Here is a 243,793-nt window from a genome sequence, read left to right on the forward strand (position 1 = left end):
CCTATCATTAGTCCCGTAATGACGATGGAGTGTGTTATGGTTTATTTAAAGACGCTCGCAACTGCAGAGGTTATATCAACGTCGCTGGATGTGCCGGAATTTTGTCCCGCAGAAGTTCTTTTACATGCCAGTAAATCTACTGACATGAGCCTGTCGCATTTAAGCACACTTAAATGCCATCGACCTGTTGACGATGGATTCCAGATGGTATTTGTCCTTATAAAAACTGATGGAAGGTTCATATATATTCCTCTTTTTCTCGTGTACTTCTTCTGGCTGGTGTAAGTGCGATTCGAATCTGACAGTAGGGTCTATGATGTAACCTTCAAGAGAGGGAGGTTTAAATGCAATTATGTCGATTCTTCGATTACTGCCCTCACTGGATATGCCGTGTACTTCTTCATATACTGAATAACCTTTGTTCCTTAAGGCAGTTGCTATTATAGATCTTACTGTATGATGCCGCGTATTTCGTAGAAGTTCACCGTGTGGACAGGCCCCCAGGACATGGGCAAGGGTTTCAACCTCCCTGTCGCAACGTCGACAGAGGTTACTGTCCGAAGACCTGCTAGGTACACTACGCACAGCTGATACGTTCGCATTCATCTTGATTGCTTCCCTCCACTCACTACAGGAAAGACCCTTGTAATTCCGGATCCACTTATTGGCCGGGGTATAGACCTATTGTGGGTATAATTATAGTGTAGTATATATTATATCATTGTAAAATTAATTTCACAAAATGACTTTCATTCGGAATATTAAATTGTTCAGTCGCTTCTGACTACAAAGGAGTATAAGCTACATTATATATATATATATATATATATATATATATATATATATATATATATACTCGTTATTTCTGATTTTACGCGAAAAAAATGAAACTTGTATCTGAAACATGTTTCCTATTAAACCCTTAAAATAATAAAAAAATTGTGTTCCAATAAAAAATATATCAAATTGGCATTTAAATGACCTTGAAGTCTTAAGATATGAAATCTTGAAATCTCATGATGTTTGGCGAGATGAGGCCGAAGATTCACCATGGAATTACCTGATATTTGCATTAGAGTTGGGGAAATCCTAAGGAAAAACCTAAACAAATGATCAGTCGAAGTGGGAATTTTTTATGTATTATCTTTTTTTTTTTTTAATTTTACCGACCAAAGACCAGTTTCTTAAAGTTTTTTCTTCTTCTTCTTTTTTTTATTAAATTAATGCAACACTCATTTCCGAGACAGGACACGAACCCACAGCCTTTCAGAATGAGCGGTAGAGACATTCTGTGCTTCTATAGCTTGCGCCACTCCCTTGCGCAGCTCTGGACCAACAGGCAAACGCACTGCCGTCTGAGCTATGTTGGTGATTGTTGTATTTATTATTATTATTATTATTATTATTATTATTATTATTATTATTATTATTATTATTATTAGCTGTACCCGTGCGCTCCGCTGCACTTGTTAGAAATAAATATAAAGTAATTACATAATTAAAATAGGACATCTGGTCCAGGGAACATTTGTGTTTGATAGAAGGATAAATCGTTTAATATGTCACTTAACTTAAATTGTATTTAAATAATTAAAATGCGATCAGTTTGGTCCAGAGACCACTCGTTTAGTGCAATGACAATTCCTTTAACATATTTCTTAATTGTTATTACATGCAAATAATTAAAATATGACCATTTGGTTCAGAGAACATCCGTTTTTGGTGCAATTTGGTCCCATCAAAATTTTGCTTGGAATGAAACGTATCGGAAATCATTTTTAAAGAAACTTTTGTTATGTAACATTTTTCATGAAAATTAATAATAAGGGAGATATTTCGATTTATTTAATTCAGGCCCCCTTATAACCCCCCTTTTAAATATAGTATTTTGAATGCCATATAGCCTAAAATCTAAGTTACAACGAACTTAATTTATATTTCTATTTTAATATAAACCGGTTCAGCCATTCTCATCTTCAAGGAACGACCACTCATATAAATTGCGGGAAAGAAGACAGAGGACGACACTGGAAAGTTTTCTTTTCTCAATCGTACTATCAGGGACTGGAATCCTTTACCTGCAGACTTACTAAAGGCTTTACCAACAACCAAAAACGTATTTAAAAATGGGCTTAAGGACTTTACTAATAGTCGGTAATTATACACAGTATGTAAAGGATGTAAATGATATTTTGTTATTGAAGTGTTGTATCAGTGAAGAATTATGTTGTGTCAGTGAAGTGTGTTGTGTCAGTGAAGTGTGTTGTGTCAGTGAAACGTGTTCCTGTCAGGGAAGCTTTATAGTTTATAGTGGCAGTGCAAAGTATTTGAACAGTGAAATGTTTTTGAAGTGTTAGTGAAATCAGGATAGAATCAGTGAAATGTGTCGTAGTTCCAGTGCAGTGAGTGAGTTGACAGCGAAATGAGTGTAATGTGGAAAGGTAGGTTGTGCAGATATGAACATATCATACTCGTGGGTTTTAGTTCGAACTTAGATTTAAGATACAAATTACATTTATTTTAAATATTATTTTAAGTGATCGTGCTTCTATTAATTTAGGATATTCCCTATTATTATTATTATTATTATTATTATTATTATTATTATTATTGTTATTGTTATTGTTAATTATTTGTATTAATTATTGGTATTATTATTAACTGTATTTTTAATTAATAAGTTTATTATTGTCATTATTGAGTGTAATTAGTTACCACTGCCACCGGGTATATACCCATTGCAGTATGAATAAATACATACATACATACATACATACATTATCGCGTGTAAAGGTAACAATCATTCAGACAGACAGACATACAAACAAAAATTTCAAAAAAGCCATTTTCGGTTTCAGGATGGTTAATTATACATGTAACACCAATTATTTTTGGAAAATCGAAAATTACCAGAAAAATGTTGGCTACAGATTTATTATTAGTATAGATTATTATTATTATTATTATTATTATTATTATTATTATTATTATTATTATTATTATTATTATTACTTGTTAAACCTAAGTAATATTTCACTATAGGTACTTCAGATGATTATAACATTAAGACATATGGATTGTTTATGGAGATTAACAGGGAGGTAAAAAATAGGGAAGATTGGAGAATGCTGGGTGTGCAATGAAATACCTGTTCTTGGATAGAAAACTGTGAATAAAATGAATGAACGAAAAGTTATTCATCCAAAAACAATCTTCTGTCACCAAAGATCTCTCCATAGCATCTTCTTCGCATACGCCCTTTCCTTGCGATGCTTCTTCGCACCCAGCTTCCAGCATTCCCGTGGTTTACCTTCCTCTCAGTTCCCTTTCACTACCAATTCAGTGACTTCCTTGGTATTATGTTCTCTGGCGACCGCTTCAAATGCCAATAACATCTCAAACGTTTCTCTTCTATTGTCTCTGAAGTGTTCCTGTCGACCTACATAGGCCTTCGAGTAATTCCCTTATTCTAGTACTAACCGTACCCGTGCGCTCCGCTGCACCCGTTAGAAATAAATATAAAGTAATTACATAATTAAAATAGGACATTTGATCCAGGGAACATTCGTGTTTGATAGAAGGATAAATCGTTTATTATGTTACTTAATTTAAATTGTATTAAGTAAATTAAAATGCGATCATTTTGATCCAGAGACCACTCATTTGGTCATAAAAATTATTTTAAGAAATACAGGAAACGAATGCCTATCAAGTTTTCTGTGCATAAGAAGATATTTTAATCTTACCTGTCCTCGATTCACTCAGAAGTTACTGTAATAACATTATAGCATTATGTCCATCTAGAGAAACTACACTTTCCAATGGTGAATTAATAATTAATTATACAAATCGGTTAATTTAGCTTCAGATATTACTTCATACAAACACAGAAACATTCTCTGTAGGCTACCGTATGTTTCATAGCTTTCGATTGTTGATGTCCAAGGCCCCTTATAGACGAAGTCATTTGTTTTTTATTTCATTACACCGCCTTAGATGGCGTTGTTATTGTAATTTTGAAACTCATTTATCTCATTAAATATCAGTCCTATAAAAATTTTGCTTCGGATAAAAGTTATCGGAAATTATTTTTAAAGAAACTTTTGTTATGTAATATTTTTCATGAAAATTAATAATAAGGGAGATATTTCGATTTATTTAATTCAAGTTCCCTTATAACCCCCTTTTAAATAAAATATTTTGAATGCCATATAGCCTAAATTCTAAGTTACAACGAACTTAATTTTATTCCAATTTTCATATAAATCCGTTCAGCCATTATCGCGTGAAAAGGTAACAAACATCCAGACAGGCGGGCAGGCAGACAGACAGACAGACAGACAGACAGACAGACAGACAGACATACAAACAAAAATGTCAAAAAAGCGATTTTCGGTTTCAGGGCGGTTAATTATATATATTAGGACCAATTATTTTTGGAAAATCGAAAATTACCAGAAAAATTTCGGCTACAGATTTATTATTAGTATATATTTCGAACTTTATCTTCTGAATATTCGTGCTGACCCCGGAAGTCCATTTCTATCACCATTAATCGCCCCGCTTGCTGTCCATATAACAAAGTCTTTGTAACGTTCCTCAAGTACTAATTTGTTTACTCTGTGTAAAATATTTCTACTGCATAAAATGGAGTTTATCATATTACCAGTAATATTTCTATCTTCAATAATTATTCTGTCAATTTCTAAAAGCATTTTGTTTTTCTCCAATATTGAACTGAGATATATTAAATATTCAAGTTTTAATTTCTTCTATATCATATATTAATTGCTCTTCCATATTTAATGTCAAACATTCTGTTTTATCGAAATTTATCTGTAATCCCCAATTTCCATATGCGACTATCAATTTCTTTGCCATGTAGGCCTATAATGTATAACCTGTAGCCTGTGTACTGGTAATCACTACCTGGGGCCTGTTTCTCAAAAATACTAGTTTAGTAGTTCACCAGTTACTAGTTACCAGAGTATATTTCGCCAGCTCTAGTAGATTCTGTTTCTCAAACTATTTTACCAGTCTAGTAACTTGTGACAATTTTTCACTAGTCACATGATCTCTTTCACTAGTCAGCTGATTGAGTTCATTTGTTTATAGTAATTGGTAGGTATTGTTATTTGAGGTTAGAAGGCTAACTTTTTGGGTTTTTGTTTTGATTTCTCTTTTCGATTAAAATTCCATCAATTGAAAACAAATTAACTATACGCAATATGATTAATGAGTCAAAGGATATACTATTCGGTGCTTTTTCGAGCACAATAAGAAAAAATTATAAAGTACACGAATGGACAAAAAATGTTGTAATGTATGATGCTGTGGAACTGATACCTCAGAACAAAGATTATGCATACGTTAGGGACACTTACTGGCCCAACATTAAGAAAGCAACTTTGATGAGTACCAATTCAAGTTCACAGTATCATCACAGTCTAGTATGTACAGTCACGAAGCTTGAGTTGTGAGGGTGCTAGGAATAATAGACTGAGCCAGTACTATGTCGCATTGTATGAAATGAGGCGATATTAGCGATCCTAGTAGTTAGCAACTATCTATGGGTGCATATTTACTACGTATTGAGCTTCGTGACTGTATATACTAGACTGTGGTATCATAATATAAACATATTATGTAGTTAGTGGGTCTACTGCCGACATGAATGCCACTTATAACTTGATGAAAATTTCGCTAATATTTTTTTTAAGTTTTACATTTGATCTATTCATAAATTAGTGTCGTTTTATATTTAATTTGTAGGCTAAAGTTGACAATGCCAAAAGAACTGGCAGTGGAGGAGGAAAGCCAGCAAAATTCACTGCAGTTGATGACTTGGTATTAGATTATTAGGAAAATATTCTGCATATGTTTCTGGTCTAGGACAGAAAGACCTGATGGCATTGGAAAATAATCAACATCCCAATTTGTAGAGCAATTTGTATTTAAAACTTTGAATCCTGTTTAGTTAAACATAACTATCCACGAACCTTATATATACTTATTTTCCTTTTACAGTCGTGGTAATGTCACTGAAGATGGAAGGGTACCCTTCGAAACATGTCTGAATTGTACCAATCTTAATTATCATCATTTGTAAAGTGTTCATACAACTATATATTGTATGTTTATTATCGTACATCATATAAAATATGGACATTGCGATAGTTGTTTTCTTTACAGTCCGACAAGGTTTAATAATCTAGTGTGAGAAATGAAGTCTTGCCAATTTAAGGGTTAACCTTAACGGTAGTTTCACTCCTCCCACAGTATTAGACAATTACAGTAGTGAGCTGCACTCATGCTTCTATTTCTAAACGGAAGAGCGGTGACGGACGTAAATGAGTGACGATCTCATCTTAGGATCAACATGATACAGTATAAACTTTTATGTTGAATGGGAAGAAGAATACATTCTAGATTGCGATAAGTACTGAGTGTGTTAATTTCAATTAAGTGTAATGGTGCAAGGTAACCATGAGGTCAGCACATAACTAACACAAGATGGGGACACGCATCTATTCCCTATGGGATGGTGATATATATTTTCTTCTCTGGCAGGAATTGATTCCGACCCCACTGAATTTACATTCACGGACGCACAGCGGAGAGAACCGCTACGGCAACAACCCTGTTTCTCATTATTTAAATTAATTTTTACCCTCAAATAAAATTTTAAAGGATCATATGCATCTTAAACTTAATTTAAAGGTATCTCAAATACGGACACTTCGTTAAAAGAAGGCTTAAGTGTAGGTTTAAATGTAACATTCATTCATTCATTTAGTGTTCTGCCCAAGGGCAGGTCTTTCACTGCAAATCCAGCTTTCTCCAATCTTTCCTATTTTCTGCCTTCCTTTTCGTTTCCTTATATGATCCATATATAAGGGTACAGTGCATCAGTTATTCATAGATTTCAAAAAGGCATATGACTCGGTTAAGAGAGAAGTTTTATATGATATTCTTATTGAATTTGGTATTCCCAAGAAACTAGTTGGATTAATAAAAATGTGTCTCAGTTAAACGTACAGCAAAGTTCGTATAGGTCAGTTTCTGTCGGATGCGTTTCCAATTCACTTTGGGCTAAAGCAAGAAGATGCACTATCACCTTTACTTTTTACCTTTGCTCTAGAGTATGCCATTAGGAAAGTCCAGGATAACAGAGAAGGCTTGGAATTGAACGGGTTACATCAGCTGTTTGTCTATGCAGATGACGTGAATATGTTAGGAGAAAATCCACAAACGATTAGGGAAAACACGGGAATTTTACTGGAAGCAAGTAAAGAGATAGGTTTGGAAGTAAATCCCGAAAAGACAAAGTATATGATTATGTCTCGTGACGAGAATATTGTACGAAATGGAAATATAAAAATTGGAAATTTAACTTTTGAAGAGGTGAAGAAGTTCAAATATCTTGGAGCAACAGTAACAAATATAAATGATACTCGAGAAGAAATTAAACACAGAATAAATATGGGAAATGCATGTTATTATTCGGTTGAGAAGCTTTTATCATCCAGTCTGCTGTCAAAAAAATCTGAAAGTTAAAATTTATAAAACAGTTATATTACCGGTTGTTCTTTACGGTTGTGAAACTTGGACTCTCACTTTGAGAGAGGAACATAGGGTAAGGGTGTTTGAGAATAAGGTGCTTAGGAAAATATTTGGGGCTAAGAGGGATGAAGTTATAGGAGAATGGAGAAAGTTACACAACACAGAACTGCACGTATTGTATTCTTCACCTGATATAATTAGGAACATTAAATCGAGACGTTTGAGATGGGCAGGGCATGTAGCACGTATGGGCGAATCAAGAAATACTTATAGAGTATTAGTTGGGAAGCCGGAGGGAAAAAAACCTTTGGGGAGGCCGAGACGTAGATGGGAGGATAATATTAAAATGGATTTGAGGGAGGTGGGATATGATGATAGAGAATGGATTAATCTTGCTCAGGATAGGGACCAATGGCGGTCTTATGTGAGGGCGGCAATGAACCTCCGGGTTCATTAAAAGCCAGTAAGTAAGTAAGTAAGTAAGTATATAAATGTAATATATCGCGCTTTATTTGTGTAACAAACATATTAATGTATGGCAGCCATATTCTTTTCATTTTATATGTAGTCAGTCTTCAGGGCTCCTGGCAGTATTACAAGGAACTTTTGTTGAAGTTTAGATCTTCTCAGGCCTCTAAGAGAACCGTTCCAGATCGTGGCGCTTGAATTTAATGAAAATGCATATTTAAGGTAATTTTCTTTCGTTAAGAAACAAAGTGATAGTTGTTCGTTTCGCCTTTTCCTCGTTTACGAAATATATTGACTTGAAAATTGTTGCTACTTATACCGCTTCTTGCGTTTACTCGGATCTATTTAGTTCCGCGACACCGTGTCACAGCTCTCGCATTAATGCTCTAGTCATTTTTTTGCTTAACTCACACTTGTGTAGTAACGGTTAGCGCGCCTGGACGTGAAACCATGTGGCCTGGCTTCGAATCCCGGTCGGTGAAAATTACTTGGTTGAGGGTTTTTCGGGGTTGTCCCTCAACCCAATATGAGCAAATGCTGGGTAACTTTCGGTGCTGGATCCCGGACTCATTTCACCGGCATTATCACCTTCATCTCATTCAGACGCTAAATAACCCGAGATGTTGATATAGCGTCCTAAAATAACCCACTAAAATAAAAAAATAAAAAGCTCACATTAATACAGTAGTAGTGCAATCCATGGCATAGGCCTATTTCACTCATTCGTACACCGTCCAAATCCATAGGTATGCAGCAGGAAGTCTAGGGACACCACTGTACATACTATGCTTTCGAGAACCGGAAGGGGAATTTGGACCTAAATTAAAACAACGTGTAGACAAAGCTAAGACATTTAACCACTTCCCTGATTAACCCGAGTTAACTCGGGTTGCTAACTTGTGTCAAAATTTATTAACCCGAATTAACTCGTTTGAGTCCCATTTTCGCTGCTAAGGTTTATATCCTGAAAATGTACGTTTCCATTCTTCCATTAACCTTTTCCTCACTAGATGGCTACAGAAGTTAGTGATATTGCTATATCTGGTGGTGTTTTTTGTACTTCTATTTTGCGAGTGGAATTCTATGCTCATATAGCATTCACACACAGTAGTGAGTAGGTGGTAGTTAGTTTTGGCGGTTTCTGTTTGTGTTTAGTGTTTTTTGTGCTATTTTGTGTAAAGATGGATCAAGTTAGTGATTCCAAAACTTTTGATGAGGAATATATTCCTGTAGAAGATTAGGAAATGAAACATCGGTATCAGAAGACGAAGTTATAGACCAACAAATAAATTCAGATCAGTTGATGTCGCGTCTTTTCGACAGTGGTTTGAAAAGAAGACATCTGGCACCATTTCTTCTGCACCTCCGAGGTCCCCATTCCCTGAAATTTTAACATTGTTTCTGATGACGATAATTCTCTATTTTTTAAATTATTCTTTAATAATGACCTCATCAACATTATATTCGAGGAGACGATTCGGCATGCTAATAAGTGTTCACAGAATGCTGAAAATAATTCGTGGCGGCCTACTACAGACTCTGAAATACGTGTAGCCTACTTTTGAGCATAGTGATACTGCAGAACATTATTCACAAACCTGAAGAACAGATGTACTGGTACAAATATTCAATGACTGCTACACCATTCTTCCCAAAACGCTCTCATATAGGAGAGCAGATACTACTGTCCGGAATGCAATGTGCCACTGTGCGTAATACCCTGCTTTCGAGTCTATCACACGACAAGCAACATTTAACGCCTTGATAACAGCACTGGTATTGTACCTCAAAAATTAATCCATAAAAAACATAAGTTGGTAAATAGTTCAGGAGAAAATCAAAGTGGGACAACTACCAGAGCTGGAATCAAGGTGCACGAGATAGCTCGGGATAATAATTCAGGTATGAATGTATGTCTATTTCATAGTGATTTTTTAGATATGCAAGCAAATTATTGATGTACAGTGATTCTGCAATATTATATGACCTCTTTACGAAAATAAAAAAATATGACACTTTTTTTCACAAAACTGGTAAGATATATAGTAAGGGAAGAGGTTAATGTCGTGGTCGATGCAAGTTGTTCCAGTAAACTGACAAAAAAATGCACGAGAGAAGATAGTTAAGAGATGTATTTATTCCGAATGTTAAGAAAGACATATTACTACATCTGGAGTCTTAGAGAGGGGGGGAGATAGATGACACTATATTTACTTTTGAAGGAGTAAACAATACTTTACATGGTAAAACAACTAAAACACAAATTATCCCTCCAAAAACTACAAGATTTGTGCAACTCTTGAGTGTGTATATTACAAGATTTGTGCAACCCTTGAGTGTGTATATTTTTAGAGAATATGAAATTGTAATTCGAAGGCTAAAAGAGTATTTCAGACATTATATTATATGTGAAAATATTGCAGACACATTCTACGATTGGGGCTTCATAATGACATTGCATTCTGTTGTGTATCAATAGTTCCATTCACCTCTCCTCAAAAATATGTTAATATACGCGTGGCAGAGGTGTGGAGATGTGACTGAGAAATATGTGAGAAAGTTTGGTAAAATTTGCTTCAAGTAAAATCCCCGTGTTTTCCTTAATCGTTTGTGGATTTTCTCCTAACATATTAATAATAATTATTATTATCATTTATTTATTTATTTATTTATTTGTGTGTTTATTTATTTCTTTACTTACTTATTTACTTATCTATTTATTTATTTATTTATTTACTTACTTATTTACTTATTTATTTATTTAGTTAGCTAGTTAGTTAGTTATTGAGTTATTTATTTAGTTAGTTATTTGTTTATTTATTTATTTATTTATTTATTTATTTATTTATTTATTTATTTATTTATTTATTTATTTACTTATTTAATCTGACATTCACGTCATCAGCAGAGTATTGTGGTATTAAAACAAATTTAGAAAATGAAATTGTGCTCCTTATAAAAACTTTAGTTTTGCAGGTTTCAGTTATTTATAAATAACGACTCCTTATATAGCAATAAAATAATGTGTAATTTTGAAACTAACTCGCTAACAGATCCAGGAATAAGCTGCTGCTCTTCTCTTACCACGGTTAACGCATCAATTATCTCAGTGCCGTTTTCAAAATAGAAGAAAATTTATTATTGCTACACCATTTCCACGCCTGAATTCACTTTTGATTTAGTCTCATATTAAGTACTGGGAGCAATTAAACGAACGTACGAAGACAGACCCAGTTCTGACTTTGCAAAGGCTTGGGATTTATATATCTTGCACTAATTATTAAGAATGAATAACTGGCTGTTGAAGCTAAATAACTGATATTCCCGTTACTCCTATAACGACAAGTTATATATCACATCTTCTATCTCAGCATCACAGCTCCATATCGGGACCTAGCCTCAGTTCATATCAAAACTTATTCTAGACCCGAAGCATTTTAGACGGTCACGTAGTGTTATGAATTCAACGTTAAAACTACTGCATTGACGTTTCGTACACTACTGCTGATAACGAACAGATATGTACTTGAAAAATAAATATCCGTCCTTTCACAATATGCTTTTAAGAAACGTTCGTTGGCTTGGCCACATTTGGTTTCATAGCTGGTAACCTTGTTTTAATTTGTTTGGTTAGATTTATGTTTTTGTTTCGGCTCGATTGAGATCGACAGGATTCGATTACTTTGATTGGTTTTTGTGGAGTTGGATTGGTTTTGAATGTTTGGAGTTGTTTTGATCGTTTGGATTTTTTTTAAATGAAATGGATTGGGTTTGGTTGGTTTTAGATGGTTTTGATTGGATTGTGCTGGTTTTCATGAGGTTAAATTTGTTTTGAATGGATTGAATTGGATTTGTCTTGGATTGAGTTGATTTTGGGTTGGATTTGTTGTTGAACTAGGTTGATTTTGATTGCGATGTGTTGTTGGTACTATTTCGATAATGTCTGGATTGAGTTTTGTTGGGTTGGCGTAGTGTTGGGTTTTGTTAAATTTTATTCGTTATAGTTGTGTTGGGTTGACTTTGGGTTTTTGTTTTTGCTTTTGGTTTGGTTCTGATTTTGATTTGGTTGCTCTTGTTTGGTTTTTGTTCCGGTTAGGTTACGTTGTGGTGCGTTGCTTTGGATTGGAAAGTATATGTTTGGGTTTGATTGATTTTGGTTAGTTTCCTGTTGGATTGCTATATTTTGGTTGAATTACATTCTTTTCACTTGCTAGCATCCCTGGTTATGGCTATTATTTCTTTGTACTGCAATAAGAATAATTCCATTGCTGTAGTGGAGGCATCATAAAGGCAGAGTTGATCACCCAGATAAGAAAAAAATAGGCAAGCATGATGCAGCAGAGTTTAATTTTTATCGTCTACAGCAGCGGTCGTCAGCACTGAGCACCCTGGGGCTAGCATCTCTTACCCACGGAAAACACAGTGCACCATGGTGCACTCGTAGTTGCTAGCGGGTATGCTCTCTACCTCTTCCTGCTACACGATGGAGCACACGGGACTGCTCCGCTTACTCTTTGCACATTTCAGCGAGTGCTGACAACTACTGGTCTACAATATATATATATATATATATATATATATATATATATATATATATATATATATATTGGAATCCTTTCAATCGGTAAAACGGTTGATTGAAATTTGTGTTTCTTCCGAAAAAGATAAAATAAAGACAACGCCCAGACATTGGCTCCGAGAACGCAAAGAGTGGCAAAGTAACAAGTTTCTTCATAATTACACCCATGGTTGGAATCGTCTCTTTTAAATGTATATTTTCTAGATAGATTACCGGAGACAGTAATGTCGGTTACCGAGATAAAAATAATAAAAATGATAGGCTATTTCTATTTTCATCATCATCATCCTCCTCATCATCACCAGCACCAGCACCATCACCATCACCACTACGGTTGAAATATTAGTGACTTTTAATTACAATTATTTTTATCGTGAATTCACATAAAGAAACCTAGAGTATCACGCTTAAACTAATATAAACGTCCTAAAGGTGGTTCGTTTGAAGACCGTTATCAATTCATTCATAGTATTCTGCTCAAAGGATGATCTTTCACTGCAAACCCAGCATTCTCCAGTCTTTCCTATTTTCTGCCTTCCTCTTAGTCTCCGCGTATGATTCATTTATCTTAATGTCGTCTATCATCTGATATCTTCTTCTGCCCTGATCTCTTCTCCGTTCACCATCTTCCAGTGCATCCTTCAGAATGCAGTTTCTTCACAACCAGTGACCCAGCCATTCCTTTTCCTCTTCCTGATCAGATTCAGTATCATTCTTTCTTCACCCATTCTTTCCAACACAGCTTCGTTTCTTATTCTGTCTATCTATTTCACACGCTTCATCGTTTTCCATATCCACATTTCAAATGCTTCTAGTTGCTTCTCTTCACTTCGTCGTAATGTCCATATTACTGCCCCATACAAAGCACTTCACTAGTCTCTTCTTTAATTCTTTCTCCAGAGGTCTGCAGAAGATGCTCCTTTTTGTATTAAAAGCTTCCTTTGCCATTATTATCCTCCTTTAGACTTCCTGGCAGCAGCTCATGTTACTGCTTATACTATACCCCAAGTATTTGAAGCTGTCCACTTCCTCTACTGCCTCATTTAGAATTCGCAAGTTTGCCTTCTTTTCTTCTCTCCCTATAACCATGGTCTTCGTCTTGTGTGTATTTATCTCCGTTCCATACTGCTCACACCTGTCATTTAGCTCCAGTAGCATATTATCCATTAGTATCGCCTCCTCTTCTGCTAACAGCGCCATATCATCAGCAAATCTTATGCACTTTATTCTTTTTCCTCCTACTTTATTCTTTTTCCTCCTTGCTTTGATGGTTTGGTTGAATTTATGTTTTTAGTTTTGGCTCGATTGAGATCGACTGGATTCGATTACTTTTATTGGTTTTTGTTGAGTTGGATTGGTTTTGATTGTTGGATTTGTTTTGATTGTTGGATTTGTTTTGATCGTTTGGATTTTTTTTAATGAAATGGATTGGATTTGGTTGGTTTTAGATGGTTTTGATTGGATTGTGCTGGTTTTCGTGAGATCCTCCAATGTTCTTAAAACATTTCTTCACTAAATCCTCCAAGTAGATGTTGAACGCGATAGGTGATAAATGTCATCCTTCACGTACTTCTCTCCCTATTTCACATCCTTCTAATATTTCTTCTCCTATCCTAATTTTGACTCGTTGTTTCATATAAAGGTTACTGAACAGCCTGCTCTCTTTCCAATCCACGCCAATTTTCTTCAGGATCCCCATCAGTTTATTCCAATTCACTCTTTTCAACGCCTTTTCTAGATCCACAAATGCTATATACACTTCTTTTTTCTTCTCTACGTACGTTATCTATATTAGCTGTTACATACACAGAAGCAAACTCTTCTCCCTATTAAATCTAAGAAATCTCCATCTATGCTGTTAGAGGTACTTTTATGGTAATTGATAGCAAATATTTGGAATTCAAGTTCCTTTCAACGTCTTCTCCTCAATTATTTTGTTTAAGAGCGGAACATTACGCAGTGTATCAACGGCAAACAAAAACGAAGGAACTTTGATTAGTTGTAGCTGTAACTTTTAATGTGTAAGATACTGAATATCGTGTAACGTGAACTTTGATATAGTTTTTATTTACGGTTTGTTAGTACTGTTTGTCATTCCTATCAAAAAGCTTTTAACTCTTCATTAATTTATTAATAGGACTTGGCATGTAAACAAACATCAATATTGCATTTTTTCATTTTAAAATTGCATGAAAATTCTGTTTAAACGGCTAGTTTCACCAACATTCGTTAAATTTGGCTCGGCAAACTGAAATTAACAACTATAAATGATGTAACATACAGTACAAGTCAAAACAGTTGTATCAACAAACATGAAAATGTCACTAAATGTATTAATTTATTTTTAACATTTCTATAATAATTCCGTTCTTTCATGAAGATGTCAATAATGTTTAGTTTTATAGTTAATTTTCTTCGAACTCTCCTTCAGAATACAGACACAAACGCCATTTTTCATTGTTTCCATAAGGAGTAGGCCTAAGCTTATGATAATTTTTAAAAAAGGAAACAATTCCCACCGATATCACCTACATTTCTTGTATAAAAAGTTTTTGGTTGAAGTATAATAACGGAACAGTTTTGGAGGCATAATTTTCTTACGGGGAAGGACCTGCAGGAATGACCACGTATGTGTCAAAATTAACATTTATTTTTATTTTTATTGTTAGCCTAAAAATACTTCATAGTATTGACTTCATTTGAGCGAAATTTCAAGGTCGTTACGAAGAAAAATAATTGTTTTTACACCATTTCTAAATAGCTGCTGCGCTACAGTCCCCTGAGATATCCGGAGTTCGTTTCTTTTACATTTTTCAACATTTAATATGTAATATCTCGGACAATAATAGAGATAATTGAAGCAAATTTTCAGGGCATATTATCATATTATACATGAATAATTCTGTAATAGGAAATTGTCAAAATTGAAAATTAAAGAATAAGTTAAAAATAGATGTGCAATTTTTGTTCGTAAAAACGGAAAATAAAAACAAAAATATAAACATTAAATTTTCTAAAAATCTTCAAACAAAATTGATTAGCAGTCATTTTGCTTTCATTTAAGACAAGATTTATGATTCTATGATACTCTTGGGAGCAGGGATATCATTTTGTTTGTAATACTGCATTTCTTGCATTTTTATGTCTGTGACTGTACCATAAAGATAAAAAAGTGAATATGTTGTATTTAAAAGGCTTCATACATTGATATCGAACTATGTATATAACTGTCTAGGCTTCATTTGTTTTAAGTAATTATAATGTGTTTCGTTTTCCCTTTTCTTATAGGTATTTTACATCCAATGGAAACTGTTCACCTCAAGGTAAGAGAAGAAATGTAAGCTTAGTCTACTTAGATTAATATAGAATTCTGTAAATTTATCTCTTACTTTCTGAAAAACCCATGACTTAAATTGCGCGGTAATTAAAAAAATATATATGTAAAAAATTATATGAAGCTTCAATTACAAGTATGAAATTATCTAGAGAAGGTGTAAAAATATATACATTTCTTACGGACGATACGAGAAGCTTTAATTTCACCGACAATTTTGGAGTATCTTCAGTTCCGAGTATATTTACTTAAACTTTTTTTTTTTTAAATCTTGAGTAATATTTACTTACTTTCTTACTGGCTTTTAAGAAACCCGCAGGTTCATTGCCGCCCTCACATAAGCCCGCCATTGGTCCCTATACTGAGCACATTCTCTATCATCATATCCCACCTCCTCAAATCCATTTTAATATTATCTTCCCATCTACGTCTCGGCCTCCCTAAAGGTCTTTTTCCCTCAGGCGTCCCAACTAACACACTATATGCATTTCTGGATTCGCCCATACGTGCTACATGCCCTGCCCATCTCAAACATCTGGTTTTTATTTAATGTTCCTAATTATGTCAGGTGAAGAATACAATGCATGCAGTTCTGTGTTGTGGGTAACTTTCTCCATTCTCCTGTAACTTCATCCCTCTTAGAACCAAATATTTTCCTAAGCACCTTATTCTCAAACACCCTTAACCTATGTTCCTCTCTCAAAGTGAGAGTCCAAGTTTCACAACAGTAAAGAACAACCGGTAATATAACTGTTTTATAAATTCTAACTTTCAGATTTTTCGACAGCAGACTGGATGATAAAAGTTTCTCAACCGAATAATAACAGGCATTTCCCATATTTATTCTGTGTTTAATTTCCTCCCGAGTATCATTTATATTTGTTACTGTTGCTCCCAGATATTTGAACTTCTCCACCTCTTCAAAAGATAAATTTCCAATTTTTATATTTCCATTTCGTACAATATTCTGGTCACGAGACATAATCATATATTTTGTCTTTTCGGGATTTACTTCCAAACCTATCTCTTTACTTGCTTCCAGTAAAATTCCCGTGTTTTCCCTAATCGTTTGTGGATTTTCTCCTAACATTGGAGTGATATTTATTAGGACTATTTCTCAAATCGAATAAAAAATATGCAAAAGTGGCGTAATTGAATATTATTAAGTGCGATATTTAATTTACCAGCCTAATATTTTATCTTATTGGCTGGCATGGCCTGCTATATTGTTAAAGGAGGAACGAAAATATTAATTTACGTAGATTGATTCCACACAGTTTTTCGGCCTATGTTTGTGTTAATTACTGTTAATTTTTAAATTATTTTATCAATTTCTTGCTCAGAAGCTTCATCGAATCATTTTTAATCTAATTGTAAAAGTATTAATTTGATGTACAGTCTTATAAAGTATCTGCGCGACTAAACGTTTTTCTAAGTCCCAGAAAGGAGGCAGTGCGCATGATCAGACATACAAAGAAACAAAACTAATTTTATTAGGTCAACCAGTCGTTCTTTTGTGTCTCCTTTCTGGGGCTTATAAAGCATCTGTGCGACGAAACGTTTTCCTAAGATTGTAGAACCAGTTGTCTTCTAAAAGTCTACGTAGGAGAAAGCAATTTCTTTGAAGCAATGCCGATAAAACCAAAACGATAATACTTAATGGTAGATGGCTCTGGTTGATTTAAATTCAACAAATTCTTGTATTGTATTGCTGAATTGGTACATACATAAGTGAGAGAGTCTAACATTTAATCGTAGCTGCGATGTTATAATAGTACATTATGCAACGAGCCTATAATGATAGTAATTAAGAAGCGAGTATGGATGTTTATGAAACGAGCGCAAGCGAGTTTCATAATTTTCATACGAGCTTCTTAATTACCATTATAGGCGAGTTTCATACGACTTTTCATGCTCGACCATATTTCTAACTTGAAATTATTCAGATGTATACATTTTATTTATATCTGACAAGATCGGAAGTGCCCTTGTTCTAGGTCGTGAATTGTGAGATGTGCGCAGACGCGAAAGTATAGATTTTTTCCGAGGAACAATAATGTCATTGACCTTGATGTAATCCCGTTAAACTTGATATAACCTTGATTATTGAATTGGACATTGAAAAACGAGATGACAAATTGAATTTATTTGAATATTATTTACAATTAACGCTAATTATTATAGTAACAGAACATAACCTTCCGCGACAGTATTGGATTTCCAGCCTCCGTGACTTTTCGCTAATTCTCTTTCGATTGCATATCCGAGAATAATCGATACTTGCGGTTTTATAACGGTACAAAGCTGACTTGTCATTGGCTGAACACCTGTAAGCCGAGTTGTCATTGGCTGAACACCTGTACTTTAATGAGTAGGTGTACTTTAATGGCATGCATTAAAGGACTGCTACCAGGTGTATAATTACTACATTTCGGCATGGTCGAGAATAAAAAAATGTACTTGTAAGACCTCATTGTCGATATTATTTATTTATTTTTGTGTTGGAAATATCTGTGAAATCTTATACAAAAAAGAGAAAGCAATTGAATGTGCACTTCTTACTTTACCATTTCTTATTATATATTGGAAAGCTAAAAGCAAAATCACTTTGTATTATATAAATAATTATGTGCTTGCGAAGTTCTTCAGAAGCATCTTGAACTGCATCCACACAAAATGCAAATTCTAGACATTAAACGCAGGGACAAGAGAAAAAAAAAAAAAGAATGAACTTTGGCGTGGTTATGTTGAACAGAAGAGAACAGAACAACAGTTTCTAGTAAGGATTACTATTTCTGACGAAATTATATTTATAGGCCGCCGTCACCAGATTTAACTCCGCTAGATTTTTATATAGGGGTTATGTAAAGGACAAGATCTACAGTATGCCCTTTAGGTAGCATCATGTCTTAGGTGAAAGAATTAGAGATTCCATATGAACAATCACAGAAGTTATTGGACTTGGGGTCTAAATTAATTATTATCGATTAGAAATCATCAGAGCAACAAGAGAAGCGAATGTGGGAACTGTATAACTAAACTCCCAACATATGAAATCTTGCAGAGCAAACAAACGGAACAAAAACATGATAAACATGGTTTCAAAGTTAGGACTGCGTATATTTGGTACACTATTTTATGTGCATGGTGTACCTTTTGAGTATCCCCGAAAATCGAACAAGTAATTACCCGTCCTATCGCACTCTTTACAACATGAATAATTCAACACACACCTGTAGCAATTGAGAGTACACTCAATTGCTCTCATCGCTTCATAAAGGTGTAATTTTGAATGCCTGCCACATTGCTCGAAATTTTCTCGCTCAGAACAGTAAATCTGAAAAGGGGAATGTGCATTCGATAGAAGATCCTAGTTTTCCAAATATAGTCTCAGAAGAAATCAAATTAATACTGACAAAATAAATTAATTTTTAGATTAATTTTCATTTAATTTCGGACCTTTATTGCAAACAATTTTATACAAAATAAAACATTATCAAATGCTGGTATTATTTCGTTTTTCACACACCCACTTGTAGAATTTAACTTACGTTTTCACCTGTGGAACAAAACTTCATTTTCACAAGTAATGACTTAACCCAATTTACCTGAACACCATAGAATTTTGCACGAACTAGGAAATTTAAAAGTAATATCGAGGTATTGATATTTTTAAAACTGTTAGGATTTCTAACAAAGGGGCCTAGGTATTTAAAACTCTGACTTTCATATTGACTATACTGGGTGTTCATTTCAAAGTGTGTCATGACGTCACTGTTGTGAGTCAGCGATTTGAAGCGAGTTTCAGCTTTTATGTCAGAGAAGTTGCCTATTAATCAAGGCGTTCAATTTGAACTTGAGAACGTGTACGGTATAACTTGAATGTCGTAGCAACAGATGGCGGTCTGTAAGTCTGTGTGCTACCATAACCTCTTTCGAACTGTGTTTTGCGCGGCAAGTCGTACGCAGGGTATTTGTTATCATCGATTGCGTACGGCAACATTCCACAACACAAATCAAAATGCTCCGTGTCCATGTTGACCGTCCAAGTTAACAAATACGTAAGTAATCGTCTTAACCCTCTCCCCATATCCCGACAGTAAGAAAAAAAAACTCACTTCAGTACGTGTTTCCAAACAGTTCACATTCTTGCCACTACTGGCGTTACCGTACGTATCGGTAAGTAATCTTCAGAATGAACGCCGTACTTGCTAGGCAACTTCTCTCGCATTTAGGTAATACGCCTCTGCGGAAGTGTAGGAAGATTGAATTCTCTAGGCTCATCGGCTAGCCACATGACGACATACAGCGAGCCATGACACATTTTGAACTGAACACCCAGTATGTTGATTAAATAAAATATTATAATTAATATAATTACTATACCCTCTCTACTGTAAAAGTGTTTCAATATTTGGCCATTCATTGTAAAATTAGTTATTAGATGGGATGAACTTCGAGCACAAGACATGAAATAACTTTTCTTAATATTAAAATGTAGATTGTTCTTGAAATTTCATTTGCAAACACTGTCAGTATCTAAATGTAATTTTTCTGTTATGTCATAGCTTGTACAAATAGTTAATAAATTTAGTACTACGTGTATAATCCGAGTTTGTAAATATGATAGCTGTTGTACCTTAAAGCGGAATTAATTTAATCCATAGAGCTTCATTTCGACCTCGAAGCCATAACTTTATTAACACTATTAACTGCAATATTGGCGCCAGATTATTTCGAGGCACATAGCACAACAATGGCTGCGAGGTTTTGCCATGCAGCGAATATTGTTGGAGGATACAATAAAGGATTATATTATAAACTAACGATAGGCCCAATTTCGCATATGGATTAGATTTTTGAAGTAAAATTCGATGGTATTTGGGTAAAGGGAGATAAGTCATAAAAATGAGTTTTGAGATAAATGAAAGTTAAATTTCGGAACCGTATTACAAATAGGGGAGAGTCGGGTAGTATCGGACATCTTGTAATATCGGACAGTGAGTTTCTTTCATCTACTACACGATGATAGTACCTGATTGACATGGTTACGTTTCTGTGATGTCGCATAGAGAAACGTAACCATGTCATTCAGGTACTATCATATGGTGGTAGTTGAAAGAAACGCACTGTCCGATATTACCCGATGTCCGATACTACCCGACTCTCCCCTAATTACACAAATAAAACACAACAAATGCAAGTACTACAGTCTGATCCGTTTGGGTATGAATAATATTAATTTACTATTATAATGCTATTATGATAGTAGGAAAAATTTCTTGCATTATGATACATATAACAATCAACAATTCATAATCTGAAAGGACAAATGAAAATCGTAGATGATTAAAATGGCTACTACAAATCAACAGCGGGCACAATGTGTTCTTTGGTATGCTAATTTGAGAGTGTTAAAAGAGTTCAAAGGAAATTTCGACGTGAGTATGGTGTGCGTAATGTACCTAAATACGATTCCATAATGTTGTGGCATCGAACATTTGTAGAAACAGGTTCTGTGTTTAAAAAAATGCAAGAGGTCGCAGGCGAAACCCAGTACGAGAAGCAGCTATCTCTTGGCTTGGCCCCCAAACTCCCCAAATCTAACCCCTCCTGACTTCATCTGTTTTTTTTTTTTTTTTTTTTTTTTTTTTTTTTTTAAGACATTGTATATTCACAGAAACCCAGGAACATTGATGATCTGAGAGTAAAAATTATTCAAGATTTTCAACAAATCACCCCTCTTATGTTACAACGGACATGGGCTGAATTGCATCACCGTTATGAGTTGTGCAGGGTGCGCAATGGGAGTCATGTTGAGCTCTGAGGAATCTCCCATCTTTCAGTGTTGTATGCACAAAGTTTCAACAAATAAAGTTCAGTAGTAAATGTTTTACCGTGTTTTTATTTTATCCATATACAAACGGATCACCCTGTATTTTGTTTTTTACACATCCACTTCTAGAATTTAACTTGTGTATTCAGTTGAGGAACAAAACTCCATGTGCACAAAAAATGACTTAACCCCTTTACCTGAACACCATCGAATTATTCTGTTCGTGTTTCCTTCACGTTCTGTTGCATGATGCATGAACAAAGTATTATGATCCCGTAAATATATCAATTGATATATTTTGACGGAGTCCGCCGAGTTAGCTCTGTGGTAGCACGTCTGCCTCCAGACTAGCCGGACCGGTTTCGATTCCCGGCGGAATCAGAAATTTTCATGTAAAATTTCTACCTCGGGAGTAGGAGAGATGGCGGTGCACAACTTCTAATCAATAAATTGTGCACCAATATGCCTGGGTTAAATCCCAAATCTCTCCGCAGTGCATATGAAGAGAAGGCATATGTCACTGTTGATAGTGATTCGTCCGTCGGATGGGACGTTAAGCCTGGCGGCCCCCTTGGAGCTATGATATTCGACAAGAGTAGACTTCGTGCCGGCACCGGGTTTCCCCTTCTCCCTTCCTCACCATTATCATCCTCACCCATCCCCTACACTACACTTACACGAACACTTACACATACACTCACCCAAGTATACGACATAACTCTTCACAGATACACATCATGCATAACATGGCCCGCCGAAGTGGTGTGAAACTTCAAAATAGGATACAATGTTAAAATTGAAATATACCGTCTATACTTATCTTACTAGACAGTATATTTCAATTTTAACATTGTATTACAACCTGCTTATCGGATAAATCATACAACATGAAATTTCAAAATAGGAGTTCTGCCATCTATCCGCCGTATCCTGAACCCGAAGAACTCACGTGAAGTGTGTTAGATACACATATATTTTGACGCGATTACATTTTTATGTCATTCCTGATATAAAAAAGTCTTCAAATACATTTGGTGAGGTTGTCTTTCTATTTAAAGTCCTTCCTTAAAATATTTTACTGATTTAGCTTACATTCATATTTAGAAACGCTTTAAGAGGACTGGCAGCTGCCAGCGTAGCTCGGTCTGTTAAGGCTGCCGATCCGGAGTTGCGTTCGGGCGCGGGTTCGATTCCCGCTTGGGCTGATTACCTGGTTGGGTTTTTCCGAGGTTTTCCCCAACCGTAAGGCAAATGTCAGGTAATCTATGGCGAATCCTAGCCTCATCTGGCCAAATACCATCTCGCTATCACCAAAATCCCTCGACGCTAAATAACCTCGTAGTTGATACAGCGTCGTTAAATAACCAAGTAAAAAAAAAAAGAGGACTCGCAGGTGAACGCATGGAGAAATCGGATATCTTCTGACATTTAAGCTGCGGATACACAAAAACTTGGAGCCATAATTATTTATAATTTTTACGAAGTTATAAAGATGATTTAATGGTTATTTTAAGGTTTGAGATAGAACTTTTAGCTATATAATTTTACTTACTTTTACATACTATGCGAAAAAACGCATCTTTAAATTTTCATAATTAGAATGAATGCACACATCCCAAAAACAAATTACATAAGGAACTTAATGTTTTACTAATAGTTCTTAAAGTATATTAATATTAGTATTTCTGTTTAAAAAATTATAAAAATGACTCTAACTAAAATTAATAATGTTCTTGGTAGTATTATATTCTGGTTGAAATAAGTGCTTCTTCTTATCAATTTCACTAGCAGCCTATGGGAAGATTTTATTCATTCTTTTGTGTATGAACACGCACATTTACCATCACTGTAAGCAAACAATTGAACAGTTAAGTGAGGTCTTTCATGAGAGTTTATTTAATTTAAATGTACGGAGAAAAACTGTTATGACTTTTAGCGGCCGTCTGCTGTTCAACTCAGTAAAAACTCCGTTAGAACTAATGCAAGTACAAGACAATACATTTGATTAGGTACTGCGGTGAGGTAGGACTTGGATTTATATAGATATTTACAGTATCAGACGAGGCTTTTCTTGACTAAGTTCATTTACAAAACGTTAACTTTGTATGTTTGGCTCAACATAATCACGTAAGCAATATATATTTTTTTAATGAAGAAATTCAGAAACCTATGGCAAGGTTATATCGAGACTGTCGGCATTGTTGTTCATACATTAGATTGCTATCTTCTATCGGCCAGTCTACAGACCACTAGTGGCGTATCTGGAGACATGTCCACCATACACTATCAGTAAAGATTAATGTGTTGCGCAACATTATCTGTATGTTTTTTGGTGGAAAGGGATATAAATCACGTCCCGCGCCGTGGCGTCGTGGTCTAAGGCATTCTGCCTAGGATTTGCGTTACGGAATGCGCGCTGGTTCGAGTCCTCATGGAGGAAGAAATTTTCTCATGAAATTTCGGCCAGTGTATGGGACCGGTGCCCACCCAGCATCGTGATGTACTTGGGGATCTACGATAGGTAGCAAAAATCTAGTTTCGCAAACCAGCTATAACGGCTGGGGGGGATCATCGTGCTAACCACACGATACCTCCATTCTGATTGGATGATCGTGTACCTCTGCTTCGGCATGTGGACGTGAGGCGAGCAGCCAGCTGGTCGGTCTTGGTCCTTCATGGACTGTAGCGCCACGGATTTACTTTTTTTTAGAGATATAAATCCGGTATTAATTTTTTAAAACTATATTTATAATTGAAGCGGCGAGATCAATAACCATTCAAGTCCATTTACACAAGTTTCTAGAAAAATGCAAAAAAACTTTTTTTTATTTCTCATCTGCTGGTTGTTTTAGAGATGAAGACAAAATAGTATACCAACTTTTAAAGTCGTAACACTTATGGAAATATCCAAAATTTAATTTCAAATTTGCAAAAAATGAATGACCAGAAGTGGACTTGAATGGTTATCGATTTCACAGCTTCAATTACTTTATGATCGAGGAAGCTACTGAAAACTCGACCAGATTGGATAGCCCCGGGATTTGAACCCTGGACTTCCCGAATACAAGTCCAGTGTTTTACCACAGAGTTATTTCGTTCGGTCCTTGAACACTTGTACAATATCATAACTATTTTGTGTCTTAAAGTTTATACTAGCAGCTACAAGCTTATAGGCCGCTTTTCTCTTAGAGATTGTAATATACAGTTACAAACTATTAAGACATTTCGAAGAACATTTTGAAGGATTCTCTTGTACTTGAGGTATTAAGAAACTTTCGAATGCATTGTCGAAAACCTAATCTTGCTGTGTGGATAAGCGAATTCGTATTTATATTGAATTTTATTTAAACGCCATACACTGTAATTAAAGTCAAAAAGTTATTCAGAGCTTAGCTTTCAGTTTCCCTTCTAAACAGAGGGCGCCAGACTATCTGCAAAGTGTACGTGGAGGACGGGAAAAGAGAGGGGGGGATGATGGAATTTCACGCGAATCAACAGGTAGACACGTTGACTGCTGTAACACGGATCACAGCGTCAGTTTTGTTTAATGCAATTCAGGGGTGTAACGAAATGGATTTTGGCGCAGACTTGCATTTCTTTCATTTTGGTTTGACTCGGTCGTAGCTCAGTGTGGTGAGGGATTTTTACCCAAAGAGATCGATGTTTGGTCCCTGAAATATTCTGCAAGATTTACTTCAGAGTATCCAGGGTGACAGTTCTTTTAAAGGACCTATCCTGAGCATAATATGAATAGAAAAGTGCTCATAACATGTTCCTTTGCGCCAAGATTTTCCAGAAATGATTATTTTGCATCATAAATTTTGATCCTATTATATTTTAAACACATTTTGTAAACGTCTTTACATTAGAGTTCTCGATTCTAACAAATAATTTTGCATAATATTCATGACAGGTTTACCGTTTAAGAGTACTTTAATATTTCAAGTATTAATAAATAATTTAAGTACTGTAGACTCTCCTAAGTTCGACTGATCAGAGTCGAAATTTCAGTCCTATAAGGGTAGTGGGTGTGGCAGGTGAAATGAATATAAATTCTTATTGGTTAGCCATCAACGAATACAGTACTGTACTTGCATTTCCTGCCCGCCCCGAGACTTGTGTATGCGCTTCTAGTACCACAGTGGGTTTCAACAGTTCCGTCTCACAAACGGCACAATTCTCAAATAGAGAAAGAAGAATTCATTAATTTAAAATCAGTGATTAAATATGGATGTCCTAATCAACAAAATATTCTGTTTTCCTTTAACAAAAGTATCACTACAAGACACAGAACCAATTCCCATTCAAATGGCAAACCCATTTCTTAGTGCCCGTATAGGGGCGTGTCTAATTCTCCTACGTAAGCAGTCGAACTATGGGATGTCGAACTTGTTTTCTGTCGAACGTAAGAGCTTCCACTGTTTTAATGGATGTTTGGCAACGCTCTTATCAGACGCGTGCTTCAACCTAAAGCCTGACTACCACGAAACGTAAGCTCAGTCACCTCGTGAGAAAGATTTGATTCTGACATTGACGACATAACCGCTCTCTCTGCTAGGGAGAAGGGGTGTTTCCATGCATTGGCAAATGCTACTGGATGCAACATTTTTCTAGAAACGAAGTCGATTTTCTACTAAATTAAAAACAATAACGCAAAATAGCAATGGAAAATTATGTTCCTTTAGTCTTAAGCATTTACTGTATGAAATAACTCTCATTGAACACCTTTCATCCTGTATATTAAACTGAATTCCACTGAATGAAAGTCAGCTGTATACTAATGCTCTAACTTTGAAGTCGCTTCAGCCTGTATTGTATGTCTATATTACGCAACACAAAATCTTCCCACATTCGATTCGGAGGAAATCACACAGTATTTTTTCGGTAGTCGCTTTCGATGTGTAACAGTAAAAGGACGAAGGCATTTAGGCCTACCTGTTTGCTTGCAAACGCTCTTTTTAAGGCGAATGTTGGATAACAATATTGCGATTTCTTGGTTCCTTTTCCTCAAGTATTTTGCCATTTCTAAGCCTACCGAAACTATAAAACTTCGTAATCGATAAAGCATCATTATAGTCAAAATCTCACTTTAAATAACTCTTTGTACTTTTCTAATTGGTTTCTGCTGGAGCTTTGTAAGTTTTGAAATGCGATATAATCAGTAAGCTCTCGTATATACAGTGTTCAAAATTATAGAAATGTAGAGGGTGGGATTTTTTCTTTGTCATATCTACTAATTCTGCATTACTTCTTTTATAAGTATTTACATATATCATAATACATTCGTTTTAAGATTTATTTTGTTATAAAATTATGTATTATTATTATTATTATTATTATTATTAATGTCCATTTCAATTTCTATGGCACCTGAGACGCTGTTTTGATTTCTAGTACCATGATATCTCTTTCTATCATACCTTAAGACTAGATAATTAAAACATCAATAACAAAGTAGCATTATGAAAACAACAGTAGCAACAACCGTTTACGAAAACAATAAACGTACAATATTTATTGCTTAGTTCTAAAAGAAAAAGATACACCATAAAATGTTTTGATATATGCCTACTATTTTTATATTAAAGGATAACTTTTTTAAATGTTGAAATCCAGGAGATATTCAAAAACTGGATTCAGAATAAGCTCACTAAAGCAAAGTATTGCATTCAACTTCATGTGACTGGAAGATTTAAATTCTGTCATGTTAAAAACTGCTCACTAAACTGCACAACTACATTGCAAATGTTAGCACCTATTAAAACTGTGCATATTGTTGTACTATAGTTACAAAAGTCATAAATCCATACTTGCGGATGGACTGTGAGTTTCTTTATATGAATAGAGTATAGACAGTTAGTGCAATAGAACCGAGACGACCTATATACGTGGCTACACACAATCTGAAATCTATGTTTTGGTACGAACTTCCTACCTTTAATCATACTTCATCATGTCATAGACTACGACCATTCATTGTCTGAGGAAACTGTACACAGATTTTCAAAATTCCAGTGAAAAGCCAAATGCAAAAAGGGTTATTGTAAACAGATTTGCAAAATTCCATTAAAAAGATCAAATGTAAATAGGCTTATTGTAAACAGATTTACATAATTCCACTAAAAATATCAAATGTAAATAGGCTTATTGTAAACAGATTTACATAATTCCACTAAAAATATCAAATGTAAATAGACTTATTGTAAACAGATTTGCATAATTCCAGTGAAAAGGTCAACTGTAAATAGGCTTATTGTAAACAGATTTGAAAAATTCCAGTAAAATGTCAAATGCAAATAGGCTTACCGGTATTGAAAAAGGATTTGAAATATTACAATAGAAAGTTCAAGTATAGGGTAAGGTTGCCTAATTCCGTGACATATTTAATAAAGTCTATATTTATGCCAAAATTGTACTAAAAATTTTCAAAAACACCTAAATGACGTTATTTGGACCTTTAGCTACAGTTTTTACAACATTCATTGTCAACAGTTTCACAAGTTTGATATATAGGCCTAATATATGATTCTTCATTGTTATACAGTGGCTCCTAAATCCGTGGCAGGGATCCAAATTCCGTGATAGTGGTTTCCTAATTCCGTGAGTGATATCCTAATTCCGTGATACTAAAATAATTCTCATTAACTGCTCAGAAAACAAACGTGTATTTGGAAAAACACATTAAAGTCACTGTATATTGTTTTAATATGGATTAAGCAAGAAATTACAACATATAAAAAGGGTCTAAGTGACAAATTCCATAGAAAATACTTGTGTAACTACAGGAATGCATATTACATATTAATACATTATAAACAAAATAAACTGAAAGTTAAATTCAATACAAAATTAAATTTGAATGATTTGAATTATAATACAAATATTTCTCATTATTTATATTCCTAACAACAGCAGTAATTAAGTTAAATATATGCCCTATTATTTTATTTTAATTATAATTGATGCAGTAGATAATGCAACACTTAATTGATTCTTTACATTTCATTTTCTACTCCCATTTATTGTAATAGCAGCCGTAATAGTGTTTTCTATAACTTATTTCTATTATTATTTCCACGAACTATTTTCTTCACAATTTAGCGTTAGTATCACTGGTCGAGTGAGCCAGGAAGGAAAAATAGAAAATAAATCCGAAAATGGGAAAGCTCCTGTAGCATTGTTATTGTCTGACATTGTTTAAATAATCATACACATTGATTCAGCTGACTATAATCTACAGTAAATGTATCATTTTTATAACGCTATATTAATTCTTACTTCAAATATAAAATGTTTCTTCAGGAGCGGTTATAAGAGAAAGAAAAACTTACCGGCCAACCACCTTTCACTGAACAAAAGCTTCTTCAGTCGACTGCTTCTATTCAAAAGGCGGGTAGTCAATATAATTGAAAAGAAGACATCTCCTGACATCTGTTAGGTATTTCAGAAACTTAAAAATTAGAGACCTGAACTCTATGGCAGTCAATTGAAATTTTATGAAGGGATTGGGAGCATCACGGAATTAGGCACCTTTACCCTACATATTTTGAAGAGATTTGCAAAATTCCAGTAAAAATGATCGTATATCGTAAAAATAGTTGCATTCAAAGGTCAAATGAAAACCGAACAATTAATCAATTATATCTTGGAAAAAAAAAATTCGGAAAATAGTTTTGGAAACACTGGATTCGGATAAATTAGTATTCAGGAAATATCCTGTTCGGAAAGTCGACTTTCAGAATTACTTTTATTCGGAATTTTAATTTAGGAAATTGGGATTTCGGAATAATGCCATTTTGAAGATTGTTTTCGAAAGAATGACCAGGAATCGTTATTTCTACTTTCTGCTTTTCAAACTCCTATTCACTACAGTTTAACGTGTTAGTCTAGAACTATATCTCTGTTCTGAACAAGGAGGTAGAGGTACTTCACTGGTAAATGTTCCGGTTCCAGTCTATCACGTCCGAAAAGAGAATAGAGGTTGGTAGCCAGCCCATCGCTGCCGCTTGCTATTCGTGGAACTGTTTCTATGCTATTCCCGGAAAGTCTGCAGTATGCATTACCATTAAACAGGCCTTGCTGCGTAGGAGCTTCCTTGAGGCTAGAACCATACGTTGTTAGAAACTCCATTGATATTCTAATCGCCTGCCTGCTAAACAATAACAGTTCTTCAGGTTTATTTTCTTATGATAACTATAGTCTATATACAGGGCGATATGGAATAATTGCAAATATTTCGACAAATATTAATTGTCAATATTTTGAAAGCTAATAACTAAAATCAGAGTAAAGAGATAATTCTTCTGTAACTTTTCCCTAGCTATAAGCTATTGTTCTGGTTTTGCAACATATTAAGCTGAATATCTCTGATTGAGGTTCTGGCTGATATGTAGGGACCGGATTTTTATGTAATTACATATTATATTCCTTTCAACCTAACCGTATATAAATAACAAATCTTTGCGAATCATGTAATTACCATTAATATATTAAAATTTGATACTACATATTTTTACATATTTACTCCACATTACATATTATGGCATGGTATTACAGTAATCTACATATTTAGGAGTTTTATTCATTTTTACTTCTCTGAAAGGAAAAAGAAAACTTCTGCTAGGGAAATTTACAATTTGAAATACAATGATTTAAAAAGCCTTTTTACCTACCCAAGAAAGGATATATTTTGGGGACGAAACATAACATCCTTAGTTCCAGAAAGTACTAGAGGCACTCATTCCATACCGCCCACTGTAAATATGAGTTAACAAAAGGCAACGTTTGTCATACAACTACCTTGTATTGTAAAAATCACTCAGAAATTAGCGTTACCTTCATGCGGTGGAGGACGACAACGATTTTTCTCGAACTATAATTGTTCTGCACACGTCTTAACAAGCCGTTCCCATGCATTTTGCAACCTTACCCACCCTCTTCCTAATTCTTCCGGAAAAACCGTGTCAAGTCTGATATGAGACTTTCAGGTTATTGCTTGACCTCTTTATTTTAAATTTAGTAGACCTATACGGAAATGGGTTTTTCCGAGCAATTAGAAAGTATGCTTCTCGGCTGAAATAATCCCACCCAATGAGACAGGAATGTCACTTTTCAAACAACAGTTTGTAAATGCCTATAGTTTGAGATTTTAGTAAGTACTTTGTTTCTTGCAGGAAGCACCTAAAATGCATGTGTCCCACATCTCCTCTTATTTTCTCCTAACCCAGTAAAGCGAAACAGTGCTTGCAGTACTGTTGTGTCATTCATTTCACTCAGTTCTCTAGCTTTAGTATTTACAGTATAAAGTGCAAGTGAGTTTATCTAGTGCTTTTAACTAACTAAAATGGCCCCTGTATCTTCAACCCTAACGAAAAAAATAAAATCATGGATTGCGATGGACGAAGCCTTCACTACAGATGAAAAAATAGTAATGTGTCAAGTGTGCGGTAAAAAAGTTGGGTGCTCTATGAAATCACAACTGGGGAGTTTTACCTATCCTATACCTGCCAGATACTGATATTAAATATTTTCATGATTTTACATATTTTGGTACATATTCAGCCTATTTTTCTTACATAAATATGTACATATTTCACACCTTGATATTACGTAAAAATCCGGTCCCTACTGATATGTACTATTTCTGTTACCAAGCAATACATCTCACTTGACGATATGTGTCGGAGGAAGACCAATTGTTGCATGCAATTCAAGTCTGATTAGTGAAATATGCCTCTAGTCAACGATATTTGTAATGGAGGGGGTAAGGAACTGGCCACCCTACCCCAATATATCTTGGCTTAGTTGTCTCATGAGTGATACCTTATTGGTGTCACTTATGAGAAAGGATGAAGGGTGGATGGAGCGGAGGAAAATTCCCTCCGGCACCGGGTTTTCAGCTCTACGTGCTGACGCTTTATCCACTAAGCAACGCCGGAAGCTTCCTTTACCATTGCTATCCTCTTTTTGACGCATGTTACTGGTTATAGTACATCCCAAAATGATATTTAATCAACTTCTTATTCCAAGAAGTACAGGGACATCATTTTATTTTTACTAACATTTTTAATATTAACCTGTCTATACCTTTAGAGAACCGGAAACACCGCTTGCTCCCCCCTCCAAGACTGAAGTTCGATGATACTGGCGTAAAACACAAATCACTCTACTAGGTAAAGGAAGGAAGAAAAGTAGTTCATCCATTTACGTAAACTAGAAAATATCGCGATTTTGAGTTTGATAATTTTCATTAGGTTTTTCTTTAATCAAAGTACAGTACTGTATTAAGAATAAGTGTTTTTACTCACGAAGTGAGTTATCCATGCGAACGTATTCATTATGCAGTGTATATTATACTGTCTACAGCACATTAGCGTACAATATAGAGAAAGAAGTTAAATTGAAAAATAATCATAATATGAATATTTAAACACAATTTTGAAAATGGTGACCGTTCATTTCGATACAGGCTTCAGTTCTTTTGTGCATATTATCGCACTATAGACTATTGCATCTAATTCCAATTGCCAGTTTCGTCCTTCGTACTAGTAACTCATGTTGAAATAATTCTGTACCTACTCTACGTACTGTAAATTCAATCTTCACTTCTGCCCGACCCGAAAATATAAAATTACTCAGACATGCTATCTACTCTCCGTCCAAGTGGTTATGCCGCAGGATTGTAGAAAGGGAGGAAATCACGTGACAGTTAATTACTTAACGAGGCCCTTTTATTTAAGTTAAATTAAACAGCTGTATAATATTACGTAAACGTCCAATTCCTAACAGAAATTAATGTTTTCAGAAAAGAGCTAAGACAGCCCAGCTATTACAGAGGGGCGAGCAGAAGCAGGTGGGGGAAATCGGGATGCGACATAGGCAATCGGACAGTACCTGTGCGAAAATATGATTCAATATTGAAAGCTCTTTCGTCACTGGAAAACGCGAACATATTTCTGGAACGTACTATACTCAGTAACTCAGTACTGCTTACTATCTGCGGTCTTGGTTCTGTGTGGAGTTGGAACTTCATTAGTAGACGGGGTGGGATTGAAGTACATTCAAAAACTCAGGTACAATAAAAATTGAAGTAAAAATAAAATGATGTCCCTGTATAAGGCCCAATGGCCTGTCATGGTCTCTGAGCTAAATTTTCAGTCCATGTTTTGTTTCTTTCACGGATCTCTTCCCATGTGGACTGTAATGAAGCATGTATTTTGGTATTCATTCGTTGTCACACAATTTTTCCATTACAGCTGGTAATTATAAAATGTATAACAGATTCTAACTGAAGTTTCTGCATGACATCTTCGTTTCTTTTATGATCTCGGCATGAATATGTCGCCATTGGTCTCGTAAATTTAATTTCATTGCCTGTAATTCGATTTACACCTTCATGTCTCATTGTCCCTGACTCGCTTCCGACACAGCACAGATATGGTTAATGTTTTATACAAACACCTCTTCTTTGTCTTTGTTTTGGGGAATATTTCAACTTTTATTATTCCCATTATTTTACTGTATTTACAACTTTTATGAGAGATGTTTAATTCATAAAAACAAGCAGCAATGGAACGAATGTTTCTGGTATTCATTGACGTAAATTTAATTAACTAATTAGTTATCATTAAAGGACATCTAGTAACTTCAGGGAGCCAACTTTAGAACAAAAGTTGCTAGATTAGTAGTCAGAAATTTGTAAAAAAGAATTCTTTGATGGAAAATTAATTTTGACAGTCTTTAAAGCTCTTACAGCCTTAATTTAAAACATTTTTTTAAACATACATGTAGCCAGAATCGAACTATATCCATTTTGGGTATGAAATTATATATTCTAAAGAAATGAAATAGCCAATAAATTTGTTTTTGAAAAAATTCATGATTTTCAGTGGAGTCTCCCCTTAACACTTTTTCCTTATGCGAGTAATTTAACATTTTATCAAATCGTTTTCTTTGAGGTCCGTTACATTTAGCATGTATCCGTTACTGAGCAGTTGACAGTTGATGCAGTAACATATTAAAATGTCGGATTGCCCTGAACATTCTTGTTTCAAAAGTCACGGATTCAAATCTATATACATATATAATTTGAACTGGTAATGGAAATTACTTGAAAACGACTTAACGGATTTTAATGAATGACCCGTCATTTTGAAGCTTGCTACCCAAGGATTTTCAGAAAAATAGTAACTTTCAATGAAGCGTTAGTTTTCCTACATAATTTCCTATTTTCCAAAATCCATCTTTCGTCAGTTTTGAGAACCAATTTTATTTCAGAATAAAACAAAACACACACTACAACAAACAAGAGGCTATTACACGAAGACCATAACCTGCATGATTGCTGACATATTTAGAGCTCACATTCAATTGGTTATTAAACACTTCAAGACTTACTAAAAATAATTTACAGGTCTGATTCTGCGGTGTGTAATTTTCTGAGTACAGCTGTGTATTATGTATTAAAATCTACAAAACTAGAAGTGGTTTGATGACATTATTACCATTAGAAATGAAATATTATTGTAGTTAATGCCATGATGTAACTATTTTTCATTAATTATACATATTAATGCTATATTGATTATATTAAAGTGAAACACTTCGATGTTATATAAGTCAATCTAAAGAATATCTTAAATTAGATCTTCATTTCTATAATTTACTGAGTGGCGGCTATTATATAAAACTTGTGTAAGATAATAATATTGTTATTAAAAATCAAATATTTTTATAGTTATTAATCAAGTGAGTCTTTTTCATTATATTTAATGGCGGTGTGGTGTAGATATTTATATGCGTGATTCTCTTCAGTATTGGCTCGAGAGAGCGCAAAAATTACAGTTCCTAAGGAAAGACCAAAAAGTATTATTTACTGATAAAATAAGAGCCCTTCAAAATTTTGTAGTCTCTCGATCATTTCAGCAAGATCTCTTAGCAGGATAAAATGATTTTACCCTCTACATGCAGCAGCTCTATCAAGATGCTATGTCTATTGTTCGAAAGCATAGCAAACCTGACTTTTTTTAACTTTCACCTACAATCCACAATGATCTGAAATAGATATTGCTTTACTCCCACATGAAAAACCGACTGATCGTCCTGACATTATTACTTGAGTTTTCGCGTTGAAACTCAAAAACTGAAGGTGGATAGGTTCAAGAATAAGTATTTGACAAAAAAAAATCATTCAGAGGGAGTATGTTTCATTATTATGGAAGCAAATAACTTTCAAAATGTCTGGTATTCTTCATTGAAAATAAATCTGAAAAATTTTTATTTGAAAGTCTAATGAACTTAGTTTGCAGCATTTGCTGTACAAGCCACTAGTTATTATCATAAACTCGTTTCTTAATAGAAAATGATAGATTAAAAGCAGAATAAGGGGAATTAAATAAACTGCTAATTCACAAGTCTAACGACTTCGAAGTCGAGTGCTTGGTTCTAGTAAGTGCACTGATTCCAAATTAACATGGAGACAGAGATGATACCACAGTCTAGTACATGCAGTCACGGAGCTTGAGGTGATTTTTCGCATTTCATTCAGGGATTAAAAATTCATTTTTAAATGAATTTAACCAAATCTCGTATATCGAACATGTAAGGGACAATAGCTGTGGGACAAAATGTATTTTTCGATGACAGTTTTCCTCGCTGTAATTGATTATGAATCATTTGTCAGCAAGCGAGCGAACGACGATCGAGCCAATTGTCAGCGGAATATTCTATAACCGGTACGCTATCCACACATACCAACCTGCTTATTTATTTAGTTCCATTTTAAATTGCTTCAAACTAGTTAAAATTTCTGAACGTACTCTAACTTTCAAAAACAACTTAAAAGAATTTTATGGAAATTAAATACCCGACATGCTGTAAACAGCATGTATATATGTATATAATTTGACTATGAAATAACTACTTTCCTAAATGTTAATTAAATGTTGAAAATAACATGGTAACATCTGAATTAATAATATTCATTTATTTTTGCCCAGCATTTGTCGACTTCTTCCATTATTAAAAAAAATATTGCACGGACAGTCTTAGAAATTGAAAAATGTAGCCTTCTTCTTACAAAAATTAAGTAAATCCGTTATGAATGTCGTATATCTGATTCCTATATAGGCTATTGTAATATTGTATTCTTCCGTATCTCAAAAGCATTATGAAGAAAATATAACGTGTAATAATAACAGTTGAATTACTAACGAAAGAAAATTAGTGTAGATTTCTAATATTTCTTTTCTTCTTTAAACATTTAACAGTGTATTTTCAGGAATTCTATAATTTACTCAAATTGACTCCACTAGTAGAAACATCAACAACCAAATTTCTTGGTTTGCATATGAATAATATATTAAATTGGAAAAATCATATTAAAGAAATAACCGCCAAACTTAGCTCAGCATGCTTCGCAATTAGGTCGTCACAATTCCTTAACATCGGTATCTTAAAGACAATATATTTTGCCTATTTTCATTTCATTATGTCCTACGGAATAATATTTTGGGGAAATTCTGCAGATAGCAAAAATATATTCTTATTACAAAAAAGAGCAATTAGAGTAATAGTTGGAGCAAAGGCTAGAGAATTATCCCTAAATTTTAATTTATTGGAATTACAAAATATATATACATATTTCAAATATACAGTTTGCACCAAAACGAGCAAGTACTCGAGTCTGGGGCAGTTCGGGTTGCATAATACATTACTAGAAGCTAAGTGATATGTTCACAATTTTAAGTAGAAGTCTAGAAAAGCAAAGAGTCCGATAGTTGAAAAAAGAAAAGAAAAACATCTGTATACTGAAAGAGTTAAATAATGAACAGTTTCAATTTAAAGAAATATGATATTCAATTCTGTTGCTGAAAATATTATTAAGATTACTTGATTTTGGATTTATTTTAATAAACTGATTTTACGATTTTTGTCTATAATATGAAGAATGAATTTACCCAAATGTTATATTGTTTTTTGGTTCAAGTAAAAGAGTGTTATGAAAGATTTATGTATAATTTTTAGGCGTAAAACGATCTTTATGGAGAAAGTCCAACAGAAAATGTAGAAACATATTTTATGAAGGTTTAATAGTATATTACAATACAGGGTTGGGAACTGCTTTTTACAAACTCGAGCACAAGTTTGAAAAACGAGCAGAGCGAGTTTTTCAATTTCCGAGATTTTGTAATGCACTTCACAAACGTGTATTGCACAACATTTTTTGCACGATCATATTTTTAAAACTGCAAGTACAATATATTTTGCATTGAAAATTTAGAGCAATATTATTCCAAAGCCTTAGAAAAATTGATAACTAAGTAACATTAAGTGCACTGTAATGATAACTAAGTAACAATAAGTGCACCGTAATGAGAATTAAGTAACAATAAGTGCACCGTAATGATAATTAAGTAACAATAAGTGCACCGTAATGATAATTAAGTAACAATAAGTGCACTGTAATGATAATTAAGTAACAATAAGTGCACTGTAATGATAATTAAGTAACAATAAGTGCACCGTAATGATAATTAAGTAACATTAAGTGCACTATAATGATAACTAAGTAACAATAAGTGCACCGTAATGATAATTAAGTAACAATAAGTGCACCGTAATGATAATTAAGTAACAATAAGTGCACCGTAATGATAATTAAGTAACAATAAGTGCACCGTAATGATAATTAAGTAACAATAAGTGCACCGTAATGATAACTAAGTAACAATAAGTGCACCGTAATGATAATTAAGTAACAATAAGTGCACCGTAATGATAATTAAGTAACAATAAGTGCACCGTAATGATAATTAAGTAACAATAAGTGCACCGTAATGATAATTAAGTAACAATAAGTGCACCGTAATGATAATTAAGTAACAATAAGTGCACTGTAATGGGTCTATTACAGTATAGTTTTGTGTTAGTAATAAAACTATCTATATTCCATTTTCTTTAACAACGAAAGGTTTACCTCCACCTATGAATAATTATTACTGAGTAATACATAATATTTCATGTAATGAATTAACAAATAATTATTGTAATTGCCCACATCTAACACCTTCCACACAAGTCAAATATTTAGGAATTATTATAGATCAGCATTTATGTTGGGATAAACGAATTGATTTTATGTGTACAAGTATAAGAAAGACAATTTATAAATTCATAATACTTCGAAATTTTATAACTGAAGAGGGATTGAGAATAATAATTTTAGCTTTAGTACAATCTTTAATACAATATGGTATAATAAATTGGGGTCGATTAGCATCATCTGTACTTAATCCATTAATTTTATTACACAGAAGATTAATAAAAATTTGTCTAATCAAAAATATAGATTACCCAACAAATTTAATTTATACATATATTTAAGTATTAACTATTGAATAAATTTATAAATATAGTTTATTAACTTACTACCACAGAAATCAAATAAAACTGAAATCTAATCGACATGAATATCGTACTCGAAGACGAAAGTCTACTTTCCCATTAATTGAGCCTAAATGTCACACAAGTGCAGCTCTTAAACTTGGTGCTAGTTTCGGCCCAAGACTTTATAATAAAATTACAAACTATTTTCCAAATTTGAAACATTTTAAAATTGAAGCTTTTAAAAAAGAAATTTGTAAAATTATTCATGATATATAATATTAACAAATGTGTGTATTTTTTACTTTTTATTTCTGTCGACTATATTCATGTTTTTATTTAATATCACTGGCTTCTGTCTGATTGTCAATTTATATTAAATGAGTTTTTTTTCTGTTTTTCTTGTTTTTTTTCTTTTGTGTGTTATTTATCGGTTTGAATTAAGTTACTTACTGTATTTAGTAAACTGTACTTGTAAATTTTATGTTAATTTACTGGCTAAGACCACACCGTACACGAGCCTGGCTCTTACGGTAGTGACTAGAAACATTTTTGTTTTATAATTAAATTTGTACTCGCTAGCGAGCTAGTTAAATAAAATTAAATAAATTAAATAAATAATTTCTCTAGCAACAAGTTTCTATGTGGAAATTCTAACTTTCAAGGCCTAACAACACAGCTGTAAATGCAGCAGAAAACAGGATCGTGCAAAAAATTATAATTGATATCGATATTTAAAAGAATATTTGTAATAAAATGTAACTTATTGATAATTCAATTGAAGAAACAATAGTAGCATATAAAACAGACATTTTCTATATTTGGTTTTGAAATATTGTACTAATATTTAGAATGCACTAGAACTGTATGTAAAAAGTCAAATTTGTTGTGAATATTAAATAATTTTAAAATTGGATAGTATATGATTCGGAAATGGTTTCGCTCCTCTAATATTTACAATATTTTATGCGAAAATGAAACAGAATCTGAAATAACGAGGAATTATATAGTATTTCCATAAATTTTTCACTTTTTCACTTGTTTAAATATATTTTCACAATTTTAGAAAGCACCCTGATTCGATTGTAGAACTGTGTTTCTTATGTTCTAAAATAATTACTATAGAAGTGGAGTTTCCGTGCGTTGAAGTTACATAATACAACAGTCTGTACTCACCTGAGTCGACGGCGTGTGTCTCGTTGGACCAGGAGGCTTTGCCAGACGTGCGTGCGTGCGTCTGAAGCGGGAGCGACGCTGGTTCCTGTCTATTTAAACGCACCGTCGCGGCGCGCGGCGTCGTCCCACGTGCTGGAGTGTGATGTCACTGACACGTCATCTGAAGCACCAACCAGAGAGCCCCGTTCTTGTTGCGGCCTTCCGATTCTTGAAACATGCACCTGAAGGCGTGGGAAGATGTCGAAATTGTGGGGTATCAAACAAAGCCATCGCGAATTTTATTGGGCTCAATTGTCGGCCTACCTCGCCCACTCTTCGGATCCGGCGGAACTTAACCACCTTCCGACTTCTTGCCGAAAGTATGAGAATTCAATTCTCAGCAGATACGTAAAGAATGTTGCGGAGAAAATGGTTGGCGTCAGATTTCCTGGAGTATTGAGGTATCTCCTACCATATCACCATATCCTCTCCATCATTCATTCATTCATTTATTATCTTCCATAGATCTTACATGAGCAACGAAGCTTTAAGATGTGGAACAAGTCAAAATTTTACAATATTACAATTACATTTTTACAAATTTTTACAATATTTTACAATTTTTACAGTTTTACAACGTAGTAATTTTCTAAAATAATGAGGTGAGGTCCGAGGATTCGCCAAAAGATTACCCGACATTTGCCTTTTTGTTGGAGAAAACCTCGGAAAAACTCAATCAGGTAATCAAGTCAAAGGGGGAAATGAAGTGATGCCGAGGACTCGCCATAAACCATCTGGCTTCAGTCCCACGGCTGGGGAAAACCTCGGAAGAGGTGTCGGGTCCACAACTATTACATGATACAATAGCTTTGAGGATAGTCAGCTATACAAAACCGTACATGTAATAATTACAATACACGTCATCGTCCTCCGTCTATTTTTGCTCTTCTATTTATCTTCCGAGACAAATTAATAGTGAACTACAAAAACCTCACAAGTCACATTTTTGTTCAGATTCAATTTTTCATGCGGGTCTAATTTTTAATTGATTGGTTGATTGATTGATTGTTTATTCTATACATGGCCATGTACATGGCTGTACACGTCAATTACATAATAAATAAAAAACACAATAAAATTAAAAACACTACAAGTTAAAATACATTTAAAATTATTATTTATTTGAATATACAATTTCTTGAACCCTATTTTACCCGAAAGTACATTAGGGTTATAGTTATAGCCTGAGTTTATATTATTATAATGAGAATTCATTTGTCGTGGGTAACCCAGTCTTGCTTCTTAAAATTAACACTTATATCTACTACAATAATTTGAATTATTTACAAGTTCTTAAATATATTACATATAGAATTACATTAACGTGGGTAACCCAGTCTTGCTACTCAAAATTAACACTTATATCTACTACAATAATTTGAATTATTTACAAGTTCTTAAATATATTACATATAGAATTACATTGACGTGCGTAACCCAGTCTTGCTACTTAAAATTAACACTTATATCTACTACAATAATTTGAATTATTTACAAGTTCTTAAATATATTACATATAGAATTACATTGACGTGGGTAACCCAGTCTTGCTTCTTAAAATTAACACTTATATCTACTACAATAATTTGAATTATTTACAAGTTCTTAAATATATTACATATAGAATTACATTAACGTGGGTAACCCAGTCTTGCTACTCAAAATTAACACTTATATCTACTACAATAATTTGAATTATTTACAAGTTCTTAAATATATTACATATAGAATTACATTGACGTGGGTAACCCAGTCTTGCTACTTAAAATTAACACTTATATCTACTACAATAATTTGAATTATTTACAAATTCTTAAATATATTACATATAGAATTACATTGACGTGGGTAACCCAATCTTGCTTCTTAAAATTAACACTTAATATCTACTACAATAACTTGAATTATTTACAAGTTCTTAAATATATATAACATATATATTTACATTGACGTGGGTAACCCGGTCTTGCTACTTAAAATTAACACTTATATCTACTACAATAATTTGAATTATTTACAAGTTCTTAAATATATTATATATAGAATTACATTGACGTGGGTAACCCAGTCTTGCTACTTAAAATTAACACTTATATCTACTACAATAATTTGAATTATCTACAAGTTCTTAAATATATTACATATAGAATTACATTGACGTGGGTAACCCAGTCTTGCTTCTTAAAATTAACACTTATATCTACTACAATAACTTGAATTATTTACAAGTTCTTAAATATATATATATATAAAACATATATATATATATAACATATAGATTTACATTGACGTGGGTAACCCAGTCTTGCTACTTAAAATTAACACTTATATCTACTACAATAATTTGAATTATTTACAAGTTCTTAAATATATTACATATAGAATTGCATTGACGTGGGTAACCCAGTCTTGCTACTTAAAATTAACACTTATATCTACTACAATACATTTAAAATTAATAATATAGTCAAGTAGTATTGCATATATCATAACTTGTGATTTAAGAATTCTTTTAATGAATAAAAAGTTTGACCAGTTAAAATTTGTTTAACTTTCACTTTACATTTTGCATAAGGTAAAGTTTGTATCTGCAATGGTAATTTATTAAAAAACACAATGCCAGTATATGCAGGCGATTTTTCATATTTCACAAGTCCATGATTTTTTATTGAGAACAGACTGCATTTCGTGTATTATAATTATGATAATCTAAATTCTTATTGTATTTATTCTCATTCTGTTTCAAGAAAATTAGGCATTTGTAAATGAGGAGTCCACTGCAAGAATGATGGATGTCACTTTCTTGTCGAAAATGAACCAAGACTGTCAATGCATAGCTTAAGACATATAGAATGTACATAGAGAGTTATATGGCATTAACACTGATAGTCATTGTCCAGTAATGATCGGGAAATCACAGTTAAGCTTTGAGCGCTAAGCATTTCAAACTTTCAATTGCTTCTCCTGCAAAATGTATTCCAAATGACATCCATCATTCTTGCAGTGGACTCTTCAAATATAAATGGATGGAAATGTTAAAATTTTATATTGTTTAAAATAAGGTTTGCATGAGTCAAAACTCTTTAATTTAAAAATGGATCGTATAATTCTTTTTTGTGCAATAAATATCCTATTAACATTGGTAGAGTTACCCCATAAGAAAACGGCATAACTGAGATATGCATAAGCAAGTAAACAGTAAATTGAAATCAATGGTTTGGTGTTTAGTATATATCTCAGTTGCAATATATCAAAATTAGCAGAACAAAGCTTTTTAGCAATAAAAACAGAATGCTCGTTCCAAGTCAATAGATTATCCATAATTATGCTAGGCCTTTCAAGTGGTGCAGAAATTCCACGCATTCTGTGTTCATTGTACATTTTTGAGCGACAGTAAGTTACAGTGAATTACAGGAAATTGCATGAACACCACAAATCCAAGGCATGTGGAATTCTTCAGAAAAATAAAGTTTACTTTTCTTTGTTCTTTAAAGGATTTAAAAAAATTAAAGAATTAAATATGTTAATTACATAATTATGCATTCCTATAAATTTATGTACTTTTTTCAATTTCTACATTTAAAGATCTTTACAATATAATAGTTATTTATGACACAAGTTCATAAAGGTTCTTTCTTGGCACGATCACGAACAGACGAAGGCCAAAAAGATAACTTAACGATTGCGTATCATACAATGTTTTTTCTACGATAGCACAAATTTATATTAAATAAATATTTCAAATTGGAGAGGTTATAATATCGCGATTTCACGGCCGTCTAAACTCAGAACCATTAAGAAATAAAGTATCCATAGAATAACAGTCCGTTTTATTCATAATTGCGACTTCATGGCCGTCTAAACCGGCCATATAATCAACAGAATGATTAGGAAAAGTTGAATGTTACAGCTTGCTGCAATGAGTACTACAGGTGTAACTGCACAATAATATGAAATAAAGTGTAAATATTAATGTAAAGTTTGTTACTTCTTTGTGTTACGTGTAACATTTACGACATGGAAGATCTAATTAATTTATTTATTATTGAACTAGCCGTACCCGTACGCTCCGCTGCACCCGTTAGAAATAAATATAAAGTAATTACATAATTAAAATAGGACATTTGATCCAGGGAACATTCGTGTTTGATATAAGGATAAATCGTTTATTATGTTACTTAATTTAAATTGTATTTGCATAATTAAAATGCGATCATTTTGATCCAGAGACCACTCATTTGGTCATAAAAATTATTTTAGGAAATACAGGAAACGAATGTACAGAATAGCCTATCAAGTTTTCTGTGCATAAGAAGCTATTTTAATCTTACCTGTCCTCGATTCACTCGGAAGTTACTGTAATAACATTATAGCATTATGTCCATATAGAGAAACTACACTTTCCAATGGTGAATTAATAATTAATTATACAAATCGGTTAATTTAGCTTCCGATATTACTTCATACAAACACAGAAACATTATCTGTAGGCTATCTTTCATAGCTTTCGATTGTTGCTGTCCAAGGCCCCTTATAGACGAAGTCATTTGTATTTTAATTCATTACACGGCCTTAGATGGCAGTTATTTTAATTTTAAAACTCATTTATCTCATTAAATATCAGTCCTATCAAAATGTTTCAAGGAATAAAACTTATCGGAAATTATTTTTAAAGAAACTTTTATTATGTAACATTTTTTCACGAAAATCAATAATAAGCGAGATATTTCGATTTATTTAGTTCAGGCCCCCTTATAACCCCCTTTTAAATAATGTATTTTGAATGCCATATAGCCTAAAATCTAAGTTACAACGAACTTAATTTATATTCCAATTTTCATCGAAATACGTTCAGCCATTATCGCGTGAAAAGGTAACAAACAGACAGACAGACAGACAGACAGACATACAAACAAAAATTTCAAAAAAGCGATTTTCGGTTTCAGGGTGATTAATTATATATGTTAGGACCAATTATTTTTGGAAAATCAAAAATTACCAGAAAAATTTCGGCTACAGATTTATTATTAGTATAAATGAAGTTTGTATATTGAATATTACACTTTCTTTGGCAGTGCGTAAAATGATTACGTACCTTTCTTACGTAGTAGTGTTTTAAAGGCTCACTTGACGCACTACCGTAGAAAAAATAAAATTGCCCTCCGTGTTCTTCACCTGAAAATTGTTAAATGATTGTTAAGAGTCGAAATTGCAGAAACCCCACATGTCCTGGCAATTCAGATTCTTTTTTTTTTTCAGAAAATACTAAATAAATAAATAAATAAATAATTGAAGTTCATGTTTGTCAAACATTATAACTTATTGTTATGCTTTATTAAAAAAAATAATCACTCTAAAGTACCAAACGATTTTGAAGATAATCAGTTTTTTGTGCCTCCTGAAAAATTTACTCAAATGGACATGTGTGGTTTCTGCAGTTCACGATTCAATTACAAAATCTCTTCGATTAAATTAATAGAACTTCTCATAAGAGCAAGGGGGCCAATACCAACATTTGTAGTGGGTTTCTTTAAAACACTTGGGACCCATAAAAATGAAATATATCGATTTGGCAATTATAGGATCTCTACAAATCATACGAAATTATTTATGCAACATTATTATTATTACTATTATTGTTGTTGTTATTATTATTATTATTATTATTATTATTATTATTATTATGGCGCGTCCTCAGGTTGCGGATAGAAGAGACGGCCTCCAGATATGGAGGGTAGCTGCGAATATATTGAATAAGCAGTCGTGGACAGCCGATAAGGGGTGGTCCTCCAGCTTGGGGGTTGGGCGAAGGGCTAACAACCCATCACCGTAAAAAACAGCTTGTTACGAAACCTAACAGTAAGTCACCTGTCATAATTAGGAACATAAAATCCAGACGTTTGAGGTGGGCAGGACATGTAGCACGTATGGGCGATTCCAGAAATGCATATAGAGTGTTAGTTGGGAGGCCGGAGGGAAAAAGACCTTTGGGGAGGCCGAGACGTAGGTGGGAAGATAATATTAAAATGGATTTGAGGGAGGTGGTATATGATGGTAGAGACTGGATTAATCTTGCTCAGGATAGGGACCAATGGCGGGCTTATGTGAGGGCGGCAATGAACCTCCGGGTTCCTTAAAAGCCAGTAAGTAAGTAAGTATTATGATAAATTGAGGGAAAGAAGACAGAGGACGGACACTGGCAACTTTCATTTTCTCAATCGTACTATCAGAGACTGGAATGCTTTACCTGCAGACTTACTAAAAGCTTTACCAATAACAACAAAGTATTTAAAAATAGGCTTAAGGACTTTACTAATAGACGGTAGTATATTATGCACACTATTTAAAGGGTGTAATTGATGTTTTGTTATTTGAAGTATTGTGTCAGTGAAGTGTGTTGTGTCAGTGAAATGTGTTTGTGTCAGTGAAGTTTTATACTTTATAGTGGTAGAGAAAAGTATTTGAACAGTGAAATGTTTTTGAAGTGTTAGTAAAATCAGGACGAAAAATTGTACGAAATGGAAATATAAAAATTGGAGATTTATCCTTCGAAGAGGTGGAAAAATTCAAATATCTTGGAGCAACAGTAACAAATATAAATGACACTCGGGAGGAAATTAAACGCAGAATAAATATGGGAAATGCGTGTTATTATTCGGTTGAGAAGCTCTTATCATCCAGTCTGCTGTCCAAAAATCTGAAAGTTAGAATTTATAAAACAGTTATATTACCAGTTCTTCTGTATGGTTGTGAAACTTGGACTCTCACTCTGAGAGAGGAACATAGGTTCAGGGTGTTTGAAAATAAGGTGCTTAGGAAAATATTTGGGGCTAAGCGGGATGAAGTTACAGGAGAATGGAGAAAGTTACACAACACAGAACTGCACGCATTGTATTCTTCACCTGACATAATTAGGAACATTAAATCCAGACGTTTGAGATGGGCAGGGCATGTAGCACGTATGGGCGAATCCAGAAATGCATATAGAGTGTTAGGTGGGAGACCGGAGGGAAAAAGACCTTTAGGGAGGCCGAGACGTAGATGGGAGGATAATATTAAAATGGATTTGAGGGAGGTGGGGTATGATGTTAGAGACTGGATTAATCTTGCTCAGGATAGGGACCGCTGGCGGGCTTATGTGAGGGCGGCAATGAACCTTCGGGTTCCTTAAAAGCCATTTGTAAGTAAGTAAGTAAGTAAAATCAGGATAGTGTCAGTGAAATGTGTCGTAGTTCCAGTGCAGTGAGTGAGTTGACAGCGAAATGAGTGTAATGTTGAAAGGTAATTGTGCATGTATGAACATATATCATACTCGTGAGTTTCAGTTCGAACTTAGGGTTAAGATACAAATTAGATTTACTTGTAATGTTATTTTAAGTGATCGTTTCATTTAATTTAGAATGCTCCTTGTTAATATTATTATACTATTGTTATTATTATTAATATTGTTATTATTTATTAGTATTAATTATTATTATTATTATTATTAGTATTATTATTAATTTATTATTAGTAGTATTATTATTAATGTATTATTAATTGTGTTTATTATTAATTGTCATTGAGTGTAATTAGTTACCACTGCCACCTGGTATTTACCCATTTGCAGTGTGAATAAATACATTATTATTATTATTATTATTATTATTATTATTATTATTACTATTTTAGTATTATTATTAGTATTAATATAATTATTACTATAATTATCACTACTATAATTGTTAGTACAGTTATTATTGCTGTTTCTATTGCTATTAGAGTACATCTACTGTTACTATTGTTATTATAGTACTACTGTTATTATTGTTATTACAGTACTGCTACTGCTACTATTGCTATTACAGTATTACTACTGCTACTATTGCTACTGCCACTATTCCTATTACATTACTACTACTGCTACTGTTAATATTGCTACTGCTACTATTGTTATTACAGTACTACTGCTACTATTAATATTGCTACTGCTACTATTAATATTGCTACTGCTACTATTGTTATTACAGTACTGCTACTGCTACTATTGCTACTGTTAATATTGCTACTGCTACTATTGTTACTACAGTACTACTACTGCTACTATTGCTACTACAGTAATAATGTTACTATTTCTACTCTTACTATTGCTACTAAATTACTACTACTGCTACAATTGCTACTGTTAATATTGCTACTTCTACTATTATTACTACAGTACTACTACTGCTACTATTGCTACTACAGTACTAATACTGTTACTATTTCTGCTCTTACTATTGCTACTAAATTACTACTACTGCTACAATTGCTACTGTTAATATTGCTACTGCTACTATTGCTACTACAGTACTACTACTGCTACTATTGCTACTACAGTAATATTGTTACTATTTCTACTCTTACTATTGCTACTAAATTACTACTACTGCTACAATTGCTACTGTTAATATTGCTACTGCTACTATTGTTACTACAGTACTACTACTGCTACTATTGCTACTACAGTAATACTGTTACTATTTCTACTCTTACTATTGCTACTAAATTACTACTACTGCTACAATTGCTACTGTTAATATTGCTACTTCTACTATTGTTACTACAGTACTACTACTGCTACTATTGCTACTACAGTGCTAATACTGTTACTATTTCTGCTGTTACTATTGCTACTAAATTACTACTACTGCTACAATTGCTGCTGTTAATATTGCTACTGCTACTATTGTTACTACAGTACTACTACTGCTACTATTGTTACTACAGTACTAATACTGTTACTGTTTCTACTGTTACTATTGCTACTAAATTACTACTACTGCTACAATTGCTACTGTTAATATTGCTACTGCTACTATTGTTACTACAGTACTACTACTGCTACTATTGTTACTACAGTACTAATACTGTTACTGTTTCTACTGTTACTATTGCTACTAAATTACTACTACTGCTACAATTGCTACTGTTAATATTGCTACTGCTACTATTGTTACTACAGTACTACTACTGCTACTATTGTTACTACAGTACTAATACTGTTACTGTTTCTACTGTTACTATTGCTACTAAATTACTACTACTGCTACAATTGCTACTGTTAATATTGCTACTGCTACTATTGTTACTACAGTACTACTACTGCTACTATTGTTACTACAGTACTACTACCGCTACTATTGCTACTACAGTAATACTGTTACTATTTCTACTCTTACTATTGCTACTAAATTACTACTACTGATATTATTGTTATTGTTATCATTGTTATTGCAGCATTAATATTGTTAGCATCACTACTGCTAATATTGATATTGCTACTATTACTACTGCTATTACAGTACTACTACTGTTGCTACTGCTATTATTATTACCGGTACTAATATTGTTGGATCTACTATTATTATACTCCTACTACTACTATTATTGCTGCTATTATTATAAATATTATTACCTTTACTGCTATTAGTCATTTTTTTTCTTTTCTTTTGTTCTTGCTAAAAGTCATATCTATTTTTCCTAGCTTTTTCTTCCTTCTCTGTCTTTAATATTTCTCTTCTCTTTGTATATATTTTTCTTCTCTCTCATTTCACTTTTCTCTCCTTTTTTCCATTTTCCTATTTTCCCTTTACTTCTATATCCTTCCTCTTACGTTCTCCCATCGCCTCCTTGTTTTTTTTTCTTTTCTTATCCTTTTCTGTGTTTGTCTGTTCTTTCACTTAATGTTCTTTTATTTCTATTTTCATATGTATATATAAAGACATATAATACAAATTAACAAGCAGACAGAAGCCATTGATATTCAATAAAAACATGAATGTAGTCGACAGAAATAAATAACCAATTAGTAAAAAGCAAACAATGAAATAACTACTTCATGCAAAGAGTGGATAAGAGAGGAAAGAATACAGAGAGGAAAAGAAAAAGAGAAAACAGAAGAAAGCAGAGAAAGAGAAGATAAAATAATAGAAAAGAAGAAGAGAAGGGAAAAAGATATATATATATATATATGTATATATATATATATATATATATATATATATATATATATATATATATATAAAGATGTGGATAGTTATTAATGTTATCTTTCTCCTTGTGGCTCTACCGAATACAATTTAATCTTGTAACTTATGAATCTTAAATACAGGTTAATGTTATGTTTACAATATGTTTGTTCTATCCGAAACTTGTTCTAGTTACCGTTGCTTCAGGATGTAGACTATCTTTTTAACAAGGTATTTGATGTTTGCGTGTCTCGCGGATAACTGTAGAATCGCCACTTGTATTTCCAAACGATCTTTTTCAATATGTTCCAAAACGTCCGAATGTTTGAATGATGTGTTCTAATGATTTTTTTGAAAACGGAAGTGGTTAAGTAAGTTGTTATTCGTGGTAGTGAATATTTCTCCTCATCGTTATAGTCACATTTTATTCTTTTTGTCCTCCACATCAGTACCACTCCAGCTCTGTCTTCTACTTCTTTAGAAACGCTCAGAAAAGACATATTTTATATGCAATAATAATGGTGCTTTTTAACTTACAACTGCATATTTTACATTTCTTGAAAATGAAATACATAACATAAACAACATATATATATATAATTAGAACTGGTAATGGAAATTACGGGAAAACGGCTGAACGGATTTTAATAAATGACCCCTCATTTGAAGCTTGGAATCCAAAGTTTTTCAGGAAAATAGTAGTTTTCAGTGAAATGTCAATTTTCCTACATCATTTCCCTATTTTCCAAAATCCATCTGTCGTCAGTTTTGAGAAATAGGAATGGCTTTTAGAATAAAACAAAACACACACTACAATAAACAATATTACACGAAGGCAGGATTGCTGACATATTTAGAGTTCAGATGGCGTATAAAAATAATTTACAGGTCTGATTCTCTGGTCTGTAGTTTTCTGAGTACAACTGTGTATTGGATATTAAGAACTACAAAACTTAAGAATGTTTAATGAGATTATTACCATTAAAATGAAATATTATTATAGTTAATACAATTATGTGAGTATACCAATTTACCACTAATTACATACATTAATACTATATTGATGATATGAAAGTGAAATCTTTTCAGGTTTTATGCAGGCCTAAGTAGACGCAGAGAAAGAATATTTTAAATTAGATCTTCATTTCTATAATTTACTGAATAGCAGTTATATATAATGTTACTGAAAACTATAAAACTTACGTAAGGTAACAATATTTTTATTAAAAATGAAATATTTTTATAGTTATTAGTCAAGTGATGTGGGGTCTTTCTCATATATTTAATGGCAGTGTGATGTACATATTTATATGTGTGATGCTCTAATTTTCCTAGGTAGTAATGATTCATATTTCCTATTTTAGCTGCGTCTTGAAGCTAAATCAAAATTAATTTCATATTTCTTTGGTTTAATCGAACATGAACTTTTCTTAACTCTCACCTACAATCCGCAATGACCTGAAATAGCTACTCCATTACTCCCACATGAAAAATTCTCTGATCGTCCTAACATTGTTACTTGCGTTTTCGCATTGAAACTCAAGAACTGAAGATGGATAGGTTCAAGGAAAATTATTTGGCATAAAAAGCATTCGGAGGGAGTATGTTTCACTATTATGGAATCAAATAACTTCCAAAATGTCTGGTATTCTTCATTGGAAATAAATTTGAAAAATTTTAATTTGAACGTCTAATGAACTTAGTTTGCAGCATTTGCCGCACAAGCCACTAGTTAATTATAATTAACACAACTTGAAACTGAACTTTTATGTAAGCACTTTTTTTTATTTGTGAATACAGTATTTCGTTCTAATAATAATTTAGCATATTTAACGTAAATAACTTTCGTTCACTTTAAGTTACTGTGAAGGAAGCTGTTAACGTGTTGCTGTCCGTATACTGAATTTGTAGCTCTATATAAGTCGTGGCGAAAATGCGACTCACGAGCACATTGTGGCTCGCAATGATAGCTGTGCATTTCTCTTGCTTCTAACCTTCCCCAGCCCCCACCCTCTCACTCACTAGAGTCAAACTCCGTTCCAATTCTATTTGTCTCTGACCTGCGAGTGGCATGTCTCTCTCGAAACCGTGTACCTCTACAAAAACGAAAGTTTAAAGTAGGATGGGAGGACGCATTTTTTTGCTGCCAATATCATGAGAATAATAAATGTATGAGTTGTTCACGAGTATCACGAGGAAACGGTTGTATAACATAAAACGGCATGTCACTCATGAAACATTAAAAGGTTAAATGTTGTTATTATTATCATCATCATTATCATCATCATCATCATCATCATCATCATTTCTGTACGTCGACCCTTTTTCAGCAGATGTACGAATAATGCGGTTAGCTTTTCAATTTAAACTCACTGATTTACAATGTGATGTTAAATGGAAGTTAGATGTAAGGACTTGGCAAATGTTGAACTTTTCAAATCTTTGCCAAAAAATAAATATCCGAAGCTTCGTTCTTTCGCTTGCTCTGTTGAAGCCATGTTCGCTACAAATTACGTTTGCGAAAAATTATTTTCAACAATGAAAATAGTAAAAACCAAATTTAGATCACGACTGACAGACAAATACCTTCGTGATCAACTACGACTGGCAGTAAGTGACATAATTCCTGATTTTGAAACTTTGTCGCAGAAACATTCTGAAAACAGTTAATTTTAGGTTGTGATATTGTTAATTTATTGTTCATTTCTTTCTTCGTTACACGTACTAAACATTAGTTTGTAGCCTTGTACTGTATAAAATTATATTTAAGTGCTTGACGTAAGGAAAATGAAAATCCGTTAATACGTCAGACAGTTGCTTCACTTCCCCTTCGGGTATCCGCCTCCCTCCATAGGTAATATGCACGTTGCAGGTTACACAGTGGCTCGGCGCAAGATTACATTTTCGCCACGGCTGCTCTATATCGATAAGCTGACCCTTTTAGATATGCAGTATGCTTTGCTTAGCCCGCGAAGTAAGAGCAACGGAAGGTACAAGCCTGCATGATATGATGACGAAACTTACACTGAGCCTAGGTCGCCCAGTGCTCATCTCTACAACTAGGGGTTAAAAAAAGGCTACTTCCTACTAAAAGCCACACGGAAAGACACTCTTACTTCTGTTGCTTGCAGCTTACAACAAAAAGAGTTTTCGATCTTTTTCCTTTTTTAAATGTTTAATATCTCGCACTGTGCTTTTAGCTGTCAGCTACACAATAGAGGAAACCATCACTACTTTAAGGAATTCGAATGTAGTTCCCATTATTTTTAAAATGCTATTTATCCCTATTATTATAAACCATTATACCTTGTATATGAAATTAAAATAGAACTAGGTGCCCTTCCGAGAACTGAATGTAGTAACTAGTGACTATATCGGTACAGTTAATAGAGTAGAGAGGAAACTGGTGGGCTAGCATTAGCGGAAGTGTAGAATTCCGTACAGCATTGCATGAGCACTCCTCCACACGGAGCAGGGCGGGGTCAATAGAACGACGCTGCGATAGCAATCTAAATCTCTCTTCCTCATGGAACGAGGAAATTCGGTATTAGCCTTCGATTGTAGAGTGAGCGATGACCATGACTCGTGAGCTTACTGAAGGTCATTCGCATGCTATCTGCGGTTTTTAAAATGCGTATGTTATATCTGTAAATCCGCTTGTTTCTGTGTGCAAAATGATCCCGATGTCTAAAATTCATTTCTAGCTGAGGAGATTTGTCCTCCGGTGTATATGATAGTGTAGTGTAGGTGACGAGATTAATACAGTATGTATTTATTTATTTATTTGCTTGCTTGCTTGGCTTGGCTTGGCTTTGCTTGCTTGCTTGACTTTGCTTGCTTGCTTGGCTTTTCTTTGCTTGTTTGGCTTGGCTTGGCTTTGCTTGCTTGCTTGACTTTGCTTGCTTGGCTTGGCTTGGCTTTGCTTGCTTGAATTTGCTTGCTTGCTTGCTTGGCTTGGCTTGCTTGACTTTGCTTGCTTGCTTGCTTGGCTTTGCTTTCTTGCTTGCCTTTGCTTGCTTGGCTTTGTTTGGCTTTGCTTGCTTGGCTTTGTTTGCTTTCTTGCTTGCCTTTGCTTTCTTGCTTGCCTTTGCTTGCTTGCTTGCTTGCTTGCCTTTGCTTGCTTGGCTTTGTTTGGCTTTGTTTGCTTGCTTATTTGGCTTTGTTTGGCTTTGCTTGCTTGCTTGTTTGGCTTTGTTTGGCTTTGCTTGCTTGCTTGTTTAGCTTTGCTTGTTTGGCTTTGCTTGCTTGACTTTGCTTGCTTGTTTGACTTTGCTTGCTTGTTTGGCTTTGCTTGCTTGCTTGGCTTTGCTTTGCTTGCTTGCTTGGCTTTGTTTGGCTTTGCTTGCTTGCTTGGCTTTGCTTGCTTGTTTGGCTTTGTTTGGCTTTGCTTGGCTTTGCTTGCTTGCTTGGCTTTGTTTGGCTTTGCTTTGCTTGCTTGTTTGGCTTTGCTTGCTTGCTTGCTTGCTTGCTTGGCTTTGCTTGCTTGCTTGGCTTTGTTCGGCCTTACTTGCTTGCTCGTTCGTTTGCTCGTTTGTTTGTTTACTTACTTAGTACCTTGGATTTCATTTTTAAAAACTTAACTGAGCTGCAGTTCTAGTCTTAATGTAGGTGCCTGAAAGTACGTCAATGTACTCGTCTAGTGCTATAATTACAAGCTGTATTTCCCTCTACTTCGATAAAAGATTCTGTCAGCAATGTAATTACTGCAATAAATGAATTTAAACTTCTAATATCACAAAATGTATGGAAATTCGGATCAGGAAATGCCCTTAACAATTTATGAGTAGAGTAGATAGAGTAGCTGTGAGATAAAATTTTTATGCAGTTTTTTCAATTTCCATTATCAGTCTGATTTTACGCAATGGTATCGCCTTTTTCCACAACGTTTTTATAATTTTCAGAGTTAATTTCCGTAATTAGTCTGATTCTACCTTTGCAACCTTATGGTATTCTTGTAACACGTTTGAATTATTCTCACAGTTCATTTCATTCATTAGTCTGATATTACTATTGCTATTTTATGGTCTTTTTACATCACGTTTGAATAATATGCATGGTTGAAAAGTGAGCGGCAGATATATTTCGTACAACATGTAAGGACATGCTAAATAACCTAAGATGTTAATAAAGCGTCGTTAAATAAACTATAAAAAAATCAAAATTAAGAATTGACTAGTCACCGGTGTAGCTCTGTCGGCTAAGGCGCTTGCCTGCCGAATTAGAGTTGCAGTCGTGCGCCAGTTCGATTCCCGCTTGGGCTCAATACCTGGTTCTGTTTTTCAGAGATTTATCCGTAAGGAAAATGTCAGGTATTCTATGGCGAATCCTCACCAAATATCTCGCTACCACCAATCCAATCGACGCTAAATAACCTTGTAGTTGATACAGCGTCGTTAAATGACTAAGTAAACACAAATAAATAATAGAGTCTTTTGTCCAGTTCTTCTACTAGAATTTCGAATAATTCGAAACAAACAAAAAACAATGTGGGCAATCTTTTAGGAAGGGAGACATTTCCATTTCTCTGCAGGGAATCAGAGTGGGTTCTTTTGGAAAGGTAACCGGAAATTATTCTGCCATAGAATGTGTTTTGTTGTTTTAAATTGCGTTAGTAGCTGTTACAGGTGTTTCAGTATCTGATCTTGTGTACAAATGTTGGAATTATTGAGGAGCGATGAATTACATGGGGCTACCACGTAATGAGACTGGAACCATAGAGGAAACCTCGTGAACTATTTCTCCACAAAATATGTGTGGCAGTCGATCATTTGGGTAGACCTAGAAAATGCTAAAGCGAACAACTCTAAACATACAGCATATTAATTTTGGATTAAACATCAGAAACGAGGTACGATGTACAGGAGGCGGTTTAATGTAATGAATGCTGACACAAAAGGCGTAGTTTATTTCTTACTTAGACATTCGGCATAAAATATTTACTATATATTACAATAATCCTCATTTGTAAATAGGCTATTTCGCATACGTATGAAACATTCGGATTAAATTATGAACGAAAATAATTCAATTTTTTCTTATTCGTTTGAAACGGTGATTACAGGTTTAAATTCTGTAGATATTTTGGCAGTATGTGACAATATGTAATAATTTTATTGTAATTATACAGGATAATTCAAAAGTCCTGCGGCATAGACAAACTACGTTGTTAGTGCAGATAGCAAAAAAAAATGGAAAAAATGGAAAATTGTTGAAAATATGTAGTTTCATCCGAATGTTCTTGAATTTTCAACGTAGAATAAACCAGTTGAGGTTATACATTAGTACGACACTCCCGCCAATCCTAATGCTGCCAAATTAGTGATTTTTCCTCTGGTTCTAGTGGATTGTAGATACGTATTATTTAACTGAGAAAAATAGTTGACAGCAGAGATTGGTGATTATTTAAATTCTTACAGTGAAAAAAACATTTCTTCACATTGATAACATAGAATAGAATGTTTTATTTTCGCTGGCAGAGATAAGGCCATAAGACCTTCTCTTCCACTCAACCAGCCTTAATCAATACAACTTACTTACTTACTTACTTACAAATGGCTTTTAAAGAACCCGAAGGTTCATTGCCGCCCTCACATAAGCCCGCCAGCGGTCCCTATCCTGTGCAAGATTAATCCAGTCTCTATCATCATACCCCACTTCCCTCAAATCCATTTTAATATTATCCTCCCATCTACGTCTCGGCCTCCCTAAAGGTCTTTTTCCCTCCGGTCTCTCAACTAACACTCTATATGCATTTCTGGATTCGCGCATACGTGCTACATGTCCTGCCCATCTCAAACGTCTGGATTTAATGTTCTAATTATGTCAGGTGAACAATACAATGCGTGCAGTTCTGCGTTGTGTAACTTTCTCCATTCTCCTGTAACTTCATCCCGCTTAGCCCCAAATATTTTCCTAAGCACCTTATTCTCAAACACCCTTGACCGATGTTCCTCTCTCAGAGTGAGAGTCCAAGTTTCACAACCATACAGAAGAACCGGTAGTAGAATTCTTTTATAAATTCTAACTTTCAGATTTTTGGACAGCAGACTGGATGATAAGAGCTTCTCAACCGAATAATAACACGCATTTCCCATATTTATTCCGTGTTTAATTTCCTCCCGACTGTCATTTATATTTGTTACTGTTACTCCAAGATATTTGAATTTTTCCACCTCTTCGAAGGATAAATCTCCAATTTTTATATTTCCATTTCGTACAATATTCTGGTCACGAGACATAATCATATACTTTGTCTTTTCGGGATTTACTTCCAAACCGATCGCTTTACTTGTTTCAAGTAAAATTTCCGTGTTTTCCCTAATCGTTTGTGTATTTTCTCCTAACATATTCACGTCATCCGCATAGACAAGAAGCTGATGTAACCCGTTCAATTCCAAGCCCTGCCTGTTATCCTGAACTTTCCTAATGGCATATTCTAGCGCGAAGTTAAAAAGTAAAGGTGATAGTGCATCTCCCTGCTTTAGCCCGCAGTGAATTGGAAAAGCATCAGATAGAAACTGACCTATACGGACTCTGCTGTATGTTTCACTAAGACACATTTTAATTAATCGAACTAGTTTCTTGGGAATACCAAATTCAATAAGAATATCATATAATACTTCTCTCTTAACCGAGTCATATGCCTTTTTGAAATCTATGAATAACTGATGCACTGTACTCTTATACTCCCATTTTTTCTCCATTATCTGTCGAATACAAAAAATCTGATCATTAGTCGATCTATTACGCCGAAAACCGAACTGATGATCCCCAATAATGTCATCTACGTACGGAGTTAATCTCCTCAAAAGAATATTGGACAAAATTTTGTACGACGTCAACAAAAGTGATATTCCTCGAAAGTTACCACAGTTGGTTTTGTCCCCCTTTTTAAAAATAGGTACAATTATGGACTCCTTCCATTGTTCTGGTACAATTTCCTTTTCCCAAATAGAAAGTACAAGTTTATAAATTTCGCTATATAATGCACTTCCACCCTCTTGTATTAATTCTGCTGGAATTTGATCGATACCTGGAGACTTGTACTTTTTCAGATTTTCTATCGCAATTTCGACTTCTGAAAGCGTGGGTTCGGGTATAAATGGCTCAGCAGTTTGTATTTCAATTTCGTCCCGATCATTTCTATTTGGCCTATGTACATTTAGTAATTGCTCAAAATAGTTTTTCCATCTGTTTAGGATTGATGGAGAGTCTGCAAGCAAGTCACCATTCTCATCCTTGATCACGTTTACCCTTGGCTGATATCCGTTCTTAAATTCCTTTACACCCTTATATAAATCTCGAATGTTTTTATTCTTACTATTTGTTTCTACCTCATTCAGTTTTTCCTTCAAGTAACCTCTCTTTTTATTCCTAAGTGTACGACTTGCTTCCCGTCTTTCATTGAAATAATTATCTCTCTTCTCCTCAACTGGATCCTGTAAGAATTTCAATTTTGCCTGTTTCCTTCTTTCTACTACCATGTAACAATCTTCATCAAACCACGGTTTCTTTTTCTTAGTTTCATAATAACCTATGCTCTGCTCAGCTGCAATTTTGATACTATCTCTGATATTTTCCCACACGCTATTAACATCTAATTCTTTCTCAACTTCGTCGGAACTTTCTAAAGTGGCAAACCTATTCGAAATTTCGACCTGATAATTTTGCTTAGCTTCCTCGTCCTTTAATTTAAAAATATTGAATTTAATAATATTAACTTGTTGCTCTACTCGCTTGGCCACTGATAATCTTTCTCTTAATTCTCCAATCACCAAATAATGGTCAGAATTACAGTCTGCACCCCTGAAAGTTCGAATATCTACTATACTAGTATGTCTCCGTTTATCTATCAAGATGTGATCTATTTGGTTGTGTGTCAATCCATCTGGAGAAGTCCCAGTATATTTATGTATATCCTTATGGGGGAATGTTGTACTTTTGATAATTAAATTTTTCGATGTGGCAAAGTTGACTAATCTAACTCCATTGTCACTACTAATTGCGTGTAGGCTCTCTTTTCCAATAGTTGGTCTAAAAATATCCTCCCGTCCTACTTTAGCGTTGAAATCCCCCAGTAAAATTTTCATGTGATATCTAGGTAACTGATCAAAAGTATGTTCCAATTCCTCATAGAAGCTATCCTTTATATGGTCGTCTTTCTCTTCTGTAGGGGCGTGAGCATTTATAACTACACATATTTAAATTACGAATATTATCCAGCAATATTCTTCAGTTAAGTTTTAACGACTAGTACATGTTTATTTAAATTTAGATAAACTTACAAGATGAAGTAGAAACTTAATTTATGAGCTAATTTAATTCAATCAATTATAATTAATTTGAGATAACTAGTAAAATTATGAGACTTAATTTAATATAAGTTTTTAGAACTATGTTATAGGGAGCAAAATATATATCTAAAATATATTTATGTAATGAGAATATTAATGTAATGAAATTTTGCCATTAGAGGTTTTGTATTCTATTTATAAAAATTAATGATAATAATAAGAATGGACAGATGTTAGTTTCATTATAAGTAACAAATATTAAACAGTAATTAATCTGTTAAGCAAGAAATTATGTAATTCTGACCTAAATGAAGTTATTGTCCAACAACCCTTTACATCACTCGGAAGCGAGTTCCAATTTCTAGCAACTGAAACTGTATAAGATGAAGAATATAAAGATGTCTTGTGGTAGGGTATAATGAGTAAATTGTTTTGATGAGACCTGATACTTAGCTGATGATATGCGGATAAATTTTGAAAACGAGAAGCCAAATAGATTGGGGTAGCGGTGCGCAGAGTTTGAAATAAGAGAATAAGAGAATGCAGGGCTCGTCGGTCACTTAGCCTTAGCCAAGACAGATTTTGGAAAGACGGGGAAACATGATCATACTTACGAATTTTGCAAATATAACGGACACACGCATTATGCACACGTTGTAGCCTGCTGCTCAAATCTGCATTTATATCTGGCGTGTCTCTAGTGCAGTGACAACCATTAATAATGATTTCCCTGAGTTCGTTAACATTATAAAGAGGGCTATAATGTACAAAACATTTAAAGTAGGTAACTCCAAACAGATGATAAATTCAAGTCAGGAGACTTCGGAGACTATTGCATATGTGAGTTACGGCCCTCGGAAATCCAAGCCAAATACTGTAGGCCTGCGCGGTCTCCTGACCTGATGCCAATAGAATTTTCTTGTGGAGTTATGTGAAAGAACGTGCTTCACGACCGAATCACTTTCAAGAGAAAACATGAAAGATTTATTAAGAAAACTGCGTGCGTCCATTGCTCCAAAGACGCTTCCTTCGGTGCGGTTGGTCTCATCTCTTGAGAGTGAGTCGTATTAGAACATTTTGAACATTTGTTTTTAATGCCACGTGCTCCATTGAATTCTACTTCCACTATGCGTGTGTCTGGCAAGAACGAACATTAAGACGTGACCAATATGAGTTTGGGGGAAGCATTTTCCCCAGGAAATTCTGTATTCTATAATTTCTTTCCTAACAGAGATGTTTCAGTTTTATTGTGACGTACAGAGCTTTATTATTTAATTGTAGATAGCTAAGAAGGAAGTGCTTTTGTATGTAAACAATTTAAAGACTAGCATTTAACTTCCCGTATTTGTTTGTCAGTATTACTTTATTTATTCCAACCCTTAGATTTCATAGTATTGTGCCAAGTATAAAAACATTTTTTGTGTAATCTCGAATGGTTTTGAAGACACACTAGAAAAAAGAGTTCGTTGACTTGCACTGTACAATGTTCTATATTCTTCTCTTTGTATAGCTTCTGTCCTATTTTATTCGCCAATTGTTGTTTTTATGAAACCTTCTATGTGACAGTACAGAGCATAATTTTCAGGAGGAAGAAAAAATTAATTAAAATATCAATAGGCCTACACTGATCCTCTATGATGTAATTAATGTACATCGTATTCACCAACATTTTCTATTGAATTATCTAATATTCTTCTGTAGGCCTATAGATATTTAATTACTTTTTCCTTCCTTTTGAGAAAATTATGCTTTTTACTGTCACATAGGAGGTTTCATAAATCCGACTATATGTATGTCTATACTATTCATTTGTATTAATTGCTCCATCAATCAATTAATTAGTGTCATTTTATTTTATGAAATAGAACCTGGGTTATATGTAAGCCAGTTATACGTAATTCTGATTTGTACGTATGTATGCACAGGTCATGGCAAAGTCACATTTAATTACTATAAATTAAATTCTGTATTGCACGTAATCCATTTCTATTTAATTCGATTTTGTAAGTGACAACTTTCTAAATCGAGTTTGAACTGTATGCATTTTTATTCACTTTGATACGTCATAACATTTAATTTTAACTTCGCCTCATTTGTCTTATGACTTTTTATTACAAGTGGCTGGAAGTCCATTATGCGTTCGTTTCAATAAAACATTTCACTCAAAAATATTGGTCAATATAAGTCATTTGTAAGATAAATAATTATTCCTGTATTCTCCTCATAGTTTATTTAGTAACACTTATTGTTAAAATGTGAAAGCTTTAAACTTTAAAAGTGTTAAAATAGTTTACTTTTTTAGATTAAAATTACTATTACGTAGTGCTGAAATTATATCGTGTTAGAAGTCTTATGGCCGGTTTCTGGTACGCGTCAGTTAACCTACAGTTACTTAGCTGCTCTTATAAATTTAACTGCACTGATAACTTTCATGAGTTTCTGCAAAGTTAAATGTTGATTTGTCAGCGCTTGCAACTAACAGTTGAGGTAACTTCAAGTTCAGTATCTATTGTCGTCCATAGATGTCTCCACTAGTATTTTGTTAGTGATTTTTTAGTTATTTATAGTTACTTTTGTTTGCAGAAGTTTTCGGTAGTAATATGGCTGATAGGTACACAGTGAATTCTGCACTAGTAGATGCAAGACTTTTTAATTAAAGAATCGTATGATAAACGATAGTGTACAGTACATTTACACTTCCAACTCAATCGTAATATGAATAAAAAACCAATAATTGTTGGCATTTGGCGTGATTATCGAGGTAAATAATACTAATGAAGAGAGAGCTAGATGTAACTTCTGCTTCAAAACTGCAACCGTATTCAGCTGTGGTGGCTATGACAGCCAAATTGATAAACATGCTAAAATATTTTACATTTGCCCATATAAATGCTTTAATGTATTCAAATGAACTTTTCAGAGCCCGAAATGCCATTGGCATTGGTAGAACACCTAAAAAATAAAATATTCCTTGACTGACGACATACAATCTGAAGTTTATGACGAAAATTAAGCTTAAGATGTTCGAAATTGTCATTATAAACACATATTATTATCGTAATATGCCATAGAAAGTAAAACATTTATCGTAAGTTACGTAAATTAAACGCCAAAATTAAAACTATACAGATAATATAATAAATTAATTTATTGCAGTCTATATTATTATTTAATATCAGTTACTATAGATTACGAAACAGTAATGCAGTAGCGCCGCATGTCGGTATTTGTTCGAAAAGTACTAACAGCCAGGTAACTACAGGCCGAGGTATAGTTACCAGTTGAAGCACAGATAACTGTAAAGCTAACGATAACTGTTGTTTCGGAAACTCATTTTAAACATATAAGCATGTTAAATCTCAGATCTGTTTTACAGATAACTGTCTTTCCAGAAACCGGGCATTAGTGTTAAATTTATACATTGTTGACATTAAAATTACTATTGCGTAGTGTTGAAATTATACCGTGTTAAAAGTATTACGTGTTAAATTTATGCCTTGCTAAGATTAAAATTACTTTTTCATAGTGTTGAAATTATACCGTGTTAAAAGATTGAGGTGTTAAATTTATGCTTTGTTAAGATTAAAATTACTATTGAATAGTGCTGAAATTATACCGTGTTAAAAGATTGAGGTGTTAAATTTATACGTTGTTGAGATTAAAATTACTATTGCGTCGTGTTGAAATTATACCGTGTTAAAAGTATTACGTGTTAAATTTATGCCTTGCTAAGATTAAAATTACTTTTTCATAGTGTTGAAATTATACCGTGTTAAAAGATTGAGGTATTAAATTTATGCGTTGTTAAGATTAAAATTACTATTGAATAGTGCTGAAATTATACCGTGTTAAAAGATTGAGGTGTTAAATTTATACGTTGTTGAGATTAAAATTACTATTGCGTCGTGTTGAAATTATACCGTGTTAAAAGTATTACGTGTTAAATTTATGCCTTGCTAAGATTAAAATTACTTTTTCATAGTGTTGAAATTATACCGTGTTAAAAGATTGAGGTGTTAAATTTATGCGTTGTTAAGATTAAAATTACTATTACATAGTTCTGAAATTATACCATGTTAAAAGATTGAGTTGTTAAATTTATGCGTTGTTAAGATTAAAATTACTATTACGTAGTGCTGAAATTATACCGTGTTAAAAGATTGATATGTTAAATGTATGCGTTGTTAAGATTAAAATTACTATTGAATAGTGCTGAAATTATACCGTGTTAAAAGATTGAGGTGTTAAATTTATACGTTGTTGAGATTAAAATTACTATTGCGTCGTGTTGAAGTTATACCGTGTTAAAAGTGTTACGTGTTAAATTTATGCGTTGTTAAGATTAAAATTACTATTACATAGTTCTGAAATTATACCGTGTTAAAAGATTGAGGTGTTAAATTTATGCATTGCTAAGATTAAAATTACTATTACATAGTGCTGAAATTATACCGTGTTAAAAGATTGAGGTGTTAAATTTATGCATTGCTAAGATTAAAATTACTATTACATAGTGCTGAAATTATACCGTGTTTAAAGATTGAGGTGTTAAATTTATGCGTTGTTAAGATTAAAATTACTATTACATAGTTCTGAAATTATACCGTGTTAAAAGATTGAGGTGTTAAATTTATGCGTTGTTAAGATTAAAATTACTATTACATAGCGCTGAAATTATACCGTGTTAAAAGATTGATGTGTTAAATTTATGTGTTGGTAAGATTAAAATTACTATTGAATAGTGCTGAAATTATACCGTGTTAAAAGATTGAGGTGTTAAATTTATGTGTTGTTAAGATTAAAATTACTATTACGTAGTGCTGAAATTATACCGTGTTAAAAGATTGAGGTGTTAAATTTATGCGTTGTTAAGATTAAAATTACTATTACATAGCGCTGAAATTATACCGTGTTAAAAGATTGAGGTGTTAAATTTATGCGTTGTTAAGATTAAAATTACTATTACATAGCGCTGAAATTATACCGTGTTAAAAGATTGAGGTGTTAAATTTATGCGTTGTTAAGATTAAAATTACTATTACATAGCGCTGAAATTATACCGTGTTAAAAGATTGAGGTGTTAAATTTATGCGTTGTTAAGATTAAAATTACTATTACATAGCGCTGAAATTATACCGTGTTAAAAGATTGAGGTGTTAAATTTATGCGTTGTTAAGATTAAAATTACTATTACATATTGTTGAAATTATATCGTGTTAAAAGATTGAGGTGTTAAATTTATGCGTTGTTAAGATTAAAATTAAGATTAAGTAGTGTTAAAATTACATTGCATTAATATTGGTCTATAATAAGAGAAAATATAAGACATATAATTCATGCTCGTACAAGAAAGTAAGTCCATTCATTTATCGAACACTATATTAATGCAAGAATCTAGCTCGTTGCTAAACAAGTGATGTTAGAATAGTATGATATACTATAGTCCCGTCGCTCTAATTTCCGGCAGCCAATCACGTTGCAGGTCGGCTACATTTAAACGTGTGCGTCTTGTGGTTCGCTGATGAAGACGTTATGCATTTCCTAAGGCTGGATAAATGTTGGCTCTTTCGTTGGCATTCGCAGAAAGCACACGAGGACGTTATTTGCCGCTCAATTATTTGCTCAAGTACAGTGCGTTTGATTTATTATAATAGGAGCTACGACATGATAATGTTTAACGGTGCGGCAAATACATTCCTCGTCTGGTAGCTCGCCAACGAAAGAACAAAAATGGCGAACGATACTTCCTACCTAGACTTTATAGAGCCTTCACTTCCTAAGACGTAAGCAAAGAAGAGGAGTCACTCCGGGAATAGCAGCGTCGCGACTATAACTCATGGATGTTGCTAACTTATGGATGTTGACATTTTCGTAACGTTTTATTCACTTGACAAGTTAAAAAAATCTCACCGCAGAAGAAAAAGATCTTCACTGAATTGATAGCTACTGATAATGGTAAGTTTTTTAACCATATTTTCTATAATGTTATGTCCGAATCCGCGCTATATCTAGCTTTCACTATATTTTAAATTTATTTTTTTGTTACCGAGATTTTTTTTTTTTTTTTTTTTTTTTTTTTTTTTTTTTTTTTTTTTTTTTCCTGCGAATGTTTCACGGGAATTCCAGTAAAATATACATTAAATTTATTTTCCTTTCATTTGAAGTGTAAACTTAACCGTGGCTTTAAAGTTTGATTTAACACACGTGCAGGTAACAAAAAGCATTATGACCATCGACGTGAAAAAAATAACAACTTAAAATTGCTCTCCTTTATGTATCTTATACATTTAATCCAGTGTTAACATACACGCCTCAGTCCCTTTATGTTTGGCTTGGGTATAGAAGAGATTAACTAGCTGAGCCGAATATGATACGGTCTCAATAAAGACTAAAATCGGGTCATTTTATTGACATAGTCTGAAGCTCTCAGTTTAATCGCTGTGTTTTATTGGAGTTACTCCATCATTTTTCAAGCATAAAAAGACTTAAAACTATTATTAACTCGACCCAAAGGTCCTTAAATTATTGTTAATACATGTAAATCGGCCATAAGAGAGTTGTTTGTACTTACGTTGCATAATTTCACAAGTTACATTTTAACAGATTCGCAGTAGAAAAGTTGAATAATATCTCAAGTTCATACATAATCTGTGTAAGAGCTCAAACTTCTGAACTTCCTGACGCATATCATTAATTACTACAAAATACGGTTTAATGCCAAAGTTTATTGCACATTTTCAGTATGGAATGGGGGCAAAAGTTCATTAATATTTTTGTTATTATCTAACAATTCATCTCCTTCGAAGTTTTTTCATAATATCCCTTACATTTGACTTCATTTTTTTATATTAAAAATCTAGAATTTTCCGTCATTTCATCAGTAAAATAGTGTAATTGACGCACTGGGTGCAATAACAGCTTAACTTGAAAACCAATGTTTTGAGAAAAACAATACGGTATCATAGTTTTAGACAATGTAGAAATTTTATTAGCACATACAGTCGTGTAATTTGTTTTGTATAGCCTAATATTTTAGACTGTTAAAATTATTAAAATCCAATATCAGTTATAATTTAAACACAACCCACTTTTAAATATTTGTAAATAAATATCACAGCCGATTTATACAATATTGTCGTAGATATGGTGAGACAGTTGCGAGAAACATAATTTTATACGAAACTTCGGTGCCCTCATGCCCGTAGCCATTTGTCTGCAGATTCTGGATGGTTCGTGGGCTGTTTCTGTAAACTCTTCCCTTGAGATAGCCCCACGGAACACAATCCGTTGATGTAAAGTATGGTGACCTTGGAGGCCACAAAACTTTAGAGATAAGACGGTCCTTGAAGAAGCTGCTGGTGCGTGTCATAGATTCATTAAGGTGTGGCATGTGGCGCCATCCTACGAGGCGCATCCAGAAAGTTAGTTTCCCTATTAAAAAAAAAGAACACACACTTTCAGGAAAACATTTATTGGCAACAGATACAGCAATGTTTCAGCTATTTTTCAACATAGCCACCATCAGAATTGAGACACTTGTCGTATCGTGGGATCAACTTTTGTATCCCTCTGTCCTAGAACTCTGCCGCCTGTCAATGGAACCAGCGTGTGACAGACGTCTTCAGCTCTTCGTCGTTGCCAAAACGCTCACCGGAGGACAGGAATTTCTTGAGGTGCAAGAAAACGTGAAAATCGCTGGGAGCAAGATCAGGACTGTAGGGTGGGTGATCAAATAACTCCCAGCCAAATTCCGTCAAAACAGCTGCTGTGCGCCGAGCCGTATGTGGACGAGCATTGTCATGGAGGAGCACAACACCTGCAGTAAGCATTCCACGCCTCTTGTTTTGAATGGCACGTCGCAATTTTCGCAGTGTTTCACAGTAACGGTCAGCGTTCACTGTTTCACCTCTTGGAAGGAAGACAATGAGCAGAATGCCCTTCCTGTGCCAGAACACCGTGCACATCACTTTCCGTACCGACAGCGTCTGTTTGAATTTCGTCCTGACCGGAGATCCACTATGCCGCCAATGCATTGACTGCTGCTTGGTTTCCGGGGTGAAGTGCGAAATCCAAGTCTCATCGCCCGTGACGATCCTGTCGAGGAACTCGTCGCCGTCATCGTGATACCGTTGCAGAAATGTCAGTGCTGCTCCTAAACGTTGCATTTTGTGTTCGGGTGTCAGGTTTTTCGGCACCCACTTTTTTGAACAGCAGGTGCTTAGTGACAATCTCATGCAACAAGGATCACGATATCTGCGGAAAATGGCTGCTCAGCTCCGTAATCGTGATGCGACGGTTCTCCATGATGCATTGCCGCACCAGCTCAACACGATCATCATTGATGAGGGACGGTTGCCCACTGCGCTCTTCATCATGGACACTTTGACGACCTTCGGAAAACTGCCTACACCAGCGACGCACCATCTGCTTACTCATGATGTTCGGCCCATAGACCTGACAGAGCTGCCGATGAATTTCAATTGGCGAAATGCTTTATGCATTAAAGAACTTTATCACTGACCGAACCTCGCAGGCGGCGGGATAAGGAATAAGCGCTTCCATTTCGGACCACTGCTGCCACGCTACTGGCACCAGGCGGGACCTGTCCGGCTGGCATATGATTTATACGTCATAGACCTGTTACGCATGCGCAATTGACACGGCTAATTACGTTTACTTCCAAGGGGAAAAAATCGGGAAACTTACTTTCTGGATGCGCCTCGTATTTAAAATATCCCTGCGTAAGTTCGATGTCGTCTAGCTGCTCCATGAAGTCCGTGAAAATATTCTTATACGCAGTATTTACAGTTTCTTGAATAACAATTGATCCAGTGATCCTGTGACCGAATACTGCATAGAACATTCCAACTTTTTCTGAATTAAATGATGTCTCATGAAACACATGAGGATTTTCTGACAATCATATCCTTGTATTTTGAGAATTTACATAGCCTGAGAGATGAAAGGTTATACGAACAACACTGAACACTATAACTAGGGCCGGGTATTTATGGAGATCGCGAAAATCATGACATAATATATATATATATACAATAGATTTTTACTAATCTGTACGTATTAAGTGATTCTGATTGATAATATGCGGATAAAACAATCGCGACAAATCGCGAAAGAGAGTTCTAATAGCGAAATATGAACACATTCGCGAATTATTACTATTGCGTCGTTTTATAGCGAATTTAATATTCTCAGTTCTTTTTTGGAAATTGTTTTCACTTGAATTTGTTATATATTCAAGTAGACTACATTACATGGCATTCCAGGTGTTCTGATTACATTAGTGAACTCAAAAGACGGAGAAGTCAACATTTAACTGATAATTTGAAAGTATTCATTTGAGTTCTGCAAGTTTTTTTTTTAATGAATGTGTGTTAAATACAGTCTCAATCCAACAAATAATGTCTATTGGCCATACCGCACCTTTACCAGAATCCAACGAACCTTTAACGTTAATTATTTGGAAAGTAATATTCATACTGAGTTAATACTCAATTCCAAAATAATTGTATTTTCCAAAATTTCCATTAATCTCCTCTAAGAGTATAAATCAATCTCCAACAATCTCCGCCGAAACCAATATTAAAAAAAAACACAAATGATAAAATTAATCTCCATAAATACCTGTCCCTGATTATAACATTATATCCAAGGCAAATTGTCATCAACCAGTAGGTATCCAATAAAACTCCTGATTTCGTGCATCCTTTCAATCTACTTACAATTTAAAAGTCGCCTATGGACGCAGAGTTACAGCTAATTAAAAAATGGGATACACTGCTCCGTCGATATAGGAGAAAGTTAATGTTTACCCACTTAGATATAACACGCGGAGCAATCGGCAAGCATCATGTTTAGGTTGTGCCAAGTCCAGACTGTGTAGTCTGGTCTTGGTAAAGTATGAAAGTCTAGGAATATTATGGACAGGAAAACAAAGATCATACGGGAATGGCTATTTAAGAGTTGTTAATTCAATATAAAAATTGAATCTGATACAACGTTAATACAAATTAATTTTATTTCCTAGAATATATGTCTATGTAATGCAATAATTAATTAATATATAACTAAATAAACGAGTAAATAAATAAATAAATAATGAGCAAATAACAAGTAAATAAGTAAATGAATTAATAACTAAATAAATGAACGAATGACTAAATAAGTAAGTAAATAAATAAGTAAATGAATGAATAACTAAATAAATGAGTAAATAAATAAATAAGTAAATGATAACTAATTAAATGAACGAATGACTAAATAAATTAATAATTAAATGAATGAATGAATATCTGAATAAATAAACGAATTATTAAATGAATGAATAAATAAATAAGCAAATAAATACATAAATAAGTAAATAAATGAATGAATGAATAACTAAATAAATGAACGTATGACTAAATAAATAAGTAAATAAATGAATGAATAAATAAATATATGAGTGAAAGAATAAATAAATGAACGAATGACTAAATGAAAGACTAAGTAAATAATTAAGTAAATGAATGAATTAAATAACTAAATAAATGAACGAATTACTAAATGAATGACTAAAAATGACTAAATAAATAAGTAAATGAATGAATAACTAAATTAATGACTAAATAAATAAATAACTGAATAAATGAAAGAATGATTAAATGAATGAGTAAATAAATAAATAAATAAATAAGCAAATAAATACATAAATAAGTAAATGAATGAATAACTAAATAAATGAACGAATGACTAAATAAATAAATAAGTAAATGAATGAATAACTAAAGAAATGAACGAATGACTAAATAAATAAATAAATGAATAAATAAATAAATGAATAACTAAATAAATGAACGAATGATTAAATGAATGACTAAATAAATAAATAAGTAAATGAATGAATAACTAAATAAATGAACGAATGACAAAATAAATAAATAAGTAAATTAATCAATAACTAAATAAATGAACGAATGACTAAATAAATAAGTAAATGAATAACTAAATAAATGAACGAATGACTAAATGAATGACTAATAAATAAATAAATAAATAACTAAATAAATGAACGAAAGACTAAATAAATAAGTAAATGAATGAATGAATAAATGAAGTAATGACTAAATAAATAATTAAATGAATGAATAACTAAATAAATGAACCAGTGACTAAATGAATGACTAAATAAATAATCAAATAAATAAATAAGTAAAAAATAAGTAAATGAATGAATAACTAAATAAATGAACATATGTCTAAATAATTGAATGAATGAATGAATGAATGAATGAATGAATGAATAACTAAATCATGAATGAATAACTAAATCATGAATGAATAACTAAATTATGAATGAATAACTAAATAAATAAACGAATGACTAAATAAATTAGTAAATAAATAATTAAGCAAATGAATGAATTGAATTAAATAACTAAATAAATAACGAATAACTAAATGAATTACTAAATTAATGGCTAAATAAATAAGTAAATAGATAAGTAAGTAAATGACTAAATAAATATTAACTTAAACTCTCCAGCAATATCCTTAACATTTGCGCCATTTTCTAGGCGTTTAATAACATTTTTTACTTTGTTGAAAATACTGAGACGTGAAGGTTTTGTCACATGATGCCTTACCGGCATACGAGGGCTTGGATTCTCAGACCACGTTGTACTGTTTTCTGTTTTCTTTAGACTCAAACGCATTCTACTAAATCGATGGAGCAGTGTATCTCATTAAAACACCATGAACAATAAAATTCCCGCAGAGTATTTCACAGGTTGAACTCCGATGTCTCTAGAGTAGCAGCAATAAAAAATATTAAGCAGAAACAGAGCTATGTTTCAAGTAGTTGATGTCTACGGTCAGGAAAGTCCTTGCTCACACTCAACTGGTGAGAGAAAAACAATGTATTTTGTGATCTGTAGTTACAGCCTAGATGAAGTCGTCCATCTCTGTCAACGGTCTGGTAATTCCGAGGGTCAGACCGAGTCCTCCCATGAAGGAGACTTGATTCAAGGAAATGCCCCCATGATCGCCGTCCGCTGACAGGACACAGGCGACCTCGGAACAGCGTCCACCCCTTGTGTACAAACACTTCTCACTCACTCCTCATTAGGATCCTAGCAAACGTCATGTGCTTATCTGTAAATATTTACGTATATATACATTTCCAATAAAATTTATTTTATACCTTTACCTACTTCATTTGCCTGATTCTTTATTTAATGAGGTGATTAGCTATTATTATACTTTGTTATTTTAATTAATGATCAGCCAGCGCGACGTAGCTTAGGCGGTAACGCGTCTTCTTGCTGTACGCAGACTGCGGGAGGGTGAGGGTTCGTTTCCCATTTGGGCAGATTACCTGGTTGGGATTTTTACGAGCTTTACTCTAACTGTAAGGCAAATTTCAGGTAATTTCATAACGAATTTACGATCTCATCTCGCCAAATACCATCTCGATATTACCACCAGTAGGCTTACCATTGATCCTAAATAACCTGGTAGTTGATACAGCGTCGTAAACTAATCGACTGAAAAATTAATGACCAGAAATTTTTTTAAAATATTTTAATAATGCATTTAATAATTTCTGTAATGAGTAATTTGATTATTGCCTCAATTCATTATTAATTTTACTAGTAATAATAATTATTACAATAATTATTATTGTTTACATCACCAATTTTAATATTTGCAGGTTCATTCGATTATTTACTTCGTTTCACTTATCTTCCTTTCATTTTCCGATTTTTGTTTATTTTGATTTCTCGATTTTTCATGTATTCTCTTTTCACTTCTCGAATATTTATTTTTATACTTTTCATTCTTCGCTTTTTATTTTTTTCTCCTTTTCACTTCTGACGTTTTTTTCTCCATTAGCCACCGATGTAGCTCAGACGGTAGCGCGTTTGTCTTCTGATCCGGAGTTGCGTTCGGGCGTGGGTTCGATTCCTGCTTGGGCTGATTACCAGGTTGGGTTTTTTCCTAAGTTTTTCCCAACCGTAAGGCAAATGTCAGGTAATCTATGGCGAATCCTCTGCCTCATATCGCTAAATACCGTCTCACTATCACCAATTCTATCGACGCTAAATAACCTAGTAGTTGAAAGAGCGTTGTTAAATAACCAAGTAAAAAAGTTTCTCCTTTCACTTCTACATTTTTATATTTTTCACTTCTCACTTCTTTATTGTTCTCCTTTTCGTCTCTAGATTTTTTATTTCTCTCCTTTTACTTCCCCTTTTTATTTTTTCGTTTTCACTTCTCGATTTTTTTTATTTTTCTCCATATCACTTCCCGCATTTTTATATTTAGGCCTATACTTTTCACTTCTCGCCTTTCTATTTTTCTACTTGTTACTTCTCGTTTTATCTTTCTTCTTCTCACTTCTCTCATTTTTATTCTTCTTCTTTTGACCTCTCATTTCTATTTTTCGCCTTTTTACTTGTCACCTTTTTATTTTCTCTTTTTCACTTCTCGCATTTTCATTTTTCTCCTTTCCATTTCTTGCTCTTTTTTCTTTTTTTCACTTCTCGTTCTTTTATTTTTCTCCTTTTTATTTCTCGCTTCTTTATTTTTCTGCTTTATATTTCTGGTTTTTAACTTTTCTTTCCTTTTCACTTTTTGCCATTTCTCGCTTTTTCATTTTTCTCCTCTTCACTTTCCGTCTTTTTGTTTTCCTCCATTTCACTTCTCGCTTTTTATATTTTTTTTCGTATTTTTTTCTGGATTTTTTTCGCAAGTCTCACTTTTTATTTCTCTCCTTTTCCCGTTGCAGTTTTTTATTTTTCTACTTTTCACTTCTTGGTTTTTATTTTTCTCCTTTTCACTTCTCGCTTTTTTATTTTTATACTTTTCCTTCTCAACTTTTAAACGTTTCATTTTTCTCTTTTCGATTTTTACTTTTCTCATTTCTCGCTTGTTTATCTAATTCAGTGGTATGATACTTGTGCAGATATGAGGTACTTGTGCAGATATGAACATATCATACTCGTGGGTTTTAGTTCGAACATAGGTTTAAGGTACAAATTAGATTTACTTTAAATGTTATTTTAACCGATCGTGCTTCATTTAATTTAGGATATTCCCTGTTGTTATTATTATTATTATTATTATTATTATTATTATTATTATTATTATTATTATTATTATTATTAATTATTGTTAGTATTAATTATTAGTATTATTATTAATTGTATTTTTTATTAATTGTGTTTATTATTGTCTTTATTGAGTGTAATTAGTTACCACTGCCACCGGGTATATACCCATTGCAGTGTGAATAAATACATACACATAATTATAACTGGTAAATATTTCATTAGGTAATTTTAGTTAGGTTTCAATTGGTTTATTTATAATTATTCCATATTACCGAACAACTCGATATATTTGAGTCCTTGAATTACTCATTCCCTGTGTTCGATCATAGTTTTTTATGATACAGCTTCGATTTCATACGCGAACTGTGGAGTATAATAGGCAGAAATAAGTAATGATGTAAACTAATGAAATTATTCACATTTATTTACCTTACAAGAGAACTTTTCATTAGTTTATGTCGAGACCACCCCACAAACTGCGCAGACAGCTCGCAGATAGTTGACAAATAGCCTATGAACATTTAGCTGCTCATATAAACTCTTAAGATCGACAAAATTAAGCTTTGAGTGAATCATTGTTGTTGAAAAAATTGTAATAGCCAGAGTTTTTTAAGAGATAGTTCTCACTTGCATGACGAAACGCTTGTTATTTCTACACTAGTACTTCTCTAGTCAGTGGCAGATCTTAACATAAAATGTTCAGTATCTCGTAAACTATTTGTTGGCGGACTCATGTTAACTGAGGCATTTTTGCTTATACGAGGGATAATCAATAAGTTTCCGGACTGCCCTAAATGTAGGCAACACTGGACTTAGGAAACGGAGAAGTCATCTATGGTCCGTTCCAGAAATTTGTAGAGTAGAAAGACGAAAAAAGACCTCTACGCAAGTGGCATCTCTATTGCAACAAACTGTTGCTCATGACATTAATAAACTTCTTTATTTATTTATTTATTTATTTATTTATTTATTTATTTACTTATTTATCTATCTATCTATCTATCTATCTATCTATCTATCTATCTATCTATCTATCTATCTATCTATCTATCTATCTATCTGCCTATCTATCTATCTGCCTATCTATCTATCTGCCTATCTATCTATCTGCCTATCTATCTATCTGCCTATCTATCTATCTATCTATCTATCTATCTATCTATCTATCTATCTATCTATCTATCTATCTATCTATCTATCTATCTATCCATCCATCCATCCATCCATCTATATATATATATATATATATATCTATCTATCTATCTATCTATCTCTATCTATCTATCTATCTCTATCTATCTATATCTATCTATCTATCTATCTATCTATCTATCTATCTATTCTGGTGGAGTTAAGGCCATCAGGCCTTCTCTTTCACACCACCAGAAATGCAATACAACTACAAGAAAAATTATACATCAATGCAATTAATCTATAGTAATAACAGAATGAATATGACATAAAAACGACTGAACATAGAAATAGAAATTGAAAATAATAAAAATTAGTCTAACATATTAAATGATCCAAAAAAGAACAAATAAGAAGTAAAAACATATACAACAAATACAGACACAAAATAACAGTCTTACTCAGTTTCATAGTTATTAACTAAGGGACAATAACCTATTCTAGTATCCTGGCACAAAGACAAGAGAAAGGATTAATCTAACAAAAGGAAATTATTGCCAAAATACTAAAGATAAAAACTTCGGCATAAATCTAGCAACTTTTCAGAAACTGATTTCGTGAGATAAAACATACTTTTGTAGTTTACTTTTAAACTGTGACAGTGTCCGGCATTACTAACTTGTATAAAAACTGTTTATTGTAATTATATATAAATTTATAAACATACTAAGTTGAGAATACGCCATTGTTAAATAAAATAATTATTATGATTTTAAAAACAGTTCAAGCAATTGCTTTTCAATAATTTATTGTATAATAATTTCAATTCTGGTTTCTTTATTATAAAATTACTCGTACTATACAATCTTGGGCCGAAATTATAACTGTCTTACAATTAGACCTGCTTCAGTCTGTTTTTCTTATTTAGGATTCCTTTTATTCGGACACCCTGTATTACTTGAGTATTACAGTTTATCATTTTATTAGACTGAATATCATTTGAACTCCATTTCTGATGAAGTCGTTAATAAAAAGTTCTAAAATAGCTATATTTAACTTTTAAAATTCCTTCCACAACTACGACAACACGAAACCTGAAAACCTGAATTCTTAAATGTTGCAACCGTTTGTAAGTAATGGATTGGCTAGTGTTAGTAGTCAAAGAATGAATGGAAGTTACAGCTTTCAGCTCATGCGGTCCGCCCGATGTCTCATCCTCCGCAAGAAAATAAGAGAAGTTGACAGCCATACAAAGCAATTACTTGTGAGAGGTCTGGGAGTACAGTGAGCATTTAGCGATGCTGAATTCAATTACTAATGACACGCACTAGACTCGGTATGTCTTCATTATCTCCCTATTTTGTGCCCTTTACTCTAACAGACTAGCTCCACTTCCTAGTTATTGCTACTTTGACTACCATTTTCAATCATTTACTTTAATATAAACGTAGTTTGCTAGTGCTGTAACACTTACTTCTATAAGTAGCCAATATTATGATTGCTTTTTTGTCATAATAATATTATTGCACTATTATCATTACTGTCTGTACTGCTTTTATTTCAAATTAGTATGTTTAATGCCTTCATTCTCATATATGGTTTGCTTGTACTGATTGAGTATCTATTTTTGAGATCGGCACACTACTGCACTACATTCTTCATTTATCTAAGCGCTAGTTCATCTTCTTCCCTTAGAATATAAAATCCTTTTTCGTTTTCTGATATGGCTGATTCGTCTTCTATAGCTAAGTCATCTGGACGATTCCTTTTCTCTCATAGCTCTTCTACAAATTTCGTCAATGTGTTCAATATTTCTTGTTCGTCTGTTATTTTATTTCCGATTTCGTCTTCTATCAATCACATGGATGTCCTGTTCTTATTTGTGAAGTCCAAATATTTTACTTCGCGGTATATTAAACCATATCTTCCTTTTCTCTATAGATCCTTTATGTCTTTATATTTCTCTTTCATTGAGTCTTCCTTCATCTTATCGGTTTTTCTTCTAATTTCGTTGTTTAGTTTCCTATAGTTTCTTCTACTTTCTTCTGTGTTGATGTTTTTACATTTTCTCCTTTCCTCCATCATTTCCAACATTTTCTCTGTGACCCAAGGTTTCTAAATACTCGCACCTTCTCTGTATCCTATTGTTTCTTCTGCAGTTATCTCTATACCAATTTTTAGACGAGTCTAGAAAAACAATTACTAGATTCTAACACAAAATATACTGAGATGAAATTTTGCCAATTTTATTGAAAAAAAAAATTGTTTTAAACATTAAGGGTGTTGTTCATAGACATTTCGCAGCACGCGCTACGAGCGTGCTAAACTAGCCCCAGCTATCCACTGGTTACTTGTACAGAATTCAGATCATATCATATCGGTAACACTGATTTATGAATACGAAAAACGCTGATCATCCACCGGAAGCCCGCGCTAAGAATGTCTATGAATACGGCCCTAAGAAATTGTATGTGGTTCAGAGAACCTCTCCAGAAATTTTCATGCAGATAGACTCGTTAATCAACAGTTTTGTCCGATATTTAATGAAAATGCTGTATTTTAATATGTATAATTCATATTATTTGCTATATGTTTCATTAAGAAATGTAAATCACTTAATTTTAACCCTTGTTTTCTCCGTTTTTAATATATGACGCTTGGGCCATTATGGCTCTGAATACCATAGTTTAATAAAGATTGACATATCATTTAGTTTTAATATGCATACTGTACTTCATGCTATATGTTTCATTAAGTTATGATAATCACTTAATTTTAACCCTTATCTCCATTTTTAATATATGACGCTTGGGCCATTATGGCTCTGAATACCATAGTTTAATAAAGATTGACTTATCATTTAGTTTTAATATGCATACTGTACTTCATGCTATATGTTTCATTAAGAAATGTAAATCACTTAATTTTAACCCTTGTTATCTCCGTTTTTAATATATGACGCTTGGGCCATTATGGCTCTGAATACCATAGTTTAATAAAGAGTGACATATCATTATGTTATAATATGCATACTATACTTCATGCTATATGTTTCATTAAGTTATGATAATCACTTAATTTTAACCCTTGTTATCTCCATTTTTAATATATGACGCTTGGGCCATTATGGCTCTGAATACCATAGTTTAATAAAGATTGACATATCATTTAGTTTTAATATGCTTACTGTACTTCATGCTATATGTTTCATTAATTTATGATAATCACTTAATTTTAACCCTTGTTATCTCCGTTTTTAATATATGACGCTTGGGCCATTATGGCTCTGAATACCATAGTTTAATAAAGATTGACATATCATTTAGTTTTAATATGCATACTGTACTTCATGCTATATGTTTCATTAAGTTATGATAATCACTTAATTTTAACCCTTATCTCCATTTTTAATATATGACGCTTGGGCCATTATGGCTCTGAATACCATAGTTTAATAAAGATTGACATATCATTTAGTTTTAATATGCATACTGTACTTCATGCTATATGTTTCATTAAGTTATGATAATCACTTAATTTTAACCCTTGTTATCTCCATTTTTAATATATGACGCTTGGGCCATTATGGCTCTGAATACCATAGTTTAATAAAGATTGACATATCATTTAGTTTTAATATGCATACTGTACTTCATGCTATATGTTTCATCAAGTTATGATAATCACTTAATTTTAATCCTTGTTATCTCCATTTTTAATATATGACGCTTGGGCCATTATGGCTCTGAATACCATAGTTTAATAAAGATTGACATATCATTTAGTTTTAATATGCATACTGTACTTCATGCTATATGTTTCATTAAGTTATGATAATCACTTAATTTTAACCCTGTTATCTCCATTTTTAATATATGACGCTTGGGCCATTATGGCTCTGAATACCATAGTTTAATAAAGATTGACATATCATTTAGTTTTAATATGCATACTGTACTTCATGCTATATGTTTCATTAAGTTATGATAATCACTTAATTTTAACCCTTGTTATCTCCATTTTTAATATATGACGCTTGGGCCATTATGGCTCTGAATACCATAGTTTAATAAAGAGTGACATATCATTTAGTTTTAATATGCTTACTGTACTTCATGCTATATGTTTCAGTAAGTTATGATAATCACTTAATTTTAACCCTTGTTATTTCCATTTTTAATATATGACGCTTGGGCCATTATGGCTCTGAATACCATAGTTTAATAAAGATTGACATATCATTTAGTTTTAATATTCATACTGTACTTCATGCTATATGTTTCATTAAGTTATGATAATCACTTAATTTTAACCCTTGTTATCTCCATTTTTAATATATGACGCTTGGGCCATTATGGCTCTGAATACCATAGTTTAATAAAGATTGACATATCATTTAGTTTTAATATGCATACTGTACTTCATGCTGTATGTTTCATTAAGTTATGACAATCACTTAATTTTAACCCTTGTTACCTACATTTTTAATATATATTTTTATTTAAGTAGGTTATTTTACGACGCTGTATCAACATCTTAGGTTATTTAGCGTCTGAATGAAATGGTGATAATGCTGGTGAAATGAGTCCGAGGTCCAGCATCGAAAGTTACCCAGCATTTGCTCAAACTGGGTTGAGGGAAAACCCCGGAAAAAACCTCAACGGGTAACTTGCCCCGACCGGAATTCGAACCTGGGCCACCTGGTTTCGCGCCAGACGCGCTAACCGTTTCTCCACTGGTGTCGACGTTTTTAATATATGACGCTTGGCCCACTATGGCTCTGAATATCATAGTTTAATAAAGATTGACTTATCATTTAGTTTTAATATGCATACTTGATATTAATTGCTATATGTTTCATTAAGTTATCGTAATCACTTAATTTTAACCCTTGTTTTCTCCGTTTTTAATATGTGGCGCTTAGCCCACTATGGCCCTGAACCCTTCAATTTTCCTTTAAATTTTAAAATTATTAGGATAAATATTTTTTTTTCTGCTAGACATCACAATTTTTACCACATTTTATATTTTAATATTTGAAATCATTTTTCTTAGCTCTTTAAAATAATCTGAAAACAGTAAATAGACAGTTATGCTTTAGGGAGTTTGAAAGGTATGTGAACATGTAGGCGGACATGTGAGCTAGACTAGAATTGGAATGAAATGGCTGAGTAATATTTCAGAATAAACTTCTCCCAGGCTAAATGTGGCTGCTTATTGTTCACAAAAATATTTAATGCAACTATACACGTTTATTCACAGCTTATTTGGCTAATAATTGATTTGGTGGAAAATCAGGCGGAAACATTTTGTGTTGTGTTCTGTTTTATCTGCACCTGGCACTGTACAAAGTGAAGTGGAAAGAATGAGATTTCATTGTCGATGCACAGCAGAACATCAAAGCTCGCCCCCTGTAATTAACTTGATACAAAACGCGGAGGTACAAGGATTTCTTTCACTACAAATGTTAGCATTGAAGGGTCAGTCCCAGTTACACTCAATGGGTATGAAATCTGATACGCCGTGTACATTTTTGTGTAATTCACATTACCATCAACTATTTTGTCACTGCATTCATCACAATCAATAGAAAAGTCACAATCAACTTCCATAACGCTGTTACTATCATCATCATCATCATCATCATTATCAACAAAAGCACTGCGAATATCATCATTAACATTTTCACAAATCACCAACAACAATATTATCGAACATGTATCAGATACCTATTATTTAATAATCAAGTCATACCTTTCACAACGTACATTCTCTGTTAAATACGAATCTGCTCAGTCAAAATCAAATATTGTTCAATCTGGAGTACCTCAGGGTAGTATTTTGGGACCGCTGCTTTATATTCTATATACATCGGATTTTCCAACTCAAGATCACTTAACAATAGCCCATTTTGCTGATGACGTTGCCATCCTTAGTAAAGGTACTTGTGAATCTGCAGTAGAACAACTGAACATTTTTTGTGAAAAAATTTCCATATGGTGTAAGCAATGGCGAGTAATTATGAATCCTCAAAAATCAAATTTAGTCAAATTTACTTATAAGAGAAACACTGTAAATTATCCAGTAACATTATGTGGTTCAGAAGTACCAATGGCTCAATCTGTCAGATATCTTGGATTAATCTTAGATAGCAAACTTACTTGGCATAACCACATATCGGCTATTGTTAAAAGAATTAGACACAGAATCTACCTGCTAAAACACATTATTCAAGACAGGTCTCCATTGCCTCTACACTACAAGAGACTTATCTATATTTCAATTGTGCGCCCTGTGTGGCAATATGGATGTTCAATTTGGGGATCTGCTTCTGCATCACAAATAAGAAGAATACAGGTCATGCAAAATCGCTATTTGAGGCTGATGTCTGGTGCACCTTGGTATATCAGCAACAAGAACCTGCACGATGATCTCTGTATTCCTGAGGTTGATGAAGGTCCTAAGACAGAGCTACATCAGACTGTATAAATCCTTTCTAAACCACATGAATCCGCTACTTCAAGTCATTATCATTAATCCACCGCAAGATCCAGCACATAGAAGACTAAAAAGAAAACTTCATAGTGATATGAGGATATAGAGTACTTTTGGGATTGCCAGTGGGCAATACCCATAAACAAGAGTCAAGTTATTTTATTTTATTTTATTTTATTTTTGTTTTTCCTTTCTCTGTTCTTGTTATTCTAAACCATAATGTATTTATTTATGTACAATAAAGTTTATCACGTTATAAAAAAAACAATATTATCACGACCATCAATAATACTGTGTGTCGATAAATTATTGGATTAGACCTATTTCAGTTTGTAATACTATAGTACACTATCTACCAAAAAGTAATTGGGCACTGTTTTTGCTCCTTTAGAACCTCGTGGTACCATCTCTTGTTGCTATGACAGCAGCCACCCTGTCAGGCATGCTCTCCACTAGTTTGTGATGGATATTCACTGAAATGCGTCGCCATTCCTCTTGCAACATGGCACTCAATTGGGCAATGGAAGTTGGCCTCATGTTTCGGCGGCTACTGTGCAGTGGTATGCAGACAGTAATGTTCACCGGTTGGACTGGCCTGCACAGAGTCCTGATCTCAATCCCATTGAGCACCTTTGGGACAAATTGGACCAGTGATTGAGGTCTCGGAAGATGCGGTCAACTTCCATTGTCCAACTGAGTGCCATGTTGCAAGAGGAATGGCGACGCATTCCAGTGGATATCCTACACAAACTAGTGGAGAGCATGCCTGATAGGGTGGCTGCTGTTATAGCAACAAGAGGTGGTACCAAGAGGTTCTAAAGTGGCAAAAATCAGTGCCCAATTACTTTTTGGTAGATAGTGTATTTAAACTAATATTGAACAGTACTAAATATTGAGATATTCGGCTTGCTTATGGGTGCTCGAAGGACTATACCAGCTTTTTTCGAAGAATTTCGACGGCAGTTTGCTCTGCCAACATCTCTGAGGGATGACATTGTGATAATTGTGTTAAAAAATCCTGCCAAATCCTAATTAATCACACGGTGCCACATTAATAGCAATTGTAATTTTTCATGCCCTTTTCTTTGTTTCCCTTCTTTGAAATTTAATATCTATGTTTACATATTTATATTAATTTTTTGGGGGATATACTGAGTCCGTAAGGGCTACCCTCAATGGGAGGGCAGTTCAATATTATTATTATTTCATATGAAGTTTGACTTCAAATTCACTCCATGTATGCCCCACGGCAAATATCCAGATGGTTGTCCCATTTTCGTCAAACCATTTCAAGCATATCTTGTGTTACGTTCCTGATGGCTAGGGACAGGAATTTCATGCATTTGTATATACTTCTCCATTTCACTGCAAACACAGCATTCTCCAATCTTTCCTATTTTCTGTCTTCCTCTTAGTCTCCGCATATGATCCATATATCTTAATGTCATCTATCACCTGATATCTTCTTCTGACCCGAACTCTTCTCCCGTTCACCATTCATTCCACTGCATCCTTCAGTAGGAAGTTTCTTCTCGGCCAGTAACCCAACTAATTCCTTTTTCTCTTTCTGATCAGTTTCAGCATCATTCTTTCTTCACCCACTCTTTCCAACATACCTTCATTTCTTATTCTGTCTGTCCACTTCACACGCTCCATTCTTCTCCATATCTACATTTCAAATGCTCCTAATTGCTTCTCTTCATTTTGTCGCAATGTCTATGTTTCTACTCCATATAATGCAACACTCCACACAAAGCACTTCACTAGTCTCTTCCTTAGTTCCTTTCTCTATCAAAAGTTTCTTTGCCCATTGCTATCCTCCTTTTGACTTCCTGACTGCATCTCATGTTATTGCTTATAGTACACCCCAAGTATTTGAAGCTGTCCACTTGCTTTACTGCCCCATTTAGTATTTTCAAGTTTACCTCTTTATTTTGCTTCCGATAACCATGGTCTTCGTCTTGCTTGCATTTATCTTCATTCCATACTACTCACAGCTGTCATTTAGCTCCAGTAGGCCTAGCATATCACTTAGTATCGTCTCCTCTTCTGCTAATTTTGCTATATAAGCAGCAAATCTTACGCACTTTATTCTTCTTCCTCCTACTATCACACCTCCCATGTTCTGAAAAGAGAGTGATTGTATTATTTAGCATTATTATTAGAAGTAATAGTGGTGATGGTGGTATTTATTATTACTTATTGATACTATTATTGTTACTGTTATTTATTTATTTATTTATTTATCTATTTATTTATTTATGTTTTATTTTTTCATTCATTTATTATTTAAATTTATTTAATTTATTTATGCCCGACCATGCCGAAATGTAGTAATTATACACCTGGTTGGTAGTAGCTCTTTAAATGCACCTCATTAAAGTACACCTATTCATTAAAGTTCAGGTGTTCAGCCAATGACAAGTCACCTTTGTACCGTTATAAAACCGCAAGTATCGATTATTCTCGGATATGCAATCGAATGACAATTAGCGAAAAGTCACGGAGGCTGGAAATCCAATACTGTCGCAGAAGGTTATGTTCTGTTACTATAATAATTAGCGTTAATTGTAAATAATGTTCAAATAAATTCAATTTGTCATCTCGTTTTTCAATTCTAAATCAATTTCCAGGTTATATCAGACTAATGCTCATCTTATTCTCTATCAACGTCAATGACATTCGGCCTCGGAAAAAATCAATACTTTCGCGTCTGCGCACATCTCACAATTCAGGTCAGTTCGCACATAAACATAACATGACCTAATTTTGAATAATTTCAAGTTAGAAATATGGTCGAGCATAAAAAGTCGTATGGTACTTGTCTCTAATGGTAATTAAGACGCTCGTATGAAAATTATGAAACTCGCTTGCTCTCGTTTCATAAACAAACATACTTGCGTCTTAATTACTATCATTATAGGCTCGTTGCATAATGTGCTATTATTTATTTTATTTATTAATTTAATTTAATTTATTTTATTTTATTAATTTATTTTATTTTATTTTATTAATTTAATTTATTTCATTTGTTTAATTTATTTTATTTATTTATTTTTTATTTACTGATTTACTTATGTATTTATTTATTTATTTATTTATTTATTTATTTTTATTTATTTATTTTTATTTATTTATATTTTTATTCATTTATTTATTTATTTTTATTTATTTATTTTTATTTATTTATTTTTATTTATTTATATTTTTATTTATTTATTTATTTTTATTTATTTATATTTTTATTTATTTATATTTTTATTTATTTATTTATTTTTATTTATTTATATTTTTATTATTTATTTATTTATTTATTTTTGCTTATTTATTTTTATTTATTTATATTTTTATTTATTTATTTATTTATTTATTTATTTATTTATTTTTATTTATTTATATTTTATTTATTTATTTGTTTATTTTTATTTTTATTTATTTATTTATTTATTTATTTTTATTTACTTTTATTTTTATTTATTTATATTTATATTTTTATTTATGTATTTATTTATTTTTATTTATTTATTTATTTTTATTTATTTATATTTTTTATTTATTTATATTTTTTATTTATTTATTTATTTATATTTTTTATTTATTTATTTATATTTATTTATATTTATATTTGTTTATTTATTTTTATTTATTTATTTATTTATTTATTTATTATCTTTAATTATATTCTCCATCTGTAATTCAGGATTAGGAGGTCCGTGTGGCAGACCTCATTCCAGGCTATTTCATATCCTCATCACATTGCGGATAAGTTTATTTTACGACTTCAAAATATTCAGCATATAAGTTAACTTACGTTTTCGCTCTGAGGTTAATTCCGTTGGCCTCAAGATCCATTTTTTTTTTTTTTTTGCACTTCAAGTGACTGACTAAATGAAATGAACTGCGCTATCATTTCAGCTTCTGCTTTGTTGGTGTCACGATCTGCTGCGTGGGTAATGTCGGTTATGAAGATAGTCCTTTTATACAGTGTATAGAATAATATTCGGTTTGTTTGCTGAAATAATTTTGATTACGTTTTGTTATATCTTTATAAAGCCATGCTATACAATACAAAACCAGTATTATAGACTATACTCCCATAAAGAGGGCAACTTTGGCTGTTTCTGTGATCCCTGGTGTATGATATTTGTACATAGTAAAACTGTGTCTCTAAAAGTATTCTTGCGTTAGCCAAATTTGCACATTCAATTGTTTACTTAGTCTTTTGTTCTAATGACTCGTTGTAAATTCGGCATTCATCTTTGGTATATCCATTTTCTCTATATATAGTTGTAATTGTTATATTTTACTAAAAGGTCGCATACAATGTTCCCGATGTTCATAAAATGGGTATGTGCACACAATTCATATTATCATTAAATGGAGGGTGGTGGCGTTTTGTTAATTTCCATTAAAAATACCTTGTGTAGCAATTGTTCACAACCTCTCGGAGAGCCAACTAATATTATTACTGGAAAAATAACCACCTTCGCTTGCTGCCTGTTAAATTTTATCTTACTCGAAAATCACAATTTTATTTTGCATGATCGTGTTTTTTTTTTTTTTTTTTTTTTTTTTAAGCTATTGTTGTTAGGCCTTGAAAGTTAGAATTCCACACAGAAATTTGTTGCTAAGGAAAACATTCTTCATACTATAAAACTATACTGAACATCGGCCAAATTTTTTTTTTCTCCATTACCAGTGATCGTCGTTGCACTACTTATTTGCGTCAACGTTTAAGTATTGCAATTCAACGCGGAAATGCAATGAGCGTTTTGGGTACCCTTCCCGAGTTCAGCTCTTGTAAAATTTATTTAGTATAGATAGATTTTTTTAGAAGTAATTTATTTTTTCATTACTAGATAATATTTTATACAAAAAAAATTATATTATATTATATTATATTATATTATATTATATTATATTATATTATATTATATTATATTATACACATCATGCATATATATATATATATATGAAGATACTGATTGAATAACATAGGCCTACAGTTGTTAATATTTTATGTAAACATGTGTGCTGAAATAGGCCCAATATAGTGCACTTATCGTTATTTAGTTACCATTATAGTATAGTTTTGCGAAGACTTTGGAATAATATTGCTCTAAATATTGTATTTCCAGCGTTAAATAATTATGCAAAAAATAATGTAATAATGTAATTGAAGGGCTCAGAGCCAAAGGCGACTAACCCACAATTACAAAATGAGTAAATAAGAGGTGATATTAAGAGGATCCTTACAAAAATGATTGGTTTCACGATTTATTTTAAATGGTCTACATTGAATAAATACAAAAAATATCATGAATCTATAACATCAATGTATAGTTTTGAAAAAAGCTTAATAATGAACAATACAAAATTGTGGGTTGGTCGTCTTTGGCTCTGAGCCCTTCAATTGTAATAGTAATATGCGTTACAAGAGCCGTATGTTGAAGTTTTCATGTTCGAGGAAAAGTTTGAAAAAGGGAAACGTAGTTGAGCTTTTTTAATTTCCGAGAATTGAAAGAAAACATACTGCTCGTGTATCGTACATTATTTTGTGCGAAGATCGTTTATTACATACCTGAAAGAGGAATTTCTGATTATTTGCAATGAAATCTCCATCTTGGTTTCTGTTCAATGACTGCAAATTTGCAAAACAAAAATATTTATCTTCAACATTGCTGCTTTAAAATGTTTTCTGTGTTTATTATACTCCAGCAGGCCGTGATATACGTCTGTCTTTTTTTCCCCCCAGTCTATGATGAGTCTGGAATCTTGTTGATTTTTTCACGGCTTCCTTAATGTTACTTGCGTCACGAATGCAGTAACTTTAGTGGAGTTGTAGAGTTTACTTAATTTTTGCAAATATTTGCAAACAATAATTAACAGTGCAATTTAGGTGAAATTGCAGTGGTAAGTTTCCAATTTATAATTATTACTATATTGAACGTCTCTAAAAATAATATGTTAAAAGCCTAAAGCAGTAAAATTAATATGTCACTTAAGCGGTAAGAAGAGGGAAATTGTTATGTGTATTAGGTTGGGAATACTGAATGTGGAATTTTAGACTTTCCACGGATTGGTTTTGTGCGGAAACCAAGCAAATACGCACGATCTCGCACAAAATAACTATTTTAGTATTTTACATTAAAATAAGTCAAAAGATTGAACATTTACATGTTTTTCATTTGAATATACTTGACTTATTGAAACTCAAAAATGAATTCAAAGTTCGTTCTTAACATATTTGCACAAAATCACGTGTACAAGCGCAGTTTCTGAAGACAATCTGACGCTGTTCTATAGATGGACTCAACAGGTATGGAAGCAATGATCTCCAGCGACACGCGCATGTATGGTATACTATGTATGATATTTATGCTATCCCTTTCACAGAAAACTTGGAAACAACTTTGTTTCTTAGTAGGAGTCATTTTGTGTTTTCCGTGAATAATTTTCTGATGAAAACTATGAATGATTCGTAATGTACTATCCCTTCCTGCAAAAAAGGGAACCTTCGTTCGGAGTTAGAAATTTCATACAGGCGAAAAAATTTAAATGTGGAAGGTACTTTAAATCTTCTACACTTCATGAGTGAAAATAACATGAACTCTGCTTTCAGTATAATGTTTCACTTATTAACTAGTCATCTCAACGAATTAAGAACATTAAGTAACTATAAGGACATTAAAACGTCATGGGAACAAGAAGAATAAGTCAGAATAAATAATAAGAAAGTGAGGATGGACTTAGCTTGGTGGAGACTAGGAATATGGAAATTGAAAAACAGAAGGGGTACCATAGAGAAGGATATCTGCCCCCTTTGCGGCATGGGAGAAGACGCGTTCCATATATTATTAGAATGTCAAGTAACTGCCAATATAAGGGAAAAGTGGATAAATAATAAATTTCTGAATGTGAATAGATATGTAACATATAAGAAAATGTGTAATATAACTAATATAAGGGAGTTAAATAAATTGGGAAAATTTTTAATGATAGTGAAGATGAAATGGGAAGAGAAAGTTAAAAGTAATGGTATATTAAATTGATCTTGTAGTGTGTATGTGTGTGTGTTTTTGTTTTTATTTATTGTTTCTAGTTGTGGGACTTGGCATAGGTGATTAAAATTGTAAAGTAAGGTAGATCTGGGGTAATATAGAATTGTAACAAGTCTGTCTTACAGATATATGATAGATGAATAAATATATTATATCATATATCATCATATCATATCATATCATATGAAGAGTTCGCAGGAAAAACGATGAATGTCACAGTTTTGTTAAGGTCGATGTCATTATCTAATTCAATGGATCACTACGAAATTTAATGTTGGACTTATGAAAAATGGTAAAAAGGAGAATTATCACCACGAATACAGTAATCTTTTCCTTTATTTTCTATAGAACCAGCACTACTTCTTGCAGTTATAGACTCAATTAGATCATTATCTAATCCTTAAGAGAAATGTGACATTCATCGTTTTTCCCGCGAACTCTTCATATATCATATCATATCATATCATATCATATCATATCATATCATATCATATCATATATCATATGAAGAGTTCGCAGGAAAAACTATGAATGTCACAGTTTTGTTAAGGTCGATGTCATTATCTAATTCAGTGGATCACTGCGAAATTTAATGTTGTTCTTATGAAAAATGGTAAAAAGGAGAATTATCACCACGAATACAGTAATCTTTTCCTTTATTTTCTATAGAAACAGCACTACTTCTTGCAGTTATAGACTCAATTAGATCATTATCTAATCCTTAACAGAAATGTGACATTCATTGTTTTTCCTGCGAACTCTTCATATCATATCATATATCATCATATCATATCGTATCACATCATATCATATATCATATCATATCATATCATATCATACGAAGAGTTTGCGGGAAAAACGATGAATATCACAGTTTTCTTAAGGTTGATGTCATTATCTAATTCAAAGAATTACTGCGAAATTTAATGTTGTTCTTATAAAAAATGGTTAAAAGGAGAATTATCACAACGAATAAAGTAATCCTTTCCTTTATTTTCTATAGAAAAAGCACTACATCTTGCAGTTATAGACTCAATTAGATCATTATGTAATCCTTAATAGAAATGTGACATTCATCGTTTTTCCCGCAAGCTCTTCATATCATATCATAGATCCTTTAGCATAGTGTACCTTTGAACATTTTTTGTTTTTTTATTTTTTGCTACTACCTTGACGACTAAAGTAGATTGTAGGGAAAGCCACTAAGTAGATCTGGTCATAGTTTTTGGTTTGATTTATTGCAAAATGCGAGTTCTGTGAACGAAAGAATCTTTTTAGTACCAAAAGTAAACATTTCGTTCATTGATATATGTTATCAAACATAAAACCCGATTGTATTTGTTACCATCCATTAAGTACAATGTGTTCCATATCATTTGGTGAGTAATAACATATTTTAATTTCCATGATTTATTCGAATGTTCCAAGGTACATAATACTATTTTAAGATCATGTCACGAAGTAAGTCTGGAGTTAAGAGGCCCCCCAATTGATCCGGATGCCTTGAAGAAAGCTGTTGAAGCAATTCTTGTTCCTCCAGGAAATAAAATCTAAATCAGAGAAGCCTGCTATGGTTTATGATTGCAAATGCATTTTAAATATGGCTGTCAGTTCTTACAACTATATTCCCACTTATAATACATGTGTTCCAACTTACAAGAGGGTATGTTCTAAGGTACATGAACCTGTTGTACCTTTGAACATATTACATTTTATTTTTTACATCCTTAATAGATGTGTAGAACAGGAAAATATATCACGAAGTTGTAAAGGAATCTTCAGTAATTATTGAAAGTATTTTTAATTAAAAAAATATAATTTCTCAAAATTAAAAAAATATATATAAAATCTCAAAAGTGTTTAAAGGTACAACAGTCTCCTATATCATATCATATCATATCATATCATATCATATCATATCATATCATATCATATCATATCATATCATCTCATATCATATCATATTAACTAGGCAGAAAGATTTACGCAAAGACAGTATTCTTGTGAATGTACCCAGCAAACTTTAACCAGAGCAACAGACATTGTGAAGCAAGCACGTGATATTCGATGTTGTGTTAAGAAATGGGAGAGCGCGTTTCTGCAGCGGACGCACGTATCCTCGAGCTGTCACTTCGAGCACCGTCAAATATGTGCAGAGATATCCATAGAAACCATTGTGATCGGTCCGGCTTAAAGCTTTAGATCCTATATACCCCACAAAACATCCACTACAAAGGGACAAGAAATGCACTCAACGACCAATTTAGAACATCCTCCCCCTTTGCATCTCCACCCACGCCGGCGACAATGGCAGACTTTGAATTCTCTCTCACTAATACAGTCCAGTATTTAAACTAAGCCATTTCGTTTATTAGACTGTTGAACGGTTTTGTGCTAGTTGGGCAGTTACTTAACTTCCTTTATAAATGAAATTATTTGTTTTCACGCAAAATTAACTGAATTTTATACTGAACGGAAAGGAACCAATGTTTCAGGGTAATTTATAATTCCTATAGCGCCCAATCTTAGCTCAGTTATCTGTATTTTCCTGATACTTGGATCTACGTTTGCATGGACCGAATTGTCTCTTATTTGAAGCAAAAAAAAATCACTTCAGTTTCCAATACTTACTAAATTTCTTCTACATTGTGGAAAAAGGAATCTACTTGAGATAATAATGCAATAATAATATTATTAATATATTTCGCAGAAATGCGAGATATTGGGGTTGTTGCATATTGACACAGATAAAGAAATATCCAAAGTTTTGGAGAGAAAGTATAAGCTCAATCATCTGGGAAGAGAATGAAGGAGAACACTATTTCATTTCTTAGCAAATATTATTCCTGAGAACTCACATCCCCTGGAGTTATGTCGTGCAGTGGTGTATTTTATTATGTGGTGCTGTGTTGTGTTTTACACTATTACATCGCGCAGTGTTGTATTTTATTATGTGATGCTGTGTTGTGTTTTATTATGTCGTGCAGTGTTGTATTTTATTATGTGGTGCTGTGTTGTGGTTTATTGTGTCGTGCAGTGTTGTATTTTATTATGTGGTGCTGCATTGTGTCTTATTATGTCGTGCAGTGTTATATTTTATTAGTCGTATTTTATTATGTGGTGCTGTGTTATGGTTTATTATGTCGTGCAGTGTTATATTTTATTAGTCGTATTTTATTATGTGGTGCTGTGTTGTGGTTTATTATGTTGTGCTGTGTTGTATTTTATTATGTGGTGCCGTGTTGTGGTTTATTGTGTCGTGCAGTGTCGTATTTTATTATGTTGTGCTGTGTTGTGGTTTATTGTGTCGTGCAGTGTTGTATTTTATTATGTGGTGCTGCATTGTGTCTTATTATGTCGTGCAGTGTTATATTTTATTAGTCGTATTTTATTATGTGGTGCTGTGTTGTGTTTTCTTATGTTGTGCTGTGTTGTATTTTATTATGTGGTGCCGTGTTGTGTTTATTGTGTCGTGCAGTGTTGTATTTTATTATGTGGTGCTGCATTGTGTCTTATTATGTCGTGCAGTGTTATATTTTATTAGTCGTATTTTATTATGTGGTGCTGTGTTGTGTTTTCTTATGTTGTGCTGTGTTGTATTTTATTATGTGGTGCCGTGTTGTGGTTTATTGTGTCGTGCAGTGTTGTATTTTATTATGTGGTGCTGCATTGTGTCTTATTATGTCGTGCAGTGTTATATTTTATTAGTCGTATTTTATTATGTGGTGCTGTGTTGTGTTTTCTTATGTTGTGCTGTGTTGTATTTTATTATGTGGTGCCGTGTTGTGGTTTATTGTGTCGTGCAGTGTTGTATTTTATTATGTGGTGCTGCATTGTGTCTTATTATGTCGTGCAGTGTTATATTTTATTAGTCGTATTTTATTATGTGGTGCTGTGTTGTGGTTTATTATGTCGTGCAATGTTATATTTTATTAGTCGTATTTTATTATGTGGTGCTGTGTTGTGGTTTATTATGTCGTGCAATGTTATATTTTATTAGTCGTATTTTATTATGTGGTGCTGTGTTGTGGTTTATTATGTCGTGCAGTGTTATATTTTATTAGTCGTATTTTATTATGTGGTGCTGCATTGTGTCTTATTATGTCGCGCAGTGTTATATTTTATTAGTCGTGTTTTATTATGTGGTGTTGTGTTGTGTCTTATTATGTCGTGCAGTGTTATATTTTATTAGTCGTATTTTATTATGTGGTGCTGTGTTGTGGTTTATTATGTCGTGCAGTGTTATATTTTATTAGTCGTATTTTATTATGTGGTGCTGCATTGTGTCTTATTATGTCGCGCAGTGTTATATTTTATTAGTCGTGTTTTATTATGTGGTGTTGTGTTGTGTCTTATTATGTCGTGCAGTGTTATATTTTATTAGTCGTATTTTATTATGTGGTACTGTGTTGTGGTTTATTATGTCGTGCAGTGTTATATTTTATTAGTCGTATTTTATTATGTGGTGCTATGTTGTGGTTTATTATGTCGTGCAATGTTATATTTTATTAGTCGTATTTTATTATCTGGTGCTGTGTTGTGGTTTATTATGTCGTGCAGTGTTATATTTTATTAGTCGTATTTTATTATGTGGTGCTGTGTTGTGGTTTATTATGTCGTGCAGTGTTATATTTTATTAGTCGTATTTTATTATGTGGTGCCGTGTTGTGGTTTATTATGTCGTGCAGTGTTATATTTTATTAGTCGTATTTTATTATGTGGTGCTGCATTGTGTCTTATTATGTCGTGCAGTGTTATATTTTATTAGTCGTATTTTATTATGTGGTGCTATGTTGTGTTTTATTATGTCGTGCAGTGTTATATTTTATTAGTCGTATTTTATTATGTGGTGCCGTGTTGTGGTTTATTATGAGTGCAGTGTTGTATTTTATTATGTGGTGCTGCATTGTGTCTTATTATGTCGTGCAGTGTTATATTTTATTAGTCGTATTTTATTATGTGGTGCTGTGTTGTGTTTTATTATGTCGTGCAGTGTTGTATTTTATTAGTCGTATTTTATTATGTGGTGCTGTGTTGTGTTTTATTATGTCGTGCAGTGTTGTATTTTATTATGTGGTGCTGTGTTGTGTCTTATTATGTCGTGCAGTGTTGTACTTTATTATGTGGTGCCGTGTTGTGTCTTATTATGTCGTGCAGTTTTGTATTTTATTATGTGGTGCTGTGTTGTGTTTTATTATGTCGTGCAGTGTTGTATTTTATTATGTGGTGCTGTGTTGTGTCTTATTATGTCGTGCAGTGTTGTATTTTATTATGTGGTGCTGTGTTATGTTTTATTATGTCGTGCAGTGTTGTATTTTATTATGTGGTGCTGTGTTGTGTTTTATTATGTCGTGCAGTTTTGTATTTTATTAGTCGTATTTTATTATGTGTTGCTGTGTTGTGTTTTATTATGTCGTGCAGTGTTGTATTTTATTATGTGGTGCTGTGTTGTGTCTTATTATGTCGTGCAGTGTTGTATTTTATTATGTGGTGCTGTGTTGTGTTTTACACTATTACATCGCGCAGTGTTGTATTTTATTATGTGATGCTGTGTTGTGTTTTATTATGTCGTGCAGTGTTGTATTTTATTATGTGGTGCTGTGTTGTGGTTTATTGTGTCGTGCAGTGTTGTATTTTATTATGTGGTGCTGCATTGTGTCTTATTATGTCGTGCAGTGTTATATTTTATTAGTCGTATTTTATTATGTGGTGCTGTGTTGTGGTTTATTATGTCGTGCAGTGTTATATTTTATTAGTCGTATTTTATTATGTGGTGCTGTGTTGTGGTTTATTATGTTGTGCTGTGTTGTATTTTATTATGTGGTGCCGTGTTGTGGTTTATTGTGTCGTGCAGTGTCGTATTTTATTATGTTGTGCTGTGTTGTGGTTTATTGTGTCGTGCAGTGTTGTATTTTATTATGTGGTGCTGCATTGTGTCTTATTATGTCGTGCAGTGTTATATTTTATTAGTCGTATTTTATTATGTGGTGCTGTGTTGTGTTTTCTTATGTTGTGCTGTGTTGTATTTTATTATGTGGTGCCGTGTTGTGTTTATTGTGTCGTGCAGTGTTGTATTTTATTATGTGGTGTTGCATTGTGTCTTATTATGTCGTGCAGTGTTATATTTTATTAGTCGTATTTTATTATGTGGTGCTGTGTTGTGTTTTCTTATGTTGTGCTGTGTTGTATTTTATTATGTGGTGCCGTGTTGTGGTTTATTGTGTCGTGCAGTGTTGTATTTTATTATGTGGTGCTGCATTGTGTCTTATTATGTCGTGCAGTGTTATATTTTATTAGTCGTATTTTATTATGTGGTGCTGTGTTGTGTTTTCTTATGTTGTGCTGTGTTGTATTTTATTATGTGGTGCCGTGTTGTGGTTTATTGTGTCGTGCAGTGTTGTATTTTATTATGTGGTGCTGCATTGTGTCTTATTATGTCGTGCAGTGTTATATTTTATTAGTCGTATTTTATTATGTGGTGCTGTGTTGTGGTTTATTATGTCGTGCAATGTTATATTTTATTAGTCGTATTTTATTATGTGGTGCTGTGTTGTGGTTTATTATGTCGTGCAATGTTATATTTTATTAGTCGTATTTTATTATGTGGTGCTGTGTTGTGGTTTATTATGTCGTGCAGTGTTATATTTTATTAGTCGTATTTTATTATGTGGTGCTGCATTGTGTCTTATTATGTCGCGCAGTGTTATATTTTATTAGTCGTGTTTTATTATGTGGTGTTGTGTTGTGTCTTATTATGTCGTGCAGTGTTATATTTTATTAGTCGTATTTTATTATGTGGTGCTGTGTTGTGGTTTATTATGTCGTGCAGTGTTATATTTTATTAGTCGTATTTTATTATGTGGTGCTGCATTGTGTCTTATTATGTCGCGCAGTGTTATATTTTATTAGTCGTGTTTTATTATGTGGTGTTGTGTTGTGTCTTATTATGTCGTGCAGTGTTATATTTTATTAGTCGTATTTTATTATGTGGTACTGTGTTGTGGTTTATTATGTCGTGCAGTGTTATATTTTATTAGTCGTATTTTATTATGTGGTGCTATGTTGTGGTTTATTATGTCGTGCAATGTTATATTTTATTAGTCGTATTTTATTATCTGGTGCTGTGTTGTGGTTTATTATGTCGTGCAGTGTTATATTTTATTAGTCGTATTTTATTATGTGGTGCTGTGTTGTGGTTTATTATGTCGTGCAGTGTTATATTTTATTAGTCGTATTTTATTATGTGGTGCCGTGTTGTGGTTTATTATGTCGTGCAGTGTTATATTTTATTAGTCGTATTTTATTATGTGGTGCTGCATTGTGTCTTATTATGTCGTGCAGTGTTATATTTTATTAGTCGTATTTTATTATGTGGTGCTATGTTGTGTTTTATTATGTCGTGCAGTGTTATATTTTATTAGTCGTATTTTATTATGTGGTGCCGTGTTGTGGTTTATTATGAGTGCAGTGTTGTATTTTATTATGTGGTGCTGCATTGTGTCTTATTATGTCGTGCAGTGTTATATTTTATTAGTCGTATTTTATTATGTGGTGCTGTGTTGTGTTTTATTATGTCGTGCAGTGTTGTATTTTATTAGTCGTATTTTATTATGTGGTGCTGTGTTGTGTTTTATTATGTCGTGCAGTGTTGTATTTTATTATGTGGTGCTGTGTTGTGTCTTATTATGTCGTGCAGTGTTGTACTTTATTATGTGGTGCCGTGTTGTGTCTTATTATGTCGTGCAGTTTTGTATTTTATTATGTGGTGCTGTGTTGTGTTTTATTATGTCGTGCAGTGTTGTATTTTATTATGTGGTGCTGTGTTGTGTCTTATTATGTCGTGCAGTGTTGTATTTTATTATGTGGTGCTGTGTTATGTTTTATTATGTCGTGCAGTGTTGTATTTTATTATGTGGTGCTGTGTTGTGTTTTATTATGTCGTGCAGTTTTGTATTTTATTAGTCGTATTTTATTATGTGTTGCTGTGTTGTGTTTTATTATGTCGTGCAGTGTTGTATTTTATTATGTGGTGCTGTGTTGTGTCTTATTATGTCGTGCAGTGTTGTATTTTATTATGTGGTGCTGTGTTATGTTTTATTATGTCGTGCAGTGTTGTATTTTATTATGTGGTGCTGTGTTGTGTCTTATTATGTCGTGCAGTGTTGTATTTTATTATGTGGTGCTGTGTTATGTTTTATTATGTCGTGCAGTGTTGTATTTTATTATGTGGTGCTGTGTTGTGTCTTATTATGTCGTGCAGTGTTGTATTTTATTATGTGGTGCTGTGTTGTGTTTTATTATGTCGTGCAGTGTTGTACTTTATTATGTGGTGCCGTGTTGTGGTTTATTGTGTCGTGCAGTGTTGTATTTTTTTATGTGGTGCTGCATTGTGTCTTATTATGTCGTGCAGTGTTGTACTTTATTATGTGGTGCCGTGTTGTGGTTTATTGTGTCGTGCTGTGTTGTGTTTTATTGTGTCGTGCTGTGTTTTATTACGTCATGCTATATGGTGTTTTATTATGTCGGTGTGTTGTGTTTATTACGTCGTACTTACTTACTTACTTATTTACTTACTGGCTTTTAAGGAACCCGCAGGTTCATTGCCGCCCTCACATAAGCCCGCCATCGTGCCTATCCTGAGCAAGATTAATCCAGTCTCTATCATCATATCCCACCTCCCTCAAATCTATTTAATATAATCTTCCCATCTACGTCTCGGCCTCCCCAAAGGTCTTTTTCCTTCCGGCCTCCCAACTAACACTCTATATGCATTTCTGGATTCGCCCATACGTGCTACATGCCCTGCCCATCTCAAAAGTCTGGATTTAATGTTCCTAATTATGTCCGGTGAAGTATACAATGCATGCAGTTCTGCGTTGTGTAACTTTCTCCGTTCTCCTGTAACTTCATCCCTCTTAGCCCCAAATATTTTCCTAAGAATCTTATTCTCAAACAGTCTTAATCTCTGTTCCTCTCTCAAAGTGAGAGTCCAAGTTTCACAGCCATACAGAAGAACCGGTAATATAACTGTTTTATCAATTCTAACTTTCAGATTTTTTGACAGCAGACTAGATGACAAAAGCTTCTCAACCGAATAATAACAGGCAGTTTATTACGTCGTACAGTGCTAAATAGCTCGTCATTTTTTCCACAGTTTTTCCCTGCCTTTTAAGGCAAAACATAATCTCGTCATGATCCCATTTCTGTAACACCAGTTCTGTCAAATTCAAATAACCGCTCAATTGACAAATCTTCTTTAAATAATAATCAGTTCAAAATCTGTGTTGCATTATATAGTAATACTGTTTGTATTGCATTATGTCAGCTTTTATATGACACCGCAGTGTATTTTGTTGCAAGCATATTGCTACGCAGTGTTACGTTGTAATGTAGATGCGGATGCTAATGTATGACGTCGGGTTAGTGCTTGTGTACTGTTCTGGTGACCTGTCGCTTCTCGTAATTATGCATAACGACTAGTATTTATTGTCATAAACACACTAAACATGTCAGCACGCCTCCGAGAATCGAGGACCGCAGACGCCACTAGAGCCGATAACTGGATTACAAGAAGACACGCTGGACGCGAGGTCCGGCTCTCAGAGCTACAGCGTGCTAAGTGCACACTGCTCAACTCTAAGACGTAGTTAGATCTTGGGCCTGAGGATTAAGGAAAGTAATGAATTTACACTAACATTTTTCAACACAATCATTGCTTGTGGACCAAATTTCTCCACTGCAGCAGATTCTCACGGACTAACAGAATTACTGCCGTACCATCCTTACTAATATGCTTTATGAAGCATTACAATTCTGATCCATTACATTGGGGTATGTTGTTGTAGCGTATCAATTACCTGTATAGTGTTTGTTGATGGTTAAAGTTCATCGCCAGCAATTGCTTTGATATTGACTAGTATACTTCAAAAGTGGATTGATACAATGCGATTGCCAACAATTAGGTGACCGTTTACAGTTACACGATTGCCAGCACTTGGATACACGCTATTTATTGCGTGTGTGTGCTTCCCAGCTGTAATCATACGGCCCAAAATTATTAGCCCAGAAATTTTGAGACTCGTAGTCGGGAGATACCAGGTTCAAACCCCAGGATCGGCTACTCAGGTAAGTGTAAATTCCCCTAAATTACCATAAAAAGAAGTAAATTTCCCTACAACTACTCTAACATAAGCGCTCTGCCTGCCAGTGGTAAAGTAAGGGTATGACCTGAAGTTTATCGAAGACAGACAGTTCAACCACAAAAACATGTTACTGTCTTTCGACTAACAGCAATAACAGCGCCAGGAATCATTCTACTACTTCAAAAACGAAAAAATAAAAAAATTGTAATAATGTTGGTAACGCCGCTGATCGATTAAAATGTATCGACACTGAAAGAGAAATAAAACGCTAAGAAGAGAACAAAATATTTAGAAATTCCAAGTTTTACTTCGGACTGTCTCTATAATGAGAGGTGAAGAAAATTGGCGGTGCACCAAGAAAAAATGTCCTGCATTTTTTAGTCTTTCAGATCCTGAAAAGAATTTGATTTAATGTATTATGGATCATAATCATGAAACACACAATCTTGCACAAATAACTGAAGAGGGAAAACAAAAAGCTAATGACAATCCTCAAGAGAAGCCAAGCACTATTCTCCGCGAAAGCCTTCAAGGTGAGTCGCATTCTAAATTGGTGTTAGAGACCTAAAATACCTAAAGAGAAACAATGCACACAATGTGTCCTCTCGATAATGCTAAATGGTTCTGGATTTAGGGGAATTTACATATGACCAACATTTTACCTGTTCAGTCTTTAGGGGAATTCATATGAAACCCTTTTGAATTAGGGGAACTTACAATACCCAGGCCACCCGATTTAGATTTCTTTTGTGGTTCCCTCAATCTGTGTGTTCGCTACTCACTGTAGCTCTGCAAATTATTCACGGCGCTGGGTAGGTACCGACCTAATACACTGACCGACATTTCATAAGATAACTACTTTCCTTACTAGGAGAGAAGTTTCCTCAGGACTCAGATCAGCGCTAATTCCGTATCGCTAGTCTAATTTATGGCTAGAGCGCGGGATACTTTACACTTTTGTTTCTTTCTTTCTTTCTTTCTTTCTTTCTTTCTTTCTTTCTTTCTTTCTGTTTAATTTTGTTTTGTTTGTTTGCTTGTTTCATTGCTTGTTTGTTTTACAGCTTGCTTTTTCCATTGCTTATTTGTTTCGTTTCATTGCTTTTTGTATCGTTTCACTATTTGTTTGTTTCACTGCTTGTTTGTTTGTTTCATTGTTTGTTTAATTGCTTGTTTCCTTCATTGTTTGTTTGTGTGTGTTTGCTTCATCGTTTGTTTCTTTGTGTGTTTCATTGTTTTTCTGTGTGTTTGTTTCATTTTTGTTTGTGTTTGTTTAATTGTTTGTGTGTGTTTGTTTCATTGTTTGTGTGTTTGTTTCATTTTTTGTTTATGTGTGTTTGTTTCATTTTTTTTGTGTGTTTGTTTCATTGTTTGTATGTTTGTTTGTGTTTGTTCCTCTGTTTGTTCCATTGTTTGTTTGTGTTTGTTTCATTGTTTGTCTGTTCGTTTGTGTGTTTGTTTCTGTGTTTGTGTTTGTTTCATTGTTTGTTTGTCTATTTTATTGTTTGTATGTTTGTTTCATTGTTTGTATTTGTTTCATTGTTTGTTTGTGTTTGTTTCATTGTTTGTTTGTGTGTTTGTTTCATTGTTTGTTTGTGTGTTTGTTTCATTGTTTGTTTTTGTGTGTTTCATTGTTTGTTTGTGTGTTTGTTTCGTTTTTTGTTTGTGTGTTTGTTTCATTGTTTGTTTGTATGTTTGTTTCATTGTTTCTTTGCGTAGTTGTTTCATTGTTTGTGTGTTTATTTCATTGTTTGTTTGCGTGTTTGTTTCATTGTTTGTTTGCGTGTTTGTTTCATTGTTTGTGTGTTCCATGGTTTGCTTGTTTAATAATTCGTTTGTTTGTTTACTTATTTTTATTATTTGATTGCTTGCTTGCTTCTTTGTTTTTTTTTTTTTGTTTTTTTTTTGCTTGGTTATTTCTTTGTCTGCTTGCTTTCCTTGTTCATTAGCTTACTTCTTTTGTATGCTTGCTTGTTTGCTTGCTTCTTTGTCTGTTTGTTTGCTTCTTTATTTGCTTGCTTGCTTACTTCTTTGTCTGCTTGATTGCTTTGTTTTCTGTGCTTGCTTGTTTTCTTTGCTTGCTTGCTTGCTTGCTTAGTTAACTTGCTTGCCTGTTTGTTTGTGTGTCTGTTTGCTTGTTTATTTGTTTGTTTGTTTGTTTGTTTGTTTGTTTGTTTGTTTCCTTTATTCAGGTTTATGCTTATTCATATACGCTTTTAAATCTATTTCATTAGATTTGTTGTATCAATTACAATATTTACACACATTTTTGTTTATCCACATGTCACCTAGCTACTAATATTTTTGCTTGGTATTGCTACCATTCGAGCTGTCGTTAATATATCGAAGTGATGAAACATTCAAATGAAAACACAGCGCCACATGTAATAATTGTAACTTATAACTAGAAAACTCTAAACGCATTTGAAGAGAAAACACGAATAATGAAGTGTTTGTAATTGTAGCATCCCAGCGCATTACCAATGAAGTGTAAATATTTGCTGCTGTCTATACGTGGGCTGTAATCCGTTTATAAACGATACAAACACAGACAGTGGCGCCCAGCAGCACGGCGAGCATTTTACTGCCCCCTAAAACCGCATCACACCCTCTTAAAGTTCGCATAAATGTCTGCTTTGTGTTCATTTCACATCGTTTCATCATTGTTTAAATAGTGACTCATACTACCCTCAGGTTCGCTACTCTTTGGTCATAAAGAAAATTCTATAGGTAAAACCACAGTACGTCCCTTTTTCCATACAGAATAACCTATAGTATTTCACAAATATTTTAATTAATGTTTTTTTTTTATTATTTTATGCTAAGGATCTTTTACTTATTCATTTTATAATCTTTAACTATTTTATTGTGCATTAAGTTATATAGACTACAATGTGTCCACAAAATGTGTCTACAAATTATAGGGCGTGGTTCCACACACAAATAATAATCAGAATAACACAATTGAATAATTACTAATTACTAAAACAAAAACATATTATATTCCGTCACAGATGTAAGATCAGTGCCTCATTTTCCACATACAACAAATGTTGCACGCGTTTTTTCTTTCACAACATTTGCGAGATAATAATAATAATAATAATAATAATAATAATAATAATAATAATAATAATGTTTTATTTTCGCTGGCAGAGTTAAGGCCATAAGGCCTTCTCTTCCACTCAACCAGCCTTAATCAATACAATACATATTTAAATTACAAATATTTACACTACACTTAAAAGGTTCTCCAGCAATATTCTTCAGTTTTAACGACTAGTAGACTACATATTTATTTAAATTTAGATAAACCTATAAGGTAAAGTAATAACTTAATTTATGAGCTAATTTAATTCAATCAATTATAATTAATTTAATATATGAGAGAGCTAGTAAAATGATGAAAATTAATTTAATATAAACTTACTAGGAGATGTATTATTTATACTTAAAAAGATAATTAAAGAATGTTGTAACCGAAGCCCAGGCGTTTTTCCCGGTCATTTTTCCTAAAATAACTTTCTTAACGACCATTTTTCCTAATAACTATTTTTTCTAATCATTCCGTCCTAAACTCTTTTTCATAATGGCTATTTTTCCTAATAACAGTATTTTGTTATTGTTATGAAACTATTATTGGAACTGTTAATAAAAATACGAACGACCCAATAACAGAAACTAAAGTCACATCTTTATCTTTAGTTTATGCTTCAGTATCGTCTAAAGACACCATCCAATATAAAGCAGTATCTCGTTCTGTCGTATCCACTGCACGGAATTTGGAATTCAAAGTTGTCGGCCTCAAAAAATTATAACATTTCGGACTAGTGATCATGAATTCCTGTACAACAATATTTCCAGACTTGCCACTTACATGGTTTTTCTTTCATCTTGGTCAACCTATATATATAGGAAAGTTTAAAATGGAGTGCAAAAGGCTTATAATACGCCTAATGTGGATGATCGCGAATTTGAAACCGAAACGTATATCTATTAATAAGCTTACTCACATTAGCACGAGTCTGACTTAATTAAGACTGACTTACTTGGGACTGTCTACCTTACTTGGGACTGACGGCTCACTTGGAACTGTCTGGCTCACTTGGAACTGTCTGGCTTACTTGAAATGTCTGGCTTACTTGGAACTGTCTGGCTTACTTGGAACTGTCTGGCTTACTTGGAACTGTCTGGATTACTTGGAACTGTCTGGTTTACGGAACTGTCTGGCTAATTTGGAACTGTCTCGCTTACTTGGGACTGACTGGTTTACTTGAAACTGCCTGGCGTACTTCGAACTGTCTGACTTACTTAGGGCTGACTGGGTTACTTGGAACTGTCTGGCTTACTTAGAACTGTCTCGCTTACTTGGGACTGTCTGGCTTACTTGGAACTGTGTGTGGTTTACTTGGGACTGACTGGCTTGCTTGTAATTGTCTCACTTACTTGGAACTGTCTCGCTTCCTTGGAACTGTCTGGCTTACTTGAGACTGTTTGGCGTACTTAGGACTGTCTGGCTTACTTGGGACTGTCTGGGTTACTTGGGACTGACTGACTTGCTTGAGACTGTCTGGCGTACTTAGGACTGTCTGGCTTACTTGGGACTGTCTGGTTTACTTGGAACTGTCTGGCTTACTTGAGACTGTCTGGCGTACTTAGAACTGTCTGGCTTACTTGGAACTGTCTGGTTTACTTGGGACTGACTGGCTTGCTTGTAATTATCTCGCTTACTTGGAACTGTCTCGCTTCCTTGGAACTGTCTGGCTTACTTGAGACTGTTTGGCCTACTTAGGACTGTCTGGCTTACTTGGGACTGTCTGACTTACTTGGAACTGACTGGCTTACTTGGAACTGTCTGACTTACTTGGGGCCCACGACCGACCGACCGACCAATCAATAAGGATGAAGTTGAACAGTTATAAACACTGAATCAGTATTCATAACTAAGGACCATACTTTGTTCCAGTAGGCTACAAGATTAAGTATTACTGGAGTTTCCAAGTAGACGACGCACGTACTCTAGCAAGCGAAATACTTGACTGACAGCTCACGCTATTCTTGCTTCGTCAAGTGGGGCCGAACAAAACATGGACCGCTTCAACAATATTACAATAATATTTACAATTTAAATTATTTACACCATGTATACTAGAACACGCTACTTTTTCCTGTTTACATTATAATAAAGAAAGTAGGCCTACATTGACCAAACATTATTTACACCAGCGGTCATCAGCACAGAGCACCCTGGGGCTAGCGTCTCTTACCCACGGAGAACACACTGCACTATGGTGCACTCGTAGCTGCTAGCGGGTATGCTCTCTACCTCTTCCTGCTGCACGACGGGACACAAGGGACGGCTCCGCTTACCCTTTACAAATTTCAACCAGTTCTGACGAACACTGATTTACACTATCAAGCTTATGCACTGTGTTGTGTACTGTAATGCAAGGTACTTTATTTCATAACAAGTAGAGCCTACTTATTTTGTAAATTGTGTAGAATAGTGTAAATAATGTTTGATCAATGTAAACCTTCATTATTTATGATAGTGCAAATAGTGATAGTTGTGTATTTTAGTGCAGGGACTACATGGTGTAAAGGGCTGTCAAACGTCGACTACTTTCAAAAGACGGTTGTCAGAAAGACTGCTTTTCGTCTCTAGAATATGATTCTTCTTCAGATATGACTTTTGTAGAATATTTATCTTTAATATATCAATTTTCCTTCATTATGTTAATTATTCCTTCGATCCAATTTTTTTAACATTAAATTGTAATTATTTAACTCTTAAAATACATGTAACTGAACATATCCAAATTTTTCTCTTACTATTATTATTATTATTATTATTATTATTATTATTATTATTATTATTATTATTATTATTATTTCGTTGTTTTCTGTATTGATGTCAGGGCCTATTTGTATTTGATATGTTTTTATACTGGGCGAGTGGAAGAGAGGGCCCTATGGCCTTAACTCTGCCAGTACCAGTAAAAATAAATGAAATAAGTAAATGAACAAATAATTTACATTGTAGGAAAGGTCATTGTAATATCATTCTGCAACACTAGAATGCATTTTCGACAGTCTTCGAGGTCTAATTTTGAATCATGAATTGAACGTTAACTGTAACACAAAGAAGATGCAAGTGTTCCCTGATAGTAACTGTGCCACGCGCCAAAGAGAATATCACGCCAATATAGTCTATAAACTAATAACTTTATATTCGTATGCCCTCGGAGAGAATACGATCCCTAATTATGATATCTAAATTAATATCCATAACATATATTAATTGTAATTTGTGACGAATTGAGCTGGCTGGCCGAAAAACAGATTGTGTACCTATATGTTTTTTCTTAATTCATTAAATTTAGTAAAACAGTTCAGAAGCGTACGTAACGCAAAATAAATTATATATATATTTTTTTTATAATTCCAAAGAGTAAGTGTTTGAAAGACGAAATCATTTTGAGAGGGGACATGTGTTTATGATACTCCATTACATTCAACCACACATGTTGACTCCATAGCATCGGGACTGTATCGCTACATTGCTCTTCGTTTGTTATTTTAACTGTCGAATGCTGGGAGACTGTTTACCAGCTTGATATTATAATATTTGCTGGATGTTTTTGCGTGAAAATGTGTGGACGTTTTTAAAATTCCGATAGGTTTAAGTTCGGGTTTAATATTGCTATATCCTATTACAAAATACGTGGATAATATTATAATATTATGTACTAACATGTAGCAAGTAAGAGGTTTTCGTTGCAAATGTTACTGCTGAATTATAATACATTCCGTATAAACTAGGCCATCAGAATATCAAATAACACTCAAATTAAGATTAAAAATTGTTCGTATTAATAACTAAAATATTCAATCCGTAGCGGGGGAATTTTAATATAGAGTGTCGTTTAAAAAAATTAATTTACTGTCACATGCCTGAATAACCAACTTTTTTCGAACACTGGTATCATATCTTTGTATAGCTTATCTCCAACAGCTTTTGTATAAAACTTTTTTCTTTTGGTAAAATTAAAATTTAAGAAGTTATTAGCAATATTCCGTACTTATTGTTAATCCTGTATAACTTTTTCGAAAATCTTTGACAAGACTAGTAGAAGAGATATAGGCCTGTAGTTTTCTGGAGAGGTTCCATCCTCTGTAGCTTTATTTTCCACTAGCAAGTAGGCGTCCTAAGGAGTTTAACGATCTTATTTTTACCAAATTTTAAATATGAATATTGTAAAGCACACAAATAAAACTACTCAAAAAGTTTCTAGTAAGCTTAAAAAGATTAAACCATGGATTACAATGGTGTAGTTAAATCAATCCGTACGAGAGACAACTCGCAAGCAAATTAAGAAATGAACCATTTAATATTATTTTAAAAAACATATTTAAAAAATTTCGTAACATTTTACCTAATGTAATAACGAGAGCGAAAGCTAATTATTTCTGTATCAAATTAGAAAAAAAAAATATAGCAATAATACTAAAATATTTTGGCACACTGTGCGAGAAGCGGCAAATATTGAAGTAAATAAAAAAGAATCTTTTAATGAGATTGTTTCTCGAAATGGTTTAATCTTAAGTGATAAAAAACATATTGCAACAGAATTTAACTCGTATTTTACAAACATTGGCTTGGATATTGCATCGTCTATAAAAAAATAACAATTGTCTTAGCAATGTAACTTCAGTAAGTTTTTGTATGTATCTTTATCCCGTAACTGATGACGAATAATAATACCGAACATCGCTCAAGGACTTGGACAGCTGCATGACAGTGAACTTGAGGGGGATAGTGTCGGTTTGGAGAACAAATTTTACCGCTATGGGTCATGTTGAGAGAGTGGGTGAGCTAGTAACAATAAGCTCAGTCACTTGTCTGATTTTTTATTGTCTGTCTGATCTGCTCCATGTACGACCTGTAATAAATATATTTTATTACCTCAAATTAAATTTCTTTATATTCTATTTGAATGTGTATACATACTATATATATATATATATATATATATATATATATATATATATATATATATATTCTACACGATTACAGTGCACAAAAATGTATTCTAAGGTCATGTGTGGAATTTGGTTGTTACGTTGCTAGTCTACAACTAGTATTGCTACTATTATTACCACTGCTACCACTAAGTACTATTACTACTGTTACTAATACTATAATACTACCACTGCTATTGCTACTAATAGTACTACAACTACCACTGCTGCCACTACTACCACTACCACTACTACTACGATAGAAAACAAAAGATGCGAAAACAATTGAATGAGGTGTATAAACAATTCAATGCTCTTTCATATTTAAGTACGTATAAAAATATAGGGGTGTCATTTGAAATTTCAAATTGGGGGTGGCTGGGGGTCTGGTTTCAGACTTCCCCCTCAATATTTAAATTGACGTGATTTTTGTTTAAATTTAATTCAATTTAAACAATTAGTTATTTAGACTGGGAAGTTTTGAAATGAAAGTCCTGTATACTAGTACTAATGATTGCAATGAACAGAAAAGGGAGTGAAGAGGGAAAGAAAATGCAGGGAATTAAGGATAAAAAAATAAGCAAAGAAATTATTTAGGAACTGAAATAGAAAGAAAAAAATGTAACGATAAGTTCTGTTCAAAATGGATAGGCCATAAGTAGACAATATACAGGCGCATAGTATTTTATACTTTTTAACCAGGTTAGGGATAGACTATATGGGTGCTATTCATAGACGAGCGTGCTAAACTAGCCCCGGCTATCGACTGATTACTTGTACAGGATTCATATCATATCATATTGCTAACACTGGTTTATGAACACAAAAAACGTTAGTTCGCTGATCATTCACCGGTAGCGAGCGCTAAGAATATCTATGAATATAGCCCTAAATGTCTGTTAGTAGGCACCTGCTTGATATATTTTACTTGAGTTTGCCCAGAAACATTCTGCCCATTGATAATGGCCAGCATAGAAGCATGTCGTGTAGCAGAACGTATTGCAATACGTGGGCTCTGAGACGGAAATTGAATGTGATGTCTCTATCGATGAGAACTAACCCCCGCGGAAACAGAAACGACTCTTTCCTTATCGTGCAACTCCATCTGTTGCCAAACTTTGCAACTCTTGCCCGATTTATCCTCTCCACGTCTCCCACTCATTCCTCTGTTAAGTCGCACGACAAATTATTATTATTATTATTATTATTATTATTATTATTATCATTATCATTATCATTATAAATAAAAAATATAAAAATATAAATAAATTATTATTATTCCAGTTTATTTCTGAATTAAACATCTTGTGTTATTTTTTTTGTGAAATTAGTGTGAGAATTCTAGGATTTTTCACAGTAATATAGGTGAATAAATTTCCAAGTTTAGAAGCTCCGTATCGCCTCCATGATCAGGGACAGCAAGAGCTATTATCCTAGACTGGACGTCAAGTGCAGTATATATATATATATATATATATATATATATATATATATATATATATATCGTCCAGTTCAAAAGTGCGACAACTCAAAAATTGCAATTTTTTAGTTATTTATACTACTGAAAGCCACTTTCGGAGCTCTTTCCGATTCACTATTGAGATAAGTCATATTTACAACAAAAAAAAAATAAAATAAACTGCTATAGAAATAATTATAACTATGCACTTTACTAATTCGTTATTAGTACATTTCGAAATGCATTAATAATGAACTAGAACATTGTGTTATACTCGCCCTGAATACTGACTCATTTCTAATTGTCGTGGTTATGAACCAGAACTCTGTTCCTTTCCAAGTGATTTATTTGAAACTTTCAACTGAAGATATCTCAAAACTAGTTTTTTTGAATTGTCGTACTTTTGAACTAGACGATCGATACATACAGTGTGTTTGATAATTATAGGTACAAACTGCAGGAGTGACTAGAGGACAATGAAATAAGACAAAAACTTCTAATGAACACAGGACCGGAAACCAACCGTTTCCGAGATACGATATCACTGTAGCCACCAAGCGAATTTACCAAGTTTCTCTCGCAACATACGAGTACTTTTTTGTGGATTTTCTTCCAAAACTCTGTGTATTCTAAATATTCCGTACCTTAAATCTCCCAGGACGTTGTAAATCTTTAATGCCCTCCTCCTTGGAACCATCGTTATGCTACACACTAACGACACCTTCATCCTCGACTTTATGTATTCTTCGAGTCGTGAGAGTACCTTTATAATCTTGTTTCCAGTAGTGTTTAGGACTCTAATCCCACACTTTGTTTTGTCAACTATCTGAAGATAGGTTGCAACCTCATAAGTGACACCAATAAGAGTCACTCTAATAAATATTACTATTCATCTGATAGAGGTTCTAGCTGATATGTACGTCTACAGTAAATCTTACTTGACAATATGTGTCAGAGGAAGAACAATTGCTTGTATGCATCCGAAGTAAGTTTAGTGTAATACGAGTATGTAGAAAGTCGGCGATGTATGCAATAGAGAGAGAGAGAGAGAAAGGAACTGCATCCTACCCCATTATCTCCTGACCTAGTTGTGTCATAAGTGGTACCTTCTTGATAATACCCCTGATCACATATAATACTATATATATAGTTGGTATAGCGCTGGCCTTCTATACCCAAGGTCGATCCTGGGCCAGGTCGATGGCATTTAAGTGTGCTTAAATGCGACAGGCTCATGTCAGTATATTTATAATAATAATAATAATAATAATAATAATAATAATAATAAAGCCGTAAATCCCCAATGGGGAAAGGCCTCCTGCTTGGGCAGGGTTGGCTCAAGTCTTGACCATCAGAAGAGCCGACCTGATGGTCTATTTACATCTCTAGTTCTTTGTCCACAATTTCACTAGCACTGGTTGTTGCTCCCGCTCAAAGTTGGTTGACTGCGTCCTTCCACCATGTTCTTTGGCGTCCTATTCTGGTCCACAGTCCTCCTAGCTGCAACTTGAACTCGTCCCCCCAACTGGTTCTCGGTCGTCCACGGCTTCTCCAGCCAATTCTTGGATCTCACATTGTCGCCGTATGTGCCCATCTGGTAGGTTGCATTCATACCACGTGTCCTCCCCAGCGCCATTTCGTCCTATTAGCGAGTGTGACCACGTCCTCTAAGCCGCTTCGTCGCCGTACTTCTTCGTTTCTGATTCTGTCCTTCAGGCTTATTCCGAGTATTTTCCTTTCCATTCTTCTTTGTCATCTTCCTAATTTTAATGCCTGTTTCTTGGTGAGTGACCAGGATTTACTGGCATGTAAAAGAACTCCTGCGGGACAAAATTCCGGCACATCCGGCGACGCTGATATAACCTCTGCAGTTGCGAGCGTCGTTAAATAAAACATAACATTAACATTATAATACTATATTACTGTGCATGTACTCGACACTCTTGCTTTGCGCCGACGTAATACATTATCTGTAGATGACGTCACAGCGGACTACGTAACAATCTTCTTTAATAAAATAGAGTTTTATTAACAAATTTTACTGTATCAAAATACTTACACCTTAAAAGCTAGGCCTATATAAAATTTGAATACAGAGTTGAAAAGCTTGTGCTTTCTTACATATTTTATCGCAATATGTATAGGTCCAATTCTTGCACTTTGGGCGTGGCAAACGATAGAAGTTCGGAAGTGAGCGAAAATTGTTTCATGTTATCGGTAATTCTTTAACAATATCTAAATTTCTATTATAAAATAAAATAAATTACATAGGTAGGAAGGTTTTCATACTCTTCAATTTGCACTGAGGTTTGTGTTGTCTATATTTCACTGTTACAGGTAGGGGAAACTCGGCTAATTCCGCAGCACGAGTAATTTCGCAGTACTGCATATATGATTTTACTGCGGCTTTACAGTAGCGTGAACGTAAGTTTTGAGAGGCTGTCAACAGGAGGCATGTCCTCTGCAGTGCTATAGAAAAAAATCAAGGATATTGGTCGACACCTCTGTCGGCAATACAGTGAAACATCGAAAGTTGGCTGTTTTCCGTGTTTTGCTATACAGCTGTGAAGAAAGTGAGCATTGTTACATATAAATTGTTCCTTTTATGTTACTTTCATAATGTATTTCATAATTATTTACTACTGCGGAATTAGCCAAGTCCTATTGCGGATTTATCCGCACTGTTGCGGAATTACCCGAGTTCATTTTCAACTGTAATGTATGTACAACTAAATATATTTGCATTTTAATAGGTCTCTTTATCTCATTTGGTATGAAAGGTTTCGTCCATGTGTACATACCTTGATAATATTTTTCAATAAACATTTTGATAAAAATATGATAGATTTACACAGAATAAATATGGGAAATGCCTGTAATTATTCGGTTGAAAAGCTTTTATCATCCAGTCTGCTGTCAAAAATGTGAAAGTTGGAATTTATAAAACAGTTATATTACTGGTTGTTCTTTATGGTTGTGAAACTTGGACTCTCACTTTGAGAGAGGAACATAGGTTAAGGATGTTTGAGAATAAGGTTCTTAGGAAAATATTTGGGGCTAAGAGGGATAAAGAGACAGGAGAATGGAGAAAGTTATACAACACAAAACTGCACGCATTGTATTCTTCACCTGGCATAATTAGGAATATTAAATCCAGACGTTTGAGATGGGCAGGGCATGTAGCACATATGGGCGAATCCAGAAATGCATATAGAGTGTTAGCTGGGAGACCGGAGAGAAAAAGACCTTTAGGGAGAACGAGACGTAGATGGGAAGATAATATTAAAATGGATTTGAGGGAGGTGGGATATGATGATAGAGAATGGATTAATCTTGCTCAGGATAGGGACCAATGGCGGGCTTATGTGAGGGCGGCAATGAACCTCCGGGTTCCTTAAAAGCCAGTAAGTAAGTAAGTATGATAGATTTACTTCTTAATATTGCGGAATTAGCCGAGTCCCCCCTACAACTCGTAATAATTCTTCAACGATTTGACAATGATCAATTCAGTTAACGGACCGAAATATGTTATTCAAATTTGACGGATGTCGGAGACTACGAACGTTGTGTCGATGAAATCTAAATAAGCTCCAACTTTTAATCTTGCTCAGGATAGGAACCAATGGCGGGCTTATGTGAGGGCGGCAATGAACCTCCGGGTTCCTTAAAAGCCACTAAGTAAGTAAGTATGATAGATTTACTTCTTAATATTGCGGAATTAGCCGAGTCTCCCCTACAACTCGTAATAATTCTTCAACGATTTGACAATAATCAATTCAGTTAACGGACCGAACTATGTTATTCAAATTTGACGGATTATATATATATATATATATAGGCCTAATTAATATTCGTCAAATCGCCTTGCTCATGTTTGGTGATAAAGGCGCATGATCCATTTCTTGGAGTTCTTTCAAACTATAAAGCCAATAAATGGCGAGTATAAGAATGGTGGTAGTGAAGCAAAGGCGAATTGATATCGACAATGAAAACCGAAGTTTTCGGCGAAAATCTTCCCATACCATTTCGTTTGTACAAATGATAACGGTACATGAAAGATTTTGGTGAATTTTGGTAGGGGGAATACGGATTCTTTTAGAATCGAACTGGAGGAAAATCTTCGCAACAGCTCTAAGTGATTATCCTGGCACAGAGCTGCTGCAAGGTTGCGCAAGGGGTTAATTTCCGCCCCGTGCTCGGGTCAGTGCGCAAACGATTGGCACAAGCCGAATCTGAGCCCTGCCGGAGTGTCGATTGCTCCAATAGCTTTGTACGCCGGGACTCCTGCAGAGTAACTATTATTATAATAACTTACAATGCAATATAGTGTATCAACATCAACGTACAGTATTTATTTTAAGATGTCTTAAGGTATATATTAATAAGCAAAGCTCGGAACTTGGGGACTTGTGTGTCGTGCGCATGAGTAAGGTTACAGGTACAACGTACACAAAGCTCAAGCTGCAAGTGCTCAGGGACAGTCGTATGTACTAAGAAAGTGGTCACATCGAATGGCAAGAAGACGAACGAATAAACTGTGTCATGTGGAAGCAAATGACATTCAGAGAATTACAGGTAAACGGTCTGTTAGAGGAATGAGAAAATACGTGGCATTCGAATGGGTATTATAGAAGTTTGAAAACATATTTCTTAAATTTTAGGTACAGAATTTCGTGGAGGAATTCTGAGGAGATACATTATTTTCTTCGAATGCAGAGTTTATATTTTGTAAGTTGTGCCACACATAAACTAGAGACTGAAAACGGGCATGCATTGAAAGACATTGCAGTCTATTAAATCGGTGGAAAATTTGTCCATAGCCATGGATCAAGTCGTAGTGGAACCTTCCCTAGTAGTGACATAGAAATTGAAAACTATTTTCGAGAAAAATTTAGAATACTTCTTATCTTTCTCAGATACGAGATCAGCTAGCAACTGCTGAAAATCGAACAGGAAACAGTGACAGTGAAAACATTCAATATTTTAAGTTTGCTCCCGTCACTTCCTGTGACGTGGAAATAAGTTTCTTTAGTTTCAAATCATGTTTAACTAACAGACGAAGAAGTTATGGGTTCGAAAACCTTCGAATCCATGTAGTCATATACTGTAATAAAATGTACAGAGCAGAACTGTAAATTTGATATATATATATATATATATATATATATATATATATATATATATATAATTTAAAATTACGTGTTTCAAGCTACCATAATATTATCAATATGTTGTTCCAGCCAGGAACCACTTTTATAGCAGACCTGACAGTACCTCTGTGCTGGAAGCGGGAGTTTGTTGACATTGAAGTCCGGTCGCTTAGCCACGTTCAAAGACACAAGTCCCCAAGTTTCGAGCTTTGTTAATAAGATAGTAGGTGGCGGTAAAAGTGTCCCGAAATTTTAAATCGGAAAATTTTCCTGAACATTTTCTAGACTAAATGTGTAGTGAAGATTATTGCTGGAGAACCTTTTAAGTGTAGTGAAAATATTTGTAATTTAAATTTATGTATTGTATTGATTAAGGCTGGTTGAGTGGAAGAGAAGGCCTTATGGCCTTAACTCTGCCAGCGAAAATAAAACATTATTATTATTATTATTATTATTATTATTATTATTATTATTATTATTATTATTATTATTATTAACAAGGAGAGGACACGCTTTGTATATCACCGAATTAAATCAGATTTTGTGGCATGAAAGTACAAGACGTACTGTTTAAAGTCATACCTGGTATGGGTGGCCAATGACCCCTCGTTTTGGAAATATTGGCTATTGTTTATGACATACTTCCGTTGGGTGCCTAATAGCGAAGCATTAGACTGTGTAACAGCGTAGCTTATGTGGTTGGATGCTGAGTTGTCATCCAGGCAATCCGAGTTAAAATCCTAATGCCTTCTCATTTTTTAAAGCTTGTTATTATTATTATTATTATTATTATCATTATTATTATTATTATTATTATTATATTCATTATTATTATATTTATTATTATTAGAACCAAAAGGATAATTTCGCCCAAGAGTGCAATGTCAAGTAGATGAACTCACTTCTAAATTCGGAAATATATGTGTAACACGTTCTTCATCAGGAAAGCTGACATCTCATCTCCATCAGCAATACCTGGAGAAAGTAACAAAGACATTTTTTTTTATGTTTAATATTGGTCGACCAGCAAACTTGTTATACAGACCACTGTTAAATGATGGAATATCACATGCAGAATATCATGTTGAGGTTGGCTCTAAAGGCTCCTCTAATTAATTTAAATTAATTAATTAAACATCATAAAGACATTTGTGAAAGAGCAGCCATTTCTTCTAATTCTGGACTCGTGGGAAGGGCAGGTAAACCCTTCTTTGCATGATGAAATATTTACAAATGAAGAAACTGAAGTAACGTGCAACCTTAAAGTGATTTCACCCAAATGCACTGGATTACGCCAGTCCTGTGATGTTTATTTTTTAGACAGGTGAAGACTTTTATCAAATATTTGCAAAATAGTCCTTTCTTTTTACAAACTGGACGACAAATTGCTTCAAGGGAGGATGCCCTCAAAATTCACTCCTTAATTCACTTTCAGTTGTCAGCTCCTATATTCAAAGCCATGTTGAAATATGCTGGTATGGATCAAAATTAATAAACGAACGAGAAGTGTTTGTGAATGTGAAGAATGTCTGTTTCGCAGCAGAAGTGCGGAAAAATGTGTGTGACTGTGGACAACCTTCTTTCATTTGCTGTGCATGGTGCAGGAAATATGTATGTTTTGTGTGTTTTTATGACATTTATCATAATGAATCATGTACAAAATAAAGTGGAATAGAAACAGAACAGACAACAGTGACCTGCTTACGTGAGCAATATTTCCTTGTTTATCCTTTACAATACAATGTTAGTTAATTAATAAATTGTTTAAAACATGTTGAAGCGTTCAATACATTATTAAAAGAAAAAAATATATATAGGACCAGTTGAGATTCGAACCTAGGTCGCCTGGATAATAACTCAGCACCCAACCATATGAGCTACGCTTTTACACAGTGTAATGCTTTCTTATTAGGCACCTAACGGAAGTATGTCACAAACAATAGCCAATATTTCCAAAACTACGGGTCATTGGCCACCCATACCAGGTATGACTTTAAACAGTACGTCTTGTACTTTCATCTCACACAATCTTATTCCATTCGGTGATATACAGAGCATGTCCTCTCCTTGTAAGTGTGATAATTGTGATTTTATTTAGCAGGGATGCTAAAGACGTACATTTTCGAATCGAATTTTTTGGGTCACATAATACTTTCGCTTTATTTTTTTGTATAATGAAGAATTAATTAAATAGCTGTCTTATTTTGCTTACATTTCAGTAAAATTAAGATACACTACTAAGAAAAAAAGTTATATTTTGAAATAAACCCACACTACTTCATTCCCATTCGTCATCTCAACGGACATTTTCTTTCATGTTTTCTCGAAATGACTGCGTTCGGACCAAAATGCCCCTTGTATTCAGACAGATGAAAGTAGTGACATTTTATGAAGCTCAATTGGCGTTGCTATGGAGACGAGTCTCCGTTACTGCGGTTTTCTATCTAACTCTTAAAACTTTTTCTCCTGTGTCAAATTCCCTGGGATTATTTTCGCTATAAATAGACAGGTAGGTAATTTGTACAATATCTGTTGCGTTGGTGGAATAAAGTGTTATGGTTTTTGGAGGGTTCGTTATGTCTCTGATCTCTTCCACTTCTTAAGAAGGAACAAAAACTGGCTTGAAACAAAAGAGGGATATATCGCACGTCTTTTGTCTCAGAGATGCTTTGTTGGCTCAAGCTAACAGATGTTTGTCTAAAAATAGCTTTACCAGGAGGGTCTCGGAAGCTGTTCGCTTTTGAATGCATGATGGATACTTCAGAAGAAATAGTTAGAAGATTTAAAGGGCGTAAACTAAACTGTTAAACTTTTCATATAAATTATGTGTTTTATTTTTTTAGTCTTTTTCAGGTAATTTATGAGACTTAGGCCTACTTAACAAATCTAAGTATGTGTAAACCAAATGGAAAACGGTCTGCAGAAAGACTGAAAATCGAACCAGACCGAACAGATGATGAAAGGCAGTTGAGTAATCGGTAGAAAAAATTTATTTGATGAGCTAATGTCCTCCCAAAGCTAAACCTTGCCCTTCTTCCTCACACACACATATAGCCTATGTGTTGTAGCCAAATCTTGTTTCGGAGCACTTTAATAAAATGACTCATTATTTTAATTATTGTTCGGGCCTATGGTTAATTTGACAACTATTCCTTAAGAATTACTCTGTACATTCTCTGATCCCAATGAATAAAATTATTATTATTATTATTATTATTATTATTATTATTATTATTATTATTATTATTATTATTATTATTATTCATTTATTTAATGTTCTGCTTAAGGGCAGGTCTTTCACTGCAAACTCAGTTTTCTCCAATCTTTCCTATTTTCTGCCTTCCTCTTTGTTTCCTCATATGATCCATATATCTTAATGTCGTCCATCATCTGATATCTTCTTCTATCCCGAGATATTCTCCGTTCACCATTCCTTTCAGTACGTCTTTCAATAGACAGTTTCTTCTCAGCCAGTGACTCAATTCCTTTTCCTCTTCCTGATCAGTTTCAGCATCATTCTTTCTTCAACCACTCTTTCCAACACAGCTTCATTTCTTATTCTGTCTGTCCACTTCACACGTTCCATTCTTCTCCATACCCACATCTCAGATGCTTCTATTCGCTTCTCTTCACTTCGTTGTAATGTCCACATTTCTGCCTCATACAATGCCACACTCCATACAAAGCACTTCACTAGTCTCTTCCTTAGTTCTTTTTCCAGAGGTCCGCAGAAGATGCTCCTTTTTCTAATAAAAAATCTCCTGGGCCATTGCTATCCTCATTTTGACTCTCTGGCAGCAGCTCATGTTACTGCTTATAGTATAGGGCCTACTTGAAGTATTTGAAGCTGTCCACTTGCTCTACTGCCTCATTTAGAATTCGTAAGTTTATCTTCTGTATTTTTCTTCCTATGATCATGCTCTTCATCTTATTTGCATTTACCTTCATCCCATACTGCTCACAGCTGTCATTTAGCTCCAGTAGCATATCCTTTAGTATCATTTCCTCTTCATTATTATTATTATTATTATTATTATTATTATTATTATTATTATTATTATTATTATTATTATTATTCTCAAACCAGTGGCCCATGATTCGATTCCTGACGAGCGGAGATTTATCTCTATTTCATGGGACTTGGTGTTTGTTTTTTTGTTTATGTTTGTCCTGTGATGTCTCCGCGGCGGTTCTACGTCGTGCTGATTCCTAGGCCAGGGAGCTCGCAATGTCAATATATATAGTGTTGATTAAATTAAATCCACTCCTCTACGCCGCAGTGGCTTGAAAGACTACAGAGAAGATAAAGCAGAGAGTTAGAGGAAAATTATTATTATTATTATTATTATTATTATTATTATTATTATTATTATTATTATTATTTTCATTGAGAGTTTTCTGCCCGTAACTTTTCTTTCTAGAAAGGAATTTTAAAATGTTACATTTGTTCGGATCAAATTTCTGCACATTTAAAGGTGAAATTAAAATTATTTCTATAATTTATTATCATAACAGCCTGCGTTCTGAAATTTACAGAGTATAATGGGAATTAAATCGATGGTTTTCCCGAAACACGCTATGAAATGTTTCATATAAAACAATTTTTATCTCGGAAACAAAGCAGAAACGAGCAAAATTGTATTGAAATTTTTTAAAAATATCTCAAAGAATAACCCCCTGAAATTAATGACATTGTTAACGGTTCACTCTGTAAAGGCATAACAACACAAATTTACTCATCTCTTGACTTCACTGGTCTCTGACAACGTATCCATCTTCGTCACATTGTTTATAATAGATCGCTAATCTCATACGTGCATCAGCAGCGCATTCCGCCATGAAGCTGGAAGCTGATTTTACCTGATCCACCCACAACAGTGCAATTCCTTCGTGGTAGATACACCACCTCGTGTCATTATTCAAATAAACGAGGAAACAGGAAAGGTGTATCATTTCATAATAATGAATAATGAGGAAACAATAAAAAAGTTGTTACTATCAATGCGGCTATGATTATGTGCATATTCCGTAGAAATGAATGTTAACTCATTGATATGTGGGATACCATCAGGGTTGCCAGATAAAGGAAACACAACAGTCGTACCAACTTATGAAAAATGTCGTACTTCAGCATAAAATTGTCGTACATTTCTCACCTTATAGATAGAGTGTACAAACATATTTCACAATACACTAAAAGAAAGTGATTCATAGGCCTATTTATAATTATACCAGCAAATTTTTGTTCAAATGAAGAATATTACTAATTATTTTTCACATTCACAATGGCATTTAACATTCAAACACATCACCATTTCTTCATCAACACTGTCAACTCCTTAAAGCATGCACGATGACGCTTGGTCTCTGACCAAGCGTCAACAACATTATTATACTGAAAGTCAGCACATTAATCAATACTTCAGCTGATAATTACATCAAATTAATCCACCTGCAGTCCACTCAAATCCGACAACGCTATAATATCGGCACGTTTGGACTTCTTAATCCTACTGCGGTGCTGTTTCATTGATAAAAGACTTCCATTGCCGAATATATAAGGAAGATAGCAGATCTCTGAACTCGTATTACATTGACATCACCACGCTGAAGATGACCAATTATGACTTGCATGGCAAGCGTAGCCACCATATCGATTTTCAAAACATTTTTTTATACCTATAGAGTATTATTTTTTTTCATATTAGTCAACGACATAGTGAATGATGAAGACTTGTCTAAAAAGGGACGAATTAACCTTTGATTTTATTTTAATTATAGATCAACGAAGTTCCAAAATAATTTTGTTCCTTCATTAAAATAGTCGTACAAACTAGCGTACGACATAGAATTCGGTCGTACCTCGTACAATTAGTCAAAATAGTCGTATACGTACGACTATAGTCGTACGTATGGCAACCCTGGATACCATGTAATGGTTGAAATGAAGTTCCTCACGAAAATTTCTCAATGGCTTGAAATGTCCCATGTTGAGAAAATTTTCATTTGCTTATAATGAATCACATCGTAAAAGCATCCCAATGTTTCTGGTTCATTTTATATTATCTTTATATTCATCAGCATTAGGTTTATCATAATTTCATCATCACGTTCTTCATCATCTTCATCTTCATCATCTACTTCATAATTCCATCATATACTTCAGCATCCCCATTACATACAACTACATCTATTTAAGTATCTCCATCGTTATGTACAGTAGTGGCAAAAAAAAACCGGACCGACCCTTGCAGCTGATTTCAGAGCCTTGTTCACTCCAGAGCACGATAGACTGGTAACTAAGACTTTCGTGGTTCGAATCCTGCCTGAGAAGGAAACTTTTTTTTTGTTCCTTATTCAAATTTATTCCCAATACTTTTCGATTGCAGTGATATTTTACTATTTAATTAACTTATTATTCCCAGAACATGAATTTTACCAGCAATCGAAAAGTATTGGAAATAAATTTGAATAAGGAACAAAAAAAAAAAAGTTTCCTTCCCAGGCAGGATTGGAACCACGAAAGTCTTAGTTACCAGTCTATCGTGCTCTGGAGTGAACAAGGCTCTGAAATAGCTACAAGGGCCGGTCCGGTTCCTTTTGCCACTACTGTACTACAGTATCGCCATCCATTTTACCATTTCCATAATCAAAGAATTATACTTCAGCATCTTCGTTATATAGGTCTAGTTTAGCCTCTGTCTTCTTATACTGAAATTAAAACCGTAATGTAACTATCTCAATGCAAGGCTGATTCTATCGATGTCGTTTCTCTTCCGACTGTACTCTTGAATATCATTCAAGTTATCTCGTGACCTTTCCTCTCGCCAGCTCTTCCTTATCGAATTGTTTCGTTTGCATTCCTGTCGTCGGTAATCCCTGCTTGCGAGACCTATAGTAGTGCGAGTAGTTACTGTAGCGGCTGCTTATACAGTCCGCTCCGTTATGTATTTTTCTGTATGTGCTTTGATCCTGGTTGAGTGGAAGAGAAGGCCTGATGGCCTTAACTCTGCCAGGGAAAATAAAACTATATTATTATTATTATTAGTATTATTATTATTATTATTATTATTAATGAATTCATAATAGAATTTATTTTACAGGATTACTTGTGTTTCAAATTAATTAACTCGGAACAAATAATTAGTAAATTTACAAAAAAACATCATTATCAATTAATTCAAACTCAATTTCCCCGTGCTCTGAATTCAGTCCTCCTATTATCTGTTCTTTGTTGGATTTTTGTTTCGGCATTCTGATACAACCTCACGTCACTTAAGCAGATCTACTATTGAGGGGTGTCGAATGTTCACTCTCTCTGCTCCTTGAGACAGTAGACACACCCGGCAACGGGACGCATTTAGTAAACAATGTATATAGAAATTATTTCTACCAGTCTTCTCCAAAATCTTTGAAAAAGTAATGTATAAAAGATTATATCATCACCTAGAAAGATACAACATTTTAATCCCAGAACTGTTTGGATTTAGGAGAAATAAAGGCACGGAAAATGCAACATTTAGTTTAACTGACAAAATTATGGAGGCAGTTAATAAAAAATTACAAGTTGGAGGGATTTTCTGTGATTTATCCAATGCATTTGACTGTATAAATCATTAAATGCTGCTAGACAAATTAGATTATTACGGAAATAAAGGCATTGCACAACAATGGTTTCACTCATACCTCATAGATAGGAAACAGAAAATCGAAATCAATACAACTATGAAATCTACCTCGACATGGGGAACTATTATTAATGGAATTCCTCAAGGATCAATATTAGGTCCCCTACTTTTTCTAGTGTTCATAAATGATCTTGCCCCCCTAATAAAAGATGTAGGTCATCCCATATTATTTGCAGTTGACACAAGTATAGTAATTACAGCCAATAACTCCAACACATTCCAATCTTCAACAGAGGAAATTCTCTTCAAAATATGTGACTGGTTCTCAGTCAATTAATTAGTATTAAATTGTAACAAAACTAACATAATTCAATTTAAATCCTGTCCATATTCAACCTCGAAAATTTCTAGCGCAGTAATTAACAATAGATCCCTATTAGAAACAACAACAACCAAATTTCTTGGCTTATAAATCAATAATGTGTTAAATTGGAAAAATCGTATTAAATAAATTACCCCGAAACTAAATTCAGCTTGTTTTGCTATTAGATCTATGCAAAAGACAGTAAATATCAATACCTTAAAAACAATATACTTTGCATACTTCCACTCGGTAATGAGTTTTGGAATAATATTCTGGGGAAATTCCACAGATAGCAACAATATATTCTTACTACAAAAAAGAGTAATTAGAATAATAGTAGGCGCCAAATCTAGGGAAACGTGTAGGACTATTTTAAAAAACTACAAATAATACCCATGGCTTGTCAGTGTATTTTTTCATTAATAATCTTCCTCGTATGTAATCGTGAAAACTTTGTAGCTAATTCAACAGTTCATAGCATAAATACACGTCAAAAATATGACTTTCATACTCCATCGGCAAGTCTATCGTGCTATCAAAAAGGAGTGCATTAAATTCAAAACATAAGATTATTTAGGGCCAAATTAAAGAAGTACCTAATTTCTCACGCCTTCTATTCCGTAGGTGAATTCATGACATTCAATAACGCTTCATGAAATTGATACTAAAACTTTGTGTTGTACTAATAGACTATATTGTAAACCTCTCCTCCTATATATTTCAGGTAGACTGTGACTATAAAGTAAGACTTTAGAATAGTATTAAGTTTCTTGACTTGTTCCGTATTCTAGCTGTGAAGCAATGTACGAATGCCATGTATTGTTAATAAATACAATACAATACAATTCTACCCTGATATCAATACTTTTCTTCAGCCCTAAATTGATAATCCATTAGCGATGCGATTTTGTATGTTTTCGTAGACAAATTCTTGACGTCGTGCTGACTTATGTATCGGAACGTGTCTAGTAACGGAGTTAGTTGAGAACAGAGTGCTGCATTGGAGTTAAATCGCTCGCTTGAACTCGGTCGAATGTCGCACGCTCGAGCGAGATACGATCGGTTGTGATACGCTCGTAATAAATAGAAGCACAGTACAAGATCATCTCACCGACATGTCTTATCTTGTATGGAAGGCGACAGATAAGATACACATATGTTTTGCTCACACGGTAAAAATAAGGCTTTATTCTTTGCGTTCATGACGAACGTCCAATGGAACGTACCAAAACAGTAACATGAAGTTATAAATAAAATCGTATGAAAAACTTCGATATACAGTTATTATTCCTAATTAATAATTATTTAAGATTTGATTTATAACATATATAATATATTATGATGGTCCATACATAGTGTTCCGCCTATATACTGCGACAATGTAGAAACGTTTTACAAAATATAATTATATAGCAGTAAATTAATAACAATATTAGTATAGAGATAACGTCACAGAAAATATAATAAAACGAATAATCATGCTGCACAACTGTTACAGACGCAAAGATTGATACACTAATTATTAGAGATTACTATTATTATTATTATTATTATTATTATTATTATTATTATTATTATTACTAGAAAACTTGATACATTTCTTGCATTATCGTGATTGTGTTCTCCGTTTATAATAATTACATTTACATCCAATAACATCTATCAGGTATGAACAAAATCACTCCTGTGTGTGTGGGGGGGGGGGAACATTTACCTACAACATTTATATTACATTTTAAAGTAAGTTTTATAGTTGTACTATGGAGAGGTTAGTTAAAGACTGCAAAGTTTTGAAATGATAAACATCTATGATGTTACTACACAGTTCATCACTGTAGCAAGAACGAATGTCTAACGCTCGGCTTATACCGATCGAGGATTTATCGCTCACGACAATTTTACCCATCATGCATGTGCGCTACCTATCGGATTATGCTATGAACTACTAGGCGCTCGAGCGAAAACGTCCGATGCAGACCTCTGATTGAGAACCCCAAGATGAGAAAGAAATCCTACCCCTACATTGATAGCCAGTTAGGAACGCTGGAAGCACTTAGTCCGTTGTTGTCCCTACTCGACACCGCTGCTCCAGGGTCGTGATGGAGGTCTCGTAGTTTGTGGTCTGCTCGTTCCAGTTAGCATACTTTTACTATATCGGTTGTCTTTTCCACCCACCCCGGCTCCGCGTAATGAATGAGATAATCCTCTTTAAACTCAGCACAACTGCTTTTTGGTTTACGTCTGCAGCTCCTAAGAGCTCGGAACAATTCTAAATATAGAGCGAGCTTGCGTCGTAAGCATGAATTCTGATATAGCGAGAAGAAAATCTGCAGAGGCGTAATTAACTGTCCTCAGGACAACAAGATGGCGGATTATGTACAATCACATAACAATACAAGTGATATATTGAATTTATCTGATATTTCATTTAACGCTACTCCAACTTACTAATTATTTATTGAAGACTCTTGGTTTATTACTTACGTACGTACGTCCATTTGTTTACTTATACACTACCGGTATTTAATAGTGCTGTTGATCGATCAAAATATTTAATCGATTAACTATTAGATTAATCGAGTCAATTGATCGAGTTGAAAAATGTTTTAATATACTGTAATACACAATTATTGTTAAATTTAACTTGTGTTCGGTGATAAGCATAAGTATTCAATGTTGTATATCTGTATATATTGTATTGTTATATTACAAAACAACAATTTTAATTACTTATTAACATGGGCTATTTATTATGAGGCTTATAATTTATTGTGTCAGTTTCTCCGGGAATTTTTGAGACACACATAAATAACATAGAGTATGAAGACCTCCCAATTTTTCCAACGTTCCTATTTTTCCAACCTCTCTATTTTTCCACCCTCTCTAGTTTTCCAACCTTTCTATATTTCCAACCTTTCTATATTTCGAAACTCTCTATTTTTTCCAATCTCTCTATTTTTCCAATCTTTCTATTTTTCCAGCCTCTCTATTTTTCCAACCTCTCTATTTTTCCAATCTCTCTATTTTTCCAACCTCTCTATTTTTCCAATCTCTCTATTTTTCCAAGATCTCTATTTTTCCAACCTCCGCATTTTTTTCAATTTCCCCATAACGCATATTCTAACCTCCCCATTTTCCAACCTCCCTATTTTTCCAACCTCTCTATTTTTCCAACCTCTCTATTTTTCCAACCTCCCTATTTTTCCAACATCCCTATTTTTCCAACGTCCTTATTTTTTCCAACCTTTCAATTTTTCCAGCCTCACTACTTCTCGAACTTTGTTACTTCTCCAAAGTCGCTGTTTTTCGAAGTTCTGTATTTTCTCCAATCTCTATATTTCTATAAATTACTGTTCTTTCAGTGTCCATAATTTTTCAAGCTCCCTATTTTTCCAACCCTCTTTCCTTTTCAAACTCCCTACTCTTTCAACTTTCATGATCATTAAAATTCCCAATTTTTTCTAATCTTATTTTTGCAATCCATCATTAATTTTTCAACATTCCATTTTCTGAACCGTCCTCTTCTTTAAAACAACCTCCCTATTCATTTACCTGCATTTTTATTTACAAGTTTATGGTAACATTGTATAAGCTTCTTTTTTTTCTGGCTGAGGGGAAGAGAATGCTTGCTGGCCTTAACTCCGCCAGAATATATTATTATTATTATTATTATTATTATTATTATTATTATTATTATTATTATTATTATTATTATTATTATTATTGACATGAGACATCACAAACTCTTCTATATTAGAAATTCTAAATCTTCCTCGCCGGTCTCCAGATGTATTAAAAATGCCAACTTACATGTAGGCGATTTCGATCCATTCAATGTATAGAAGTATTAGAACATGGCAATGTCTTTGCTAATATTATTTACATAATCTGTCTACGCAAATTGGTAATACTTTTATAAGAATCAACTCCTTTCCATAAAACATAATACTGTTAATGCTTGTAAATTAATCATTGTAATCTGTGTTCCTCATTTTGTTGTTATCTCAATTATTTAATTTGTACCATAGTTGTTCATTTTATTATCACTGTGCTGGACTTTTATTAGCCTATGGCTGTTGTACAGCACATAAATATCAATAAATAAATAAATAAATTTTTATTATTATTATTATTATTATTATTATTATTATTATTATTATTTCATCCGACGCTTCGTATGAAACTTGAAAAATATATAAACTTGAAATAGTACATTATACAACGAGCCTATGATGGTAGTAATTAAGACGCGAGTACGTTTGTTTATGAAACGAGCGCAAGCGAGTTTCATAATTTTCATACGAGCGTCTTAATTACCACTATAGGCAAGTTTCATATGATTTTTTATGCTCGACCATATTTCTAACTTGAAATTATTCATAAGTATTCATGTTATGGTTATCTAAGTGAAGAGCGGAACTGACCTTCTAAATTGTGAGATGTGCGCAGACACGAAGGTATTGGTTTTTTCCGATGGACGAATGTCATTGACCTTGATATAATCTAGAGAATAACATGAACATTAATATTGATATAACCTGGAAATTGATTTAGAATTGAAAAACGAGGTGACAAATTGAATTTATTTGAATATTATTTACAATTAACGCTAATTATTATAGTAACAGAACATAACCTTCTGCGACAGTATTGGATTTCCAGGCTCCGTGACGTTTCGCTAATTGTCTTTCGATTGCATATCCGAGAATAATCGATACTTGCGGTTTTATAATGGTACAAAGGTGATTTCTCATTGGCTGAACAACTGAACTATAATGAATAGGTGTACTTTAATGAGGTGCATTAAAGGGCTACTACCAAGTGTATAATTACTACATTTCGGCATGGTCGAGCATAAAATATATAAGAGTGTACGCCCAAAGAGTTGCTAGCAAGAATAATAGGTCATTGGGCCTTACACTTGAATGAAAGAAGTAAAATATGATGACGACTATGATGATGATGATGATGATGATGATGATGATGGCTTATACTTATTTTCCCACATAGCTAGTTATCTACCGTCCTACTTATTCACTTAGCTTTCTGTGTCACCTCTGTCGCTATTTTTACAACCGCCATGAAAACCAATAGTTAATTCCAAACCCTCTGACTGTCTGTCTCCTTATCAGCGGGCTGATCGGTTTGATGACGGTCACTTGGACAGTATCGATTCGTGGCCCGCAGCGCCGGAGTGCATTACGTGGTCAGGTAAATAGCACACTTGTACTGATTTTGTGAATTCGTCTCCTGTAGGCACGGCAGTTCGTTATTTCTTCCTTCCGTAGATGAGCATCCAGTCACAAATCAGTCAACTGACACATGGGAAGAGAGACTGGAACAATCCCTGTTCTTTAATTAGCACTAGGCCTACCTTTCCAATTATATAGGCTATTTCGTTTATATGACGTCATTTCATTTTCGACCAATGAAGTGTAATCAAATTTTGAATTCCAACCAATCACAGTCACACTTTGCGATCATTTTTGCAGCTAGATTTATCGCTATCAATTTATCACATGGTCGTTCTTTTGTTTAGTCGTTATCGCCAACTGTTTCCCCGTAAATTGATGATCATAAATACATTAAGATGCAACTACACAGTTAAACTTTTCTTTCAGCTTTAAAACAATGAATGCAAGATTGATATTTAATATTAATTAATATATTTACGCAGTGAAGATGATGTTCAAAACGGCGCACCATGTAGACACAAAATCTTCACGCATCTTAATTGAACGTACCTTTTAAACTTGATTCTTTCAATATTCTTCCCAGATTGCACGCATACGCGATTGGAATATTGAACTGTGTAGATGCAGCTTTAGTTCCGTTACACACTACAGCGAGAATGCGTTTGTCGAGCTATAAAAAATGCTTTCGTGTAGCACTGATTGTAACGGTCGAAATAAGGCACAGCTGACGTTGGTCCTGTCCCCACATGTAACTTAACCTATATAATTATTGTAGCCTATAAAGTTTGTATTTTGTGAATGAAATGAAACAATTAATAGAAAGTCAGATGTTCAAATTTATGTAACATCATCGCATATCAAACCCGAAGACCTTGCATAGTAATAATGTCCATGATCATACTGCCTTCCGTATGGCGTAATAAAATTCGTGTTTTAATGAGGCCTATCTATACAGAGATGGCTTCACTGTGTAGCAACATGTGTCGCTGTGAATACATAAGCATTGGTATAGGCTATAGCTGTTCCCACTATTACTGTTAAATTAAATAATTGATTTCAGCAGATAATGAAAATATATTTATATTATAATAATAAGAGAAAAGTGCAGTACATGTAATTAACATTGTTAAACCTGTATTTCGCTTTCGCAATTGGCATTACATAATAATAACATCGAATTTCTTTATTGCAATAATTGATATTCAACTACGAGTATTTCAACTTCACAATGTTTGAATAGGTTAAGTATTCGTTAATATACAATTATTAACATTTTTTGATCGAATTTTAGGGATATATTATTTACATTTTTATTTTATTCACGAAATAGTCCTAATAAATGTCACTCGAGGTCTGAGATTTCCCAGATAAATCCACTCTCAAATCTCAGACCTCTCGTGACATTACTACAGAATATTTAGTGATAACGGTATGAAGATTCAGCTGTAACTTAATAGAACGATGATAGAGTGAGAGTGATAGGGGAAACAGATGTGCTCGAAGAAAACCTATCATCACGGATCTCATTGCTTTTGCCGATGGCCGGAAATATTCCTCCTTTATTATTGTAAGTCTTTATGATACAGATAGGCGCCAGAAATGCATATCTCGATTCCTTGGCAAAAAAAATCTGTGAAGCAGATTTTATCCAATTACTTAAATTTCTTCTCTTATTTTCTTCTAATATGTCTCCACTCTAATGTGTATTTGTTAAAAAGACATGTCGATCAGGTTAAACTTTTCAGTATTAACAAGAAACTGATTTCTATCCATATTTTCAGAGTTTCTTCTTTATTGCTCAATTCAAAACACACAATTTCTCTACCTAATAATGACCATTGACTTGAAATCTCTTAAACTGAACAATTGGACTATGTGATGACGTGAATATGTTAGGAGAAAATCCACAAACGATTAGGGAAAACACGGGAATTTTACTGGAATCAAGTAAAGAGATAGGTTTGGAAGTAAATCCCGAAAAGACAAAGTATTTGATTATGTCTCATGACGAGAATATTGTACGAAATGGAAATATAAAAATTGGAAATTTATCTTTTGAAGAGGTGGAGAAGTTCAAATATCTGGGAGGAACAGTTACAAATATAAATGATACTCGAGCGGAAATTAAACACAGAATAAATATGGGAAATGCATGTTATTATTCGGTTGAGAAACTTTTGTCATCCAGTCTGATGTCGAAAAATCTGAAAGTTGGAATTTATAAAACAGTTATATTACCGGTTGTTCTGTATGGTTGTGAAACTTGGACTCTCACTTTGAGAGAGGAACAGAGGCTAAGGGTGTTTGAGAATAAGGTGCTTAGGAAAATATTTGGGACTAAGAGGGATGAAGTTACAGGAGAATGGAGAAAGTTACACAACGCAGAGCTGCACGCATTGTATTCTTCAGCTGACATAATTAGGAACATTAAATCCAGACGTTTGAGATGGGCAGGGCATGTAGCACGTATGGGGGAATCCAGAAATGCATATAGAGTGTTAGTTGGGAGGCCGGAGGGAAAAAGACCTTTGGGGAGGCCGAGACGTAGATGGGAGGATAATATTAAAATGGATTTGAGGGAGGTGGGATATGATGGTAGAGACTGGATTAATCTTGCTCAGGATAGGGACCGATGGCGGACTTATGTGAAGGCGGCAATGAACCTCCGGGTTCCTTAAAAACCAGTAAGTAAGTAACTTACTTGCTTACAAAATGGGTTTTAGAGAACACGTAGTTTCATTGCCGCCCACACATAAGCCCTCCATCGGCCCCTATCCTGAGCAATATTAATCCAATCTCTAACATCTTATCCCACCTCCCTCAAATCCATTTTAATATTATCCTTTCATCTACTTCTTAGTCTCCCCAAAGGTTTTTTTTTCTCTCAGATCTCCCAACTAACATTCTATAAGCATTTCTCGGTTCACCCATATACGCTTCATGCCGTGCTCAGTTCATTATTTCTCTTCTGTAGGGGCGAGAACATTTATAACTATGATGATATCGCACCATCTACTCTTAAGTAATAAATACGATACCCATACGTGCTACATGCCCTGCCCATCTCATGCGTCTGGATTTAATATTCCTAATTATGTCAGGTGAAGAATACAATGCATGCAATTCTACGTTCTACGTTCTCCTATATCTTCATCCATCTTAACCCCAAATATTTTCCTAAGCACCTTATTCTGAAACACCCTTAGCCTCTGTTCCTCTCTCAAAGTGAAAGTCCAAGTTTCACAACCATACAGAACAACCGGTAATCTACCGGTAACTGTTTTATAAATTCTAATTTTCAGCTTTTTGAGAGCAGACTGGATAACTAAAGCTTCTCAACCGAATAACAGGCATTTCCCATATTTATTCTGCGTTTAATTTCATCCCGAGCGTCATTTATATTTGTTACTGTTGCCCAAGATATTTGAACTTTTCCATCTTTTCAAACGATAAATTTCCAATTTTTGTATTTCCATTTCGTACTATGTTCTGGTCAAGACACATAATCATATAGGCCTACTTTGTCTTTTCGGGATTTACTTCCAAACCTATCTCTTTACTTGTTTCAAGTAAAATTCCCGTGTTTTCCCTAATAGTTTGTGGATTTTCTCCTAACATATTCACGTCATCCGCATAGATAAGCAGCTGATAAGTAACCCGTTCAATATTCCAAGCCCTGTCTGTTATCTCGGAATTTCCTAACGACATATTCTAGAGCAAAGTAAAAAGTGAAGTGATAGTGCATCTCCTTGCTTTAACCCGGAGTGAATTGGATAAGCATTGACCAACACAAATTTTTAATTCAGGATGGATTAACCGGTATTTGAATCCGGGACCCCTGGCTTGGGTATAGGCTACATCCATTAATCAACATTATGACCATAAGATATTTCGTCTTCCATCAGCGGTACACAACCCAATAGTTGCGAACTACTGTTCTACGCTAGGATGAACACTTATCTGGTATACCTTCCCATTTCAGAGGGCGGTTGATGCAATAATGTCGCAGATAGGTTCAATAAGCAGTGGTTAATAACTTTAGGTCCAGATTCGACAGTAAGAAACAGAGGAAACCCAAAACCACCTCAAACGCGAAGATTTATTTGCGAGAGGAGAAACGTAAAAATTGCATTACAGTGGAAAACGGAGGGACGAAAAGGGGTTATGCCATGATAAGAACTACTGTACAGTAGATTATTGAATTAGATGCGACGCGATGCACAGCTACTCCAGCACAATTTCTGTCTTCTTACACAGCAGCCAGATTCGACGGCGAAGAATGCAGTGTTGTTTAGAATTAATGCATCGGAAAGTCGATATATACAAGTTCTGTGTGTGTTGTAGATGACTTATGTTCGTGTGACTGATTTTTAGATTCCGATTAATGTTTATGTTATTTCTTGTTATTTCTTTTTATTCCCTACTTTCTTCCTCTCATTTTCTACCTTCCTTCCTCTCATTTTCTACTTTACTTCCTATCGTTTTCTACTCTACTTTCTCTCGGTTTCTACTTTACTTACTCTCGTTTTCTACCTTCCTTCCTCTTGTTTTCTACTTATTTCCTCTCGTTTTCACTTTACTTCCTCTCTTTTTCTATTATACTTTCTCTCGCTTTCTACTTTCTTACTCTAGTTTTTTACTTACTTCCTCTCGTTTTCTACTTTACTTCCTCCCTTTTTCTATTTTTCTTTCTCTCGTTTTCTAACTTTCTTTCTCTCGTTTTCTAACTTTCTTTCTCTCGTTTTCTACTTTACTTCCTCTCGTTTTCTACTTTACTTCCTCTCGTTTTCTACCTTTCTTACTCTAGTTTTTTACTTATTTCTTCTCTTTTTCTATTTTACTTTCTCTCGTTTTCTACTTCCTCTAATTTTCTACTTTATTTTCTCTAATTTTCTCCTTTACTTCCTCTCGTTTTCTCCTTTACTTCCTCTCGTTTTCTACTCTCGTTTTCTACTCTCGTTTTCTACTTTACTTCCTCTCGTTTTCTACTTTGCTTCTTCTCATTTTCTACTTTACTTTCTCTCGGTATTTACTTTACTTCCTCTCGTTTTCTACTTTTCTTCCCCTGGTTTTCTACTTACCTCCTCTCATTTTCTACTTTACTTTCTCCCTTTTTTCTACTTTACTTCCTCTCGTTTTCTACTTTACTTTCTCCTTTTTCTACTTTACTTTCTCCTTTTTCTACTTTACTTTCTCTCGTTTTCTACCTTTCCTCCCCTAGTTTTCTACTTCCTGTCGTTTTCTACCTTTCTTCCCCTCGTTTTCTACTTTACTTCCCCTCGTTTTCCACTTTACTTTCCCTCGTTTTCTACTTTACTTCCTCTCGTTTTCCACTTTACTTTCCCTCGTTTTCTACTTTACTTCCTCTCGTTTTCTACTTTGCTTCTTCTCATTTTCTACTATACTTTCTCTCGGTTTTTACTTTACTTCCTCTCGTTTTCTACTTTTCTTCCCCTAGTTTTCTACTTACCTTCTCTCGTTTCCTACTTTACTTTCTCTCGGTTTCTACTTTACTTCCTCTCGTTTTCTATTTTACTTTCTCCCTTTTTCTACTTTATTTTCTCTCGTTTTCTACCTTTTTTCCTCTAGTTTTCCACTTTACTTCCTCTCGTTTTCTACTCCACTTCCTCTAGTTTTTTACTTTACTGCCTCTCGTTTCCTACTTTACTTCCTTTCGTTTTCTACTTTATTTTCTCTCGGTTTCTACTTTACTTCTTCTCGTTTTCTACCTTTCTTCCTCTAGTTTCTACTTACTTCCTCTCGTTTTCTACGTTACTTCCTCTCTTTTTCTATTTTACTTTTTCTCGCTTTCTAACTTTCTTCCTCTCGTTTTCTACTTTACTTCCTCTCTTTTTCTACTTTACTTTCTCTCGCTTTCTACCTTTCTTCCTCTCGTTTTCTACTTTACTTCCTCTCTTTTTCTACTTTATTTTCTCTCGTTTTGTACTTTACTTCCTCTCATTTTCTACTTTACTTCCTCTCGTTTTCCACTTTACTTACTCTCCTTTTCTACTCTTCATCATTTTGCTTTCAACTTTTCTTCATCTCGCTTTCTACTTCATCTCGTTTTATAATTTTCTTCGTCACGTTTTCTAATTTTCTTCCTCTTCCTTTTCTAATTTTATTCATCTCGTTTCCTAATTTTATTCATCTCATTTTCTAACTGTAGTTCTCTTATTTTTCTTATTTTCTACTTCTTCTTTTTCTAATTTTCTACCTCTTCTTTTTCTAATTTTCTTCCTCTTAGTTTCTTCTTCTCCTTTTCCTTCTTTTCTTCCTCTCAGTTTCTTCCTTTCTTCCTGTCTTCTTCTACTATTCTCCCTCCCTTTCTATTCTTCTTTCTATTCCTTTTACACGTTTCTTCCTCTCCTAGTATATTTTTCTTCCTCCTACTCTTTTAATGTCTTTCTTCCTTCTTTTATACTGTATTTCCTTCTTCTTCTGATTCTTTTTCTTTTATTCATCGCCTTTTTTATGTTATTTCCCTCTGCTAGTTTTCTCCCTCTCCTCTGCCACTTTCCTTCCTGCTTTTCTACTTTTCTTTCCCTTCCCCTTCTACTTTCTTTCTCCCTTCTACTTTTTTCATCTCCTCTTCTGACCTTCTTCCTCTTCTATACTTTTCTTCTTCTTTTCTAATTTTCTTTATCTTCTCTTCTGAGTTTCTTAATCTCCTCTTGTACTTTTTCTCTCTCTTTTTTACTCATCTTCTCCTCCTTTCTTACTTCTTTCTCCTACTCTTTTAATTTTCTCCTTTCTTCACATCTACTGTTTTTCTTCCTCCTCTTTTCCGTTTTCTTCCTTATCTTCTATCTCTGTTTCTTCTCTTCTATTTGTCTTCCTCATTTTCTTCTATTACTTCACTACTTTTCATTTAGGCCTACTTTTCTCTTTTCTTCTTTCTCCACCACTTCTTCAATTCTACTTTTTTCATCTTCTGTTTTTAGTCTTTATTTCTTCTTTCCTTTCGTTTTCATTTTATTCTTTCTTGTCTTCACAGTCCAAAACGATCTTTTACCCAATACCAAGCTTGCATTTGTTTTTATTAAACATTGGAGGACTAGTCTGCATAGGAGAACTCCCATGATATGTGATCGGCACGAACATAGGCCCTTCAATATTTCCCACATAGTGTTAAATGTGTAGCCTATATTTATGATTGCATACAACGCGACTCGGATTTGGTCAGTCACGTGAGATAAATACGGATACATACGTACGGGCTATTCCATCTCAACTCGACCGAAATATAGAGAAAATTGATCTTGCAATTTTTAAATACAATGAAACTTTTTCTGTCCTTTGACAATTGTGATACAATGCTTTGTGCAAGGTTTGAGGCATCAGAACTTCATAGTGTTTAAATTTAAAATATTTAAATTTATCGTATTTTCATAAAATTAGCAACTTTAAACTGTTGTGGCTCCGAAACCCTTTCACCCAATGGTCAAAATCATGGTTTATTTTGATGCTGAGAAATTAAAGTTTATATTGACATGTAAACAGTTTTTCTTACTTTTTTTATGGAAATGGAGAAATTTAGATTTTTCTTCATTAAGACGCCTTTGCCCACGAAAAAATATTTTTAAAATATATGGTTAGATTCCGCATTGAAAGTACAAATAAACACATATTTTTTACTGGTGCGCCGTTGATAAGAAAATATTGAAAATATCAAATAAAGAAAATAAATAGTACGCGCGTGAAGTAACCAGCTGACTGTGAGGCGGGATTTAGCTCAGACAAGCAAGGCCAGGAGACAAATATGTGATGTTTCGTCTAGTAGCGCATAGCTGGGCTAGCTTTATCACAAGTTTTCATAAACACAGGAGTAAAATGACGCCCAACGCTCGCTTATCTTCAGCTCTCGGCCAGTGTTTTCTGTACTGGGCCGTTCAAGTCCAGACGTGTGAAAATAATTTATTTAATACTCTCGAAACTTATTGCCGTGACACTAAGCAAACAATGCCGAATCCCTCTTAATAATGCAAGTTTTTTCTCAATTTTTTTCACATTTTTACAAATGGGCAAAAAGCCTAAAAGTAAGTAAAATCAGATTATCTGTCTCTCTGCATACAATAAAAATAAGTATTATTTCTTATCATAATCTACCAATGTAAGCTTCAAAATGAGGTCCCGTTCAATGTTCTGCAGTAAACGGTTCCAGAAATTCTGAGCGCTGAAAGAGGCTTGTTTTTATAAAATACGCTAAATTTGTCGCTCAATAGTACGAAAACCGTTTGACTTTCGATAGTATATTTTTGAAAATGCACTTTCCTCAGCACCTTGTATAAATAGGGAAAAAATTAGAGTATTAAAAAAATGGGAGGTTTTTTACTGATCGATTTCATATGGAATAGCCCGTACATACAAACTTATCACCTGTGAGGAGAAGGCCCCGAGCCAGATAAGTTCTGATGGCTATTGAAGGTGATCACAGTACCAATAATTTGCATTTCGGTTGCTGATAATGATTGTACTCTTCGTGAAATACGAGGAGAGCCGCGTACGTGTTGCGGACATGAGATTCAAATTAAATTTGAATTGCTCGCGATGCGGACGATTCTGAAAAATGTGAGATTTAAGACTGCATACGTTGGATTAGTTAGTTCCCTGATTTCTCTGGGGACTACAGCACATTTTCACAAGAGGATTTTTGGCAGTGAATGGAAAATAAAAAAGACCAATTACTAATCACAGAACGCATGCTACGTGTGGGGCTCAAAAATGAAATTACAACGCGAATTTGCATGAGGAGCAGGAATAATCTGCAGTCTGTGACGAATTTAATTTTCTAAACACAGCAAATTATTTTTATTTTACTTGCAGAAGGAGTGCACGAAAGTGTGACGCAATTACTTTTTCATTAGTGTAAATAGAAGAGGTGTTACGTCGTAATGGAAGCGTCAACTTCACCGTTTTTAGGAATCTGTGAAGGTATAAGTTTGTGGTTAAGAAGATACGCGGGCAGAATGTTTTATGACGTTTAGTATACACACCACGGACGGATTCAAGTCCGGAAATTAATTACAAAATACACCTAAATCGCTAATATTTCAAATTATACTTGTTTCTATACCTCAGAAACAATATGATTAAAATTAAAGCAAGTTCTTAGCATGAAATCCTTGCGTTTTCATATTAGTGATAGGGTGAGATTTGAAGACCTGTGATTTTGTCACTGGTTCCGATTGTGACTATAGTTCCAAAATCACAGCTCCGAGAAATCAACATTCCAGACCGAAACGTGTTTCATAGCTATGGCGACCAGGAGATTAACCGTGAAAGGAATGTGCTTACTATTGCGTCATCTATTGGAGCGAGTAGATAGATAAACCGTTATAACGTCAGTTTAAAAAACATGCGCTCTCATGCATATGTTATTTCCTGTATGGAGGGATTAAAAGACCAGGAGATTAACCGTGATCTAATTTTGTAACTAGAGTAGTATAAGTATGTGTGTATCAGTGTTATCGTTTGTGGTTTGAGAGTTAGCCAATGGAGATGCGTGTACCCATGTTGTGACCTTATGATATCTTATGACATCAACATTCATTCACAGCATTACCCCGCCGCGTCTCATTTCCCTGAGACTTTCCCCTAGTTGGAGTACAGTACGTAGAGCTTGATTCAGGGATTTTGGCCCCTGCAAAAAGTAAGTAGATAGACCAAGAGCGAGTTATTCATCACTACTGGCGGGCTGGGTCACACAGGTCAGGCCGCACATTCATAACACTTATCACTTGCTTCTTATCGTGTCGCGGTACACTCCGTCTTGAAACACAATTTTCTTCTACACGTCCCGTTACTAACCACTACGTCTGTTGACTAAACAATGTCATGATGACTTATATTTTCTTGACATGAGTGTCCCTCAGCTACGAGCATAGATATTATTTTCATTCTTCCTCTTTCCTCTTCCCCTCCTATGCACATTTGTGATTAAATTTCTTTCTTATGACGCAACACACAGCTCGCTCACTAGACAAACAACCAAGGACAGGGACCATTAACGCTGAATCGAGCTGTACATGTATTTCAGCTCTAGAGTCCAGACAACTGCAAGTCGAGTAGGACAACATATCTTGCATCTAATTGCGGGTATTTACTTTTTCCATAGTATGAGGAATCTAGTATCAAAGGCGGACATACGCTATTTTTATCGAAATTTAGTTATAATATTTTTCACGCTCTTTTCAAATCTGTGGTACGATTATTTCAGAAACTGATATTTATATGATGAAAAAATTTTTCTCTGTTCTATCCGTCCTTCATCATATGGTAACGCAGAATTCCTGCACGGAAATAACATATGTGCTTCGGTACATAATAATAATAATAATAATAATAATAATAATAATAATAATAATAATATGCGTAAGTAATCACTTAGTGAATCAAGGCGGCGCTCATCCCGTCGGATTCCTATGCAGACTAGTTCTCTAATGTTTAATAATAACAAATGCAATTAAATTTAGAATGTTATTTCTATTTAATTCCTTAGTTTTTATTTTACTGTAATTTTGCACAGATAACTTGTGATTCATTTAAAGCAGCCGTGGCGAAAATGTGATCGTGCGCCGAGCCACTGTGTAACCTGCAACGTGCATAGCATCTATGGAGGGAGGCGGACACCCGAAGGGGAAGTGAAGCAACTGTCTGACTTATTAACGGATTTTTATTTTCCTTATGTCAAGCACTTAAATATAATTTTATACAGTTTAAGGTTACAAACTAATGTTCAGTACGTGTAACGAAGATAGAAATGAACAATAAAACATAGGACACATTATCGCAACCTAAAATTAACTGTCTTCAGAATGTCTCTGCGACAGAGTTTCAAAATCAGGAATTATGTCACTTACTGCCAGTCGTAGTTGATCACGAAGTTATTTGTCTGTCAGTCGTGATCTAAATTTAGTTTTTACTATTTTCATTGTTGGCTTCAACAGAGCAAGTGAAAGAACGAAGCTTCAGATATTTATTTTTTGGAAAAGATTTGAAAAGTTCAACATTTGTCAAGTCCTTACATCTGGCTTTCATTTAATATCATATTATAATTCTGTGAGTTTAAATTGAAGATCTGATTGCATTATTCGAACATCTGCTGAAAAAGGATCGATGTACAGAAATAATAATAATAGGCTAATAATAATAATAATAATAATAATAATAATAATAATAATAATAATTCACCTTTTAATGTTTCATGAGTGACATGTAGTATAATGCCGTTTTATGTTATACAACAGTTTCCTCGTAATATTTGTGAACAAATCATACATTTAATATTCTCATCATATTGGCAGCAAAAAAAAAAAATGCGTCCTCTCATCCTATTTGAAACTTTCGTTTTTGTAGAGGTAGGACCTACATGGTTTCGAGAGTGACATTGGACGATACGCTACTCGCAGGTCAGAGACAAATACAAATGGAACGGAGTTTCACTCCAGTGAGTGAGAGGGTGGGGGTTGGGGAAGGTAGGAAGTAATAGAAATGCACAGCTATCATTGCGAGCCACAATGTGCTCGTGAGTCACATTTTCGCCACGGCTGATTTAAAGGGTCTTCAAAACATTCACATTCATTACGAATGTCTACATTTTTATTAGAATTCCGGATTACAGTACTACACCACTTAAGACAGGGGTTTTCCTTCCACTCACTTCCACTTCCGAAGTGTTTACTCAGTAACTTCTGAACATCCTCAAGTTTCTACCTTTTCTAAGGTACTTAGGAAAATATTTGAGGCTGAGAGGGATGAAGTTACAGGAGAATGGAGAAAGTTACACAACGCAGAACTGCACGCATTGTATTCTTTATCTGACATAATTAGGAACATTAAATCCAGACGTTTGAGATGAGCAGGGCATGTAGCACGTATGGGTGAATCCAGAAATGCATATAGAGTGTTAGTTGGGAGGCCGGAAAGAAAAAGAGCTTTGTGGAGGCTGAGACGTAGATAGGAGGATAATATTAAAATAGATTTGAGGGAGGTGGGATATGATGGTAGAGACTGGATTAATCTTGCTCAGGACGGGCTTATGTGAGGGTGGCAATGAATCTCCGGGTTCTCTAAAAGTCATTTGTAAGTAAGTAAATAATAATAAATTATAAGCATCTGCAGGATGCTGAATTATCGCTGAGGAGCTGACAATTCAATTATATAGCTCAGCTATAGCCATTTTCCTTCTTGTATGACAAATACATCTGGTTTATTTTTATTTTAGTAGGTTATTTTAGGACACTTTATCAATATCTTAGGTTATTTAGCTTCTGAATGAGATGAAGGTGATAATGTCGGTGAAATGAGTCCGGGGTCCAGCACCGAAAGTTACCCAACATTTGCTCATATTGGGTTGAGGGAAAACCCCGGAAAAAAACCTCAACCATGTAACTTGCCCCGACTGGAAATCGAACCTGGGCCATCTGGTTTCGCGGCCAGACGCGCTAACCGTTACTCCACAGGTGTGGACTATGGTTTATATCTCATAACTTTATTATTATATTAATCATTTGACATACGAGTGCTCTTTTCTGCACAGGGCGGCAGCAATGTTTTTTTATGATGACCAAATGCTGTCATGACACGGGTGTCTTAGTTCCAGAAACGTTCCTCGGCACATAAGTTAAATATCAATTTACTAATACGAAATGTGTTCCATTAATTTATACAAGAATTCCCTTCAGTATTCAAATCGCTCTTTAATTGCCATGGTATAATTAGGTTTGTCAGTGATCTCATAGTTGAGTATAATGGTACTGTAAATTTTATTAGTAACAACAATGTAATTTATTCGTCACAACAATAATTCCTTTCTACAATTCACCTTAAACGCTCTCGTCAACAATTGGATCTTCACTCAACACAGTATTCGTTATAGCACTCCACCGACGACAATGACAATTTACTTGGACTATTACGCACAACAATGAACTGTTAATCTTAACTAATATTTACAAAGCACTATTTACAAATCAGAACTACCAGTTCTCAGTTCACAGTTCTTCTATCTCAGTCACTCGAGTTCACAGTATCTCGAACCACAGACCTTCAGAGACAGTTCACTGTACTCGAACTCGGGTCCCTCCAACTGCGGTCCACTGCACTCGAACTCAGGTCCCTCCAACTGCGGTCCACTGCACTCGAACTCAGGCCTTCGGATGCTGACGCAGATGCGGACGCACACTCGAGTCGAACTCCGGCTGGCTTGCTTGCTCTGGCTTTCTCACTGACTGAATAACTGAAAACTCTGAAACTGCCGTCGTTCCTTCGCGACCGTAATTTATAACCATAGCGACGTAACCTCGAAGTTTCCACCCGTCTCTAGAGATGGCATTCCAGAGAAATCCAGGGCCCTCTCCTCTCTACCAGCACCAGATGCGCGCGCAAACTCGTCGCGTGACGTAATACACCCTCTCTCTTCTCTCCACCGCGCGACGTCACTCAATGTTCCGTGGAGCCTGTGCGATCTGCTTTCATGCGGGACGCTGGTCGTGAGTTCGATTCTCACGTCGCTGTCACAGTACTAATGAAAGCTGCAGTAGCAAAGAGATTATCATGTCTGGGGAAAGTGCTGTTGACAGACGAAGTGAATATGTACATAGCAGTCCTGAAATCAAAGAGCTAGACCCACCGTCCACTCAGATTTTCAAAGCTTTCGGGTTAATTTTTAACAGAAATCGATATTGTCTTCGTCATTATACATTTTCGTGAGCTTTGCGTTCATTACAAGGTATTTCGTTTTTGATAACACGCTGATGCTTCATTTGCTGACATGCAAATTCTAACTTGCAGAAATTGACTTTACTTTAAATTATCCTACAGTATTGTGATCATGTCTAGCCAAATTGAGATTCCGCCTTTCAAACTTCGAGAAAGACTTAAAACTGGAGAATTAAGGTATACTTACACCTTTACATACAAAAAATTTTGTTTTGCATAATTTTGCTCTTAACATTTTTATACAATTGAGAATGGTACCAGAAAGAGAATGAAGTGAACAAATCCCCTGAAATTATGTCTAAATTGTTTATAAAAATTATTTTGTTTATAATATTGACATACAACTTGAAACATGATAGCTCATGCAGTTTTTAAGATAGAGCCAAATTTTTTTCACTGTTTAATAGCTAAAACTATTCTTTAGTGCCTGACATAGAGCTATTTTTTATTTTCATTTACATTAATTAAATATTATCATATATGTAACTTATACTAATATTTTATGTTGCATATATCATATAAAAAAATCCATAGATAATTATTAACTAAATTAATGTCATTTTACTCATTGTCAGGCACTAGGGGACATTTCAAGCTTCAAAATGACAACAATATCTTCTTGGTATCACCATATTTGACTGAGATATCATGTTTAAAAGAATTAAATATTCTACAATTACTATTTACAGGAAATGAACCACAAACTTTCAGACCCTAGAAGACTGCATCATCATATGTCACCCCTTAAGCAGCTTCATGTCGGTCCTGTTTCAGCTTCTTTCTGCCTCTCAGATACCTCCTCCTTGTTTTAACTTCAGGTGTTGAATGTTTTTTGGCATTTTTGTCCTTATTTTCCATTGATGCAACAAATCCTGCGATGGTGCTTGTCCCAGGGTTTATGCTCATCCTCCTCAAAATTTTAATTTCTCCTTTTGGACTCTTATTAAAATGATGTACATCAATGACACACAAATTTACAGTTTCATGATTAACAGTAAAAGATTATAAATTACTTCATTATGTAAAAACGTGTTTTCAATCTAATGATCACGCCCTGATATCTATGCATTTATTTTGGGACTAGAAAGAAGTTTATTTTACAAGCAATGCTGGACGAGGGGATTGACTGCTACGAGGATCACTCCAAAAGTAATCCACAATATTTATTTAAAAATTACATTTTTATCCTACAGCTTTGCTATTTTCATAGAATGTAGATAGATCCTTCAGGAACAATACGTCACTTTTCCACATAATCCCCGCACCTTTCAACTGCCTGACGCCACCTTGGAATGAGGGCCGGTATACCTGCACGATAAAAGCCTGAACCAACACGTCTGAGCTACTCTCTGGCGCCACTCACGGGAACGACTTAAATTAAATTTTAATACAAGGGGGAAGATGTATTTATGACCTCCATAAATTGCAAAGGTTTAGAATAAAAAATAAATTTTAAAAAATGTTATGCATTACTTTTGGAGTGATCTTCGTAGAAGTGACCGTGGCTGATGATGCAGAATTTTGGAAAATGGGACTTATCTGAAAAATCATAAGGCATAAATCGAAAATTCTTATATCAAATTAAAGGGGAGAAAATTCTCTATTAAAATAATTATATTTTGAAAATTCTAATTTTTCATAATTTTTTGCGTTTTGTGGGTGTACATATACCTTGACATACCCAACCCCAATTCATGAGTAAAATGCAAAATTCGGGATCAGTTTTATGTTTTAGTGGACAAAGACAAAACTGTCATCCAAAGATTCGCTCAGTACGTTAGATGTAAGACACACACTGTCCTCCAACTCCAGATTGAGAAATACAAATATGTAGTTTAAAGCGATCCCTATTCGAAATTTCTTCTCATTTAGGATATAGAAAGACAGGAAAATAGTCTCTAATACTACCGCAAACTGCGGCGAAGTTGGCTGCCCGTACAGAAGTTGGTCACATAATTCAGAGTTATTTTGCATTATTGTATTAGAATTATATCACGTTTCAAATTTGTCTTTTGAGGAATTGTTAATAAAACATTTAAAATATTACATTTGGGGGAAAGATTATTAAATTAATACAATCATAATATAGCAATGTGAAATAATGCTTCAGCAGTCACACACTATCATTGCTTGCAGAACGCAACACTACTTCAGTCAGATTTCAAGTTGGGTATCAGAATTCAGACGAGTTCAGGCAGGTGCATACTTGATTGGGTGTGGAACTTGATCCAGCTGGGCCGTTGCCTTACCTGACTACATCTGGCCGATGCAGGCCTTTGTTACCTACTTACTAATGTATACGAGTGTATATATATATTCTTTTATTGATATTAATTTTCTAAAATAAAAACATGATAATTTTTTTATTGTTGGATATACTCTTTTAACACTTACCTATACTTGTTTTTTTTAAAGATGGGACATGACAGGAGCGTTGGGATCGGAAAAACAACTGAATGTCACATAGCGTGGTAGGCCTGTTGCTATGGCAACAACGGTTGAGTTGCCAAACTTACCGTTTCCACGTGGCGAGTATTTATTGTGCACACAATGTTAGCATTGGTACTTTTCGTCTTTGATTCTCTGTCGATTTTGTATTGTTTTCTTACCTTCGCGTCAATTGTCAATAAATATTTTAACGTCAGCCATCTTAACGTCAATTGCTAGCTTCCATCAGCTGGTAGCATGGTAGTCCAAATTGGCAAAATAGCACTATAGTTCCAAGCTTGGCTGCTTAACTGTCATGTCCCATCTTTCAAAAAAACAAGTATAGTTATACATATAACTATTAAATTATTTAAATTAAATGAATAATGACTTCACTATGTTAACATTTTTAATTTTTATTTTATTGGGTTATTTTACGACGCTGTATCAACATCTCAGGTTATTTAGCATGTGAATGAAATGATTGTGATAATGGCGGTGAAATGAGTCCGGGGTCCAACACCGAAAGTTACCCAACATTTGCTCGTATTGGTTGAGGGAAAACCCCGGAAAAAATCTCAACCAAGTAGCTTGCCCCGACCGGGATTCGAACCCGGGCCACCTGGTTTCGCAGCCAGACGTGCTGACCGTCCACAGGTGTGGACAACATTTTTAATTATGGTGCTATTGTACTTGATTGACTAGTTTCAATGTTATTCCCGTCATCTTCTGAATCCTAATGAGTTCCAGCACTATCTTCTGGTTTCCTGTTATGGTGAGGTGTATTCATAATTGTATCGAAAAGGGTATGTGTTCTGAAATTAAATTGAGTGTTGAGGATTCAACATAGCAACACAGACACTAAGATGAAAATAGTACACATTCAAACAAAAAAAACCAGAAACTCGATACTCTAGAACAGCATTTTTCAACCTTCTTCAATATTTCGCACATTAAAGGTGTAATTTAAAATCATGTGGCACACTCATATGATTTAAAGGGAATGTGTTTACTGAATGTTGACTTGTGCTGCGTTTGTTGAATGTTGACTCTTGTGGAATCACTTTTTTAATACTCTTTTCAATTTTATTTTTCCAATTTACGACAACCTTTACTATTTTCATTTTCTCGCGGCACACCAGCAGATCATTCAGGGTACACTGGTTAAAAATGGCTGCTCTAGAACAATACGAAATTTATTGGCACACGAAAATACATCTTCAACAATCAATTTCAGAACACACACCCTTTTTTATACAATCATGAACACACCCCACCATAACAGGAAACCAGAAGATAGCACTGGAACTCACTATGATCTAGAAGAGGATGGAAATAACATCGAAACTAGTCAATCAGGTGCAATAACACTATAATTTAAAATTTTAACACAGCGAAGTCGTTATTTATTTGATTTAAATAACTTAATACTTCACAGTGATAATAATAATAATTTGCTGTGTAAATCGAATTTTGAATATTTTCGATTATATATTTCTTATTTTATTTTATTTTTTTTTAAGATTCCTCTTAAAGTTTGAATTAAAAGGATTCCATTGTATCGCCATACAAAAATCTCGCTCATACTCAGTGCTAGAACCAGCACGAAACTTACGTCCCCTCAATAGGTACTAGTTATCTTAGCCTTGAATCTTAGCAAGGAAAAACAAAATGAATTAGGGAATTAAGGAATTAGGTACCACTTAGTAGTGAGGAAATCAAGCAGATGCCCTATACTTCATACATCAGAACAAAAATGATATTTGCAGCACACATAATATATTTATTGGCTGAAGCATAATTAACACAGAATACATTATATAATTATATAACAAAAATAATATTTTTACAAAATAAAAATACTTGTCTTTCATTCTTTATTCTTAATGAATCAGATTCATTTATAAAATCCTGCTTCATAATCTTTCATGTCAAAAACTGAGCAGTTCTGTATGTATTACCCTAACAAACTGATAAAATACAATACAAAGCAGAACAACTAAAATTGTTGTCGGTAATAAAATATTTTCTTGCGTGGAACATAATGATAGTGCATATGCAAAGTTTCAAAAACAAAGCACGTTACTCATTTTGGTAACTGAACACCCATCTCCTCTAATATTTCGTCATTGAGACTTTAATCCCTGCCATGTCCAGGGGCCAATTTCTAGACCGTCCCAAAAGTATATCCCTATTTAATGTTTATTCATAAAACTTTTGAGACAATCTAAGTCAGGACAAGTACTAAATCGCTCAAACTTTGTTAAAAATAAGGTTTATATAAAAATAACATCATTTAACTCACAGAATATTGTCATGATACTCTGTTTCTTTCGAGTGTTTTGGTAACATATATTTCGAAATGTAACAAATCAAATTTATAAATGAGGGCGTTCAGACGCAGCCACAGCCACAGAATAGTGATGCTGCAGATACTCCGAGTGGTTGACTTTGCATCTGGTGATGGCCACCTAAAAGTGGCACTTCCCATCATAATACATGGAATTGAATTGTAGGTTTCAGACGGGGCCACAGCCACACCACTATTTTAGTGGCGTGTGAGTGGCGCATCTGTGGCACTGCTAATGAACGACTGTTGGGCTACCAATTCCTTACACCGCCACGACAGTATACAGCATATTGTGTCGCAGTGTTTTTTTTTTTTCTAATTTCATTCGTAATTTCCGCTAGAATCTCTTGAAATGATTTCTTAAACATGCGAAAATACGAAAAAAAATAAAAATAAATAAATAAATAATTCTTTTTGTCCTAGTCTTGATGTAAATCATCAAATAAAGTGTGAAATAGTCCTCGATTCTGTCTTTCCAAAACCAATGGATGGACATAGACTCTTCTTCTAATTTTACGTCTATTCTTTCTCTGTATGAGCAAAGTTGCCAAAAGTATATCTCTCTCAGTGGCGGTTTCTCGGGGGAGGGAAGGGAAGAACGTCCTCCTCACATTTTTCTTCTTTTGAAAGTAAATACCAAATGAAATATATGTCTTGAAATTCGAGGAAGATTCGATAATTTTTAAGTTCACAGCTATAAGAAAACCTCGGTTAATCGAGTTTTAAACGACGCACACTCATGTGCTGCTAGAAAACTGTGAGAAAGATGCGAGATTGTTTGTGTGGAGGAAAGTCAATCCTTCCCTCCTTTATTGCAGTTAACACACATTGACAACAGCGCACTAGCGGCCAGAGAAAGAAGCAGAGTTTTAAAACAAGTAAATGAATGGAGAGGGAGGAGATCCTCCTCTGAATCAGCGCATGGGCGGGAAACACAGAAACTGACTGGTCGTGCAGCAAGCTTGCTACCGTTGCCAACTAATGATGCTGCATTCAACCAGACTATAACACATCTAGGAGGAGGCACAATAAAAACAGTTTTAACGCAAAGCTATGAAAGACACCATATAAACTTTTTTTTCTAATTATAAAACAAAATATTTTATTCATTGCACTTTATATAAGCTACTATTCATGGTTTGAAACTTTCGAGGATATCTAAAAGTTGAAGTTAGATTTATATAAAACAAAGAGGAAGTAGTTCTACGTTAGTATCGCAGATCTTTTTGGCCCCTGAAATTCACTTCCATTCATTGTCTACTAGACAGGACAACAGCCAAGTTGTCAGTTTTGTACAAATATATTTGAAATTGAAAGTACTCCAAACTACATTATTTTTAACATAAGAAAATTAATCAGTCACCTGCAGCTTTGAACAATAATGATAGTATGGCTTTACAAGAACTGACATTCTTCAAAACCATGTGATACTGAACTTGTAAAATGTACATGTGGCAACACAGACCACGTGAGTGGGTGAGGTGTTCTCGCTTTCCTAACAGATTATTTCCCATTCCCACTTCCGTAAAACGGTTCTGGTTATATGTTAGTAGCTAGTCTCTTCCAACACGTGTGATGCTGTAGGATGCGCGAAAAATGCTGCGAGTTTGTGAATTTCCTTGTAATTGTCAATTTGTGCAATTATCCAACAATGAATGGAAGTGAAAACATATTTTGGACAATTTAGGAAACTCAGTTTACAAGAACAGATTATTTCTATACAAAAGGGAAGGCCAACCCTAACACTATCTGGTCTTACATGTATGCATGTAGGCTAATTTGTAGCATGTTTCTCTCAAGAATGTGTCATTTTGCGCTGTTAACTTCTTTCCTCCTCTTAAGAAATATGCAGGAGCCGCCATTGATCTCTCTCTCTCTCTCTCTCTCTCTCTCTCTCTCTCTCTCTGTCCGTGTTTACTGGAAGACTGAAAAATTCTCTACAAAAATTTAGTGTATTAAGCAGTGCTTCAAATGCACGTTCGCAGCATCACTAACAAGCCACTGATGGCGCTAAGTGGCTTCGTCTGAAGGACCCTAAGGTTATTGATGACTGAACAACAAACCGGCTAACATAGCCTATTTTAATTGCATATTAATCGCCTTTTATGTAAATACCTCATTCTGTACAAATAAAATTTTATTTTTTCGTAAATCTCATTTTTAAGTTCAGGGATTTAAAAAAGTCCTAACTTTTGAATAACTCTATAATAAAAATGATAGGGCAATATATTTACAAGGAACAATGCAAAAGCCATATAATGGAGAAAATATCACAATGTTCCTGGGCAATCATATCCAGAAACGTACACGCAACATTTATACAAGATTCTGTAGATAATATATTACTTATATTTGTAGCTTTATGCTTCAAAATTAGGAGAAAGTTTAATATTCTGCAAGGAAGTTCACAGTTATGAGGAAGACTGAATTATGTCAAGAAACTAACATACTTAAGAAGACCTCTTATTGAAATAGTAGGCTCGCTCCAAAATTGCTTCCTTTTTCTAAACTTGTAAAAAAAAAAAATCCATGGCGCTACAGCTCTGAAGGGCCCAGTCCGACCAGCCGGCTGCTGGCCTCACGCCCACATGCCGAAGCAGAGGTGGACGATCATCCAACCAGAACGGCGGTATCGTGTGGTTAACACGATGATCCCCCCAGCCGTTATAGTTGGTTTGCTAAACCGGATTTTCGCAACCTATCATAGCTTCCCAAGTGCATCACGATGCTGGGTGGGCACCGGTCCCATACACTGGCCGAAATTTCATGAGAAAATTTCTTCCCCCATGAGGACTCGAACCAGCGTGCATTCCGTAACGTGAGTCCTAGGCAGGAAGCCTTAGATCGCGACACCACGGCGCGAGACTAATCTTGTAAGTATGCCTGTGAAAACGAATTTCTAATTCTACTTACTATATTAGTACGGTATCTAAACAAAGGAAAATACACACTTCTTACAGAACTAAATAGCAATATATAGATTGAACACAATGATTCGCGAGAAATGTATAAAAAAAAACTAGTGCAATAATATACAATCAATGATTCAGGAACAATAAGAAATATCGAAGGAAGATCACAAAAGCGAAGACAGAACCATTCAATTATTCATCCAATCTAAAACTCCGTAACTCCGTAAGACGAGAATATAGGTACTATAAAACTTTATAAAATAATGATTCTTGTGTTTTAATCAGCAATGGAAAACACTGCCCTCCCTCTTCTAAAGCCACCCACAAAATGATTCTTTTGTCAAATTAACTTGCCCTAGTTTAATATAAATGCATCCACATTCAGTTACCAAAAGCTTACAATTAAGTAAAACTAATAAAAACGTCAAATATGATTTAGACAGAGTCGACAAAATAGGGCCAGCCACAATAATTGATCCCTGATATATGTCAAGCACGTGATTACAAAACACAGACATGCCAATCTTCGCGCCTCTCTCTCCCCAAACTCTGCTCTGAAGACAAAATTGTCCCTTGATTTCGTTTATTGTTACCATGTTCTTACACTTCTCTGGTATGCAGTGTGAGATTTTTCTCTTAAAAAAAATTTATACTGCAAGAACTGCCTGTGAAAAATTATTTACCTTTCTTTTTTTAAATGATTCACGGTGATGTAATGGTTATCGTTACTATCCGTTATATAGGACGCTGTCAAATTGGAAACCAAAATTTCAAAACTGTATTCAAGAAAGAAACTTTAATTCGCAGCATGATAAACAAGCCACACTTTATCCAGGATCGATTTTGGCTGACCCTACTCTTAACAAAATATTTCGCCACATTGCATTGGTCATGTTACATCATTTGCATCAGATGATAATTTACAAATTTGTTTCTTATTTTATTTGGTAACAATATGTCATAAAAAAATGTATCAGGATTGTTAAAATGACATCAAAGAGAATGAAATGTTTATGATTTACATTAAGGCACGATTCCAACATTTTCGTGATGAGAAAAAAGTATGTACTCGTAGCCTATGTACAAAACCTCTCATGTCAGTTTTTGAGCAACCTAACCAATTAAAATATAAAAAAATGTATAAATGCATTACCTTGCTGACTACAAGCATAAAAATGAAGTATACAAAGCCATTAATTCCGTATTGTATTGGTTTTACAATTTAATATTTTCTAAGCTGTAGAAATGTGGTTCAAAACCAGTATGTCTCAAACTAGCTACCCTGTTTGTCATTACATATTAGTCGTACCAAAAGTTACAAGCATATTAATAAGAAACATGTCATCTTTTTGTACTTCTACACTAAATAACTGCGTACTACTTCGACTATTTTCATATTTTTAAGTTCACAAAAATATTCTTGAAGCCGAATTCTATCTCACAGACAACAATGCATCATCTGTTCGACCTCTTCATTCCCTCAAAGTTGTGACCTAGCATCTAATAAACTATCAAATAAAACAGATAGTGGTCTGAAAAATACCAGATCCGAACTGTATGGTGGCTGTACCTGAAGTCTCCATCAAAAGGAACCTACATTTTCGATTTAATTTTTTTCGTTAAAATTAGTGTTATTTTCTGATATTTTCGGGGTGGTATTTTATAGAGTTTCACTTACACCACGAAAAATTTAAAAGGTTTTAGGTGCATAAGGCTATCATACAAATTTCAAATACCGATATTTAGCGATGAAGAAGTTGAATGGCTGCAACACAAAGGTGGGGTGTTTCTGTCTACACTCTTCTCAAGACGCATTATGTTGAAATCAACAATTTCAATAAGAAGTTACCTTTCTGTCTCCAAAATTTGCAACATTGTTATTCCAAAAAATAAAGACTATCATACCTAATTTTTGCGTTATGAAGACTCATTTCTTGCAATGAAATATCTTTCTTCTGATTCACGTTGTTTCGTGATTTATAAAATGCAGTATCTTGAATGCTCAACAAATGAATTTTTAAATATTCCTTAAGGAAGTACTGTATTTTATACAAAAGGCCCTGAAGGACCCTTAGAGTGGCGACATATTAAGGCTCCAACCTCACGAGGTAATAAGACAGTCCCGCATACTGGTCGTCTTTATCCAAGGGAATACCCTGGTATCAGTACTCATTTCTATTAAGAGGCCACAGTTCAGACAAAAATAATTATAACAATGGAGAAAATCTATGACTGCACCAGGAATCGAATCCTGGCTTTACTGGCTTATAGCATGAAGCTTTAAACTAGATGCTATCGCACATCCCTCCTTATTAAAATTAATTGAACACAAAAAAAAACTATCAGTAATTACTTTAAGACACTTTCGGGCACTTAAAAAAGTTAGTTTTCTTCTTCATGTCTAAAGTGCAAGTGTCATCTATTCTTCTCTGTTTCACACACATGCACGCTCACAAATATACATCCTCCTCTCTCTTTCTTCCCACCTCTCTCATACACACTCTCACACTTACACATACTCTCTCATACTCACAGCCGTCGTGCAGTGAAGCCACGTGTTGTGGTATTGGAGGTGATTGTTCTGTCTTTCTTGGATGTTCGCCATGTAATTCACAACTTAGATTTCCAAAAGTCTTCATTTTTTTTCACAGAATCTTCACATTACTTCACAGATGTCTAGGAAAGAAAAATCGTTCTCCAACATGACAGCATATGGTCTCAAACTGTAAATCTATAGAATAGGATAATCGAGTAGAACAATTAAGAACTCCTGCCCAACCTCCAAACAGTCCGGATCTGGCACCATTGTCTATTATTTGATTGATTTCATAAAGGTCACTTGAGGACAACAGGAAAGCATTACTGCTTATGGAAATAAAGAATAGAATTAAGCTCTACTGAAAAGACTACTGAAATCTTCTGAAGGGTAGAATAAAAGCGTCATTCGAGATGGTGATTTCGTAAAGGAGTAAACAGAAATAAAATGTTTCTCCTGGAGCCAGTACGTATATTCCTGCCAGCAGAAGCATAGTCAGCAGGGGCTTTGATGGACTACTGTCCATCCAAACCACAGAAGAACCCTGAACTCTTCCAACCAGTTAACTCATTAATATAATTACGCTATTTTAAATTTTTTTCTTAACAAATTACGTCACAGCTTTTCTCACTGATGTGCATAAATTAACGAAGTCTTGTTTTAATTTATTAAATATTCATTACATTTTAGCTTCAAGTAGTAAATACATGTTTCATACTTAGGAGAGAGCCGGATAATATCGGACAGTGCATTTCTTTCATCTACCACCATACGGTAGTACCTGAATGACATGGTTACATTTCTCTATGCGACATCACAGAAACGTAACCATGTCAATCAGGTACTATCATCGTGTGGTAGATGAAAGAAACTCACTATCTGATATTACCCGATGTCTGATACTACCCGACTCTCCCCTAAGTGTGCTAATATTATTTAAAACCTATTAAAAACATTCATCACAGCTAATAATAAATTCCCGTAACAATTACAGACGAAAATTAATAAGAGTTGACTAATTTGAATAAAGTCTATCCATCTGAAAGATCCTGCTCTCTAAATTAAAAATGCTGACACACCACAGCTTGCAGTTGTTTTTCTTTGACCTTAATATTAATATGCTCATCTTTGGTATGGTCATGTAAAGTTTTTATTACTAAATAACAAAAGTCCACGTCTGTGCACAGAAATGTATTTTAATTAAAAGTTACTTAGATTTCTTAGCATGAAAGTTAAAAATAAAAAAATATATATATATTTAAGACGAGTCAATATCACAATTTCTTAATACTTGATATTGATACCTGTTTTAGAGCTTTGATGCTTAACATTCGATACCTAAACTTCAAAAGTGGAAACTAAAAGCAAAACACAACCAAAAATTTAAATAACTTCAAACATCACTGAAATTTCTTACACTTCACCAATTTATTCCATGCCTCACCGGTCATGTTTTATTTAAGAAACATGTTAAGGAATTCCTAGGTTTAAAAGAATAATTTTTCTGGAGAATATCGAACCTTCCCAAATTTAATTAGACACCTGAATTTCATTCACACGTCTTATACCTAATTGAAACAACTCGGTTAGATGGTGACAACACTAAACCTTTAAAAAAATATATTTCCCTAGAAATTCCTCTTATGCACCGCAAAGGAATTTCCCAACACCACGACTGGGGATATTGACATTTTTTATTTACCAGCAGTTAAAATTATTTTACAACCTACTGTTACAAAATATTTTTGAATGATGGAAAAGAAAATTCATTTTTGTAAAACGCGGAATAGTAATGTATACAACACATGACCCTATAAACTTTGATATAGTGGAAGTATAATTCATCATTGCAATGTAAATAAAAAAAAAGTAAGAAAAATAAACTCAAAAACTAATGTGTCGAAAAAATATAGAGTCCTTTTCCCAGAATATTGATAGCTTTCGATACTTCCAAGCATCGAGAACTGAATTCATATATATATATATATATATATTATTGTCCAACCATGCTGTCATATTCGTACTTTTGGGTGGGCATTTATAAAACTATATGATATCGTTCAGGGTACAAGAAATGAAAAGATATCAAGTATCAAATTCGCTACCGACATTGACTAGAAACTACATAGATACTTCTACGGTATTGTTACTATGTCAGGAATACTCACATTACAAAAAGAAGACTAAATCTGGAACACTACAAACTTTATGTTGCAGTCGCTATCAAATACCTTCCCATATGAATAACATAATAAATTGTACTAAATTTGCTAACAACTTCATGTTTTTTTAAACATAGAGAGATCTATGATGATATTACAATGCACTGTTTATTATGAACATTATTATTTTCCTGTTACCCACTAAACCAATTTTAAATTTCAATTCATCGTGATTATTATTATCATCATCATCATCATCATCATCATCATCATCGTGTTAATGTGCACTTTTAATATAGCTGATATGACATGTCGAGGCCTTTTAGGAAAAAGTTAAATGCAAAGTTGATTGATACCTAAGTGAAAAAAATAATAAATAATTATTAAATTTAAGTGTTCACTTATGTCATCTTAATTGAAGTCATGAAAATTGATTCAGCACAACTGAATGAGATCACCTGAGAAACTCCTTCATGTTGTCTCATTTCAACAATGAAAAATGATGATATCATCTTATAGATGCCATTGACTATAGAAGTATATAAAGAAAAAATATTACTTTATAAAACTCTTGCTTACAAGCACAGGAAAGCAAAAAAATAACAGCCCATTCTTATTCTTACGTAATGTTATAAGCTTGACCATGGACGGTACTGCAACATTAATACTAGCTGTTTCATACAGATGGCAGTAGTGGCAGTAGATCTCCCAGAGAATTTATATAATAGTGAGGCAAGTTTGTGCTGTCATTTTTTGCTTCCTCCAATGTCGATGCTCCTGACAGTACAAGCAGTGTTTGAAATCCACAGTTTGTGCCCAATTTTATATCTGAAGACAACCTGAAACACAATCAAAATCAGAAACTTTGTACATCTTGATTACACAACTTTTAACACTATAAGACTTAGGACAGGGCTGGGCACCGGGAGCAAATCCAAACTCTAAACAAGGACGCTTAATATTCATCCATCATGCCAGCTTATGTAAGAAGTGAAATTAAGGGGACACTCAACTTAAAAATTGAGAAAAAGTGTCATAGAAATGAAAAATTAAATTTCTACACTAATTTACGTGACAGAACTAAATCAATAAGCAGAATTCTTCCCCTATTCATTGAGAAGTCACAGTCAAATGCACAAAGCCAAAAAATAAAAAATGATAATTAAAAGTGATACTTCAATTAATGATTGATTGAAATATCACTTTTAATTATCATTTTTTTAAACTTCAATTAATGATTGATTGAAATATCACTTTTAATTATCATTTTTTATTTTTTGGCTTTGTGCATTTGACAGTGACTTCTCAATGAATAGAGGAAGAATTCTGCGTATTGATTTAGTTCTGTCACGTAAATTAGTGTAGAAATTTAATTTTTCATTTCTATGACACTTTTTCTCCAATTTTTAAGTTGAGTGTTCCCTTAAAGAGAAAAAAAATAGTGTTTCTTATTACAAATATAAGTAGATCATTACTTTTTCCCTTAGTAAAAATGAATTTCACGTGCTTGATCCAAATCGAATTGACTTTTAGACAATAAATATGAATAAAATCTCTCTGTCTAGGAGAAATCCCTTTCCATAGATAACCAGACAGTTGGCATTCTCAAAACCATATTTTCAAAATTAGAGATGCTGGAAACATTTATTTTCGCGAATATACTGAAATCAATTTATTGCAATACTACAATACTGTCTGTCCGAGTGGTTATGTCACATCTTGGTTTCCCCCACCTATTTCTGCTGGTTTCTCTGTAAAGGCTGCTGGCTCGGCCATTATGCTCTTTCCTGAAAATATTTTCTGTACAACTGTTTAAAATAATTTAAGAAAAAGTCCCTGTTAAGTAACTGCCACGTGATTTTTCCGTTTCGACGACCATACAGTATAACCACTTGGACAGACAGTAGTTTTATCTTATGGTTTATATAATGACTGTGGAAATGAGAGTAACTTGGTGACCAAAGCTATCGTTTCTTTATAGTCTCTGCAATTTGAAAAGAATGCTGAATAACTGATTGAAACTCAAACTCAAGACTGATGGAGTTTGATAAATTAAATGAAAAGTATTACTGATAATTACTGAAAACTCAAACTGAAGACTGTTGCAATTTGAAAGCATCACTGATAAATTAAATGAAAATATATACATCTTGATTACACAACTTTTAACACTATATCACTTCTCTATTTCTTTCACGTGTTAAAATTAGGTACCTTGTTGTTGACTAGTTTCAACCTGCTGTAGGTTATCTTCAGAACTGGGTGTTCCTGGTTTTCGTGCTTTCTGATTGTGTTTCCTGTGCTTCCCTACACAAACACACCCCCACAGGAAGCACAATCAGAAGGTGCGAAAACCAGGAACACCCAGTTCTGAAGATAACCTACAACAGGTTGAAACTAGTCAACAAGAAGATATTAATTTTAACACGTGAAAGATAGGCAGTTTATATAATTATCTTGAAGAGTTTGCGGAAAAAACGATGAATGTCACAGTTTTCTTAAGGTTGATGTCCTTATCTAATTCAATGGATTACTGCGAAATTTAATGTTGTTCTTATGAAAAATGGTAAAAAGGAGAATTATCACCACGAATACAGTAATTCTTTCCTTTCTTTTCTGTAGAAACAGCAATACATCTTGCAGTTATAGACTCAATTACATCATTATGTAATCCTTAATAGAAATGTGACATTCATCGCTTTTTCCGCAAGCTCTTCATATATATATATATATATATATATATATATATATATATATATATATATATATATATATATATATATATTCCTAAATGAAAATGTAGTAATGATAACGATCATTGAGAACTACTGAGAGTGTGTCATGACGTCACTGTTGATGAGTCAGCGATTTGAAGCGAGTTTCAGCTTTTGTGTCAGAGAAGTTGCCTATTAATCAAGGCGTTCAATCTGAACTTGAGAACGTGTACGGTATAACTTGAACGTCGTAGCAACAGATGGCGGTCTGTACGGTCTGTGTGCTACCATAACCTCTTTCGAACTGTGTTTTGCACGGGCAAGTCGTACATTGGTTGCGTACAGCGACATTCCACAATACAAATCAGATGCTCCATGTCCATGTTAACCGTCGAAGTTACTGTCAACAAATACGTAAGTAATCGTCTTAACCCTCTCCACATATCCCGACAGTAAGAAAAAACTCAACTCAGTACATGTTTCGAAACAGTTCACATTCCTGCCACTACCGGCATTACCATACGTATCGGTAAGTACTCTTCTGAATGAACGCCGTACTTACTAGGCATCTTCTCTTGCACATAAGTAATATACTCTGCGGAAGTGCAGGAAGATTGAATTGTCTAGGCTCATTGGCTAGCCACATGACGACATACAGCAAGCCATGACACACTTTGAACTGAACACCCAGTATATCAAAAGACTGCTGCAGTTTGAAAGTGAAAATGGTAACTTAAATTCTAGATCATATATGTAACAGATAGGTCATCACTATGTTAAAATCGTTTGCACTTTGAAGAGAACAATCGCCAGGATCGCCACCTGTCCACCGTAAACAAACACGAGATGGCAGTACAGTCGCTAATGCAATTCAAATGGAAATTATGACGTGACTCCTTATGTAACAACTAGATGGCAGCATAGTAAACTTGACAAAAGTTGTTAACTTCAAAACCTATATGATCTAGGCTTAAATGTAGGGACAATATTGATAACTGAAAACTAAATTTTAAAACTGCTGCAGTTTGAAAGTGACTCAGACAAATTAAATATAAAATATGTAATATAGATAATAACTGAACTCAAACTCGTCTCTTTACTTACAAGTCTCCTATCATAAGAGTTCTCTCTGGATTAATAGGATGTCTCTTAGAAATGAAATCCTTGATGAGTGTACTTGGTTTACCCGTTATTACAGCCTTACGGCCAGACAACTGCTCCAAATTTGAAACAAAATGACCAGGACCTAGGAATAAAACAAAACAGTTACAAGTCAAACGACTGAGACTACATCTTCATTTATGTGCTTCCAGCCAATATGAAATAGACAGTGAGCTGCAGTAGCAGCACCATTTGTGCCCTCACACAATTTTTTTTCTCTTCTATTTAGAGCAGATTATTATTAGTCAAAGGAAATGCTTATAATACAGAGGAGCTTCTATTATCATCAGCTATAGCGTTTCTACTAACTGCTGTTCGTGATTTACCATAATTAAATACGAATATCGTCGAGTTTGCTGCATCATGTACCAGTCAGTACAAAATTTGAGTCACCTGAATTTTGTTTCTGGGTCTGTACATTTCTCCTGGGTGACTAACATTCGCATGATCTCGAGCATCTTTCTTTTTCATACCTCCACTTTACTCGTTAAATATGTTTTTAGGAGAGTATTGCTGTTAATTTCAATGTCGTCTTTCTTAAACAAATATGGCCTCACAAAAAAAATTTAATTTTACAGCATTTATTGTTTATTCAGCATATCTGTTAGAGTCGACGGCAATTCGGAAGGCGGTTGTCTGCTAGCGTTTGCGTCGAGAGAGACAGATAGAGAGAGCAAGGCAGCGTACAACATTGCCACATCGTACTTCACGAGCACGTGCAATACAAACAGCGCAGGAGAGAATTTAAATTATCAAAAGACAATAATGACCTTAGCCGTTGATTACTGTAAGCATGACACCAAGCAAATCCTCTTTCCTTCACTAACAATATTCTTTGCACGGTTCTCAATTCCACACCACATGCTTCTGCAGTCGTTTCTTGCATGTTGGCAACGTTGCTGCCAGGATCAAGATGGCCGGCAGCGTTCTGCTGTTAACGTTTTTAAAACAATTATACACTTTAAACACTATTTTCTGCGTCTGCTTGTGTATTACTTGTCTTTTTACAGTCTATTCTTTCATTTACTTACCTTACGTACACACAGTAAATGTTAGTTTTACTTATTCAATGTATTGAAACACTCGCACGTGAACAAACGAACTCGGGAAGTGCTTGTTATAGACTAATTCTGATTGGTTCTACTGTACAAGCTTGTGACGTCACATACCAGAAATGCTACGGCGCAAGCAGAAGCTAATCACCTTCCGAAATGCTGTCTAGTCTAGTCTTATACAAATGTAACGAATATAACCATTAAATCAGTATGATAGTGTTAAGGTATAGTATTTCTTATAGGCCTAATACATAATTTTGCTCAATGGCATATCCAGAATTTTGTCGGGGGGGGGGGGGGGGAGTTATTACTAAAATTGTTTACAATTTACATTATCGGTATTTTAAATTTTCTGTATCATCATCCTCAGCTGAGGTTTCACAGGGGATATGAAACTAGTTCTGGAAGGAATGTTCGCGACAACATCGTTACGCTACAGCTGCGAAGAAACATTTGTCAATGTGAAATTTTCATTAACCTCGCAAGAATCACTATGCGACTTCTTGCTAAAAAAAATTGCAAAATTGAGCTTAACAGTCGCTTAGACATAGAACTATACACGACATCGTCCTGGGGTAGCTCAGTTGGTAGAGCATTCGTGCGCTAAGCGAAGGGTCCTGGGATCGATACCCGGCTCTGGAACAATTTTTCCTTCAAATTATTCAAATCTATCAGGTATCTTCAGAAAAAAAATCTAAGAGTTAAATACTTTCAAATCTTACCTATTAAATTTAGATCTTTATGAATAGGCACGACAAGATCTTTGGCTCCAGCAACAAACAGACAATTCGGTCGTTTGAGATGGAATAATGCCTTTGTCATCTTGATGTAGTTGATGTTATTGTCGAAGTCTATGACAACAGCTCCAACATCTCGATCCATTTTCATTATCTCCTCCTGTACGTTACCAATTTGAACCTCGTAGTCAGGCTGTTTGTAAATAGGAACATGAAACAAAGTTACATTTAAGGTAGAGTATCCACCCGCCACTGTAAACAAATATTACACACTTTTATCACTGCCAATGTAGCGCTGTAAACCAATTTCCAATACTTTCATCACAGCCACAAAACATTTTTATTGTACTATATGGAATTATCACTACATTAATACATTGATTATTGCACAATACACACACTTATCAAATTAAATGTTATTATGTAATTATGAGTAGTGGAGAGAGTCGCTCGCCATCACGTTCCACTTCTTCAACTAGGTGACTCCCGGCACGGCACATAGCAGAGAGGACAACATTTACAAACGAAATAATACTAAACTTGAGGAATGTTACTACAGGTGTGTAGTACTGTGACAGAACAGGACAGGCTAGGTTAGGTTAGGTTAGGTTAGGGGTTCCCAACCTTTTTTGACTGACGACACACTTTACTGAACACCCAAGATATCGCGACACACTTATTTGTTTTTATTTAAAATAGTGATATAATAATAACAACCAGTGCTTTTCTTCTGGAGAAAAAGGTGGTGGAACTCTGTATAGAATATTTTATAGTAGATGGGGAGATGTTTACTGTTCACTGCACGGGAATTTTGTCGTTTTCAACCTCCTTTTCGTCCAACTAAGATTTTCGAGGTCTAAGCGGAATTCAAAGAAAAATAATATTAAAAACATAGTTAGTGACACACATTTCGGTTCCATGATGAAAAATGTAACAGAATATCAGAATGCCGTTCCAGAGTGTTCCATTAGAAAAGAGCACTTATAACAATTTCTATGTAGTGTCGGACATCCAGTATTGTAAACAGGTCGATTTTAACACGCAAACTTAAAAAAAAAAAAAAAACAAAGCAACTTGCAACTTGAGTGGCATTAGAAAAAAAAAACAAAGGTATGTGTCAAAAATCTCAACCTGTCTATGCTGTAAACTTATGTCCGATAAAAGATTTTTATTATCGTTTTTGGAAATGCACCTATTTAAATTAATGTGAAGTCTGCGCTTGGTGGGTTGCATAGAGTTTCTCTATACATGGCCTTATGATTGACAGGCCAACACGTAAATCATATTCAAGATGCAGCAATCTGTTACTTTGTTTAGAGTTCACTATTTTCATGAAAGAAAAATGCTGATTCACATAAGTTCTAAATGTCTTTTTAGTTTATTCGGCACCATAGAGTGTGCCAATCGAAAGTTTATGCCACCCTTTGCAGCCAAAAAGCTTTACAACATGTAATGCTGCTTTTAACTGCCAGAAACAATTTACATTCTACTGTTATTAAACAAAAGACAGCACTGTCAATAAAATGACTACATCAGTTTTCCACGCTCGATATTTGGGTCAAAATTCCAGTGAATCTAAGTGAAATTCGTACTGAACAAAAAAAGTATTGGGACAGTTTCCTTAAGTTATTCCTCTTTCCCCTGCCAACATTCCACCTATCCTCCATCGCCTCATTGTCACTGATTCATGAGAAAGTGCCATTCAGCACTGTAACCTATCTTCCAGTACATAATAATTTCATATCTGACCAGCTGAAAATATGACAGAATAAAAAAGAAATATCTTACACCAACATCGTCGCTACATACGATTCCATCTGCTTTTAACATTTCCTTGAATGCTGGAGTAGCAAGTACGTATGCCTTCTTGCTGAAGTTCTGGTCTTTAAGATGTGATGCTGCTACAATTGATGGAATGATAATTTCATCCTGTAACACAGAAAATATTCTGATATGTGGAAGAGCTTTCTAATGTATAAAACACCTTTCTGTTATGTCAGTTGATCTGCAAACAATCAGCATACTTGTCGAATACTGATAGTCATGTACAGTATGTAGAAAGTACAGACTGGACAGTTTAAAAGTCCCGAAGCATTGCTAGGCTGTTCGGTGGCCTGAGTCCCATGCAATCACCAGAATTCCTCTCCATGAAAATATGACGATCTTTCCACCTGATGTCAGTTGTGAGTGAGATATCATTAGAAAGTACAGTAGTGTTTTGCAACAGTAAGATAGATATTCGCTGTGTCATCGTATGTTCATTTTGAAGACGTACATCAAGTACAGAAAGTTGTGTGGCAGAACAAGACAAGCATTTAGACGTAAATTTTCTGCCAAACCCAGCTCCAACAATGAAAGTTATATAAATAAATGAAAGTGCACTAATGTGCATTGATGTGGTGGGTTATCTACTGTTCCTTACTATACTCTGTCAGGGATCGTGTTCTTTTAGTGCAAATCGAGAAGTGGTATCGTTCACATTGTTTCCCGCACAGGTTGCACACACAATTGTCCGCTGGCTCGTGGTATCCTTGTTTAACACACAGCTTGTGGTGGAAACCATATACCGACAGTCTTGTTAGGGCGCTGCGTAATTCCTGGTTTGGTCTTGTCCAGCTGCGATCGACCATGACATCTGTGGAGTAGAAGTCTTCCCAGATTTCGTCTCTCTTTCTCCGTCGGTCGTGTAGAACTTCTGTTTTTTCTGTTGATGGCAGTAGTAGTTGCGAGCGTAGATCCTCAATGAGAAAGGTTTCCCTTGCAAGCTCGTATACTAGGCGCAATGGTGTGTGTATAGATAGGCCTAGAGTTTTCTTTAGGAATCTCGCCTTTGTTGCTTCTATGATTTCTAGGGCCTTTTTGGAGAGGTGTGTCCAGGTTATTGCTATTCCATAAGTCAGGATTGGTAGAATTTTTGCTGTGAATAAGGCCATTGCAGTTTCCAGGGATAAGCTCTGTAGTTGTGTGATGTCATATACTGCTTTTGTCACGGCGAAAGTTATATTAAAGTTAGTGGGTAAGTTTAATAAACAGGTTCTGTGACCGGCCAGAAAAGAAAACGAAGACGTCATGTGCTTACAGAAGAAAAACTTGGTGAATTAGGAGCTGCCTTGAAACATTGTCCTCGAAAATCTCCTTTCTGCACTTGATATATTTCTTCAAGATGAACATACGACAAAGCAGAGAATATCTCATCTCTGCGCAACACTACAGTACTCTCTAATGAAATCTCACTCATGACTGACTGACTGCAGGCGGGAAGAGCACCACAATTTCATGGGGGTAGAGGGGAATGCGAGCAGTTGACATAGGGCTTGGACTGCCGACTGGCTGAGCAATACTTCGTAACTTTTAAACTTCCCACTCTGTAAATGGTCATCATACAAATTGTGTAAAGATTGACTGGTAGAATATTGGAGATCATACACAATATACATAGATGAATAAAATTAGACAGATAAAATTATCAAGTACAACAGAACTATGGGAATAAATAATAATAATAATAATAATAATAATAATAATAATAATAATAATAATAATAATAATAATAACAATGTATTTAAGTCCTCTTTGGTGCAAAAGTTATTAGAATACATCATCATCATCATCATCCTTCACGAATTAGGCCTCTGTAGACCTGTTTCGGCCCCATCTAGCAGTCTTCTTAAAGGTCTTCCTGGTCGACGATGTCCTCTAGGTTTATACTGCATCATAATTTTTGGGATTCTTGAATTTTCCATTCTTCTTACATGAGCTAGCCAATTGAATTTGTATCTGCTGATTTTTTCTTCTACTGACTCTACTTCTAATTGTTCTAAAATTTCTTCATTCCTTTTTCGGTCTAAAAGAGTATATCCTGCTGTCCTCAAAAATTTCATTTCCGTTGCTTTGATTCTGTTCACGTCTTTTTTCTTTAATGACTAAATCTCGCTTCCGTGTAAAAGGGTGGGTAATGCTAATGTATTATATATTTTTATTCTTGTAGATTTTTGTACTAATTTAGCTTTTAATGCATTGTTTATTATTCCTAGAATTTGTGTAAATTTGGTAATTTTCTTGTTCACATCTTTTTCATTTTGATAAGATATTTCACAACCCAGATAATTGAAATTTTGCACTTGTTCGAGGCATTGGTTATTGTGTATTATCTTGTGGATTGTATATATTAAATAAAATGTTAAAAGATTTTGGGATGGAAATTTCAGCACAAAAATCAAAAGTAATTAGAATACGATTTTACAAAACATTAGTAAGACCTGTGTTAAGTTACAGAAGTGAAGCGTGGACAATAAGGAAGAATGAAAAAAGCAGATTAACAGCTGCTTGTGAGATGAAGTTCTTGAGAAGAACAGGAGGGCATACAAAAATGGACCATAAGAGGAATGAGGATATATTATAAGATTTAAAAGTAGGTCTTATAATGCACCACATTCAGGAATATCAGATCAACCAATTACTACATCGAATGTAATCGAATAGAATATTAAAGATCATGTACTACTACCAACCAGCTGGTAAAAAATCACTAGATCGACCAACAAAAAGATGGAAGAATAATTGAAGCTTCGGCTGGAACAACGTTGTAAGTTACAAAATTTTCATTCGGCGTGTTTCCGTGTAATAATATTGTATGTCATGTTACCTTGCTATACTCCTTGGCTTGCAACTGTCCATCAATGCAGTACGTGAAATTTGTCCGCTCAAAAGTTTGCTACCCTCATAAGAACAATGTTGTACGCGTACATATTTCTGGAGCTCCTGTAAATTTTACCAAATGTAACTTACAACGTTGTTACAGCCGAAACTTCAATTATCTATTGAGATCGTAACAGGCCGATGATGATGATGATGATGATGATGATGATGATGATGATGAAAATTAGAATGTCCACTTGGGAAAATGACTTATTCTAATCTACAATAATTATTTACACTAAATACTTTAGTCATATTTTTTAAAATCGTGAATTCTCATACTTACTGTTGCACTTTGCAGTAGGCCTAATACACCTCAATGATGTATCTCCTACACCACTCCTTTCAGCAATTATATGTGTGCATGTGTGCTCTTTTATTTTTTGGTTTGCATATGTGTGTGCTCTCTTTTTTTGTTTGCGTGCGTGTGCTCTTTTATTGGTTTGCTTGCGTGTGTACTACTCTTTGTTTGTTTGTATGCGCGCATGTGTATATGCTCTTTCATGTTTGCTTGTTTTTTTGGTGTGTGCTCTCTCTCTCTCGTGTGTGTGTGTGTGTGGTGGTTTTTCTGTTTGTGTGTGTTTAATGGATGCATACGAGAAAGATACAAAGGCAACCACGGTCTCAATTACGAAAATGTTGGCGATTTTACATGTTACGAAACACATACAACATATGACACATTTCCACACAAGACCATCAGAAACACGTGAACATACAACACATCATAAAGAAAACAGCAGAAACATAACACGGAAGAATTTGTCAACAGGTAGAACATAGTATAGAGAAGAAACTTCCACTGTTTACTTGCTGTAATGTCGATTGACAACACTTACGTTACTAAACACAGATAAGGAAAAGTTAATGTTTTACGGTAACCTATTATCATGCATTGTTATTCAAATGGCTAGAACAGTGGTACACAACCCGCGGCCCACAGGCCTCATGCAGCCCGCCACTATGTTTGCTGCGACCCGATAGTAAAGATTCAGACTTAAAATTTATTTGAACAAACTTGTATTATTAATTACTATAAATTACAATGATCACTAATTAGTAAGACATTTATGTAAATTATTTATTATTGGAGGATGTCTGCAGCCCTCCAAAAGAACATTTTCTAAAACATTGGCCCGCAGTATTCATAAAGTTGAACACACCTGGGCTAGAACATCAGCTTTCCATACCACAGACGCTAGTTCAAATCCCAGTGAGTATAAGTTAAATTTAGCAGATTTTATCGGAATACTTATTTTTCTCATTGTCTTCCTTTTATCACTAGTTCATAATTCACAATCATCCATCTTCCTTTTTTTTGGGGGGGGGGGGAGGAGAGCAAAAGCCTTATAAAGTAGCTACGTGATGAAATAGGTTCGATTTCAAAGAAACTAAGAACAATGATTAAGATAGGATTTGTGAGAAAAGAAAACTACAAAATAACGAAAATGTACTGAGTTGCGTACAGTACTGGTACCATCAGTACCTCAAAGAAAATTAATAATAGAGTTGTGAAGGGTTTCGTACCAGTAGGTAGTGATATGTAGAATTGGGTTAGGTTAGGATTGCGAATGTGATTCGGCAGAGGATTTCGGTTATATTAGATTTTGATGATTTCTTTGGGCTTTGTTGTAATAAGTTTGATTGATTTCGTTGGATTTGGTTTTGGTTATAGGTACTCCTTCTCATATGCTGACATATCATCTTAAATACATCCATGCCTATGTGCATTTCCACGAAAACCAAACATTACCTACTAAATTTAAACTACAGCGCTCAATAATTTCTTGACTAACTACCGACAGTACTGTAATTTCAAATGAAATTTGCATAGCCTACACTGTTCAGCGATTAGAGAGAAAGAAAGCGAAGCAAGAACATATGGATGGGCTAGAGGAAGGGTGGGAAAAAAATTTCGTAGGGTATTCTTAATGTCTGGGAATTTTATTCACAATATCTCCAGACTAAAATTATAAATAAAAGTTTTTAATTTATTAAATAGTAAGGTCCTAATGGTAGCCATCAGAAGAATAATATAGACATGCCAAATAAAAAAATATATATTTATTATTTCATTTTAAATAATAATATTTATACATATACCATGTGTATTTCAAAGTGTAGTACATAAGGAATTACCCTAACATTATCATAAGAAATCCATGTAGTTTAAAAAATTTAAAGTGGAATTTCATGTAGTTGGCCATGTATAATAAATTGTAGAATAGAAGACTATCTACTGATTATTGCCAACTAAAATTCTCTTTGATGACATTAATTTTGAAACAATGGATTATTATACCACAGTCTAGTATATACAGTCACAAAGCTTGAGTTGTTGAGGGTACTAGGAACAATAGACTGTGCCGGTACTATTTCGCACTGTCTGTGATGAGGTGATATAGCGATCCTAGTGGTTAGCAACTATCTATGAATGCATATTCCTAACGTATTGAGCTTCGTGACTGTATATAATCACAGTCTAGTGACTGTGATTATACTACAGAAGAAAAGATTTTATTTATTTAACTGTATGGAACAATTCTTTAAGAAAGATATCTGTATGTAATCACTTGTATAGAAGGCTCTACGATACAGACAAAAAATGAAATACAATATATAACTGAAATTATAATAATAACACCACAGTCTAGTACATACAGTCACGAAGTTTGAGGTGATTTTTTGCATTTCTCGTGATACAATGCTCCAAGCGGTTAGCAAGTACCTAGGAACAATAGACTATGTGATAGTAGCGATCCTAGTGGCTAGCAACTGGTCATTGGATGCTTATTCTCTACATATTGTATGTACTAGAAGATTGTGGTAATACCATGGTAATTATTTTGAATCATCTAACCAAAAACTGATGTTGTAATAGAATCATGTATGATAAGTTGGCAATAATCGGTAGATAATCTTCTTCTCTACAAGGGCTACTAATTTATTACATGTGGCCAGCTGCATGAAATTCCATTTTCACCTTTTTATACAACTATAAATACATTCTACTCCGACACAGATTGGTTACACATTTATACAGATGGCTCCAAATATCAAAATAAGAACCAGCTGGGGTTGGAATATATTCCAAATTATTCAGTTTTTATTTGTCTACAGGGAGTCCTTTTACTCACTTTGATGGAGAAATTTCAGCACTCAATAGTACATTAATACAACTTATTTATCAAATTAATATGTTCAAAAATGCTGTTATATTTAGCGACTCAATTTCTGCAATCCAAGCTATAGCTTCAATCAACATTCCTACAAATTTCAAAATTGCAGAAATTCAATCATCCATACACAAACTGTAGCTCTATGTTGTTGTTTAGTCAACTGTCCGAAGACAGATCTGAACCTCACAAGTGATACTAACAAGGCACCACTTATGAGGCAACTAGGCCAGGAGATAATTAAAGTAAAATTGTTTCCGAGCAGTTATTTTTCGAAATTTATATTATAGTGCATATTTTAAAATTTTATAGAGCATTTTTGCATGCATATTTCAAGCTTTATAAATATCTACATTTAAATTCGGGTTCTAATCATGATACACCTTGTCTCTCCATAAATTTACTATCACACAGTTAATAAACAGAAAATCTACGAACTCTGTTCAATCCAATAAAATTAGAAGTGACATACTGTATATTCACTCACTATTTTCCTGGAAAAGCAGTTATAACTAAGAATAAAACATAAAACACTTCCGATCAGTGGACTATTCTGTACCACCTCTATCAGTTTGGCAGCTTATAAAATTTTATTTATTCCGTACCAGTATACCCAATAGCCATACCCAGTCATATTTGGTTCATAAAATGGTTTAAAGACATCCACTACAGAATCCTATAATTCATGCAAACTCAACAATAATTTTCATAGCAAAAGTGAGAAGGCACTGCATTAAATAGCAGGTGGAAATGGCAGGAATTGTGTACAAAAATTCCACAGAAAAAAATTAAATATCATTTATAAATATGAAGTTCTATTTTATGAATAGAGGAATAATGCAGAGAGCATAACAAGAGGGACCTCCACCACAAAACAAAGTGCGTTATTACCTGTATCACACACAATGCACAGAAATGCAGCAAGCGAGAAGCTGCTGGGTTTGATGTAAAACCAACATTGTGGGTACGGATTACTAAATGGCGTTCATCTACTGCATCACTGAAAAAGTTGGCAAACATTGTTAAAACTAGACGGAAAAAACAATTAGCGAAGAATACACAGGATCAAAAGCAAGAAAGGAATTAATTAAATGTTTGAACATAAGAAACACATAAAATAGAGATAGAAAGGATTGAGAATAAAAAAAAAAACTGCAAATATAACAGAAAGGTTTTGCACTTGAGCAGAATATCATAGTATATGTATTTATTTATAAAAATAAATATGAGAATGATACTTCAAGAGTTGCAAAGAAATATAACTTACTCGTTCTTAGAAGCTTGTCATAATGTGGATAAATGACATCTTGTGGACGCAAACATTAATTTAATTGTTAACCAATTTCGAGGACATAGGGGAGACTGTTGTACCTTTTAGCATAGTGTACCTTTGAACATTTTTTGTTTTTTTTTTTTAATTTTTGCTGCCTAGAGGACTCAAAATGAAGTAGATTGTAGAGAAAGCCGCTAAGTAGCTCTGGTCGTAGTTTCAGTTTGATTTATTGCAAAGAGTGAGTTCCGTGGACAAAAGAAGTTTTTTAGTACCAAAAGTAAACATTTCGTTCATTGATGTATGTTTTCTAACACAAAACTAGATTGCATTTGTTAATATCTTTCAAGTACGGTGTGTTCCCTATCATCTGGTGAGTAATAACATATTTTAATTTCCATGATTTATTTGACTCTCTAGTTTTCGGAGCCATATTTGTTTTAACGTGCACCCTCTTGTACCTTTGAACACAAAACATCTTGTACCATGGAACATGTTCCAAAGTACACGATACTATCGGTTTTTGTTTTTCTTTTATTTTAAGGTCATGTCACGAAGTAAATCTGGAATTAAAGAGGTCCCCAATTGATTCGGATGCCTTGAAGAAAGCTGTTGAAGCAGTTATTGCTTCTCCAGGAAATAAAATCTCAATCAGAGAAGCCTGCTCTGGTTTATGATTGAAAATACATTTTAAATATGATTGTCAGTTTTTACAGCTATATTCCCACCTATATTCCATGTGTTCCAACTTACAAGAGCGTATATTCCAAGGTACATGATCCTGTTGTACCTTTGAACACATTACATATCCCTTCATTTTATTTTTTCCATCCTTAATAGATCTGCAAAACAGGAAAATAAATACGGGAAGTTGTAAAGGAATCTTCAATAATTATTTCAAGCATTTTTTCATTTAAAACATTTCATTTCCCAAAATTAAAAAAAAAAAATAAAATGTGAAAAGTGTTTAAAGGTACAACAGTCTCCCCTATTTATTTTGTATTTAAAAAAAAATAGTTGCTATCTTACAGCAAGTGTATTTAAATACTGAAATCACACATCAAAACTAAATTGTATAAAGTGATACGAAGGATTTGTCTTATTGCGACAGTGTTGTCTTTTGTTAAATAAGCCTATGGCAGAGAACTGCTAACACTACCACTGCTTATTGCAGGGTGAATCTAGAGAAACTGACTAATAGACGTAAAAATGTTCTTTAGTTCTGTGTATAAGAACACCGATGTACAAAATGTCAGTGAAAAATTGTTCCTTTATATATCAAATAGGTAACTTACAATATTATTGGAGTGGTTTTAATTCTTAATTTCAGCGAAATTCAAACTTAAAAAAAAATTTGTATTAATAATAATAATAATAATAATTATTATTATTATTATTATTATTATTATTATTGTTTTTTTCTTATTACTGTATTATTGTTGTTATTATTATTATTATTATTATTATTATTATTATTATTATTATTACTATTATTAGGCCTACTATTATTATCTTATTATGATTTTATTTTAATTTTATTAATAATAATAATAATAATAATAATAATAATAATAATATAATATATATTCTTGTTTTGTTTTTTTTACATACCAGTAGGTCTATACGAATAAGTACAAACTATGATTTATAAGTTTCTTTATGGTATACTACAAAACCTTTTAGTTGTAGCCTATCTCGTTTTTAAAAGTCTGGAGAACTTCCATAGTGATACATCATAGTGATACATAATATGTATCACATAATATTATTATGTGCTAACATATTGTCAATCCGTTTCTCTATAGGCTACTTGCAATATCCTGGTGAATAAACTTCCCATGTTCGTCTCTGAAAACATCAGTATTTCACGGAAAAGAGTTTAAATTTGAATACGGTATAGGAAGTGTCTTACATAAGGTGTCATGATACGCTTCATTGACACATATACAAGGAAAAATCTTTCCACAATTTCCAGATAGTTTCTGATTTATAATATTTCTGGAAATTGCTGCAGACATTTTTACTAGTTACAGATTACTTAGCTCCATTTAATTCAGAGCAGATGATGTGTGTTGCAATTTCTTTTATTTCTGTCATGACAAAATTCTTTTCTTTATGTTTGCTTTACTGAAACGTGTAGCCTTTACTTCAGATACAGAAATTCAGGACTCTGGATACATTTTACAAAATGTTTACTTGGCTCAAGATTTATTCGAAGAGGAATTAATAATACGTCAGTAATATTAATTATTAGCCTAATTTATTAACTAGGTACATTTATTTTCTTCCCGAGGCTAGTTTCTGGCGTTTTTTCCAATGCTTTGTATTGCTTGTCCTTCACCCGGGAAGTAAATGCTTGCAGGTTTGATTTATGGAACAGGCACTCCGTTACTCTGTAATAATGGTATTTCATTGTTTAAATGTTACACAGTTGAGCGACTCAACGATTAAATGGTTAAACCACTCACATTTGATAGAATGTGAAATGGAAATTGTTGTTATGTAAGCTTTTTAGAAACTTTGTTTAAAATTTAGGGTGATACAAAAAATCTATTTTTTCGGAAAACGTATTATGTGTCTTTCTAGTTAAAATTTTTTGATATGGTATCACTATTATCATGATGCATCACAAATTAACAAATGTCGGGGAACATTCAATGCAGCATTCTACATAATACAGTTATATCAATGCCTTCTTGATCTAGTTCACAACAGATGGCAGGATGAAGTAAGGATTACCTTGAGGATTACCAACAAATTATGACAACACAAAGCAATATACCTTATTTTGTAATACATGGTTGAAAAATTGTGAATTATAGTAACTTACCCTAGTCAAATTAAGTCCAGCAGCCTCGCATTTCATCACATATTGATCCACTGTATTAACACAGTTGTTTGAAACCAGGAAAACTTTTTTGCCTAATTCCTTGAATCTATTTATCACATTAATAGAGTCTTTCATTGAAGTCTGCCAGTACCAAAGTACACCTGAAATAAGACGTTTTATTAAAACACAAAAATTTAAAAGATCATACAGAAAAAGGAAAGAAAGTTTGTTATTCTGCCCTGGCGAGAAATACGTTAAATTTAGAACTTCTTTACATAATTAATTTTAAATTAAAAACATTCATATAATTTTACAGAACTTTTACTTTAATCTAATTAAAATTTCAGGATCAACTCTCTTAGACAACAGGATAACAAAATTTTAGTTTTTCTAGTTATGACTGTGGATAAATATATATAGGGTATATTGTTAAAAAAAAAAAAAGAAAGGCATTTAATATTTTGAGAGGTAGTACCTAAAATTAATATTTTTCGAGATATGAGTAGGCTACTTGTCCATCACCATAGGAGATGCTTAATGTGATTCCCACTAAGAAAAACATTCAATATTCTGAGAGATGGTAATATTCGTTATTGTTTAAGCTAATCTATGCATGACTGAAAACAAAAAAAAAAAAAACTTTTTTCTTCAGTTATTTTCTATAAATTTGAGTTCGGTGGAATTTCCCCCTCCCCTCCGGGCCATCTCCAAAATTTGACTGAAATTTTGCAGTTAGCCCATATTCATCAATTTCGTAATATATAATATATTTCTATAAAAATTAATCTATGTAGCGCATAAGCCCAGATACTGTTTTCACGATGTTTTCAATGACAGATTCAATGACATAAATTATCCTCTCAGATTATCACCATTCCGGTGTCAATGCAGGAGTGGGAGGAATGGTTTATTAAATCTGGTCTTCATTAAAGGTAAATTTTCTTATTTCTATCATTACACTGTAGTTGAGTGGATTAAATAAATAAATAAATAGATACATACATAAATAAATAAATAACAGAGCATCTATAGTGTACACTTTTGAGGGAGAAGATGATACCGGTAACTCCTTTGCTGTTATATAACACATTTACCAGTAGTGCATTAGCTTGCACTATTGTTGATTACGTAACTTCATGACTATAAACCAAAAGTAACAATGCTAAAATAACACTTACCATCACCGTCTGTTAATACAGTATCAAATGAAGACAGAAAATTAACCATTTCTTCTTTGTTTAAACTTGACAGAGACCTGAGATATTGCGACATTTTGTACATAACGTGTTAAAGTAATACCTAATCTAAATGCGGAAATACGATATAATTAAAAATTCAAGTTCAGACTTCTGCTTAATTGACTTGTATATCCAAAACTCACTCCAGATCGAAGTTCTAAAAATAGGAGCTTAAAATCAATGATTCCAGAGTGCTAATACTACACTTTCGTAACATGTCATCCGTAACACCTGCTTTATAACGCTTAACTGTGTTAATAAATGCTTCGTCAACGCTTCATAGATTGCGACTCAAGGTCGTGTGCTAAAAACTTCTAGTCACCGACTGCTTTTACTAGCCATGTCTAATCTCGCAACATGTGTTTCTGTTGACACTTTGACCCACGTGATAAGCAGTTAAATGATGAAATATCCTGCAGAAGGAAGCGAGAGGAAGAGAAGGGAAAGAAATACGGAGATACATGTGGTAATTCAGATGAAAATAAAGAGAGTTAAAGCAAAACATAGTCATATTTCGTAAGTACTGCAAAATACAGCTTCAGTGTTTCGTATTAACAAAGAATTCAATGACAATTCTATGATAATTCGTACTTAACCTCATCTTACCATGTGACATGCATTTGTGCGTCGTTACTGGCCAGTTATAATTGAGAAGAGCGTGATACAATCTTTTTTTTCATCTGTTTCGTGTAAGTTATATCGTAATGTTGTCTAGAAAATTGAATTTAAATTGTGACATGTTTCTGTGCAAAATGAAGTTAAAGTATTAAAGGTGTAATTTGCAGCTTGTTTCATTTTATTCTGTTCATTACATATTTTTCAATGGGTCTACCAAGGATAAAGCTTATATTATATAATAATAGGCGCGCATAAAATTTGTTTTACCCTGTAATTTAATGTATTTAATTAATTGACATATTATGATCTGTAAATACATGCAGATGAAATGGAAAATATTACACAAATTAGTTTTCAGTAGGCTAATGATGTAGGTACCGCTATCAATAATAACATTGAGTATTTTGAAACTAATAAAATCATTGGGAATGAGGATAATGATTGTTAATAAAGCTTTCCATTTGGTAATAAAGAAGTATAAATGCTTGTGTACTCTGCTTTCGCCAGCATCCATAACAGGTCCAAGACACATGGAGGAATAGGCAAACTATCGATAAATTCTTTTAGTATTTTTTTTATTCATAGTACTATTTATATCCTTTTCATTTGTAATTAACAGCAATTTAAATGTACGGTATGCCAGTTAGTACTGATTATTTTTTACAATAAAATTATTCCAAGATTCCAGTCAACATTACCGGTACCATTTTTTCAAACACGAAATTAAAAATTGATTATGTACAACCAAAGGCATTATATTTAGTACATTTCTATGTTATGATTACTATATATTACTGCCAGTGAAATGAAATTTATGCACCGAACAGCAGGATACACTAAATGAGATCATAAAAGAAATGAAGACATCCTACAAGAACTGGGAATGGAACCTGTACTGCAGTATATTCATCAATATACTTCGCCATGTCAAGCGTAAGATGCCTAGAACAAGAATTCCTCGAGCGATCTTGAAGTACAGACCAACAGGGAAAAGATCATTTAGTCTCCCTGTGAAGAGATGGCGGGAAAACTTTTGTAGACTGGAACAGTCCTTCTAGGACTATTACCTGTTAGGAAGATGATGATGATGATGATGATTACTGTATTATTTTTTTAATTTCAGGTTTCAGAACAAACATAAATATGGGTCCTGAAGGCAGTTCAAATAGTTTTAAAGATGCAGCAATTGACTTCACTGCAGGATCAGTTGGTATGTCGGAAGATATTTTATATATAGGTCCTAGTACAGCTACATCAATTTAAATAGAGTTCGAATAAGCCATTAACACTTAAAGTTCACTCCCAATCTTTCTTATAGCTGTATCTCACTAACCCTAAGCCTGGTTAAGAACACTAACCAAATTTCTGGGTATTTGGATTGAATGAGGTCTCACATTACCTCTGATTGAGGTCAACTGTCCGAAGACAGGTCTAAACCTCATAAGTGATACCAACATGGACCACTTATGAGGCAACTAGGCGAGGAGATAATGGGGTTGGGTGGCCAGTTCCTTCCCCCCTCCAGTGCATACATTGCCGACTAGCTATATATTACACTAATCAGACTTCAGATCTATACAAACAATTGTTCTTTCTCTGACACACATCATCAAGTGAGATGTACTGCCTGGTAATAGATGTAGGCCCTATATATCAGCCAGAATCTTAAAGAGAGGGAATGATTTTAATAGATTGTCTTCCATTAATAATTTTTTGTCTCCTTTTAGGAATATATAAGACTTTTTTAATTTCCTGCACTAACTTCATAATTTTTTTTGTGTTTTTAATCTATCCACAATTCAGTCATTATTCCAACTATTTTCTGTATATGGCAATCTACAATTAATTTCTCATATTGTTGTAGTACTTGTTTTAATTCCTCAGTTATATTACGAATAAATCTGTATTGCAATGATTGGAGTAGTTTTTACTGTTCCAATAATTAATCTTAGGGCTTAATTTTAAAATAAATTAAGTTTATCGAGATAGTTTTTCGGTGGTGTTATCAAAACTTCTTCACAACATTGGATAATTGGTTTGATATTTTTTATGTTGTATTGAGAATTTCTCTTGTGCATGCCCACTTTTTTCATTCCAGTCTTTTTAGAAGTGAAAGTCTCTGTAATATTATCTGTGTGGTTCTTCCATGATAGTTTATCATAAGGCCTTTAAGTGGGACATTATGAATGAACGGAGAAAAGTGGCCTTCAGGCTAGGATCTCAAATGAAAATTAAGTCAGAAGAACATGCACTCGTGTAGATATATTTTATATTACTTTTCCGTCCTTTTCCCTTCATTGCTTCATTGTTAGAACATAGATGTCCAATTGTAACTCTACAAGGTAACCCCTGGCATGAGCAACCCGCAGCGGATATTCTTTAAGATTGTTTTTCCTATTTTATATGGAAAGTTATTGACGTTAGCAGAGCATGCTTGATGTGCAATATCTCCTGGTTCTATAGGTGTTTGGACACCCATGTTATAGACGATAGCATAAAATGAAAGTATACTTACTCCTGAGCTTCACGATCCTCTGAGAACCTTAGCTTCCTTCATAATACGATGAAAGAGTAATGGAACAGAGAAAAACTCTCTCCGGTGCCCGGATTTGAACCCGGGTTTTCAGCTCTACGTGCTGATCCTTTATCCACTAAGCCACACCAGATACCCACCCTGGCATCGGACAGAATCGTCTCAGATTAAGTTCCAACTCTTGGGTTCCCTCTAGTGGCCGCCCTCTGCACTACGTCATAGTTGTTTATGAACATAGGACTGAAGTCCACGCATGTGCTGAGGTGCACTCGTTATGAGTGACTAGTTGGCCGGGATCCAACGGAATAAGCGCCGTCTTAAATCACGAAGTGATTTACGCATATCATATATATTATTTTAATGTATCGAAGTACATATGATATTTCCATGCTCTTTCATCGTATGATGACGCAGAATGTCTGCATGGAAATATCATAATTATGTACTTCGGTACATTAAAATAATATATATAAAATAATAATATATATTCCTTCATAATAGTTGCCCATATCTCTCTATCTTCTGCTGTTTTTCTCCATCTTTTAACGTTCATTTCCCTTAGATCGTTTTCAACAGCATCTAACCATCTTGTTCTAGGCCTACTTCTTCTTATGCGCTCAGTTTTCCCATTTAGGGCCTTCTTTACCAATCTATCCTCCTTCATTCTTATAACAAACCCTATCCATTGCAGTCTTTTCTTTCGTATATCGCCAACTATATCAATATCTTTGTATAACTTTTGTAACTCATAATTTGTTCTAATTCTCCATATGTCGTTTATTTTCAGAGGTCCATAGATTTTTCTTAATATTTTCCTTTCTCATGTGTTTAACCGTAGCATGTCAGCTTGTGACATAATCCATATCTCACTCCCATATGTAACTATTGGTTTAATTACTGTTTTATAAATTTTAATTTTAACCTTTTTACTAACTGCTCTTGATTTAAACACGTTCCTTAACCTATAAAACATCTGTTTCCAGCCGCAATCCTATTTTTAATTTCTTCTCCTATTTCGTTTTAAGATGTGATTAAGGTTCCGAGGTATTTAAAACTAGTTACTTCATTCACACACAACCCCCAGAATGTCTGGAGGACCACACCTGCTGTTGGTCGACGGGTCCATTGGTCCTAGCTGGGAGATCTTGTTGATCACCAGCTTTCCCTCCTTAAGCCACTGGAGGACGATTTTAGTGTCATAGCAGGTCAGCACTAGGAACAGAAAAGTAGAAAGAGGAGGAAGGAAAGTGAAATGAACCCCTAGGCCTCGAATGCTCTAATGCCGTCAGGGTCGAAGAAAGTAAGAGTTCAGTCAGAGGACTGGATAGGAAAGGGTAAAGAGGGAATTAGGTATTGGTTAGAGGAAAATTATACCAAATTCAGTCATTAACTCATCAAGCTGACCAGTGCTAATTGATGAGTAGCCCCTCCCTTTAGTTCAGCTTGTAAAATTACGCTTACTAACAGCTGCACCACGGGAAGGTAGGGATGGGACATTGGGTATTTGTCCAGGTTGGCTCCTTAAAGCCTTCAATGGGAAGGATTAATGGCTCTCCCCCCTGTATCCGACAGATACCCTTTTCTACTTATAGACCTGTTACTAAATCTACGTATTACTCTGTGAAAAGATTTATTAAATCTACATACTTAGACTTCAACAAACAAAATTTAATAACACAATCCCAAGGGGAAAAATGGAACTCTGCATCAAAATCCACAGTTAATTCCCGATTTACCACGAAAATCGTCTGTAGCTGCATTTAGATTGGCAACAGGCCATGATTGTTTGGCCAAACACCTGCATAGAATTGGAATATATCAGTCCCCTAACTGTCCATTGTGCAACTCAAACCAAGAAATGGATTCGGAACATCTCAAAATCTGTGCTTCAGTGGCTAGTCATGATAATATCTATGAAAAATATTGGAGTGCAAGAGGTCAAATGACTTCATTGTCAAATGCCTGGCATTAGAAAACAACAACTTCTTCGAAACTCATATTTCTAAATTTTAATGATTCTTGTCTCGTATTTTCTACGTTCTTATTAATGCTCATGTACTTAGTTTTTGTCTCGTTTATAATCAGACCTGCTTTGACTGCTTCCTCATTAAATTGTTCCAACACTTCTTGGATCGCTCTCACTGATCTACCTAGTATTAAAGCATCTGCATAGGCTATATACTGTCTAATTCTATTAAAAATAGATCCGTTAGGGTTGATTTCGATGCTTCTGATTACTTTCTCCAAAATAATATTAAATAATGTCACTGACAATGAATCGCCTTGTTTTAATCCTCTTTTTATAACAAATGCATCCAATAACCTTCCTTGTATTCTGACTTTACATTATGATAATTCTAGGGCCATTTGTATCAATTTAACTAATTAAAAAAAATGTTCGAGTGAAGTTATGAGTCCAAATGCTGGTCATTTCAGGTGGCGTGGGACTTGTGTATGTCGGTCAGCCCTTGGATACTATTAAGGTGAAAATGCAGACTTTTCCAACTCTTTATAGAGGAATGGTAGACTGCTTTCGAGAAACTCTTTTCAAAGAAGGAATCACCAGGGGATTGTATGCCGGGACAGTTCCAGCTATTGTGGCAAATGTTGCCGAGAATTCTGTCCTGTTTGCGGCCTATGGAACGTGTCAGAAAGCAATGATGATAATCACAAATAAAGAGGTAATTTAATTAATACTAGTGGCTTGTGCAGCAAATACTGCGAACTAAGTTCATTAGACGTTCAAATAAAAATTTTCAGATTTATTTTCAATGAAGAATACCAGACATTCTGAAAGTTATTTGCTTCCATAATAATGAAACATACTCCCTCTGAATAGTTCTTTTATGCCAAATACTTTTTCTTGAACCTATCCACCTTCAGTTTTTGAGTTTCAACGCGAAAACGCAAGTAACAATGTCAGGACGATCAGTGGGTTTTTCATGTGGAAGTAAAGCAATAGCTATTTCAGGTCATTGTGGATTGTAGGTGAAAGTTAAAAAAAGTCAGGATTGCTATGCTTTCGAACAATAGACATAGCATCTTGGTATAGCTTCTGGATTGAAATGTGGAAGGTAAAATCATTTTATCCTGCTAAGAAATCTTGCTGAAATGATCGGGAGACTACAAAATTTTGTAGGCCTCTTATTTTATCAGTAAGTAATACCGTTTGGTCTTTCCTCAGGAACTGTAATTTTTGCACTCTCTCGAGCCAGTACTGAAGAGAATCACGCATATAAATGTCTACACCACACCGCCATTAAGTATATGAAAAAGATCCAACCCCACTTGATTAATAACTATAAAAATATTTGATTTTTAATAACAATATTATTATCTTATGTAAGTTTTGCAATACTGTAAATTATAGAAATGAAGATATAATTTAAGATATTCTCTACATCTACATATATAAACCCAAAACGTTTCACTTTCATATTATCAATATAGCATTAATATGTATAATTAACGAAAAATAGTCACATCATGGCATTAACTATAATAATATTTCATTTCTAATTGTAATAATGTCATCAAACCACCTCAAGTTTTGTAGGTTTTAATATCCAATACACAGCTGTACTCAGAAAATTACATACCGTAGAATAAGATGTGTAAATTATTCTTAGTAAGTCTTGAAGTTTTTAATAACAAATTGAATTTGAACTCTAAATATGTCAGCAATCCTGCAGGTCATGGCCTTCGTGTAATAGCCTATTGTTTATTGTAGTGTGTTTGTGTTTTGTTTTATTCTGAAACCCATTATTTCTCAAAACTGACAACAGATGGATTTCGGGAAATAGGAAAATGATGTAGGAAAATTAACATTGCACTGAAAACTACTATTTTTTTTTTAAACTTTGGGCTTCAAGCTTCAAAATGAGGGGCCATTTATTAAAATCCGTTCAGCCATTTTCCCGTAATTTCCATTACCAGTTCAAATTATATATATAGATGGAGAACTAATAATAATGACAAATAAGTTAATCAATGGAAAAATTTAAGATTAGTGAATAGACTAAAAGTTTGTTGTGGTGGCTTTGAGATAGCATATGTGCTGTCCATCCAAGCAGTCTATAGTTTGTTTACCAATGCAGGTAATGGAAGAAATTTATCTTCCGTCTACAGGACTGTGTGTTTGTCAGTTGTCTTGAGGTTATTCTTCAATGTCTCTGCAGTGACTCTGTGTTTTGTTAATTCCATATTCAGGGAGATCCACAATGTGTGAATGAGTCTAGTGTTGATTCATAGAAAATACCCTTCCTCTCCTACACTGCATAGGCTTGTAAAATAGGTAAGATAAAACGGTTAGGCTAAAGAAGATGAATAGACTGAAAATACAAAAGTGTTTTACAGATATAGTTAGTATGAAATGCAGAGTGTCTCTAAATTTGACCAACAAATTTTGGGATCAGATACTTTTTTAAAACACTTAATTTAGGGAACAAATAGGCTGCGATGTTTCATTTTAGTGCAATAAGTCATTATTTTGGCTATCTTACACGACAAGATTGAGGTAATTAGGTATTTAAAAAATAATTAATGAATTTAATGAACAAATCATTAATGTTACAGGTATTTGTTTGACCCAAATATAAGAAAAACACAAACAAAACAAATAAAAGAATAAGACAAAACACTTATGTATGTATGTATCTAATGTCTACCCACTTCACTTTACGTGATTCGGGTTCCGCATATTGCAGATAGATGGCAGGACTGTGACCCATTTTCTAGTTGCACATCAGTTCGGCAGGTCACGCAGAAAAAACACTTATTGCATTATTAAATTAACAGCCAAAAACACTTATTGTAATATTAAATTAATAGTCTGAACCCAACACAGTAGCCATTTGTTCCTTAACAAAAATTTGTTTTAGAAAAGGTTATTCATCCGAGTCCAAAGTTTGTCGATCTGATTTTGAAATATCCTGTATAAAAGAAATTAACTTATGTTCCCCACCTGAAAGAAAGTCTAATACAGTATTAAACTTTAAACTCAACTTTTTCCCAATACATCATAGTTAATATTTAACTCAAGACTTTAAAAATATCTGAAATTGACATAGTAATTATGAAAACTTTAAAATTAGAAAGTATTGAATTACATTTTCCACACAAAACATGATTACAAATCTATATAAAATGAAGCGCTCTTATCAAATTTAATAATAGAGAAGCAGGAGTTAGAGAAACATGCACTCTTTTCTCGGTGAGTCAGAATGCAACAAATTTTAATGGAAAAATTGCTGCTATATTCATATCCTTAAAACCTCTTTTTCAGAATAAAATGTTTCCAAATTACTGTGATCTCGTGAAGTTAAACTGTGCATCATTATGAGGGCCTGAAAGTTCATGTCCTAAAAACTACTAAATATGAATGCAAATATACCCTTAAAAAGTGCAAAATATGCCAATGAATATGCATTAATAAATCAAGGGAAATTATGTTTCGTGTAACAGTATGAACACTGATGAATACGAACTTACATCATTCCTTAGAAGTTGAAGCAGAGATGGTTCTGTTGTCTAAAATCAGTGAAAAGTTGCAGTTCACGACTAACGCTTCGCTGAGGTTTTTAATTGAGAAACTGCGTATGTTGTCTCTGAAAATGCTTTTTTAAAACTTCTTTCCCACGAGGTTATTGTGGTGTGTTTAAAAGATGTTAATTGTTTTGCAGACAGAAATAAATATTTTGGTGCGATGGAGTATTTTCCTTTGAGAATATCTCGAATATTGCACAACTGTTGGTATCTAGAATTTTTTAAAATAATATTAGTCACTTTACGTTTGTCCTACATTGTCAGGAACAGAACCAAGATTAGAGTTTGTTTAATAAAAAGTGGCTAGTGACACATGTAAGGAGTGACAACAGTTTGCCATGACGTGATAGCTTTTGGTAAACTGGAAAAATAAGCAGATGTAAATACAAAATTCCCTTCCCAACTTATCGTTTGCTTGTAGATGCTGAGCATAATATAAGGCCGCATTGAACCACATTCTCCATTGGGTTAACACTGATGCTAAATAAACTCAAAAATTGATAATTCATATAGATAATGTGTAAGCATATAGTTATACCTCCAGGAAAAAGTATCCAAATACATGAACTTCTGATCCCTAATTAAGATATAAAATTCGTACAACATTCTGATCATCACATGTATACATACTTACTTCCAGAAAGCAGAAGATTTAAGTGCCTTGGCAAATGCATCTGCAGGTTTCTGTGCTGCGTTTTTCTCATCATTTACTCTCTGCCCAACTGAACTAATCAAGTGTCAACTGCAAGCAATGAGGGAAGTTCAGATGCAATCCATTACTACGAATAGTGGTCATCAGATGGTAAGTACAAGTTTTTTTATTTGCAAGCATTAAGTTGTGCATATTTTTATCGACCTTCAAATTACTCGTATTATCAAATATATCGGGTCCCCAAAAAAATGCGAATTACTGCATAATATCACTTATTCACATTTGGTAATCAAATAGTTGCCATCAATGCTGCTTTTTTTCTGGCAGTATGTAGTGGTCCACAGTACCGGCAGCTTTCCTTTTTCATCTTTTTAAAATTAACAGTTCTTCATAGAATGGCAAAATGAATCCTAAAATGGGCAGTGGATACAAATAGAAAGCTATGATAGCGATACACCCCGAACTCAGGTGCTATAAATCTGTATAACTTTTGAACTTTGTTGAGTACCAGCAACTTTTATTTATTTATTTATTTATTTATTTATTTATTTATTTATTTATTTATTTATTTATTTATTTATTTATTTATTTGTTTGTTTGTTTGTTTGTTTGTTTGTTTGTTTGTTTGTTTGTTTGTTTGTTTGTTCGTTCGTTCGTTCGTTCGTTCATTGTAGAAAAAAAATGCGCATGTATTCTGTTAGTTAAGGCTATTAATAGCTCTTATGAAGTCCTATACAAAGTACTGCCCACTCTTTTTAAATGTGTGTGTGAGAGAGAGATCTTTTCTAATTTTATAAAGCTGCTTCTCATTTTGACGTGAATACGTTTTTGTTCGAGGTACCTATAATTGAGAAAATTCAATACTTTTAGCATAACCCAAAGTTCAAAAAGTCTCTGCTACATATTTCACATGATACGTTCTGTTGAGTGTTGCAAGTGATTAAGCAATGAAAGAAATCCTCAATCATATCCTGAATAACTAAAGATCAGATAGAATAAAAATATCAAACTAAAAAACCATAATTATCCCTACTGATAAAAAAATAATACAAAACAGTAAAACAAAAACGGAATTCGCGCAATCATTGGGATTTTGTGAATCCCCTGTCACTTTTTTCTTTATATTTGATTTGTAAAATCTCAATTTAAACTTTCAAAATATATCCAGGCCTAGCAAATAAGGTGTAAATCTGAACTTTTTTGGTGCAGAAGTTTTTATGTAGTTGTGTTTTAGCCAAATAAAGGGAATAAAACATTGGAATCAGGAGTAGATAGGATGCGATAACTATGGAGGGGGGAGAAGCCAGGCTATTGTGGAGACCTCTGAAGAGTAATAATGTAACTATTATAATAATAAATATGTAGGAATAAAAATATATATAAATGACTTTCACGTGTTAACTTGAACTAAGTTTAAGAATACCTTTGTCATGAAAGTCAGGAATATATATCTAAATGATGATGTGTTAAAAGTTGTGTGTTCAAGATGTATAAGAAAGATATATTTAGTACCGGTGACTTCCTATTGTCACATACACCAACTTCCCAGATGGGCACTGTGATATCTAGAGTGCTATTTTGTATACATTATTTAAACATGCCCCATACGCATCTGATATCAGATATTTCTGGATACTTCCTTCTGGTGTGAGAAGCAATGCATATTATGTCCAATCACAGAAGTCTTCAAAGAAGACAAAACAGATTTAGACACAGCATCTCTTGATAACCGCTGCACACATTCATTAGGTTACTGCTTGCCTCCTTTAGGTATTTTTAGATGAAGACTGGAAGATTTAAACTTCGTAACATGAAGCACGCTTCCTTCACTGTAATATAGGCCTACACCACTTCTACCGTATATAATTGATATCATTATTAGCTTATAGTGCAGATAAATTCAGACTTTAGTGATATCAGCTTTTAGGTCATTGACTTCTTTTTCAAGTATTCTGATACACTCACAAGGGAAGGGTTTCGGCTCGAACAGGAATTTCGTATCCAAAATTTGTATACAGGTCCATCTTTACATCTCTGTAAAGCTCCCAAAAGCATTCGTTTGTGTAATGTGTGGTTTGTCTGTTAGAGCACTGTACAAGTTGAGGGGTGGGGAGAGCACTGCACAAGTTAAGAGGATGGGACACCTTACCCGTAAGCCTAGCCTAGCCTAGAAGCTAGTGCGAGTGGTAAAATGTCTAGAGCCCATTTAAGAACATTTTTCTCGAACGTTCTGTCTGAAAATATTGCAGCTAATCAAAAATGTACACTGTTGTGTGAGTCATTGAATGTGCACAAGGATACAACCTTAATAAATTAATGATTCCGAGGGTAAGACATGGAATGTATGATCATTCCACCTAAAAAAATTAAATATTTCCAGCCTCTGAATATCTATTTCCTTAGACAATACAAAATATATGTTCGGAGGATAACAGATTGCATAAGGACTCTTGCTGAGAATCCAGAACTTAACTTGGGAAATCGAGTGTTTATAATGAAAATGCACTCGTTATTCATAACCAGGTGTCTGCTCCATTATACCGCCCTATGCTTCAGTATTCCTGGCAGTCAGCTGGTTACGTGACTCCTGGACAAGTCTCGGACTTCAAAAATGTAGTTCAGGTAGCATTTGATTTTTCAGCACTGGAGTGTGGTTCAGAAGATTGTTCAGGTGTTGCTTCTGCGTGTTGTGCATATTTTAGAGCCAAAATCACCATTGCATTCTACAAAAAATTACAATTAAATCCAATTTCATAATAAAATTTCAAATAATAATTCAATAATAAATATAAATGTAATCCATCTCCACCAAAACATAAACTGCACCTTGACCTGAAATAGTTTATTAAATTAAATTAAGAAAATTTTTGCTCCATGCTGTTTCATGCATTTTATAGAGAATCCTCATGTACATTTTTAAAGAAGTGTATTGAGCAATACCAACCAAATGGAGAGTTACACAAATGAATACTTTTACGGTCTTCATCACCATTGTGAGGTAAGCCTGTGTAAAAATTTTTAACCAAAAATTCCTGTTCGGGCCGAAACCCTTCCCTCGTGAGTGACATCTGGAATATTTCAGCATTCTTTGAGAAAACTTTCCGCTGAATGTCGGATATCACTTGTCATGTTATTGACTCCAGAAAGTATTTTGAAAGAAGTAGAATCATAGTTTTAATTTCTCATTTTAGATGTTGACTAGTGGCAGTGTGATGTTATAAATAAGTAAATTTAGTATCTGTGTTAACCATTAGATATTATTTACCATTTTTATGCTAGGCAGTTTCCATAAATACAAATTGTTTTGGATAGTATTAAACCTGTAAATTCACTGTACCACAAAAAATCTGTGTATGTTTATGTACAATTTTGTATTACACGTTCTGTTGCAGACATGTTTCACTGCTGTAGTTACATATTTTATTTTGAAACTTTATTTCTTTCTTATAAAGATTGGTCCATGGAAACTTACTCAGAAGATAATTCAGCAAGAAGGAATTCAAGGACTGTTTCGAGGATTAGGATCAACAATAGCTCGTGAGATGCCAGGATATTTCTTCTTCTTTGGTGGCTATGAGGCTACTCGGGAAATACTTACTCCAGTAGGAAAAAGGAAGGACGAAATAGGTATGAGCTACAACTGACTGAAAATTCACAGTTGAGAATAACTTTGTATTGTTATGAGCAGTTATTTCTTATTACATCACTACGATCACACATTGATATTTTTGCAGTTTTGCAGTACAAAATATGTGACATGAGCAAGAGCTCTAATCTGAAAGTAGCAGCGACTGAACCTGAACCAACTGTTGCAACTTTTGCTTGCTGCATGCAGCTTTAAAGAAGTTGCATATGAACTGTGATCTCATTTTTGATACGGTACTGATTTTGTTAACATTTTTACAATAATCGCGAGCAGCATTGCCACCCAAATGTACTATTAATACTTTTATATTATTTCTACATATTTTATAGTTTGACGTGATAGAAATAAACTAATGATTGGGCAGTTTGAAAGTCCCAAAGCATTGCTCGGCCGGGTTGATGGCCCAAGCCCCGTGTAATCATTGGCATTCCCCTCTATGAGATCACGGAGCTCTTCTGACGTGTAGTCAGTCAAGAGTGAGATTTCATCAGAGTAAGACAGTGAGATTTCATTTAGAGGGTACAGTGGTGACACAGTCTAGTATATACAGTCGCGAAGCTCAATACGTAGTAAATATGCAAACATTAGATAGTTGCTCACCACTAGGATCGCTAATATCGCCTCATTACAGGCAATGCAAAATAGTACCCTCACAGTCTATTGTTTCTAGCACCCTCAAAACTCAAGCTTCGTGACTGTATATAGTAGACTGTGGTGGTGATCTGCATCGTCATGTATTTTTCTTGATCATAATTTATAAGTGATAAAACGAATAATTACAGTATATTACCTATATGGAAATTGTATATTTACGAAAAAAAATTAGAACCTTTATTTGCTTATTAGTTTAAATTGTACATACAGTAAATCTAATGGCGAAACTGGTAACTTCATACTCTAAAACATTCGGCCATGTTTCACGTCTAATCTGCAGAATTACCCATATTTAATATGATATATATATATATATATATATATATATATATATATATATATATATATATATACATGACCATATTGCTTTTTATGTTAAACTATCAAAGGATTCGTTTATGGATATTTTGCAATCAGTTGGACATTAAAGTGAAAATTCCACTTCTGTTCAGCTGGTCAGTGATTAGATGTTGGCGATCTTTTATGTTTGAATATTAAAGACACAGGCCATTGATGTGAACAGATCAGGTAACAGAGGGAATGTGTTGCCAATGGTTTTCAGTGTCATGTTCAACCGTTACATTCATATGCATATTATGTTAAACAAAAAACCATTTTACGTGATACACATATTGCATATTGTGGTTAAACATTTAATTTAAACTGGTAAATCATAATAATAATAATAATAATAATATTGATGGTGTGATTGATCTGAAATATCAATCAGGCTAACATGAGATGTAGTTTCAATTTTTGTCACCAGTGACAATAATATTCATACTTTGAGTTAGAGGTCTTTCAGTGTATTTGCCTATGATGATAATTATTTACAGTCTGTTTAATATTGTAGATTTATTAATTTGTCCTACAGAATAATATCTGTAATATTGACAATTAATATTTGAGGAGAAAAATTCGCTCCGGCACTGGGGATCGAACCCGGGTCCTTGGTTCTACGTACCAAGCACTCTGAATTTTTCTCCTCAAATATTAATTGTCAATATTACAGATATTATTCTGTAGGACAAATGAATAAATCTATAATATTCTCATAGCTAGCAGTGCATATGTCTGTACAGATTACTGTGCACGTAACTGCGGAATCCCAGCCAAACAAGTCACTCAGCTGAGTGCGCTCCTAGTATAATGGCAGTTGACACTGGACATATACGTCAACATATATGCCGAACTTGGAGTCAGCCCACAAAGGGAAACATTGAAGGAGGAGAATTCGGTCCGGTGCTGTGGATTGAATTCGGCATAGCTCAGTGGTCAGAGCACTTGGTACATAGAACCAAGGACCCGGGTTCGATCCCCGGCGCCGGAGCGAATTTTTCTCCTCAAATATTAAAAGTCTGTTTAATGTCACTTAAGCACCATTGTGTAGTTTAGTGGACTACTGACTTTAATGTTTCATTACCTAATGATAGAATAACTTATTTATTGGTTTCTTTTCTAGCAACTCAGCATTAAGTGGAAATATGAAAGCTCCTTGTGTTTTCGAATACATTTATATTTTCTACTTAAAAATCCTACTTTCTCTGTTGAATTAGTAGGTAATACTATTTTATGTAGTGAAAAGTAACAAAAATCACAAGGTAAAACTTATGGAGAGTAAATAGAAACATGAAAATTAATAATTATCCCATTTCATTAATACTGTACATTTTTCTTATAGGCCCGTTACGGACGATGATAGCTGGTGCTGTTGGCGGCATTGTGTTCTGGGCTGTAATCTTCCCAGCTGACGTAGTGAAGTCTAGAATACAGGTGTCTGGCCTTAGTGGTTCCCTGCTTCCATTAATACTGCAGATATCCAGGAAGGAAGGTAAGTATTTAATTCATACAGTGTAGGCCAAACCTGGCCGATTTTGTTCGGCCTATTTGCAAGGCAGGTTCCTTCTCGGCTATTGCAGCCTGGCCTGATAGTCGCAATGATTGTTACCAATAGCTTCCTTCATTCCTGATTATTTTTAAAAAGCCCCTTTATATTACATTTATTTCCTTTTCATTGGATTTCCTTACATTCCACCAGTCTTTACTGATACTTCGTTGTTTATGGTGTATATAGAAGTGCTAACAGTGAAAAGTTTATTTAGTAAGATGATGGAATGTTCAAGTGAACAAAGAATTTTTCTTCCTGACACTTTTTCTATTTAAGAAAAAGTCTTATGATAAATATGTTTATAAGCTTCAAACATGTTTTCTTCAATGCTGCTGTCGAATCCTGTGTTGTGAATTTATATAAGAAGTGGCTAGAAATTGGATCAGTTTCTAGCGAGAAGAAATCTTGTCTCGAGAGAGAATCCTGACTCAAGTAATGCTTGGAAAAAAAACCTACAAGAATAGACCTAAGCCCCCCCCCCCCCAAATGATCCGCCATTTAGCTCTGGATTCAGTATTTGTGAAAGTCAATTTGAAGAGGACTTTAAATCTTAAAATTTTAACCCTTTAGTGTCCTATATTACACATATTGCAGCTCCTTTAACTACGAGAAAATTCTTTCTTTCTGTCAATGAAAGCTTTTTTGTGTCCATGAGGAATGACTAATCTATCATCACTATTAATGTAAAAAAAAAATCCAAAATTTAGATATATTGACCAAAACATAAATCAGATCTCCATCTGCCCTCTATTAGTCTCAATTGTTATAAAAAGGAGTTCACTATCTTAGAGCTTTGAAAGGCCAAGAAAAAAGAGGACACAATACATCTACATATGCCGAACACATAACTAATGCTAACCACACATACAATAACATAAATACAGACATGGAAATCCTACACATACAACCCAAAAACCAAAAACTCAACACACTAGAACAATATGAAATATACAGACACACTAAAATACACCCTAATCAAATTCTCAACATACAAATCAATTTCAGAACACACACACTATTTGACACAACTCTTCATCACACGAACGCACCCATACAACAGGCAGCGAAGTTGAGATAGTTCCGAGATCTAGTAGGCTCTGAGAATAGTGTCAAGCAACACCGAAACAGCTGTAAGCCACACATGCTTATATAATTAACACGAGTAAGATCACCATTTAATCAATTATTTATATTCAAGTGTTAAAAGTAGTGTACGAAAGATTCAACATGGATTCAGAACAGAATTAACAAAATTTCTCCATACTCATACCCTCTACTAAATTGATGAATTCTTTGTGCTTGTAAATTGAATTAATCTGCTTACTAAGAATTGTATATTATTGTATTATAACTTTTGACTTTTTCCACATCTTAAAGCTACTGTAACCTGATGATGTTAAGATCTGTAGAATACAATAAATGAAATAAAAATGGAAATAATCAGTGATGAAACCTGGTTCCATTTGCATAGTGGAATTTATTCTCAAAATTACCTACATAATGGACTTGCATTATTACAGGATGGGATGAGATAGTCCTATATTCAGTTAATCGTATACTAGGATACTGAAGAGACTAATATTATATTTAATTCTTTTTCAATAGGAATACGAGCCCTATACAGTGGACTTCAGCCAACATTAGTGAGAACAGTTCCCGCAACAGCAACATTGTTTCTGTTGTATGAAACAACAAAGAAAGTTTTACATAAACTCTGTGATTGACAGCTTCAAGAATTTTTACTAAGACTACAAAATTCCGTCTGTAACTATAAACTACAGTCGGTATTTACTGTTTTTCGAATTTTGTTCCTGTGTTTCAGCAGGATCTCTGACCCAAACTATTATGCAGCAGTATTGTGCTAATTTTTTTACAGGATCGTTCATGTACAATATTCAGGATTTTTTGTAAACTAAGACACTATGCAGGGAGGCCTTTAATGTTTTGATGGTATTTTCGTGTAATGACATAATTTTCAAAACTGAGTTTGTCACCTGAATTTTCAACATGGTAATAGGAATTATATGGGGAGGAAAGTGTTATGTTAATATTTATACTTGTGAATGTTCCTCTTTGTGGAACATGAGGGAGGATGTGTGAGTGAATTACATTTTATGATAGTGCAACGTTTCGTCCTCCTAGTTATACATTTCTTTTTGGTCCAAAATAGCTTAGGAATAAAAAAAAAAATGGTGTAAATGGCACACCACAGATTTTGTATACTCTCACACCATCTGTTCCACAGAAGTAAGCACTGATGGAGTCGCTAACATATCCGTAATGTAAAAAAAAACCTGTAACAGTGTAGGTAGATCAAGTTTGTGAGGTTTTTCCTCCCTACTTTCGCAGGAGCTATCACAGTCATTATTTTGGTAATCTATGTATAAATAATACCTATTTTTTTGCGTTCATTTATGCCTCCTAACACATTCTTATACCAAAGAAGTGAATTCTTGAGAGTTCTTTCAGTTCTATGTGTATGACAGTTAAATCGTAGTTAGAGGAATAATTCAAATTAAAGAAAATGACTCGTCTGTATGTTGAAAATATAGTGTTCAGAAATTTAATACCTACCTCTTGTGTTCGAGATGATGCACGTTCCTCGTTACAAAAAAAATGCTGTTGTGTAAGTATGAAGAATTGGGTTGAAATATGAGATTGTCACTTATATTACTACGTTTCCATGGAGTATTCAAATCGATTTCATTACCCTTATCATACTCAATACAAATCTCTCGAACTCTGTTTTCATGTAATTTTCGATACGTTTTGAAAACTATTTGAATATGGAAGCTGAAGTTTTGAAAGTAGTTAGTATGTTGGTTAACATGTTAGCATGTTGGTCATCCTGTACGCCTTGGCTATGAACTACGTTTAGTTTTCTAAATGAGGCGCATGAAAATTTAATATTCTGGTAGATAATATAAAATGGTAATAATGGATTTTAGAAAAAATATAATAGTACATTATGCAACGAGCCTATAATGGTAGTAATTAAGACGCGAGTATGTTTATGAAACGAGCGCGAGTTTCATAATTTTCATACGAGCGTCTTAATTACCATTATAGTCAAGTTTCATACGACTTTTTATGCTCGACCATATTTCTAACTTGAAATTATTCATAAGTATTAATGTTATTCTTATCTGACTAAGGAGCGGAACTGACCTTGTGCAATACCTCGTAAATTGTGAGATGTGCGCAGACGCGGAAGCATTGATTTTTTCCGAGAAACAAATGTCGACATTGACCTTGATATAATCTAGAGAGTAAAATAAACCTTGAAATTGAATTAGACATTGAAAAACGAGATGACAAATTGAATTTATTTGAATATTAATTACAATTAACGCTAATTATTATAGTAACAGAACTAGTTGTCTTTCGATTGCATATCCGAGAATAATCGATACTTACGCTTTCATATTGCTACAATGGTATTTTCTGATTGGTGGAACACCTGAACTTTAATGAATAGGTGTACTTTAATGAGGTCTATTAAAGGGCTGCTACCAGGTGTATAATTACTACATTTCGGCATGGTCGAGCATAAAATATGTTTTTATAACATGACTCTTCAACATACAAAATTGGCTTGCTCTTTTGAACTCATCCATATTGAATATGATCTGATCCCACTTTTTATGTGTATTGACTTTGAGACTCAGATTGTTTTGAATCCCTGTTTTCATGAAGATTTCAATATGGTAAGCATATTCAAATCGATTTGAACACTCCACGAAAACGTAGTATATGTTAGTGAGCTACTTAAACATTTGATATGACAAAATAGGATCAAGGAGAACAAATGCGTAATTCAAAACTGTTTTATGAATTGCGTCAGTTTCCCCCTACACATTCACCAAATATTTATTTTGTTAAATGTATCATGCAATTTAAATATATTGTGATAATTAGATTATATTTTTTGTACTAATGTACTGTAAATACTGGACCAAGTTTTATATTGCAATATTGTGTCTTAAAATTTCCATCACGTGAAGTTTTAAAAATATAATCTTTTTTGAGGTATTCTTTCTGTGTAATTCTTCTGTGTACATTGTTTCATCATCATCATCATCATCCTTTCTCGTTTTAGGTCCTGTGGCTGTTACGGTTTCAATGAGTCATTTATTTCATTGTACCAAACTTTTCTTTAGACTGGAAGTGTAGCAGTTTGGATATTCTGTCATTAACCATAAAAATTAAAAATAATTCTTCTTGAATTATTTGCAGTATTCCATACTATTTTAAGGTGATGAAATTTCACCAGAGTGCTTCATTATGTTTAAGAAGGCTTTTCTCATCACAGAGATTGACTGCACTATTTCTTCTGTGATGTTGAAAATTTATGTCCTCTGAGTCATTATGTAGCAAGTGAACCGTTCTTTGTAAATTAAAAAATAGTGTTTTACGCTCAATTTTAGTAGTTTGTACGTAATTCCCAAGTCAAATCAAGGAGTTTTGAATTAATTGTCTAGAAAACGCGTCGTTAACTTAAGTAAATAATTACCAGATCTATTGTTATCGTAACAAAGTATATGATTATGTCTCGTGACGAGAATATTGTACGAAATGGAAATATAAAAATTGGAAATTTATCTTTTGAAGAGGTGGAGAAGTTCAAATATCTGGGAGCAACAGTAACAAATATAAATGATACTTGGGAGGAAATTAAACACAGAATAAATATGGGAAATGCCTGTTATTATTCGGGTGAGAAACTTTTATCATCCAGTCTGCTGTCGAAAAATCTGAAAGTTAGAATTTATAAAACAGTTATACTACCGGTTGTTCTGTATGGTTGTGAAACTTGGACTCTCACTTTGAGAGAGGAACAGAGATGAAGGGTGTTTGAGAATAAGATGCTTAGGAAAATATTTGGGGCTAAGAGGGATGAAGTTACAGGAGAATGGAGAAAGTTACACAACACAGAACTGCACACATTGTATTCTTCACCTGACATAATTAGGAACATTAAATCCAGACGTTTGAGATGGGCAAGGCATGTAGCACATATGGGCGAATCCAGAAATGCATATAGAGTGTTAGTTGGGAGGCCGGAGGGAAAAAGACCTTTAGGGAGGCCGAGACGTAGATGGGAAGATAATATTAAAATGGATTTGAGGGAGGTGGGATATGATGATAGAGAATGGATTAATCTTGCTCAGGATAGGGACCAATGGCGGGCTTATGTGAGGGCGGCAATGAACCTCCGGGTTCCTTAAAAGCCAGTAAGTAAGTATTGTCATCGTAACCACTAGAATTTAAAAGATGAAGGCCCGTTAAATGTCTCTAATCTTTGTGCATAATATCCACAAGGACAAAGCAACAGTTTTGGAGGTTTAATAACAACAAAAGAAGGACTTTGAAGTACATATTTATTATTTTCAATTGCAGTATACAATTTATAACAAATTACATTGCATTCACTGTAATTATGGAACATGGTTGCATATTATAAATGCTAACCTTAAAATATTAGAATATCAGAGTACTGAATTCAGGAAGGTTTTTTTTTTCCCTGAAAATTCATAATGTATAAAAAAAACAGCCATGGTTTATATTAGAAAACGTTCGAGGTTGAGGCCTTGTAAGATGTCTAAAGTAATACCTGATACATCACACCATATTAAGAGAAAACAAAATTTCATATAAATGAACACAAAAACTATTCCATTTATCACTGATCTGTACAGTTTTAAACAGTAATGGGAATTAAAATTAGTGAAGTTCACTCAAAGTTGTATTATCTGACTATAAATCTGAAATTTCCACTACTACATCAGGACTTCGCTGCCCCCTCCCTCACACTCTAAAGGTACAGTCACACATCGCTACTTTTGCAGCGCTGCAGTACAAAAAACTGTGCAACTCTCGTACTGCGACGTGTGAACAACAGTGCAACCCGAAAAGTAGCGGCTGCCAAGCCTGCTGCTCGCTACTTTTGCATGCTGTGCGCAACTTAAAAGTAGCGACGTGTGAACAGGGTTCTCAGGGTTGCAGCTGCAGCATTTTTGATATCTGTTTTGTTGAAACTTTTGCTGCAGTTGCGACCAATGTTGCCACCCATATGTGTCAATGATACTTTTATTGTTTGGATATATTTTAATGTTAGATGTGATGGAAATGAATTATTTGTAACAGTTATTAAATGCACAACAGTCTGAGCATATTTGCTGACGATATAATTAATTTTTTTTAATTTTCCGTAGTGTAGTTTCAAACAGGAGGGTTGCAACATTGATTACGTGAATATGCTGTTGATTATCATTTAAGTATATAGGCGTTTTTAAAAGCTTTATAGTAAAAATAATGCCAATTTCTGAATACTAGTTAGGACAGAAAAGCAAATAATAGATAAGTAAACTTTTGCATGAGTTTCTTAATAATGCGAACATAACCACAAAATATATATTGAGAAGTCAACACGGAGATGGAAACCTGCAGCATGACTGCGGCTGCAAAATTAGCGCTTTGTGTGTGAACAGACTCGCAACCTCCAGTTGCAACTTTTGCAGCACTTGGGTTGCAAAGCACAAAAAGTAGCGTGCAGTGCGCTACTTTTGGCTTACGTGTGAACACAACACGCAACTTTTGCAGCTGCAGTACAAAAGTTGCACAGCAAAAGTAGCGACGAGTGACCGTACCTTAAAGGCTACACAATGCCATCTATACTCAACTGCAATATAAATTTCAAAAATGCCTCTGAATTATGTCTTAAAATTACAGTAAAACCTGCGGAAATGGTCACTTCAGTCAACTGTCGTTTTGCTTGTGGAACCAATTAACTTCTTATTAAAAAGTAAAGTCATCCTCACCGCAGGCCATGGAGGCCTACAGAATGGCGGGATGTTAAGGCTCCCACCTCACGAGATAATCAACACAGAGTAGCAGAAAGGATGTCAGTCCACTCTGGCCACCTTTACACCAAAGGAAATGCTCCTGGTACTCGTTTTTGATAAAGGCTGAATAAACTCCAGGGCCATAGTGCGGCCAGAAGAATTAGATCAATTGAGAAAATCCATGGCTCCATGACCTTCTGACTTGCAGCATTATGCCTTAATTGTGATGCTATCACATGCCCTGAATTCTTTTTAAGTCCGTTCCCCCCATTTCAAAGGTCACCTCCAAACACTGCCAGCAGTTAGGCAATTGTTATATATTTACCTCTACTCGACTGCTGACCATCTCGAGGTATAAATCATATAAATCCTCACTATTTGAAATTACAATTGCTGTCAAAATTCTTTCAAAGAAATCTGATCAGATCAGACGTGGTTAAGTTAGTGTTACTGTTCATGACACCTTAACTTAAAGATTAGTCCTCTCACTGCACACGAACATATTGAATAAACTTTCCCTACCAACAAATTCTGTAAATTTCTTCACGGCAATAAATAAGACGACAAAATCCAAGAAACTGATATAGTACCCGTGTTAATTCAAAATACTTTTTTGCTAAACGAAATATGTATAGAAAAACAAAACCTATACTGAACGTTTCTTTCTCCATAAAGAAATGTACTCAAAATCTTCTGTATTGTATGCTTATTATTCTGACTTAAAAATTAAATGAGATACTTCCATATACATACACTCAATATAATGCAAGTATTCATGCAACAGGACTGGTTTCCACATTCCAAAATTGCTTCACCTTAATTAGCAGATATGTGTTAACTGTCATTTTAAAAAATCAAGTGGCTACTTAAGACAGATTTTACTGCATTTCATAAATTTTTATCTAATGCCAAGCATCACTTTGTCTTTAGTTTCAGCACAGATTTTCTTTTCAAGGTACTTTGTTTGTTCCTCCACTGGAAGAAATCTCCATTCATACCAGGGAACCTGAAAATATCAAAATAAAACCTATATTACAAATAATTAAGAAATAAATCACATTGCATTGAACAATACAGGTTATTTAGTCACATATCTCAGGGTATTTTCTGAATTTTAGAAAATGTTTTACTAATTAAAAAGGTGCACAAACAGATGGTATAAATTCCTTTACTGTATATAGCTTCTTCATTATGTTGAAATTTTTATGCTGCATGGTAAAAAGGGCATAATTTATCAATTTTAAGTTTTGAGTAGAGCAAAAGTAAAATGAAAGGTACACGGGAAAAACGATCAAGGTCCATCAAAAATCGAAATTGAGTTAATAATGTTATCTTATAGTGGAAAGGAAGTACTATCATGTGGTCTAACTAGTAATAAGAAATCATCGTTCTTGACATTCCACTGCGTCAATTTCTATTAAATACACACATAACAAAGTATTAAGTGCTTAAACTTTAAAATTCGTTTTTCTCTAAACTTTATAAAATGGACCTTGATCGTTATTCTCATGTACCCTTCAAATGTGAAATGAGAACCAATATCATTATGATGGGTTGGAAATCTGAAGTTCTGCATTATTATGGAAGAGGATAGACATATGCCCTTCATACCATCTGAAGAAATAGGTACATTTTTTGTATTCACATGAATTTCATAACTCAAAACCACCAATTTCTGACATATGCCCTTTGTACCACGCACCATGGATTTAGCTACATCGTAGTAAGTCATTTGTGAATACTACTTACGAACATAAACCTACAGATCTATCACTGGACTTAAATTCCTATTCATTTCACTAAGCTGAACTAAAGGGAGGGGCTACTCATCAATTAGCACTGGTCAGCTTGATGAGTTAATGACTGAATTTGGTATAATTTTCCTCTAACCAATGCCTAATTCCCTCTTTACCCTTTCCTATCCAGTCCTCTGACTGAACTCTTACTTTCTTCGACCCCGATGGCATTAGAGCATTCGAGGCCTAGGGGTTCATTTCCCTTTCCTTCCTCCTCTTTCTACTTTGCTGTTCCTAGTGCTGACCTGCTATGGCATTAAAATCGTCCTTCAGTGGCTTAAGGAGGGAAAGCTGGTGATCAACAAGATCTCCCAACTAGGTCCAGTGGACCCATCGACCAACAGCAGGTGTGATCCTCCAGACATTCTGGGGATTGTGTGTGAATGAAGTAGCTACCAAAACATTAAAATATGATGTTCACTTAAATCTGCTACAACTTGCCATTTTCACTCCAATATGAAATGAGTACCATTAAGGTAAAATTATCCGGAGGTAAAATAGTCCCCCAATCGGATCTCTGGGTGGGGACTACTTTAATGGTACAGAATCAACTAAACATCTTACAATGGAATGCTGGTGGTATAACACATGACAATATTTTTTTTAAATATATGAGTGCAAGAGGTCAAATGACTTTATTGTCAAATGCCTGGCATTAGAAAACAACAACAACGTATTGCCATTTTATATACTGCATTTTCTTTTAATGCTGAGGTCAAACCATGGGAGCTCTGCCTGTCTATTCCTCATTCTCTTCAATTTAACCTTTAGCTTTATCTCCCTTCTCCCTCTCCATTTTGTAATAAAGATTAGACGAATATTAACTTACCATTACGGGATGGTACCCCAATATTTGCAGGTGTCGTAATTTGCATGACAACAAACCAACAGGCATTTTGATATTTCTGATGAAAGAATTCCAACCTACTATAACAATGCAATACCACGTCGTGTTTGGTATATTTGGAGGTCGTTTGCAAACTCCTATGTCCAGGTTTCGGAATGAATTTGGAATATTAACCACTGATCCATCTGCACGAATCCCATACACAATATCTGTAACAAAATCGAAGGAAATAAAACAAAATTACATTACATATGGGCTATTCCATATGAAATCGATCAGTAAGAAACCTTGCATTTTTTTTAAACTCTATTTTTTTTCCCTATTTATACAAGGTGCTGAAGAGAGTGCATTTGCAAAAATATACTATCGAAAGTCAAATGGTTTTCGTATTGTTGAGCGACAAATTTAGCGTATTTTATAAAAACAAGCCTCTTTCAGCGCTCAGAACTCTGGAACCATTTACTGCAGAACATTGAACGGGAGCTCATTTGAAGCTGACATTTGGTAGGTTATGTTAAGAAGTAATCCTTATTTTTATTGTACACAGAGAGACAGATAATCTGATTTTATTTACTTTTAGGCTTTTTGCCAATTTGTAAAAATATAAAAAAAATATTGAGAAAAAAACCTTGCATTATTAAGAGGGATTCGGCATTGTTTGCTTAGTGGTATGCCAATAAGTTTCGAGGGTATTAAATGGATTATTTTCACACGCCTGGACTTGAACGGCACAGTACCGCACGCACTGGCCGAGAGCTGAAGATAAGCAAGCGTTGGGCGTCATTTTACTCCTGTGTTTATGAAAACCTGTGATAAAGCTAGCACAGCCATGCGCTGCTAGACGACACATCATGTGTTTATGTCTCCTGGCCTTGCTTGTCTCTGCTAGCTCCCGCCTCACAGTCAGCTGGTTAGTTCACACGCGTACTATTTATTTTCTTTATTTGATATTTTCAATACTTTCTTATCAACGTGCCATCAGTAAAAAATATGTGTTTATTTGTACTTTCAATGCGGAATCTAACTATATATTTTTAAAATATTTTTTCCTAGGCAAAGGCATCTTAATGAGGAAAAATCTAAATTTCTCCATTTCCATAAAAAGTAAGAAAATCTGTTTATATGTCAATATAAACTTTAATTTCTCAGCATCAAAATAAACCATGATTTTGAACATTGGGTGAAAGAGTTTCGGAGCTACAACAGTTTAAAGTTGCTAATTTTATGAAAATACGCTAAATTTAAATATTTTTAATTTAAACACTATGAAGTTCTGATGCCTCAAACTTTGCACAAAGCATTGTATCACAGTTCTCTACGTACAAAAAAAACTTTCATTGTATTTAGAAATTGTAAGGTCAATTTTCTCTATATTTTGGTCGATTTGAGATGGAATAACTCATATGCACTCTTACGATGAACATGTGGGAATATTCATTTGGAATAAGATGGTCACATTATTAAACCTAAACAGTCCTTAAGTCTTTCGAAGTATTGTGCAGGCATAATTTTGTTCCACTGAAAAATATAAATGTAAATCAAGAAATTAGATGCATATGTTATGAAACAGGTTTCTGAAATGCAAACAAACCTGCTCGTTCTCGATGTGGAATAAGATGTCCCAGGTGCACCTTTTCCTGTCCGCCAAGTATCGAGACAGCTGCTGTAACAACTTCTAACAGCATTCGATCAGTTGCACTTAGTTTCCTACCAACCAAATCTTCATACTGCCACACACTGTCCGTGTAAATCTGAAATAAAACCAGTTGAACAGAAAAAGTGATGTTACTAATTCATTTAAAATTCTGATGCTAGATGTCGCTCTTATTCCAGATATATTACAGCAGCGTTTCTCAGACTTTTCTGAAGTGGGGACCACTTTTTAAAGTTAGAACAGTTCCGCGGACCACCTTACTCTTGTTTCCTTCGAAACCATTTATCATTTATGTAGCATATTTTAATACCAGTATACTTACATTTTAATGTAGAAATAATTAATTAAAATTAATTTAATTCAATTAATTTTATATTAGCATTAACTAATTAAGTTAATGTTAATAGAAGAAAATTTCTTATATCGTCATCTGTAAAAACAGAAATAAAAAAAATTAATGCAGAAAAATGCCCGATTTTCAATAAGTAAAGATGCAATTTTGCATATTCTATTATTGGTGTACGACGTACAGTACGTGACCATTTCAATGTGCAGACTGGGTGTCGCCAAATTATTAAGAAAGTCATCAATAAATGAAAAGGTTCCTGTTATAAGTTCAGGTAGTCCCTGGCTGGGTTACAGGGTCGACACCAGATGTGCAGGGAAAAGAAAGCAAGAAACATCACGTTCATAGTGCTTTAAATCTCTCTTTTGTTGCTGAGAGTAGAGTGGGACGTCAATAGACGGGTAGAGTAAATAAATTTCATAAAATATCAGTACTGGGAGAAAAAGTGAAAGGCGATTGCCATGTGTCATTTACAAACTCTGAGATTTTCAGCTATAGTGTGATACGTAATTCGTTTGAGTTTTATTTTTTCTTCTGTCTTTTTTGAAGGACCACAAGGGCAGACGTCGAGGACCACAGGTGGTCTGCGGACCATAGTTTGAGAAATGCTGTATTACAGCATTCATATTGCACGCAATTCTGAAAATTCTATAGAAACATCAGAACAATACCAGTACAAGCAACCTAAATAAATACAGGCTATTAGGACTTTCTCTAAACTACTGACATCTTTCCTAAAGAAAAGATTATACAGAAATACAGTAAGCTTCTGAAGCCTCGCTTGTAATTGAGTGCTAGCATACAAAGCACATCTGATTATTTTCTGCCTGTTGTATTGGATATATTGGAGATCAATGAACAGTGGCATCCAGTCAGTATTCACTGAACTGGTGAGACGTAGTGGTTGAAGAAATAAAACAGAGTAGTAGTTATTGCATCGCAAGCATAATATTTAAGCTATTAAAATCGCTAGGAATCAGGTAGGCCTAAATAAATATGATTTTAGGTAAAATGTTACAAGGTATGAATACTAGAAAAGCTTGAATTATTTTTCATATAATTACTCAAAAACTCTGAGTGATAGAAAAATTTTGAAATCAGCACGAAAAAATGCTATAAGAATCACCCATTCTTTATCTTTTAACAAAAAATGTATTTAATTTTGTTGACTAGTGATGTATATAGCCAATCAGCCAGAATCTCAATCAGAGGTTAAATGTGTATTAATAACACTTTGAATGAGTCAACTCTTTTAATTTGTTGGGTTACAAATGTAATTTAATATAGATGAAGATATGGCAAACAAAATATATTAAAGTCACTGAGGTAATAAATTAAGTTTTTAAACTATCACGAGTACAGAAACACACCAGACTTCAAATCTACAAGACTCTTGCTAGACCTGTTCTAACATGAGGAGCATCGTTTCAAAACATATTAAGTCCCCCAGTGGACGAAATTAAATTTGTTACTTTCTATTTGTTTATCTTTCATGCTGTGAAGTCTGATGGTTCCAAGTCGTCATATTTGTAAACTGTGAAACCAGTGCTTAAAAATGGTTTTGTGTAGTGTTTTGAAAACTTCTCCGGTTTATGAGTAATCCAGTTTTTCGTCGTTCGTGTAAAAACAATTGTAAGTTGCACATAATACGTTTTGAAAGGATGCTCCTCACATATGGTAATGAGGCATGGACCATCAGAAAGATGGATGAGAAACGTTCTACGGTGGCAAAGATGAGGTTCATGAGGAAATCCGCAGGTTGTTCTCTACTCGAACATTGAAGGAATGTTGACATCATGAAAGACCTCAACATGGACCAAACTGTCAAGTATATTCAACAGTACCGTGCAAACTGGAAATCACACATAGAACAGATGCCTCCAAATAGATCCTGTCCTATGCTCCACAAGGTCACAGGAATTTGGGATGTCCTATGAAGCATTCGCTGGAGACTGTAATGGATCCACTAGGGTCTAATACTTTTTTTTTGTAGGTTATTTTACGACGCTTTATCAACATCTAGGTTATTTAGCGTCTCAATGAGATGAAGGTGATAATGCTGGTGAAATGAGTCCGGGGTCCAACACCGAAAGTTACCCAACATTTGCTCATATTGGGTTGAGGGAAAACCCCAACCGGGAATCGAACCCGGGCCACCTGGTTTCGTGGCCAAACGCGCTAGCCATTACTCCACAGGTGTGGACAGGGTCTAATACTTAATCTGCAAATGATGATGTGTATTAAGTGTGTTCTAATGCTAACCACACCTATAGAGACATCAACACATATATGGAAATTCTACACATCCAACCAGAAAGCCAGAAACTAAACACACAAGAATAATACGAAATATACAGACACAAAAAGACACATCCAAATGAAATTCTCAATACACAACTCAATTTCAGAACACACACACTCTTTGACTCCACATTACACTACACAAACGCATCTCCACAGGAAACAAAACAAAAGGCGCCAAGACCAGCAACAACCAGTTCTGAAGATGGCCAATAGCAGGCCGAAACATGTTAACAAGGTAACATAAAATTTAACACGTGAAAGACACTAATACATTTTCCGAAGACACTTTTCATTATGCTCTCCATAACTACATATGCTTTACCTTTGAGAGATAGGCTCTCATTTTGGGTTCAATTCGGTTTCCAATGTAGCTGGGACATTCAATCTCCATGCTTATATCCAAGTTTAAAATTTCTCTGCCAACCTTGTACATATTTCTTCCTGTAAGAGAGATACAGTTGGTTAAAAGCAGTCATGTGACATACAATTCAATTTATAGCTTAAGTACTCTCCCTTTGAGAAACAGAGGTTAAGGGTGTTCGAGAATAAGGTGCTCAGGAAAATATAATATATAATTAGGAATATTAAATCCAGACGTTTGAATTGGGCAGGGCATGTAACATGTATGGGTGAACCGAGAAATGCAATATAGTGTGTTAGTTGGAAGACTTGAAAGAAAAGACCTTTGGGAAGGCCGAGACGTAGATAGGAGGATAATATTGAAATGGCTTTGAAGGAGGTGGGATATGATGGTAGGGACTGGATTAATTTTGCTCAGGATAGAGACTGATGGAGGGCTTACGTGAAGGTGGTAATGGACCTCTGGTTTCTTTAAAAGAATATGAATATAAGCTTATGAAGAGTCTTTCAATTCAAATAAGAAAAGTGCATGTCTTGACTCTGTATGATTTGTAAATTTTAAATTCCATCGATTTTATTAGACATTCCGATTTGTTATAACTATGCCCCTCTATAACTCAATTTTGCGAATCATTGATTTTAAGGTAAAATTTAACATACCTACTTATAAAAATTGTGGGAAATATTGAAAGATTATTATTATTATTATTATTATTATTATTATTATTATTATTATTATTATTATTATTATTATATTGGAAGTGCTACAAAAGTTTATCAAAATATAAAAATCAAAATGAAATTAAGAAATTCAGTATCACATGTTATACCTAAGTAGCTACAAATAATGATGTCTGACAAGGCTGCCCACATCATTCACTTATCTCGGGAAAAGTTCTTTCAAATTTAAATATTGATGATAGAACAGAATTAAAATAGTGATAAATAATGCTCTAATCGAACAAGTTATCATTCACTTATCTCAGGAAAAGTTATTTCAAATTTAACTATTAATGATAGAACAGAAAAAAAAACATAAATTCAGTCTATAATTTTGTAAATGGCACAATAAGAAGAAATTTTAGAAAACCAATGTTAAATGGGACCCAAATTAAGCTGCATAACCTCAGGAACGCAAATTTTAAATTCTGAATCGAAACATGCACACTACAACAAAGAGAAAAATAAAGACTAGTGACAGCCCAGATGAAATTTTTCTTATGTTTTCCGACTTAACAAGATTAGCTTAGATTGTTTAAAAAACAAAGTCATAAGATTAAATTAAAAGTTAAAATATACTTTCAGAAATACATCATTAGGACTTACTTACTTACTTACTGGCTTTTAAGGAACCCGGAGGTTCATGGCTGCCCTCACATAAGCCCGCCATTGGTCCCTATCCTGAGCAAGATCAATCCAGTCTCTATCATCATATCCCACCTCCCTCAAATCCATTTTAATATTATCTTCCCATCTACGTCTCGGCCTCCCCAAAGATCTTTTTCCCTCCGGCCTCCCAACTAACACTCTATATGCATTTCTGGATTCGCCCATACATGCTACATGCCCTGCCCATCTCAAACATCTGGATTTAATGCTCCTAATTATGTCAGGTGAAGAATACAATGCTTGCAGTTCTGTGTTGTGTAACTTTCTCCATTCTTCTGTAACTTCATCCCTCTTAGCCCCAAGTATTTTCCTAAACATCTTATTCTCAAACACTCTTAACCTATGTTCCTCTCTCAAAGTGAGAGTCCAAGTTTCACAACCATAAAGAACAACCGGTAATATAACAGTTTTATACATTCTAACGTTCAGATTTTTTGACAGCAGACTGGATGATAAAAGCTTCTCAACCGAATATTTATTCTGTGTTTAATTTCCTCCAAAGTATCATTTATATTTGTTACTGTTGCTCTCATGTATTTGAATTTTTACACCTCTTCAAAGGATAAATTTCCAATCATCTCAAAAGAATATTGGACAAAATGGGACAAAATTTTGTAAGTCAACAAAAGTGATATTCCTCGAAAGTTACTACAGTTAGTCTTGTCTCCCTTCTTAAAGATAGGTACGATTATGAACTCCTTCCATTGTTCTGGACTATAGACAAAAATGGAAATCTTATGTAGAAGAGATGAGGAATTCTAGATTTCCAAAAGCAGCAATGTTATACAACCGAAGAAGAGACAGATAATACCAAGGAATGTCATTAAACAGATAGTTGAACCAGTTAAAATGGGAACAGACAACTACAAGATTTGTTCCAGCACGGTTCAGACTCAATTCTGAACTGCCTACTCATGTGCAGTAGCTCAATGTGTGTTCCAACAAGACTAGAACTGATTCCGAACCAACGTGCTTTAGAACTCGTTCGGAACGAGTGAAATTGGTTCTCAATTAAGAGCAGAAACAGGGAATTCTGAACTGCTGATGCATGTGCAGATGGTTTAATATGAAGTTATGGTTAAAATGCTTCCACACTAGGCAGGTTAAAATAAAAAAAATAGTCCACGAGTGATTTGGAAGGTGATAGCGATATATTTTACGGAAAATGAATATAATTTCAATATGAGAAGAAACTCCGAAGATCGTGAAAAAAAAAGTGTTCAAGAAACATTCCAACAACATAAAATCCCGAACTAGTTCTGCCACCATACAAAATTGGTTCATGCATAGAAAGAAGTTCAGTATTAGTTCGGAATGCGTTCTGAATTGCTTGCTGGAACAAACCTATTGTCTAACCCAGAAAGTAAGAAGAACTTACCATATGTTTCACGGATGAAGTCTTTATCAAGTACTCTGCTAATGTGTTCTTTAAGAAAGATCTTTTGAAGTGAGAGATAATGAAGGCAACATACAAAGCATCTAGGATAGCTTTTGATTTCCTCATTTCTCTCGTTCTTGCCGAGTTCTTCAGCAATCAAGTCATATATTGAAGGTTTTCCTTTGTCTTCATAATTGTACAAGGACAAAGCAAATGCTATTCTTTCCAGATCTTTTAATCTTGTTGATTGAATTTCTTTACTGTATCTTTGAACAATCTTATTCATATTTCCTTCATGATAAAGCTGTGTGTTTGTACCAGCCAATGCAATGTGTGTGCAGCAAAGAAGAGATAGTCTATCAATTTGTGGCAAAAGTTTATCTAAGACAACAAATAACATATCTGCATTCACAGGTTGGAGAGAATATCTGATTACTTTAAGAAGTGCTGCTAAAGTAATTTCATGAATGGACTCAACTTCATTAACAATACGTCTCATCAGTTCATGAAGGAGATTCTGACTCCTGATAGGTTTCTCACTTTTAAAGAAACCCATTGCCATAATTCCGAGTTCATCCAATGTAAGCTGATCAACACAGTTTATAAGACTGTACTCAAAATCGTACACTGATACGTGTGGAGGAAACTTACGTCGAACATTTATGTAGAACATACATTGGACTAATTGTTGAGGAGTGAGTTTCTCTGGCTTGCGACTTAATCTTGTAGTGCAATGCCACATGAAGTCCGATATTCTTCCTAAATAAAGTAAATGCCAATGATCGGCCACAAACAAAAGTTTATTTCGATCCCATTTTTCCATTCTCACATAACACTGCTTATCGATGGCATTCCACAATTCTACATAATTCTTGGCTTTTGCTGAGTTCTGTATTGACCATTTTCTGAGACACCCTAATACACTAATCAAATCATCATCATTTAATAGTGAACATTTAGAAACTAAGGCTTCACTAAGTGCGTTGTATTTTTCATCACTTAATGACTGACGTTGTTTGTCAGAGTAAAATGACAGTTTCTTGAAACCTAAGAGCACATTCTCTGCTGACTGAATGGCCCATTCTTTCTTTACTAGGTCACAGAATTCGTCTTCTGATACATTTTCAAGTTCCGAGGAAGATATGGTAGGAGCCAATGTATTGGCATATGCAGGGTTTCTTTTCAGTACTAAATACGCAAATTCATTTTCAGATACTTTGCTATGTGTACTGAAAGATGAATATGTACTTGAAGTTCTAAAGTAATCAAGAGCATTACAACTTGATAATCGTGCTAAAAATACCTTCCCGTGAGAGTAATTGAAACGCGAAACAAATATGAAATTGTTAAAAAACACATGAGACTCTATTTTCTTATCCTTGATGTGAATCCTCGTGGTTAAATATCTTGTTGAACGTAATAAAACAGATTTCAACATTATTAATACATTAAGTTACATGTCGTTAAGAATTATAACAAAATGCAATAACAAACCACGTGTACCTCCATATTTGTTTACGTTCTGCAGTCATGTAGTATTGCCAGCGTTGCCAACCTGAACACGAGCGAGTCGGCTACAAACGTCCCGAAATTCAGCTACAATGACTCAAATTAAGCTACGCTCAAAACTTGAAGAATTTGCACATATGCTGTTCAATGTGCTGCGTTTAACTATGATTTCATTGCCTGTTATATTAATTTAATAAAAATAATTCGAAAGCGCTACGAATACGGTAATAATAATAATAATAATAATAATAATAATAATAATAATAATAATAATAATAATATATTATTATTATTATTATTATTATTATTATTATTATTATTATTATTATTATTATTATTAATGGGGTTAGTAATGTTAATATTTATAATATTCATTATTATTTCTTACAAACCGAAAAATCAATACATAGGCCTAACCATCAACACACTTCTATAGGTTTGGTAAAGCGTTGCTCAACCCAGTCTACATAGCATGCGGCAATATAAAAAAGGGAAAGTATTTATTAACTTAACTCACCTAATGAAATCTAGTTGATCCTTCTGATAACACTTGCTAACACACACAAAAAAGTCACAGCGTCCACGTGTTTATACATATTTGTCTACGTATTTATAGGTACATATTTACAGTTAAAATTTTGTAAACACTAACACACATTGAAGAAGCTATCATCCTCTTCTTCTTCCTGTTATTCGTCACTTGGTCCTGTCTTAGGATATAACACTGACTTGTCATGGATCTTAGCATGCGACGATAACAGGAGACCTATCAGTGTGTTCGTAGCAAGCTTATGGATTAATTTTTGTGCGGCAGGCTTTTCTTCCTCGTGGTTGATTGGCACTCACTGTCAGATGTATCACAACTCAAGATGAAACCACTACACTAAACTGCACACAAAAGTTGCATTTACTAAGTAGGTCCTATCTTATTGGAACTCGACTGACTGGAAATCAGACACGCGTAAGACTGTTTTCCTTAATTTCCAGTATACTGACGGAGGATGACGCTATGAAAGGAAATAAGTAACAATGAAACATAAGACTCGCACATTTTAAGAACGGGCCCTCCTGGCCTTCCCACTCATATATTATATCTCATTGTCAATTTGTTGCAACATTTTGTGCAAAGCATTGTAAACACGGTGTCATCAGAAGACCATTCGTAAAATGCGGTATGTATGAAGATAGCTTAGATTTTAGAGCTTTAGAGATAGCCCCTATTCTTGAGTAATAAATAGAACCCAGGATCAATGTTATGATGTTTACAATGTTTTGCAACAAGTGGACAATGGGATAGATATGCGTGGAAATAGCCAGTTTTTTTTTTAAATCTAAGAGGCTTAAGTTTCATTGTTATTTGAAGTCGGAGTACGGTTATTTTTGCGGAGTAGGCAACCCCTAATAAAAACTCTGCTGTCTGCCGGGAAGTTCACAAACAGAGGAGCAGTCAGGTCACTGGTTTACTTTTGTTGGGTAGACGACCCCTAATAAACCGCCTGACGGGTGTCTGCAAATTCATGAGTACAGAAATTGTCAGTTAGGCAATAGGCGCTATTCACATAACAGGAAAATAAAACTGAAAATAGCAATGCTATCCTTCCCATAAATGCGGGTCACATTGTTCAGAATTCAGTCTGTGACACAAAGTTTCTACCGGAATGTTTTCGTAATTTTAATGAGGGAGTGAGAAAATTCTGGTGGGTATTAATATGAGAAAATAAATTTGTTAAAAGAAGAATATTCACAGATGGTCGCTCGATCGAATCTCAATTCGGCTACATTTTCACATTCGGCTACGACCATTCTGCTACAAGCTACACGACTAAAAATTAAGCTACGTTTAGCCGAATTCGGCCACAGTTGGCAACGCTGAGTATTGCCAATGCCAGTTCTTAAAATGAAATCTCTCCACAAAATGCGCTGTAATAGACAATCGTTTCTCCAGAGTATTCCCCATAATTTTGATCCTTTCAACATTTAAAATATTTCAATCTCTTGCGCAGAAGTATAGTAATGGAGCTCAGCGGCTGATTTTGCTACAAACTTTTATATTTATAAGAAAACTAAAGATTAATTTGGAATGGCATAGTTTTTCCAAATTGGCTTTGTGCCAACTAAATGTTGCATCATTTTCTTTACTGAATTTCATTTTCATAAACACCTATTATATACGATTAAGTCTTCGGTCATTGTCTCATTGATTACTTTAATTACTCCATGCTTTGTCTTTAGTAGGTGTGCTTTAACACCTTTGGATTGTTTTATGAAAATGTCATTAACGTTAACTGCGTTAGGTTAATATCATGCCGACTTGTTGGCAATTCTTTCGTCGATCATGTATCTCGATAAGTAGTCGATTTTTACTGCCTTCGTGTTCATAATTCGCTCCAGCTATAGCAGCACTAGCGCTTTGCATTAGGTACGGTTTTTCTCGTATCTTGTGGTCAACAAAGCAACATGGTGAGTTTTACATGAGCATTATGTATCAATTTATTCTATGTACATCTTTGTACATTTTGATAATATTGTTATGCATAAATGTGATACGTATATTTTAATTTTGCAGTCGGCCCACAAGACTTTCAGAATCAAGCGGAAACTAGCCAAAAAGTTGAAACAAAATAGGCCGATTCCTCAGTGGGTCAGAATGAGGACAGATAATACTATCAGGTATGGTTTGGAAGCGTAGTATACGTCATAATAATTTAGTGGAGTGTAAATTTGAATATTTGTTTAGCCATTTTGCTAACTTTTTAGTAGTAGATTATTAGTAGCGGCTGGTGATGTCTATTCTAAAAAGTACAGTATAACCAAAAGTATATGTGTGAAATTTTAATTACAGTGCTTATCCTTTTCATAGATTTTCATGTTCTCAGTATTAAATTTAACAATTATTTGCGTTAGCGATAAGTACTTGTCTCTTGTTTATGAAAGTAATTGAACAGGTGGTGAACGACTTAATTAATAACGTGGTAGCCTGTGTGGATGTTGTGAACGGTCAGTGGAAGTAAATAGCCTTGTTTTTAATTGCGGAAAATGGTATATACCGCCAAAAGTAAGTTGAGAAAGTGTGATTGCAAGGTTTCAGGGCGAACATAACCCAAACTAACCTAACTTCCGGAGAGTGAGGGATTGTCTAAACATATCTAGATAGAAATCACAAAGGAAGAAAGGGATACATTTCAGAAGCCGGGTACCTTCTTTTGGCGAAAACGTAATACGGCGAACGCCAGCAGGGGAAGTTATCCCCACCAACATGAATTGTGCATTCGACACAACACTAGACTATCACGTAGAGTGTGTGGTGAGCTTGTAGGAGAAAAGTGGAATGGGGTCGTGGGCGGAGCTTAGCGTTCGCCGTATTACGTTTTTACCCTTCCTTTCCCCTCTTACTTCAAAATTCCAACCTTCTTCACATAAAATAAATTGACACTGAAAAGTGTCCTTCTGTAAGCATAATGATTCGCATTCGACAAACGCAGACAAATCGGCTCTTTTTAGTATTTTAAGATAATTGTTGCCGGTGAGGTATCCGTATACTGAAATTTTCCCACGAATTAATGCTTACTGTAAGTTTCATGTGAAATTTTAATAATACAAGCTATCATTTCTACATTTCTAATTTGGTAATTGTGTGTTTAGCTTATTTTAACCACAACACTATTTTACTGAAACTAATATACTTATGAGATACAAACCACGCTTAATATTATTTCAGGTACAATGCTAAGAGGAGACACTGGCGAAGAACAAAGTTGAAGCTGTAAGAGCAAGATTAAGTGTACCTAACTGAAGGTTGTCACGTTCATGTTATGTATTGAATTTTTGGCTTGCTATGTAGGCCTATCTACATTATGTAATAAACACACTTGAAATTTAATATTGTTGGTGTTTTAATTCTGTGGTGCGCGGTAAAACGGGTGTAAGTCTGAAATTGAGTGGTGAAACTAGCGCACAGTTAGTTCTTGTGATTTCTTCTTATAGGCAAGGCATAACAAAAGCCCAAGGTAACCTAACCTGTCACAGATTCGTATATGCAGGGCATAGGGTGCAACTTTCGTAATGTTACTTAAAGTTATTTTGGTATGACAAAAGAGAGCTCTGAACACTTGAAGGTGTAGAAGCAGAGTAGGAGTTGCTAACTCTGCGCTAATTTAGCCAATTGAGTTATGACCTCCATGTGAATATAAAAAAAAGTATCTATTTCTTCAGAAGGTATAAAGGGCATATGTCTGTCCTCTTCCATAATGATGTAGAGCTTCATTTTTTCGGTCCATCATAATCCTATTGGTCCTCATTTCAAACTGCTTTTGTTCTACTCAAAACTTGCTATTTATGACCTGTCCTTTTTATCGCGCACCATAGAATTGTCCATTATTTTCGTATGTTATCTCCTGAATATCCTTTCCGTCTCTTTAAAAAAGCTATATATATATATATATATATATATATATATATATATATATATATATATGTGTGTGTGAGTTAGTTTGTAGAGTCGTGGGAATATGTAGAATACTGTAATAGTTTTGTAGGAAATTTGCACTGATGCCATGTGTTATATACATATAGGCCTGCACATCAGCCACATATGGCACTTTCTAGCTTTCGATTTAGAAATGCGAGAGGAGTGGTTGGCACAACTTATAAGACTAAATTTAATTATATTTTTAAGGACTCGTAATCTAACACACTCGCTAATTGGCATCCCCCTTTGTATTAAATGGTCAGATTAGCAAGAGTCTACAGTATTGAAAATAAAAGTACTTTAAGAATAAATTAAACAAAATGTATTCCTTACAAAATAGGTTCACCTGAGAATCAGTGTTATAAACCAGTTGCACATACTGTACAATAGCTTTGTGAAGAATGAATTTCTTGTAAGAATTGTTTGTTCTGAAGCAGTAGTATTCAATCTATGAAACATGCCCCTAGGGATACGCATGTTATCGAATACATATGTAAAATTATTGACATATTTATTTTATCATATCTGTTGATAAATTTTGAACAATTCGTAACAAGCTGTTTTTTATGGTGATGGGTTGTTAGCCCTTTGCCAAACCCCCAAGCTAGAGGACCACCCCTCATCGGCTCTCCGCAACTGCTTATTCAATATATTCACAGCTACTCTCCATATCTAGAGGCTGTCTCCTCGATCCGCAAACTGAGGACGCACCATGCCGTGGTGATAGGGACCCATAATACAATTTAAACAATTCGGGAAAACACGGGAATTTTACTGGAAGCAAGTAAAGACATAGGTTTGGAAGTAAATCCCGAAAAGACAAAGTATATGATTATATCTCTTGACGAGAATATTGTACGAAATGGAAATATAAAAATTGGAAATTTATCTTTTGAAGACGTGGAGAAGTTCAAATATCTTGGAGCAACAGTAAAGGTAAAGGTAAAGGTATCCCCGCAACATGCCATGAAGGCACTTGGGGGGCATGGAGGTAGAGCCCCATGCTTTCCATGACCTCGGCACTAGAATGAGGTGGTGTGGTCGGTACCACGCTCTGACCGCCTTTTACCCCCGGGAAAGACCCGGTACTCAATTTTATAGGAGGCTGAGTGAACCTCGGGGCCGTTCTGAAAGTTTGGCAACGAGAAAAAATCCTGTCACCACCTGGGATCGAACCCCGGACCTTTCAGTCCGTAGCCAGCTGCTCTACCAACTGATCTACCCGGCCACCCTCTTGGAGCAACAGTAACAAATATAAATGATACTCGGGAGGAAATTAAACACAGAATAAATATGGAATATGCCTGTTATTATTCGGTTGAGAAGCTTTTATCGTCCAGTCGGTTGTCAAAAATCTGAAAGTTAGACTTCATAAAACAGTTATATTACCAGTTGTTCTTTATGGTTATGAAACTTGGACTCTCACTTTGGGAGAGGAACATAGGTTAAGGGTGTTTGAGAATAAGGTCTTAGGAAAATATTTGGGGCTAAAAGGGATGAAGTTACAGGAGAATGGAGAAAGTTACACAACGCAGAGCTGCATGCAGTGTGTTCTTCACCTGACATAATTAGGAACCTTAAATCCAGACGCTTGAGATGGGCAGGGCATGTAGCACGTATGGGCGAATCTAGAAATGCATATAGAGTGTTAGTTGGGAGGCTGGCGGGAAAAAGACCTTTGGGGAGGCCGAGACGTAGATGGGAAGATAATATTAAAATGGATTTGAGGGAGGTGGGATATGATGATAGAGACTGGATTAATCTTGCTCAGGATAGGGACCAATGGCGGGCTTATGTGAGGGTGTCAATGAACCTCCGGGTTCCTTAAAAGCCAGTAAGTAAGTTGATAAATTTAATGTTGCAGTTTTGCATATTTTCTTTAGAATGCCAGCTCTTATTTTTCCTTGCTTCAGTAACATTTTACATGATTCATTACTATTATTATTGCTTCACTAACTATATGTATAATAATATATATCTTTTTTATCAAATTCAGATTTATTTATTTATTTAATACATTAAGACATAGTCATAGTGTTCTGTTATTTCTTATATAATTGCAATGGAGTTTGTTGGTATGAAGGTAAAAAAAATTATTGTGGGAGTACGTTAGCAAAAAAGATTGAATATCACTGTTACGAAGCATTAAGCTATGCAGCACAGTTGACAGTGAAAAATGATTTCACTATAAGCATTGATTGTACTGTCTTTATATGCAATTTGTTTTTCTCATCAGTCCACAGTGAGTTCACGCAGGAGAACAATCTTCCAACATTATTTTTTTGTTTGTACCAGGGATAAACATAATGAATTCTGCCACTTTTTAATTTGGTAGTTTTTCATCAACACTTTTGAAAAGATTCACCCAGACTTCATCTAGATGTTTCATTTTAAGAATTTCCTTCAATTCTGTATTTTCTTTGGAATTCAGGACTTTTTCACAATTATGATCTCATCAAATAATTGAGATTCAGCAATGATTGATCTGGTAGCTGTTTGCATCATAGTATGAACTATTTAAGAACATTGTATGGATTCAGTGTCATCAACAGTGATGGAGATTGATATTTATAATAAAACAGCAGTTGATAGTTCTAGTTTTGTTTAAGTCAGTTTTTAAGTATGGGACAAAAATATGTCTTGAAGACATCTTTTGAGACAACAGGGTACATTAGTGAAAAAAGGGATGTTCCCTTGTTGTATGAGATGTATGGTAACCCTATATAGAAGTTTCTCCCATTTTGAGTATCTTACACTTTCAGCAAAATTAGTTTTCTGAAATGTTAAGCAAATCGTACATCCTGATGTAGAAGATACTTTCATTTGTAATCGTCGTTTTTTTTTTTTTTTTTTTTTTTTTTTTTTTTTTTTTTTTTGTGAAATCTAATTTCCGTATGTTCCTTATCGATTATTTACAAGTAATAATTTTTCTTGCATTGTGATTACATAGTATGATTCTTTTAGAGTTAAAACACATTGTGATTTGTATGGCTGTTACGTTCTTCAAATATGTTGTGGAGTTTTAATGTAGTCTGTCACATTCGGTTACAACAATTCTTTTACCATTTAATACAGCATAATTTAGAGTGTTGAATCCTTGTTTTAAAGTTGCGTGTTCTTGCGCATTTATCACAAAGTGTTTTCAATGGCGGAGCACACTGTAATGCTATGGCAACTGTTCCATGTTTGGCTTAACAGCAGAAAAGAAACATGGAATGAGGAATTTTTTAATGACTGTGAGTATTAGGCCTGCAAAGTTATTCACATGACATCGAACATCAAATTAAAATACATTAGACATATTTTTATCTAATGTTAACAAATGCACTATGAATGAGAATGCAAATCTAGTAGTTGAACAAAATTAATAACTTCTCTGCATTCTAACGGATTGTTTTGAAACTTTTTACAGGCTTGCAGGTGACATATTTTGGGTACAAACTCTGATTATGTTTGCACAAGAAGAACTATCCCTTTATAAGGAGTACATTTAGATAAAATAACTTCTTTCCTATCAGATTTTTATGAAACTTTATACAATTAGCATACATTTTTTGTCTACAACATTGTTTCTAAGAGAAACTACCCCTTCATAGTGGTGCATTTAGACAAAATTGATAGCTTCTCTTCTATATAATATATTTTTATGAAACTTTATACAAGAATTATTTGAGAATAAGGTGCTTAGGAAAATATTTGGGGCTAAGAAGGATGAAGTTACAGGAGAATGGAGAAAGTTACACAACACAGAACTGTATGCATTGTATTCTTCACCTGACATAATTAGGAACATTGAATTCAGATGTTTGAGATGGGCAGGGCATGTAGCATGTATGGGCAAATCCAGAAATGCAAATGGGCTATTCCATCTCAAATCTACCGAAATATAGAGAAAATTGACCTTCCAATTTTTAAATACAATGAAACTTTTTCTGTCCATTGACAACTGTGATACAATGCTTTGTGCAAAGCTTGAGGCATTAGAACTTGATAGTGTTTAAATTTAAAATATTTAAATTTATCGTATTTTCATAAAATTAGCAACTTTAAACTGTTATGGCTCCGAAATCCTTTCACCCAATGATCAAAATCATGGTTTATTTTGATGCTGAGAAATTAAAGTTTATATTGACATGTAAACAGTTTTTCTTACTTTTTATGGAAATGGAGAAATTTAAATTTTTCTTCATTAAGACGCCTTTGACTACGAAAAAATATTTTTAAAATATATGGTTATATTCCGCATTGAAAGTACAAATAAACATAATTTCTTACTGGTGCACCGTTGATAAGAAAGTATTGAAAATATCAAATAAAATAAATAGTACGTGTGTGAACTAACCAGCTGACTGTAGGTAGTAGAGACAAGCAAGGCCAGGAGACAAACACGTGATGTGTCATCTAGCAGTCATGGCTGGGCTAGCTTTATCACAAGTTTTCATAAACACAGGAGTAAAATGACGCCCAAAGCTCGCTTATCTTCAGCTCTCGGCCAGTGCGTGCGGTACTGCGCCGTTCAAGTCTAGGTGTGTGAAAATAATTTATTTAATACCCTCGAAACTTATTGCCGAGCCAGTAAGCAGACAATGCCGAATCCCTCTTAATAATGCAAGGTTTTTTGTCAATATTTTTTTATATTTTTACAAATTGGCAACGAGCCTAAAATTAAGTAAAATCAGATTATCTGTCTCTCTGTATAGAATAAAAATAAGGATTACTTCTTAACATAACCTACCAAATGTCAGCTTCAAAATGAGCTCTCGTTCAATGTTCTGCAGTAAATGGTTCCAGAGTTCTGAGCGCTGAAAGAGGCTTGTTTTTATAAAATACGCTAAATTTGTCGCTCAATAGTACGAAAACCGTTTGACTTTCGATAGTATATTTTTGAAAATGCACTGTCCTCAGCACCTTGTATAAACAGGGAAAAAATTAGAGTATTAAAAAAAAGCGAAGTTTTTTACTGATCGATTTCATATGGAATAGCCCATATAGAGTGTTAGTTGGGAGGCCGGAGGGGGAAAAAGACCTTTAGGGAGGCCGAGACGTAGATGGGAAGATAATATTAAAATGGATTTGAGGGAGGTGGGATATGATAGAGAATGGATTAATCTTGCTCAGGATAGGGACCAATGGCGGGCTTATGTGAAGGCGGCAATGAACCTCTGGGTTCCTTAAAAGCCAGTAAGTAAGTTTATACAAGAATTATAGGTAGCATACAGATGTAATCAGAGTTTGTACACAAAAAATACATGCTACCTGTAACTCCTGAACAAAGTTTTATAAAAATCTGTTATGTAGGAGAGAAGTTAATTTCGTGTAAAAGCACCCCCTGTAAAGAGGTAGTTCCTCATATACAAACATAATCAGATTTTGTACACAAAAACTGTATGCTGCGTATAAGGTCAAAACAAAGTTTCATAACAGTCCATTAGAATGCAGAGAAGTTACTTTGTCCAGCTAGATTTGCGATTTTAGCACACTGCAACAGGGAGAAGTGTAATAGACTATCGATGTTGAAGGGAAGGTAAGAACAATGGCACATCGTAATATACAGAGTGGAAGGGGACAGATGCACCAAAATATAAGGGGTGATTCTACATGTTAAATATAATAAAACTATTATTACACTTTTCTTTTGATGAAGCACCATTAAGCATGAAAAAAAAAAATAGTTTTTGCCCAATGTTTACAGGGCTTGAGAGAAATGGCTGATTGCTATACAAGCAGATAGGTAAAAATAATCTGAATAGTTAGTGTCTTGAGTCTTTCCTTTTGCAAATTAAATTGTTTAGCCATGAATTTAAATTGAATTCATGGTAATACTTGGAGTCATTCCGTCGTCAACAGCACCATGTCCACGAAAATAAAGTGTTGCGTTTCGGGAAAATGGTCCATTTCGAACCCTGAACATAACCCAACACGAGAGGGGAACACAGAAACCAATGAGTGGTTGAGGCGCAGAAGGATTGTGCGTTAATTTGTATATGCGGAGTCATCTTTTATGGAATGAAGCAGTGACGTATGGTGACTTCACATTGAAGTAAGCGCCTCTTGTATCCATTCAACATCAGGACAGTATTCCGATTCTTACTGTCTACATACAGGCAGTTCGTTATCCAAAGCTGTTCACGACACATTACTGGTTTGAAGATTAAATGTTCAATGTTCTTTAGAAACAACAAAATCACCACATACAAACTAGCTCCATTCACGCATAAATCTCCCATTAAATTATTGGTAGAAACAGTTTATCAAATACCACCCTGTCTTTGTCCTTCAAGGGTACTTGCTAACACGCTACGCAACAAGATCAGATAAGCGCGTGTCGGAAGGGATGGAAGTAGCCTACAACCGCGTCGCTAAGATTAAATATTTACTTAAAATCCTGAAGCTTCTCCATCCTAAGATATCTTGACACTTGTAGAGAATTTAAAAGATATTCTGTGGTAATAATAAGGACGCAGAAGCTTGGTGTGTAATAGTGAGTCATAATTAAGATTGCACTTTTTATTTTTTGTAATTGGTAGATTTAGGTTTTAAAGAAAAATAAACTGATACTAAATAAAAGATACCTAATTTAATTCGTTTTCATTTGAGCCAAGATTCTATTTCCTGTGATAAAAACTTATCGAATTATTTCAAAATACCTAACTGAAAACATGTGCTCCGAATAGTCTCATTTTGATCAATACTTTAAAAAAATCGTGATGACTCAATTAACAAAAGGAAAATTGTTTGACTCCCCCTTCCATAAAATGCACTCAAAAATTACAACGATAATAAAAATGGTGTGATTAACTTTCCGCAAAAAGTGTTCTGGCGTGGAATACCTCCTATATATAATTAGCTATTAAGGAATTTATGCTTTAACCTCCTATTTACCAGCATTCCTAATTGTCACCTATTAATATAATGCAAGTATTCATCATATAAATTATTATCTATACATGAAAACTCCACTTCCGGAATTAATTATGATTCCATTCTGTTGTATTGTATCATACATACATACATGTATGTTTCAAGAGCGCGCACTCACACAGATAACTTAAATTCTGCAAAAATAAAATTTTAAAGTTTAAAAAGAAATGGATTTTTAAAAATCTGTACTCCTGATGTTTGATTTATTGACAAGATTTATCTTCGAAAAACTCGAGACATACTGAGAAACTGCCCCAATTAAAATAAATTGAGACATCTGATCGCATTGTTATTGATCTTCAAAAATCCGCAGGAGATAATGCATAATTTCTGTCATTGTTATGTAGGCCCTACATGTAGAATATGATTTGTATTCATGTTATTTTTGTCGATTTATATTCTTGGTGTTCTTTACCTTTTACTGGCACCTTTTCCACTGGTGTCTGTTCTTGCTTTATCGTTTTTTTAACGTGGAAAGTTTAAGTTTAAGTGGGCACCTATTCCGGAAAAATGTCCGTTACCAGTACCATTTCTGTAATACTCTACGCGTATCTTGTTTTTGTAACGGGAGTGTTCCGATGCAGCCCGCAACATATCTTTGCTTTTTCGCAGCAGCGGACTGATGCAATATACCATTATTGGGAAAAAAAACATAGTTCCTTTGAATATCATCATATACAATATGTTGCATTCAAGACATTACTAGTGGCTTGTTGCTCACTAAAAGTTCAAGTTCTTTGTTTTATGATTATGCAAGATGATTCTCAAGTGGTGACCTACGATTATTTGAAATCAAATCACACAAGCACTGCCATCTTTTTTGCCGTAAAATGAAAGTGAATACTGGCAGAAATAAACTATGCACTGTTGTTAGCGTCAGGTCGGAATTAAACAGTGTTTTTAAAATAGTGGAATGGGCTGGGTGTCTAAATAAAACATCAAGGTCTTTTCTCTGCATAGAAGGTTAAACAGCGTTACATTGTATAATACCAATCATTCACTATAAATTACTGACGTGAAAAAAGTTCCTCACAAGAAATACCCTGAAAATAATCGTATGAAGAATACACACAAAACTCATTTAAGCTTTACAATTCGTCATTGTAAATGAGAAGTCACTGATCTCATAAATGTTAATATAATATAATAATAATAATTATTATAAAAGAAATGATATGAGTAGCGTACGGTAAGTTAAAGTATCGTGTATTTGTCTATGGTAGGTATATACAGACAGGCCCGTAATTACTCTCAGGCCACGGCCACATGGGTCCGGGCCCAGGGCGGCAAAATTTTGAGAAAAGAAAAAAAAATCGAGCTGAAAGTATTTTCGATATTTTCCTACGTTGCAGATGCCTGCTTTAGACAGTAGCATTTTTATATACCAATTTTCTTTGTAGTTGGACTGCTGTCTAAGATTTGCTTAAGTTGGTGGGGGGGGGGGGCAAAATTTTTTCGGGTTCATGGCTGTAGCACTACCTAAATAAGGGACTATAATATACAGAGATAAGGGAAATATGAGGCCGAAAAGGTCATTATTGATTCTTTTGTTCTTACAGTCGTTTAATATATTATAATAGGATCATGATAATTACGTCGAAAACAATAGGAAGGCTTCAGTGCTTCACTTCAATGTCACGCCTGAAAATAGTGGGACAGAAGGTGAAAAGTGTCCTCGGCTCGGTAGATTCTTTCGGATTCGCCGCTTGTTATAACGACTAACTGCAGGTGCGGAAAAGCTATAGACGTGTACTCTTATTAACCAAAATTTCAAATACAATTATTTGACTCTTGCTCCGTAAAAGGTAAAGGTCATGTGTAACAGACCGTATTAAACCGTAACTATATGGTGATGGTTACCTCTGTAACTCTTTGAAGCAAAACCGTGATAAAAAAAAAGTTACTGTTTTTTTTTTGTACAATTAGTGAATTCAGTACTACCACTACCATATATGAAACACTACCACCACCTACCACTGCACTTGGCCATGACGTAAATACCTTGGTGTATTTCAGGCAGTCGAGATTTGTGTTTTGTTTATGTATGTGTACAGTGTCAGTTGTCTTTTGTGCATCAGTCTTACAAAAACAGAAATTTCGTTTGGTGACTAATTGTATTACAGTTGAAAGTAAAGAAACTAGTGTTTTAATTGTTATTCATAATTACTGAAAGAGGTAGGTGGCAGGAAATGAACGTATTTTAGGTTATGTTTATTAATAACAGCTGTGTTAAAAATTGTTCTGTGATCAAGATTCCTCGTGGATACATGTGCAAATTAGCCTGCTGTTGATATTTAAGCTCAAGTTCATTTTTGTAAACTTCATAACTTCCGTTGATTACGTACAAACTCAGTGTTTTGACATTTATAATTTGACTTTCTCTTTCAGAAGTTCAATGTATTGGACAGTTCATTTAGAAGGAGGACCGAGACGAGTGAACCATGCAGCAGTCGTGGTTGGGGATAAAATTTACTCCTTTGGAGGGTATTGTACAGGAGAAAATTACAGAAAACGTCGACCTATGGATGTACATGTGCTTAACACATCTAATTTCCGATGGTCTGCATTACCTTTGCCAAAACAGAATGACCCACAAGTAAACTGTGTACCATACCAGCGTTATGGGCATACGGCTGTTGCATATGGAGATAAAATTTTTGTGTGGGGTGGTAGAAATGATGAAGCAGCGTGTAATGTTCTCTTCTGTTTCGACACAAGTAAGTTTAACCTATTAGATTATGGTGAAACGAGCGTTGAGCGGATTCCATCGATTTTGGAATAGACACAGACGTACTTGAACTGCCAACATAGAAAACAAAAAATCACATTCAATCGCTTTCACCTTCATCTTGACGTGATAATAAAAGCCTATACTAACCTAACCTAAGTGCGTCGGTGTCTATTCCAAAATCGGCGGAATCCGCTCAACGCTCATTTAACCCAGTGCTGTACAATAATTCATCTAAGTAGGTCTATAAAATAGTATAAAACACATATTGGAGTAATTCTCCAAATTAACTGTACTATGCCGCGAGAGGTCCAGGAGGAATTACTAGGGCAACAGACCAGCAGAGGCCAGCAATATTACATCAACTGTTTTATTTATGGAGGTGGTTGCATTGATATAAGAATAGGCCTAGCCTTAAGAGCACGCATGTTGTCTTAATACAGCAGTTGCAAAAACATGCATGCCATCTTAGCGACAGACACTTGGTCTCCTACCCAGTATGCAGCTGGTCAATTTCCATTCCTGCTTGGTTCAGACGCACTGTAGAAATTCTTACTGGATTTCTCAACAAAGTAGAAGCTCTAGAAAAAGAAGCAAAAAAGAAAAAAGATAGACTACAGTTAATCTGGAGGATTACTCCAATTGGTAACTTTCCCTTTTAATCTGGCATACTAATGGCTTAATTGTGGCATTTATGTTAAATAGATATTCTCCAATGGAGTTGTCCGTCGGTGTCAGGGATGATTCCTGGCGCTCGAGATGGTCATTCTGCATGTATTATAAACCATTGCATGTTTGTGTTCGGTGGTTTTGAAGAAGAAATTGACCGATTTTCTCAGGATGTACATGCATTAGATCTTCGAACAATGCGCTGGACTTACATCATTACTCAGGTAAGTTTTCATCATATTTCTAATTGGGTTAAATTATGTGGACTTTAAGTAAATTTGTAAAGTGAGAAGCATAATTCTGTCTCACCTGCGATTCGGGCCTTATAGTTGGATGTGTAAGAGGTAGTAATAAGTGATGAATGATTGGATCGTGAGATAGCATGTGCCCAGTAAATTAAGGATAAAGCTCGATTCAACGATCTTGGCCCTTGTCTTTGCTTATTTGGCTAGTGAGCGAGCTGTGTGTTGCATCATAAGAAAGAAATTTAATGTGCACAAATGTGCATAGGAGGGGAAGAGGGAAGAAAAATGAAAATATCTGTGCTCGTAGCTGAGAGATACTCCATGTCAAGAAAATATGTCATCATGACATGGTTTAGTCAACAGACGTAGTGGTTAGTAAAGAGATGTATGGAAGAATATTGTGTCTTTAAGACGGAGTGTACATGATAAGAAGAAAGTGATCTGTGCGACCCAGCCTGTTAGTAGTGATGAGTAACTCGTTAATAGTCTATCTACAGTGAAATCTCTCATTTACAGACATCGAAGGGACGTAACAATCTGTCCGCATCTGGGAGGTGTCCATTATTGGGAGGGAGGCTCCCCATTCTAACAGTAAATTTATAATATGCATTATGTATCCCTTCATGCTTTAAATGAAATGTATTAGGTCTACTGTAATTTAATTCTAAATACAGTCTACTGTACTACAGTAAATTCTTTGCAACTTTGAACTACAATAGATAAGATCGAAAAAGGAAAAGACAGTAGGTACTGTGCAAGGCAATCTTATTCTAGGTCTACAGTTATGCAGTACTGTAATTTACAGTTTTTAACTCAACCTTTACGTTCTGGTGCCATGTCTCTCGAAACAGAACAACTGATTGAAGTGAAGAGAATAACCCTACTAATCCCATCATGTGTCGAATACAATTTCACGATCGCAGAAGCCTTGGACCCATCAGACAGGTTAAATTTTATGATTTTGTTTATCCACCTGTTTCTAGCTAACAAGAGGTAGCTGGCTGGGCTAGTGGTAGCCTTGGAGACCCTTATTGTCTTCTTTTATGTTAAGGAATTTCTGTACAGTTCTCAAAACTAAATTTTCCATTTTTGTAACACATTAGGTCTTGAAATCCAAGTTCTGTCTGCAGTTAGGAGGTAAAGCAAGCTTTAGGACTGTGAAACAGCTGTCCGTGTCCGTGTCTGTGTCTGAAGTGTCCGTAAACGAGAGTTATATTTATCATTATAATAATAATAATAATAATAATAATAATAATAATAATAATAATAATGATTTATTTAACCTGGCACTCAACCAGGAGTAAAAACTGCGTTACAAAAACACTACAAATTTACAAAGTACACTACAATTTTACACACAAAACTGAATAAGATAATAATAATAAAATGTAAACAACAAGTAAGAAGAAATCAGACATAATATATAACATATAGAAATAAAGAAAAAAGCATAATAAAATGTGAACAGCAGGTCAAATAAATGAGGCATACAAAGTATAAAAAAATAAGACAATTATTGATGATAATAATAATAATAATGATAAAAAAGAATAGTAATAACAACAATAATAATAATAGTAGTAGTAGTAGTAGTAGTAGTAGTAGTAGTAGTAGTAGTAGTAGTAGTAGTAGTAGTAGTAGTAGTAGTAATACTAATAGTAGTAATAAAATAGTGCAGTACAAAGCATACAATGAATACAATATTTTTAAGTACACACAGTAAGGAAAATTATGATTATATATAGCTCAACTTATCACATTAGAGATATACCATTATCGTAAAATATGAAAACAAAAATATAAAATAAGTTAAATATCACTAGAACATAAAAAAAATGTGAATACGTGGAAACATGCAATACAACACTTGTCATAATAGTAAGTTAGTTTGGCAACTCGTCATATTTCTATAGTATTTCAATTGGGACATAAAAATCTGCCTGTATATGAGGAGTGTCCGTATCTTGGAGGTGTCCGTAAGGAGAGGTTTCACTGTACTTACTTTTTGCAAGCATCAAAATCCCTGAATCAAGCTGTAAAAGTCCGTACACTCACTTTCAACAAAATTCTGTTATTGAATATGCTCACATTACTGTAGTGTTCATAGCATAAGTCAAAAGTAATATGATACTGCAAGTGTGTGGTAGCATCACTGTTAAGATGTAACACTCCAAGATGGAAGGTCGCATGTTCGAGTCCCGATAGAGAAATTGATTTTCTTTAGTGATCTAATTCTTTCAGCCGCACTATGGTCCTGGGGTTTACTCAACCTCTAACAGAATTGAGTACCAGTGGTAGTTTCTTGGAGGTAAATGTGCCAGGTTTGTAGGACTGAGATTCCTACTGCCATTAATGCTGATTGTCTGTACAGGTGGGATCCTTTTCCCTCAGAAAGCTCGGCGGGATCCATTTTGTACCCCATACAATAATTTTCTTTGGATCTTGTAAACAAGTGAAGAAATATGGCTGGTTCCTCAGTTGAATATTAGATTTTCTTTATTCGATAGTAAAAAATAATTACAATTATACAAATATGAATAAATATAAATAAAAAATTACCTAACATTCCTATGATTGGGTTAGGAGGTATATTCAAACATATATCTCCAACTTTGTCTGAAAGGACTATTACATTTGTGTTATTTAAGAAAAATAAAAATGGTTTGACAGGATTTAGATTATATATATATATAATTTTGTATAAAGCCGTTCCTTCTGTTTTCCTGCTATAAAGAACCAACTCTGATAGCCCTGGTTTTCCAGTACTTAAGAAGCTGATCGACCTTAAGTGTAATGCCAGAAAATGAGCTACCAGCATGTTTCAAGAACTGGTTCAGGAGTATGCTGCATTATATAGATACCAATAAGAGTACCAAAAAGAAATGTTGTATTTAAAAGTGTTCTGAGTTATTCTTTGTTTCTATGGATCTTTATGAGATGGTTACATGATTGACATTATCTAAATTGTACCACATATTTCCTGGGAACAGATGCAGTGTAAAAGCAGCTGTTAAAGGAAGATTTGCAAGATAGGATAGAAGTTGTTATGGAAACATTTGACTTCGTCAATGTTGTCAAAGTAGTTGCAAAAATATTCTGTTGAAAGTAATGATTTTTACCTGCAAAATTACACAGCAGCTCTCTGCTGGTTTGTAAGTAAGGTTATCATTATCAGTGTTTTTAGTTTCTTGATCATAAAACAGGGGAGGAAGTCAGTCACATTGTATTTGAGCGTGTCTCTCTTTGATGTTACTGTGTGCTATATATCTAAGGAGTAAAGCTTACAACTCATGAAGAACTGCAAATACTTATATAGAAGTATATTATATGAATGTGATTTTTTGATATGATATGATAAATAGATACTCGCTTACAATACCATATCACACTCTCCATTCCTAAACACAGAACATCCTTCTACTCTTCATCTTTCACCGTCTCTGCAGCTCATCTCTGGAACTCTCTACCACAACATGTCAGAGACTGTCGGACATTGTCTAGTTTCAAAAATAAATTAAAATTGCACGTTTTCAACTCAGATTCCTTTCAGTTATAAGCCCTTTTCTCTGCGATAGTTATGTAAAAATATAGGCTATATATTTCTTTCCTTCCTTTCCCCTTTTTGTTCCCTTTATCAGCTGACGAATTTATTATCATAGCCTTTTATTGTGAATTTTATTTAATTTTCTTTCTTTTCTTTTTTATTATTTTATTATATTCTATTTTGTTATATTCTTCCTTACGTTTTCCATATTAACCATTTGTGCTAAATGAGTTGCTTTTGCTATATTCCAATGTATTTTACTTTATTTTTTTTCTATTATGGTATTATTCTCATGTTCTTTAGTGTCCATTTTATTATGCTATTATTATTTCTCATTGTAACATGTTAGTATTCTGTTCTGTAAAATTTTAACTGCTTGAATACTTTGTGACCTGGTAGAGCGTAAGAGAAGGCCTTATAGCCTTAACTCTGCCAGTATAAATAAAGAATTATTATTATTATTATTATTATTATTATTATTATTATTATTATTATTATTATTATTATATGATATATATTTCTCAACATACTCGGTCCTGCTGACCCTTCACATTTCTGTATTCGGGCCAGCAGTCCCTTATTTACACTATTTACAACTTTAACACAGACGTAATGTGACCCTTGAAGCCTGTTTTTTTACTATGTCTTTCATGTCCCTTCACTTTCATTTACCCATCCTTCTAACTTATTAATTTCTTGTCCTACTTCCCTTCTCTTATTCTCAACGACACTTAAAAAACATTCCTACATTCAACTTCATTCCTTTTTTCTCATAACTAACTAAATACTGCCTTCCTGTAAATAACATAATATATTTAAACTTATCTAATATAGAACCCTAACCCTTGTTACTATTTCACTAAAAATATAACCTATTATTAAATTTACTTACTAAACACTTCTTATACAACACATTAGCGCTCGTAGCCTAACACATTAGTTTCACTTCATTTATAACACTATTTAAACAACACTATTATTCTGTAACACTGAAAAAATGCAACAGTTCAATTTCATTTATCCGTTACATAACTAATCCTGCTATTATTTACTGTTAATAATATCGATGGTCTTCCTCAAACTTGTGGTATCCATTCTCAACAGATGTTTCACCTCACTATGAAATGGCTTAGCTACATATACTACTGCACTTTGCTAAGGTAGCAGGCTCGCGGTCAATCACGTATTATTCGGCTGCTTGCTCATTTAGAACTGAATGTGATTTTTTTTTTGTAGATGGAGTGTTTAAAATGCAATTATGGCTAATATATATATAAAAAAAATCAAAATTGTGACTATTTTGACTGCTATGTGGTATATACAATGAGAAAAAGTGTGTCATTTTATTCGTAACAGCAGCTGCATCTTGATAAGTGTAATTGAAGTAAAGACATATTAATGAGCAAATATTTGGATGAAGTTTGTGCATGGTTTGCTTGCCTTCTAAGGATGTATCTGTTATTCATATTAGGGAGAACCACCATCGTATCGAGATTTCCACTCTGCAACAGCGTTAGGAGATAGAATGTATATTTTTGGAGGCAGGGGAGACTTGAACGGGCCTTTTCACTCACAAGAAGAAATTTACTGCAGTGACATCATGTACCTCGACACAAAGACATGTAGGTGGCACAGGCCTGTCACAGCTGGAGATGTTCCAATTGGCCGAAGAAGTCATTCTGCATGTACGTATCTTTAAGTAGTTAAATCAATAAATAAATGTTATTGGTAATAATGATGGTTAAAGTAATGATGAAGACAATGATGATGGTAATGACAATAACAGTAATAGTAAAGATCATTATATTGATGAAAGTGGTAGTAACGATGATGATGATGATGATTATTGTGCTGGCAGTGAAGATGTTAATTACGATAAAGATGGCTATAATGATGATAAAGATAATGAAAATGACTGTGTCATCAGTGTGATGAAAAGGATGAACACTGACAATGATCATGACTAAGCTGAGGACATTTAGGCATTAAAAATCCTGTTTTAGGCAGCCTAAATAAGCACTACCAATGGTGATGGAGATGGAGTAATGGTGATAATGAGGGCAGTGGTGATATCAGTGATGGTGATAAAGATCATGAGAATGTCAGTGTTGATAATATGAACAATGAAGATTATGACGACGATGATGATGATGATGATGATGATGTGATGGTGATGACAATGATGGTGGCTGTTATGATGGCAGCTCTTCGATTTTGATTTGGTAATGTGACACCACTTTTCTCTATCTCAAGAGACACTATTAAGTTGAACTTTGAAAATTTTAAAATCATCCTCCAATTTGTCAAAATATCTATAACTGCCTTTCAGTCTGCCTTTTTTTCTGAAATGAAGAGCTCAAGAAATTGTCAATTTATTTTTAAGTTATTATGTAGTTACTTAGGTTCCTTTGATGATTGAGATTTAATAATTGCTTTGAAATCTCCATACCTTAATTATTTGTTTGTTTGTTTATTTATTTATTTTGCTAATAATTGTAACAAAATATAATATAAACTTTAGCTCACCCCTGAAAGAGTAGAACTTGTGCACTTATTGACTTAGTGCTTTTAACATGGTTGGAGTCCAAACCTGTGGAGTAGCAGTTAGCACGTCTGCCCATGAAACCAGGTGGCCCGGGTTCGATTCCCGGTCGGAACAAGTTACCTGGCTGAGGTTTTTCCCGGGGTTTTCCCTCAACCCAATATGAACAAATGTTGGGTAACTTTCGATGCTGGACCCCGGACACATTTCACTGGCATTATCACCTTCACCTCATTCAGACGCTAAATAACCTAAGATGTTGATAAAGCGTCGTAAAATAACCTACTACAAAAACATGGTTGATTGTTAATTGAAGATGTATTTAATTTGTCTTCTATCCTTCCAGTAATGTTATATTATGTTGGTTTCTTTATTTAGCTTGTCGCATTCCTGAAGATGATCTTTGTTCATGACTGTGTCCTGTTAGATGCATATTACACAGTGGCCACTTTGGTAGATTTTTATCTTACGTAGGTGAACTACGAGGTAGTTGTGGCCGATGTTCAGTCTGAAGATTGTTGTTGATTCTTTTCTGGGTTTTGGTTATTGTTTCATTAGCCGTTCATGGATGCTGCGACATATATGTGCAGGGCCGCCGACAGGATTTATGGGCCCCTGTGCAATATTGTGCTCGGGCCCCGTTGAAAAAAAGTAAAAATGACAAGTTACCAATTAGGCCTATTCTGACCATAATAATTATTTGGAAAATAAATAAAAAATAACCCCATACACAGATACGAATCTAAAAATATACACTTTAGTTACATTGAAAACTTTTAGCAAAACTTCACATTAGCACAATATATTATATTCCTCAAGCTTCTTTTTCGGTAGGCCCTACATAGTATGTTTCGTGACGAAACTTTCGTCTTTTCGTTGTCGTTTGTTTCGTTTTCGTAAAACACTATTCTTAAAGCTGTAATTTCTAACAGGCCAACGTCAACAAACAACTCTCCTTGACTTCATTGATGCAAAATCATCAATTATATCATCAAAATTTAAAGACCTAGCAACATTGCTCTCCAGACTAAGGAGACCAAGATTACTCAGTCTTTCTTGGCACATTGTTACTCTGAATACATTTTTATTTCCTTCATTTTGTTTGAAGTTGGTGTTAATGTGTTAATACGTGCAAGTGAAACAAATTTACACACACCAATTCCTAACTCTGAGTCATGGCAGGTAACATGCAGCCTTGGAAAACTAAAAAGTGGCAGACAAATTGTGTCATTGAATGTGTCGTTCGAAAAAGCACCCCCAACCTGCCTAATAACCTTCTAAATGACGGAACAAGAGCCTTTACAGTATTATTTTCAAAACTCAAGAATGAAGAATGTGTTCCCAGAGACTGGCTAGTGTGGAGTGAAACAAATCAGTCTGCCCTATCTTCCCTGATTTGTTTCACTTCACACTAGCCAGTCTCTGGGAGCACATTCTCCATTCTTGAGTTTTGAAAATACTGTAATATTGTTTTTGGAAAGGCTCTTGTTTTCCAACAACACATTCAGTGACACAATTTATCTGCACTTTTTAGTTTTCCAAGGTCGCTCAATTTTACACCAACTTCAAACAAAGTTCTACTCCCTTTCTTAATATCTTCCAATTTTTCTGTCTCTCCTTGCGCTTCTCAGCTCCCAACTTATGCTTCTACTTGTCCGTTGTCCACTGGTAACACTAATGAGCAGAATTTACTAGAAAAACGACAATGAAAAGACGAAAGTTTCGTCACGAAACATACTATGTAGGCACTATTGAAAAGGAAACTTAATCCTCCGGCTTGGATTTGGGAGAGTCCACTAGCATATTGTGGTGAGTCAGCAGGGGTTGGTAATTAAGAGGACAAGCCAAGCGACTGAAACATATTTCAGGCAAATCCCGGAGCCCGCAAGTGTCGTGTCGATGATTGTTAACATGGGAAACCAATATTCTTTATATAAAAGTTAAACATTTACATAATGAAGTGGTAATTTGTATTAATTCTACTATTGTTGGTTAATATGTCAGATTCATGTAACAAATGTTCTTACAAAATTTTATAGTACTGGTATGTATCTGTGAATAATTATTCGTGATAATGAAAAAGTAATCAGACTCACTTAATCTGATGGGCCCCTTACTGCTCACGGGCCCATATGCACTTGCCCCATTTACCCCCCCTTCTCGGTGGCCCTGTATATGTGACAATGGTTTCAATGAATATTGTAACTCATTTTCTAGAAAGTTTAAAAAATTGTACTTAGGTCCTTTACTTCAAGTCGTCAGTTGTGGAAACTATCTCAAAAATGAATTTTGTTTCAAAATATTGTACATAAAAAATACGTCTGGAACACAGTTTAGTCAAGTATCAAATTTTTTGCAATTCATTAAGTCATATCTTTTACATTGATAGTATTCTGTTCTTATTGACGTCATATATTTGTTTGCAATATATTTAATTTTGTTTTCAGTTGTATATAATGGACACTTATTCATCTTTGGAGGGTACAATGGATTATATGATGAGCACTATAATGATCTCTATAGATTTTCTGCAGGTAAGGCATTTGATTTTTTGCTTTTGTACATCAAGTCAATAGGTACAATAATTTAAATGAAGAGTAATTGCAATTCATGATTGTGTGACACAAAATTTTGTGACTTCTCTGAAGGAAGAGAAAGATTGTCAAGTAGGTAAATAGTTTAAGGTGACCTCACAACCTGTGTTTTCACAACTGAATCACCATTGTTAAAAAAATGCCTTGACGATAAAAGCACGATGCTCCACACTCCTTGCCTCTATGATTACACAAAATGCTATAAAAAATGCTAACAAACAATGGTTGATTGATATACATAACCCTCGTGTTGCTCAGTAAGGCCTTCTGAAACCATCCTTAGAAGAGCTAAATTGAAAGTATATGAAGAGGTACAGCTTGATTCTGGGATTTGGCTCCTGCAAAAAGTAAGTAGATAGACTAAGAGCGAGTTACTCATCACTACTGGCAGGCTGGGTCACACAGGTCAGGCCGCGCAGTCATAACACCTAACACTTCCTTCTTATCATGTCGTGGTAGACTCCATCTTAAAACACAATATTCTTCCCTCAGCTACGAGCAGAGATATTATTTTCATTCTTCCTCTTTCCTCTTCCCCTCCTATGCACATTTGTGATTAAATTTCTTTCTTATGACGCAATACACAGCTCGCTCACTAGCCAAACAACCAAGGACAGGGGCCAATAACGTTGAATCGAGCTGTACATTATATTTCTGAGGATGGTAAGTAATAGGTGAGTTGATATAGTGGCCATTAACAGATCTATAAAGAAGGCCATAATTTTCGATCCAACAGTCCGATTTGATTAAGACCCTCAGCAGACACAGGTTGTAGATGAAAAAAAGCAATCATTGTATCTTCCATGTATTCCTTACTTAAATAAGAATGACACATTAATGATTATACATGAGAGATGCGAGGTTTGCTGTTTTGTGCAAGAAGATCTTCCTATTAATTCACTGGAAATATCTTATAAAGGCATGGAATTACTTGTGAAGATATTAAAAAAGTCTGTTTACATATTATAAAAGACGCAATAAGAATATTGCACAACCATTTATATAATACAACACCTAATCTCTAAATTTCATTGTTAATTTACATTGTAATTTTATTATTTATCTCTGATGTGATGATTTTAAAATTATTGTTATATTTCATTCCGGATCTCTATGATCAACTGCAAGGGCAGTCAAACGTCATGATAAAAGAATTTAGGCTTTTCTATAGCATGCGACATTGCATTTTTCTAAGTTCTATGGCGCAGGAATCTGCGACAGGTTAGTTAGATTAGTTTAGGCTTTCCCTATGCCATGCATATACGAATTTATGACAGGTTAGGTTAGGTTAGGTTAGTTTAGGCTTTTAGTATGGCTTGCATGTACGAATCTGTGACGGGTTAGGTTAGGTTACTTTAGACTTTTGGTATGCCTTTCATATGCTAAATGAAGTAAATTGTATGCTTTGCTTTCATTTTGAAGTGTTCTACCTCTTTATTTCACGTATTAAATAATTACTTTTAGGTTACCTACACCAAGCAATTCTTTCAAATTTTTAGCTATTTAATAATATGTTTTCAAATCAAATGACATCCTATATGAATTCTTCACATTCAAAACTACCTTTTCTCTGAAAATTAGACCATTTTTCCATTTTTTTCGTCAGGAAAAAACCTTCACTGTCGTGTGCTATATACATATCATAATCAAAGTCCCACTATATTATGTATTGTGTTTTAATTAATAAGTTTGTGACTTAATCATGGATACAGATTGAGTTCAAGGACTAAGCAAAAGAAAGATCTCTGTCTATCCTGATAGCCTCACAGCTGTCATATGTGTTTCATAATGCAAATCATAGTTGCAAATGATTCTGATGTATTTATTTTCTTTGTTACAGCCAACAATGAGTGGCATCTTCTGAAACCTCAGGGTAAACCACCAAGCAAAAGAAGACGCCAGTCTTGCCTTGTGGTCGGAGATAAAGTATTTCTTTTTGGAGGTACAAGTCCATGTTATAGTCCAAATCCAATTGCGTTCCTAGGCAATATTGAAGAAAATGCTGTCGACGGTCTTGAGGCAAAACTCATGGACCACAATGACCTCCATATTTTAGATTTTGGTAAGTTACAAGACTTATAAACTGACACATTTGTAGAATATTCCAATACTGAAAGCTTCATAACACAGTTTACTAAGATTAGAATGAAATTAAGGTGTTAAAAGCATTGAAATAGTACATTATGCAACGAGCCTATAATGGTAGTAATTAAGACGCGAGTATGTTTGTTTATGAAACGAGCGCAAGCAAGTTTCATAATTTTCATACGAGCGTCTTAATTACCATTATAGGCACGTTTCATACGAATGGAACTGACTTGAATTGTGAGATGTGCGCAGACGCAAAATTATTGATTTTTTCCGAGGCACGAATGTCATTGACCTTGATATAATCTAGAGAATAACATGAACATTAGGCTTAATATAACCTGGAAATTGATTTAGAATTGAAAAACGAGATGACAAATTGAATTTATTTGAATATTATTTACAATTAACGCTAATTATTATAGTAACAGAACATAACCTTCTACGACAGTATTGGATTTCCAGCCTCTGTGACTTTTCGCTAATTGTCTTTCGATTGCATATCCGAGAATAATCGATACTTGTGGTTTCATAATGGTACAATGGTGATTTCTCATTGGCTGAACAACTGAATTATAATGAATAGGTGTACTTTAATGAGGTGCATTAAAGGGCTACTATCAGGTATATAATTACTACATTTCGGCATGGTCGAGCATAAAATAATTAAAATAGTGCAGGACTGGCTATCAAGTTGATTGCAGAATGGAGGTATTGTGTGGTTAGCACTATGATCCCCCCCCCCCCCCCCCCAGTCTTTATAGCAGGCTTTCGTAACCGGATTTCACTACCTATCGTAGCTCTCCAAGTACATCATGATGCTGGGTGGGTACCGCTCCCATACACTGGCCGAAATTTCATGAGAAAATTTCTTTCCCAATGAGGACTCGAACCAGCGTGCATTCTGTAATGTCTGGTCCTAGGCAGGATGCCTTAGACCACGATGCCACGGCACGGACACATCCAATCATACAGAAGAAAAATACTCTGATGGAGTCAGCAGGCCATCTGGCACATGCACAGAACGCAGATCTATTCTTCAGTTGCTCTCTTATTGCTTTGAGGGAGCATTAAAGTTGGACATGTTCAACTTTTTAGTGAGGATCTTTTAGACATTGCGAATTGAAAATTAGTCACTTGCAAACAAAAGAAGCAATGTCTTTTAGAAGTTTTTGTCAGTGAATTGTCTAGTAACTAAAGACGTTTGTTCAAAGTGAATAATACCAGCACCGTATAAATCACCCTTTAGTAAGAAATGCTGAAAATGCTTCCTCTCTATCAGTGAAGGAATACTATGTACTTTTTGTGCTTTCGAGTGCCACAACATATAATTAAGATATTGCTGATTTATTTCTTTTACAAGAAAACGGAAATGACCAAAATTTCACCTGTCATCCCCCCCCCCCTTAAGGTAAATACAGTAGAACCCTGCTAGTCAGAACTAATTGGGATTGGGACCGGATTATCGAAATTTCGGATTAAGCCAGGAATAGGAGTGCAAGCAGAGAAACCACGCCTTATCCCCTCCCCATCCTTGATTGTTCATCTCTTTGTTCAATTTCGAGGTCACTGCTGATTGTTATCTGCTCTTCATCAGAAGAAACTCACATATTATCAATTTATTATAATATAGGGTTATTCAAAAAGAAAGAGCAGATTTCAAATATTTATTTTAAACAAATTATAAACAGTAGAAACACTTGCTGCACACCATTGGATAGAGGAAGGTTTAAAGTTTTATAGTCCATGAGGTTGCAAGCACTCAACATGCGCATCATGTGTTGCAAGTCAATCTTCAAAACGGTGGTCCATTTCTTGCCACACAAGAATCAACTGGTCCCTAGTCATGGAATTCACGGTTCCAACAATTCGATGTCGCAGATCTTGAAGAGTAGCAGGGAGGTGTAATACAAACACCCTACAGATAAAAATCACAGGGAGTAAGGTCGGGGACCTGGGGGGTCACACATGATGAACACGATCTTCTCCACCTCTTCCAATCCAACGCCACGGAATGGTGTCGTTCGGATAATGCTCCACTGAAAAAAAGTTCATACACTTTCTTTACAGAAACAGTGCAAAAAACATTCACCTTTGGTGAGTTCTTGCATGTTCGGTGACTACGCAAGAATTTTCAGTCCCTCAAATTCGAACTGGCGAGTAACTGCGGCGGACAGGTCGTTGCTGTTTCCGCTTTGCTTATGGCCCTGGATCGAGCATCACGTGTAACCAAACGTTAAAAAAATTGAACCTTCCTCTATCCATTGGTGTGCAGTAAATGCTTCTAGTGTTTATACTTAATTTAAAATAAATATTTGAAATCTGCTCTTTCTTTTTGAATAGTCCTGTGGTATAGAAAAGGACTTATTCATTCACTACTGACAAAGTAAGTTGTACTGTGTATTGTACATCTTGAATTTCTAAATATTGTAGCATTAAATTATTGAGTTTCAGTTCAAATTCTCCTTTATTTTTTTTCTTTCTCACTTTTTTTTTGTCTTTGGGATGTTCGGATTATCTGGAATTTTTTATTAGTGGAGTTTGTACTAGTGGGGTTCTACTGTAATCTCTATCTATAATATCTTGCTTATGTCCTTCCCAAGAATAGGTAATCTCATGTAGTTTTTCTTTTTTACTTTTTTCAGCACCTTCATTACGTACCTTATGCTTGCTTGTGGTAATACAAAATCATATGGAGGAGACCTGGTTGCCTGAGGACATCAAGTAAGGATTTTCAGGATACTTTGATTAATCCATCAACAGCATTGAAAGTAATGTTCAGAAAATATTCTTTTTCAGTTTGCTTACTTTTCATAATTAAAAAGGGTAAAATCTATCCCACAATGCTTGGTAATGTATGTATGTATGTATGTATGTATTTATTTATTTATTTATTTATTTACACTGCAAGTGGACAAGCACCGGGTGGCAGTGGTATATACAATATTAACAATACACAATAAAATGATAAGCAATACACAATAAAATTTATAATACACAATACAATTTTATACACAATACAATAAGAATACACAATACAATTTAACACAATAATAATAAAACATAAATAAAATATCTAATTTTACAACACAACCTACATAATATTATGCATAGGTCCTACATAAGTTTCAATAGTCTTTCACTTTACTCTCATCTCATTCCCTGTAGTGGCACTATGACGCATTTCACTGACACTTTAGCACACATTTCACTGACACTCTGTAACACATTTCACTGACACTATAGAACACATTTCATTGACACTATAAATTATCACTGATCGGAACTGTTCACTGCACTGTAAAACCATAACTTCACTGACTCACCTCGCTTCACTGATAAACAGTTCAAATAAGTCAAATAATTACATCTTTATGCATACTTATAAACAGAACTACATTTAAACTAAACATTTCTAGTCTAAGGCCCTCTTACACGCTATTTTTAAATAATTTACAATTCAAACCAAGGAAGTAAACTCGTCAGGCTAGATAAATACATGTCACCTTAAAAAATTAAATGTTGAATGTCACCTTAATTTTAATTTGCACTTTATACACAACTTTTTAAATTATTCTTGAATCTCCTTAAGGAAGGACAGCCCTCAAAGACCGCTGCAGGTAGGTCATTCCAATCATTTATAGTTCTATTTCAAAATGAGAATTTACCTACATCCGTTTTTTGTTTCCTACATTTGATTTTAAAATCATGATCGTTCCTACCATAGTACGTTGGCTTTTCTAACTGAGCCGTTATGTCTACCCATGCTTTCTGACCTAGATGTGCTCTATACAATGATGTTATTCTAGTTTTCCTACGTCTGTTTTCCAAAGTTTCCCATTTAAGTTCTTTTATCGTATCGTTTCCATCTTCTCTTTTACCTTTAACAAATTTAGCTGCCCTATACTGGATTCTTTCTAAGGAATTTATCTGATATATTCTATAGGGACCCCAACATGTAGTTCCGTATTCCATTAACGGTCGCACTAACGTTAGATATGCTATTTCCCTCGATTTGGGGCTAGCCTTTCTCAAGATTCTCATAATAAAGTGAAGTGCCCTCCATGCTTTACCCATAACATTATCAACATGCTCTCCCCAAGAAAGTTTGGAGTTTAAATACACTCCTAGGTATTTACAACATTGTTCTTGCGGAATTACAACACCACTGAATTCGTAATTAAGACTAGTTTCCTCTCGGGTTTTACAAAATGTTATAGATTTACTTTTAGAACCATTTATTTTCATCCTATGCTTTAACGCCCAGTTATAAATTTTATTCAAGTCTGTTTGAATAGCATCTACATCTGAATTATTTCTAATCTTTCTATAGATAATGCAGTCGTCTGCAAATAGCCTCACATTTGATGTAATATTCTGGCATGGGTCATTTACGTATATTATAAAGAGTAATGGACCCAGAACGCTGCCCTGTGGCACCCCTGAACTTATATTTCCAATTTCCGATATTCCATGACCTACTCTAACTCTCTGGGTTCTACCTTTTAAGAATTCTTAGCCTACTTAACTTATCTATTAATATGTCATGTGGCACCAAATCAAATGCTTTCGAAAAATCAATCACAACTGCATCGATTCTTCCGCCTCTATCTACCTCTTCAGCTAGATCCTGAACCAGCGACGTAATTTGACTATCACATGAGAAGCCTTCCCTAAAACCATGCTGGCGGTTGTAAAACCAGTCTTTCGCATTTAGAACATGACGAATATAATCCGATATCAAATGCTCCATGACTTTACATACGACAGATGTAAGACTAATCGGTCTGTAGTTTCCGACGTCTAATTTATTTCCACCTTTATGTATGGGTACCACTATAGCTGATTTCCAGTCACATGGAATAGCTGCATTGTTTATGGAAACATGAAATATACGCATTAAGTATGGAATTATGGCCTCGGAACCTAATTTAAGAATCTCTGTAGCAATACTATCTGGTCCTCGAGACTTCCGATTTTTTAATTTCGTTATTCTCTCTCTAATCCCTTTGGAAGTTATTTTGAAAGTCGAATTTGGTTCACATTCACGGTCTGTGACACAACCACTCCTCTCAGCGGGATTATTATTATTATTATTATTATTATTATTATTAATAATAATATTAATATTATTATTATTATTATTATTATTATTAATAATATTAATAATAATAATATTATTATTATTATTATTATTATTATTATTATTAATAATATTAATAATAATAATAATATTATTATTATTATTTATTATTATTATTATTATTTATTATTATTTATTATTATTATTTATTATTATTATTATTATTATTATTATTTATTATTATTATTATTATTTATTATTATTTATTATTATTATTATTATTATTATTATTATTTATTATTATTATTATTATTATTTATTATTATTATTTATTATTATTATTATTTATTATTATTATTATTTATTATTATTATTTATTATTATTATTATTATTATTTATTATTATTTATTATTATTATTATTATTATTTATTATTATTATTTATTATTATTATTATTTATTATTATTATTTATTATTATTATTATTATTATTATTATTATTATTATTATTATTATTATTATTTATTATTATTATTATTATTATTATTATTTATTATTATTATTATTATTATTATTTATTATTTATTATTATTATTATTTATTATTATTATTATTATTATTATTTATTATTATTTATTATTATTATTATTATTATTATTATTTATTATTATTATTTATTATTATTATTTATTATTATTATTATTTATTATTATTATTATTATTATTTATTATTATTATTATGTATTATTATTATTATTTATTATTATTATTATTTATTATTATTATTATTTATTATTATTATTATTATTATTATTATTATTATTATTATTATTATTATTATTATTATTGTTGTGGTGGTGGTGGCGGTGGTGTCCATTTCAATAATATTACAGATAGTTCATTTTATGAGGAATGCTGAGTCTAGCAGCAATGTGGCGGACATTCACTGCGTGACAATAGCGTCATTGGTTGTGTGCTGTTGCTGCCACCAGATTTCAATATGAAATATTGCGTACTTACCAATTACTTCAGATACTGCTGAAAGTGACCTCCTTCCGCTGAGAGACACGCCCTACACCTCTTAAACAAATTATGTGACATATCCTGCAGTTCAGCTAGTGTAATTTTTGTCACTTACTGTTATATTGCATTCTTCAGTTGTTCTAAATTATGGGGATTCTTTTTATACACTTTACGGTTTAAGTTTCCACAAAGATAAAAATCACAGTAACTGAGATCAGGGGAGCTAGGGGGCCACAAACCTCTGTTTATTATTCAGTCTTCGAAAACTTCCTTCATGGTTCCTTTGAACTTTTGGCAGTATGTGGGTAGCATTGTCCTGTTGAAAATAACGGTACCGGTATTCTTTTTCTTCGTCTGTAAGCTGACTGAAAAATGGAGGCAGTATTGTATTCACAGTTGTGTTATAAAATATTGGCCCTACTTTGTCACTGTGCAACGAACTTGCTGTACAGTAAGTGGATTTTCATCACTCCAATATCGCACATATCAAGAACTGACATGACCATTGAGATAAAACCATGCCTCCTCAGTCATAAACATTAGCTGTGGATCAAGGTGTCCATTATAAACATTTTCAAGAAACCGTATTCTAGGGACAAAATCTGTTTGCTTGATTTCTTGCACAAACCTTATTTTATATGGTCGGAATTTAGCTTGGTTGCTTTGTGAGCTGACTTGCAGGATGTTTATTTCTTGAGCTAGGCGATGAAGAGATTTCTTTGACTTAATTCTAATCGCTCTTTAATATTTTCAACTTTTTTTTTTTTTTTTTTTTTTTACAGTTAAAACGTCGTTTATGCTTCCTAGGCTTGTCACAAACCGAACCTGTTGTACGCCATTTTTTCATTAACTTCGAAACGCAAGACTGTGTAGGAATTGTTGAATTGTGAAATTTGCGAACAAATCTACAAATGAATTTGCTATAATTGTTTTTTTTCTTTTGCATAACACATCATCTACTTTCAGGCAATTGAGTTTAATAATAAGTATTTTGTGTATGGATTTTTCTGTTTTAGAATTTTTTTAAACATATGCATTATTATTTATGTTTGCTGATATAGTAATTCATGCTATAAAGAATTCTCAGGATATTTGCTTTTGTAGGAAATTTTTCTTTTCTTTTCTTTTCAAATACCTTCAACTTCTACTTGTTTATTTATTTCTAATTTTTCTTCATGTGGGCTGCCTTTTTAGCTGGGACTTATTCTAAGGATTTAATTTTGGAAATGGTACCTTGAAGATATATTTATATATATATTTTTTCTTTCTAATTTTTTTCTACTGATTTCACTATATGTTATCCATTTCATGTATTCTATCATACTTTGTGTAGTGCATAATTTGAAACTACAGTGAAGCTTTGATTAATTATTATTGTTATTAATTTGTTCCACAAAACTGTGATGCTTATTGAAATTGCTGTAATAAAATCATTTACGCCCATGTCATAACGACAATTTGTTTGGAAAATAATACTACCTACATATAAAAATTATTTGTTTTAGGTTATAACTTAGAACGAAATTATATATCATTCTGTAGCACTATTATATTGATTTAATTTAATAAGAATTATTAAATACATTACATTGGTTATAGAACTTCATCAGAAAAGCTTACTGTGGGACTATTTTACTTCGGGAAAATTTTACTCTAAAGGACTCTATAAATCTATCTGCAGTGGTCGGCATTTTGTAACTCGTGAGTCAACCCCTTAACACACAAGTAGGGCAGAGGGGTAATGTATTATCTCCCTCCCCTTAGCCATCACTTGTTCATTCAACATTAAGCAGTTTAGTATCCTCCTCCTACCTTCCCCTTTGCTGTGTATTGTGAGCTACATTTTATATGACGTACTCTTTGCTGACCACTGATCTAGAGGGTACAGTGAAAAATAATAGGGTTGCATTGATGTTCTTGCAAATTCTGTAGGTGCCCCTTAGTTTTTTGTTTGTTTAGTTTAATCTCTTTCACTACGTCAAGATGCATCTTCACGAGGAGGGCAGAAAACTTAAGTGCTGTAAAGTTCAATAAATATCGAATCTCGTGTTTCTGTGGGGTGCCATGTTTGTTTACAGACTTTAACATTGAACATTTTGAACAGTCCAGACTCTAGAATGAATATGATTCATCTTCATCAGTGCAAAACCACTCCAAAGATACAAGCTAGTACAGCAACACAACCTGTAAATTACTGCTGAGACAATAGAATTTTAGACAATTTAACTCGAGTTCTGCAAGCATTACAGATTGTCGTGATCATGTACAGGAACAAAAAGCTCATTTATATCACGGTTTTCTTACTTTATACAGTAATGGTCTTACTAATAAAAACTCTATATACAGACATTTAACTCTCTTATACTTATACAATGAGTAACTCGTTTATACATCGTCGTGTGTAACTTCCTTACTAATAATCACTATATACGTCGTGTATAACAGTATAACTGTTACACAGCTACGTCATAGTTTCGTCATTACTTCATTACGAAAGGTAATAGAATATCTGAGATTTCCCCCCCCCCCCCAGAAATGTATATTTATTTAAGTACCAGGTCGCAAAATGGACCCATGCCTTTTACAAGATGTATGTAACATAGTACATGATTCAGTATAAAAATACAATTTACATTCAAACACTTTCACCAAGAGTGAAGTGTTTTACAGGAAATCACTCATTCATTAAACACGAGAAATTACTAAACTATTGAGCACTGGATTTGGATGTGTTCTTACAGAGTTTAAAAATTTGGTTCTGGCATTTTGAATATAATCACTAAATATGAGATTCTCTATTGCATCCGGTAGAGCGCTCTAGTGTGCCATGTTAAGAATCAATAGTACAACTGGCTCTGATCAATTACCACACTATATTTTGGTCAAAGAGTACAAGCTACAGCAATAATATTCTAGTTATTCTGTGCTCTTTGGCGTGTTATTCTGTGGTTACAAGGCATCCATCATCATGAAGTGACAGTCGATACGAACAGCTGTTAGAGGGGCGGCCATTTTTTCTCTATATACAACGCTTAAACAAGGGGTATCGTATATATAACTACTGCAAAGCAATTCCCATTGTATAGTTACAGATTGTTTATACATCCATCGCTTATGCATGGTTTATTAATAACGTTTTCTGCCTAAAACATTGCATAAGTCTCGTATAAAAACTATACATGGTTTATTAGTAAGACCGTAAGGGTGAAACCTAACCACTTTCCCCCTTTTACTACATATGTTAATGGATTATAGTGATTTTATAGTTGTCAGGTTGAATTTTCTTTTGTCAAATTTTTTTCACATTTCGGTATTGACAAATACTATTACTAGCAGTTAGACAGTTGACAGTATCATTTGCCTTTGAAGAAGCTACTAATGTTCATTGTACGAAAATGACTAGCAAGTGTTATTTTAAATTTGAATATAATTAATAATCAAAATTATTAACTTGTATTAATATTAATATGTAATAAAGTAACAGTTAATACTTAAACAGCATACATTTTGAAATAGTATTCTGTTTTCTGTGCTCATACTAATCATTCCACTGGGTCATATAAAACAAATTTTAGGTTAGGTCTCATGAACTGTGAACTGTTTAGCTAAACAAATGAATTCCATGTTGCCAGACAAAATACATTTTAATATTTTATCAATCAATCATTCAGCCATAAACAAATTAATTAATATTGTTATTGTTTCAGTACTTAGCATTGTGATTTTACCTGCTTTGGCGATACTTGATAACAGTTAGCAACATTGAAATGACTGCCATATTAGCTTTTTAGGAAATAATGTTACATGAACCCTACTGTACTATATTTATGGTTCAGCTCCTCTATTGCGAAGACTGAAGAACCGTGAAGTCCAGGTGTGGCCACATGATTCACATTACAGAACATTTGGCCACGTGACTGGATGCTCTACATCAGCGTTTCTCAAACTATGGTCCGCAGACCACCTGTGATCCTCAAGATCTGCCCTTGTGGGGCTTCAAAAAGGAAAGAAGAAAAATTAAATTCAAACGAATTGCGTATCTAACTATAGCTGAAAATCTCAGAGTTTGGAAATGACACATGGCAATCACCTTTCACTTTTTCTTCCAGTACTGACATTTTATGAAATTTATTACCCTACCTGTCTATCGACTTCCCACTATACTCTCAGCAACAAAAGAGGGATTTAAAGCACTGTGAACGTGGTGTTTTTCGCCATCTTTTCCCTGTACATCAGCTGATGACATGTGGCTAAGTACAATGGCATATCTTTCAGATATATTCTCAAAATTAAACGAAATCTCTCTCTCTACAAGGTAATTATTTGACTGTTCTCAATGCGCATGAGAAAATAAACTTGGTTTGTGGGTCAGTTCCGTAAAACAAACGATTTTTTCACTATTTCCAACCCTAGAGTTTTTTTTGGTCGAAAATGATTTCGTTATTGGAAAAGAATTATGCAATGACATATGTTCGCATCTCGAAACTACGAGATCACAATTTTAAACTTATTTTCCAAGTAAATATGACGAATTTTCATGTGTTCGTGATCTATTTCATTGCGGTATTGAAACTAACAAACTTTCATTGAGTGAAAGAGAACAGTTAATTGAACTCTCGAATGACACCGGACTTAAAGTGAAATTCCAAGCGGAAGGTAAGGTTAATTTCTGGACCTCATCACAAGTGAAAAGAGAATATAGTGAATTGTACAATGATGCTTTACAGATTATAATTCAGTAATTGTGTGAGAAAGGGTTTTCATCACTAACTCTGATAAAAACAAAGTACCGAAATCGACTCAATGTATGTGACGATCTCCAACTTAAGCTTACCAGCATACATCCAAATATAGAACAGTGCTAGAATCGGCAGGCTTATTCATCTCATTAATGTGAGCACCAACATTTATTTAGTTTGTCTAGTTAATAAGTTAAAGATTTTATCTCTAATAGCCTTGATTTATTAAAAAATGAAAATGATTTTTTCCTATTAACATTAACTTAATTAGTTAATAAAGGGTGCGGCAAAACATCCTCCCTAATTTAAAGTTTAAATAAAAAACAGATGAATCAAAATAAGGAAGCTGTATTAATATGAATAGTACCTAAACAGTGGGAAAATTAGGTTTACATGCGTTGCCGTAGCGATATCAAATGACATGCGCAAAACAACAAGAACTGAATAGGAAACTTTATTAATATGAATGGTATCTTAACAGTGGGGAATTTTTCATTTTTTGAATATCGTGTCTCTCAAGTGGTGTCCTTCACTATCAATGCATTGTTGAATGCGACTTCGGAAATTCTGCATCACTCTAACTAGCATTTCTTGAGGAATAAGACCAATTTCTTCCTGTACTGCATTTCTTAGGTCTGGCAAAGACCTCGGCCGATGTTTGAACACCTCAGCCTTAAGTTGTCCCCATAGAAAAAAATCTCAGGGTGCAAGGTCTGGTGATCGTGCTGGCCAGGGGGCGTCGCCACGTGAAGAAATTAAGCGTCCGGGAAACATCTGTCTCAGGACTTGGAGAGAAATCTGAGCTGTGTGAGAGGTGGCTCCGTCCTGCTGAAACCATACCTGGTCAATTTGCAGCGCATTGAGTCTTGGTGCCAAAAAATTGTTGATCATAAAAGAGTACTGCTGAGAGTTCACTGTTACAGTAGCACCATCCTCTTCAAAAAAGTATGGACCAAGTATCCCAACCGCGCACCATACAGTAACACGATCGTTATGTAGAGGTTTTTCATGAAGTTCATGAGGGTTCTGTCCACTCCAATATCGGAAATTTTGATGATTCACGCATGTAAACCTGAATTTCCCACTGTTTAGATACCATTCATATTAATACAGTTTCCTTATTTTGATCCATATATTTTTTTATCTAAATTTTAAATTAGGGAGGATGTTTTGCCGCACCCTTTACTAATATGAAATTATATGAATTAAATTTATCTTAATTACTTAATTCTGTTTTAAAATATAAGTATATTGCTATTAAAATATGCTACAAAAATGATAAATTTGCTTTCCAAGGAAACAAGAGGAATGTGGTCCGCAGAACTGTTCTGACTTAAAAAAGTGGTCCCCACTTCAAAAAAGTTTGAGAAACGCTGCTCTAGATTGTGCGAATGTTAGTCATTCATGAGAAATGTACCAGTGCATGATCTGACAGAAACGATGGTTAGTAGAATTTTGACAATAATCAAATTTAATTATATTAATTAATTAATATAAGTTAATAGAAATTATCGTAATCAAAGCTTTACTGTATTTATGTGAACTTCTTGTAAGTTAGCCTCACTGTTCCATTCCTTTACTTCGTATTTTATTACCTTGTTTACTGTTACAGGTGGGAGATCCGTGCAATGACCACTAACAATAGTATAAGTCGACCCTTGAACAATACAGGATGATGATGTTGAAGGAAGCACGGTGCTTATTTAACTTGTATATACACATATGTTTTATATCTATTGAGATGTACAGCGCTTTGTTAATTATTATTGTTTGAAGTGCTAGTATATTGTTTACTATGTCATGAATCTCTATTTCTAGTCCTTGTATTTGCATAGTCATTCTGTTGTTAAATCTTGCAAGTCAAGGAAGAAATTGGAAGACATGTTCTGAAATTTCACAGTCTATGAGAGTGTGGATGCTTTTATTTTATTATTTCCTCTCTAATAAATGATTAATTAATATATATTTTTGTTTTATTACTCTTATAGTGTTTATAGTTCAGGTCCACTGAGATTTACAAGGATGAATGATAAAAGGATTCATCATTATCATCATCATCCTGTCAAGTACTAGTCCCAAAAGAACTGTTATGGCCTGAAAAAGCGATTTTCTTGCCATCATTTCATAGTCGACCAAGTGACCGTTTCCCATTTGGACAATACTTCATTATTGCCTTAGGGATCCTGGATGAAACCATTCTTGAGACGTGTTCCTTCCAGTTTAACTGATATCGGGAGATATAGTCCAGTATTGATGACACACTAAGTTCTTGAAGGATATCTTCATTTTTCTTTCGATCCCATTTAGTGTAGCCAGCTGTTCGGCGCATGAATCTCATCTCGCAAGCTGTTAGTCTGCTTTCATCTTTTGTCCTTATAGTCCACGCTTCACTCCCATAACATAAGACTGGTCGAGCTATTATTTGATAAAGATGAGTACGAGTTGATTTTTGTACTAATGAAGGTTTTAAAACTCTATTAATGATGGCCATTGATTTGTTGAATTTTACAATTATTTTATCTGATAAATCCAAATTTTCAACAAAAGAAAGTTTATATCCTAAATAATTAAACTCATAAACTCTTTCCAAAATTGTGTTATTTAAACAAATTTTGCTTGTTATTGAGTATTGGCCATTATTTTTGTTTGATAAAAGGATTAAGATATGAAATATGTAAAATAATTTGTTCTCCATTTATTATTATTATTATTATTATTATTTATTATTATCATCATCATCATCATCATCAGTAAAAAATATAATTTTATTATTTAACTAGCTG

The 243,793-nt window shown here is 34.1% G+C and overlaps 5 protein-coding genes across 14 annotated transcripts in view; 2 read left to right on the forward strand and 3 right to left on the reverse strand.

The window, feature by feature from the left end:
* LOC138694865 (uncharacterized) overlaps positions 1–39,468 on the reverse strand; it is a 234,470-nt gene extending 195,002 nt beyond the window's left edge. The window contains exon 1 of the mRNA XM_069818998.1: positions 39,340–39,468. The gene's annotated coding sequence lies outside the window, so the exon portion shown is untranslated. The remainder of the gene's footprint in view (positions 1–39,339) is intronic.
* A 103,856-nt stretch (positions 39,469–143,324) lies between these two features.
* LOC138694864 (glycerol-3-phosphate phosphatase-like) lies at positions 143,325–170,689 on the reverse strand. Of its 3 annotated transcripts, XR_011331024.1 has the most exons (7): positions 170,344–170,683; positions 169,166–169,326; positions 158,980–159,120; positions 157,177–157,384; positions 155,343–155,484; positions 152,148–152,363; positions 143,325–144,927 (listed from the first exon to the last, which is right to left on the reverse strand). XR_011331024.1 is itself a non-coding variant. In XM_069818996.1 (6 exons), exons 1-6 carry the CDS (start codon positions 170,444–170,446, stop codon positions 152,201–152,203), a joined length of 918 nt encoding a protein of 305 aa, XP_069675097.1. In that variant the 5' UTR covers positions 170,447–170,682; the 3' UTR covers positions 143,325–152,200. The 3 variants fall into 3 exon arrangements, 2 of the variants coding, with proteins under 2 accessions (XP_069675097.1, XP_069675098.1); XM_069818996.1 differs by having other exon boundaries at positions 143,325–152,363; positions 170,344–170,682; XM_069818997.1 differs by lacking the exon at positions 158,980–159,120 and having other exon boundaries at positions 143,325–152,363; positions 170,344–170,689.
* A 54-nt stretch (positions 170,690–170,743) lies between these two features.
* On the forward strand, positions 170,744–189,970 carry LOC138694863 (mitochondrial ornithine transporter 1). Of its 5 annotated transcripts, none has more exons than XM_069818994.1 (7): positions 170,744–170,869; positions 172,145–172,231; positions 175,991–176,235; positions 179,739–179,900; positions 183,203–183,377; positions 185,732–185,881; positions 187,544–189,970. In XM_069818994.1, exons 2-7 carry the CDS (start codon positions 172,165–172,167, stop codon positions 187,660–187,662), a joined length of 918 nt encoding a protein of 305 aa, XP_069675095.1. In that variant the 5' UTR covers positions 170,744–170,869; positions 172,145–172,164; the 3' UTR covers positions 187,663–189,970. The 5 variants fall into 5 exon arrangements, with proteins under 5 accessions (XP_069675095.1, XP_069675092.1, XP_069675093.1 ...); XM_069818991.1 differs by having other exon boundaries at positions 170,783–170,919; XM_069818992.1 differs by lacking the exon at positions 170,744–170,869 and adding an exon at positions 170,943–171,092.
* A 1,332-nt stretch (positions 189,971–191,302) lies between these two features.
* Positions 191,303–204,395, reverse strand: LOC138694861 (FAST kinase domain-containing protein 5, mitochondrial). 2 transcript variants are annotated; one of them, XM_069818988.1, is made up of 5 exons: positions 202,858–204,395; positions 200,053–200,171; positions 197,018–197,177; positions 195,409–195,635; positions 191,303–193,789 (listed from the first exon to the last, which is right to left on the reverse strand). In XM_069818988.1, the coding sequence occupies exons 1-5, from the start codon at positions 204,293–204,295 to the stop codon at positions 193,682–193,684; spliced, it is 2,052 nt and encodes a 683-aa protein (XP_069675089.1). In that variant the 5' UTR covers positions 204,296–204,395; the 3' UTR covers positions 191,303–193,681. The 2 variants fall into 2 exon arrangements, with proteins under 2 accessions (XP_069675089.1, XP_069675090.1); XM_069818989.1 differs by having other exon boundaries at positions 200,053–200,167; positions 202,854–204,395.
* Positions 204,396–216,915: 12,520 nt separating this feature from the next.
* On the forward strand, positions 216,916–242,973 carry LOC138694867 (kelch domain-containing protein 3). 3 transcript variants are annotated; one of them, XM_069818999.1, is made up of 8 exons: positions 216,916–216,944; positions 218,144–218,472; positions 219,189–219,376; positions 224,413–224,626; positions 227,931–228,017; positions 229,918–230,139; positions 232,811–232,889; positions 242,623–242,973. In XM_069818999.1, the coding sequence occupies exons 1-8, from the start codon at positions 216,931–216,933 to the stop codon at positions 242,684–242,686; spliced, it is 1,197 nt and encodes a 398-aa protein (XP_069675100.1). In that variant the 5' UTR covers positions 216,916–216,930; the 3' UTR covers positions 242,687–242,973. The 3 variants fall into 3 exon arrangements, with proteins under 3 accessions (XP_069675100.1, XP_069675103.1, XP_069675101.1); XM_069819002.1 differs by lacking the exon at positions 216,916–216,944 and adding an exon at positions 217,362–217,483; XM_069819000.1 differs by lacking the exon at positions 216,916–216,944 and adding an exon at positions 217,464–217,930.
* Positions 242,974–243,793: the final 820 nt, after the last annotated feature.

The sequence above is a fragment of the Periplaneta americana genome, chromosome 2 (assembly GCF_040183065.1).
Source record: "Periplaneta americana isolate PAMFEO1 chromosome 2, P.americana_PAMFEO1_priV1, whole genome shotgun sequence".
In the NCBI taxonomy this organism is placed as follows: Eukaryota; Metazoa; Arthropoda; class Insecta; order Blattodea; family Blattidae; genus Periplaneta; species Periplaneta americana.

Excerpts from the sequence above, each read along its gene's own strand:
- LOC138694864 (XM_069818996.1), bottom strand. The coding sequence starts at position 170,446 with ATGTACAAAATGTCGCAATATCTCAGGTCTCTGTCAAGTTTAAACAAA. Across the intron at positions 159,121-169,165 it reads CTGGACTTAATTTGACTAGG|GATGAAATTATCATTCCATC; the intron begins GTAAGTTACTAT and ends TCTGTGTTACAG. Across the intron at positions 152,364-155,342 it reads ACTCTTATGATAGGAGACTT|GTTGTCTTCAGATATAAAAT; the intron begins GTAAGTAAAGAG and ends ATTGTGTTTCAG.
- LOC138694867 (XM_069818999.1), top strand. Across the intron at positions 218,473-219,188 it reads TCTCTTCTGTTTCGACACAA|ATATTCTCCAATGGAGTTGT; the intron begins GTAAGTTTAACC and ends TATGTTAAATAG. Across the intron at positions 219,377-224,412 it reads GGACTTACATCATTACTCAG|GGAGAACCACCATCGTATCG; the intron begins GTAAGTTTTCAT and ends TATTCATATTAG.
- LOC138694861 (XM_069818988.1), bottom strand. The coding sequence starts at position 204,295 with ATGTTGAAATCTGTTTTATTACGTTCAACAAGATATTTAACCACGAGG. Across the intron at positions 197,178-200,052 it reads TGAGAGCCTATCTCTCAAAG|ATTTACACGGACAGTGTGTG; the intron begins GTAAAGCATATG and ends GTTTTATTTCAG. Across the intron at positions 195,636-197,017 it reads TCCACATCGAGAACGAGCAG|ATATTGTGTATGGGATTCGT; the intron begins GTTTGTTTGCAT and ends ATTTTGTTACAG.
- LOC138694863 (XM_069818990.1), top strand. The coding sequence starts at position 171,879 with ATGAAGACATCCTACAAGAACTGGGAATGGAACCTGTACTGCAGTATA. Across the intron at positions 171,955-172,144 it reads TATACTTCGCCATGTCAAGC|GTTTCAGAACAAACATAAAT; the intron begins GTAAGATGCCTA and ends TTTTAATTTCAG. Across the intron at positions 172,232-175,990 it reads CTTCACTGCAGGATCAGTTG|GTGGCGTGGGACTTGTGTAT; the intron begins GTATGTCGGAAG and ends TGGTCATTTCAG.